Raw genomic sequence first — 203,699 nt, 5'->3', positions numbered from 1 at the left:
TAGGTTATGGTATTTGGTTTTGCTGCTTCATCAAGGAAACACTCTGTGTTTCTTTTCGAAGCAAAGGGGGGACTGTGGAAATTTATTTTGATTTGGGGACCCTACCTTTAGGCTGAGATTAGAAAGCCTTAGGCCCTCAGGGTCTCTTCCCTTCCTCCTCAGCTTCAGCTGAGCCAAAAAGCCCCATGGGCTGTACAAGACCCCAGGTCAGACAGTTGGGGGGAAAAAGCCCCAGCTCTCTCCGACCTGAGCGCAGGGATCTGAGAGATACCGGGCTTGTCCAGGCTGGGCTCTGGTGAGACACGTGATGCTGGAGCATCCCCCCAGCCCCAGCCCTGACTGGCAGATTAGCTTGGTCTGTGGGGGCACAAAAAGCCCCGAGATTTGAGTGGAGATAAGAAAAGAATATATAGACCTGGGAGTTAGACAGCAAGGGGGGTTTGGTTGGACAAGATTAGGGGGGCGGATGAGAGAGGCTGAGAAGGAGTTCGGTTCAGACTAGAGACGAGGCTACAAGGAGGCACAGAAGTGGTCAGCCAGGGTACAGGTTGGAGAAAGTGAAGATTAAGAGGAGTTAGAAGAAAATAGCTGAGCAGGGAAAGTGTAACGTGCCCTGGGGCTGGAGGCGGCTAAGGCCCTTATTGTATTCAAGAAGTTCAAAGCCAGCAGGTGGGAAAGAGATGCAGTGGAAAGAGACCTCAGGAAAGCAGTCAGGTTGTACATTTTATTTCCCTGTATTCTTAATTTTCAATAGTATCTCATAAATAAATTCTGCTTTGATTATTTGGTTAAGAGACTTAATATTTTGCTTATCAATTTTGAGAGTGGAGCAGTGTGGTGGAACTTTATAAACGGCCCATATTAAATTAAACTCAGTCAGATAGCCAGCTAGTCAAAAGTCCCCAGATTAGTCCTCCAGTCAGTATTAGCTCCCGAAATTAGGCTAGTCATCAAAAAATATTTTTACAGTTCCAAATTCTCTTGTTCCTTCCCACCTCACATCCCCTTTTAGAAGGCAGTTTTATATAGGTTATACATGGGCAGTCAGGCAAAACATTTCCATATTAACCATGTTTTGCAAAAGAAAATTCAGACTAAAAAAAAACCCAATTAGAATAATAAAGTTAAAAAAGTAAGGGTCCATCTGCATTCATACTCGATCAGTTCTTTCTCTAGAGATGGATATCATTTTTCATCCTAAGTTCTTTGGAATTGTCTTAGATCACTAGTACTGAGAATAGATAAATCATTCATAGTTCATCATCATACAATATTGCTGTGCTCTGATCTTTACCCATAAAGTGACTTTGTTCCCCTGTAGCACTAGCACTCCTCCTGGCTCTGGGCCTGACTAGATCCTCTGATCTCCTGCAGCAGCAATTGCTGGTGCCCTTCTCTGTCTTAGAATTAAAATCAGAGTTTTTACTCCCTAGTGAGTGGCCACAAGTACTCCTCTGCCCTGGAACTACAACCAGGCCCCCTGAGCCCCTGCTTCCCTGAGATCGCTAGTGCTATTGCTCTTTTTTGGCCCTCCAACTGTGACCTGGAACAGTGTATGGGCAGTGAAACAAAGTCCTGAACTCGGTGTCAGAAAAGGGTCCCCTACAATCTTCTGACCAGCTGTTTGATTCCCTATTCCCAATCCCTTTCTGTGGGCTGCAAGCTCCTGAAACTGCTGCTGCTGCCACCAATGTAGCTTCCTCCAAGGCCTGCAGCTAGTCCTGTGGTGTGCTGCCTGGTCTACACTGCCCGAACACCACCTTGGTGAGACAGATCTTTCCTGCTGACCTCCTAAATTTCTTGGGCTCAAAAATGGTTTCGTCTGACCTTTTGTTGGTTCTGCTATTCCAGAATTTGAGGCATCATTTCAGAATTGTTTGGAGGGGAATTTGGGAGACTTCTGCTAAGTGCTTCTTTCCTCTGCCATCTTGATTTTGTTTCCCTCCATTTATATAGTCTTGATACCTAAGCCAGGGAAAGACAAAGCAGAAAAAAATACATCCCTAATAATTAGTACAAAAATTTCAAGTAAAATATTAGCAAGTAGGCTACAACAACATGTTAGAAAGATTATATACTATGACCTGGTTTGGTTTATGTGAGGAATACAAGGTTGGCTTAGTATAAGGAGGATTATAAATTCAATAAAGCACTCTAATATAAATAACAAGAAACTATAAGGTTATATCAATAGATGCTGAAAAGATATTTGACAAAATCTAGGACCTATTTCCATTAAAAACTAGAGGGCAGGGGCAGCTAGGTGGCGCAGTGGATAGAGCACCGGCCCTGGAGTCAGGAGTACCTGAGTTCAAATCTGGCCTCAGACACTTAACACTTACTAGCTGTGTGACCCTGGGCAAATCACTTAACCCCAATTGCCTCACTAAAAAAACAAAAAAAACAAAAACAAAAAACCCAAAAAACCCCCAAACAAACAAACAAAAAAACTAGAGGGTGCAGGAATGAATGGATCTTACCTTGATACAGGATGTTGGAAAAGTCTTATTGAAAGTAGAAAAAATAAAAACTATCTAAATCTGAGATCAAATATATGTAATGGAGAAAAGTTAAAGGGTTTTCTAATAATATCATGGGTCAAACAAGGATCCCCATCATCATCACTACTATTAAACAGTGCTAGAAAAGATAGCTAAAGCAATACGACAAGAAAGAGAAATCAAGGGAGTAAACAGGCAAAAAGGAAATAATTACTGCTTTTTTGCAGATGATTTTAAAGAATCAACCCAAAAGCTAATTAAACAATAAATTCAGCTAATTTATTGGACATAAAATAGTTGTTAAGTTCTGGGTCACATGACCAACAAGATGGAGGATTAGATATTTTCTTTGATACCCTTGGCCTCTTAAACCTCTCCAAAATATAAATTATGTATCAAAAATAAAGGACACCTGGAATGCAAAAGATGGTTAAAAAATAATTCCAAGAACTGATGCCTACTTTTGAGCTCACTCAGAACCTGTCCTCAACCACTCAACATGCTATTTACAATGAGGATCCAATAGGCAACCCAAGGACCCAACACACGGGTTTGCAACAAAACCCAACCTCCTCCCTCTTTTCAGTGTCATGGAAATCCAGGCTCTAGGCTGCAGAAGCTTACTGGGGTCATGATAGCATTCTGTGCTGCAAAAGATCACTGCAGGGGAACAGAGGAAAAGGTGCTGCATGTGTTTAGGCTTAAAAGAGCTCAACCCCAGACCCCCAAACCCTCTTACTCAGAGCCTCCAAGACCCAAGCTACAGAAATCAACCCTATAACATCAGTGACAACTTTTTTTTTTTTTTTTAGTGAAGCAATTGGGGTTAAGTGACTTGCCCAGGGTCAGACAGCTAGTAAGTGTGTAAAGTGTTTGAGGCCGGATTTGAACTCAGGTACTCCTGATTCCAGGGCCGGTGCTCTATCCACTGTGCCACCTAGCTGCCCCAGTGACAACTTTCTAAAACTGACCATGCTGGGCCTGAGAACTGAGGAACAGACAAAGCAGGAAAAGACACTGGATGAACTTTATATCTTTTTTTTTTTTTTTTGGTGAGGCAATTGGGGTTAAGTGACTTGCCTGGGGTCACACAGCTTGTAAGTGTCAAGTGTCTGAGGCCAGATTTGAACTCAGGTCCTCCTGAATCCAGGGCCAGTGCTTTATCCACTGCGCCACCTAGCTGTCCCCAGACATGTATCCTTTTTGAAAAGTAGTTGCTTGCTGTTACTGGGTTGCAGTTGCTACTAAATAGATGACAAAAGGTCATATAATTGCTCTTTTCCTAGAGATGTCAATTATATGTTGTGATACAAGATAATCTTTCTAACAAAATGGGTGCAGCACAGGAAATTTACATTGCTAAATGGACATGGTACATTCAAAATCAATCTCACCTGGGTCCTTCCAGCATTCAGCCCTTCAACAAATAGGATGAGTACTCTGACAGAGACTGATGCCTCTCATGCAAGGCATAGAACCTAGCCTCCTCTGCTAGTTCAGTGGGCCCCCACCTGTGAAAACCTGGCTCCTAAAGAATAGTATTTTGCTTGGGCTGTCTATGTCTCCATCATGAGACAGGTATATGCAAATGGACTTAAGTATCCACTAATCCAGCAACAGAGGGATACCCTAGAGAATTGGCTCCTTGGAAAGTTCTCCCAGTCAGCTGAGCTAGCTGACATATGAGAGGGCCTTGAGGAATAGGGCAGAGAAGATCTTTACCCAAACAATTCCTGGGTAGTGGCCGTAAGTCTGGTCAAATGTTTTGAGGCCTAGAGAACAGAGAGCTGGACAACCAAAGACTCTTCCCTTTGGAATCAGGATCAATGGGGGAATTTTACCTATGCCTCTCATTGAACACAGATGTTTGTGGGATTCATCAGTACCAACCTGAGAAAACATATTCTAAACAACCAGGTTGTTTAGAATTAAAAGAATTATTAAAATAATTAAAGAATTTAATAAGGATTATTAAAATAATTAAAAGAATAAAAGAATCTTCTTTAAAAGAAGATATGATGATGAATAGAGATTGGGGAGTGGGTCCATTGCCAATATAGATATTGGGATGGTGATGCCATGTTGTGTTAGTAATAGAACAGTACTATTCCCGTAACTAAGAACAAGGCAACTATTCCCGCTGAAGTAGGCTCCATTGTGCCAGTCAGAGCAGCCACCTAATCCAACTGGCAAAGTGGCATTCCCTCATCTCATGGTAAGAGGTATTCCTCTGCTAATCATCATCAGAATGTACCTGAATGCCCATGTCAGGTGTCCAAACTCCTCAAAGTCAAGTCTATGATAAATTGGGGACGCTCTACAAAGGGGAAGGACTTCTTAGACCAGTGATTTCTGGAATCCAGCCTCCAGGAATATTCGCATAATAAAATAGACTATTTTCCCCAGAATCTCTTTAGTCTTTCCTTATTTTATTCACAAAAACTCTCTTCAGAGATCTCTCTATGCCTTGGAGAAAAAGCTCAGGTCTCCCTTAGTTGGTAGGCTTCCTTTCCTCTAAGAGAACTCATTTCCAGAAAGGGTGTGGGAGACCAAGCAGTGATCTTGTGAGGAGCTTTGCTTTCTAATAGCATGGTAAAGGTGAAACTTTTCTATATAACTATGGTAAATATGTATTTAGAATAAATAGGATTCCCTTGCTGATTTGGTCATAATTCTGAATCCCTGAATGGGGGTGAAAGTCCTTATTTAGCCTGTGTAGAAGGAAGGGATAGCCCACCACAGAGGTTTCTAAGGGTCAAAGATTTTGTATAATTTACCTGATGTTGGTCTTTGGGAAAGAGTTTTTTTTTTTTTTTTTTTTGCAGGGCAATGAGGGTTAAGTGACTTGCCCAGGGTCACACAGCTAGTAAGTGTCAAGTGTCTGAGGCCGGATTTGAACTCAGGTACTCCTGAATCCCGGGCCGGTGCTTTACCACTGCGCCATCTAGCTGCCCTGGGAAGGAGGTTTTGATGGATGAGCCAATGATTACTGAAAGGGTAGCACTTTAGGGAGAACTTAGGTATCAACTTAGATCTTAGGACAGGTTGTGGACATGAGCTTAAACTCAGAGCTGCTTTACTTTAGATGATCTTGACATGTGATGAAGCTGTTGACTCTGCTTAAAGTGCCACAACCTGTGCTGTGGTTCTTATGTTACTGGTGTTCTTCCTGCTCATTATTACTGTGTTATATCAAGAGAATCTATGACTGTGTTGGAGGTAGCAGCATCTAAGTTCTGTCCCTGATATAGGCAATTTATCATCATCATCATCTTGCATTAGGAGTCCCATTGTGAAATGCAAAGATTTGATATCACCTACCAGGTAGACCAGATAATTTAAATCTGAGAATTTAGGGGGATGGAAGAAACTAAGATTTTAGACTTTCCTTGTCCTCAAATTGTTTTTCTTTTTTCTTATTTTTCTTTACAATGACTGTTTTGGGAAAAGGGAACATATACATATACATGTGTATATATATATATATATGTATACATGCATACAAACACACACATACATATATACATGCACATGTACCCACACATATATATGTATATGTACATTTGCATATACATATATACATACACATAAACACACATATATAAAAGTCCTAAGAGCTTTTAAGTAATAAAAAGTCTTCTAGTCAATAAAGCTCTGCTTTCCTTCATGCAGCTTTTTGATAGTATTTCTGTAGTTTCTTGATCATTTAGGGACATAAAGCCAATCAAAGGGGTTGAATTCCTGTTCACCTAGGGACATAAAACATTCTATTGACTTGGGATGGCTGCTCTTTATACTTGGTGACTATCAGAAGACCATGCTACTAGTCACTTTTTTGCTACTCTATCTTTTCATGTAGAGATGAGGGGGGCTACAAGTGTATCTTCTTGTTCCATATCCTTGCTATATTAGGGTTAGGTAAACCATTGTAAAAAAAAACTATTCAATGACCTATGAGTGCCTCATTTCCTCTCAATGTTAATAATAATAATAATAGCTAACATTTATATAGTGTTTACTATGTAGTAGGCACTATATTAAAAACTTTGTAATTAACTCATTTGATTCTCACAACTATGGGAACTAAGTGCTTATTATTATCCTCATTTTACAGATGAGGAAACTGAGGCAAAACAGGCTAAATACCTTGTCCAAAATAATATTGCTATTAAGCGTCTGAGGCTAGATTTGAATTCAGGTCTTCCTGACTCCGGGCCTGGCATTCTATCTAGTGTAACACTTAGCTGCCCCTGAACATTGAAGCTAAAATAACAAGGTGCTAGTGTCAGGACTGCTAGTAATATATGAGGAAACTGAGGGGATTATTACAGCAAGTGGTAGTGGGAAATGACAGAATCACATTGACTCTATATTGTGACTCAATTCTGGAGCTAGCTTAGTTCCTTTTCTATTCTATTATGGGTTTGCATCTCTTTTATTTAGCTGTTAATTATCTCTTTAATTTTCTGTTCCAAATCTCTCATTTCTTTTCCAGTACTTTCCTCAAGAGCCTTTGTTTCATTCATAATATCACTGAGCCACTGAGAGTTCTGGTCCTATTTGCCTTTATCTGGTCCTGTTTGTGGTAGATCAAAAAGGTTTAAATTTATATAATGGTGATTATTTTGTGTTTTGGGGTGGTGAGGTGGCACAGAGGATAGAGTGCTGAGCCTCAAGTCAGGAAGGTTCATCTTCCTGAGTTCAAATGTGGTCTCAAACACTTCCTAGTTGTGTGACCCTGAGCAAGTCACTTAACCCTCTTTGCCTTAGTTTCTTCATCTATAAAATGAGCTGGAGAAAGAAATGACAAACCACTTTAGTATCTCTGCCAATAAAACCCCAAATGGGGTCATGAATTTTCAGATGTGACTGAAAATGACTGCAACAGCAAAATTTTTCCTTTTTCTAATTTCTTCTATTCCATGTGTGGTTGCACGTTTTAAAAAAAAAAATCCATAGCTATGAAAGATAAAATTTTCCATATTCTCTCTTTCCCCCTCACTTTGTGTATGTATATGTTTGTACATAGTAATATAAGCACATATATTATACATACCTATACATATATGTATTTATAGGTGTGTATAGATATAGATACACATATTTATGGTGTGGCTTTTTTGTATTTAGATAAATTTTCTATTTAGAATTTATTATGGTATATGGTACATGATATTGATCCAAACTTATTTTCTGATATACTGTTTCCCAGTTCTCTTAGCAGTTCTTATTGAATAAAAAGGGTTTTTTTCCCTCCAAATAGTTTGTATTGTTGGATTTGTTGAAGTTTATTGCTCTGCATGTTTACCTTGCGTATCTAATCTATTACACTGACCAACTTTTCTTTTTTCAACTCTATGACAAGACATAAACTATAACTTCTGTTTTGTAATATGGCTTGAGATCTTATAGTGCCAAGCCCTCTTCCTTCTTCAGTTATTTAATTATGCAATTGATATATTTTACTTTTCATTTTTCCAAATCAATTTTCATATTTTTGGTCAAATGACTAAAGCATGACTTTGATAATTTGATTGGGATAGCATAAAACATATACCATAATTTGGATAGTATAGTTACTTTTACTATTGGTTTGGCCAAACTATGAATATTGGATACTTCAATTATTTACATCCCTTTTTATTTCTGTAAAAATTATTTTGTAATTATAAAAATCTCTAAGTCATATTTCTTTCTTGGTACGTTAATTCTCAGATATTTAACATATTTTATTATTACATTAAGTGGAATTTTGAAACAATTTTCTTTCCATTCATTGTAAAACCCTAAGAGGTACAAGAGGAGGCAGGTTATTCAAGGCATTAAGGACACAGAATGCCAAACTAGAGGGTGGTAGAGGAAATATCATGATTAAGCAGCGGTTAAGTAGCTCCACTGGTGGGATTGTGGAATGGAAAGGAGTAAGGGACTATGTTGTAAAGAGCTTTAAATTCCAGATTAAGTTGATTCTAGAGGTAACTGAAAGTTCTGGAATTACTGGGTTGGGAAGTTAATTTGCTTTCCCCTCCTTGGCTATGAAACTATTCCCTTTTTTTCTCATTCACTTTTTTTTTTTTTTGTGAGGCAATTGGGGTTAAGTGACTTGCTCAGGGTCACACAGCTAGTAAGTGTTAAGTGTCTGAGGTCGGATTTGAACTCAGGTCCTCCTGAATCCAGGGCTGGTGCTCTATCCACTGTGCCACCTAGCTGCCCCCCTCATTCACTTTTTAAAATTTAATTTTTTGTTACATTTTGTTACAAACTGTCTTCTTCCCTTCTTTCCCACCCTGCACTAGAGAAGGCTACCATTTGACATACATTTATAAATACATGAAAACCATACTATGCATACTTCTATTTATCATTTTTTTCTCTGGTGTAGATAACATCTTCCTTCATAGGTCCTTTGTATGATTTGAGTATAATGCTCAGAATAACTTGGTTGTTCACAGTTGTTCTTTGAACAATATTGCTATTACTATAAACAATGGCAGTAGAATAATGACTATATTAAGTTTGCTTGATGGCTGGTTTTGTTTAACTGCTTTTTTTTTTCTTTTTTGTTCCTTGTTTAAGGGATGGCTCCTTGGGTAGTGGAAGGAGAGGGACATATCTGAAAGTAAAAGTGATATGGAAACAAAGATTTCAATTAAAAAATAAAAATTTTATAAAGTAAATAAAGCTTTCAGCCTAATTAAAAGAGTTGATGAAAATAGCCTGTTTAAAAAGTGGATATACATTAAATCTACAAAATCATCAACCTTTCCATATATCACAAAAATGTTACATCTATACTAATGATAAAATGTTTCAAATAGTGGTCTATTAATCTACATGCACAAACAAAACCTATACACAGATAAGAAAACATTTTAAATATTGTAAAAAATAATTATTAACAACTATAACCAACCTGGAAAAATTATATAATTGGATTTATGAAAAATGATGATTGTATGAAAAATTATAAGCTTAGAAAAATTATAATTGGGCTGTAAGTCCTGCTATGGTCACCATTCAAATGTAAAAATATTTTGACTGATTTGCCTAAACTGGGGGGACTAATCTATGGATGACTAATCTGGGGACTTTTGACTGTTTGGCTATCTGACTGCTGTTAATTTAACATGGGCCGTTAATGGGCACCACACTGCTCCATTCCCAAATTGATAAGCAAAATATTAAGAAGCCTCTTTACTAAGTAATCAAAGCAGAGTTTATTTATGAGATACTATTTAAAATTAAGAATACAGGGAAATAAAATGTACAACCTGACTGCTTTCCGGTTCTTCCTTTCACCTGCTGAGCCTGGAACCTTTTTAATACAATAAGGGCCTTAGACACCTCTCACCTCAGGGTATGTTATACTTTCCCTGCTCAGATACTTTCTTCTAACTCCTCTTAATCTTCACTTTCTCCAACCTGTACCCTGTGCTGACCACTTCTGTGCTCTCTGCTGCCTCCTGGTCAGTCTGCCTGTCTGTCTGCTCCATCAGTCTCCCCTCTGCCGCCTTTGCCGCCCCCTAATCTTGTCTGCCTCTTTTAATCTTGTCCGCCGGCCTTTCCTCCTTGCTCCTAGTCCTGCTTACTATTCGTCTCGTCCCCCGTCTCTCCTTTCTAATCTCATCAGCAGCCTCTGCTTCTAACTCCCATGTATATATATATATTTTATTCTCTCCACTCAAATCTCGGGGCTTCCTGAGCCCCCACAGACCAAGCTAATCTGCCAGCCAGGGTTCCGGCTGGGGCTGGGGGGGACATTGGAGCATCACGTGCCTCAGCACAGGCTATGCTAGAACCCAGCCTGGACAAACTCAGGATCTCTCAGATACCTCCTCTCAAGGAGGAGGGAGCTGGGGGGCTTTTTCTCCCCAGCTGTCTGACCTGGCATCTTGTACAGCCCACGGGGCTTTTTGGCTCAGCTGAAGCAGAGGGGGAGGGGCACCAGCACCTCCCACACAGAAGAGACCCTGGGGGCCTGAGGCTTTCTAATCTCAGCCTAAAGGTAGGGTCCCCAAATCAAAATAAATTTCCACAATATAAAGAAATTATTGGAGTATTTGTGATAGACAAAAAGAAAAATTCTAAATATTGTGAAGGAATAGGAATTTAGTAATTCCAGGGGAGTAATAATTACACTAATGCATAATTTGTTGTTTCTACTTTTAATCTTTTTATAATAAAGGTAACTGAAAGTAGACCAGATGGAAGGTTACAAATGTGTGGTAAAAACCAGAGGTACACTAATAAAAATACTGAATATTGCTCATTTGTGAGTTTTCATATTCATAAAATATGATGTCCACTTTAGCCAGATAAGGGAAATTTCTGAAAGAGAAGTTTGCAAGGCAATTGCTGTACATTTTCTTTGACAAAAGCAACTTTTAGCTGCAGAATCATTTCTTGGTTTTGTTGCTCCTTCTTAAGCTGCCCTCATCTGTTTCTGTTACAGAGGAATTCTTCCTTCGGTTGTTCTGATATAAGTTGCTATAAGTTATGGTGGCATACTAGTGGGAAAGAAGGAGAAGATGATGGGTATAGTTTTCAATGTCAAAACTGACAGATGTAATTTGGGATTTACTATGACTTGGCTTCTTTCATCCCTTTCATTCAACCATTCCATGAAATAGAAATGAATTATACTTTATTTCCATTCCAAATACATTTTTTCCATTTTTGAAAACAAAAAATGAACCCTCCCTCCTATATTGCTTTATTGCTGAGATGAAAACTTTCCCAGTATGACATGAAAATAGTTTAGTTTTATAGCTGTTCTCTTTGTTGGCTTCCCAAGAAACTAAATTGTAAAGCAAACACTTAATCACAAAAACTGTCTGTTTCTTATTAAAGTTTTGATTTTTTATTTAAAATTCTTCAAATGTATATCATATGCATGGAATAATATTCTCACTATTTAAATGTCCTATAACTAGGAAAAAGATAGAAAAACACTTTTAACTATTGGTAACAATGTGCTCAAATGAAATTCTTGCTTGTGGAGTATTTGTTGTTACCTAGACTATGTCAGCTTTCCTAGCAGGCAATGGGTAGTCAAAATTATCATGTACAGAACTGTTATGTAAACTATGAGAAATGAATTTCCCTAAATTTGGGCATCACTGTCTAAAGGACTCCGGATTTTCTTAAGTGAAACACAATTATAATTATCTTCACTCTAATTAAGCATTAACATATTAAAGTTATAAGCACTTGAATAATTTCTATAACACAAAACTAAACTATGTCTCTATAAGGCAAGAATGAAAACCCATCAAACTGGAATACATTCATATGTTAATTGTACTGAAATAATTAACTTTTATCTTCTTCTTCTTCTATGGATGAATATGATTTAAATAGGCTTTACCATAGTTACCTTAGAATCTCCAAAAGCATTAATGGCTGTAGATCGATAATTATGAGGGTCATGCATCCTATCATTTTCCAAACTCTCTTTTTCTTTATTAGATGATTTAAGATCAGCATTTGTGGGACTGTTTTTTAAGACACAACCTGATCCAAAGAGTTCTTCCATTAGATTATTTTTCTTATCCCTCAAAGTTGTTTTTATACAGTTTCCATTCTTTTCATCTGATGAATCTTTTACCTTTGTTTTGGAAGATTTACCAAATGATGGTTCATATCTACTAACTGAATTTTCTATCTTCAGGTCAGTTGTATTACCTTGTTGTTTGTTTACAACTTGACTTTTGTGGGTAGTGCCTAAATTAGATGTACCTAAAGTAGGAAGTCCATTATGTAAGTTTTCAGTGGCTTCTGTGAAAGAGTAATGTTTTCTTTGCCTAAGTGGAATTCTGCTATTTTGAATGACATATTTATTATGCAGTTCATCCATGTCATGCATTGATACACTAGTTTTACACCTTTCTTTTCCTACATCATGATGTTGATTGTTTTCCCTCAAATGAGTAATTATATGTTCTATTTTTGCTGATGTCTCTTGTTCTTCTTTCAGCAAATTAGGTTTCTTTTCTAGATCTTCTTTTTTCTCTCTTTGCTTTCCATTACTCTCCAGAGGTGTTTGTACTTCCCTGTGGATGTCTTCCTTTAGAAAATCTACAGTAGAAAAATAGATAACATAATGTCTTTTAAAATTAAAGTTTAAAGAAATAGCTTAATTGAAAGTTCACTTAAACTATAATTTTTCTAAATATAATTATTGCTGGTACTATTACTATTTCTCCTAGTTCTTCTATTGCCATTAAATAATAAACAAAGATTCACAATTACAGCTATTGTTACTACTGACTTGGATTCATATAGAACATCTCTTCAAGAACACAATACTTAAAATATTTTTCTAGAGGGAAAGTCAAATAAGTGTGGACAAATGTGGGTGGCTTATATTATCCATCCTAAAGAAAGATTTTCCTTCATTCTTTTAAAAAAACTTTTTAATGACAATCTTAAGCTTTATTTTTAAAAGTTTTATTGATAGTTTTTTGTCATTTCACAGTATGATTTCTCTTCCCCCACAAAGAACATTTGTTTATTCCAAAGACTGATTTTTATAGCAATCACACCTAACATTCCACACGGGTAGTTCTCTCACCCCTCTATAGAGAGGAGCAGGGTGCATTTCATCATCTATTCTCCTGGACCAAAATTGATCATTGAAATTAATCAAAGTTTGGTTGCCTTTAAGTGTTGTTTTTCATTTATATCATTACAATAATTGTGTATACCATTATTTTGCTTCTGCTTACTTCATTCTATAACAAGTTTTTCCAACTTGTTTTTCAATTTCAACTTCTCTGAATTCCTCATCTGTGTTGTTTTTTATGGGACGCTAGTATTCCATTATATTTATATACTACAATTTATTCAGACATCTCCCAATCAATGGGCACACACTTTGCTTCCACTGATAATAGTTAGCAGTTAGGCAATGCTTGCAAAATCCTTTATAAATATCTCTTCTTATCTTCACAAAAATTCTGGGAAGGAGGTCATTATTATTAAACCTATTTTTTTTTAACAGATACAGATGCTGTGGCAGACAGAGATAGAAACTTGCCTAGGCTCACACAGCTAATAAATGTGTGGTGCTGAATTTGGATGAAGGTCTTCTCACCCCAGGTCCAGTGCTTTATGTATTGTGCCACCTACCTATCACAAAAATGTTTCTATGAATATTTTAGTAGATATCTAACCTTTATTCTTGTTGATATTCTTGGGATTTGCAGAAGCATATTACAAACCTTTTTTTAAAGTTCAGCTGAAAATATTAAGAAACATTTTCTTCAGCCTGAATTCCTTTCCAGGCCTTTTCTTTTAGGAAAATACATTAAAAAGGTCAAAAACTATGGATTGTAGAAGCAAAAGATAATCAATGATCCAAAATTTGCTTGTTCCTTCAAGGTACTCTTAATTTTCAGGCCTTTTAGTAAAAGCATGCAATACATTAGGGAATGGAAGCATAATATAGTGGAGAGTCAACAACTCAATGAACGTTTATTAAGCACTTACTAATGGCAGATAGGAAGCAGCTAGGTGGCTCAGTTGATAGAGTGCTGGGTTTTCAATCATGAAGACCTGAGTTCAGATTTGGCCTCCAAACAATCATTACCTATGTGAGCCATTTAACTTCTGTTTGCCTTAATCCATTGGAGAAGGAAATAGCAAACCACCCTAGTATCTTTGCCAAGGAGGCCTCATGGGCAGTATTGGCCTGCTATGATGCTCAGGGTCATGAAGAGTCAGACATGACTGAACAACAGTGTCAGACACTGTGCTAAACATTAGGGAAACAAAGAAATGAAAAAACATAGCCCCTCCCTTCAAAGATCTCACAATCTAATGGAGGGATTTAACATACAAACAACTAAGAGTCAGTTAGGTGGTACTGTGGGTGGATCCTTGAAACAAGAGTCAAGAGTACCTCAGTTCAAATATGGCCTCAAATATTTATTAGCTGTGTGCCCATGGGCAAGTAACTTAACCTCTATCTGCCTTTGTTTCCTCATCTGTAACTGGAATGATAACAACAACATAATAATAACAGATTATTTCCCAGGGTTGTTCTGAGTATAAAATGAAATGATATTTATAAAGCACTTTGCAAACCTTGAACTAATACATACACATATGTGTATACATACATATATACACAATGCACACATACATATACACACATATATGCTACCTATTATTATTACCGTCGTTATTATGGACAAACCTTATTAAATAAAATATTAGATAAAATGGAGATTATTACAGATGAAAAGCACTAGCATTAAGGAATTAGGAAAGACTTCTTGCAGAAGGTGGTATTTTACCTGAGACTTGAAACCAGAGAAACTAAGGCAGGATGAGAAGGTAAAGAAATCCAGATATGAAGGGCAGCCAGTAAAAGTGCATGGAGTTGGGAGATGGAAGATTGTGTGAGAAGAAGAACAAGGAGGCCAGAGCCACTGGATCATAGACTACATGGCATGTAAGGTGTAAGAAAACTGGAAAAGTAGGAAGGGGGCAGGTTATGAAGGGTTAAAAGCCTAACAGAAGATTTTATATTTAATCCCAGAGACAATAATAGGGAGCTTCTAGGGTTTATTTAGGAGGGGAGTAATAAAGTCACTCGGATAGCTGAGTAGAAGATGGCCTCAGAGGAGAGAAGGAGGCAGTGTATATGAAAGATACTGTGAAGGTAGAAAGGCAGTACTGGATAACTGATTGGACATGGGGGCAGTGAGAAAAAGCGAGGTGTTAAGAACACTTAGGTTGTGAGCCTCGGTGATTGGGAGAATGAGAGTGTCCTCAACAGAAATAGGAAAATTAGGAAGAAGGGAAGGATTAGAGAAAATGATAATGAATTCAGTTTTGGACATATGGAATTGAAGATGTCTTACAAGACATTCAATTGGACATGTCTAGCTGGCAGTTGGAGAGATGAGACCGAAGGTCAGGAGAGAAGTGAGGGCTGGATAAATTAAAAAGTGTGCTGGTTCTAGAGTCAAAAGATCTAGGTTCAAATTCTGCTTTCTGCTAATTACTACTTATGTGACTTTAGAAAAATCATTTAACCTTCCAGGCCCTCATTTTCTTCATCTGTGAAATGAGGGGGTTGAGGTAGATGACTTCACAGCTACCTTCCAGCTATAAATATATGATCCTATGACTAATTTATGATAAATTCAAACCTCCAAAATATTGAAGGGATTCTTTTTAAAATAATAACATCGGGGGCAGCTAGGTGGCGCAGTGGATAAAGCACTGGCCTTGGATTCAGGAGTACCTGAGTTCAAATCCAGCCTCAGACACTTGACACTTAACTAGCTGTGTGACCCTGGGCAAGTCACTTAACCCCCATTGCCCTGCAAAAATTAAAAACAAAACAAACAAACAAAAAAAAAATAAAATAATAACATCATAAAATTGGATGAGAATGTGGTAAAAAAATGTGATTTAGTCTCATCTCATTCCATATACCACAACAGATTTCAACAAATTTCAAATGGATCAATGATCTAAGTATTTTCATTGTAAAAAAGAAGACAATGCCATAATATAATTTTGAAGTCCTTTGGTATTTTAAAACCATTCCTCAGCTATTATCCTGTTCAGTATCTGGAGCCTCCTTGCTCTGGAACATCTAATCATCCTATAGTGGCCTTCTCACCCTGAAACTTTCTCCATCAGGCCAGGCTCTTTTTCCTCCTGAGGCTTCCATTTTGTGAAGATGCTCAGGCCAACCACCCTTTATTCCCCTCTGGGATTTTCTACTGACTTTCTAGACTACAAAACCAAGCTCCTCTGCCAGGTATCTTACTATTTCCTAACCTTTCCAGTTCCCTTTAGTGTGTTTTCTTCCTTCATTAGAATGAAAGCTCCTTCAGGGCAGAGGCTGTCTTTCTTTTTTCTTGTATTTTATTCTCAGCATTTATCATGGTTTGTGGCAGATGGCAGTTAATAATTACTTAAATATTATTAATATGTTATTAAGTATTTAGTTTTCCTTCCTATATCATTGTGAAGAGGTGGGAAATTCTTAGCTATTCAAGATATCGAAGAAATTATAGATGATATTAGATATATCTGATTATATAAAAATAAAGACTTTTTACAACTAAAAGCAATGTACCTTGCAAAAAAAAAAAAAGGAAATCACTTGACTTGACAAAAGTTTTCCATTTCATGCCTAGTAACAGTGGGCATCTCCCATGGCTCTGTCTTGGGCTCTGTTTTCTTTCCTTTTCTCTCTATACTCTCTCATTTGATGATCCTATCAGCTCCCATTGGAGTTATCTTCTCTATGAAGATGATTTCTAGTTCTTTTATTCATTCCTGTTCTCCCTTCTGATCTCTAGTACCACATTAACAACCAGCTGTTAGATATATCAAAATGGATGTCTCATAAGCATCTCAAATTCACCGTGCCCAATACAGAACTCATCAGCTGTCTCTCCAAAACCTACATCTTCTGAAATTCCCTATTACTATAAAAGTCACCACAATCTTTCTAGTTAACCAGTTTTGCAAGGTTTATGTCACCCTCAATTCCTCTCTCTCGTTCACCACACATCCAAATCCATTGCCAAATTTTGTAATTACTTTCTTTTTCCTTCTTCCTTCATGTTTTTCTTTGTTTCTTTCTTTTTCTTCAAAATTTCTTGAATAGATTCCCTTCTGTCTACTCACACAACTACCATCCTAGCTCAGGTCCTCATCATCTCTCTCTTTTTTTTTTTTTGGTGAGGCAGTTGGGGTTAAGTGACTTGCCCAGGGTCACACAGCTAGTAAGTGTCAAGTGTCTGAGGCTGGATTTGAACTCAGGTCCTCCTGAATCCAGGGCCAGTGCTCTATCCACTGCACCACCTTGCTGCCCCTCCTCATCATCTCTTGCTTGGAGTGTGATGATAGCATCCTAATTGATCTCCTTGCCTCAAGTCTCTTCTCATTCTAATCGATTCTCCACCCAAGTGACAAAGTGATTTTCCTAAAGCAGACTTTGTCATTCCTCTACTAAATAAAGTCCATTGGCTCCCAGGATCAAATATAAAGTTTTTTGGCATTTAATTTTAATTTGGCATTCTTCCTACTTTTCCAATCTTCTTACATTCTAGTTTTATTGGTGTGACAGTGAATAAGTAAATTAATTTAGATAGCATTGTTATCTTTAGTATTTTTCCAATTACTTAGGTACATCTATTTAAGTAGAGTGTTGTGTATTTATATTCTTGCTATTCCTAGGTGTGTCTTAGTAGGAAAACTCCTAAATATTTTATACATCTATAATTCAGTTATTTGGAATAGAATTACTCTTTCTGCTAAATTTTGTTGGTGATATATAGATATGCTGATAATTTAGATATATTTTATGTCCTGAAACTTTACTGAATTAATTAGTTGTTTCAGTTAATTTTTTATTTGGTTCTTTTGGGTTCTCTTGATAAATCATCACATTATCTACAGAGAACAAGAGTATTTTTTCCTCTTCACATTTGTTTATTGCTTTTATTTTCTTTTTCCTGTCTTATTGTTAGATATAGCATTTTTAGCATGTTGATAAGCAATAGAATGATAATGGATATCCTTTCTTTAGCCTTAATCTTATTGAAAATTCCTCTAATATTTCCCATTATGAATGGTGTTGGCTCTTGATTTTAGATAGATATTACTTACATATTTGGTAAAAGTTCACTTATTCTTATGCTTTCTGCCCTTTTCAGAATCTATTCATGTAATCAAGTGGTCTTTATATTTTTTATTAAAATAGTCTATTCTGGGGGTGGCTAGGTGGCGAAGTGGATAAAGCACCAGCCCTGGATTCAGGAGTTCCTGAGTTCAAATCCGGCCTCAGACACTTGACACTTACTAGCTGTGTGACCTTGGGCGAGTCACTTAACCCCCACTGCCCCCCCCCCAAATAAATAAAATGGTCTATTTTGTTTATATTTTTTTTTGGGGGGGTGAGGCAATTGGGGTTAAGTGACTTGCCCAGGGTCACACAGCTAGTAAGTGTCAAGTGTCTGAGGCCAGATTTGAACTCAGGAACTCCTGAATCCAGGGCCTGTGCTCTATCCACTGTGCCACCTAGCCGCCCCTATTCTGTTTATAATTATCCTGACACTGAGTGAATCTTGCATTCCTGGTACAAATTTAAGCTGATTAGAATATGTAATCTTTTAAAAATGTTGTTATAGCCTCTTTGCTAATATTTTATTCAATATTTTTGTGTCAGTGTTCATTAGGGATATTGGTCTATAGTTTTCTTTCTCTGATTTGTCTCCCCCTGGATTATGATGAAATGACAGTATTTGTATGATAGTAAGAGTTTTAAAAGAATTAATTGTTCTTTAACTATTTGATAGAATTCACTTGTAAATCCAATTGGTACTATAATTTTTTTGTTGTTTTTTTCCTTTGAGAGTTAATTTATGCCTTGGTCAATTTCTTTTTCTGACACTGGGCTATTTAAGTAATTTATTCTGTTAATCTGGACATATTCATATTTGTACATATTAATCCATTTCATTTAGATTATCAGTTCTGTTGCCATATTACTGGGCAAAATAGTTTCCAGTAGTTTTCTTTATTTCATCTTTAATATTTGTGAATTCTTTTTTTTTTTTACATAAAGAATTGTATTTTCCTTTCTCTTTTTAAAAACAATCAGACCTTTCTATTATATTTGTTTTTTTAAAACCTACTTTTATTTTCGCTGTGTAATTTTTTTGGCTTCTAATTTTATTGATATTTCCTTTGCTTGGTATTTAGTTAGGGTTTTTTGCTTTGTTACTCTTTTACTTGTGTGCCTAATTCACTGATTTGTTCTCTGTTTTGTTGATGAAAAGATTTAGAGATATAATTTTTCTCTTAAAACAGCTTTAGTCACATATCATGAATTTTGATATGTCTCATTGTTTTCATTTTATTTGATGAAATTATATATTTTTTATTGTTCTTTAACTCACCAGTTCTTGAAAATGAAAGTTTGTCTCCAATTAATTTTAAATTTTCAAGGCCCTTTACTGAACATAATTTTTATTGTATTATGGTCAGTAAAAGCAATATATTTTGAATGAATGCTTTTCTGCACTTATGAGGATTTCATGCCTTAGTTTCTTTATCTTTTTTTGTGGGGGTTATGGGCTCCTTTGGCAGTCTAGTGAAACTCATGGACCCCTTTTCAGAATAATAGTTTTACGTAGATAAAATAAAAATAAGCTAAAAATAAAACACATAGGATTGTAGAAGAAATTAATTATATTGAAATGTAATTATCAAAATATTTAAAAAATAAAGTTCATGGATCTCAGTTTAAGAACCCCTGCCCTGTCCTAATACATGGCAAATTTTTGTGAAGCTGGGACAGATGTAACCTCCTTTTTGTTCTAATTCAGGAAATGACAGTGATCTATCATCTCTAATTTTTTTGTTTGTTTTTTTGTGAGGCAATTGGGGTTAAGTGACTTGCCCAGGGTCACACAGCTAGTAAATGTCAAGTGTCTGAGGCCGGATCTGAACTCAGGATCTCCTGACTCCAGGGCCAGTGCTCTATCCACTACGCCATCTAGCTGTCCCGATAACTTTTTATAGTATTATCATTTAATTTTGCTTCTGTAGCTTGTGATCTTAACTTAGAAACCTCCCAGGGGCAGCTAGGTGGTGCAGTGGATAAAGCACTGGCCCTGGATTCAGGAAGACCCGAGTTCAAAGCTGGCCTCAGACACTTGACATTTACTAGCTGTGTGACCCTGGCAAGTCACTTAACCCTCATTGCCCTGCAAAACAAAACAAAACAAAAACAAAACAAAACAAAACCCCTTAGAAACCTCCTTTTTAATTATTTAAACACAATCCAAATAAAAATAAACCAAACAACATGGCCAAAATTACAGTGATAGGGTCTTGGATTTTGATCATATCTTCATCATAACATTGTCCATAAATTCCTAATGAATAATTTAGCATTACCACAAGGTTCTAGTTTTCATTTACTTGTACCTGGCCTCTTGACTAATAATAATGCAGACTACAGTAATTTTAGCTTGGTTAATAATTTTTTTAACAAATTACTTGTGATACCTTGTATATCTGGAACATCCTGAGTGCTGCCACCTGCTTCCATTTCCCAGCTGTATGTTTCATCTTCTGTACAGATAGAAAATAAGTAAATTTTAAAAGAAAACTAAATTAACATAGTATTCCATCAATCAATCAAAAAGCATTGCTCTAGTGCCTCCTTTGTACCAGGCACTGTATTATGGAATAGCAAGACAAAAATGAAACAGTGCTTCCTGTCAGAATGTTATGGAGGGAAACAAGATATATAGACTGAATACATGGTAGTTTTTGAAAAACAATTTAAAGCTCTCCCAAAGTGTAATGGGCTTCCTTTGGAGTTTGCAGGTTCTACCTCGCTAGAAGTCTTTAAGACTTCTAGAATCAAAAGGATATACTCAGTCATTTACAGAGGGAGTATGTTGAAACTTCCATACATGTTCAAGTCATAATAAAAATGATCCTATTTAGTAATTGTTTCCTTATTTTGTGGGTCACTTTATAAAACAACATACAGAATTACAGACGATAATTAATCTCTCTTCTAAATAAGAAATAAAGTCTCACAGTAAAAGCATTCTTTCCAATGCAGGAAATAGTAAAATGCTTGATAGCTTTTTATTAAAGTTACAAAAATAATCATACCCTTTTATCCAATAATCTTTGGTAATATACTATAAGAAATAAAAAAGACAAGTATCTATCTGTTCAAAGATTTATAAAACAACATTTTTTTTTTTGTAATTGAAAAATGTAAACAATCTAACTGTCCCAACAGATGGAGATGAAATCTGCCTCTTTGTAATTTCCAGCCTTTGCGCCTATTTTTATCCTCTGGGTCTAAGCTGAACAAACCTAATACCTCTTACTTATCAGTCCCTTGAAGATATATATCATGAAGAGGGAATATGTGTAGGAAAAGGATAAATATTCCTTCTTTGCCATGTTTTTCTTAGAGATTTTGTTAATAAAGATTCAATTATATTCTCAAATATAAAGTCATGATGTACTATCCCTAAAGACACATTATTTATAAATTGTTAAGCCTTTCTATATCTTTCTTGGAACAGTATTCTTTTTTTTTTTTTTTTTGGCAGGGCATTGAGGGTTAAGTGACTTGCCCAAGGTCACACAGCTAGTAAGTGTCAAGTGTCTGAGGTCGGATTTGAACTCAGGTCCTCCTGAATACAGGGCCAGTGCTTTTTCCACTGGGCCACCTAGCTGCCCCAGAACAGTATTCTATAAATGCAATGCTCCATGGAAATTTTAGTTTTTAGTAGGATGTAATAATGATTCAGATGTTTATTTCGAAGCTGATGATCTTTGTTAAGATATTTTTCCCCATTAACTTGTACCTGTCCATTAAAAATGGACACTTTAAGAACTTATATGAAGTGAATTTATAGGCTGTATAAAACTTCATATAACTTGATATAACTAAGAGATTACACTTGCAGATTTAAACTCACTTATTCCACAATATATTCACTACTAATTAACTACTAAGTCTAAATACAGCAGTTGTAGGCATTAGAAAACTATGAGTACATTTCTGTAGCCCTTCTGTGGGTATTTACTTATTCATTCATTCATGTCCAACTCTTCCTGACCCTTGTGGACCACAGCAAGCAAATACTGTCCATGAAATTTTCTTGGCAAAGAAATTAGAGTGATTTGCCATTTTCTTCTCCAGGTAATTAAGGCAAACAGAGGTTAAGTTACTTGTCAAAGGTCATAACAGCTAGTAAGTGTCTGAGGTAGGATTTGCACTCAGGTCTTCTTGACTCCAGGTCCAACACTCTGTCTACTGTGTCACCTAGCTGTCTAAGACACAGGAAGGCCTGAATTAAAATCCAGCCTTACACATTTACTAGCTTAGTGATCCTGGGAAAGTCACCTAATCTCTGTATACCTCAGGATCTTCATCTATAAAAGGGAGGCAATAATAGCACCTGTTTCCCAGGGGTGTTGTGAGGCTCAAATGAGATAATATTTGTAAAGGACTTAGCACAGTGCCTGGCACATAGTAGGTGATTAATAAATGCTTGTTCCTTCTCTCTTCCTCCCTGTTTTATTTTTGTTTTTGCTTTATATTATTTCAGTAAGGAACTTTCTTTTAGATTTCCTTATATTCCTCATACTTTAAAAAAAATTTTAACTGCATTAATAGGCAAGAGTTTATTTAACCATTTACCTTCTGTTGGACAGTTAGATTGTTTACATTTTTTCAATTATAAAAAAATGTTGTTTGATAAATCTTTGAACAGATAGATACTTTTCTTTTTCTTTCTCTTTTTTTTTTGGATTTCTTATAGTATATTACCAAAGATTATTGGATAAAAGGGTATGATTATTTTTGTAACTTTAATAAAAAGCTATCAGCCATTTTACTATTTCCTGAATTGGAAAGAAGGCTTTCCAAAAAGATCATACAAGTTTGCAATTCCATTAATATTGTTTCTCCAGACCACCAACTATAAGTTTCATTGTGTTTAATTATTCTTGCCAATATAATTGCTTTTTTCCCCTGTAAGGTGGTATTTTGGATTTTAATTTGTATCTTTTAAAATTATTATTGAAGTTAAATATTTTTCAAATGATCATTAATAGTTTGTGCTTATTATTTTATCAACTATCTTAGAAATCTATTTTTAAAAAAGATTTTATTTGTAAACTTCTCTAATGAACATTAAAGAATATGGGCATGGGATCATTTTCTATAAGGAGAAGCATTTATTTCTCTAATTCATACAAAAACAAAGGAAACTTTAAGACATACCTTTACACATTTTTTCAGGATCTTCTTCATTTGGTAATTTATTGATATCATGGATTATTTCACAATTGACATCAATTGATTTTTCTTTTTCAGCATCATTTCCTATGGGTTTTTCTTCCTATAATTCACATTAGATTTAGAATTATTGTAAAAGATGAATTTCTCTCCAGGTAATTAAAACAATTTCACACTAGTGAATAGAATTATTTGTTGTAATTCAAAATTATTTATATAAAAAGATAAACACAACATTAGACTCCATCACAGGGGGAAATGAACAAAACAACTTAGAAAACTTGAGATTTCAAGTTTGTTGTTGTACCTTAGTTGGCAGAGATATACTATCTTCTGTATTTTGCTTCAACTGATGTGGAACTAGATATGGAAATAGATGTTTTTTCTTTTCTGCTTGTTTGGATTTAGTTGGTGGAGAAACTATAACAAAGATTAAAAATGGGGAAATATTTTAATTTATTGGTTTTGAAAACAATAAAATTTCAGCCACAAATTAAAACTAAAATATACTGTAACCAAGTTATCTCAGTTTTCTGCTTTCTCTTTAATTTTGGTTGCATTGGTTTTGTTTGTGCAAAAGCTTTTAAATTTTGTATAATCAAAATTATCTATTTTACACTTTGTAATGCTCTCTATATCTTCTTTGGTCCTAAATTCTTCCCCTGTCCATAAATCCAACAGCTAAACTATTCCATGTTCTCTCAATTTGCTTATGTTATCACCCTTTTTGTGTAAATCATTTACCCATTTGACCTTATTTAGCTCACTTACTTTTGAATATTTTCTAGTATATTTTCATCTGAATGATTTATCTGATTTCTGTTTGCTACCTGCTTGGATAAATAGGTTAATCCATATTCCCTGTTTGTATAACAAGACAAGAAGGTGATAAGAAAGTATGTTGTAAACAGAGCATCCTGCCCCCCTTTAAGGAATAGGTGAACCTTGTGGTTATAAAATACAAGGATACTGGGGGCGGCTAGGTGGTGCAGTGGATAAAGCACTGGCCTTGGATTCAGGAGTACCCGAGTTCAAATCCGGCCTCAGACACTTGACTTACTAGCTGTGTGACCCTGGGCAAGTCACTTAACCCCCATTGCCCAGCCAAAAAAAAAAAAATACAAGGATACAGACTTTTGGCCAAAAGTTAAATAATACCCATTGTCTAAAGACCAAGTTGAGGGAATAAAGCCAGTAATCCAGGAGCTGGAAAAAAGAGGATAATTGAAAAGGAACATTTCCTATATAATACTCCTATCATGCCAGTGAAGAAAGAAAATCTGCTAAGTATGGTCAGTCCATTTAATGCTTTGTATAGGATTTTCTCATTTTCTTTTTGTCTTTACATATTTTGGAGATCTGGACACTCAAAAGTACCTTTTGGGACTCTGTTAGAGAAGAAGATTAAAAAAACTGACTAATCTGGTATGGGGTAAATATAAAACACCTTAAGAAATGGCTATATATTAGCCTGGAGACTTACAGAAAGTAGCTAGTGTTTTTCTGGGTTTTGAGTGAACTAGCCCTATGTCCAATTCAAGAATGTAATTATTTTCTTAATTTCTTTTCTTTCTTTTTTTTTGTGTGTGTGTGCAGGGCAATGGGGGTTAAGTGACTTGCCCAGGGTCACACAGCTAGTAAGTGTTAAGTGTCAGAGTCCAGATTTCAGCTCCTCCTGAATCCAGGGCCGGTGCTTTATCCACTGTGCCACTGAGCTGCCCCCATTTTCTTAATTTCTAATGACTGATTTTTGCACCAGATGAGTTTAAACTCAAGAAGAAGGTGAAAAAAGGAAAAAGAGGATGTTGAATGAAAAATTTTTTTGAAAACCTTAGTAAACTTTTTATTGTTAACTGTTATTGACAGTAATAATAACTGTATCTAGCCCTAACCTGTGATTAGTGAAACTTGTTACTGAAGTAAAATCTCTTGGGACTATATTTTGATATTGTTCTGAGTTTTGAATACAGGTATAATTTTTGAATTGTCATTAAGTCTACCATTCAAGAAGAATGCCATGGACTGCCCAGAGGGAGTCTGGGCTGAAAATTTCTAGATGTGACTGTCTATGGCTGGGAAAATTGAGGGGGTGAAGGCAGGGTCTTCTTTACTCAGTTTCTCCATTGCTATTTCCTTTCTGAACAGGAAATTTTCTCACCTGGTTAATTCAGAGTCTGGCTTTGATATTGTCGAATTTTGCTATGATTGGCTTTTTTTGGGGGGGTGGGGCAATGAGGGTTAAGTGACTTGCCCAGGGTCACATAGCTAGTGTCAAGTGTCTGAGGCTGGATTTGAACTCAGGTCCTCCTGAATCCAAGGCCAGTGCTTTATCCATTGCACCACCTAGCTATCCCTCGATTGGCTTTTAATTATGACTTTTACCTGGAATCAAACTGAGCTAAGGGAGTTTTTTCCCTTGTTACGTAGGTCAGTCTGTGTCCTTGAAGAGACTGTCTTGATATGGTCATTACCATGTCCCTCCTTTTTCCTTTTACAGCAAATTTCTAAAATTAGGACAGGTGAATTGTAGAAGGTTTTCTCATTGCAATACTAAATCTATTAATTAATAGATTAATACTAAAACATCTGAGTTACTCTAATAGGATGTAAGTATGAAAGATCTTACTATTTTTAATCTGAATTTGTGGTCAACTCCAAATTCTAAGCAACTAGGTAAATGTGTTCTCAGGCTTGTCGTCCCCTTGCTAATAGTTATATACTCATGTATAAAATTAGGACCTCAAAACATCTTATTCTTTCAGGATGATATGAAGATAACACATATCCTTAAAAGATTATATTAGGATAAGATAAAGATGTTAAAGTTTTTTTTTAATTTAATGGAGTAGTAAATTTTGAGAAAGTAACAAGATTAGACTGTTTTCTCTAAGAACTAAGATATATATGTATATATACATACATATGTATGTGAATGTATATATTTCCAAATGTTTCTAATGGAATATACAAGCCTTGAATATATTTTAGTAATAAGTTCTTAAAATTAAATTAAAGAAAAAAGTAAATTAAAGATTTTACACATAAAATTGCATTAAAAATTGCAAAGAAAAAATTAAATCATCCCTCCTTCCCATTTTGAAGTTTCTGACTTTGTCTGATAATAGTAAGAGACAGAAGGGCTCATTTTACAAGTCAGGACTTCATGGATCCTTTTTAAGAAATTCTAAAAGAGTCTTTCTTTAGCCTGTTGATGGCATTGTCCCTATTGGGTATGGGGTTTAGGTTAGGCTAGAAAAAGCAAATTTATGTAAAAATGGAAATACTCTGAAATTTCAGGTGAATTATGGGTTTCTAATTTGATGATCTTCTTTTAGCTCTGTCATTAACAGAATTAGCTCCATAGGGTCTGAACTGGTTTTCACTATATGAACCGGAAAGCCAATAAAATTAGATTTTGTTGGGTTTTACTGAATTATACTGTTTTATTATTAGGAGGCTTTATCAAAATTAACTAGAGAATGTCCACAAGGGACCCGGAACCTGGTGATGGTTAAGGAAATACCTCCACAAACCTGAACTGATCCATCCACAGATGCTTAAGAAACACACAGGAAATGCTTGCCAGACACCTGAAGTTCATGTACACTGGCAACGGACTTCTAACTCCTAAAGCTACAGTTACTTTGGATTTTATTATTCACCTTGTTGTTTTGTTTGTTTATATTAGTTCTGTTTGTATTATGGACCTGTTACCTATTCCAAAAGCTGCATATCGTTTTTTCTTGAAGAAAAAGAATATTTCTCCTCTCCAAAGCTCTTATACAAACTTCTCCCCTAATGCAGTCTCTCAGTGTTTTGTTAGCATTCTTTTCACTAATTAGACAAGTCACAAGTAAAATACCCCAGACTTGGCTAGAAAACTCAGTTACAGTATAATAATTTGGCAGTACAACAAGACAAGTACATCTTTGAAAACTATTCCAATTACTTAGAACATTTTCTCTCTTTCCTTTTCCTTTTACAGTTATCTTGCTTTGCATGCTTCTTGGTCACATGGTTGACATGATGTGATTGGTACAAGGCAGATAAAGTAAGAAGAAAAATGGAAACAAAAGCCTTGAGGATACAGTAGAGAAATACAGGAATATAGTAAAGGTATAGAAGGTAATATTGTTCTTGTGCATGGTTGTTAAATCTTTGACTATTAGCAAGATATCACAGTCCTATCTATATCTTCTGTGATGAAGTGTATCTCTAGCAAGTCTAGATTTCAAATTAGTTGTGACATTATCTTCTACTATATTTAAGTAACTTCTTTGTTGACAGCATCATCTTGATTTACTATTGCTTTGACATAACTTGCAGCTCAGCAAAAGCTACAATGAAGGAAAATTTGAGATATCTTTCTCTGAAACTAAAATATTTACCTCATATGCCAAAATATGGGAGAGATAATTGATGTGCCTCCTTTGTGCAGAGAAACATTTAGGCATTAAGCATGGTAGATAAGGTCCCAAATCAGCTTAAAAAGCATATTTAATCCATAATAACTCAGTATACCTATAGTAATCAACATGTATAAGAATGTTCTCAAGGAAAAATGTATTGAGTTTCAACATGGAATACCAGACAACCACAATTTCCCCTAATGCCAGAGATAAGAGATTCTTCCTCATTAACCCTGGCCCACTTCATTCATTGACAATCACTTCTTATATAGCTCTAAGTCTTGATGGAGGTTCCAATTATATGAAGCAAGAGCTCTAGCAGGTGATAAGAGACAAAGAGGTGGGGACAGGAGCCTAGGTAACCAGGGAGTAGCTGTTAGAAGCTTAAGGTACAGAAGTAGAGAGGGCAAAGTTTGTGGTGAAGACAGGGCTCTTGGAATGAGATGAATTGTGAGTATAAGGGGCAGGACTGGAGGCTACAGAGTAAGGCTACACAGTGGGAATTCTAGGGTAAATTAGGGCAAGACAAAGGCCTGAGTGAGGTGAAGTTTAGGGATTCAGTTTCAAAAAGAAGTATTAATGTGTCCCCATGCCAGGGAGTACATTAGATGGTAAGGGTTAACTGTGGGAGAGCCAAGGGTTTTTAACTGTAATTGCTTTTTTTTTCCTTGTTAAGATATTTTATTAAAAATTTAACATTTAACATCAATATAACCTATTCGGTTTGTCTATGAGAATAAGATATGTTATGTTCATTTAACTTGGTTGACCAAATTTTCTTCCATTCTGTAACCCTCCATTCTTACCTAGTTGGGGGAGGATGATGGGATAATAACAGTAGAGCCTATGTTTGTTGTGGTTCTCCCTTCCCCTAGAATTGTTACCATAGAAGTGTTACCAGAAATGCCCAGAATCCCTCAAGTTCCTTTGTTGTTATTTTTACTTTGAAGGAACTGGAAAAGAAATGGCCAGGAAGAAGAGCTTTGAGCATCCATGTTGGCTGGGAATTCTACGTTCTCACTAGAATATGCCAGCAAAGAGGAGCAAAGGGCATTGAAAAAGGGGAGACTAGGACTGGGACTGAGATGCTGCTGTGACTGCAAGCTGAGGTTGTGACTCAATGCGGATACCAGTGAGAACAAAGGAAACCAGTAAGTCAGGCTCAGGGAGGCACTTAAGACTAATATTATATCACTGTCCTTCCCTTTCTTAGTCACTTGGGCAGGGAAGCTGATCTCTGTTCATATGTTTAGCCATTTCACTTCTCATTTCCCTTCTGAACCAGGGAGAGGAGGGAGGTCTTTTAAGATTAGTCAAAGCAATTGGTATTTGGAAGCTTTATTTATTAGTATCTTATTCTTGTCTCTGTGCAGTTTGAAATTATTATTTAAAAGAAAACCCAACAACTAGATGGCCAACTAATAATGATTATGAATGCTCAGAGTGTGCTCGACAGAGGGGAAGCCACAAGCTAACAAGCAGTTTTTTTTTTTTCCTAGTGCAGGCTGGATTGGTGCTGAGCCAACAGGGGATTATATTAATATGTTATTAATAATAACCATAGGGGCAGCTAGGTGGCAAAGTAGATAGAGCACTGACCCTGGAGTCAGGAGGACCTGAGTTCAGATCTGGCCTCAGACACTTAACACTTACTAGCTGTGTGACCCTGGGCAAGTCACCTAACCCCAATTGCCTCACCAAAAAAATAATAATAACCATAAGCTTCCAAAGTATGTACATAAATATTAATGTTTTCATATCATACTTCTGGGCCTTTTGCTTTTGATCCCAGAGAGACAGAGAGACTGATAAGGAAAATGAGACTGAGAGCCTCTTGGTATGGGATTAGGTGTTAAATTTTTGTCAGAGGGCACCTTGACATTTGCTAAAGCTGTTGTCAGCCTTGCTAGGCATTGAGATCCCCTGGAACACAATCATCTCTACAGGACGTCTTTTTTATGGGTACCACCCTACTTAAAGATGTGGCATCTGCTATAGCTAATACATCAATAAGAAACTTGGTTCCTTCTGACTTTTTAAGTACTGAGAGATTGCAAAGATAGGGATTCTTCATTTCAGAACTGGTTCCTAGATACAAATGAGAATTTAAACTTACTATTTAAAAGAAGGCAGTTTCTAAAATATTACCTTTGCAAGGTTCAGTGGTCTTCCCATGGTTTCCTAAAATAACAAATAATTAATCTTAATCAGTAAATGATGTTTCTTTCTTCCTTCTCCAAATTAAGAATTTGAATGAGAATTTAGGCTAATGACTACTGTGTGACTAGAACTGACAACCAAAAGAAGATTTTAACAATATCTGAACTAGAAACTGGGAACAAATTGGAACACTTTTGGATTTTAAGAATGGATTGTATGAGACTTTTTAATTTAATGAAAACTACAATTGATTTTATTTTCAAAATAAAAAAGGAAACTCATTCAGATTTACCTTTCGTTTGCTCATCTTTGTCATATAAATTTTTAAGGAACCGGTTAGTATATATATTTTTTATATCAAGTTCTCGATCTTTTTCCTAAGAAAAAAGCAATATAACACTTTCTTTAATATAGCTAACATTCATATAGTTCTTACTATGTGCTAGGCACTGTTCTAAGTGTTTTATAATTTTTAATCTCCTTTGATCCTCACAACAATCCTGGGAGCTAGGTGCTACTGTTATTCTCATTTTATAGAAGAAGCCAAGATAAACAGTCACACAGCTAGTCAGTATCTGAGGTCAGATTTAAATTCAGGTCTTCCTGACTGCAGGCCCAGGACTCTGTCCATTGTGCCATTAAGGACTTTCTTTTACATACATTATTGAGTGAATATAATGCTCTTGAATGCAAGTGTTATAAATACTGGTTTGAAGCAGATATTCTGGAGGAACAAATGAATCTCACCTGTTTTCTTCTTTAAATTAGTGCCAAAGTAAAATTAGTTTATTAGCACATTATAGTTTATTAGTAGAATTCCAAGCCAAGTACAGTGAGTGGTGCACACATGTAGTCCCTGCTTCTCAAGAAGTTAAGGTTGATGGATCACTTGAGTTTAGGAGTTTTTAATTGTAGTAGAGCTAATACTGATCAAGTGTTCATACCAAGTCTGACACCAATTTAGAGTTTCAGGGAAACAGGAGGTCACTAGGCTTCCTAAGAAGGAGCAAATTGGCCCAGGTGACGATTAATGGTTCCATACCATTCAGTATTGGGACTCGGGCCCATGAGTGGCAGATGTACTTCTTGCCTGGGTGAGATAGTGAGACTCAATCTCAAAAATAAAATGAATTTTTAAAAAAGAAATTCCACTTCAATATCACAAAACCCATATACTAAAGTCAATGCACTTTACTCACCATAGAACCTTTTAGAACACTCAGAGCCCATTTCAGTTGACTTTTCGTTTAATAAATGATAATGCTTACATTAGATCCTCTGCTTGTTGATATCTCCAGTACACAAACTTAAAAAATTTAAGAGGCATATTCAGTTCAATTATCCAGATACATAAATCATTTCAAGTAACTAATATGGTTCTATGAAAAGATCTCAGCACAATATATACATATAATAGGCGATATTTTTAAAGGAATACCTTAAGTTTTTGTTGAAGGCGTTTTACTTCCATCTGAAGGTTCTTTGTAGCAGTTCTAGCTGTTACAGTCTTTCTGTTTTCAGCGGCTAATTGACGACTAAAGGCATTACTGTTCAATCTCAGCTGTTTTTCTAAGGTCTAAAAACAGAATATATTTTTATTTAAAATGTTAATTCATAGTGGGATCATTAAGTCACATTTAAAAGTAATATAGGGGCGGCTAGGTGGCACAGTGGATAGAGCACTGGCCCTGGAGTCAGGAATACCTGAGTTCAAATCCAGCCTCAGACACTTAACACTTACTAGCTGTGTGACCCTGGGCAAGTCACTTAACCCCAATTGCCTCACACACAAAAAAAGTAATATAAAAAACCCAGGAAATATAAATTTGGATATAATACAAATTACTTGCGCAGTTAAAAGAATAAATTTGGTAACAAATGATTCATAACATTAGTAGGCAGTATGGCCTAGAGGAAAAAGCATTAGATTTGGAGTTAGATCTGGGCTCAAATAATGGCTGTGACTTTTGTTACTTAATTTCTCAGGGCTTGTTTCATCATCTGTAAAATTGAGAGGATAGGTTGCTCTGAGGTTAAAATCCTCTAACATCAAAATACTTATATCTATGCTGGGATAAATTTATTTAACTAAACAAAATGTATCGCTGTAATGACTAGTTTTCTAAAAAGTTATTAAAGACATAGAGTTTCATGACAAAGTACCCATAGAACAATTAGGCCATATTTCTATGTGACTATTGAACTAAAAACCAATCATTTTAGTTGTCTTTTGTTATTGATATATTTGAATGTGATAAGAATATTGCATTCAATCATCCATATTCATTAACGTAACTAAAACAAATGTATCAATCATTAAATGTTTAACTTATCACCTATAAACATAACTCAAATGAATTGTTGTGAGGAAAGCACTTTGTAAACCATAAAGAAAAGTTTTCCAAACTAAGGAGAAGACAACCATCTCTCTCCAAAGGGGATAAAGTATGAGAGAGAACCTCCCAGGGTGGTGTGAAGCAATGGCTAAAATGATTGGATTTTTAAAATTTCAATTCCTTCATCCAATTTTTTTAAATAAAAAAAGTTAAAAACAAATCAACAGGGAGCAGCTAGATGGTGCAGTGGATAAAGCACAGGCCCTGGATTCAGGAGGACCTGAGTTCAAACCCAGCCTCAGACACTTGACACTTACTAGCCCTGTGACCCTGGGCAAATCACTTAACCCTCATTGTCTCAAAAAACAAACAAACAAAACAAATCAACAAAAATGAGAGTAACATGATTGATTCATTCTGACAGTAAATGCCAAGTTTTTTTTGTTTTGTTTTTGATGATATACACAAACAAGGTCAAATCTGAATTGGTACATATTGAATCTTTACACAAATCTTAACAAGTATGTGATCTGACTCCCTTCCCTTCAACACACGGTAGACCCCTGACACAGCTGAATGGTGTTATTATGTTACTTACTGCATCTTTCTGGGAAAGTTAAAAGTGTCATAATGTTTGTGATACTTCTCAATAAAATTTATTTTTAAGTACAATATACTAAACTGATTTTTAAAAACTGTAACTTAAGGGGCAGCTAGGTGGTGCAGTGGATAGAGCACCGGCCCTGGAGTCAGGAGTACCTGAGTTCAAATCTGACCTCAGACACTTAACACTTACTAGCTGTGTGACCCTGGGCAAGTCACTTAACCCCAATTGCCTCACTAAAAACAAAACAAAACAAAAACTGTAACTTAAAGAGTTGAAATAACTCAAGAATGCTTGTAAATATTTAGAATTTTATTATTTAAATTTAATATGGCATAGTAGATAAAGAGTGAGTTTCAGAGCTAAGAAGATTTGGAATAAGTCCTCCCTGACACATGGTGGCTGACAAGTCATTTAACCTTTCAGTGCTCTAGGCAACACTCTAAGATTTTAAATAATTTCATTAAAGAGAAGGACAACAATGAAACAACATACTAAAATATATAGGATGCTACCTAAGCAGTACTTTGGGAAATATTTCTATCTCTAAATGCTTACATCAATAAAATGGAGAAAGAGCAGATCAATTAAGTGGACATACAACTAAAAAAACTAGAAAAAGAACAAATTTAAAATCACCAATTAAATATCAAATTGAAAATCCTAAAAAATCAAAGAAGAGATTAGTGAAATTTAAAGTAAGAAAACCATTGAGCTAATAAATTAAAATAGAAGCTGGTTTTATGAACCCCACCCCCCCACAATGAAATAGATAAACTATTGGTTACTTTGATTAAAAAGAAAAAGAGGACATCCAAATTACCAGTATCAGAAATGGAAAGGGTGACATGAATTAAGAAGAAATTAAGGGACATCTAGGTGGCACAGTGGATAAAGCACTGGCCCTGGATTCAGGAGGACCTGAGTTCAAATCCATCCTCAGACACTTGACACTTACTAGCTGTGTGACCCTGGTCAAGTCACTTAACCCTCTTTGCCCCACCAAAAAAAAATATCATAGTTAAAAAAGAAGAAATTAAAACAATTATTAGGAGCTATTTTACCCAATTATATGACAATAAATCTGACAATCTAAGCAAATTGGATGAATATTTACAAAAATATAAATTGCCTAGAGTAACAGAAGAGGAAATAGAATACTTAAATAACCCTATCTTTAAAAAATGAAATTGAACAAGCCATCAATGATCTTCCTAAGAAAAAATCCCCAGGGCCAGATGGATTTACAAGTAAATTCTGCCAAACATTTAAAGAACAATTCTAATATTATATAAACTATTTGGAAAACTAGGTGAAGCGTTCTACCAAATTGCTCTTACAACACAAATATGGTACTATCTAAACCAGGAAGAGCAAAAACAGAGAAAGAAAATGAAATTTCCCTATTGAATATTGATGCAAAATTTAAAAATAAAATACAAGCAAGGAGATTACAGCAATATATCACAAAGATTGTATAATATGACCAGGTGGGATTTATACCAAGAATGTAGGACTGGATCAGTATTAGTAAAACTATCAGCATAATTAAACATATCAACAACAAAACTAACAGAAATCATATGATTATCTCAACAAATGCAGAAAAAATTTGACAAAATACAATACCATTCCTATTAAAAACACAAAAGAGCATAGAAATAAATGGAGCTTTCCTTAAAATAATAAGTAATATCTATCTAAAACCATCAGTAAACATTATCTGTAATGGGAATATGCTAAAAGCCTTCTGAATAGAATAAGGGGTGAAGTAAAGATACCCACTATCACCACTTTATTCAATATTGTACTAGAAATGCTAGCTATAGTAATAAGTGAAGAAAAAGAAATCGAAGAAATTACATTGGTGGTGCAGCAGATAAAGCACCAGCCCTGTATTCAGGAGGACCTGAGTTCAAATCTGGCCTCAGACACTTGACACTAGCTGTGTGACCCTGGGCAAGTCACTTAACCCTCATTGCCCCGCAAAAAGATAAAAGAAAAGAAATTACATTGACAATAAGGAAACAAAGCTATCACTCTGAAGATGATACATGATGGTATACTTGAGAATCTTAAGCAATCAACTAAAAACCCAATTGAAATAATTAGCAACATTAGCAAAGTTGCAGGATATAAAATAAACCCACATAAATCATCATTATTGCTCTTTATTATCACCAAAGTCCAGCAGCAAGAGGGAGAATCAGAAATTCCATTTAAAATAACTGTAGACAATATAAAATATTTGGGAGTCTACCTGCCCAAAGAAACCCAGGAACTATATGAATACAATAGCAAAACACTTTTCACACAAATGAAGTCAGATCTGAACAATTGGGAAAACATTAGTTGCTCATAGTTAGGCCTCTACCTAAATTAATTTATTTATTCAGTACTATAGCAATCAAACTACCGGTTTTTTGGAGAGATAGAAAAAATAACAACAAAATTAATGTGGAAGATCAAATGGTCAAGAAAATCAAGGGATTTAATGAAAACAAGTGTGAAGGAAGGTGGCCTAGCCATACCAGATCTCAAACTGTATTATTATTTATTTATTTATTTATTTATTTTTAGTGAGGCAATTGGGGTTAAGTGACTTGCCCAGGGTCACACAGCTAGTAAGTGTTAAATGTCTGAGGTTGGATTTGAACTGAGGTACTCCTGACTCCAGGGCTGGTGCTCTATCCACTGCGCCACCTAGCTGCCCCTCAAACTGTATTATAAAGTGGTAATCATCAGAATAATCTGTTACTGGCTAAGAAATAGAATGGTTGATCAGTAGACTAGATTAGGCACACAAGACAGTGGTAAATGACATAGTAATCTAGTGTTTGATAAACCTAAAGACTCCAACTTTTGGAATAAGAACTCATTATTTGACAAATACTGTTGGGAAAACTAGAAAATAATATGGTAGAATCTAGGTACAGACCAACATCTTACATCCTTTACCAAGATAAGATAAAAATGGGTACATATTTAAACATAAAGGGTAATACCATAAGCAAATTAGGAGAGCAAGGACTAGTTTACCTATCAGATCTATGGATAAGGGAAGAATTTACATCAAATAAGAAATAGGGAGCAATACTATATATGAGATGGATAATTTTGATTATATTCAAGAATTTTTGCACAAAACCAATGCAGTCAAGTTTTGAAGGTGAATAGAAACCTGGGAAACAATTTTCACAGCAAGTATCTCTGATCATACATATATATATATATGGCTGCACAAGTTGTGGTCTATTATTGTAATGGAATATTACTGTTCTATAAACACATGCTGAGCAGGCTTATTTCAGAAAAACCTGGAAAGACTTACATGAACTGATGCAAAATGAAGTGAGCAGAACCACAAGAATGTTTTACACAGTACCAACAATACTGTACACTGATTAACTGTGAATGACTTAGCTATTCTCAGCAATACAATGATCCAAGACAATACCAAAAGACTTATAATGAAAAAAAATACTATTCACTTGCAGAGAAAGAATAGATGGAGTTTGGAGACTGAAGCATACTTTCTTCGTATATGTGTGTGTGTGTGTGTGTGGTTTCCTTTGGGTAGGTGTCTTCTTTCACAATATGACTACATGACTGCCTGTATATATTGCATGATTGTACCTATATCAAATTGCTTACCATCTTAGGGAAGGGGAAGGTGAGGAAGAAAAATTGGAACTCAAAATTTTTAAAAAACAAATGTTAAAAATTGTCTTTACATGTAATTGGGGGAAAATAAAATATTTTTAAAAAATAAAGTCATCAACAAGAATTATCTGTAATGGGGATAAGCTAAAAGCTTTCCCAATAAGATCTGGGATAAAGCAAGGATGACCATTATTATCACTATTATTCAATATTTTACTAGAAATGCTAGCTATAGCATTTAAGAGAAGAAAAACAATTAAAAATTCAGAACTAGGAATGAAAGAATTAGAATTGGCAATGAGGAAACAAAATTATCACTCTTTAAAGATGCTATGATGGTATACTTAGAGAATCCTAAAAAAATCAAGTTTTGGAGAAAACAACAACAACAACAAGCTCATTGTTTGACAAAAATTGCTGAGAAAACCAGAAAACAGAATGGCAGAAACTAGGTATAGACCAACAACTTACACCATATACCAAGACAAGGTCAAAATGGATACATGATTTAGACAGATATTTAAATAGATCCTGGTATAATAAATTTAATTATTCTGGTCTCAGTTTTAAGTGAAATGTATCTCTCCTAATAAGATGCCAGAATTTATTTTATTTTTGACATTAAGACAAAGTGTTAAAAATGCATAAATCAGGTAATTTGTTAATTGTGTGATTTTAAAACAAGTTACCTCAATTTACCTATCTGTAATGTGGATAAAGATGGTACCTAACATTAATTTTATAATTCATTGTATTAGGACTACTGGTAAAGTAGTAAATGCTTTTAAAATTTGGATTCTTTGGGGTTACTAATTAAACTGTTATGGATTTAATTGTTGTTAAATATAAATTGTTTGAAACTGTTCATTTGGAAATGTAATAGTTAATGATGATTTTTTTTCAAGGTGACAAAGGCTTTATTTTCTTCTCATGAGAAGGAGGCACCCTAGTGTGCAGCTAGTGGGTGCCCCCTAATGATGATTTTTTAAAATTGTCTTTTTATTTTTTAAATTTTTATTGTGGGGCAATGAGGGTTAAGTGACTTGCCCAGGGTCACACAGCTAGTAAGTCTCAAGTGTCTGAGGTCACATTTGAACTCAGGTCCTCCTGTGGGGATTGTGATTTTAAAAGTCACTTGTTATAGACTGAATGATTTTCTATAAAAAAGATAATCTGGAAATATATTTGATTGAATTAATATCATCTGATTAGTATGGAGTTTTGTTTTGTGTTTTAAATTCATAATATTGTGTCCTAAGATCAGGTTTCTTAATTTTCTTGTACATTCTGGGAAATGCTGTTAAGGGAATGATAATATTATGTCATTGGACATTTTATTTCTTTTTGGTTTAGATATGTGGAATTAATTTGTTAGGGGTTACTGTCATGATGTGAAAAAATAATTTAAATTGGTACATTTTAAAAGGGGAAATAATAATTGCTTATTTTTTGGAAAGGAAAGGGGAGTGGGAGAAAGATTTTTTATAAATCTTATTTTGTAAACCTGCCAGCTTCAGCAAGGTAATGAATTATTATCAACCCTGTGAAAGAATTTGTGTGTTGGTTAATTTTGGGAACAGAATCCCCTTTCTCCTTTACAAACAGTCCTTGAATAAGGGCAAAAAATTTAGAAATTTTTTTTGACTGTGTTTACAGTATAGAAATGATTTATGTGATGACTTGTGGTTATGATAATTATGATGTTACATTTGGAATAGCCTGTGGTGAAGTTACATCTTTAGAATAGTCTGGTGAAGTTACAACAGACTCGTCTTAGAAATATGTTTTCTGCTTTTTTAAAGCAAAGTGTTGGTAAAATATCATATATTTGCTATGTGAATTTACATAATAAAATTGCTTTGTTAGAAATCTGATGACTGCCTTTACTTCAGACTGAATTTTAAGCTGTATTTGGGAAAGGAAAATAATAGAAGAAAAGGCTTAAATATAGTCCTTTGTGTGATTTTTAAAAGAAGGCCTGATAACTTGTTATTTGCTAGCTTATTCATTGCAACAATTTGAGAGTGGTAAAAACAACTGTGTTCAGTTTTACTGTGACTTTGCTATTTGAGATTAAACCTTTGGGACCCTGAATTTTCTATTTGAGCTTTGTGTACTTGAGTCAGTGTTTCACCGCTCCAAGACAAATGCCAGCAGCTCAATGGGAGAGGATTTATGATTGACAGCCAGTGGATATCAATCTGTCCCTGGGAAAATGGCTGGGAGGGTAACCTTGGGAAGGGAAGGGTAAGGTAAGAACCTCTTGACCCAGTTTCCTGTACAAGAAATCCTGGTCAATTCTGAGCCTGGTTGTAGTATTCTGTCACATACTTGGTGGTTTGTACTATTATCTGAAATCAAATGGAACACATGTGTTGAGTTATTCTGTCTCCTTGGGCCTGTAAGACCAGTACTAATACTGCTTTAGTGGTCCCAACCCACTATAGCAAATAGCTTTTTTATTTTTATAGCAAATCTTTCTGATCAAACTAGTTAAGCCGTGATTTTTAATTTTTATGATGAATCTTGCTGCTGTGATACTTCAGCACCTTTTATAGTCATCTCCATACCCTAAACAACTATGTCATCTGCCTATTTATAGTTAGAAGATTTGTGAATTAGACAAAGTCCTTAATTTTTTCAGAATGCTCTAGGAATAATTAGACAATTACAAAAGTATTTGTGGGACCAAATCTATTAGTTCAAGTTAAAATCAGAAACACCTTCCTTTTTTTTTTTTTTTTTTAGTGAGGCAATTGGGGTTAAATGACTTGCCTGGGGTCACACAGCTAGTAAGTGTTAAGTGTCTGAGGTAAAATTTGAACTCGGTACTCCTGACTCCAGGGCCGGTGCTCTATCCACTGTGCCACCTAGCTGCCCCCATTTTGTTTTGAAGAAAAGAATTTCAGTAGTTATCTTTGAGGAGAGTAACTTATAGACTATCTTGTGTTACCTCAATGGAAAATCCAATTTTAATTTGATTTATAATTTAATTTGGAATCAATACCTGTATTTGGATCATGTGCCAAGGCGTGTTATTATAAACAACTCATTTGTTATACAATTCTATTCTTTATATACAATTTTGAATTAATTACTGTATATCTACACATCCCATCTCAGATTATTTGCTGCAATTGGAATATAATTAGCAACTTTTAAATAAATTAGTGATTAAATCCTTAACTGTCTCTACTCTTCTTAAGGAGGGAATTTAATAGGAATTAATTAAAAAATCTGGAGTTCTAAATAACTGTAAAGTAAAAAATTAAGTACTAAATCTAAGAAAGCAACAAGATCAGACAATTACATATGTAATTTAAAAGGTTTTAAGAATTCTGCCTTCTATGGTATTTTTTTTTTGCAAGGCAATGACTTGCCCAGGGTCACACAACTAGTAAGTGTCATGGGTCTGAGGTTAGATTTGAACTCAGGTCCTCCTGAATCCAGGGCCTGTGCTTTATCCTCTATACCACCCAGCTGCCCCATGCCTCTGTGAGAAAATTATTAATAATGTTTTTTTAGGGGACCCAGGGACCCCCACCCCACTCGAGGCCTGACTGGTTTCTCAGAGCCAGCCCAGGGTCAGTAGAGTTGGAGATCAGACTGACTCAAACGCTCAGTAGACAATAGAGATTAAAACCACAGCTAGCTGAAAGCTTTTCCCCTCAGAGGGTCTGTCCTCTGGACTCTGACCTCAGCATGTACTGCTCATTTTAATATGGACCACCCTCAAGTCCAGTAAACCAATAGATTTGAATGATGCTAGCCAATTAGCTTTGAGCAGTATGTAAAGGCTGCTTCTCCTCCCCACCACAGGAAGCTTAAGCTCTCTGATAGGTTCTCTTGGCTGGGACACTGGAGGAGGTAGCCACAGGCCCCCGTTTCTTCTCTATCTAGGTATATAGGGATTCTGAATTCTGGAGCCATCTTCTCTCTCTTTACTAACATTTAATAAGCTTTAATAAATGCTTAATACCCAAAACTGGTGCATTAGCCTCTAATTTATAAGTAGCAATATATTAGACATCCCAGCTAAGTTCCCCAATAACTTAGAACAGGGACAGGTACCCCCAATATATTTCAAACGACACAGCACCTGGCTTCCCCCCTTCTATGGTATTTTAAAATATTTAACTTTTGATTTTCTAACGGGTATTTGAATTTCTTAAATATATCAACATAGCAATTTGCTAACTTACATCACAAAAAACTTACGGTAATTGAGTCACTGCTACTTTAGACAAGCACTCTTAACCTTAAGCTTACATGTCTACTTTGATAATTATTAAATCTTTAACCAGAAAGGCTCATTTTACAAGTCAAATTCTCATAGTTTTTTTTTTTTTTTAAAGATTCTTCAGGACAGTTAGGTGGCACAGTGGATAGAACATTAGCCCTGGATTCAGGAGTACCTGAGTTCAAATCTGGCCTCAGACACTTGACACTTACTAGCTGTGTGACTGTAGGCAAGTCACTTAACCCTCATTGCCCCCCCCCCCAAAAAAAGATTCTTCAGTATGTTATTGGCAGTGTTTATATCAGATACAGGGTTTAGAAAAGATAGAAACAGCAAGTGATATTTAAGAATTGAAATTCTCTGAAGTTACAAGTGAACTATGGATTCCTAATTTAATGGTCTTATAGCTCTATTATTGATAATATCAGAATCCACAAGGTTTGATTCTATTTTAACTGTTTATTGGAGAAAAAATTTAAGATGTTGTACTAAATTGTATTGAGATCTGTTTTGTAAAAGATTTTAGCAGGAAACTTAAGACTTTCTACAAGAAATATAGAACCATAGAAGCAAATTTATTAAAGAGGAGACCACTTTAGAGCTACCCTGAGTATGAGACTTATTCCAGAATGTCCAAAAGGAGATGCTAACAGAGGACCTTATGGCTATATGGGACATCTGGTATTCAAGATGAAACATGCTGATTAAACGGACTTTGGGAGTAGGTTACTGAAAGACTTGATATTAGTAAATGTTACTGATCATTTGGATTTTTACTTCTCAAGTATCTATGTTTCTTCACTTTTCTTAGTTGCTCTGAGACATGTAAATCCCCTTCTAGAATTAGTCTGTGGCTTTAGATATTTTTACTGTGGCTTGTACTTTGATGAATCAGTCATCTTCTTATTTTTTAACTTTGCATTAGTTACTGTGTTAAAGCCTGTTTTGAACTTTCACCAGAAAAATGTGTTAGTGCACTTTACTGTTGATAATGATTGTTAAAGATCTTATAGGATTAGTTTATAGATTGATCTTTATATATATATATGTATTAAACATATTATATGTATTTGTTTTATATATATACATATATTATATATATATATGTCTGATCTAAGGGGGAAATTGAGAAGATTAAGGTCAAGTATGTATCATTTTCTTATTGATCTTATTTGCAATTAATTGATTTTGTTTTGTAACTGCTTAAGTCATGGCTCTTTGTCCCTGAACTTGGTTCAGAGATTCAGCTGGCCTATAATGTGTTGGGGTATATGGGTATTAAAGGAAGATGTAGTACTTCTGGTGTTAGAGCTGCCAAGCCCTTTCTCAGGGATGCTTTCCACTTTGGTGTCCACTTGCCTCCTAGCTCTCACCTGTGGCTCCAAGAAACTGTAGCAGGTACAGTGGCCACACCCCAATAAACCATTCTAGCAGAAGGACAAAACCAGGTTGAGGGTAACCAAGGGGCCTCAAACCCATCAGTGAGTTAAGAGGGTGTCTATCCCATGCATGTGAAGACTATCCTCATAGAACAGGCACATATGAGCAATTTGTTCCAATTGGCCATGAAGGCAGTGGATGAAGAAGGTGCTACATAGTGCTTACAGCTTGGTCAGATATCAAGGATGCCAAGGTTATTCCCTGTATCCTGGTCCATCACCTGATGTCTTGACCTTTGTTTTCCCTTTGGATTCTGATGACTCTGGAAGAGAGACTGAGGACAACTTTGCACAACTCTGCCTTGCTTAAATCCAATTTATGTATGAGTCAAAAGACATCCCCCATACCATTTTGCCATTTTTACCTACCTCAAAATTCTGTGTGACAGGAAAATGATGAAGCAGTAGGTGCAAATACAGTGAGAGCTATAGTCACAACCCCGCACACAGGCAACCTGGGCCATAGGGTTGTCTTCTTACTGGACTGAAGCAGCAGTGGTATTTGGCAGCCTTCTGGTTATTTGAGTAGCTTTTTTTTGGGGGGGGGGATGAGGCAATGAGGGTTAAGTGACTTGCCCAGGGTCACATAGCTAGTAAGTGTCAAGTGTCTGAGGCCAGATTTGAACTCAGGTACTCCTGAATCCAGGGCCGGTGCTTTATCTACTGCTCCACCTAGCTTCCCCCTTGAGTAGCTTTTTAAATGGACCACACTGCTCACCTTTTTGCATGATGAAGGGATTAGAAAAGGTACCCTAAAAATTGACTGCTTTACCTAACCTAATCCTGGCCTACCATAGCAGGTGGGGAACCTGACACTACAGTCAAAACACAAAAAATATACAGAACTATTAGAAAAATGATTCTACTCACCATTGGTACATGGAATGTGTGCCTGCTTATGGACAACATGAAATCCAATAGACCTTAAAGATAAACAGCTCTTGTTGCTAGAGAGAACCCAGTAGGTATTGCATCCAAATACCAGCCCTGAGTAAAACAAGCCTGGCAAATGAAGGTCAGCTTACTGAAATTAGAGCTGGATATGTTTTTGGGAGTAGCTGTAATGATGGGGAGCACTGTGAAGCTGGCACAGGTTTCAGAATCAAATCTAATCTGGTCAAAAAGCTTGCATGCCTCCCAAAAGGAGTGAAAGAAAGGCTCATGACATGTGATTGTCACTTGCAGGAAAGTGCTGTGCTATCATCATTAGTGCACATGCTTTCACCATGACAAAGCCTCATAAGGTCAAAGAAAAATGTCATGAAGACCTGGAGAGCCTCCTCATCAATGTGCTGAAAGAGGACAAGCTTGTAATTCTGGGTAACTTTAATGGCAGAGTAGTCACAGACGATCAGACATAGCAGAGTCCTTGGCAGGGACTTAGAAACAGCAACAGGAATGTTCATATACTACTTGTGTGTCTCATGACTGTCTCATCACCAGCACTTGTCTTCCATTTACTTAAATGCAATAAAACTTCATGGATGCACCTTCACAGAAAACATTGGAATTTAATAGACTATGTAAGGCAAAGAGACAGACAGGATTGTGAGAGTGACAAAGGTGATATGTGGTACAGAGTGCTGGACTGACCATAGACTTATCCTTTCCAAACTTAAACCTCATTCAACAAAAGGTGTGGTCCCAAGGCAAGACAACTTTCAGAAGACAATGTCAACCGATTAGAGAACTTCTCCATGCATGAACAATTTGCTCCAGACTTGGAGGGAAAGCTGAGCCAACAATAGTTGGCAACTGTGGAGCAGAAAAGAAGGAACACCTTTCAGAGATTTGGTGTACAGCATTGCATTTACTCATCTAGGCCAGAATAGTCACAAACATCAAGACTTGTTTGATGAAAATGATGGGGAAATTCAGAAACTGCTAAATGAAAAATGAGAACTCCATAGGGTTTACTAGCAGATTAGTTTGTCTATGGCAAGGGGAAGATGTCCTCCAAGAAATCAAGGATGCCTCTATTTTCCATCTCTATAAAGGAAAAGGAGATAGATTGTCCTGTGATAACTGTAGTGGGGGGGGTGCAGGGAGGGTCCTCTTTCTTAGCCATTGCTGGCAAGATTCTTGTCAGAGTCCTTTTTCAAGGGCTAATCCTTTATCTAAAAGATGGCCATCTACCCAAGAGCCAGTGTGGCTTCAGAAAGGGCCAAGGAACAGTCAGTATAGTATTTGCTGCTCAACAAAACCAGGAGAAATGCCAAAAGCAGAAAAGAGGTCTCTACACAATATTCATTGATTTGACCAAGGCCTTTGATACTGTCAGTTATGAGGGGTTTTGGAAGATCATGACAAAATTTGGTTTCCCAGAGAAGTTCATCAGTGTTGTATGTCATTTTCATGACAGCATGCTTGTATGGTTCCTGGATAATGGATGATGATCTTACACTTTCTATTTATCAGTGGAGTGAAGCAGGGCTGTGTGCTTGCTCCCATGTTTTTAAGCATGGTTTTCAGTAATGTTGTCATGTTACAATTGTAGTGATGCCACCTGCTGGAAAGTTACTGTAGGAAAGCTCCGCCATGAGGAGAAGGCATCTGAGGGCAAGCCATGTGGCTTGGAAGGTCAGTTCCTTGACGTCAGGAAGTGACGTTTGCTTGTGGGTACTGTTGAACAAAGCTACCAGCCAATTAGCTTGGAGCTGTGTGTGCGTGTGGATGGGATGTTCCCGGTTTCACAGGAGGCTTGTGGGATAAAGAAGGGGCAAGGCTCGCTTTCTCTCTGTCTCTTTTGCCAGGACCTCATGGGGAGTGGAGCTAAAAATGTTGGCTCCCTGAGATAAATAGATGTAGGCATCTAGGCCTCTTTCTCTCTCTTCACCAAATTCTTATGCTCCTTAATAAATGCTTAGAAGTCTAAACTCTTGCTAAAGCTTCTAATTTATTGGTGACCACTCATTAGATTTTTAGACAGTATAGTTAGAATTTTAGCCACATCACAGCAACCCACCATTCAGTCAGAAGTCTTCAATGAGAATGAAAATAGCATCAAAGGCAGCTACCTCAGTGACAGTAAATTATTTAACTTGAAAAGGCTTCAAGCCATGACTAAAGTAGAGGGAGAGTTGGAGTATGATTTTTTTGTTTGCAGATGATTATGCACTCAGTGCAGTCTCTGAGGCTGAGATTATGCTAATTTTGGCCTGACAACACCAAGAAAACACAGGTTCTCCACCAGTCAGCACTGCACCATCCATATATAGAACCATTGACTACAGCAAATGGAGAAATACCGAATGCTGGAGAAAAGTTCACTTATCTTGGAAGTATACTTTCTAGGAGTGTACATATAGATGATGAAGCTGACACTTGCAATGTCAGATCTAGCTTAGTGTTTGGGAGGCTCCAAAATAATGTGTGAGAGAGAAGAGGTATTAGGTTACCTACCACACTGAAGGTCTACAGAGCTGTTGTGCTGACCTCATTGTTCTATGGCAGGCTACCAGTGCCATGCCAGGAAACTGAATTGCTTCCATTTGAACTGTCTCAGGAAGATTCTGGAGATCACCTGGCAAGCTAAGGTACTGTACACTCAAGTTCTTTCTTGAAAGGCTTTAGGAACTCTCATCTATATAATGAGCAACTTTGATTCCAAAGGAATACTGAAGAAATATGCTAATTATCTGATAGGGAAGTGAAAGACTCAAGAATACAGAAAAAGACACGTATATTTCTGTGTTTTGTGTATTGTACATATGTAGAACTATATGTGGACATCTATTTTGCTTGACTATACATATAACAGGGGTTCTCTTTTTCTTTCCTTCTCAATGTTGGGGGGATAAGGAGTGACAGAAGAAAGATTTCTGCTGATCAACAAAATAAAATTTAATATAAAGTTATTTAATTTCTAGTTGATTATTGATACTTTTCCAGTATCCCTATAATATAATTTGTATTACATTGTAATCAGTAAATAATGTGTATAATAAATAATTCTACTTTTTTGTATTTGTTTCTGAGGTTTATGTCCTATGACACTGTCAGTTTTTATAAAGGTGCCATGCACAGCTGAGAAATATGTATACATGTAATTGCTTCTTTTCCCTATCTGGTTAAGGACATATCTTCTAACCATAGTTGTGAAAGGTATATGGTTTGCTTCTCTTGTATTTTACTGGTTCTATTCTCTGCTAGATGTAGCATTCTGTAGTATTATTTCTGTTGGCCATCTTAGTACTTTGGTTCAGTTCCTTTCCCCTTTGCTCCTCTCCACCCTGAACCCCTCAAAGTCCCCAAGTGACTGGGGGAGTGGGATGGGGAGAGGACACTTGCTGGTCATTGCTTCCCCCTACTAGGTTCTAGGTTCACCTCTTCAGGGCCATCAAACTATCTCAACTCCAATTTGTTAGGCTATTGTGGCTAGGGGGCAGATTGTGTCTATAGTCTTGGGTTTGGAGTCAGGAAGACTCATCTTCCTGAGTTCAAATCTGGCCTCAGACACTAGCTGTTTGACCCAGGGAGTCACTTAACCCTGTTTGCCTCAGTTTCCTCATCCATAAAATGAGCTGGAGAAGGAAATGAAAAACCACTCTGGAGTGGTATCTTTGTCAAGAAAACCTCAAATTTGGTCATGAAGAGTCAGACACAACTGAAAAACAACTGAACAGTTATGGCTAGAATTGTTCTCTGATAAGTTAATAGTAATCACACCAGAAACAAAAGCTGACAGTATGTGTCCAGGCTAAGATTGTCTTTTTTTTTTCTTGGGTGAAGATAGTTATGGATAAATATCTAATTGAAGGATAAGTATTCTCAATATTTTCTCTGACAAAAGAATTTGAACCAGAACAAAGAGTAAGTGACAGAACCAAGATCACCTCAACATTATTCTGGTCTTTACATTTTGGTCAGTGGAAAAATCTTAGTCATTTTTATGAACTTAAGGTATTTTGGGTTCAGTTAATTTGTAGGTAGATGTAGTTATTTAAAACCCAAATGTTAACATTTTCCAATTTTTAGAAGGTATAACTTATTATTATTATTTTTGTGGGGCAATTGGGGTTAAGTGACTTGCCCAGGGTCACACAGCTAGTAAGTGTCAAGTGTCTGAGACTGGATTTGAACTCAGGTCCTCCTGAATCCAGGGCCAGTGCTTTATCCACTGTGCCACCTAGCTGCCCCTTTTTGTGTGTGTGTGGTAATAGGGGTTAAGTGACTTGCCCAGGGTCACACAGCTAGTAAGTGTCAAGTGTCTGAGCATAACATTTTTTTTACAGTTGTTTTAGTTGTGTCTAAACACTTTGTGACTCCATTTCAGGTTTTCTTGGCAAAGATACTGGAGTGGTTTGCCATTTCCTTCTCCAGCTCATTTTACAGATGAGGAAACTGAGACAAAGAGGGGTTAAATGATTTGCTCATGGTCACACAGCTAGTAAGTGCCTGAGGCCAAATTTGAACTCAGGTCTCCCTGACTCCAGGCACAGCATTCTATCTACTGCATAACCTAGTTGCCCGAAATCAGATAATTTAATGAATTATTACATGGAATTATGAAGGAAAGAGAAATTTCGAGCAATTTTTTTGTTGGCAGTGGCAGTGGCAGTGGCAGTAGCAAGGATGTGTATCTTATGATCTGGAGCCATATAGTAGGTATTTTATCTTTGTCTTTTTCCTTCCCCCAAGTCAGCCCCTTTCTCTTTCCATTGTCAGGATCCCCATGTCAAGACCAATCCTCTCTTTTTACTCTTCTCTATTTACTATTAGGAGACACACCGTTTTCCAGAGCTAAGGCCCTGCAAGCAAGCTGTGCCCTGAGCTTGGCTTAACAAGAATCCTTTGCACACATCCTCTGGATGAACTCTGCCATAACAAAATCCCAGAATTAATATGTTTTACATATAGCTAAGAGCATCTAAGGGAGAAAGAGGGGGAAAGATATGATGGTGTCAACCCTGATAACAAATGACTAAAAGCCACAGCAGCTCCACAACTGCTATTAACTCTAAAAAACCCAAAGAGCTCACACAGTTTATCACTACCACAGTTAACTCTAAAAATAAAATCAAATAAAAACAAATAAAACTAAATAGCTAACTGGTTAAAAGCAAAATGCTTTCTTTATTCCACTGGAGGAGGAAAACTAGACACACGTGCTGAGGCTCCCACTAGTAGGAGACCTACTTTGTGTGGGCAAATCTCAATCCATATACTAGTGGCTATGCAGTGAGCTACATGTAAAACATGTTAATGTGATTTCATTATTGGATAGAATTTTATGTGCTCTATTCATTTAAAAATGAATTACATGTAATGAAAATTACATTTTCATCATTAAAAAAAACTTCCAAATTTTTTTTACTTTGTGTATCCATTACCTGATTTTTTTTGGATTGGTCAGTGTTCCTAAACAGAAAAGTTCCCTACTACTGCTTCAGAACAATTATTTCATGCAAGCAAATATTATTGTCCCTTCTTGCCATATTATTTAAACATTAGCATTGATATCCTTTTTTCTCTTTTTAATTCCAATACTGGCTTCAATATAGCTTTTTTTTCACCTTTTGAAATTACTTGGACTTGAAATTTGGATGTTATGGGCTTTACTCATCAGCAAAGCTATAGACCCTATTTCCACTATACCACACTGCTTCATATATTATAAAATGCCAAATACCACTACCATTAATATATAAAGGACATTTTACACAGATTAAAAATTGTTATACAAAATTTTTAAAATCATAATTTAACAACCAAACCTGTATTCTTTTGTCATTGGTCTCCATTTTTGTGGTAAGGGTAGACAATTTTTGCGTAAGTTCTTCTCTTTCTGCAAGATTTTTGTCTTCAGATAGTTTCTGCAATATTAGCAAGGAATCTCTGGTCTTTAACAACTCACTGTCAGTGTCTCTAAGTTTCCTGGATACATTTCTTTCTTTCTCCTGAGATTTTCTAAGAAGTTGCCTTAGATTTTTTACTTCACTCTGATGTTTAGCCATAAGCTGGGGTAAATTATTTTGTGAATTTTCATATTTTCCTATTGCTTTCAAGTGCCTGAACTGAAGTCGTTTCAACAGTTGGTTTTCTAAGACAGTTGCTTCTAGCTTATGGTGAATATCAGCTAATTCATTTTTCAGTTCCTTAATCTTATGAAGCCTTGCTGACATTATGCGATGAGCCATAGCATCCCTTCTTTGGGTAATAAAATTAATTTGAGAAGTTAAAGCTGTGTTCCAATTCTGCACTTTTTCAGGTGAGATCTCCTTGAGTCCTATGTAAACAAATTAGTTCATTACTAACAAAATATATGACAATATAGTATGTATACATATATGCATATAATACACATGGTTATAGGAGGTTTGTATAGAAATTACATATATACATATATGGGAAGTTAAAACTATATATTAACTAGTTGATCATCATAAGTTATAAACAAATATACATTATTTACCAAATGACACACACAGTCAATCCTCAACATCCGTGCATTTAACTTTATCAGCGTCAAGCATTCCCCTATTGTGGTTATGCAGTAGAGAAAAAAAAAAAAAGAGAGGTGGAATGCCTTCAAGTTTGTAGAATGGTTGGTATTCTACCAGGTGTTTCACTGATCTTGTTCACCCTGATATAAAGAGTTCCTGTGCATTCACTGCATATTTTAACTGTTTGCCTTTAAAACTCAAGTTTTGTGTTGCAATTATTCGACCAAAGCATAGTGAAAGTCCTTTGAGTTCTAAGCCCAAGGATGCAAAGTCAGTGATGTGCTTAGGGAGAAAATAAAGGTGTTAGATAAACTTGGTGCCAGAAATATCTGCAAGCATTGTCAGCTGGAAGACCCTTAAGGATCTCAAACTGTTCACAAAGCAGAGAGTAGCTGATAGATTATTTCAAGCTGGTGGGTTGTTTATGATCTCCAATGCCACTCTGGGAGTCTTCCCACAGCAGCAACTAAAGTCACAGCAACCTATCCCTTGGTTTTCAGAGGACAGCCAAGGTAGAGAGGTTTCCATTGTAGTACAATGTCCATATGCTGCTAGCAATCTGACACAGGAGAAGGTAAGATTCAGGTTAAAAAATGTTTTAGTTTTAAGAATTTTATTTGCTATACAGTATTTATAGTACTGTAGATTTCATATGTTATAAAAAGTGAATATTATCTGAAATAATTTTTTTATTGAAATGTTAGCCAAAAAGGTCACAGAATTCTAGGGCACTACTGGTGAGAAAAAAATGTTTTCTATGTTAACAAACTTAGTGTACTGCATTTTATGGGTTATTTCATGGTTACTCTTCAGAAAAGTATGTTATCAGAATTAAAATTTTGTTATAAAAATTGTATGCAGAAAAGTATTTTCAGAGATCTCTGTTTCGTGAAAGATTATGGTTTTTTGGTGGCTGTGAGAATGGAACCCTGTTTCTCAAAAGTTCAACATATCAACATTCACATTTTTTACTTTCAAATGGTTTTCTAGGAATTTTGCTCCTATGAAAATTGAGGATTGATCGGACATATCACTGTAGTTCTATCTTACGTAATTGGACAGGTAAAATGTTTTATCTTTATTCTGAACTTAACAAACACCAAATAAAAAGAGCATTTTCATATGCATAGTTGAACAGAAAAAGAGGATTATAGATGAAATTGCTCTCTCTCCCTTTTTTTTTTTGGGGGGGGGCGCAATGAGGTTTAAGTGACTTGCCCAGGGTCACAAAGCTAGTGTCAAGTGTCTGAGGTTGGATTTGAACTCAGGTCCTCCTGAATCCAGGGCCCATGCTTTATCCACTGCACCATCTAGCTACCCCCCTCAAGTAGACTTGTTAAACAAACTTTCCCATTAGCCACATTAAACAATTTCTTTTGGTCTCATTCTGTACTGAGTTCTTAAAGTATCAGGAGGTGGTTAGCAGGTTTCATCACTGATCCTCTAGAATTGTGGTTGGTCATTATGCTGATTAGAGTTCCTAAGTCTTTGAAAATGGTTTGACTTTACTGTATTGTATTAATTGTTCATCTGGTTCTGTTCACTTAACTCTACATCAGTTTACACAAGTCTTCCCAGGTTTGTCTGAAACCATTCCCTTCATCATTTCTTATAGCACAATAATGCTTTATCACATTTATATAACATAAATTGTTCAGCCATTACCCCCTTCATAGGTATCTCCTTAGATTCTCATTCTTTGCTATCTGAAAAAGAGCTTATATTTTTGTAAATCCTTAATGAAGAATTTGTTTTGCTTAGGACTAATCTTGCCTTTAATCTACTCTCCCTTTAATTCTCTTTCCTCATTTCTCACCTTTCCCTCCTATTTTTCTGTTGAGTGAAATGTATTTCTCTAGCCAGTTGTATGTGTGTATGCTTATGCCTTCAAATGAGAGATTCAAGTGTTAGCTGCTTCCCCCAACCCTTCCTCCTTGTCTATAAACTCATTATATGAGATAATTTCCCCTAATCTTCTTCCTCCCTCCCTCCACCCCTCCACTGCCCCAACTATATTCCTCTTCTCTTTTCATTCTTCTTTTAAAATCATAAAGACATAACAGAACCACTCCCAGACCTCGTCAAATTAAATTTCCTCTTTGGCCCCTGATGATGATAGGGCTCAGAGGGGACATATGGATCTCCTAATATTTTAATGTAAGCAGTGTTTATACTTTAAAAATCCATTATCATTGTTCATTCATATTTACAATTAATGTTAACTCTTGTGTTTGAAATTCAAAGTTTCTACACACTTCTAGTCTTTGCATCAGGAATGCTTTCATTAAATGCCCATTTTTCTTCCTGTGCCATTATACTCCATTTGGCTGGTTGTTATTCTTGGCCTATATCCTTTGCCTTCAGGAATATCATATTCTAAGCTCTCTGCTCCTTTACAGTGGTGGCTGATTAAATAAATCATATGTGATTCTGACTGTGTCTTCTTAGTACTTTAATTCTTTCTAGCTGCTCATTTTTTCAAAACATTTAATTTTTTAAAAATTGCATTTGGCTATGACATTCCTGAGACTTTGCATTATTTGAGGGTTTCTTTCAGAAGGTGACTGCTGGATTCTCTTTCTACTTTGCCTTCTTGTTGTAAAAGATCTAGACAGTTTTCTTTTACGAAAAGGAAACGGTGTTCAAACAGTCCAATCTTCATTAATTTTTTTCTTCCTCAACCTGCTTTTACTGTGATATGCCTTATATTTTCTTCTATTTTTTAGTCCTTCAAATTTGTTTTAATATTTCTTTTTGTCTCATGGGGTCATTAGCCTCTATTTTGTTTATTCTGTTTTTCAGGGAGTTTGTTGCTTAGGCAAGGTTTTGTATCTCTCGTGCTAAAGCTGTTAATTCCCTTTACAAGTCTTTCTTCCATAGCTCTAATTTCTTTTCCAGTTTTTACTGTATGTACTCTCATTTCACTCATAAAAAACATTTTTCTTAAATTCTTGCTTCATTTCTTCTCAGAATTTGAGTTGAATTTGTGCCCAAGTTGGGTTTTATAATGCTTTTTTGAAGATATTTTGGAGTCATTCTCTTCTGAGTTTGTGATTTGACTGTCCCTGACACCATAATAGTTTTTAATGATGGGATTCTTTTTTGTTTGCTCCTTCTTTCCAGTTTGCTTCCTGACTTCAGATTTGATGTTAGGGCTGGTGAATTTCTATAGGTCTGCACAGGTTGTGGTCCTGCTTTCTTGGGGTATAGAGTATTGTTTCATTCCAGAACTTCAGGGGCAGGCTGGGGACCTACTACAAGCATTCAGATCTTCCAAAGTGATTTGTTCCAAGGCAAAGTCTAATTGTTTCTTCCCTAGTTTAAGCTCTGCTAGTCTCTGACCAGTTTTTTTGTTTGGTTGGTTTTTTGGTGAGGCAGTTGGGGTTAAGTGACTTGCCCAGGGTCACACAGCTAGTAAGTGTCAAATGTCTGATGCTGGATTTGAATTCAGGTCCTCCTGAATCCAGGGACAGTGCTCTATCCACTGTGCCACCTAGCTGCCCCCTCTGACCAGTTTTGAGCATCAGTAGACTGCTGCTGGACTTTGCCACTCTCAGCTAGCTGTTATGTTGGTTCAGAATGACAGAACTGCAGGCTCCTCTTTGGTTTAGGATTCCTGCCCTATTTATTCCTCTGAAGTCTTTAGTTTGGGATAGAAGCTGGAACTGAGACCTCACTAGGTTTCTGCAATCTGAGTCACACAGCTACTCCTTGCATCTGAATTTGCTCCTGAGAGAATTCTGAGAATTATATGAACCAAGTTGAATCCATCTTGTGACTTTATTTTGGATCTAGCTCAGTTCCCATTCTATTCAATTGTGGGTCTAGTCTAATTTTTGTCTTGCAAGAAAACTTTATTCAATTATGGGAATTGTGAGAAAACTTTAGTGCATTATTTGAACATAGCCCTGAATGGCTGGGAAGCTAGACTAGCTCTACCTGTTGCTTAGAGACTAAGGACCTAGGTTATGTGGACCAGAAATTCAGTCAGGTTCAAAGATTGATATAAAGATATTTTTCACAATTATATATCTCAAGCAGCCTACATTTCTTGTCTGAAAATTTGTCCCATACTGGCCAACCAGTTATTGTTTCCTTGTTCCTTTGATTGAATACAGACACTTGGAGAGGGGAATGGGATACCTACTTCTTTGATTTCAGGGAATTGTATCTGTTTGCTCTTTCCCTTTGAACTTGGAAAGCCGCTAATCTTTCCTCTAATTAGAAATTAGATTACTTAAATTTGTATCTTGCCTTATTTCCTGTTAATTATTTCCTTTAATCTGTCTCCCCTGGTATTTGGGGTCCAATGCCAAGTTGAGGAGGCCTGGTCCTGATTTGTTATGCAATTGGCATGAATTGTTTAATAAATGGATTTGCTCAGAAGTTCAAACCTTTGTTTCTTCAGTTATTTCAGATTTCACCAGTAACATTCCTCTCTTTATATATAGCCTAGGGTCTGTGGCTGCTTCCTACCTCAGAATGCTACCCCCTGGGTTCACATCTCCTTAGTTCCACCATGTATTTATAACACAGGGCTGGGTAGTTGCCAAAAAAATCTACTAATTGGCACCTGTTTTCCCACCCTGAATGCTATGACCTCTCCTTGCCCTAGTGTACAATCTTTCTCTGAGCACTGCAGTGCTCTGTTGGCAGTGTGATCCTGATCAGAAGTTGTCCTCAGTGTCCACAGACCTCTTTGGAAGAGTACTAACAACTGTGGCTGCATGTCTGTTAGTGGAGAGGAAGGAGTCAGAGAAGGTTTCATGGAAGAGGTTGCACTAGAACTGAACCTTGAAAGATTAGGATTCTGAGACAGATAAGGAAGGAATGCATTCTCTACTGCGGGTGGGATGGAACTGAAAGGAGGCAATATGATTTGTATGGAAGGAATATTACATTTGGTATATAGAATACCTAAAGAAAAATAATCTTAAATAAGGTTAGAAAGGTAAGTTGTAACCAGATTGTGAAGGGCCCTAAATGCCAGGCTGAGGAGCTTGTATTTTGTGCTAAAAACAATAAGGGGTACTGAAAGTTTTGGTATGTGTGTAGAGGCTGTCAATGAGAAGGCTAAGACAGTAGTCCAAGTGAAAGATGATGAATATGGGCTGGCTGTGTGAGTGGAAAGAAAGATGGATGTTTTTGAGGTAGGGTCTGTAGGACTTGGCGACCATTAAGATATGGGAGTGGTGTGGGTTATAATCAAATATTGCATCAAGGTTACAAAAAACTGACTAGGGAGTTGGAAATTTGTAAATAGGGACTAAGAAAATTTGGAAGAGGTAAAAGTATATGGAGGAGATAGTAAGTTCCATTTTGGAAATGTTGAGTTTCATATGCTGATGGTACATCTGGGAAGATAAGACCAGAAGGAAGCTGGTAACTCAGAGATGAGACTAGGGCCAGATATACAGGTCTATGGTTATCGAATAAAAATAATAATTTTATTGTTTAATCCATTTACATTTACATTTGTGAAGACAAGGGAATAAGCACTTGTATATTACTACTGTTTGTGCTAAAATTTTTTTATAAATATTATTTCATTTGATCCTCATAGCAACCATGTAAATGCTTTTATTATCTCCATTTTACAGTTGAGGAAATGGAAGCAGAAATTATGTGACTTGCCCAGGGTCAAATAGTGAATGTCTGTCTGAGGCCAAATTTGAACTCAGGTCAACTACTCCAAGCCCAGTGTTCTATCTACTGTACCACCAATTCTCTCATGAGAATCAGGTTTACATTTAATCCTAGGGTTATGAGAGTTAGGTTTATATTTTCCTCCATTTGTCTCTAGTATTATTTTTTTCAGGTTATGATTCCCCCTCGCCCATTTACTGTTGTAAACACAGCACTGTCTCTTCAGTTACTTTAGTCTCATTCCTTCTCCAGCTCATTTTACAGCTGAGGAAACTGAGGCAAAAAGGTTAAGTGACTTGTCCAGGGTCACACATGTTAATATCTTAGGCCAGATTTGAACTCAGGTCTTTCTGACTCTGGCCTGGCACTCTATCCATTGTACCACTTAGCTGCCCTACGTAAGTGAATACACACACACACACCTATTTATATATATATATATGCATATGGGTATTTATATGTGTATATGATAGCCAATGTCACCAAGTGGCTTGTACTTCCATCAGAAGGGAAACAAATGAATTTGCTAGAAAAATCATTCTCCCAACATTCTAGTGAGCCACTTTACTCCATATCCTTTGACCATTTATGAGTTGGGGAATGACTTGTATTCTCATAAATTTGATTGAGTTCTTTATGCATTTGAGAAACAGGCCTTTATCAGAGAAACTTGCTGTAAAAAATTTTTCACATTTATGATTATGGTGCATTTCTCTCCACTCAATTTCCCCCATTTATTCCTACTTTCTCTCTCCTTTCACCCTGTCTTTCCTCAAAAGTTTTGATTCTTTCTGATTGTCACCTCGTCCAATCTGCCCTCCTTTCTATCAGTCTACCCTGCCCCTATTCCCCTACCCTCTTTCTCTTATCTCCTCTCTCTCCTACTTTCCTGTAGGGTAAGAGATTTCAATACCCAAATGAGTGTACATGTTGTTCACATTTTGAGTCAATTCCAGTGAGAGTAAGGCTCCCCTGCCTCTCCCTCCTCTGTAAAGGCTCTCTCTCCCTCTTTTTTTTGGGGGGGACAATGAGGGCTAAGTGACTTGCCCAGGGTCACACAGCTAGTAAGTGTCAAATGTCTGAGGCCGGCTTTGAACTCAGGTCCTCCTGAATCCAGGGCCGGTGCTTTCTCCACTTCGCCACCTAGCTGCCCCCATAAAGGCTCTTTTATGTGAGCTAATTTGCCCTATTGCATGTCTCCCTTTCTTCTTCTCACACACCATTATTTTTTTTTAAGATATCTCTTCACAGTCAACTTACACTCATGTCCTCTGTCTTCTTCCAACTGCTTTAATCATGACAAAGTTTTTAGAAATTACAAATATCTTCCCATCTAGGAATGTAAACAGTTTGAGTTTAATGAATCCCTTATGATTTCTCTTTCCTATTTACCTTTTAATGCCTGGGTCTTGTATTTGAAAGTCAAATTTTCTATTCTGATCTTTTCATGAGAAATTCTTGAAAGTCCTCCATTTCACTGACTATCCATTTTCCCCCCTGAAGGATTATACTCAGTTTTACTGGGTGATTCTTGGTTGTAATCTGAACTAGCTCCTTTGCCTTCTGAAATGTTATGCAGATTGTTTCTTTCCGGCTGCCTGCAGTATTTTCTCCATGACCTGGGAGCTCTGGAATTTGGCTATAATATTCCTGGGAGTTTTTATTTTAGGATCTCTTTTAGGAGGCGATTAGTGTATTCTTTCAATTTCAACTTAACCATATGGTTCTAGAATATCAGGGCAGTTTTCCTTGATAATTTATTGAAAGATAATTTCTTGGCTCTTTTATATATTATAGCTTTCAGTTAGTCCAATAATTCTTAAGTTACCTCTCCTGGATCTATTTTCCAGGTCAGTTGTTTTTGCTATGAGATATTTCACATTTTCTTCTATTTTTTCATTATCTCATTTTGTTGTATTGATTCTCAATGTCTCATGGAATCATTTACTTCTACTTGCCCAATAACAATTTTTATGGAATTATTTTCTTCAGTGAGCTTTTGTACCTGCTTTTCTTTTATGAAGTTCTTTTTTTCAGTGAACTTTTGAAAAAAATGAACATTTTTATTTAAAGTTATGAGTTCCAAATTTTATCTTCCCTCACTTCCCTCCCTCCTCTCTGACATGGTTGGTTCTACATGTGCAATTATGTAAAACATTTCCATATTAGTCATTTTGTACAAGAAGACTTGGATAAAAAAAAATGAAAGGAAGAAAGTGAGAAATAGCATGCTTCAGTCAGTGTTCAGTCAATATCAGTTCTTTCTTTGGAGGTAAATAGTATGCTTCATCATTAGTCCTTTGGGATTGTCTTGAAACATTGTATTTCTGAGAATAGTTAAGTCATTCACAGTTCTTCATTAAGCAATACGGCTGTTACTGTGCACAATATTCTCCCAGTTCTGCTCATTTCCCTGTACCTCAGTTCACATAAGTCTTTTCATGCCTTTCTGGGCCAAAATCAAACCCTCGGATCCAGCAATAATACCACAGCTAGTTTTAGATGCCAAAGACATCTCCAAAAAGAGAAAAAGACTGATGGGGACACAATTATTTCTAGCAGATCTTTTTGTGGTGATTTAGAATTGAAATCAGAGGCATGCCCATCCATCAGGGAATGGCTAAAGAAACTGTGGTATAGGATTTTCTTTTCTTTTTTTTGGTGAGGCAATTGGGGTTAAGTGACTTGCCCATGGTCACACAGCTAGTAAGTGTTAAATGTCTGAGGCTGGATTTGAACTTAGGTACTCCAGTCTCCAGGGCCGGTGCTCTATCCACTGGGCCACCTAGCTGCCCCTGTGGTATAGGATTTTGAGGGAATAGGATTGTGGCATGAGAAATGACAAACAGGATGACTCCCCAAAGGCCTCGAAAGACTTATATGAAATGATGTCTTGTGAAGTGACCAGTATAAGAAATGACAAGCAGGATGACTCCTTTCAGCCTAGAACCATTTGGTTCTGTGGCCTGAAAGCTCTGAAATCTACTGCTGCCAAATTCAGTTGCCCCCAAGGTCTGCTGCTGACTTGCTGAGGCCTGCTGCTCTATTGCTGGTGTTTTGCCTGCACTGGATTGCATTCCACTCTCACTCTGGTGCTAAAGACTTTTCCTGCTGACCTTCTAGGTTTTCTTGGGCTGCAAAATTGTTTCAGCATATTCTTTTGTGGGTGTTGTCAATGTAGAATTAATTTTGAAGTGTTATCTTAAAGTTGTTTGGAGGGGAATTTGGGAGAGCTCAGTTGAGTCCTTGCCTTGGCTCTGCCCTCTGAGAAAAGCTATTTTTTAAAAAGCAAAGTACCTACCCCAAAACAAATTGGTGTTTCTAATCTATACCAGCCAGAGCCAATTAATTTATTCCCAATTACTGAGATTTAAGGATATATATATATATATTTTTTTTTTAACCAGGCAGCAATGGGCATCTCCACCACCTTAGGATGAAGACACAATCAAATTCCAAAATGGAGGCTCACCTCCTTTTAAAGACATCAAGTTAATCATGTTCCCAATCAACTCATTACACATGAATAGGGTCCCAGAATAGAAAAACAACAGGAAAAAAGCAGAAGGAAAGCTATTAGGAAGAGTAGTCGAACAAATTTGTCTGCCAGTAATATCTCTGGGAAAGTGTTTGAAATTCCAAATAACCTTTTTCTTTTCCTTCCTCCCTCCTCTTTTCTTCCTCCTTTCCTCCCTCCTCTACCTCCCTCCCTGCTTCCTTCCCTCCTTAACTTCCTCCCTCCCTCCCTCCCTTCCCCTTTCCTCTCCATAACCCACATCAACAAGCATTTATGAATAGCCTACCATGTACCAGTCACTGTGCTAAGTGCTGAATATACAAAAGAAGGAAAACAAAACAAAACTAAATAAACAAGACAAAACAATTCCTGTTCTCAAGCTGCTCAGTGTTATGGAGAAGGTGACATTTCTCAACCTTTAAAGAATTTCTAACAGGTTTTGGTTACATGAATTTCAAAAATTCAGTTTTTAGCAATATGTATATCTCACCAGTCTTTAATATGAATAGGGTGAGACAGGTTTGGGTGAGGGTTCAATATTTGACACTGTCTGGGAATGGGCCAGAATGGGAACATGACCTATGACTTCACAGAAACATGTAAACTACCTTGAGTAAATGTAAACAGCAAAAGAGGGTCCAACTATCCCATAGGAAAACTTGCACATGATCCTAGGCCATCCTGGCACCATGCCTTCTTTGTTCTGTTTCTATATAATACCTGACCTAGCCTGGGGTTGGTGCAGGGATCCACAATGTTACTTTGTCCTGCTGTGGTCCAGGATGACTGGCCTCTTGTAAGTAAACTCTCCCAATTAACCTAATTAACCCTGATAAAACCTATTAATAACCAAGCTGGTATGAACCCCTATTTCTTTGGTATCTCAGTATTTTCTCAGAGGGTATGTCACCCTACAATTGGCATAATTAGGGAAGAATAGACTGTCCCCTAACAGGTTCTTCAGTTAAAAGGGCAGGAAAGATGCCAGTAAATTCTGAGTATTATAAAAAGAAAGAAGAAAGGCTATCTGTTAAATGGACTGACTTCACTAATAGATTCAGTAGGATAAAACTATGTGAATAAGGATTTGACTTTTTAATTCCAACACTTTCTGCTATCACATCAGTACTGAACAGAGGTCAATCAGTTAGTTTATTCCCTAGCTCCTAAAAAGTTTGAAGGGGGGGATGTCTCGAGGGCAGTACATAATAAAGCTGTCTTCTAATACTGTTAAAATATGGAAAAATATAAGACAGACTATAAAGCACAAAAATATGAAAGCATTAAATATGATTTTTCTGCTATCAGTGGTTTCACATAGCCAACCACTTTATTCCCCAGCTCCTAAAAAGAGGCAGCTCACATGTGTGTTATGTATGTGTGTGTATGTATGTGTGTGTGTTGTGAGGTGTGGCAATGCTGTCCTATAATACAGTGTTATATATAATACATCCTTGCTACAACATGAAAAAATGAATAAAAGGACAAGCCTGGCACACAGTTGGTGCTATATATGTCATTGTTGCCTTTTTTTTTGGTGGGGCAGTGAGGGTTAAGTGACTTGCCCAGGGTCACACAGCTAGTAAGTATCAAATGTCCAAGGTCAGATTTGAACTCAGGTCCTCCTGAATCCAGGCCCGGTGCTTTATCCATTGTGCCACCTAACCGCCCTGGTGCTATATATGTTAGCTGTTATTGTTGCTGTTATACAAACAAATATAAAAGCATTAATATGCTACCTACAAGGGTCAGAAATTTTGTTTATTTTTATTAGATTTGTCTTAGTCTAATCTTCTTACCTTTAGGTTGGGAGACTTTAGAAACATTTTTCTTTTTCTTCTCTTCCTTCTTTACTTTTGCCTCAAATAGCTCTAAACAACTGCCATTACCAGCTGTTCCAGAATATTCAGAGATAAAATCTTCTGAATAATCACAATGAGAACTAAAATTTCTACTTGAACCTTGGGTTCTGCTATAATCAATGCTTCCAATGCTGTTGTTACTGTTCCTGGAAAAATCACCAGTGCCTAGATTTCCATTGCATTCTGCAGGCTTACTAGTGTCTTCCAATACTTCATGCAGGAAATGGTCATCTACATTTGTTTTTGTTTCGTCAATCAAAGCCATAATAAGCAACCTAGTAGAAGTAAAGATAGTTGGTCATTTTTAGACATAAAAGTAAATCTGTGCTTTGCTATATATATATATATATATATATATATGTATGTATATATATATATATATATACCTCTTAAAAATAATGACTTCTCCCATAATAATTAGATAATTTGGAGGAAAGGGAACAGCAACAAATTTTATCATCCTGTCTTAGAAAAAAAGATTAAAATTTGTTTTTGTTGTTCTGTCATCATTCATAACATGTAAGGTTTTTTAGAAGCCTTCATGTGAACACTGTTCTATTTTCACGGCTAATTATATAAATAGACCAGATCTTTTGTCTGGTTTAGAGAAATAATCAAATGAAAATGTTTATTGAGTTTAACTTCTTGGTAACAATATAAAATTCAGACATATTTCTGGAGTTGTAAAAATACATTCAAATACTGATTCTTATGTCAAGGTAAAATAATTTACTTAGTAAGTTTTATGAACAAAGGTGTAAATGGACACAATGAATGGATTTACTAATTATTTTTTCTTGCTGCAAAAAATAGCCAGTGACTGTTATTTAACCATGACATGAGGCAAAGTGGTAGAGTGGAGCACATTGGATTTGTAATCATTAAACATGAGATTGAATCCTAGATCTTTAACTTACTACCTGTGTGACTTTGGGAAAGTCACTAACCTCTCTGAGTTTCCTCATCTCTAAAATGATGGGGTTGGATAAGATGACCTCTAAGTTCTCTACCATTTCTAAATCCAACTTGAAAATGTTTAATAACTGACTCTCCAAAAAAAATCTACATACAATACACTTTTAATCTATATTGTTAACATTTTCTTAAATATAGACAATTGACACAACAATACTGAGTCTGCCTATAGCTTTTGCAAATTTGCAAGGTGTGATTTCCAAGGTTTCAGGTCACACTGAATTTTTTCCATCCATAAACTAAAACATTATTATAACCAATTTGCAATTAACTGAAATTTGATATGATACAAGTTGATTTAGACTATACAAGGATGTCTAAGAATTATAGGTTGGCTTTAGTGTACATTCAACATTTAATTATCTGTATTAATAAAAGGGAAAGATGATGACAGAAGATACAAAAGTGGATGTAACTCCAAAGCCATTTCTATTTAGTTTTGTCAAAAACTAAACAATATATTTATTTTAAACTATAGTCAAAAGCAGATTTTCACCTGTAGATGATTATATTATCTTGTATTGCAACTGAATGACTTTTGCTTCACCAAGTACATATGTTTAGAAAATTGGTCTCCCTGTTTGTTTAGGCTTACTACAGTGAATGTGAATTCTATACACCAAGTGAATGTAGGAGTAGCAATCTGAAAAAACAACAATGACAAAAACAAGAAAGGCAGTTAGGCAAGAAAATTTGGAAAATGGATATTTTACATCATATACAGTGCCTAGGAGAGATTCACTCTCCTAATCCCACTTGTAGGGCAGTTCATCCTGATAAAGCTACCACAGGTTCAAGGCTACTTTGTGACTTTGCTTATTATACTAAAACCATAGCTCACAAGCCCCCATTAATATGTTTACCTTTGATAGTTAGCCCAAGAACACAATTAGATTGAAGCAAAGGCATTTAATAAAATGACATTATTTTTTTAAAAAGTAGCAATAAAACTCTTCCCATAAACTTAGGGTAAACTCCTCTACAAATACACACCATTGGAGGAAGAAGAGAAAACATGTCATTAGCACATATGAAGAGGCACAAATGTTGGGAACACATGGTAAGGCCTATTTGTAGGGAATATGTGTAGCCAAAGTGTAGGTAGAGGCACCTATATATACAGATAATGTGGTCAGGGTGCATGTGTTGGGTGGCACACACGTAAGGAACATGTACGGCAAGGATATAAAAATGGAGTGAAGAAGCAACTCACTCTGATTCTAAAGGGGCATTGATATTTTCTAGAAATGTTGTCATGTTGCTTTTGCTGGATCTTCTTCCTTGCTAGTCCCCACCAGATGCAGAGACTTTCCTGAATTCTGCTTTGCTATATCTTGCTCAGATGGGTGACAAATGCATAGCTTCTGTAAGCCATTAGATATATAGTCTCCACTAGTCACTGCAAGTCACAGCCTCACTGGGCAAATGACCAAGGAGCTTCTTTTTGCTTTGAGAAGATTAAAATTGATCCTGTATCATTTTCTTGTTTCTATTTACAAGTAATTGATTTTGCCCTTTAACTGTCTATACCAGTCATGGGTATCATTCTCTTTCTTTCTTTCTCATGGTTTAGAGTTAAGCTGACCTGTAATGGGTAAAGTTTAAACATCCAGCTTTCTTGCCTCAAGGAATTTAACTGACCTTGGAGAATGTGTGCAAACAGAAATTGAGTTTGGGCCTAATATATTTATGTCACCAAACTATCCTTCAAGGACGTCTAGTTTGTTATCTAAGTTTGTTATCTAATGCATTATCTTGCATTTGGACTCAAAGTGCACTTCTTAGTCTCATGAGAAAAGAAGGGTTATTCCTAGCCCCCATTACCAAACTTCTAACTAATCAATTATGTTGTTCCCTACACCTCAGCTCTGCAACCAATCATGTTACCCTTCTACCCTGCTCTGTTCAGAACTAGATGTAAGTTTTATTTTTATAAGACACATACATTTGTAAAGAAAGTATTAAGGAGTTTTCCTATACCACCATAACAATGGGTGAAGAAATTCCTTAATCATTTTGAAATGATTATAGGGTCTTGTACATTGGATGAAGAAAAGAGACACCACATCTAATGACTGACTGAAAGAACTGGCATACCCTTTGGTTTATGTAAAAAAAGTAAGGCTGTTTGATCTAGAAAAGTGGAGGAAGGACTAAAAAGCCTTGGAAAAGGCATGAATTCTTCTTTGGCTAGGAGGGGAGTTTCTTCCTCTTCTCCCTCCTCCATAGTAGGTTAACTGCATTTAGCAGAGAGAAGAGACACACATTCCAGAGTGACAGATATAAAGGGAGGAAGCAGCATGATCCCTGTCAGCAGGGAAGAGTAAGCTGCTTACTCAAGAGAACTAGGCTTGACAATTGAAAATCTGGACCTTGAGAGAATTGCATGAGGAAAATGACTTCTGGGCTCTGTAGTTTCAAAGTTCTGAGTTGCCTTGGCACCTGTGTATTTTACACACATGCCTCACTATATATATATATATATATATATATATACTTTAAATGTCTTTTTTTCCACAGATTTATATTCCCACAGATACTTTATTTGTAGGATAATGCACCACAGTTTTTCTTGTTGTTTTTCTTTTTTTTGGAGGGGGAGTTGTAGGGTTGAGGGGGAATGTTTTATAAATACCTTTTCAGGAAGCTGACTGTGAGTACTGGCTGATAGTTAATGAGAAGTACAGAGGCCACTGCCATGACTGTCTTTAATCTAAGACAGAGATGGCCAAATGACCATCCTTTTATTAAAATGCTGGCTTTATTAATAAAATGAATAAATCACCCAGAAATTATGTCTCTTGAACCTTTTTATTTATTTATTTATTTAACGGGGCAATGAGGGGCAATGAGGCTAGTAAGTGTCAAGTGTCTGAGGCTGAATTTGATTGATGGAACTGAAATGGGTAATTATCTCCCTCTTCATTTTAAAATTCTTTGCACTCAGCCCTAATTCCAATTGTTACAGTGAGAGGTCCTAATTTACATGCCCACCCTCCTCCCTTCTCTTTTCTTTGCAGGGCAATGAGGGTTAAGTGACTTGCCCAGGGTCACACAGATAGTAAGTGTCAAGTGTCTGAGGCTGGATTTGAACTCAGGTCCTCCTGAATCCAGGGCCAATGCCTTACCCACAGCGCCACCTAGCTGCCCCCTCTCTTTTCTTTTTAAAAAATTTTTTGGGGGGGCAATGAGGGTTAAGTGATTTGTTCAGGGTCACACAGCTAATATATGTCAAGTGTCCGAGGTCACATTTGAACTCAGGTCCTCCTGAATCCAGGGCTGGTGCTTTATCCACTGTACCACCTAGCTGCCCCCCCTTTTCTTTTCAAAGCTATATTTCCCTAATTATTCCAATTGATCTTCCTACAATGTAATATCAAACCTGTTAATGTCCTTCCTAAAATATGGTGCCCAGAATTTAACAAAATACTACAGAAATGGTCTAATTAGGGAAGGGTATAGCAGAACTATTTCTTCTCTCTTTCTTGATACTATTCATCTCTTAATTTAGATTGACCGAACTAGTTTTTTGTGGTTTTTTTTTTTTTTTGGCTGTCTTGCCTCACTGTTGAATTAAATTGAGCTTACAGTACACTTAAATGCCAAGATATTTTTCATATAAATTCATCTAGACATACTTCCCCCATTCTGGACTGGTTAGAGATTTTACATTTATTCCTGTTAAATTTCATCCAATTAGATTTAACTCATCATTTTAGTTTATGGGGATTTTTCTCTGATTCTGTTATATAATACGTGAGCTGTTCTCTTTAGTTATTCAGTTATTGTCTACATGGTCAAAGTGGTGCACTGAAACACAAATACACACATATAGATGCATATGTTTGTGTATGTGTATCTATCTATCTATCTATCTATCTATCTATCTATCTATCTATCTATCTATCTATCTATCTATCTATCTATCTATCTATCTATCTATCTATCCATGAAGGCCAGGTAATCTACATGACTCAGGAAAAAATATCCCCTTGAATTGGCCTTTGAAACCAATAAAAATTACTTACATATATTAGCAAGTAAAATGATTTATTTATGCTATTCCATATCAGCACAAATCTTACATTGTTTTTTATGAACAGTATCACCATATTAAATCAAAATGGACCACTGAATGAAGGAATGTAAAGCTGAACAGAAGTCAGTTAGTCAACAAGCAGTTATTAACGTATTTATTAGGCAGTGTACTAAGTGGCATTGATATTAATAGCCTCATAAATTACCATTCTAAATAATTCCAAATTAGGCTCATGAGTTATTCAAGAGACATTATCTTTAAAGTTACCTCTCATTGCAGCTGTAGAAACTGCATCTCAGACTTTGGCCAGATTCTCGTGTCATCCATGAAATTATGACATGATCAGGGCTTCCAGATAATTCAGAAAAAAGATGGCTCTTTGTAGGGGTAAGGTGGCAACTGTTCTCAAAAGTCATTTGATGGCTAAAACTGTGCAAGAGAAATGCATTGTAATTGTATTATAATACATACTATACATACATCACATATTACTAATTGTTCTAGGGAAGGGGTAGTATGTTGGATAGAAGGCAGAACTTGGTGTTAGGATGACTTGAGTTTGAATCCTGCCTTATTCACTTAGCATGACCTTGGGTAAGTACTTCTCTGAGACAGTTTCCTGAAAGCTGTGGTAGAGATCAAAGAAGATAATTTATGCAAAATGCTTTGCAAACCTTAAAAAACAACATAAATATGAGCTACCATTGTTATCAGGAACTGATTAAGAGGGAATTGCTAGGCTGAGGGTAGAAGGTAGGCCATCTCAAGGAAGAAGAATTAGACTAATGATTTCTCAGGAGAAATAAAGCATAAGGCAAGAAACAACCAAATAGAAATGAAAAAGGACAATGTTCAGGAATCAGATTTCAAGATGGAAAGAAAAAATTGAAGACAGTGAATAAGCAAGGGATGGGAAAGAAGATTCATTCTGTCATTCATGTAACAACTTTTTTATTAAGCATGTACACATAAAAACATAGAAAGTTTTATAAATATGGTTCTTCCCTACTAGGGTTAACAATCTAGTAAAAGAGGTAAGATGCTTATTTAAACATCTATAATACAAGGCATACAACGTAAAGTACTAAAATTACTATCAGAATGCTGAAGAGGACTCACTGGAATGATCTGGAAGGTAGGACATGGATTTTCATTGTGGGCTGGTAATTTTTTTTTTTGTGGGGTGATGAGGGTTAAGTGACTTGCCTAGGGTCACACAGCTAGTAAGTGTCAAGTGTCTGAGGTAGAATTTGAACTCATTTGCGCTACCTAGCTGCCCCTGGCTACATGATTTTTTTTTTGCAGGGCAGTGAGGGTTAAGTGACTTGCCCAGGGTCACACAGTGTCTGAAGCTGGATTTGAACTCAGGTCCTCCTGAATCCAAGGCCAGTGCTTTATCCACTGCGCCACCTAGCTGCCCCTGGCTACATGATTTTTAAGGCTCCAACTGCAACTCCTATAATTAATTCTATGATTCATTGACGGTGGTAATTTAATTGAGTTAGGGAAAATAAAGGGAGGGGGGAGAAAAAGTATTTATAGTATGAGTTGGTGTGGGGAGAGACCAGTTGAGGGTATTGCAGGAAGGAATGACGGGGGCATAGTTCCAAAATAAGAAATTTTGGTGTATGATTAATAGATAACATTTATATAGTGTTTACTACGTGCCAGGTGCTTTATATTATGTAAGATTCACAACAATCCTGCCAGGTAGGTGCTATTATTATCTCCATTTTACAATGAGTTAACTCAGGCAGAAAGGGAAAGTGATTTGCCCAGGGTCACCTGAGACCGGATTTGAACTGGGGTTTCCTGATTCAGACCACATGCTCTGTGCACTGCAGTTTCTATTCCAGGAGGGTGTCCAGCAGTGCAGATTGGTTACAACAGTGGCAGTAAGCCAGTACAGGCACTGAATGCCAGGCTGAAAAGTATGTCTCTGTTAAGCTTTTTTTGGGGGGTGGGGGTGGAGTGGGGTTTGCAGAGCAATGAGGGTTGTGTGACCTTAGTGTCAAGTGTCTGAGGCTGCATTTGAACTCAATCCAGGGCCGGTGCTTTATCCACTGCGCCACCTAGCTTCCCCGTCTGCTAAGCTTTTAAGCACAGTTCTGCAGCAATGAAATTGGTGCTCAAATGATATTAATTTAAAGGGGATACGGCAGGAGTTTGTTAAAAGTGACGGGACAAAGGAGGACGTGGCCCTGAACTCGGGCAGCGGGAGTGAAGAGAGAAGAGTAAGAGAAGGGGCCGTAATCCCTGAGGGGGCCGCCCCGAATCCAAGAGAGGGCGGGTGGTAGGGCTGGGAGCGTCCTAGGAGGGAGGGACCTAGCCGAGGTCAGGGCGGCACCTTCAGGGGACCCTTGAGAGGCCTTCGTTCCAGCCCCTGGCTCGGGGACCCGAGGCATCTTTTGGGCGTTACCTGCTCTTCCCGCAGCTCCCGCAGCCCCTGTGTTTTCAGTTTGCTGTTGCCATGGAGATTGGGGCGCGTGGGGCCTCCTGGAACCTGAGGAAGGACTTCCGGGACACCAGCTCTCGGTGGTCCCCGCCTCCCCCTCGCTCCAGTCCTGCCTCTCGAGCTTTCAGGCTTCACCGGCCTTAAAGGGCCCGCCCCATACTGGCCCGCCAGGTTTTCCAAGGCCTGGACGGAGCCCTCTGGTCCTCTTGCGTCTTCTCCCTACTTGGGGATGCAGATTGAGCCTCCCTGGTGTCCGGATGGTAATGATTTAAAGCCGGAAGGAGAGTTTAGGCGTCACCTAATCTAGCCCTTTTTGAGACCGAGAAAATTGAGGCCCCGAGGGCAAGTGAATTTCCCGAAGTCACGTAGGTTTCCACCACGCTTAACTCGCTTATCCCCTCACCTGCCTTCTGGGCAAGAGAAAAGGACTTTGGTGCTTGGAGACTCGGGAATGAATCCACGAAGCCCAAAGCACAGTGATCCAGCCTGCCTTCCCAGCATTTGGGAATTTCACATCGTAAAGAATATTAATAACAACAAGTATTATCCTGATTATCCTACCTTGTTCAAGGCACAAAGAAAGAAATTACTTGTAAGGGAAATAACACGCACATAAAAAATATTAGAAGGTAATGTCTGATAAGTTCCCAAAGAAGAGGTTGTGGAAAGAATTGATGGTGGTGCAAAAAAGTCAGGGCTGCGGGGTTTCAGAGGAAGGAGAATCCACCTGGAATCTTAAGAGCTAGGATTCACTTAGCATGTGCCAGGCATATAGCAACGGAGATAGGAAAAAGTTTTGTTTTTTTTTAAAAAGGTCCCATTCCTCAAGGAGTTCACATCGTCAAGGGGGCCACAAACAATTATGTACATATCAGATAAATCGACTTCTTCCTAGAGTCTTTTTCTCCCTTCAGCAATATAAAGTGGGGTTGGCCATTGTCCATCTTTTGTCTCAGAGGTGGAAAACCCAAAGACACTGGATAGGCAGAGGAGAGTAGAGACTGCATCTCTTCTCTCCTATTCTCACCAACTCTGTCTGGTCCCCACTCATTCAATTCAGTAAAGATTTATTTAGCACTCGATGTACCACTGTGCTGAGCCCCCGGGAGACAAAAATCGGTGACAGTCTCTGCCCTCAAGGGATTTATAGTCGAACGGGAAAGATAACATGCAAACAAATATATGCAATGCAAGCTCTATACAGAATAAATAGAAAATATCAGGGGGAGACACTGAAATGAAGAGGAATTGGGGAAGGCTTCTTGTGGGATTTTAGTTGGGACTTAATGGAAGCCAAGGTGGTCAGTAGTGGGAGGGAGGTGAAGAAAGTGTTACCGGTGTGGGGGAGAGTCAGAGAAAATGCCTAGAGTAGAGAAATGGAATGTCTTGTTAGTGGAACAGTGAGGAGGAGTTCAGTGCCTGCATTGACTGTATGGGGCAAGGGACTAAAGGAGACTGTGAGGAGACTGGAAAGATAGAAGGGGACTAGGTTATTATGAAGGGCTTTGAATGCCAAATAGAGCATTTTATATTTGCTCGTAGAGGCAATAGGAAACCACTGGAGTTTATTGAGTTTATTACCAGCATAGAGATGGTGGGATTTAATTTGATCTCGATCAATGAAGGAGAAGAGAGTCCTATATCAATGGGTTTGGAAGCTTGGATTACACATACTTTTTTCCTTTTTAAGAGCTGCTTGTTTTTGTACACAGTATCAACAACATTGTGTGTTCATCAACTGTGATAGACTTGATTCTTCTCAGCAATACAATGGTCCAAGATAGTTCCAAAGGACTCATGATGGAAAATGCTCTCCAAATCCAGGGGGAACCCCCCCAAAAAACAAAGAACTGTTGAATCTGGATGCCTATCGAACCATACTGTTTCTATTGTTTTTGTTGTTGTTTTTCTTTTTTGAGGTTTTTCCTTTTTGCTCTGATTCTTCTCTCATTACATGACTAATGCAGAAATATGTTTAATATGATTGTACATATAAAACCTATATCAGATTACTTGCTGTCTTGGGGAGAGGGGGAAGGAGGGGTGGGATGGAGAAAAATTTGAAACAAGAAATCTTATAAAAATAAATGTTGAAAACTATCTCTACATGTAACTGGAAAATAATAAAATACTTATATGGGAAAAAAGAGCAGAGTAAAGTAGGAATTCAATTAACTCACTTCTAAAAAGGAAAAAATGTGGGAAGAGGAGGAAAAAAATCGTAACTAAAAAGAAAACACAACCATTACCTTCATGTCTCTGCAAAATTCAATCACTTTATACTTAGAGCATACATAGTATGAGAAATACAATAAAATATTAGAGCAGAGTACATGGAAGGTAGTCTTAGAGGAGACCCATTACCTGTGGGGATCATCTTCCCACTTGTCTTCACTTGTAGGCATTTTGACAAACTCATCTGAGTTTGAGTTTTGGTCTTCCCTTTCACCATAGAAGCTGTCAATGGTTGGCTTCTGACTTCATCATTCAAGTGAATTTGTTTTCTCTTTCCTTTAATCTCATAATTGTTAAAATATATATTTTTTTAAGTGAGGCAATTGGGGTTAAGTGACTTGCCCAGGGTCACACAGCTAGTAAGTGTTAAGTGTCTGAGGCTGGATTTGAACTCAGGCACTCCTCACTCCAGGGCCGGTGCTCTATCCACTGTGCCATGTAGCTACCCCCATAATTGTTAAAATCTAATGACCATGCTTGTGGGGACCAGCATAGAGCCTTTGAGGAAGATGATGTTTGAGCTGAGTTTTGAAGTTTTGAAGGATTGGAGGGATTCTAAGAGGTATTGCTGTGGACAACAAGGGTGTCTGATGAAATTATCCAGGATTCCCTCAGGTTTGAATGATGTTGTGATTAGGCTGGTATCAGTGAATCTTTTTTTTTTTTCAAGGTCACACAACAAGTGGCTGTTTATTAGAATCCTTCCAGTCTAGGACTTTTTTTCCTTCATATTATTCTGCCTCTCTGGAAAGGCATGAGAAGGGGGGGGCATAGAGACTGGGGTTCAACCCCCAGAACACCCCAGTCCTTCATGGCTCAACCTCTGCCTCTTTGGTGAGGTCACGGATCAGGAGGGAAGGCTGCTTTCTCCTGGCTGAGAGTCTTTGTGGCACCTGTGTCCAGGGGCCATTGGAAATATCAGGGCCCCCGATTCAAATTCACTGGGGTTTTCTTCCTTCAGGGTAGGCCAGGGGATAGTATTCCCTAGGATTTAGTGAAGCAATTGAGGGCAAATCCAGGAGAGGGCACAAAGGACTAACTTTAGAGGGGATACCTCTGAGAGTAGCTCCAGAGCTGAAGGTCTGAGACCCCGTCACACACATAAAGGGGACACAGCTGTGGGCCAGTGAGGCTAGGGGAAGACCTTGGGCCCTGGGGGACTGGGGGTTAAGGCTATGAATTTCCCTGCTGACCGCCAGGGACCATGGGAAATTTTTGGCTTTGCTAGGATTCCTTGTTGAACCATTGTCATAGAAATATGGATTTAGAAATGGAAGGGACCTTCAAAATCTGGTCTCATTTTATAGTTGAGGGAACTGAGGCCCAGAGATCGTAAGTGACTTTCCCAACTTTCCCGTGTTTACACAACATAAATGGGATAGTCAGGATTTGAACCAAATACCACCTCTTTCCCATACATGATGCTTCCTCTTTTTTTTTTTTTTGCGGGGCAATGGGGGCTAAGTGACTTGCCCAGGGTCACACAGCTAGTAAGTGTCAAGGGTCTGAGGCCAGATTTGAACTCAGGTACTCCTGAATCCAGGGCCAGCGCTTTATCCACTGCACCACCTAGCTGCCCCCAGATGCTTCCTCTTTTAAAAAATTTTTGCTGGAAATAAGTGGGCCACTGTCTTTCTCTCCCTCAACAAATTTCTGTTGAAATCAGAGTTCATGGCCAGGGGCAGGGGTGGGCCGGGGGTGGGGGTGGGGGTGGGGGGCCGGGGCGGAGAGGTCACAGCCTACAGGACGTAGATTTTACCCCCACCACCTGTGACTGGAGCAGGGATGGGTGGAAATGGAATCCTAGAAGCTGAGGTGATGAGTGTGAACTGTGCCCTGGCCTCTCCCACCTTTCTCAGACCTTTGATTGTCAAGCCACAGATCCAAAGGAGAGGTCATCTGATCAGAGCAATCAAGGAGGGGCTGGGTGGGAGAGAGATGCAGTCCAGGGCTTCAGTAACTCTCCCTGCGGGTGGAATGTGGCAGGGGAAGGCTGGGATGTGGACAGTTTAGTCTGGAATTCTATCTTGGGGCAGGGGAGAAGAGAAGTATGTGTCTGTCTTTTTCTGTGTCTATGTCTCCATGTATGGCTATCTCTTCTGTACAGTGCCTGAGTGTCTGTCAGTCTAGGTATGTGTCTCTCTCTCCCTGAAAAAAAGAAAGACTGTCCCTGCCTCTGTGTGTGTGTGTGTGTGTGTGTGTGTGTGTGTGTGTGTGTATCTATAGGTGTGTGCCCTCAGGGGCCAACCTGGCCCGGTGGTCTGAGCCAGGAAGTAAGAGATCTCTGGGTAGGTGGAGGGCTCCTGGTAAAGGTGTCCAGCAGATTCAGACAAGCGCTACTTGTACTTGTGGATATAGTAGCCAGTGACATAGCCGATGATGAAGATGATCCAGAACATAATGATTCTGCCTGCCACCTTCATGGCGATTCCCAGCTTCCCGGTGCATAGTTTGGTGTAGATCCGCTCACAGCTGGAGCTCTCAGAGGCCTGCACGTTCATGCTGAGCTCATGTTGGCTGTTGCTCTACCTGCTGTACTGGAGGTGACCTTAAGTTCCCAAGTGCAGGGCAAGGAGCTGCTCTGGTAGATGAAGTCCCCCAACGGAAGCTTGTTCTTCTCAGTCTTAGGAGAGGGTGTTGGGTGCAGAGGTGCTGCCCTCCCTCTCTCTCACCTGTAGCTCCCTACCTGTCCCCCAGCTCTGGTCGATGATGTGTCTTGGATGAAGACTTTGACAGGAGTTGCTGTGGGGCAAGGCCAGTGATGCAGCTCCCTGGACTGTTCTGCATGGGGTGATATCAACTGATAATCAATGGGATAAGTGTACCACAGGGGCCTGCCTGTTCCATCATTAGAAAAATACCCCAATTCTCTCAGGGTAACTCTTGGAACCCTGAGGGGGAGATGTAGGAGCTGACTTGTGAGGACTAAGTACAAGTTGGGGTTGAGAGAATGGCTCCAGAGCTTGTGTTATAACAGATTAAAAAAAAAAAATTTTTAATGTGGCAATTGGGGTTAAGTGACTTGCCCAGGGTCACACAGCTAGTAAATGTTAAGTGTCTGAGGCTGGATTTGAACTCAGGCACTCCTGACTCCAGGGTCGGTGCTCTATCCACTGCACTACCTAGCCGCCCCTGTGTTATAACACATTAACAGTGCTCAAGAATTCAGGGAATAACCAAAATTTTGAAAATGCCATTGTTCATATGTAATAAAATCAAAGGTTGAGGAAGGGAGCAAAAGGTATTTTTACTAAGAATCCAAAGCTAAGGATGTTAATAGTAAACATAACACAAATGACGATTTGTCACACAACTTTTGCCTAACATCTTTCCTGTATAGTGGTGCTATACTAATTGCCTTTCAATTTTGCTTAGCTGAACGAGTATTATAGTGTTTTCAGACATAATTTAAGACTCATTTAAACATTTTCCTTCACTAAAGTCCTATTTTTATGCTTCATCCAGTATGGGGGTGACTGCATTCTTGATGGCAATACCAGTGGACCATAAGCTCTTGATAGTCCCACGAAGCTGAAAGGGCTTGGAAGTTACCTGATAATGTACTGGGTGTTTATGCTGTCCAAAGAACAGCCTAGATAAAAATGGAGATGCTCTTCGCCCAGATGGCTGAAGAGTGACACATTTTTCAGCTGTGGTACATTCATGTATCATAATTTGTTTAAATATTCTCCAATATCTACTTTGTTTCCAATTCTTAACTGTCTCAAAAAGTGCTGCTGTAAATATTTTGGAACATATGGGGACTTTTTTCTTACCAATGGGTTCCTTGGGATATAAGCCTTGCTCATCAATGTGACCTATTTTATTATTACCTTTCTCACAGGCCTTGACTGATAGCACCCTCCACTCCTTCCTGAAAATCTCCTAGGGCTATGCTACAGGTGATCTGGGGGTGGGGGAACTTCTATATAACATCAGTTAAAAACATCACACCTGGACATTGTGTATAGGATAGCATGAGACAACTGATACCCTGTTTGTTGTCAATACATATTGAAGACTCCCCAGAAGTGTTTCTGAAAGAGTAAAGATTGTGCCCTAATGTTCTTGATTACATTTTCTGGGACTTGACTAAAATTTTTAATAACTGAAAGTTTGGCTTTCTAGAGCAACAGTCACTCAGCCTGCCTTTTAATTAAAGGTAAATTTTATGTAAAAATAAAGCTGGAGTGGAGATTGTATTATGAACTTCTGATAACTTTGAAATGTGTTATAGATAAAATTTTGAATCATGGCCTAAAGTTTGAAGAGTTAGAGATTGAATAAACTTTGAAGTGACCATATAAGTACAGCAGTCTTTCTTGAAACAATCTTTTTTTTAAAAAGTTACTTTTGAAAACAGTGAAATGATAGAACAGTATAAAACGTGTTAGTTTCCATCTGTTAGTAGAAACCTACGCAGAGGTGGAAAATTATTGGACTCTGGAAATGGGCAAAAAATAGGGTCATTCAAGAGAATATTTTCTAGTATGATGGTGAATTTATTATTTTTTTTGCATGCCAGGCATTAAAAAAATTTATTATTTAAAATTGTATTTAAAATAGTAGTTATTTACCCAAAGATAAATGTGACAATACGTAGCTTTTAACTTAAACCTAGTAGTAATACTACCAGTAAGCACAGCCTTCCTCATGACAGTGGAGCTTCCTGGGCTTTTTCAACTCTAAAATAATCCTCCCTGTCAAGTCTTCTTTCCCCGATATTTGCATAGTATTTTCTGATTGGTGTATAACTTTCCCTTGCCTTTTAGGGAGTATTCCTGGTCAACTTAAAGTGATTTGGACGGGGTATAATGCAATGTCTACATATACCAACCAATCATATATTTGCTCAAATGATTCCCCATAGACTCATTAGCCAATGAAGGGAAAAGTCCTAAATGCCTGCTTGTAAGAGACAGTGAGGGGGAGGGAGCAGCTGCTGCTTCTATCGGTTTACTTATTATTTGCCTAGTGAATTTTATTTCACTGAGTATTTTAGAGGGAGATTCTTCTTTCTGACTGTCAAAATGGTTATCAAAGTTTTTGTTGCCACATCTTCTGGGTCCATAGCGGTGAGTGTTTGATGGCATTTATGAGACTTTCTTCTTATGTTTTCTGAATTACTCACAGAAGGGAATTTGAAGTTAAGAGGCAGAAGGTATCAGGAGACAGTTTGGATTTGGACTTTAGGTTCATGCCTCAGAGCTATGTAAGGAAAAGCCGTGAATAGGATTCAGGGGCTCTGCATTTGGGCTGTATTTCAGTTTTATTTTATTAGACTTTGGGGGGAGAAATATGTACAATATGTAATCTCAGGTAACTTTATATGAAAGGAAACTTTGAGAAAAGGTTTGCTGATGAAGAGTTTCCTACATTTGGTGTGATTAGCAGATTGTATTTTCTGTTGTGTTTCTGCAATTGATTCTTCAAGGATTAAACGCGTTCAAAATTGCAAATAAATCACACCTGTTAAAAATATTTGAAGCAGACTATTACAGTGAATTCTGGGTATCATTTCTTCTTCCCAGTTTAAATAAATTGAAAATATGTCACTATTGTGTCATATAATTGTTTACATTTCATAGAAAGGAGAAAAAACCTAAGTTCCAGTTCTCAAATTTTCAAATATTTGAGTAATTCAAGTTAAAACAAATTCCAGTGTAATAATTTTGCTTAATGTACTTGTGGAAAGGCTTGAATTACAGAGCCCTAGTGTAAAATTGTCATTTTCCATTTTAAATAATTTAGAATTTGGTTTTAATCTTGAAACTATGACATTGTCAGACTCCAAAAAAGTTAGAAGTTCTGTGAATATAAAACAGGGTTGCAAGTTCAGAGGGAGTTAAGAGCTGAGAGGAGATTGTTTCTTTTTATATCCAGTGTCTTGGTGATCTCAGATTGCAACTCTGCACAGCAGTCAGTGATGACTCTGGCTAAACAAATCGCTTGCTTTGTTTTTGTGATTCTTCACTGCAAATATTGAAAACCTCTACTTCCACCTCCAGAAAATTCAAGTAATTTCCAGAATGAGAAGAGTGAAACAAAGGAAACTAGCTCTCTATACTATTTAGAACAGTGGTCTCCAAAACGTGACCAGAGCCCCCCAGGGACCATGGCCTTTCCTCAGGAGTTATGGACAAACTCCAAGGGATATGTGATAAACCAATCATAGGTTGGGAAGATCTATATCACGGGGCTTATCTCTGATGCAAGCATACCTACTTTTATTCCCCAGCCCTTCCCACTCCATCTCTCCCTCTACTACATAAACACTCAGCCTCTCCCAACAAGGATTCAACATGTCTATACCATTTGTGGGATTCTCAGGGCAGGTAGTCTACCCCAGAAGCTGGTGTGGTGGGGTTGGAAAAATTCTGTCCTGTTCACCTCCATACCATGGAATGTGCCCAACGTGGACTCTGTGCTTAGGGAAAGTAACCAGCAATTAAAGAGCTCTGCCTCCCTTTTCATGTTGGCTGGGACAGCATGTATTACATTGAATAAGCAGACACAGATGGATTGTAATATGCCTTGCAGTTCTCATTACATTTATTATTTTCCCTTCAAAACGCACTTCTTTCTCAAAATTCCCTATTACCGTTAAAAGTATGACCATCTTTTCATTCACCCAGGTTTTGACAACCTATTTCATCTTTGACTCTTCACTTTCCCTAACCTATATATTCAGTCATTTGCCAAATCTTGTGGTTTCTATCTCCACATGCTTAATACAGTCTCCTTTGCTCCGTTCTTGAAGGTACCTGTGAAGTTCAGGTTCTCATCTGTCCCCTGGACTGTTGCAATAGCCTTCTAATTGGTCTCCCTTCTTCCAATGTCTCCCTTTTCTAATCCTTCCTCCAAACAGCTGTGAAATTATTTTCTTAAAAGGCAAGGCTGACTATGTCATTCCCCCACTTCACTAGGGAAGGGGTGAAATTCTGAAAAAAGAAATAGGTGCCTTCAGGAGATGTCATTGGCATCTGCCCACCTAGCAGGGCAGCTAGCTCTGTCACTCCCACCCCTATTCTTAGAATACCCATTTCCACAAGTGTCCCTGACCTCTTGCTCAGATTTCAGCAGTTACTCGTATATAGATCAGCATGTACTTGTATATTTATTTGTGTGGTAGAGGAGATAACTAAAGTCTGAAGCCATTCTGGTTGAGGCTCCACCCTCCAGGAGGGATCTACTTGTCCCTGAGACAGGCTGGCCATGGGGAGTAGCAGGCTGGGGTCGGGGGAAGGGAAGGGGTAAATTCAATCTGTGGTAACCATTTCCTTTTGGAACTTCATCCCTTCCCTAGCAGATCCCCAGGGGCAGCTGGCTGCCATGCAAATTCATCTTTATGGGATCAAGTGCAAATAACTGCCCATCTCAGACATCTAAAAAGGGATCTGTGTCTGGAGCCTTTAATAGATTTAGCTGACTCTGTGACAATAAATCCTCAGATAGCTCCCCAAGCTTTTGGAAATCTGTTGTGGAGGTATCTCAGCATGGGATCCATTAGACTATGTCCTTGGGAGCCATTGCTCCAGTGATTCATCAAGTTTCTGTTTGGACTTCTCACACAACCTCTCCAGTTCCTTGATGGTGAAGGCCCTCAAACCCCTTGCTCCCTCATGGGAAGAAATCATCTTCCTCCATGGAGAAGTAGTAAGATAAATGTGGGATTTCCTCTGAATGAATCTTGTTATTACTTTTTAAATTCTATGAATGATCCCTTTGATAATTTGGTGTAGGATTAAAATTGTTCATTAACTTTGGTAGTATTGTCATTTTTATTGTATTGGCACAAGCCTAACGATGAGCATTGAATGTTCTCCAAGCTATTTAAATTTTTCATTATTTCCTTTTAAGAAACTTTTTTCTTTTAATTGTTTGTTACATTTATATATATATATATTTAATATTTTATTTTTTCCTAATTATATGCAAAAACAATTAACATTCATTTTTTAAAATTTGGAATTCCAAATTCTCTCCCTTCCTCCCCTCCCCTCCCCCCTCATTGAGAAGGCAAGCAACTTGATATAATATATATGTGCAATCATGCAAAACATATTTACATATTAACCATGTTGCCACCCCCCCCCACAGATTTTTTAAAAAGAACAAGGAAAAAACCCCAAGAAAAAGAAAGTTTAAAAAGTATGCTTTGGGGGCACCTAGGTGGCATGGTGCATAGAGCAATGGCCCTGGATTCAGGAGGACCTGAGTTCAAAGCTGGCCTCAGACACTTGATACTTACTAGCTGTGTGACCCTGGGCAAGTCACTTAACCCTCATTGCCCCACCCCACCCCCCAAAAAAGTATGCTTTGATCTTAATTCAGACTCTATCAGTTCTTTCTCTGAAGGTAGATAGCATTTTTCATTATAAATTTCTCAGAAGTATCTTGGATCATTGTATTGCTGTGAATAGCTAAAATATTCAGTTGATCATCATACAATATTACTGTTGCTATGTCCGATGATCTCCTGGCTCTACTCACTTCAATTTATATCAGTTCATATAAATCTTTCCAAGTTTTTCTGAAACTTTCCTTTTCATAATTTCTTATAGCACAGTAGTATTCCATCACAATCATATGCCACAACTTATTTAGCCATTTCCCAACTGATGGCCATATGTTCAATTTCCAATTCTTTGCCACCACAAAAGGGAATGTTTATATATACATAAAAAACTTACTCTTTTCTTTGATGTCTTTGGGATACAGACCTAATAGTGGTATTGCTGGATCATAGGGTATGCAAAGTTTTGTAGCCCTTTGGGAATAGATCCAAATTGCTCTCCAGAATGATTGGATTAGTTAACAACTCCATTGACAATACATTAGTCTCTCAGTTTTCCCACATCCCCTCCAACATTTGTCATTTTCCTTTCCTGTTATATTAGCCAATCTGATGCATGTAGGGTGGTAGCTTAGAGTTCTTTTTATTTTCAGGGCTTCATAAACTTTTTCCACTTGCAACGCCTTTTTGCCCAAGAAATTTTTATGAAACCCTGGGTATAGATGTCTATAAAGTAGGTATACAAACCAAAAATTTACTGCCAAATTTTTGTGACCTCCCCCCATATTCAGTTACATGACCCCATATGAGGTTGTGACCCACAGTTTAAGAAGCTGGGATTTAGAGCATTTCTTTCATATGACTATAGATGGCTTTGATTTCTTTTGAAAACATGTTCCTTTGACTATCAATTGGAGAATTATTCATATTCGTATTTACCTATATTTATTTATTTGCTTATTTGCTGATTTATTTATTTATTTAATTTGCAGGGCAATGAGGGTTAAGTGACTTGCCCAGGGTCACACAGCTAGTAAGCATCAAGTGTCTGAGGCTGGATTCAGGTAGGGCTGGTGCTTTATCCACTGCGCCACCTCGCTGCCCCCAGAGAATGATTCATATTCTTATAAATTTGACTCAGTTCTCTATATATTTCAAAAATGAGCCCTTTATTAGAGAAACTTTCTGTAAAATTTTCCCCCATTTACTCCCAGGAGCATTTTGGCCAAAATACTGAGATTTCAGATAAAAAAAAATACTACAAGCATCCAGAAAGAATTCAGCCATGGAAGGCAAAGGATGTAGACTTACAGAGAAGAAGAACTTACTCAGCAAAATTAAGTATAATACTACAGAGGAATAGAAGACTCTTTAATGACTTCTAGACATTCCTGATGAAAAGACCAGAATTGTGTAGAAATTTCAAGTTTCAAGTTCAAACATAGTTAGGAGGAACATAAAAAGGTAAACATCAAAGAACAACAATAAAGAACTTAAAAGTATAAACTATTTACATTCAAATACTGAGTTGATATATCTATGCTCTCTGAATCCTATCATTATCAGAGGTCATAGAAGGTATCTAATTAGACAAGACCTGTCAGTGATTCTGTTATGTCTTGATGATCTAAAGAGAAGAATGGAAAGACAGGGGCAGAGCAATCTGCAATGGGAAGGAGGAGAAGGGAATCAAGGTTAGGGAAAATTATCTCATATAATTAAGGTACACAGAGTACACATCTGGACAAACAAGAAGGAGGAGGTGGAAAGAGTTGTTGACACTTGAACCTCACTTTCATCTGAACTGGTCAAAGGAAGGAAGAATATACATACAAAGTTGATACACGCATACATTTCACTAAGCAGGGAAATATCAAAGAAAGGGGAGAAGGAAGAAGAGGGACAAGAGAGAGGGTAGATTAAGGGAGGCATCAGTATTAAGTAAAATAAATTCTAAGGCTATACAAAATATAGCTTTTTTGAGGTAGAAAAGAATGACAATCTGAGGAGGTACTCATAAATTAGGTAATGGCTGAAGAAACTGTGTCAGAGAAATGTGATGGAATACTATTGTTCTATAAGAATTCATGAAGCCGGGGCAGCTAGGTGGCGAAGTGGATAAAGCACTGGCCCTGGATTCAGGAGGACATGAGTTCAAATCCGGTCTCAGACACTTGACACTTACTAGCTGTGTGACCCTGGCCAAGTCACTTAACCCTCATTGTCCCACAAAATAAACACACAAAAACAAAACAAAAAAGAATTAATGAAGGGGATGATTTCAGAGAAATCCAAGAAGATTTTTTTGAACTGATGGGGAGTGATGTCAACAGTCAGGAAGCTAATTTACATTTTATTTTCCCCCATTTAATCTCTTTGCTATCCCCCTTCTAAGCTGAGAGTCTGTTTTGCATATGATTAATCCTTCCCTGAACCTAGTCTTCCTCTTACACTACATTCTCCTCTTTTTTTGTTTCTATTTGTGTCACTGTTGGGGTAAATGTATTCCTATACCAAACTCTGTGTGTGTGCCAGTGTGTGAATTCTGCCCTTTTTTGACAAATTAAGATGAAAATGAAGCTCAAATCATACCTGCTATTCCTATTCTTTCCATGTTTGTATATACTTCCCCCCATCTTTCCTCCCATTTTTCTCTGCAGTATCTTTTATCTCCCCAACCTTTTTCTTTTTTCTTACAGTATCTTCAAAACAATAAAACTATTTATAGATCTTCTGTTTTGATTATCTCTATGACCCCATGTGACATTCTGGTTCTAAAAGAATCATTTTAACAGCCCCCTTCCCCTAATTGGAATGTAAAAAGTTCGTCTTTATAAAGTACTCTTGTTTACCTTTTAATTTTTCTCTTGATTCCTATATTTTTATTTCAGGGTTCCTTTTCAACTCTGTTTTATTTCCTCAGGAATATTTGAAAGACATTTATTTCATTGAAGATCCATTTTCCTCCCTTTAGTATTATACTCAGTTTCACTGGGTAAGTTATGCTTGGCTTTAAGCCTATATCCTTTGCCTTCTGGAATAACATATTCCATGTTCTTTGGTCCTTTATAATGATGGTTTCTAAGTGTTATATGATCCACATTGCGCTTCCTTGATATTAAAATTATTTCTTTATGGCTGCTGGCAGTATTTTTTATTTTATATTGAAGCTCTATATTTTGGCAGTGATTTTCTTGGAAGTTTTTGTTTTGAGAGGTTTCTCTCAGGAGGTGAATAGTGGATTATTTTGTATTTTCACATCTGTGCATTTTTATGTAATGATTTCTTGAAATATGGTATCCAGGCTCTCTTTTTGATTTTTAATTTAAGCTAATTTTGTGATTCTTCTGTTACCTTTCCTTGATTGGTTTTCCAGGTCAGTTTTTTAAAATATGAGGTATCTCTATTTTCTCAATTCTTTGACTGAATTATTTTGTAGATTATTGTTTTCTTCTGGAATCATTAATTTCCATATTGTCCATTATCATTTTAGGTAGTTTGTTATTAAACTTTTATTTGACCTCTTCTTTAGCTATCAATCCATGCCTCTCTCTAATTCTTTTATAATTTCTTTTTTTAAATTCTTGCATCATTTCTTTGAAGAATTCTAATTGTTCTTGAGGGAAAGCTGTTTTTTCTTTGAAGCTTTGATTGTAGAGGATTTTTGAGTTATTGCCCCCTTCTCAGTTTGTATCTTAGTCATCTCTGGCAGCATAAACGTCCATTAAAAACAACAACAACTCATTTTTGTTTTCTTCTTTCCAAGGAAACTGAGCTCAACATTGATATGGGGCCCTTCACAATAACTGTCCTGCCCTTGAGAGAGATGTCAGCATTTTCTGGGATGTCAACAGTCTGATTGCTAGAATGGTCTTCATTCTCATCATGGACAGGCCAAGGAACAAAAAGTTTGTTTTTAAAAGCTATTTTTTTGGGACAAAGGAAGGATCAAAATGGGGGTTAGACTATTTCTTGAGGTGGATGAATCAATGATACCTAGATGATGGATAAAAGGCACCATGGCTCAACTCTCATTTCTGTTTTCTCTACCAAGGAGAACGATCTTTGGATTTTAGAGAAAAGACTAAAATTGGCTTAAAAGGGAGTTGATACAGAATATTAAAAAGGAAATATCTAACATGAACCTATCAATAAGGTAGAAGTATTGATTCATAAATACTGAAAGAACCGGCAGGTATTGAACCACTATAAGTGATCCTTAAAAGATCATGACGGGGAGCAGTTAGGTGGCGCAGTAGATAGAGCACCGGCCCTGGAGTCAGGAGGACCTGAGTTCAAATCTGGCCTCAGACACTTAACACTTACTAGCTGTGTGACCCTGGGCAAGTCACTTAATCCCAATTGCCTCACCAAAAAAACCAAAAAACCAAAAAACCAAACAAAAAAAGATCATGAGAAGGCAAGGGGGGACCCACTGGAGCCCTCTACTACCTCAGGGGAGTCTCCTCTCCCCCCACCTCCTCTGGGCCCTCCTGACAGGGAGTCCATCACCTCTTTCCCCTTCCCCCTGCAGCCAAGCAGGGGGAGCTCCAGGGTGGGGGAGAAGGAGCTCTGGAGACTCCAAGCTCTGCCCGCTTTTCACCCTGCCTCCCCAGTCCCCTCCTCTCCCGTTCTTTCCCTTTGTACATACCCCTTTGTTGACAATAAATTATTATTTTTTATGAAATGGACAACAACAACAACAAAAGATCATGAGAAGGTACTTTGGGTTTAGAAAAGGCCAAATTTTGTCCTACTTTTTTTAAAAAAATTGTAAGAGCAAGGATGGTTGTCTACTTATATTCCTGAGAGATTTCTAGAACATATTAGTAAAGTAGACAAACATGTAGACAAGGAAGTGGTTATTATAGAGATCTAGCATAACTTCATTAAGAATGGATCATGCGGGGCAGCTAGATGGCGCAGTGGTTAAAGCACCAGCCCTGGACTCAGGAGTACCGGAGTTCAAATCCGGCCTCAGACACTTGACATTTACTAGCTGTGTGACCGTGGGCAAGTCACTTAACCCCCGTTGCCTAAAAAAAAAAAAAAAAACAACAAAACAAAACAAAAAAGAATGGATCATGCCAGAATAATCTTTCTCTTTTATTAAGGTTACTAGACTGGTAGATATAGGTGAATACTGTAGATGTAATTTATCTACATATTATTTTTCAAAAATAAGGTTTATTGATGGTTTTAAAATTTTTATATCACAGTCATTTTTGGATATTGCCCCTTCTCCTTTTTCTCCATTCTTCCCACCTCCTCTCCCCAGCATTGAACCCTCCTTTGTAACAAAGAAAAGCAACTGATAATGACAACATATGCAATAACTGCTTCTGTAGGCTTACACCTCTCTTCTGAAGTGGGAGATATGCTCTGTTATCTGTTCTCTGGAACCAAGATTGGTCATTACAATTACCTAGAGTTTGATTTCCTTCTGTTATTCTTTTTGTTTTCAGTCTGTCTACATTCTATTCCTGGTTCTGTTTTCTTTACTCTTTATTAGTTCATAGAAGTTTCTTCATGTTTTTCTGCATTCCTCATAGTCGCCATTACTTAATGTTCATTATTCCTAGTGTTCAGCCATTCTCTAAGCAGTAGGTACCAACTTTGTTTTCAGTTGTTTGATATTACAAAAATGATATTTAAATATACATCAGGTCTTCATATCTGTCTCTGACTCCTTTTAGGATATGTTCCCAATAGTGGGAAAGACGGTTCAAAGAGTATGAATAATTTAGTAACTTTTCTATCATAATTGCAAATTGTTTCTCAGAAGTGTTGGACCAATTACAGTTTGCCAGCAGTGTATTAGTATGTCCTCCCTGTTTGTTTGTTTTTTGTTATCTTTGTCAGTTTGTTAAGTGTGAGATGAAACCTCAAAATTGTTTTAATTTGAATTTTTTCATAATATTAGTGATTTTGCATACTTTTGCTATTGGTTGTCGATAGTTCACCATTCTTGTTTTTAAAACTGTTTCTTCTTATCCTTTGATCACTAATCTATTGGGAAATGGTCCTTGGTCTAATATATTTGTGTTAACTCCATACATATCTTGTTTACCCATATTTTAGCAAAGCATTTGTCAAAAATCTCCAACGCTATTCTTGGGGATAAGATGGAGAAATGTAGATTTGGAACCATTGTAACATAAACAATATCTATTTGAAGTGGGGGTGTGGGAATTGTTGAGTTCTATGGGTTGACTTTGTGTCCCTGCCAGAGTGTGGTGGCTGGTGGGTATAGGGATGCTAAATGAGCACATTAGGGATTATAAATTAGCCTTCTCTATTATTTCATTGGATTGTCACCTTATTAGGATTCTTTGTGTCTTATACCAGGGGGTTGGCAAACTTTAACCCTTGGCCCATATCTACCCAATGCATATTTTTGTATGCCCTTGAGCTAAGAATGATTTTTACTTTTCATCAATCAATCAATCAATATTTATTAATTGCCTACTATGTTCCAGGCACTCTGCTAAACTCTAGGGATACAAAAAGAGGCAAAAGAGTTCCTGCCTTCATCTAAGTGGAGATACATACAAACAAATATATACAAAGCAAACTAAATAGGAAATAATTAATGGAGGGAAGGCACTAGAATTAAGACAGGTTGGGAAAGGATTAATGTAAATTTTAGTTGAGACTTAATGGAAGCCAGGGAAGTAAGTAGACAGAGTTGAGGATGGAGAGCTTCTAGGCATGGGAGACAGCCAGAAAAAAATACCTTTAGCAGAGAAAGTGAGTGTCTTGTTTGTGGAGCAGCCAAGAGGCAAGTATTACTGAATTGAGTACGTGTCAGGGAGTAAGGTGTAAGAATAATGGAAAGGGGAGCAGCTAGGTGGTGCAGTGGGTAGAGCACCAGCCCTGGATTCAGAAGGACCTGAGTTCAAATCCGGACTCAGACATTTGACACTTATTAGCTGTGTGACCCTGGGCAAGTCACTTAGCCCCAATTACCTTACCAAAAAAAGAAAAAAGAAATAAAAATAGAATAATGGAAAGGAAGCAAAGGACTAGGTTATAAAGGTCTTTGAATGCTAAACAGTTCCAATTAGTCACCCTCACTCTCTGAGGGAAACAGATCTTGGTCCACCCTACTTGTTTGAGAAAAAAGAGAGCAGCAAGGGCTTAAGGAAGGGATGTAGCAATTCTGGACCTTTTGAAAGAAAGGATTGAATGTTTTCATTAAGAACTCCACAGAAAAATCAATAGAGTCAGAAACATAAGAAAAAACTAGCAGAAGAGAAAAAGTTAGAAAAAAATTCAGAAAAAGAACCAGATTGGTCCTTTGCAAAAAAAGAAAAGAATTTTAACTCAAAATCCCTTGAGGAAGATGAAGATATCATAAATTTTACCTGTCTCCCTGAAAAGACAATGGAGCCACGCTAGGAACATAGCAAATAGTTCAGGAGAGCCATCAAAAACTTAAGTAAAAACATTAAAAAATTAGGTAAAAAAGTAGAGCTTTAAATTAAAACTGATGAGAGACTTGTCAATTTAGTACAAAAAGACAAATGAAATTCAAATGCAAAGTCACAAAGACAGAACAAAAAATGAGTTAAAGTAAATAACAAGATTGGAAGAACACATAAAAGTTAAAATACTTGAAGACAGAAGATGGAAAAATTATCTCAAGGTTATAGATCTTCCAGAAAAATAAAATGAAACTGGAATAATATAATTTAAATATCATCCATAAAGATCAGGAGCAGATACTACTGTACAGATCTAGGGAATCCACAGAAAATCACTTTGGTGAGTGACTTTAACTCAGCAAGAATTATCTTAAGTCAAATTTCAGAACTACAAGTGGATAAAGCACTGGCCCTGGATTCAGGAGGACCTGAGTTCAAATCTGACCTCAGACACTTGGCACTAGCTGTGTGACCCTGGGCAAGTCACTTAACCCTCATTGCCCTGCAAAAAAAAAAAATTCAGAACTACAACTTCAAAGAGCAAATTTTGTAGTCAGCAAAGGACTGATCATAGAATGATTCCATGTTTACACAAAAACAAAGGAAAAATTACAATACAATTTTCCAAAGAGCAAAGTGGTTTAGTTGGCTGAGCCTAAATACCTAATAAATAAAACAATTGCAAAGCTCAGAAAGGGGGAAGAATTCTATTTATTCCCTCAAAAGAACTCAGAAGTAAGTGGGTTAGTTAATACTCAAACTCATCAAAAATAGGAAATTAAATAGTTTCAGATAGTAATGTGAAATGTTAATTTTCTTGCATACAGGTCTAGTTAAGGACTGAAATGTGAGGTGAGAGGAGATAGACAAGGAATAGTCAGACAATAAGAGGAAACCAGGAGAGATTAGTGTCCTGAAAACCCAGAGAAGAAAGTGACTATAGGAGTATCAAATGCAGCAGATTGGTTGAGATGGATTAGGACTGAGAAAAGATGATGATATTTGACGATTAAGAGGCCAATAGAATTGTGCCTCAAAAATTAGTAAACTGCATAGATCCTATAATTTAGCTATTCCATAACTAGGCCTACACCACAGAAAGAGCAAATAAAGAGGGAAAGGACCTCTTTACAGTAGCTCTTTCAATAGGAGCCTAAACCTAGGTGTCTTCCTATTGAGGAATGGCCAAATAAATGATGCTATATGTATATGATAGAATATTATTATGCCATAAGAAATGCCATAAGTAGCAAGTTTCATGGGAAACTGGGAAGATTTTCATGAACTAATACAGAGAGAAGTGAGCAGAACTAGGAGAACAATTTGTACAATGACAATAATGTTATAAAGAAAAACATCTTTGGGGCAGCTAGGGGGTGCAGTGGATAAAACACTGGCCCTGGATTCAGGAGTATCTGAGTTCAAATCCGGCCTTAGACACTTGACACTTAACTAGCTGTGTGACCCTGGGCAAGTCACTTAACTTCCCTTGCCCCACAAAAAAAAGAAAGAAAAGAAAAAGATCTTTGAAAGACTGTAGAATTGTGATCTATGTAGTGATAGATCATGAATTCAATGGTGATGGATTGAAAAATGCAGAATAAGACATGTTTTTGTACATAGCCAATGTGGAAATTTGTTTTGCTTTATTATATATATTTGTTATGAGTTTTAAAAAATGCTTAATTCAGGGCAATGGAAGCACAGAAAAGATGAAGGAATCTCAGAGGGAGACACATATAGTAAAGTTCTGGGACTACTGTGTTGATTTGTCATATACTTTTTGTTATTTGTTATATACTTTTATTATTTGTTATATACTTCTAAAAACTTATAAGCTCTACATAGTAGAGATTTTTTATTTCATATACAATCCTTTTTATTCTGTTTTTCTTTGTATTTGCAAATAACTATGTTTCTTCATGTTTTTTTAGTTCCTAATAATACATTTTAAAAATAAAATAAATACAATAAACTTTGGAGAGAACAGTTTCAGTTGAGTGATTAAAGAAGGAAGTAGAGACAATGAGAACAGACAACTTTTTCTGAGAGTTTGGTGAGCAAAGGAGTTATATAGATATCTTGAGGAAATGGTAAGGCCTAGTGAAGTTTTTTTTCAGTGGATTATAGATTTGATGAGAAGATAACATGGTATAAAAAAGGATCAGGAAAAGAGGCAAAAGAAAAAGAACAGGATCAAGATCCCTAGGATAGGGGTTATAGAATATTTCCCATTGGACCCCTCTAGCATCATTTTACATCAGTGTTCCTGGGAAGAAATTCTAGGGAATCCTAGAAAGGATAAGGACACACCTCTTGGAAAGAAGAATGACAAATTAATATCATTAAAATAGAAGAATGTATGGGGAGTAGAGAGAAACCCTACTCTTAGCTGAGATGGGAAAGTGAAACACTTGCTAGCCCATAAATGCTGGGATAAGATATTTGCCTGAATTCTACCTATGTTTGTCCAATACTCTTCAAATATAGAAAACTATAGAAAGTTAAAAAGCCAGTTTCTTTAGATCACTCAAAAAAAGTCTTTCTTTCCCTTCAGAGAACTGAAGAGAGCCTAAAACTACATTTCTTCTCTCTGGAAGCTGGAAACCAGAAGACAAAGACTTTTCTTCTCCCAGTCTCTCACCAACTCACTCCTTACACAAGCATTATGCATTGAGTAACTAATCTCCCCCAGTGGAGAGAGTGTTATGCAAATGGGCTTTGAGCCATGGATTAGCAAAGGAAAAAAATATACAATACAGTACAAAGAGCAAAGTAATTCAGTTAGTTGAGCCTAAAAACCTAATAAATAAAACAGTTGGTATACCTTTTTATGCTTCTCTTGAGTCTTAAATTTGAAACTATTCAGCTCTGCTCTTTTCCTTAGGAATACCTGAAAGTCCTCTGTTTCATTGAATGTCGATATTCTCCCCTGAAGGATTATACTCAATTTTGCTGGGTAGATGATTCTTGGTTGTAATCCTAGTGCCTTTGTTCTTCAAAATAGCACATTCCAAACCTTCCAAACCTTTAATGTAGTAAAACGTAAACAGAACACAGAAATCATAAGTGACTTAATAAGGTTAAACTGTTTACATTTGTACATGGGAAGGTGATACTTATAACTCATAAGAACCTTCTCATTATTAGGAGTATATATAGACAGGGGGCACAGGTGTGAGTTGACTATGATATGATGCCATCTAAAAAAATAAAATTAAGGGGTGAGAAAGAGGAATGTACTGGGAGAAAGGGAAAGGGAGAGGTAGAATGGGGTAAATTATTTCACATAAAAAAGGCAAGAAAGAGCTTTTACAGTGGTGGGGAAGATAGAGGAGGTAGCAGGGAACACTTGAATCTTACTCTCATTGGAATTGCCTCAAAGAGGGAATAACATACAAACTCAATTGGGTATAGAAATCTATCTTACCTATAGGAAAATAAGAGGAGAAGGGGATAAGAGAAGGGGAAGGGCTCATAGAAGTGAGGGTGGATTGGGGGATACAATAGTCAGAAGCAAAACAGTTTTGAGGAGGGACTGGGTGAAAGAAGAAAGAGAATAGAATAAATGGGAGGAATAGAATGAAGGGAAATATGTTCATAATCATAACTGAAAAAATTTTAAGTTTGTCTGATAAAGGCCTCATCTCTGAAATATATAGAGAAATGAGTCAAATTTATAAAAATAAGAGTCATTCCCTTATTGACAAATCATCAAAATATATGAAGTTTTCAGATGAAGCCATCTAAAGCCATGTTAAAAATGCTCTAAATTACTATTGATTGGAGAAATGCAAATTGAAACAATTCTAAGGTATTACCTCATACCTATTAGATTGGCTAATAGGATAGAAAAAGAAAGTGACAAATGTTGGAGGGGATATAGGAAAATTGAGAAACTAATTCATTGTTGATGGAGTTGTGAACTGATTCAACCAATTTGCAGAGCATTTTGGAACTGTGAGAAAATAATTATTAATAATGGATTTCTTGGGGGACCTAGAGATCAGCTTCTCAGTCTTTCCCACCTCCCCCTCCAAAAAGTTCAGATCTTGCATGGGACAAAGCCAAGGGAACAAAAGAAAAGGAGATTGATTCTTCTGTCCAGCTCAGTGAAGGATCACACCTAGATAATGGACTTTACCTTGAGCAAACTGAGTGAGGATCTTCTCCCTAATATCATCTGTAGAGTTCATTTTAATTTAGACAACCCTCAAGTCATGTCAACCAATGGAATTGAATGATGCTAATGAATTAGCTTTGGTCAATGTATAATGACCTGCCTCTAACAAAAGAGTATAAAACCCTTGGCCACGCTAGGATCTACCTCTCTCTTGGCTGGTGCTTAACTCTCTTTCTCTCTTGGCATGTCGGCTCTTGGCTTGGCTCTGCCTCTTAGGACAATGTATATATGATGGCCAGAGACCAGGAGAAGTTAGGGAGACATGTGGTTAATCCTTTACTGGTATATAATATTAGTAAATAATAAATGCTTACCATCAAAACTGGTACAATAGCATTTTATTTATAAAACACAGTTGTAGCAAGTTAATGATAAAAAAACAAACACAGAACTATTCCCAAAGGCCTATAAAACCATGCATACCCTTTGACCTAGCGATACCACTACTAGGTCTGTATTTCAAAAGAGATAAAAGCAAAGAGTAAATGCAGCTCTTTTCTGGTGGCAAAGAATTGAAAATCGAGGGGATGCCCATCAGTTGGGGAATGGCTGAACAAATTGTGGTATATGATTGTGATGGAATACTATTGTGCTATAAAAAATGATGAGCTAAATGCTCTCAGGAAAACCTGGAAAGACTTATATGAACTGATGCAAAGTGTAATAAGTAGAACCAGGAGAACATTGTACACAGTAACAGCAATATTATAATATGATCAACTGTGAATGACTTAGGTATGCTCAACAATACAATGATCCATGAGAACTTTGAAGGACTTATGATGAAAAATGCTATCCATCTCCAGAGAAAGAACTGATAGAGTCTGAATACAGATTGAAGCATACTTCTTTAAAACTTAATTTTTCTTGGTTTTTAATTTTGGTCTATGTTTTCTTTTACAACATGACTAATATGGAAATATGTTTTGCATGAGTGCACTTGCATAACATATATCAAATTGCTTACCTTCTCAATGAGGGGGATGGGATGGGAGGGAGAGAATTTGGAATTAAATTTTAAAAATGAATGTTGAAAATTGTTTTTATATATAATTGAGGAAAAATAAAATATTAAATAAAAAAATTTAAAATCTTGTATTATCCTGACTGTGGCTTCATGATGTTTGAATTGTTTATTTCTGAATGCTTGCAATATTTTTTCCTTGACTTGGGAGCTCTGGAATTTGGCTATAATATTCCTGAGAGCTTTCATTTTGGGATTTCTTTCAGGAGGTAGATTTTTTTCAATTTCAATTTTACCCTCTGGTTCTAGAATATCAGGGCTATTTTCCTTGATAATTTCTTGAAAGATGATGTCTAGGCATTTCTTTCTTCTTTTTTTGTTTGCAGCTTTTAGGGAGCCCAGTAATTCTTGAATTATTTATCCTGGATCTATTTTCTAGGTTAGTTGTTTTTCCTATAAGATATTTCACATATTATTGTACTTTTCCATTCTTTGATTTTGTTTTATTGCTTTTTGATGTCTCATGGAATCATTAGATTCCACTTGCACATTTCTAATTTTTACAGAATTATTTTCTCCAATGAGCTTTTGTATCTGCTTTTCCATTTGACCAATTTTACTTTTTAAGGAATAGTTTTCTTCAGTGAAATTTTGTACTTCTTTTTCCAATTGGCCAGTTCTGCTTAGCATTCTTTCTTTCATTCGCTTTTTGCGCCTCTTTTACCAATTTGCTTATTCTATTTTTTACTGTGCTATTTTCTTCAGCTTTTTTGTGCCCCCCCCTTTACCAAGCTGTTGACTCTTTTTTCATGATTTCGCATCACTCATTTTTTCTGAATTTTTTCTCTCCCTGCCTTATTTGATTTTTAAAATAATTTTTTGAGCTCTTCCAGGAATTATATTAAAGTTGGGCTCTGCTTGGGATGGGGTTGGGAAAGGGGACACTGTCCCAAGGTCCACGTTTCTTGTGCAACTAGTTCTGGGGTTCTGTAAACTTTCAGCTTTTTGAGGGTGGTATGATTTAAGGAGAGGTGTGTTTACTACTCTCTTGGCCTGTGCTCTGGTCTGTTAGTAACCACAAGTAGTCTTTTCCAGCCATGAGCATTACACTATGAAAGCAGGCACATTTATGTACAATTATTTATATTTAAGTATTTTTTTCCTGAATGATTTATTTTTTCTATTTTTTGGTTACATTTTAAGTTCTGAACTGTCTCCCTTGGCCTCCCCCCCTTCCCCTACCCCACACACTCCCCTGGAATTGCAAGCTTTGGTGTGCTAGTGCTTCTTCTTACCCAGGGACTGTGACTCAGGACTGTGATCCTGAAACAAATATTGGCTATGCAAAGGGACTCCTATAATCTCCTTCTGACCAGCTGTTTGACACCCCTATCTGTTGGTTGAGAGTTCTGAAGGTAGCCACTACCACCTTTGATTCAGTAGCTCTCAAAATTTGCTATTGGTTTGCTGGGGTGTAGCCTGTACTGTCATGCCTCTACTCCAGTCTCACACCATTACGATAGACTTTTCCTGCTCACCTTCTGTGAGACTGAGTGGTCTTTGGCTGGAAATTTCTTTTACTCTGTCCTTTTTTTGGGTTCTGCCCCTCTAAGAATTTGTTTTGAGGTCTTAAAGTTGTTTAGAGGGGAATTTGGGAGAGTTTAGGTGAGTCCCTGCCTTTTCTCTGCCATTTTGACTCTACCTCCCAGAAAGAAAGACTCTTAAGAAAAAGCTGACATGTGAATGGGTTACCTTGATCATATCCCAAATCCCAGGTTATGACATTTGAGGCTTAGGAAATTCTTCTTTGTGAGAAATGCTAGCTCTCTCTCTTGGTTGAGCTTAGTTATCTTGTTCCCAATGGGAGAGCTCATTCACTCTTTGTATTGTCTGGTATATTTTCATCTTTATTACTTCTCTGATTTCTATTTGCTATTGGTTTGGACAAATGGGCTTATTGGCTATTTATATTGTTTGCAGAACTGGCATTTAGTGGAGAGGTAAGCCTTAAATATATAGTTTTGGGTGCACTTTCGCTCTTAAGGGATCAGAAACTATTTTTGAATCTCAAAATCATTTCCCATAGACTAACAGTATTTAAGCAGGGCAGAAAGATATATAGGTTGGCCAAAAGTCACAAATGTTTAATAACTCCTTCATTTTCTGTTTTTAGCTTAAAATACCATAGCATCATATACAGTTTATATAGGAAATGAATTTACATTGCATGTGAAAAATCACATCTCATAAATGGTAAAAAATAGAGAAAAAATAATTTTCAAAAAGTTATTAAAACATCAGGCCCCTTCATGACTTTTGGCCCACCCTGTATAATTCCAGTCAGGTATACTTTTTTTTTTTTAATGGCAGGGCAATGAGGGTTAAGTGACTTGCCCAGAGTCACACAGCTAGTAAGTGTTAAGTGTCTGAGGCTGGATTTGAACTCAGGTCCTCCTGAATCCAGGGCCGGTGCTCTATCCACTGTGCCACCTAGCTGCCCCTTAAGGTATACTTTTTCTCCTTCAGGAGACTAGAGAGGCCAACCCCATGACCACAACATTTTGCTTCCCTTTCCAGCAGAAATCAGTTTCCCATGGAGAATGATAGCCAGAAGAGACACTAGAGATAACTAGTTATAACTTCCTTTGAGCAACATCTAGAAAGACCCATATAAACATACAAAACCTACAACGGTAGCACATAGCACACATACACCCTATTCATGGTATTAATAAAACACCCAAACAAAAAAAAAACCTGGAAGAAACAATAACAATTATATACAGAAAACATAAAATACATGGGCATTAAACTGTGACAGCAGGCACATTTATGTACAATTATTTATATTTATTGATTTTTTTCTATTTTATTTTTTCTATTTTTTGTTACATTTTAAATTCTGAACTGTCTCCCTGCTCACCCTCTTATTCCCTGTGGGCCCTCCCCCCCCCACTAGAAAAGGCCACCATTTGATTCAGAGTTATAAATATATGTAAAATCATACTATGCATAGTTCTAGTTATCAGTTCTTTCTCTGGAGATGTATAGCATCTTCCTTTATATGTCCTCTATGGTTGATTTGAATCTAATATTCAGAATAACTTGGTCATTGACAGTTCTTTTAACAATATGTTGCTGTCAGGGGGCACCTAGGTGGTACAGTCGATAAAGCACCGGCCCTGGATTCAGGAGGACCTGAGTTCAATTCTGGCCTCAGATACTTGTCACTTATTAGCTGTATGACCCTGGGCAAGTCACTTAACCCTTATTGCCCCACAAAAAACCAAAAACAACCCCCCCCCAATATATTGCTGTTACTATACACATCATTCTCCTGGTTCCCCTTACTTCACTTTTCATTGTTTCAGGCAAGTCTTTACATGTTTTTCTAAAATCAGCTAGCTCATTTCTTATAGCACAGTAGTATTCCATCACAATCATATACCACAACTTGTTCAGCCATTCCCCAGTTGATGGGCATCCCCTTCATTTCCAGTTCTTTGCCACCAGAAATAGCGCTGCTATAAATATTTTAGAACATATAAGTTTTTTCCTTTTTCCCAATCACCTTGGGAAACAGACCTAATATTGGTATTGCTGGGTCAAAGGGTTTACACAGTTTCATAACTCTGTGGCCATAATTCTAGATTTTTACCAAATAGCATTTTTTCTTTTTTGTGAGGCAATTGGGGTTAAGTGACTTGCCCAGGATCACACAGCTAGTAAGTGTCAAGTGTCTGAGGCCAGATTTGAACTCAGGTCCTCCTGAATTCAGGGCCAGTACTCTATCCATTGTGCCACCTAGCTGCCCCCAAATAGCATATTTTTATCCCCAAAGCTTAAATATTTACTTTTTTCAAACACAAGGTTGCAATAGTATATCCTATGCCTATTCTGGTCTACTGATCAACTTTTCTATTTCTTAGGCAGTACCATGACTGCCTTATAACACAGTTTAAGATCTGATACTCCTAGACCTCCTTCCTTTACTTTTTTTCCCAATAATTCCTTTTATATTCTAGACCTTTTGTTCTTCCAAATGAATTTTGTTATTTTTTTAGTTCACTAAAAATATATTTTTTTTGGGAAATTTTATTGGTATGGCATTGAATAAGTAGATTAGGTAGAATTATCATTTTTATAATATTGATTCTGTCCTCCCATGAACAAAGAATATTTTTCCAATTATTTAAATCTGCATTTTTTGTATAAAAACTGTTTTATAATTATTTTCATGTAATTCCTGGGTTTGTCTTGGCAGGTAGACTCCCAGGTATTTTATGTTGTCTATGGTTATTTAAATGGGGTATCTTCTTGCAGATATTTGTTGGTGATATACAGAATGCTGATGATTTAAATGGGTTTATTTTATATCCTGCTATTTTGCTAAATTTATTGATCATTTCAAATAGCTTTTTAGTATAATCTTTAGGATTCTCCAAATATGTTGTCATATTGTCTTGAAAGGGAAATAGTTTTATTACTTCGTTGCCCATTCTGATTTCTTCAATTTATTTTTCTTCTCTTCTTGCTATTACTAGTATTTTTTTTTCTGTTTAGAATTTTATTTTCCAAATTACATGTAAAAACAAATTTTGACATCAATTTTTAAAAAACTTTGTGTTCCAACTTCTCTTCCTCCCTCCCTCCCCACCCCACCTCGAAGAATTCAAGCAATTCAATATAAATTATATATGAGTAGTCATGGAAAACATCTCCACATTAGCTAGGTTGTGAGAGAAAACAGATAAAAACAAAACTTCAGATTAAGGAATTGTCAAAAAAATGCTTTTCAATCTGTTTTCAGATACCATTAGTTCTTTCTCTGTAGATGGATTGTGATTTTCATAAATCCTTCAGGGTTATATTGGAGCATTGCATTGCTGAAAATAACCATGTCCTTCACAGCAGATCATCTTAAACTATTGCTATTATTTTGTATACAGTACATTTCACTCTGCTTCAGTTCATGTAGGTCTTTATAGGTTTTTCTGATAGCATCCTGTTCATCATAACTTTTATATAGTACCTTAAGCCTGACAAAGAATTTTCTTCACAATAGCTCAGCAAAGTAGGTACCATACATTTTCCCATTATAATCAATCATCATAATTGTTTCCCTCTATCCTATTCCCTTCCTATGATATTTACTCTATTTTCTATCTTCTTTTACCCTATCCCGCCTAAAAATTATTTTGCTTCTGACTGCCCCCTTCCCAGCTCTGCCCTCCCTTCTTTCACCCTTTTCTCCTTATCCCCTTCCCTTCCTGCTTTCTTGCAGGGTTAGATAGATTACTCCACCCAATTGGATGTGTATGTTATTCCCTCCTTGAACCAACTCTGATGAGATTAAGGTCTTTGAGCTAATTCTGATGTGTATAAGGCTACTTTACTTTTCCATGCCTCCCCCATCTCCCCCCGCCCCCACTCCATAAGCCGTTTCCTGTTTCTTTCTTTTTTTTTTTTTAGTGAGGCAATTGGGGTTAAGTGACTTGCCCAGGGTCACACAGCTAGTAAGTGTTAAGTGTCTGAAGCCGGATTTGAACTCAGGTACTCCTGACTCCAGGGCCGGTGCTCTATCCACTGCGCCATCTAGCTGCCCCCGTTTCCTGTTTCATGTGAGATTTCACCCTATTCTGCCACTCCCCTATCCCCTCCCCCAGTGTATTCCTCTCCCCACTTAATTTTACCCCAAAGATGTCATCATGGGGCAGCCAAGTGACATAGTGGACAAAGCACCTGCCCTAAACACGGGAAGACCTGAGTCCAAATTTGGCTTCAGATGCAAGGCACTCATTAACCCCAACCGCCCCCCACCCAAAATAGAGAAACAAAAAAATAAATGCTTTATAGGTATCATCCCTTCATAATCATTTCCCACCTGTGACCTCTGTATAGATTTATTCCTATCATCTGCCCTAATACTCAGAAGGCTCTTATGATTTAGACATATAATCTTCCCATGTAGGAATGTAAATACTTTAATCTTTTAAAATTTCTCATGATTTCTTTTTCCTGTTTATCTTTTTATGCTTCTCTAGGGTCTTGCATTTGAAAGTCAAATTTTCTTTTCAGTTCAGGTCTTTTCATCACAAATACCTGAAAGTCCTCTTTTTCATTGAAGTCCCATTTTCCCCCTGAAAGATTATACTCAGTTTTGCTGGATAGATGATTTTTGGTTGTAAACCCAATTCCTTTGCCCTCTGGAATACCATATTCCATGCCCTCCAGTCCTTTAATGTAGAAGCTGCTAGATCTTGTGCTATCCTTACTGTGGCTCCAATGTATTTGAATTTCTTCTTTCTGGCTGCTTGCAATATTTTCTCCTTGACTTGGGAGCTCTGGAATTTGGCTATAATATTCTTGGAATTTTTCATTTTGGGATCTCTTTCTGGAGGTGAGTGGTAGATTCTTTCAATTTCTATTTTACTTTCTGCTTCTAGAATGTCAGGGCAATTTTCCCTGACAATTTCTTGGAAGATGATGTCTAAACTCTTTCCTTGATCATGGTTTTCAGGTAATCCAATAATTTTCAAAATATCTCTCCTGGATCTATTTTCCATGTGAGCAGTTTTTCCCAGAAGATATTTCACATCGCCCTCTATTTTTTTTTATTCATTTGGATTTGCTTTATTGTGTCTTGTTTTCTCATAAAGTCACTAGCTTCCATTTGTTCAATCCTAATTCTTAGGCAATTATTTTTGTCAGAGAGCTTTTCCATTTGGCTTTTCAAGCTGTTGACTGTTTTCTCATGTCTTTCCTGCGTCACCCTCATTTCTCTTTCCATTTTTTCCTCTACCTCTCTGACTTTATTTTCAAAGTCCTTTTTGAGTGTCTCTATGGCCCGAGACCAGTTCATATTTTTCTTGGAAGCTTTAGATGTAGGGGACCCTCATGGTGCTATCCTCTTCCAGGGGTGCACCTCGATCTTCCTTGTCACTAAAGAAGTTTTCTGTGGTTTGCAACTTTCTCTGCCTGCTCATTCTTCTAGTCTTTCACTTGACTTTTAACTCCTTCTTAGTGTGGGGTCCTGTTTCCAGGATATACTGTCCCAAACTTCAGGGGGTCCCAGGTGTTATGATTTAACGAGGGTCAGTTTCTTCACTTGCCTGGCCCTTTCTCTGGTCCGTAGAAAACCCCAGGCCAACTTGCCAACCAACCAAGCAGCAAAACTTTATGTGCTGTGGTTGCTAGCTCCAATGAACCTGCTCCCCTCCCCCACCTGGGCCGCCACTGCTCAAGGTTTCTTCCTGATTTACCACTGGGGTAGGACATCCAAATCCCCCTTAGCTCCTACATACAAACCTGTAGACTCCCCTCCCTGGCCCAGCTGTTCAGCCCTCTCACCAGACCATGAGCTTAGTTCCAGAGGACACTGGCACTGCAGCTGATTTGGAGGCTCACGGGTGAGTTTTTCCAGTGCAGCCTACCTGGAGTTGTATCTTTGTTGGCGTGATAGTGGAGATGGACTGCACTTCCATCCTGGCTCCCCCTTCTCCCGAACTTTCAAGGTATCTTTGGCTGGAAAATAATCTCAGCCATCTTTTTGTGGGTTCCACTGCTCTAGGAGTTGTTTTCTGGCTCTGTTGCTAGTACTTCTAACACAATATTGAATAATATTGGTGATAATGGGAATCCTTGTTTCACTCCTGATCTTACTGGGAAGGCTTTAGCCATCCCCATTACAAATAATGCTTACTTATGGTTTTAGGTAGATGCTTCTTATTATTTTAAGGAAAAATCCATTTATACTTGTGTCTTCAAGTGTTTTTTTTTTTTAGTAAAAATGAGTGTTCTATTTTGTCAATAGCTTTTTCTACATCTATTGATATAATCATATGATTTTTATTAATTTTGTTATTGATATAATCAGTTGTGTTATAAGTTTTCCTTATGTTCAACCATTCCTCCATTCCTGTTATAAAACTCACTTGGTCACAATGTATAATCTTTTTGCTATATTGTAGTCTCCTAGATATTATTTTGTTTAGGATTTTTATATCCATATTCATTGGTGAAATTGCTGTATACTTTTCTTTGTTTTTTCACTTCTTGGTTTAGTTATCAGTGACATTTTTGTTTCATAAAAGGAGTCTGGTGTGACTACTTCTTTGCCTATTATTCCAAATAACTTATTTAATATAATAATTAGTTGATCTTTAAAGCTTGGTAGAATCCATTTGCAAATCAGTCTTGTCCTGATGCCTTTTTCTTAGAAAGCTCATTCATGGCCTTTCCCATTTCTTTTTCTAAAATAGGTTTATTTAGATGTTCTATTTCCTCTTCAGTTAATCTAGGCAGTTTATATTTTTGTAAGTATTATTCCATTTCAGGTAAGATTTTAAATTTATTGTCATATAATTGGACAAAAAACCTCCTAAAATTGCTTTGATTTTATCTTTATTATAGTCACCCTTTTGATTTTTAATACTAGGAAAGTATTTTTTATCTTTTTAAAAATCATTAACCAAATATTTATCCATTTAATTATTTTTTTCATAAACCAACTCCTAGTTTTATTGAGTAATTCAATGGTTTTCTTACATTCAATTTTATTAATGTCACCTCTAATTTTTAGGATTTCTAATTTGTTTTTTAATTGGGTATTGTTTGGAAAAAAAAGAGAAAGTAGTCTTAGCAAAAGTCCTTCTATGACACAAGTATGGTCTTATCGCCTAAACCAGGGAGAGGTAAAACAGAGAAAGAAAACTATAAACCACTATCCCTAAGGAATAATGATGCAAAAAATGAGGGGCAAAACATTAGCAAAGAGAATATCACAATAATATCACAAAGATTATACACTTTGACCAGCCTATGATGTCCCTCTTCAGCATGATGGGGAGAGATAGGAAGGAGAGGATGAAGATGGGATAGTGGCATGCTGGTAGAGTATTCAGTACTGCAGCTGCTGTTGTCCTCACTGCTGCTACCACTCCAGCCATCACTGCCTCAAACTGGGGAGTGGGTGGGGAGAGAGAAGGATTGAGATGTTGGGAAAGGAGTGGGCCAGGGCAGAAAAATTATAACTGTGTTTGTTAGTGGAAAACAGTAATCATGGCATCACCCCTCTCTCCTTTATTAATTGTAATTTTTATTGTATCAAGATTATTTAATATTTCTGGGTTTTTTTTGCATTTGTTTATGAGGTTTTTATTCTCTAGCATATGATCAGTTTTGTGAAAGTTCCATGCTCAACAGGGAAATATGTATTTTCCTTCCTATTTCCATTCAGTAAGTGCCAGTTATCTATCATATCCAAAGTTTAAAAAAATTCTATTCACGTTCTTTGATACTTTCTTATTTATCTTTTTTTTTTCCTGGGCAATGAGGGTTAAGTGACTTGCCCAGGGTCACACAGCTAGTAAGTGTCAAGTGTCTGAAGCTGGATTTGAACTCAGGTTCTCCTGAATCCAGGGCCGGTGCTCTATCCACTGCGCCATCTAGCTGCCCCTGTTCATATTCTTTCAATGATATCATCTCATAATTTTTCCTGTGTTTGGCCCTTATCCTTTTCTTTACAAAAAAGAAGAAAGGAAAGAAAAAACTGAATAAGTAGTAGTAATCTGTAAATAAAATGATTTGCTTCTATGCATGTTCCTCCACATTTTATCTCATCAAAACTCCAGCTGTTGGTTCTTACATTTCTTTTAATTATTCCCTTTGATTATACAGGTCCTGAATTTTCAAAAAGATATCTTTTATTCTTATGTCACTTGAATTTCTTCCTGTGTTTTTTTCCCTCCTCTCTTTTTTGAAGTCCTTGGGGAACATACCTGGTAGTAGAATCTCTGAGTCATAGGATACAGATATTTTAGTAACTTTATTTACATTATTCCAGATAGCTTTCAAAAATGGTCATACTAATTCCCAGCTCTATAACAATATACTGGTGTACCTATCTTTCTACAACCCCTCCAACATTGACTATTCCCATTTTCTGGTCCTATTTGCCAACTTGGTGCCACCATTTACAATTGAAATTTGTTTTCCTTGTGGCTACTCTCTGTACAATTCTATCCTTCACTTGACTCCTGTGTTTCCAATTCAGAATTTCTGACCAATTCTGACATTTCATCAGCTATTTTAAAATGTCTTCTATTCTGTTTAAGGATCATTCTTTTCCCCAAGTAGGATTGTATTCAGTATTACAGGATAAGTTTTTCATGTTTGTAAGCCTTTATATTTTGTCTCCTATTATATATTCCAAGATTTTTCTCTCTATTTTAGTTGCTGTTTTTTTGTTTGTTTGTTTCAGTCCTAGATATGGTTTCCTTGGTACTTGTATTATTTCTTTTCTGGCTGGTTATGGTATTTTTTTTCATTGATTTGGAAGCTCTGGATTTTGGCCACAATATTTTTGTGTATTTTCATTTTGGGATTTCATTTGCATGGCTACAAGTGGATTCTTTCTAACTTTACTTTACCTTCTGGTTATACAGATCTGGGGAGTTTTAGGATTTCTTGAAATATGGCATCTGAATACAGTGATCCAAGACAATCCCAAAGGACTAATGATAAAGCATACTATACACCTCCAAAGAAAGAATTGACATCGATTGGACACAGACTGAAGCATGCTATTTTCCACTTTCTTTCCTTTTTTCTTTTATTCAAGTTTTCTTATTCAAAATGACTAATATGGTAATGTTTTACGTAATTTCACATGTATGGTCCACATCTATTGCTTACTGTCTCAGGGAAGGAGCAGGGGAGGGAGGGAAGGAGTGATAAAATTTAGAACTCAAAACTATAAATAAAAATGCTTCTTATTAAAAAGAGGAAACATGGCATCTGGATTTCTTGTTTGGTTATGTTTTTCATGGATAGTTCCTAAATTATGTCTCCTCATACCTATATCTACTTCATTTTTTTAAACCTAATATCCTCTATTTTTCAACTTTTTGAGACAGTTGAGGTTCTTCATGAAAGAGAGAAGGAGAAAGTAAGAGAGAGGAAGGGGGGGAAGAGGGAGGTGAAACAGAGAGGAGGAAACAATAGTGTTTATTACTGTGTTATTCTTTTGGTGCTTCTTTATACATTTTCCCTTTCCTATAATCTGATCTGTTGTCTTTTCCTTTCCTTTTATATGCATACCTTTAGCCAGTTTTCAGATTTGAGTTCCTATTCCAAGTTCTTTCCAGAAGCATATTTCCATGTTATGTGTGATTGGTATTTGATTGCTTCATTACTTCAACTTTAAAAAACAAATTCTTTTCTCCTCTAATCCTTTTATTTTTCCAGGATTTACTGTTCATATAACCTTTAGTTCCGACTTTCCTTGATAAGGAATGTGCACCCAAACATTAAAAATATAAACTTCTATGAATTTGATGTAAAAAGTACAAAATTAAGGTATTATTATCATGTTAAAGCCCCTGAACAGGAAGAGATATTGTTTCAATATTTTATACATTAAAAATTAGATAATTTTATATGACTGCTATACAAAACTAGCATAATGTTTATCTTTCTCTCCTCACTTCTAATCAGATTAGGAAGAAACAGCAAGAAGTAGTGGGCTTTTTGGAAGCCAATAAAATTGACTTTAAGGAGTTTGATATTGCTGGTGATGAAGACAATAGGCGATGGATGAGAGAGAATGTACCTGGGGAGAAAAAACCACAAAATGGAATTCCTCTTCCTCCACAGATCTTTAATGAGGAGCAGTATTGTGGGGTAAGAAGTCTTTTTTTGCTATTTGATGGATCACAAAGTTCACCAAATTTAAAATTCTTCTGCATGAAAATTAGAAGTCATCAAAAACTAGTGTATTTAGTAATACCAATTTAAAATGTTTTGGCTTTTTTATTGGTGGTTTTAAGAGATGTTTCTGTATAAGACAAAATAAAATATGTAGTAATTTGTTAGTACAATAGAATCTTGTTTATATCTAATTTGACAGATATATGTCTATAAATGCTCATGTATATAGAAATATACATATACCTATCTGTTCGGTGAGGAAGAGAAAATGATTGATAAATAAGAGTTTGACCAGGTATTGTATTGACAGTGATAAATAATTACTAATATGATAAAAGGGTAATTAAAATATATATTTTTGTGTTTTGAGAACTTTCCATTTGAAATAGTTCACTTATATATTTTATATATAAAGATTAGACAAGTTTATATGACTTCTTTATAAAACCAGCATAATGCTTCTCTTTCCTTCTCTTCCTTCCAATCAGACTGGGAAGAAACAGCAACAAGTAGTAGACTTTTTATAACACTTTTTATAGTGAGTTTTTATAGTAACATTGTAGGGAAAAATGAAGGGGTCTGGCTAGGTGACCTTTAAAGTTCCCTTCAGGTCTAACATCCTATGCATCTGAAGAAAGAGTTCATGACCAAACAAGGATAGAGAGGATTACAGGAGATAAATTTTGATTACATAAAATTAAAAGGTTTTTGCACAAACCAAACCAACATAGTTAAAATCGAAGACAAACAGTTAAATGTGTGTATGGGGGAAATCTTTGATATCCAAGAGAGTCAATGAAATAATCCAAATATATAAAAACAAGAGCCATTCTCCAATAGATAAGGGAACAAAGGATATGAACTGATCATTCTCAAAAGAAGAAATCCAGGCCATCAATAGCCACATGAAAAAAAATACTAAATAACTAATAATTAGGGAAATGAAAATTGACAATTTTGAAGTTCCATCTCATATCCATCAGATCAACCAAAGATGACAAAAAATGGAAAATAACAATTGTTGGAGTTGCAGGAAAAAAAATACACCAATATACTATTTTTGTAACTGTGTTTTTCCCAGACATTCTGGAAAGCAGACATATTCCCACAAAGTCATTAAAATGCACATACTTTATAACCTCATAGTATTAATACTATTAGGCTTATTCACTAAAGATAGAGGAAATGGATCTGTGTGTACAAACATTTATAGCAGCTTTTATTTTCTTATTGCAAAGAATTGGAAACAAAGGGGAGATGCTTACCAGTTGGAGAATATATGAAAAAAAGCATAATGAAGAAAATTAATATTGTATTCTATAATCTGATATATATATATATATTTGGTGGGGCAATGAGAGTTAAGTGACTTGCCCAGGGTCACACAGCCAGTTAGTGTCAAGTGTCTGAGGCAAGGTTTGAACTCAGGTCCTCCTGAATCCAGGACCAGTGCTTTATCCACTGCACCACCTAGCTACCCCCTATCACCTGATATTTAATATTAATCTGTAATATACCATTTTCTATCAAAACCCCCATCTTTTTGCCTAGCTCTTTTAGCCTAGTTCTCCTAAACTGACTGATGAATGTCATTACTTACAGCCCTCAAAGCCTCTACCTGGCACAAGTGGTAGATGAATGTAATGGAATATTATTGAACCATAAGAAATGGCAAGAATGGTTTTAGAGAAACCTGGAAGGATTTGTACAAACCAACATAGAAGCAGGAAAATAATTTATAAAATGACTACAGCATCACAAAAAGGACAGTCATGAAAGACTTTAGAACTCTGAAAAAGGAAACGGCAAACCAGAGGGCAGTTTGTAGCACCTACCCATCTCCTGACAGAGGGGCAATGGACTCAAATTAATTATATCTTTTTTTAACTATACACATGCACACTATGGAAATTTGTTTTGCTTGACTATGTATATTCCCCCCCTTTTTTTTGGTGAGGCAGTTGGGGTTAAGTCACTTGCCTAGGGTCACACAACTAGTAAGTGTTAAGTGTCTGAGGCCGGCTTTGAACTCAGGTCCTCCTGACTCCAGGGCCACTGCACCACCTAGCTGCCCCAACTATGTATATTTGTGACAAAATTTTTTTCTTCTTGTTTTTCAGTTGGGGAGGGCAGGAAGGAGATGGGAGTTAGAGATAGGATACCCAAAAGAAAGAGAAAGAGCTCAGTGAATCTTTTAAAAAATGTATAGAAGGGAACAGAAACCAAGATAGAAACACAAATAAGCAGGACAGTTTTGAAATTTATGTGTTAAAGTTATTATATCCTTAAAAGGAAAATTAAGTTGTACTTGAGAGATACACAGTGCTTATATAGTCCTTTTTCATAAGTATATTACCCTCACGTTATCTATCTTAGGGAAAACATATATTTCTCTGCACAATGCAACTGTTTTACAATGGCACAAAGGGGTATCTGTTGGAAATAGCTATTCAGGGTAATTATTTATGTAACCCCGGAAGGATTGCTCATTCACATATAGATTAGAGTTTAATCAACAAAAATAAAAGTAGCACTTTCAGCTTTAAACTCTCAAGTGAGCTGATAAATTCTGAAAACTAAGCTCCCTTTGCTCCCATGCCTTCTGTGTCTATTTTTCCCACAGATCCACCTAAAGGATTTTTTAGGGAAATGCTTTCAGTGTCCAGGTTTCAAGGTCACATTCTTTCACAACCATCTACTGCTCTCATTGTGATTTTCTTGACCTCTCAGATAGCCTCCAAGCAATTTCTCTGTTCATGTATCGGCTTTTTTCTTAATATCCTATCCTGGTGTTACTGCCATCTCTGACTCTTGGAAATGCTTCAAGTCAGACTCCTTTTCAAGGTTAAGGCCTTCTTAATAGGCTAATTCAGATAGAGGCTTTACTCAGGCGTTGATGGTGTCTCCTTGATGAGGTGAATTCGCATTTCTGAACTTAGAGCACCTGGGTTCTAATCCTACTTCTGATATTTACTAGTTGTTGGTGATCATTTAAATTCATTTGGTAGTTGGAGATAATTTAATTTCATAGAACCTCAATCTTCATATATAAAATGGCAATGATAGATGCATATACTTCATAGGATTCTTGTGAGGAAAACACTTTGCGGACCATAAAGTGCTATATAAATGTGAACTTTTTTGGTTTGGCTCTATTAGTTCATTGGTGTGGGAAATCCCAGGGAGAAAATTCCCTTTACCAGTGATGATTGACAACTGTTCTGCAACTTACATTTGAAGAACAGATATTTCTGAGATATTTTCCTGGGACACTGAGAAGTTGTCACAAATCCAAATAATTTGAGAGTTTAAAGGAACCTCAGTAGTCATTTAGTCCAGCTGATGCACAAAAGGAACCTTCTGACAAATGGTCATCCAGCTTCTGTTTGAAGTCCTCCAAGGAGGGGCAGACATACCACTTCTCTAGGCAGGGTATCTATTCCACATTTGGATCTTTCTAATTGACTTTTTTCTAGGCTGAGCCTGACTCAGGCCTGTTCTCTGGTAGAATAGGTTTGATACTGGAACAAAATGAGACATGTAAACCATTCATGCCTCGCTTTCACTTATTGCACACATCTAATCAGATGCCAAATCATGGCATTTATATGTCCACAACATCTTTCACATCTGTCTTCTCTCTATTTAGATAGACTAACCATCTTCTTTTACTATTGCAATAGTTTTCTAATTTATCTCCCTGCCTCCAGTTTCTCCCTTCTCCAATTTATATTCCATGTGACCACCAGTGATTTTTACTGAAGTGAAAGCCTGACCATGCCACTCCTATTCTCTCTCTCTCTCTCTCTCTCTCTCTCTCTCTCTCTCTCTCTCTCTCTCTCTCTCGGCATTTAAATCCATTCATAACTGTCCAATTAATTATGTATTTTACTCCCTTTTTTGTACCCTATGGACTACTCAAACTGCCCTTCTTGTTGTTCCTTACACATAACATTCCACCTACTGTCTCTAAACATTTTAGCTCTCTCCCATCCCTGCAACACATTCATTCTTTAACTCTGCCTCTTACAATCTCTTGTTTCTTTTAGGATTCAGCTCAAGTACCACTTTTCACTGGAAACCTTTCCTGATCCCCACCAGCTTCTACTACATGCTTGAACTTTAAGACTGATTGTTAGAGGTGTGAAAGAATAGTAATCCCTGATCACTCACCCTTCCTCAGCCCCTTTAGGCTACACCTGAATGAAAAACCCTTAGTTTTTTTCTTTATCAGTTTTGATACAATGTCCTGCACCAAAATCTTTAAATTATACTTATTGAAGGCCTAACCAATTTGTAAATAGAAAGACCTGGTTAGTCCAAGAAGGACTCCCTCTTTCTAAGGATATATAAGGTTTTCTTTGCTCAGTGGTTACAGGGTAACTTCATTAGCATGATACAAATGGACCCAAAGCAAACACTATTAATGTAAATCAGTTACACAATACCAATCAGTTTAATAGTTCAATTGCTTCCACATGCGCTGCCTTCAGCACATCCTTGGCATATCTTGGTCAGATAGGATCACCAACACAGAAGTACTCCAACACGAGCAACTTCCGAGCATCTACCTGCTACTGAAACAAAGACGGCTGCGCTGGCTCGGACATGTGCACCGCATGCAAGACAGGCACATTCCTAAAGACCTACTCTATGGCGAGTTACCCTCAGGCCAAAGACCTGCTGGACGCCCCCAGCTTTGCTACAGAGATGTATGCAAGACTTGAGGGCTCTGGGAATAGACACCAGCAGCTGGGAGGAGATGGCCAAGGACTGCACCCGATGGAGTTCAGTACTCAGGAGCAGCTTGCGTGCAGCTGAGATGCGCCTTCAAGCTCGGGAGAAAGAAAAATGAATGAGACGCAGGAACTGACGGGCAACAGAGAGCACAGTTTCCCGATGTCCTTGTTGCGGCAGGAGCTGCGGCTCCCTTATCGGACTGCACAGCCACACTGTGGCCTGTGGCTCTTTGGGGTGCTGATCCATGGTTGTCCGTGGAAGCCTACTTAAAGCATATGCTATGGTTGTATTATGTGGAAACAGACTAGGTTGTTTAGATAGTTGATCAGGAGGACAATAAGATCTATTTACTTTCTTGGGGAAAGAAGAAGATAGTGAATGGGAATTTCAAAGGGCCATTTAAGTTTGTTTATTCTCTTGGGGAAAGTGAATAGGGACTGTCTAGTTTCAGTTTGCAGTCTTTGTCAAAAGGCATTTGGTTTCTATTAATCTGGGGTCTCATAGAATCCACTTGGATAATATGGCAGCTCCATCAAATCCAGGTGATCCATACATTCATATTAACAGGTATAATAAATCTAAGAGAGAAATCTTTGATTAATTTAGCCAATGGAAATGTCTCTGGTTTAACTTTGATTAAGCTAAAAGAATCCTTGGTGAGAATGGTTAAAGAAAAATTTTGTGACCCAACAATACCACTACTAGGTCTGTTTTCCAAAAAGATCAAAGAAAAGGGAAAATGACCTATGTGTGCAAAAATATTTATTGGAACTTTTTTGTGGTGGCAAAGAATTTGAAATCAAATAAATGTTCATGAGTTGAGGAATGGCTAAACAAGTTGTGGCATATGATTGTGATGGAGTCCTATTGTTCTGTGGGAAACCATGTCGTGGGCGGGGGGGGGGGTTGTTGAGAAAAACATGACAAGACTTATATTAACTGATGCAAAGTGAAATGAGATGAACTGGGAGGCCATTATGCAAGTAACAGCAATGTTGTAATGATGATAAGAACACCTAGGTGGTATAGTGGGTAGAGTGCCAGGCCTGAAGTCAGGAAGATTGCTTTTCTTGGGTTCAAGTCTGAACTCAGACAATTGCTAGCTGTGTGACCCTGGGCAAGTCGCTTAACCCTGTTTACCTCAGTTTTATTATCTGTAAAATTATCTGGAGAAAGAAATGGCAAACTACTCCAGTATCTTTGAGAAGAAAACTGCAACTGAACAGCAGCAACAATGATGATCAACAGTGAAAGATTAGGCTGCTCTGATCAATACAATGATCCAAGACAATTCCAGAGGACTCATGATGAAAAAATGCTATCCATCTCCAGAGAGAGAACTGATGAAATCTGAGTATAAATTGAAGTATAATTTTCTCACTTTACTTTTGTTTCTTATTTTTTCAAAAATGGCTAATGATTTGATTCGCATGATTTCAAATGTATAATTGCTATCACATTGCTTGCCTTCTCAGGGAGTGGAGAAGGGGTTGGCAGGGAGAGAGATGATTTGGAACTCAAAATTTAAAAAGAAAACAATGTTAAGAATAAAAAAATAAAAGTTAATGTCTATTTCCCCAATTACATATAAAACTAATTATTAACATTTATTTAAAAAAAATTTAAATCCAAATTCTCTCTTTCCCTCTCTCTTCTCTCATCTCCTTGAGAAGCAAGCAATTCAAAATAGATTATACATGTGTAGTCTTACAAAAAATATTTCTGTATTAACCATGTGAAAGAAAACAGACAAAAAACTACAAGAAAAGTAAAGAAAGTAAAAAAGAAGTTTGTTTCAATCTGCATTCAGATTCCATCAGTTCTTTCTCTGGAGGTGGATAGGGTTTTTCACCATAAATCCTTCAGAATTGTCTTAGATTATTTTATTGCATAGCCAAGTCATTCACAATTGATTGTCGTATGATATTGCTACATATCGTAAAATATTCTCCTGCTTTTGCTCACTTCACCCAGCATCAGTTCATGTAAGTCTTTCTAGGATTTCTGAAATCAGCCTGCTCATCATTTCTTATAGCACAATAGTATTCCATTACATTCATATACCACTTGTTCAGCCATTCTCCAACTGATGGGCATGCCCTCAATTTCCAATTCTTTGCCACCACAAAAAAAGCAGCTATAAATATTTTCGTACAGAGAGATCCTTTTTCTTCTTTTAAAAAATCTCTTTCCAATACAGACTTAGTAGTGGTATTTCTGGATCAAAAGGTATGCATGGATTTTTAGTCCTTTGGGTATTACTCCCCATAATGGTTAAATCAGTTCACAACTCCATCAATTGTGTATTAGTATCCAAATTTTTCCAAATTCCCTCCAAAATTTGTCATCTTTTTCTGTTTTTTTTTTTTAGCCAATCTGATAGGTGTGAGGTAGTATCTCAGATTTGTTATAATTTGCATTTCTCTTATCAATAGTGATTTAGAGGATTTTTTTCTTATGACTATAGATAGCTTTGATTCTTTCTAAAAACTGACCATTCCTATCCTTTGATTATCAATTGGGGAATGACTTAAATTTTCTAGATTTGACTCAGTTCTCTATATATTTGAGAAATGAGGTCTTTATCAGAGAAACTTGTAAAAATTTTCCTCATAGTTTATGCTTTCCTTTTAATCTTGTCTGAGTTGGATTTGCTTGTGCAAAATCCTTTTAATTTAATGTAATAAAAATATGTGTTTTACATTCCATAATGTTCACATCTCTCATTTGGTCATAAATTTTTCCGTTATCCATACATCTGGTAGGTAATGTATTCTATGCTGTCTTAGTTTGCTTATAATATCACCCTTTATGTCTAAATCATGTACACATTTTGACCTTATCTTGGTATACAGTATGAGATGTTGGTCTGTAACTAGTTTCTCCCAAACTACTTTCCAGTTTTCCCAGCAATTTTTGTCAAATAGTGAGTCCCTGTCTCAAAAGCTTGCATCTTTGGGTTTCTCAAACAATACATTACTATGGTCATTTAGTATTGTGTTGTATGTAGCTAATCTATTTCACTGGTCCACCACTCTATTTCTTGGCTAATACCAGATCATTTTGATGATTTTTTTGTGTGTGTAATACGGTTTGAGATCCGATACTTCCAGGCCACCTTCCTTCACATTTTAAAAAATTGATTTCCTTTATATTTTCAACTTTTTATTCTTTCAGATGAATTTTGTTATTTTTTCTAGCTCTATAAAATTATTTTTGGTAGTTTGATTGGTATGTCACTGAATAAGTAGATTCATTTAGGTAGAATTGTCAGTTTTATTATATTAGATTGGCCTACCCATGGCTAATTAATATTTCTCCAGTTGTTTAGATTTGACTTTATTTGTGTGAAATGTTTTGTAATTGTGTTCATATAGTTCTGGGTTTGTCTTGGTGAGTAAACTCCCAAGTATTTTATATTATCTACAGTTATTTTAAATGGAATTTCTCTTTCTTTCTCTTACTTCAGGGCTTTGTTGATTATATATAGAAATTTATTTTATATCCTGCAACCTTGCTGAAGTTATTAATTATTTAAACTAGTTTTTTAGTTGAATCTCTAGAATTCTCTAAGGATACCATCATATCATCTTCAAAGAGTGATGGTTTTGTTTCCTTGTTGCCTATTTTAAGCCCTTTAATTTCTTTTTCTTCTCTTACTGCTATATCTGATATTTCTAGTATAATATTGAATAATAGTGGTGATGATGGGCATCCTTGCTTCCTTGATCTCAATGGGAAGGGTTCTAGCTTATCCCCATTACAGATAATGCTTGCTGATGGTTTTAGATAAACATTACTTATCAATTTAAGGAAAGCTCCATTTATTCCTATCCTTTTCAGTGTCTTTTAATAGGAACAAGTGTATTTTGTCAAAAGCCTTTTCTGTATAATATCTAATGATATTATTTTTATTGCTTTTGTTATTGATATGGTCAATTATGCCGATCATTTTCCTAAAATTTAACAGCCCTACATTCCTGGTATAAATCCTACTTGGTCATAGTGTTTGATCTTTGTGAAATATTGCTCCTTACTAGCATTTAAAAAATGTAGCATCAATATTAATTAGGGAAATTGATTTATAGTTTTCTTTTTCTGTTTTTGCTTTCCTGGTGTAGGTATAAGCACCACATCTTTGTCATAAAAGAAATCTTTTTCACCTATTTTCCCAAATAGTTTATATAGTATTGACCCTTCAAATATAATTTTTATTGCATTATGATCTTAAAAGGATGTCTTCAATATTTCTCCTTTTCTGCATTTGGTTGTGAGGCTTTTATGCCCTAATATATGATCAATTTTTGTGTAGGTGCCATGTACCACCAAAAAAAGAGGCTATATTCCTTTCTGTAATCTTTCATTTTTATCCAGAGTTCTATTATAACTAGATTTTCTAAAATTCTATACATCTCCTTAGTGCCTTTTGTGTTTATTTTTTTGGTTAGACTAGTTCTGAGATGGGGAAGTTGAAGTCCCCTGCTGATATAGTTTTATTGTCCATTTACTTGTGTAACTCATTTAACTTTTCTTTAAAAAATTTGTTACATATGTGTTTAGTGTTGATATTTTATTGTCTATGGTTCCTTTTAGCAAAACATAACTTCCTCACTTATCTCTTTTAATTAGATCTATTATTGCTTTTATCTTGTCCGAGATCATGATTGTTATCTCTGTTTTTTTTAATACCAGCTTAAGTGTAATAGATTCTGCTTTAGCCCCTTATCTTTATTCTGTTTGTGCCTCTCTGCTTCAAATGTGTTTCTTGTAAACAAAATATTGTTGGATTCTGTTTTTTAATCTACTCTCCTATCTGCTTCTGTTTTATTAGTTCTTCCCATTCACATACACAGTTATGATTACTAACTCTGTATTTCCATCTATCTTATCTCTCTCTCCCCCAAGCCCCACCATTTATCCTTCTCTCTCTTTTTACCCTGTGCCTCCTCAAAAGTCCATTTAGAAAGTTCTGCTATAGATACTTTGAAGCATATATTTTACCTCCATAGGATGTGCCTAACAGTGAGATGTCCGAGTCAAAGGGTATAAACATCTTAGTCACTTTCTTAACATAATTTAAAATCTTTTTCCATAATGGTTAGACTAATCCACAGCAACATCAGCAGTGTATGAGTGTCTGTCTTTCCATAATCTTTTCAGAATGAACTAGTCCCATCTTTTGACATCTTTGTTAATTTATTGGGGTTGAAGTAAAATCTCAAAGTTATTTTGATTTGCATTTCTTTTATTCTTAGTGATTTGGAGCAACCTGTCATATAGTTGTTAATAGTTTGTAATTCTTTTGAGAACCATTTGTCCATATCCTTTCAGCACTTTTCTATGGATTTTGGTATTATTATGTGTGTCAATTCTCTACATAGCTTGGATAGCAGACAGAGGTAACATTTTAATAAGTGAGAATAGAACTAATTTTTTGTTTGTTTATTATTTTCATTTAATTTTGTTATTTATTTCTAATTAACAAGCATTTATTTTCTCTATTTTCTACTCCCTCCACCACAATGAACAAAAGCAAAGAAGAAAAGAAAATCCTTATAACAAATATGCATAGTCAAATGAAATAAATTCCTTAATTGGCCATATAAAAATGTTTTTTTTTACATTTTGAGTCCATCACTTCTCTGTCAGGAGATAGGTAGCTTGGTTTAACTTCAGCCTTCTGGTATCAGAGTTTGCTATTTGCAGTGCTCAGATTTCTTAAGTATTTCTTATCCTGATTTTGTTCCCTTTTCTCTGTATTACTTCATTCAGGTCTTCTTCTTTCCTACGAAACTGCCCATTATGTAATCTCTCATGGAATAACAATATTACATTACATTAATATGACATTATTTAGTCATTCTTCAATGGGTGGCCAACACCTAGGTTTCCTTTTTTTTTTTGCCATAAAACGACATATAAATATTTTTTTGTACATATGGATCTTTTTCCTCTTTGATAATCTCTGAAGATATTGTTGGGTTAAATGGTATAATGACTTTTGGGGCATGGTTCTGTGTAAAAAAATTAAGTTAACTTAATCTGTAAATTTATAACTGTGGGCTATGTGAAAAATTAAAACTTTAGAAAAATTATAACTGGGCAATAAGTCCCATCTGGGTCCCCATTCAAATGTAAAAATATTTTAATTAGCTGGGCCTAATCTGTGGACTTTTGACTGGCTGGCTATCTGACTGCATTTAGCTGGTAAAGCTATAGCTGGCTATTATTAGCTGCCTAAGCCAGTCTGCAAGGGCCTGTTCCTTTCCCCACTGCCTCTCAGACTGATAAGAAAAAAAAGGATTAAAATGCTTCTTTTAATTAAAGCAAATGTGGGGTTTATTTAGGTGAATAAATTTAGAGTTAAATGTAGAAACAAGGATAACAAAATTAAAATACGACCTGTCAGCTTTTTAAACTTTCTGCTACCTCTCACCTATGGGTGTGCTGGCCACTGCCGCTGTGGCTTGCGGCCACATCTCGCTTGGACAAGTTCGCCTTCAGTCTTCTCCAACTTCCTCAGTCCTCTCTCTTTCACTCTTTTTCTCTTTCACTCCAGCTCCCCTGCACTTCTTCTCTCACCAACCTCTCAGGGTCTCTAGCGTCTCTGTACCAACTGACCTTCTATAATTCCCCCTTTCCATCCAACTCTCTGCACCGTAGCGACAAACTCCTAAAAAGACCCTAACTCCGTCCTCTTGAGAACTCCCAGCATCTCTTTTTATTCACCTCCTCTCTCAGGTGAAACTCAGGCTGGCCCCCCCAGGGAGGGCCAAGCCCTGTGAGGCCCAGGCTGAGATCTGGGGGCTGGGCGAAGCAAACCCCGATGTCTTTCCAGTTTTTTTGTAAGCGCAGCTTAGCCTGGCTCAGAGGCCCCAAAGCTGAAATGGAGGGGAAGGGCAGCTCTGCTCAGGGACCCTTAAGCTAATTTTAACGCCTACAGTTCCAAATTGTTTTCCAGAATGGCTGTACCAATTTACAGTCCCACAGACTTTATGCTTCTTTTTCTAAAGTTCCTCCAACATATGCAATTTCCCTCTTGTATCGTCTTTGTCAATCTGATGGGTGTGAGGTAGAATCCCAGTGGTTTGGAGCACATTTTTATATGCCTGTTGATATCTTGGATTTCTTCCTTTGAAAATTACCTCTTCATGGGAATGAACTCCTTTTTTTTTTTTTTTTTTTTTTTGGTGAGGCAATTGAGGTTAAGTGACTTGCCCGGGGTCACACAGCTAGTAAGTGTTAAGTGTCTGAGGTCGGATTTGAACTCAGGTACTCCTGACTCCAGGGCTGGTGCTCTATCTACTGCACCACCTAGCTGCCCCAGATGAACTCCTTTTTAAGAGAAAGTTGTACTATGGAAAAAGTATTTTAAAGATTGATTTTGGAAATGTCTATTATTATGTGATTTTATTGCTGAATCCAATGTGTGTTTCTATAAAAATTCAACTTCGCATTAAAAAATATAGAAACAGAATTTTTTAACCTCTTTAAAAATATTCCAAATGAAGACTTTCAGCAGGATTTGAATACATTTGGTAAAATATTAAAATGAAATATCTTTGTTTTGGATTACAAAAACAAATGGCTAACATTAGGGAAAATGGAAATTTATTGGCTAAAATTCAACAAATTTCCTGTTATAATTAGTCTAAATTTTTGTAATTCAAAAATGAGTATCATAATTTAGTAAGGACACCCAGTTATATTATCTTTTTAGAACATCTTTTTCAGCTCTGACTGCCATCCATTAAAGCTATGTATTGATAAAAATTGAGCTTAGAAGCATGTGCTTGTATATAATTGATAAATAAATATATATATGCATATACATACATACGTACACACATTTGGGGAAAGTATGCTCATTTTTTTTTAACTGATTGCGTACTCAGATACTCAAATGAATCTATAATCTTATTGATTTGGTAGTTTTCTCTAACAATACTCATTCTGTGTGTCCATATATTTCCTTTTAAGTGACTTGCCCAGGTTCACATAGCTAGTAAGTGTCAAGTATCTGAGGCCAGATTTGAACTCAGGTCCTCCTGAATCCAGGGCTGGTGCTTTATCCACTGTGCCACCTAGCTACCCCCAATCTCTCTCTCTTTTTATTCATATATTTCCAAAAGGGAAATCCAGTCTTCCTTGATTTCTCAGCACATTATGAGGGTACCAATGGTGTGCTCTGACTGCCTACCTATTATCCTTTCCTCTCACAAATAACTTGATCTCTTTTTTGTCATGTAATTCTTTGATGACATCCTTGATGTTCCTTGTTTGGAGTTCTTTTTCAAGTGTTGCAGCTTGTCTACATATTAACAGGCACCTTTCCATAGTCCTCAATGTGTCACTTATCTTTTGTTCTTTGAAGGCAGCAGCTCCCAGGTCTCACAGCAATATAACAACATTGGTAAGATGTTTGTATTAAGAAGATGAGCCTTTGTTGTTATGGGAAGCTTGAGGTTATCAAAAGTACTTTGAAATTTACCTGAAGTAATCCAGTTTGTTCTCTCCCCTCATTTTTTTTTTTTTAAGTGAGGCAATCGGGATTAAGTGACTTGCCCAGGGTCACACAGCTGGTAAGTGTTAAGTGTCTGAGGCGGGATTTGAACTCAGGTCCTCCTGACTCCAGGGCCGGTGCTCTATGCACTGCGCCACCTAGCTGCCCTTCCTCTCATTTTCAATTCTGGGTTCAGTTTATTAGTCATTTTAATTATTTGTCCCAGGTACAATATATACAATAATATGTATTGTGAGGGCCAAATTTAATATATGTAGAGTTAATTGAGTGGCTCACTGTAATATTGGGGTCCTGAAAATAATGAGGGACCCTCTAGGTCCAAAGCTCCCTCCCAAGTGGACTGGGTCCCACTAGTTCGCTGAAAATTCTTAATATATACATGGTCTCCAGGACTTAAATCATGCAAGGAAAAATCTAAAGGACCAGCTTGTACTGCAACTCCTGCCTCATGGAGTTCATATAGCCTAGTTTGTAATTCCTGTATATAGGAGGCAACAGAAGTATCACCTCCCACCAGTGATGTATAAACTGGGGAAAAAGTTTTAGCCTGGATAGGAGGGTGACCAAAAAGCATTTCATAAGGAGATATATGAAGTTCTCCTCTTGGTCTACTAGATTATTGAAAAGCTCTATAAGGTGTCCATTCAAATGCATGTTGAAATCAGGCAATAGGTGTTTATCCACTTTGACTTTCCTGTAGGGATAGACAGGCCAAATCCCTTTGGATGATTACAGGTCTCTTCTAAGAGGCTCCTGGAAGTGTCTTGAGGCATGATCAGCACATTGTTATCCACCAAAGAAGCATCTATAGCTTCTATAAGAAATTTCTCCTGTACTTTGTCTGGGCTGGATCTTCTCTATCAGTGATAAATATTTTTAGGGAGTTTACATCTTCCTGTTTTATTGCTTTCTTGATGTTTATTATTTTAGCTGTTATATCTTCCAAGGAATTTAGAATGATCTTCACATATAGATGAGAGACAGCTTGTAAAAGAGCCTTTCTTCTACCAAACCTTTTTTTTTTTTTATACCAAGTGCAACAGTTTTTCATAAGTCAACAAACAATAAGCTCAAAGGGACTTTATATTCTCTCCATCTTTCAGGCTGTTGGGAGATAGTAAAAATGTGGTCCTATATTGAATATCACTTCTTGTGTCCTACTAGTGTCCTCATTGAGGATGTTCTCAATTTATTTATAAATGTTCCTCATTGAAATTTTGCAAATCTCAGAGATATAGGTGGGTAGTTATTGATCTTTTCTCAAACACTTAAGCAATCCATAAGCTCCATTTATTTCTCTATGCATTTGTTATCGTCCTCTCTTTTATATATCTTGTAAATTAAGGTCCCTGGAGAATGGGACACTACCACCACCAAAAACAATGCACTCTCAATTATATTGCCTCCAGCACTAATCTTTATATACTCAAAATCTCTTCTGGCTGCTTTCCCACTTTTATTTCTTTTTCATGCCATTTTTAGTTCCTTGATAAGTTCCCTGAGGAATTGTGAATAGAATGCTAAGTATGATGGTTCTATTTTCCTTGATGGAGAAAATAGTCTGTTGTATAATAATTTTGGAAAAATTTCACATTTTTTTCTGATTATAGTCCTCTTTCAGTTTTCATTCTTGAATACTATTGAGATGACTTTCCTTGTTTGAATATCTTGTCAAGCTTTCTTTAGACTCGTTTTGCCTTCCACTTCTCTCTGCTCTTGCGATGATACTGCTCATAATTGTCAAACAGTTTTGAAATTTTAGAAATGAATTTATGTTCTAAACTAATGTTTCCTTTGGAAGATGTTTCAGTTTGGCAAGGAAATCAAATATTTACTGAATAAATCATTTTTGCAACTTCTTGTTGCAATTAATTCTAGTGGTTTAACTTTTGGATGACATAGTTGGAACTGATGTAATTTCTGTTGTTCATTTCCAATTTCTGATTTTCAAGAATTTGCCTAAATAATTCAGGACTAAATCTTGTTTTTTGTTTTTTGTTTTTTTTTGGTGGGGCAATTGGGGTTAAGTGACTTGCCCAGGGTCACACAGCTAGTAAGTGTTAAGTGTCTGAGGCCAGATTTGAACTCAGGTCCTCCTGAATCCAGGGCCGGTGCTCTATCCACTGCGCCACCTAGCTGCCCCAGGACTAAATCTTAATTATGTGGCATATTTTTCTCATACTATACTTTTTTCTATAGTTATAAATTCTGATCTAATATCCAATTAGTATCAGTTTTCTTGTAGAGACAGCTAACTCAGGATTGACTCTTACACCCTTATCGATGTCTTCCTATCTTTTAAAATGAAGTCAGTTTAATTCTTTGAATGTATATGTGAAGAAATAATTTAAAAAAAACCAAACTTTGGGACTATTGCTGTAGGGAATCTTGGTGAGTAAATTCCTTTCACCAATTCAGACCAGCACCAATCTGCTTTCTGCTTTATAGTTTTAGTGAGCTATCTGGGCATACCAAGAGATTAAGTGACTTACTTAAGGTTTTCTAGTCATTTTATGATGTAGATAGTATTTGAAGTCAAATCTTGTTTCTGAGGCTGGCTTTCTTTATACCATTCTAGGCTACCTCTTTGATATAGTGTATTTGTTTATAAATAAGCAAACAAATTTTGACCAGTCTTTTTTCTTTTATTTAAGGATTTTGAATCTTTCTTCTCTGCAAAAGAAGAAAATATTATATATTCATTTCTTGGTTTGGCGCCTCCTCCAGGCTCAAAGGTATGATTTTTATGTCTTATTAGTGCCTGATAAAGTTAAATATGAATGAAAGGAGATATTGGGTACAAATATTAAATAACGAATGAAGATCAAGAGATAAATAAGATTTTTGTAAGACTATTGTTGATACCATCTTTATGAGTAATGATAATTTAATGATTTAATTAGAAGTCTTTTTCTTTTAAAATTAACTTCTGATTTTTTAAAAACTTGACTTAGTATTTCATTTTTTTCTAACAATTTTCCTAAATTTAAATTAGGAAATAATATTCATTAAATCTTTTTAAGGATATCAGTTTTAAAATGTGAAACTTCCAATTAGGATTATGGTTACATAATCCTGTCATAGCTATAGCTGGTGCTGATTGCCAACCATGTTGCCTATATGCAGTTCTGGGTCACAGTCCCAGTGTGAAGAAGAGCACTTGTGGTCAGTCATAAGGGAACATTGGCCCTGGTTACAGTTCAAAGGCAAAGAGGAGTGCTAGTGCTTGCAACTACAGGGGAGCAGGGGCCCTTCCTGGGTAAAGACCAGAGCAAAAATGAGGAGAGCAATGACCAAACCTCTTTGTGGATCACACCACCTTGGAAGCACCAAAAACTTGTAGATCCCCAGAACTAGCTTTGAAAACACCAGCATGAAAAAGCCTGAAGCTTGGGAGAGTGCCTCACCACCCCAGTGTCAGCAGAGCCCAACTTTAACATAAACATCAAAGTCAAGAAATAGTCTGGGAAAATGAGCAAACAACAAAAAACAGAACTTGACCATAAAAAGCTACTTGGTGGCAGGGAAGACCAAGACAAACTCAGAAGATAATTATGGGAAAAGAGCTACAACCAAAGCTTCAAAGAAAAATGCTAATTGGACCTAGGTCATTGATGGTTACTATTAGAGTGACCATGGGCAAGTAATTTTACCTCCCTGGGCCTCAGTTTCCTCATATGCAAAATGTATGGGTAGGACTAAATAAACTCTGAGGGCCCTCCCATCTCTAGATTTATGGTCCTATAATCACTTCTTTTTTTTTTTTTTAAGTTTTTTTTAGTTTTTTTTTTTTTAAGTGAGGCAATTGGGGTTAAGTGACTTGCCCAGGGTAACACAGCTAGTAAGTGTGTGTTAAGTGTCTGAGGCCGGATTTGAACTCAGGTACTCCTGACTCCAGGGCCCGGTGCTCTATCCTAATCACCTACTTCTTGATCTCATCAGCTCTCATGGTTTCAGTAATCATCTCTATGCAGTTCATTCTCAGATCTACTAGACTAACATTAACCTCTCAACATCTAGTCTCATGTCTCTAACTGCCTATTAAATAACTAGGTGGTACAGTGGTCTGGCCCTAAAGTCAGAAAGAACTGAGTTCAAATCCAGCTTAAGATACTTATTTGATATGTGACCCTGGGCAAACTACTTAATATCTATTTTTCTTAGTTTCCTCAACTGTAAAATGAGGCTAATAATCTTATCTCCCAGGTTTGTCATGAGAATCAAATGTAGTATTTGTAAAATGTTTATCACAGAGCCTGGCACATACTAGGTGCTTAATAAATGCTTGTTCAGTCTTATACACACACACACACACACACACACACACACACACACACACACACACACATCCTGCCTCCTGCCTTTTCCCCCACCTACTTCCTCTTGATCTCCAATCTCACATCTACCTCCAACTGTTTTGAACTAGATGTCTTGTAGACATTTTAAGCTCAACATATCCCAAACTGAACTTATTATATTTCCCTCCAAGCCCTTTCCTTTTACTACCTTCCCTATTACTGTTGATGGAAGCATTATCCTCTCAGTTGCTTACAACTTAGGTGTGATGCTCAATTCCTTACTCTCCCCTCCCCCCATATTCAATCAGTTGTAAAATCCTATCATTTCTACCTTAACAATATTTCTTGTATAAGCCCTCCTTTGACATAGCAATTACCCTGGTACAGGTCCTCATTATCTTATGCCTGGATTTTTTCAGTAGGCTGGTCTCTCCCCACTCCAATTCAACTGTCAAATTAATCTTTCTAAAGTGTAGGTCTGATCATATCATCCCCCCTATTCAATAAACTTTATTACCTTCTTTTTACCTTCAGGATCAAAAAATAAAATGTCCTATTTGGCTTTTCAAGTCTTTAGTAATTTGGTCTCTTCCTATCTTTCCAGTATTCTTCATATACCTTACTCTTCCTAACATACTCTGTGATTTAGTGACATTGATCTCCCTGTTTCCTCTCACATTACACTTCCATCTCCCAACTCTGAAAATTTTCTTTGGCTGTCCCTCATGCCAGGAACGTTCTTCTTCCAGCTCCCCAGGCTTTCTCCAAGCCTCAGCTAAAGCACTCCCTTGTGCAAGGGATCTTAGTGCCTTCCTTCTGAGACTACCTTCAATGTATACACACATACATTTATGTTGTTTGTATGTTTCCATGTTATTTAACTACTTAGACTATGAGCTCATTGAAAGCTGGGACTGTTTGTTTTCCCAATGCTTAGCACAGTGGCTGGGATATAGTAGGCTTTTTATAAATGCTTATTGACTTGCCCTTGAGGAATCAGAAAAGGCATCCTAGAAAATATGTATGTATACATATACATATATTTATGTATAATATAATATTATCTAAAGGAGGATATTGGAAAATGTTGGAAATTTTGGCTTAGGATTTAGAAACAGAACAGGGTCAAGGGGCCACAGATTACAAAGAAGTCTTATGAAAAAGTATTAGGAATACTCTTGTCAAGAAGAGTTGGTAAGTATTGAACAGCATCCCAGAAAATGAAATCAATTATATCTTAATGGAATGGAGATAACTAGTTACTGATATGGGAATTTTTTCTAAATCAACTGTGTCTATGCAGTCAGACCATTGATTCATTACAACAAATTAGAAGGACAAAGCAACAAATTAGAAGGACAAAGCTGAGAAGATACTGTGTGTGTGTGTTTACAACAGCCTCTTGGTGATTAAAATAGAAAATGCAACAAGGAAAAGGCTGACATGGGCAATTCCAATTTCGTATAGAAATTAATGAATGTAAAAGTATTACAATAATAAGGCCAACAGAATACAGAAACTGAATCAGCCAGTAAATGTTTCCCAAATTGGAGGGAGAAGGAAGTTTTTGGAAAGCTTGACATGAGACTCAGTTAAACTAGGTCACTGAAAGAATGTTTAACGATGGAACTGGAAGGACAGTAAGCAAATAAAAATGAAATAGGTTTGACAGCATTTATATAATAAACTACTTTCTGAGGTGGTGGAACCAATCCATCATCTCAGTCCCTGATCTGTTAAATGTGGAAGTGGAAATGATTGTATAGAAGATGAAGATGGGAAGAACTGCTAACCATGAACTAGAGGAAATACATTCTGGAGGTGACACAATTTTGAGGCTTTTGAGAAGTCAATTCTTTTTTTTGTTTTGATTTTTCATCTTCTATTTATTTTTATTTTTAAATTATCAAGTAATAATTTTTCTTCTTCCTACCTACTCCCTTATGAAAAAAACAAAACCCTTGCAACAAATATACATAGTCATAAAAATAACCCCCCAAGTTGTCCATGTTAAAATGTTTCATTTTGCATATTTAACCCATCAACTATCAGGAGGTGGATGGCATTCTTCATCTTTGGTCCTATGAAATCATGGTCAATCATTTTATTGATAAGAGTTAAAGTCTTTTAAAATCGTTAATTTTTACAGTGTTGTTACTATATAAATTGTTCTGGTTCCATTCACTTTGCATGGGTTAACAAACACTTGTTAAATATCTCCTAAGTGTCAGGCACTATGTTACATTCATATAAGTCTTTCCAGGTTTCTCTGAGACTGATCTTTTCACTTCTTATAGTACAATAGTGTACCATTACACTCATATACCACAATCCAGCCATTCCTCATTTGATGAACACCTCCTTAGTTTCTAGTTATTTGCCATTACAAAAAGATGCCTTAAATATAATATTTTTATAAATAAATATAAATAAAACAATGAATAAATATATAAATTATACATATAAATAATAAATATAAATATGCTGTACATGTAATTTTTTGGGGATCTCTTTGGGGCTATTAATCTACTAGTGGTATCACTGCTTCAGAGTTTTCATGATTTAGTGACTTTTGTGGCATAGTTCCAAATTTTTTCACTAACAAGGTACTGTTGTTCCCAGTACTACCCAAACCTTTAAACATTTGTCATTTTCCATTTTTGTCAACTTTACCAATATAATGGATGTGAGGTGGAACCTGAGTTGATCTAATTTGCATTTCTCTAAATAGTAATTTGGTACATTTTTTTCATATGGCTGTGGAAATCTTAGATTCCTTCCCTTGAGTGTTTTCACATGCTTTGATAATTTATCAATTGGGGAATATATCTTATTCTTATAAATTTTAATCAATTCCTTATATATCTTGGAAATGATGCCTTTACCAGAGAAATGTCCTGCAAAGATTTTTCCCACTTAAGGGAATCCTAGCTGTATTGAATTTATTTTATTTTATTTTATTTTTTATTATTTTTTTTTTTTTTAGGCAACGGGGGTTAAGTGACTTGCCCACGGTCACACAGCTAGTAAATGTCAAGTATCTGAGGCCGGATTTGAACTCAGGTACTCCTGAGTCCAGGGCCGGTGCTTTAACCACTGCGCCATCTAGCTGCCCCTGTATTGAATTCATTTGTGCAAAAACTTAAAATTTTTCTGTAATCAAAACTTCCCAATTTCTCTTTTGTGATCCTTTCTATCTCTTTGTTTTTGGTTACAACCTCCTTCCCTAGCTATATATCTAAAATGGAATTTCTTCCTTGTTCCTCTAATTTGTTTATGATATAACCTTTCATATCTAGGTCATGTATCCATTTGGAGCTTTTCTTGGTATGTGGAATGAGAGTTGTCTAAACCTGATTTTTTGCTAAAATGCTATCCAGTTTTCCCAGGACTTTTCACATCAAAGAGTGAGTCTGTACCCCAGTATCTAGAATCTTTGGGTTTATCATAAGGAATCAATTTTTAAGATATATGAAAGAAGAAAAGGAACTGAATAACTACATGATTTTTAAAATCATAATTTTTTTATTATTACTATGGAAGAAAGGAAATGGAGAAGACATCAATGATTGCAGACCCTATCTATACCTTACTCTCTCATCTTTGTACAAAGTTTATAGGAATGATTTATACATGAATTAAAGTTCATAAGACATATGAAGAGGGAACAGACAAGTTGTCAAAATATCCTACCATAGAATATAAGGTTTTTAGTCAATTAAAAATTAATTTTTTGATTCAGCAAAGGAAAACAGTCTTACAGCCTTTTCTCTAACAGAGATTTTCTGAAGCATGTGTTAAGTTTGTACAAGATTAATCAATAAATGCAACAACAGAGAAAACTTTATTCAGTAATACTCTATCAACTTAAAAAATTCTATTGAAAAATTTTGTTTTGACACAGTAAACATGATAAGAGTTGGCACAGACCACGAAGGTCATCATAAATATAAGCAAACATTAACTATATCTGACAATTGATCACTCAGTCTTTGGAGTGTTGAAGACTCATAATCTGCTGATAGTTGGCAAAGAGCTGGAGGGGTTGACTAAGGACTGATGTGGATGCTGCTGGGATCAGAGCAAGCAACTTTATTAGGCTTACAGGTTTGAGGATCATGTGACTTCTTGTGCCCTCAGTACCCTTACGTTGGGGCTGACTGGGTGTATAACAGACTTATACCTGAAAGGAAGGCTTTTATTTCAAAGAAAATATATGATAGATAGGAAGAGAAGCTGGATTGTCATGTAATAAAAGTGAAGCATGACAGGTTGTCAGCTATAATGCATCAACAGTACCTTTGTGGTGTCAGTAGAAAGTGAATAAAGCCTATATTATAGCATGTAAGGTGTGAAGCATGAGGTAAGCATGGATGGCTTGTGATCTCTTTTATTGGAGGGAACTTTCAAACTATGAAATCACAGATCCATGTGAATATTTGAGTTTAATGAATTTTTCCCAACCATATCTTTGCTTATTGTTCTAAAATTTTACTTAACAGGGTTTTTAATGGGATTGTCTTGCTTTGTTTCAGATATTACTATTTGTTTAAGAAGTAGATTTGGCTTTGGAAAGAGTTGTCTTTTACTGTTTCTCTCTCTCTCTCTCTCTCTCTGGTGGGGCAATGAGGGTTAAGTGACTTGCCCAGGGTCACACAGCTAGTAAGCATCAAGTGTCTGAAGTCAGATTTGAATTCAGGTCCTCCTGAATCCAGGGCCACTGTTTTATCCACTGCACCACCTAGCTGCCCCCTCTTTCACTGTTTCTCAATAAAATTAAACATAAATACAACACAAGGAACTATGTTAGACTCACAATCAACTGATTGTGCTTCACACATTACTATGTATATTGAATTATTCTAGAGCAATAAAAACCAACTTTTCATTTATGTTATTATCTATTATAAACAATCTAAAATAGCCTCTTCTTTGGCTGAATGTGCACTTTGTACATGACTAACAGAAAAAAATCAAAGAGGAAATGTTTGTTGTATGTGTTTGTCTACCAAAACAACTTTATTATTTTTAGAAACCTTGAACTATTAAGTGGAACTCAGGGTTCCATAGAACACAATTTGAGAAATGATGTTCTAAAACTGAGGATGTTTTTCTTCTCTCTGTTTTAAAAATATATTCACTGTCTTATACTTGAAAATTGTTAAACTAGAGAGAAAAAAATCAATCACAAATTCAATTTATTTTTTTTAAAGCTGTTACCTTGCCAGTGTAATCATCACAATGACAAAATGTATCTTAACTGAGTATCATGTGAAATATTAGATACATCTTTGGACTTAATTGATGAAATTGACTAGTTGTTTCAGAATTAGTTAGAAATTACCTTTCAGTGTTTTCCCCATGTATAAAAAGCATTTTAAAATAAATTATAGGGGGCAGCTAGGTGGTGCAGTGGATAAAGCACCGGCCCTGGATTCAGGAGTACCTGAGTTCAAAACCGGCCTCAGACACTTGACACTTACTAGCTGTGTGACCCTGGGCAAGTCACTTAACCCCCATTGCCCCGCAAAAAAAAAAAAAATAATACTTCACTGCCAGTTTTGTGTTGAGGCTTGTAAGCTAACACAAATATCCTGGGTCGAAGAATACTCAGAAATATGTATTGTGAGTACTAACAATTCTCTTACTCAAATGTTACCAAAGTAGAATAGAGGGAGAGAAGAGAAATGGCTAATTAGGTATATATTTTAATTTATATCCATTATTTCTCAGGTTTGTAGCATATTCACAGGCCTATAAACAGTATGATTTAGTAAAAATAGTTGTAAGTATAGACTGAATTCTAGTCCTGGTTGTCTACTAAGTAGATAGTTGGAGCAAATAATTTTATTCCTGCAACTTTAGTTTCCATATCTACAAAATGTGGATAATAGCTGCCCCCTTATGTATCACCTAGCATTTTTATGATGAAATTAGATATGATGAAAGTTAAAATATTTTGAAAAAATGTCAAATGCTCTATAAATGTAAGGTATTGATATTCCTTTCTAGAGTTTTTCATATTTTCAAGTGTTCTTGGTTTTATCTGTGATACAGGTGGAAGAAACAACTGAGGAAACAGCAACTCTTCTGAATGGTGAACTTGGAGGGGAACAGAATACTACAGAAGTAATGATTTTTTTTTGTATCCTTTTCCCTAAACTTCAACCTGTTTAGAATCTCTTGTCCTGATATTTCTATTTATTCAGTTTAAAAAATTTCTATGGTTGCGATGTTTCTACCAAACATGGTTTCTTGGGTCATATCAGTTTTCCAAAGATTTATCTCCTGCACTATCTTATGATAACCACCTCATTTAAACTCCTGGAATTTCTTTCTTATCCTTGACTCATCTTCTCTAACCTGGTTGATTTGTCATAAGTACAGTAGCTTAATGTAACAGCTAGTTTTCTGTCTATTTGGTAAAGTTTTAGCATCTCCACATATTACCCCAGATAAATATCTGGGCTCTCCTGTTTCCCTACCTCCATCTATACTTCTACCCAAACATTCAGATGGCAACGTGGTCCGGAACTCTGAGGTGCAGGCTTCTATAATCCCCTTTCATGGATTGTGAAACCCTGGGCAAGTTACTTAATCTCTCACTCCCGTAGGCACCTCTGTATAAGTTTCAGAGCAAATGCTGGCCTGCAATGGTAAAGGAATTTTCCTTAAAAAGACTGCCTTGTGCCAATAAAGTTGAAGGTTTGATAATAAAAAATATAGATAATTTCCTGGGACAAAAGAGTACATACTGTACTCTAGACATAAAGATTAATAAGAAAAGACTTAATATTGGCCAGATAGCTTTTTATCCCAGGAAACTTATCAAATTTAATGACCAGTTCCCAGGATTTTCTCTGGCTTAACATGTAAATGAATTCGAGACAAAACAAAAGTAAGTAAAGGAGGAAAGACCCCCTAGCCCACATTTTGGCCTTTGTTCCATATTTCTTTCAGCAGCAAAATTGTATGGCTTTGGTGATATATTTTAGCTGGGAAAAAACTTTGCTGTCACTCTACACATGTAATGAGTAAGAACAGAACATTTCCCACCTTTTTGCTTCCCAAAATGGGTCATGCCCCTATATACAGCATTCTGGTGGTTTAACTAAGTTTAACTGTAATATATATTTCCTCTGTGTTCAGGGAATAGAGAGTGCTGAAGTAAGTGGAGAAAATGAGGGGCAAAAAGAAGACAATGAAGATGCAGACAATGCTCCTGAATCAGAAGTAAAACAGGCAAGTTGGTTTCCCTATCCCCACTTTTAGTTTTCAATTTAAAAATTCATGTTGATATGGGGAAATCAAATAGTTTTTAATCCTCAGGACCTTTTCTTTTTTTTTTGACAAGGACTGTGAATTCTCTCAAATTTGGATGCTGCTAATTCAGAAATTGTGATAAATTCGATCCTCTCAGTTTCTGGGTTAAGTATATAATCCCAGTTCTGACTTGGATCTAAGTATTCTGTTTCATGGTGATATATACCTTATGAGTTTGAAGGCGAACCAGACCTTACTCCTAGAACCTCCCCCTAGGTTTCCCACTTTTTTCGTTGCCCCCACCCCAACGAATACATAAACCTGCAGTTTGGTTTGTATAAAACTTGAGCATAGTCTATAATTATGTTTTTAGTATCATAGGTGAAGAAGCCATGATTAATGATAAGATTTTTGGAAATTATGACGTGAAATTTTGACTAGTTCAGTAGTTATCAACTGCCTATCGAGCTGAGTGGTTGTTGAGATAAGTCTAGAAGTATGTACATGCTTTATTTATTTATTTATTTATTTGCACTGGACATCTAATTTCGTTGTCATGGGGGAATTTCAATGAGATATTATCTTCCTTCTACCAATATAGATTGGTACCTGCTCTGTAATTTTAGTCTTTAGAGTTGTCTGGGGGTACTGAGAAATTAAGTGACTTGTCTAGGGTCACATTATCTCTAAGTATCAGAAGAAAGGTCATTCTGAACTAAGATCAATGAACCACGGTCAAGGTCTGACTCCTAGGACAATTCTCAGTACAATCTGTTATGGCTGCCTCCCTGAACATGTTTTTATATGGTAAAAATGTTGAAACAAACCCTGTTGAAATAAAACCACAGAGTCATATTTTGAGACACAATTATAGCTACTGACAATGTTAGAATTACAAACAGTAGTATGCAGAAGAAAAAAAATGTCTCAGAATGCCATTACTAAGCTAAAAAACATTACAAGGGTCTGAATATTGTGGGAAAAAATGAAATTGATGAGTTTATATATTTCTATCTGATTAGAGAGTATAGAAAGTAGATAGGCACCAATGGTGGGCATCTCATCATTTCCCACACAGCTGCACTTTCTGTATTTCATTTGCTAGGTGGCTCAGTGGATAGAGAACTGGACCTTGAGTCAGGAAGACCCAAGTTCAATCCTAGACTCAAAATACTTACTAGTTGTGTCATCCTGGACAAATCACCAAACTTCTCTTTGCCTCAATTTCCTCACCTCTAAAATGGCAACAATAATAGCACCTACCTTGAAGATCTGTTGTGATGATCAAAAGAGATGATATTTTTGAAAATGTTTAGCATAGTGCCTGGCATGTAAATGCTTATTCTCTTCCCTTCCACCTTCATTTTTCTCCTTCCTTCCTTCTTCTTTCAGGGTCACTTTCCTAGCTTTTTCATTCTCTCCTGCCTTCCTTTTCAGCTTCTTTACATTTCTTTCCAGACTAGACTGTGAGCTCCTTGAGGACAGGGACTATCTTTCCTTTCTTTTCCTTTTCTTTTTTTTGTATCTCTGGAGTATACCACAGGCTGGACACATAATAGGTACTTAATAAATGTTTATTGACTGAGTGGTTTGCAAAGTATCTTGTCATTTAATCATAGGGAGAGTTGCCTAAAGCAATGGGAGGTTAAGCAACTTGCTTAGGGTCTCCCAGTCACTGTGTATTAGAAATGGGACTTGAACTCAAACATTCCTGACTCTAAGACCTACTCCTTAAATAAAAAATAGATGATCTAAATAGGCCAACCTCAAAAGGAAAAACCAGGAATCTTACAAAAAAACCCACTAAAACTAGATGGATCCATAAAATAATTCTACCAAACTTTAAAAGAGCAAATTATTCCTACATAGAAAAGTATACATGGTTTAAAAACATAAGTACAATAGAAAATAAAGTAACACTGTAGTCCGTCACCTCTGTTCAATTCTTCAATATTACAACTCTTTATAGCTGCATTTCTTTCCCCCCTCCCCCTCCCAGTCCCAACATAATTAACATCAACAGGTCTCAATTAACAGGCTGTCCCTTTAATGACCAGATATCAAAATAACTATTAATTAATTCTTCACTGAGAATTACTAGAACTAAGTCTGTCAGTAACTATTTTAACAACAGTACTAGCAGTTAAGGTCCCCAGAAATCCATAGCTGGGATTTCTGAATGATATTATTTATTAGTAAACACATTTAAATTTGATTAAGTATATGATTAAGATTACAACATTTAGTTATGTCCTCAACTATTAAACCTTCTTACATGAGAAAAGCTTCACATAATATGGGGCATGGTTTATTCAAGCTTTTTCTTTTCTAAAACAATAAATATGAAACCAAGGAATGTAAGTCAATGTTCTTATTATGAAAATTTAGAAATGCCTACATAATATTAATAACTTAAATACTAGGATGATTTGATATAAGGAAGGCAATCAATTTTTAGGAGGGTTGATCTTTGACCAGTCCTCTTCTCCCATCCCAGAAGTCCTATTACATTTGTAATTATGAGGCATTAAAAGGCTCTTTATGATATGTGAGAATAACTTTCTCTAATGAAATTAAAGTGATCAATGTTATTGAACAGCAAAAATTACACAAACCTTTTCAGGGTTTTAAATAGCTAAGACCTAGAGGCAGTATTTCAAGGCAGTGCAGATTCAGGAGATTTGTGGAAGAGACCCCTGAAGAGTGGGAGGAGAGGATTTCTTGTGTCAACCAGTGTTAAACAGTTGCATAGTGACCAGTACCTAGCAGTTTAAGAGTTAATTAGTTTGATGCATAATTGAGGTATCAGAGACAAATATAGACATAGAATACCAGTCAATTGAGAGAGGAAGCAGCTTTGAGGCTGATGAGATTACTGAGTTCAATACTTCAAGGATTCATGATTTCCATAAGTTGGGTACTTACTTATACCAATATAAGGAACAGCAACAAAGAATTGGATAATATTGGTTTCCCAGAAAAAATGATGAACAATTCTGGAATGGTAGGTTAGGGGGATTAGAGCTCTAAGATTATGGCTACTGAATCAATAAAGTGATTAAGACTAGAAAGATAATAAGTGAGAAATTGAAAAAAAAATAAGAATAGTGTGTAATTTAAAATTCTAAATGTGGGTTCTAATCTGTACCCCCAGTTTTTGGAGGAAACTGACTAAAATCACTGATAAATGAGTTTAGGTTTTTTAAGGGTTTATTGAAAGATAGAAAAAGAAAGAGAAAGATTGAGAACAGATTTCTTATAGCCTGAAATCCTTGCCTTCCTAAATTCCCCTGTGAAGTTCTCTGCCACCACGTCCATGTCTGGAAGCCAAAGAGGCTGAGCTCTCTTGCCAGCATCCACTTCCTCCTTCCTATTCCCCTCCCAGAAATGGGAGATTCTTCAAGCTGATTGGCTAGTGTCATTCAAATTCATTGGTTCACTGGACCTGAAGGTGGTCAAAGTTCAAAGTTGTTAACTTCTGAGAACAATTACTTTCTTAAGTACCCTTAAGTACCAGCAAGGGAAGTAAGCCAGTAATCCAGTCAGCAGTCAGTCACCTTATCCAATTCAATCAGTTTAAACAAGTTTCCAGGTGGGCCCCTGAGTATCTGCTAAATCTCATCTATCACATTCCATTATCTTGACACAATAGGTTTAGTGGGAGAGGAAAGTGGATAGAATGGTGTAGGTAGAGAGTAGAATTTTGAAATCCTAGCTGACTCTTTGGAAGGGTGAAGGCTATAAGGGTGGCTATGCTGGTTGTTGCTGAAGTGGGGTAAAGAAGTTGGTATTTGGATTTGAGGAGGTTGTGTACTCAGAGTGTTAAAGGTGTCATAAATGTTAATATTAAAGTCTGCAGAGATGATGGCAGAGAAGTTATGTTTGTAAACAATAGTAACAGTACTCTAAAACTTTAAAATATCCAATCTGATAATAATGCAATAATAATTTAATTTTGATGCATATCTGTGAATAATTTTATTATTCTTTGTTTAAATAAGGAGGGTACCATTGAAGAGGAAGAAAAAGAGGAAGCAGAAGAAGAAGAAAAAGAGGAAGCAGAAAAGGAAGAAGAGGCAGAAGATTCTTAATTCTTTTCATGTTTCATTTCTTCAAGTTTTTCAGGTATTTATTTGTGTGCTTGAAAAAAAAAATTCTAGGAATGATTGTGATGAGCCATTGATCTTCAGTTTCCAGTGTCAGAAAACCAGATCTCGACATGAGCCATTTGAATGTGTCTTGGTCTCTTTTCCCAAGACACTGGTTCTAAAATTTGAAAGGTCATATTCCCATACTAATTGAGTTCACTACAGCTTTATATTACCTAATTTCTTTTTTTCACTTTGAAACATTTTATTATAAAAATTTTGACAAATTTTGTATTTATACATGATAACAAGCCTCATCATCTCACATACCCAGTATCTTATACTCTTATCAAAGAGAGATTTTGAAAGAAAATATTCAATAATATGGAAAATGAATAATAGGCATAGTATAAAAATAAAATTTTCAAGGTATTGCACATTTTTGCTCATACAATCTAAGTATTTTCAATCTACAAAGTCACAGAAGCTAATAATTTGAGACTGCTAGACTTTAAGACAATAAAGATAACTAATTGGACCATAAAAGCATTCTACAAAATTAGTCTAAGAGTGCCACTGACTCCACTGTCAATGTTATCTTGTAAAGCTTGCCAAGACTTTGTCACAGTAGGTTAATGAGGCGATAATGAATAGAAAATGTTCTACTGAGTATGAACCAAGTTAAAAATCTTCCAGTGTTCAAAAAGAGACTACCTCATACTTTTCCTTTGTCAGTGTAGTGCCAAACTCCTAAATAAAATCATTGAATTTTTAATTCAATTTCAATGTATAGAGGAATAATTTTTTCATACACCCCTCCCCCTTGAAGGTTATATAAATTACAGCATGAAGGGCTTTTCTACAAATAAAAAAAACAACTTACCATGGTATTTTTGTTATCTAGGCATTCAGGATAATATACTCGAAGTCATAATAATAATGGTAACCATCAGTTATGTACCACTTTAAGATTGGAAAAATATTTTATCTATATTATTTCTTTTTTTCTTTAATGTTATTTTTAAAAATTTGGATAGAATTTTATTTTCCAAAATATATGTAAAAACAAATTTTAACATCAATTTTTTAAAACTTCGTGTTCCAACTTATCTTCCTCTCTCCATTCCCACCCCCACCCACAAGAACTCAAGCAATTCAAAATAATTTATTCATGAGTAGTCTTTTGATCCATGCAGCAATTATGTAACAGAATTGCAATGGGACTTTTTTTTTTAAATACTAGACCTGTGAATTCAAAGGTAAAGCGGTAAGGAAATTCTCTCCAGCCAAAACACATTTGTTCCCCTTCTATAACTTATCATCTTAGAGAGATAATACATTACCTAATTTCAACTGAACTCTCACTGTAACAAGGTAATTCTTTTACTCTTCCCTAACTGAATCCCCATGACATTCCCCATAGCACCTTTCCCCAATTTTATCTTCTCTCCTCAACCTTCCACAATTTCTTCTCTCCCCTTTCACTCAGCAGACCTTGCCTTAAACTATACTGAGAAAAGGATATTTACAGTGAACTTTCTCTTGTCTATCTCAAAATCTCTTATCACCATCTGCCATTTTCTCTTTTGCTCTAATCTTTGAGGTAGAGGCCATCTTTCTCTTTGACAAAGCTTCAACTTGTACCCTTGATCCTATCCATCTTCTGTCTTCTCTGGCAGACTGCTCTTTCTCTTTCTCTCTACCCCCCTTTCCTTCTTCCCTTCTCTTCTCACCTACTCTCCCTTTTCTCCTTTCCTTCTCTTTCTTTGTCTCTGTTTTTCTGTCTCCCTTCCTCCCTCCATCCCTCTCCTTATTTACTTTCACTGCAAACATGCCCAGGCCTTCCTCATCCTTGAAAAAACAAACCTCTACCATTTCTTCCAGCTTTTCTTCTTTCTCTTTCATCCTCTTCTCAGTCAAACTCCTATAGAAATTGTCCACACTCATTGCCTTGACTCCTTTTCATCTTAATTTCTTTTCAACTCTTTGTAGTCTGGTTTTGGATCTCATAACTCAACTGAAATTTACTTTCTCAAAAATTACCAGTGATTTTTTTTTTTGGTGAGGCAATTGGGTTTAAGTGACTTGCCCAGGGTCACACAGCTAGTAATTGTTAAGTATCTGAGTCCGGATTTGAACTCAGGTCCTCCTGAATCCAGGGCTCTATCCACTGAGCCACCTAGCTGCCCCCCAGTGATCTTTTAATTGAGAAATATTATAGCCTTTTTTTCAATGCTCACCTTTCTGGAACTCCCTGAATCCTTTGACACTATTGACCACCTTCTCCATCTGGAGGCTCTCTCCTCTCTGGATTTTTGTGATATTGCTGCCTATTGGTTTTCCTTCCTGAAAAGGAAAGAAATATGACAACTCCTTTTTCATTTTCCTTTGCTGGATCAGCATCAGTATCACATCCTCTAAATTAAGTATATCCAAGGCTCTTTCCAGGACCCTCGGCTCTTTTCTTTCTCTGTCTTTTCTGTGTCTTCTTCAACTCATAGGGATTCAATTCTTTTCTCTATGTAGATGACTCCCAGAGATATCTGTGTCTATATCTATGTCAATGTCAATGTCTATGTCTATGTCTATCTAATCTATATCTATCTATATCTACATATCTACCCCTCATTTCTCTCCCGAGCTACAGCCTCATATTGCCAATTCCTACTGGACATTTCACACTAGATATAATTTCAAACTCAGTACATCCAAAACAGAATACAGTCTTTCCCCTCCAACCCTCGTCTCTCTGGAACTTCCTTATTTCTGTTACAGTCACTACAATGTTTTCAGGATATCATGTTCATTTCTTTATTCTCACTCTCCCCATATAACTAATCAGTTGACAACTATTGTTGATAACCATTCACATCTCTATCATTTGTGCCTTTCTCTCTATTCACAAGATGATCACACTAGTTTAGGCCTTTATCACCTTTCGTCTGGACTATTACAACATCCTCCCAATTACTGTCTTTGCTTGTCTCTACTCATTCCTATCCATCCTCCTCACAGCTACCAAAGTGCTTTTCTCATGGTCTCAACATGTCACTCCCCTACTCAATAAACTCCAGTGGTTATTTATCACCTCTGAGATAAAATATAAACTCTTCTGTTTGTCATTTAGTATTCTTCACCACTTGGCTACATATTACTTTTCCAATTCTTTTACATACAGCTTTAAAACTATGCTAAGACTTTTGGGATACCTCATATGACTCTGATTTATACATATTACAAACTAGCCAAACTGACCTCCTTAATATTCTTCAAGCATGGTATTCTATCTCCCATCACCACGCCTTAGCTCTAGCTGTCTCCCAATCCTAGAATATGCTCCCTCCTCTATTCCACTTCTTAGAATTCCTAGTTTCTTACCTTCCACATCAAGTCTTTCCTGGTTTTCTCACTTGCTAGTAGGGAAGGGAATAAATGTTTCCATAGTGCCTACCATGTACCAGGAACTGTGCTGTTTTTTTTTTTTAAACAAATATTATATTGTTTGATCTTCACAACAATCCTGTGAGTTAGCTGCTGTTACTATCTTCATTTCATAATTGAGGAAACTGAAGCAAATAAAGCTGAAGTGACTTGCCCAGGGTAACACAACTGGTATCTGAGGTTTGATTTAATCTCAGGTCTTCCTAAATCTAGGCCCAGTTCTCCATCTTCTATGCTATCAGATGTTTCTAGTATCTATACTCCAAATTTTCTTATACTTATTTTGTATCCATATTGTTGATACCTAGATAGTAGAAATTTAAAGACCACATTGTAGCTTAGGTGGGAAGTTGGAGGAATATGTGCAATGCTGTAATAGTCTTCAACCAGACCAGACCCTCACCCTTTAGCCTACTACGTAATAAATTACATTATTTATTCTCTTTTAGGACAATCAATGAATATATCTTTATATTTATTCATAAATTAATAAAATAGTAACATCCCAGTAATTAGTAGCTCTGAGACCCACTCCATTTTATTAACTACTGGTTATTCAATAAATTTGAGAAACTTTTTTTTACTATGAACTTTTAGTTATCTCCCTATATATTGAGCCTCACTCTCCTAGGCTTAACTAAACATCCAATACAACAAACAATAAAACAGACATAAGTAATTATTTATAGTTTTAACCTCCTGTGCTAAGGAAAACTATCACCAGGTCCAAAATAACAAGAAGCAGGGGAGATATCCTGTCAGGTGAAGATAAGAGAGACTGAGAGTCATGACTAGCTAAGTTTGAGATGATAGGACCATATTTCTGTGGCCAAACAAAGCCAAAGAGGTCAAGACAAGCCAACAGGCATCTTATTAAGAGCCTGCAGTGTGCTAGACACTGTGCTATGCACCGACAATAAAAAGAAAGGAAAAACATCCCTTGTTTTCAAGGAATTCAACGTCTAATGGGGCAAGGAGGTATAACGCAGAACTGTGTTGCTAAAACCATTTGGATTCCTGAGATTGGAACTGAAGATTGATCATGTGCCTCTTCTTTCTTTCTTTCTTTCTCCCAATGAGGAGTGTCCAGATCTTCCTGAAATGGATCTTAATTTCTTGGGAGGTCATTTACCCTTTATGCTTACCTATGTTTAAAGTCAGCTTTTATGATAAAAATGACTAACCATTTCATTTCTAGCCTAAGAGTGTGATTGCGTGGATACAACAGAAAGAGACAATATTGGACCACCTAAGAACAGAGAGAGTTGTGACATTTTGTTATTCTAGCAAAATACTATCTATCTTTGACTGGGGGCACAGGAGTAAATGAAAGAGAATCATTGATTCATATTTATAACTTTATAGAGCAGAAAGAAAAGAGACTCTTTTGAAAACAAACTTTAAAGATGGGTAAGGAGAAAGGAAAAATAAACTCTCAAGGGAAGATAGATTCATTGCCCTTTGAGAAAAGGAAGTGGGAGAGAGGAATCAATTGCTCCAATCTCAGGAGCAATAAAGCCCTGACTAGTGACTTTTATTTGGTCATAGAGCTCCGATCCTAGAGTCCTGACCTTTTACTCTTCATGTATCCCAGTCTCTCAGTCCTTATCGCTGTTGCTCATGATCCTAGACAATGCACCTCCTTGCCCCACTTCCTTTAACATGGGTGGGACTAATTTATGTGTCAAAGTCCTGCCCAAACTATGCTAAACACATACCTACATTCCATTGAAAATGGATTTTCATAATGATTCTAAGACACTGAAAGATCTTGACATTATTTCTAAGTCATCAACTATGAATTAAATTATATTCTTTAGAGTTTTAGCATTGAAATGATTTTTGACCACTTTATCATATTTTGGAAAACTACATTTGTATATGTATATTTCTATATACACACATGGCTCTGGAAGTAGAGAATCTGTATTTCAGATCCTACTTCTGATGCCTACCACCTCCATAACCTTGGGAAAAACACAGCCTTACTGGACTGTGCTTTCCTCATCTGTAAAATGAGGGGAGCTTTACTAGCTGGACTGTGAGTACCGTGGAGCTTTACTCCTATAATCTATAACCCTGATTCTGGACTTTATTAGAAAGCAAAGAGTTTAGTTATTCATGGTAAGCTCATGCCACTTTGTGGTTTTAAACAGCCCTTTCCCTTAAAATGAAAAATGATCACTCCCATTGTTTACAAAGGAAGATAGTTCCTGTAGTAATATAATGTATCATTGGCACAATGGAGAGAGAAGTCAGGGTACATTGTGTTCAAGTCCTGTCTCAGTTGCTGACCTGGATTGGCAGAAAGGATTCCTTCACCAGAAACTTCCTACATTGATGAAGTCACAGGTCTCAACAGAAAAAAAAAATGAGTTGCCAATTTTTAAAAGTTGTCCTTCATATCAGATGTAATTAATATTGATGACCTGAAGAAATATATAAGCACCACCAGTTATAGTCCATCTTGTATCCTCCTGATGTCAGCGACTCTGCTGCTTGTTACCTAGAACTTTTATCTCTATTACGTTGGTTCTAGTGATCATGTATGGGCCATATAAGACCTCCATTTAAGAGAAATGTAATAGCAGTTATATGTTTTTGACAACAGAAGGAATGCCACTTCTACTTTGTTAGTCCAACAGTTAATAAACAAACATTTTGCATTGTGCTAGGCTCTGGATGTAGTCTAAAGACAAAAAAAATGCAAGTCCTTGCCCTCAAGGAGTCTATATTTCATTGGAAGAAACATGTATACATATTAAATTGAAGCTCATTGCAAATAGATATAATTTTATTCTTTGTACTTATATCCCCAGTGCCTAGTATAGTATCTAATACATAGTAGGTGACTAATAAATACTTGTTTATTTGATTAACATAAGTATACGCAAAATAAATACATGATAATTCAAAATAGGTCAGCAAATGTTTCATGTAGAAGGTCATACTTGAGCTAAATTTTAAAGGAAACTCAGGATAAGAAGAGGTAGAAGTGAGAACAGAACATATTCTAGGCATGGGGGTCAGCCTGTGCAAAGGCAGAGTTGGGACATGGAATGCTATGGATGAGGAATAGAAAGAAGGTCAGTTTGGTTGGAGTATAGATTGTGTGAAGGGCAATAAAGTAAAATGCCAAACAAAGGAATTTATATTTGATCCTAGAACTATTAGGCAGCCATGATAGTTTATTGATCAGGGGAATGATATAGTAAGACCTATACTTTCAGGAATATCACTTTGGCATTTGGGTTGAGAAAGGTGGGATTTAAGGAAATCAATTAGTTTTCTTATCATCAATTAGGTGATGATAAGAAAACAAGGATTAAGGATCATGCAATAGGTCTGCAAAAAATATAGGCTGAATTAAGTGAAGATAAGGAAGAGCAAAGATAAAACCCAAAATACTGGTGATTAAGCTTGAGAAATTATGCTAATAAATACTGTCATTACCAATCTGCTAATTGGAACTTATTTGGAACTGGTAACTAAACTCTTTGAAACCTTTTTGGAAACTCTGTGATGTCTTGTGAATGCCACAACTCCATTTTGAAAAACATTGCCTTAGAGATCTTCTATAATTTGTAGAAATATTGGAAATGTTGGTGCCTATCTTGTAGATTGTTATTAAGATAAGAATATATTTTAAATATTTTTGGAGGGTAGAGGTGAGGCAAAAGCAACATTATATATAACCCAGTACAAGAGTTTCATTTTATAGATAGCTTCCCTGTGTCTCAGTTTACCTAAGTGATTTGCTCAAGGTCTTACAGCTAGTTACTGTCAGAACTGAAAATAGAATCCTTATCTTACATGCTATTTCTTAAACTGAAATTGCTCCCTACATCAAAACCAATTTCTGGGAAAATGGAAGTTGACAATTGACCTGAAAAAATTAACTCAGAAAAAGTTCCATCACTTGAACGATGATAAAACAAAAAGTAACTGTATGTTTTCTTTCCCCTCTTAATAATAATAATATGCAAAAAAATCAATAAGTTCATAAAACATCATTTAAATCTCCTTAACAAGATATTTTCATTTTATAAAATTGACATTTCTTTAAAAATATTTATGTAAAATGAGATTTTTAACACTCATTGTAATAATTCATTAAATATTAAATAATATAGCCTAAACATAAATTTTATTTTTGCTAAATGCTTTTATAGCCTAATCCAGGAGAAGATAAAATCTAGTCTGAGGGTCATATTTGGCTCTCTAAACCAGTTGGCATACCTTTGATCATACCTGTATCAATAAAAAATTTTGAGATCTCACCTCTGACACATACTTATTTATATACTATACTCATATGTAATATACATTATAAAATATAGCTAAATAGGAATTAAGATGAAAAAATGAAATGAAGTTTTTCAAAGCAATTTTTATTTATTATTTAAAATCCCTTTTTGCTATCACTAAATCATTCTTTTCACTAAAACAGTATTTTTAGTGATGGCAATGTTATTGAATGTTTTGTTATTTTTGAGAATCTTGTTTTAATATATATGACACAGTAATTTATCACAATATATTGTAAAGGCTAAAATTCTAGCCAGTCTGTCTAAAATATCTAATGAGTGGTCGCCAATAAATTATAAGCTTTAGCAAGAGTTAGACTTTTAAGCATTTATTAAGGAGAATAAGAATTTGGTAAAGAGAGAAGGAAAGACCTAGATTCATGTATCTATTAAAGGGAGAGTGCATTTCTAGCTCCCTTCTCCCCGGGAGTCCTCAGGAAAAAAGAGCGAGTCAGAGTGCCAGCTCCCCCTTCTTCCTCCCACAAGCAAAAGTCACTTCCTGATGCCAAAGAAAAGACACATGGTCTTGCCCTCAGAGACCTTCACCTCATGGCGGAGCTTTTCTACAGTAAGTCTCCAGCAGGTGGTGTCATTCCAATCGTTACAATATCAAAAGTAAAAGAAGGACTGAGGATAAGACTGTTAATTTCTTTATTTTGTGAAACTTCCATTCTTTCCTCAGGATACATTGAATGACATACATGATGTGTGGCTATCTGATGCAATGAACAGAATGAAAGAATAAGTAAACAATATGTATGTTAAATAGTAACAAAATGTAATTTCTTATTTTTAAAATTTTTATGAACATTTAGTTTTCCAAAATGCATACAGACATCAATCATACCTTGCTCCTGGCATATCTTGTTAGTCAGTAGCTCCTGTTTTTCTGTAGAAAAGCCCTGAGGATGGGAAGCGCAGTGTGTGGGATAGTATTCCACTTAGTTAAGGACACCAGGTTAGAATTCTAGGCTAAAAAAGAATGATTGATTGAAATGAGCCTCTTTGATTGGTTATGTCAATTATCATATGAAATACTGAAGTAAGCATATATCAGTAACCATGGTGGAACACTGGATTTAGGGTTATAAGCTTATAAGCTTTTCCTGGCCTTGTTATATGTTTCTGTCTTTAATTCACTCATAAATAACAAGGCAACCATAATTCCTCAGATTTTTTTTCTTTTGAAAATTATGCTTTCCACTCACAATCTTGAAGTTTTTCCTCTGTACAATTTTTGCATATATCTCATTATTGCTTAGATTCCAAATTATTTTCTTTAGTCTCATAGAATTTTGTAGGAATGTTTTTATTGGATTTGGGGTCCTGAGATGTCCAAGCTAGATCTAGAGCAGGGGTTCTAATCCTTGTATTTCAGCAGAATAGGTTTTCTTTGTAACCCTATGCATTTTTAGTGCATTAAAAACATTATTCTGAGAAGGGATTCAAAGGCTTCATCAGGCTTCTGAAGGGGTTCATGATACAAAAATGTTTAAGAACCTCTGTGTTCAAGTATTATCTTCCTCTTTTATAGGGAGTATCTAAATTTGTCCTAATAGTCCACAACTGGTTGCATTGGGGAGTTAATTTTTCTGACAAGTCTTTGAAAAAACATGTCCTGAGTCTTTCTTTAGCTGTGGCACTGGATGACTGGCTACATTAGAGACTATCCTTGAGGGCATCTTATTTGTATACTCAGACATTAACACTTTTTTTTTTTGGTGGGGCAGTGAGGGTTAAGTGACTTGCCCAGGGTCACACAGCTTGTAAGTGTCAAGTGTCTGAGGCCAGATATGAACTCAGGTTCTCCTGAATCCAGGGCTGGTGCTTTATCTACTGTGCCACCTTGCTGCCCCAATTAACACTTTCCATTTTCGTTTCTTGTATCTGTAGGATCTCTAGACTCACTCAGCAACCATATTTGTTGGCAATTTTTGAAGAACTGGGAGAAAGTCATCTTAGAGGATTGAGATCTGTTTAGGAGATGAACACTCAATATCTCACTTTTTTTTTTTTTACCTCCATAGGGCAAACCTGTTCTCTGGTTACCTGCAGAGCTGTGGATACTAAAATCTGTCTCCTATGACTTTCCAACTTAATTTACTGCTTTTTTTATATCTTGATATCCATCCCAGTTAGAGATAGTCTTTTGGAATAATTTTCCCAGTCATAGTTCTCTTCTTCTCAGGTTCTTCCATTGTTGTATCCTGTTTAGCATTTACACCCTTTGAACCTGGTCCCAATTTACCTTTACAGCCTTATTACACATTCCTTTCTTTCATATACTCTTCAGTCCAACCACGATGACGTTAATACTGTTCTTTATTTACTATCTCACATTTCTGTCTTTGCACTGGCTATCCCCATGCCTTTAATATGTTCCTGTCTAATGTTCCTTTCTCATGTCCACCTCTTAGAAAGTTTAAGTCAGCCCAAATTTCTACATGAAGCTTTTCCTAATCGCTGTGGCTGGTAGTAGTTTCTTCCTCCCCAAATTATCCTCTAGCTATTTTGTTTATACTTGCAAAATAATATGCAAACTCCCAGGGGTTAATGAGGTGGTTCCTTATGGAAAAGAAATTTTAAACTTCGGTTGTTCAAGATTTAGGGACAAGAGAGTATGAGACCTTGTGGGTGGAGAGAGCAAGAAATTGAGTGAGAACAATACTTGCTCTTAGGCATTGAGAACATGTAGATGAGGGGCAGCTTAGTGGCTTTAGTGGATAAAGCACTGGCCTTGGATTCAGGAGGACCTGAGTTCAAATCTGGCCTCAGACACTTACTAGCTGTGTGACCCTGGGCAAGTCACTTAACCCCCATTGCCCGCAAAAAAAAAAACACCCAAAACAAAACCCTTAAAAATAAAAAAGCTACAGAGAACATGTAGATGTAGTACCAGCAAACATAGCTATACTGAGAGATCTCATAATCTCCACAATTAGGATCACCAACTCCCTACTCCCAGGAAACTCTCATTAGTCTGTCAAGGCTTGTAGAAGGTGCTAAATTCCTAGAGGGCATATAGCCTATTTCACTTTTGTTTTTGTATCTTTACACCTAGCACAGTCTCTGTCATAGATTAGGTGACTAATAAATGCCTACTGATGGATTGTCATCTTCCACAAACTCACTGGACTCCTTTCACTTGGCTTCACTGCTCTAGGGTCTATACACATGCTACATTACCTTCTTGTCCATTGTTACCACCTCTGACTTTTATATTGCCACCTCTTACATCTGTCACTATATCACTCGGTCTGGGTCTGTCCTTACTGCTGCTACAACTTCCCAGCCCTTGGAGAGAGGGAGTGATGGAGGAAGGATAGAGGAGACAACTGCTGTCATATTTACTGATGCAGCTATAGCTCACCAGTGAGAGCAGCTTCTATCAGAAAATGGTAGTGGTGGGAGCAAGAAGATTCCTTCTCCATATTTTCTTCCTGTGTCCCCAAAGATCATATTCAGAAACCTGTGGGGTACATACCTCTCCCCGTTCGGAGACTACTGCTCTAGTGTGGTGCTTACTGAAAGCAGATATAATTAGATATAATTCTAGGCCAATTTTTAATATGAAAAATTTAATTCTTCTCCCTTGTACTTGGGTGAATGTTAGTTCACAGCACAGAAGAAAATTGTAATGCATGTGAAATAATCAAGACTAATAAATATTCAAACAGTATTCTAAAAGTATCATTCTCCCTAAATGTTTTCCTTTCCCTTTAGGAAGTGAAGTACAAGCCATGCCACAAGGTTTCATCAATATTGCCCCAGCAAAATGAGATGGCCTGAGGTTTAGAAACATTTCTTAACATATCAGTACTACACTGAGGAGTTGCTGTGCTATTTATGTGGGTAGATGTATATTGTTTATATATGAAAGGAAATATGGGTAAATAAACATAAATTTATGGTTGGTTCAAATAGATATGTTTGCTTGAATGAGTACACTTTAACAGTCCCCTGAAAAATTTATTCCAAGCTATGGAACTAGCTCAAATTCAGCCCAAGAGATGTTCCCTGTACATGTGTCTTATGCTGCTTCTGTCAGAACAATTTTGAATATGTTATAGTGTACAATGTTCTAAATAAAAGCTTTTGATGTAAAATCATGCCTTTGTCCAGAGAAGCCTCATTTCTTTATTTACTTTCTTTTTCTTTTTCTTATTCTTTTTTTTTTGGTGAGGCAGTTGGGGTTAAGTGACTTGCTCAAGTCCCCACAGCTAGTAAGTGTCAAATGTCTGAGACCAGATTTGAACTCATGTCCTCCTGAATCCAGGACTAGTGCTCTATCCACTGCGCCACCTAGCTGCCCCATCATTTCCTTATTTACAATCTCAATTGCTAGTACTTTAGTTTACACATTGTGTAACCATACATGGGCTAATATTTTCCATAGATAGTGTGTTGTTTTTAAGTTTTTATTTGATATTGTTTTGTAGATATTTAATATCTTTATAATAACTATTTTAATCCTTTATAAATGACTGTTAGTGGTGATTTCTACATGTATGTGTGGTAGAAAAGAGATGTTTTCTATATGAAGTATAGTGTCTTCTATATGAAGATCTATTGTTTTACCATGCTAGCTATAGATGGTACGAGTTTTTTTTTCTTTTAAAAATACACATATTGGGGCAGCTAGTTGGCACAGCGGATAGAGCACTGGCCTTGGATTCAGGAGGACCTGAGTTCAAATCCGGCCTCAGACACTTAACACTTACTAGCTGTGTGACCTTGGGCAAGTCACTTAACCCCAATTGCCTCATCAAAAAAAAATACACATATCTTGACATCACAATTTTTTAAGGGAAAAAATAAAAACTTTGGCCCCTTTTCTCATGAACCCACTTTGAACCCATCATATCTAATCTGTGACCAAGACCTATTGATTTGACCTTTATAACATCTCTCAAATATGTCCCATTTTCTCCTCTGACACTACCACCACACTGGTACAGGCTTTCATTGCCTCACACTTGGACTACTTCAAGGGCCTGCTGATGGATCTATCTGATTCAAATCTCTCCCACTCCAACTCATCCTTTAGTCTGCCACTAACGTGATTTTCCTAAAGCACAGTTCTGAAGACATGACATCCCTATTCCTTAAATTCTAGTAGCTCCCTATTACCTACAAGGTTAAATATGAAATTCTCTATTTAACATCCAAAACCCTTTATAACTTAGCCCCTCCTACATTTACAATCTTCTTGTACCTCACTTTATGCCATATATTCTTTTTTTTTGTATTTTATTTATTTTTTCCGTTACATGTAAAGATAGTTCTCAACTTTTGTTTATACAAGCTTTCCAATTTCAGATTTTTCTCCCTCCCTCTCCTCCCTCCCCCCTCCCCTAGACAGCAGGTAATCTGCCATATATTCTTTAGTTCAGTGATACTGGCCTCTGCTGTTCCACAAACAAGACACTATCTCTTGGTTCCAGACATTTTCTCTGCCTGTCTCCTCCTATGCTTGGAATGTTCCCCTTCTTCATGTCTGCTTACTGGTTTCCTTGGCTTCCTTTAATTCCCAACTAAAATCTTATCTACCAAAGGAAACCTTTCCCAATCCTTCTTAATTCTGGTGCTTTCCTGCTTTAAATTATTTCCTATTTTTTTAAAAATATAGCCATTTTTATGTTTGCTCATTGGCAAATCTAATAGCCTTTCCCAATCATTTAGCCTTTGACACTGTCAATCTTCCTCTTCTTCAAACTCTCTTCTTTCTATATTGAATTTGTTTGTTTGTTTTTTTGCAGGGCAATGGGGGTTAAGTGACTTGCCCAGGGTCACACAGCTAGTAAGTGTCAAGTGTCTGAGGCCAGATTTGAACTCAGGTACTCCTGAATCCAGGGCCGGTGCTTTATCCACTGTGCCACCTAGCTGCTCCCTCTATATTGAATTTGAAGATGTTTCTGAGACATTTAGTTTGAGATGTTTAATAGGCATTTGGTGATGTGAAACTGGAGGTCTGGAGGGAGGTTAGAGAAGAATAAGTAAATCTGAAAATCATCAACATGGAGATGATAATTCAATCCATGAGAGTTGATGAGATCACCAAGTGCAGTAATTTAGAGGACGAAAAGAAGAAGATCCAGGACAGAGCACTGGGGGATACCCATGGTTAGTGGGCAAAACATAGAGAAAGATCCAGTAACGAAGACTGAAAAAGAATTGTCAGACAACAAGGAAGAGAGCCAGATTCATGTTTTCACAGAATAGTGGTAGTATTTTTATTTCTCTGTTCAGAGTAGAGCTATGGAATGTGGAATTTATCATCTGAACCTGTTCAGCTTAATGACATCAGATAACTAGCTAATTGTTGGAGCTAATCCTTATTTTGCTGAAAAAAATTGTCAATTAATCTTTGAATCGAAATTTCCTCAAATTATATTTTATTTCTAATAGTTTTTCACTCTTCTTTTTAAAAATGGACCTGTAAAAAATAAACTGCTAAATGTAGTTTGCTGAATTCCACTGTCATGAAAATTAAATAATAAATAATTTGTGTAACTTCTAGAATATTTATAAAATACACAGGTACATGAGGTCAACTCTGGCTTACCCCTTCTCCCGAACTCCCCCAAACTCCCAATTTTAAAAACTGTTTTTATGTAAAGTTTTGAGTTCCAAATTCTATGCCTCCTTCCCTCCCTGAAGTGGTAAGCAATCAAATAAACATTATACATGTGCAATTATGTAAAATATTATGATATTAGACATTTTGTATAAGAAAAGTTGAAATAAAAAATTGAAAGAAAGTGAAAAATAGTGTGTTTCAGTCTGTGTTCCATCAACATCAGTTCTTTCTTTGGAGGTGGATAGTATGCTTTATCATTAGTCCTTTGGGATTGTTTTGGATCATTGTATTGGTGAGAATAGTTAAGTCATTCACAGTTCTTCATCAAATAATATTACTATCATTGTGCACAACATTCTCCTAGTTCTGCTCACTTCACTGCATATCACTTCATGCATAGAGCATGGCCTTCAGGGAACTGCCTACTTGGCCCACACTCTATGGACACATGTTGTTGAGTTGTTTTAGTTGTGTCTAACTCTTTGTGACCCCATGTGGTATTTTCTTGGCAAAGATACTGGAATAGTTTACTATTTACTTCTCCAGCTCATTTTATAGGTGAAGAAACTGAGGAAAACAGGATTAAATGATTTGCCTATGGTTACATAGTTAGTAAGTGTCTGAGGCCACTCATCTTCCTGACTCTAGGCCCGACACTCTATCTGCTGCACCACTTAATTGCCCTGGAGACCTTTTCTTCTTCTTCTTCTTCTCCTTCTTCTTCTCCTTCTTCTCCTTCTTCTTCTCCTCCTCCTCCTCCTCCTCCTCCTCCTTCTTCAACTTGCCCAGGGTCACACAGATAGTTAAGTGTCAAGTGTCTGAGGCTGGATTTGAACTCAGATACTCCTGAATTCAGGGCTGGTACTTTATCCACTACGCCACCTAGTTGCCCCAGGAGACCTGTTCTTAAGCTATAACTGAAATAAAAAAGTAATCAGTCTTAAATTACAAATAAATTAAGTCTGGGAATACTCAATATAAAAGTAAAAATAAATGAAACAGACAATCCTAATATTTTAAAATATGATTCCTGTAACAATCAATGACATTGTATACAGCATTTTTTGAATCTCTAAACCACAGAAGAAATGTTTTAAAGTAATCATTAGAGGTGTCTTTCCCAGCACTTGAAACAATACTAGCTTACAACTAACTACCACTTATAAGGCAGGCAAGTCTGTGTAACTAAAGTAGCACCAGTTATAACATTGCTGCCACCTCTACCATTACCTCCCCTTAGATTCTGATAGAGACAGTTCAGAACCCTGAAACCAGTAAGTGGGATAGAGGTGCTTCCCAGGACACCATCCAACTTGGCCTACACAACTGTCATTAAGGGGATCAGTCCTTGTGGAAAAAGTGGCTCACCTTCTTTGCCACTGATTGCTACTGATGAGTAGATAATCCCAAAACCCTGGTGTCCCCTAGATCACTGATCCTACACTCAGCACAGTCGCCATAGCCATTATTCCAGGAAGCAACCTCTTATGAAAATGTGATGTAGCAACTGCTTCTGCAGATCCTGAAGTTCCCAATTTCTCAGCAACTAGAGATACTGAAGACACAGGAAAAGAAATTCTTAACATCAAAGTCCTTGGCACTGACAAGCGGTTTAAAATTGGAAACAGATTATTTTATAAGTGAAAAATGATACTGAAAGAATATGCATTACAATCTGCTTTGTTATTTTACCTGGACTGCTGAACCTTTCCATCTGACTGGCAACTGAAATCTATATGTAAGCTCCTTGAGGGCGGGGAGTGTCTTTTGCCTCTTTTTGTATCCCCAGTAGCACAATGCCTGGCAGATAGTAGGCACTTAATAAATATTTCTTGATTGACAATCTCCTTCATTAGATTGAGAATTCCTTGAGAGCAGAGTTTTTTGTTTTTTTTTTCCTATTGGCACCTCTAGTGTTTATAATGCTCTGCAGGGGGCAGCTAAGTGGTGCAGTGGATAGAGCACCGGCCCAGGATTCAGGAGGACCTGAGTTCAAATCTGGCCCCAGACACTTAACACTTACTAGCTGTGTGACCCTGGGCAAGTCACTTAACCCCAATTGCCTCACCCCACCCCCAAAATAATAATAATGCTCTGCAGATAGGAAGTGCTTAATGCTTTCATTCATTTATTGAAAAGATATGTTTTTTTTTCTTTTCTTTTTTTTTGGTGAGGCAATTGGGGTTAAGTGACTTGCCCAGGGTCACACAGCTAGTAAGTATTGTGTCTGAGGCCAGATTTGAACTCAGGTACTCCTGAATCCAGGGCCGGTGCTCTATCCACTGCGCCACCTAGCTGCCCCCGAAAAGATATGTTTTAGCCCAGGGAATTTAGCCCTTTCAAATGTTAATTGGTTTGCTTCTCCTATGACTATAGTTTTTGTTGAAATTGGAACCAGCATAAAAGTTACGGATTTGTTTTTAAACCTGGACTGTGTAATATTTTAAGAAGAAGTTGAAGCTTTTATTGTTGTAAAAGTCTCTAGAGGTTAGTAAGCAAAAGATTTATGTGAGAAATATTAATAAGAAAAGTAATACATATAAACAAAACTAATGTAACCAAGATTATAAGGGAAGCAGAAAACTAGGAAAGAATTTTTGAAACGGGTATCTCTGATAAAGGCCTCATTTCTCAAATATATAGAGAACTGAAGGGCAGCTAGGTGGCGCAATGGATAAAGCACTGGCCCTGGATTCAGGAGTACCTGAGTTCAAATTTGGCCTCAGACACTTGACACTTACTAGCTGTGTGACCCTGGGCAAGTCACTTAACCCCCATTGCCCTGCAAAAAAGTATAGAGAGAACTGAATCAAACTTATAAAAATACAAGTCATTCCTCAATTGATAAACGGTCAAAGGAGATGAACAGGCAGTTTTCAGATAAACAAATCAAAGCTATCTATAATCATATGAAAAAATGCTCTGGATCACTATTGATCAGATAAATACAAATTAAAACAACTCTGAGGTATCACCTCACATCTATCAGAGTTGCAAATATAACAAAAGAGGAAAATATTGGATATTGAAGGGGAAGTGGGAAAACTGGGATGCTAATCCACTACTGGTAGAGTTGTGAAAAGATCAATGATTTTGGAGAGCAATTTGGAACTATGCCCAAAGGGCTATAGAACTGTGCATACCCTTTGATCCAGCAATGCCACTGCTAGGTTTATATCCCAAAGACATCCCCTAAAAGAGAAAAAGACCTATTTGTACAAAAATATTTATAGCAGCTCTTTTTGTAGTGGTTAAGAATCGGAAATCAAAGGAATGTCCATCAGTTGGGGAATGACTAAAAAAGCTGTGGTATATGATTATGATGGATTATTATTGTGTTATAAGAAATGACAAGCAGGATGATTTCAGAAAGGCCTGGAAAGACTTCTATGAACTGATGTATAGTGAAGTGAACAGAACCAAGAGAATGTTGTGCAGTGACAGCAATATTGTTTGCTGAAGAACTGTGAATGATTTAACTATTCTCAGCAATACAATGATCCAAGACAACCCCAAAGGACTAATGATGAAGCATACTATCCACCTCCAAAGAAAGAACTGATATTGATTGAGCACAGACTGAACACTTTCACTTTTTTCCTTTTATTCAAGTTCTCTTGTACAAAATGACTAATATGGTAATGTTTTACATAATTGCACATGTATAACCCATATCTGATTGCTTATTGCCAGAGGGATGGGGAGAGGAAGAAGGGAAGGAAGGATAAAATTTGCTACTCAAAACTTTAAATATAGGACTATTTGCTGAGGGGGAAAAATAAAGAACACAGTAAAATGGGGAAAAAAAGAAGAGTAATACAATGGTAGGATAATTAGGCAGATGGAATATCATCAAAGCAACAGATATGGAACAAAATATTGAATTTGACTTATAAATACGAGTGTTCTAAACACATTTAATTTTTCTAAAAAAATAAACTATTCTTGTGTATTTTTCTTTAGTCATTGTTCAAATATGTTCTAAATCCCTACAGAAGAAATGAAATAAATATTTATTTCTCCAATGTTCTTGACTTTCTGAAGTATTTTGAAAATGGTTCTTCAGGTTGAAATGCCCATTTGGTATAAGGATACATGATTTATGACAATAGAATGGATTTTTGAATTACACCTTAAATAAGCTTTCTCAATATACAAATGTATAATGAGACGGGGTGGTGGTGGTGAGTAAGGCCGGCCAATGAGAGCCCAATCCTTATGAGTATTCCCAATAAGTCTTTTTAATGAAGTACTCCATGTGGACTTTGGAGTATGTGCTCATATGGCTCTTCCTACAAGTGTCTTTCCAAAACAAGAATGATTCTAAAAGATATAAATGGGAAGCAGGTGAGAAGGAGATTATGTATAACTTTGATTTCTTTATCTGAAAACTGCCTGTTCCTATCCTTTGATCATTTATCAACTGAGGAATGACTTGTATTTTTATAATTCAGACTACATGGTGAAGAAATGGATTTTTGATTGGCTGGATGTTGAGTCAGATGTGGTATGTTATACTAAAGATTATCATAGAGGCAACTTGATTCTTTTCTGGCATCTATCAAGGAAAGTAAGTTGCTGTGGCCTCTGTGTATGGGAGGGCCCTGAGCTGGCAAGATGCTTCAAGTATATGGCCCTGCTGTTTGCTTAGAGGTAACACCAGTGCCAGCAACCTACTTTCCTTTTCCAAGTCACCATGAAGCCATAAGCACATTGTCCTGTTGTTGATTTTTGTCCTTGTTGTATTTGTTCTTTCCTGCCTTGGGTAAAGCAATATTAGAGATGGAATCAACTAGACTGATCTTATTAACTCTGAAAAGTTGGCAGATCCTTCACAGTTCTATGAACCAGAGTTTGTGAAAGTTAATCTCAGTCCATTAGCATTACCCCAAGGAGTGAGCAGGACCCAGCTCATAGCAGATCGTCTCCACAACCAAGACGACAGATTCTAGAAGTAAAGGAATAGCTCTGTTCATTGGACATGCTGCATTTGGAAGTGAAATGGGTGGGAGTAAATGTTTTTTGTATCATTTAAGATTGAGTCTATTCTAGCTAGAGAAGGAGATGGTAGAGGGGAAAGGGTGTACACACAGGTTTAGAGGGAAATAGTTTATACTTCTGTTTTAGCTAAGACTTCTCAGAAAACATCCCTTTATAAAAACTGATATTAGTAGGGCACTAATCACACAACTGATATTTGGGAAAAAAACTAGAATGGAGGATTCAACTGACAGCATTACTCAGCAAATCACAAGCATTTATTAAGTACTTACATGCTCTAGGTACTTTGCTAAGTAAGCCCTAGGCATAGAAATACAAGGCCTAGAATAAGTTAAGTTGTAATTTCAACAAAGGTTATTTAAACCTATAAATTATCCCTCATGATACAAAAGGGCAAAATAAGCCTAATTTATGAAATGGTTAATTGTTTTTCCAGGATCTTAGGTTTTAGTCCTAATAGCAAGATATTTGAGAAGAAAAGTTGTAATATCCTAGAAGAAAAAACAAGCCAAAACATAACCCCTTTTAAACTTCATGAGCAGATAACACAATAATATAATTAAAGGTTTTTTTCCTGACCCCTAGCCACATTAAAATACTATTACCAAAAAAGTAACTCTCAGATTTTTTGGGGGGCAATTCCAACATTTCTCAGACTAACAAATTTGCTAAACGAAATCATTAAATCTCTGAATTCTTTGTTACTTTATTGGCTATTCTAAGGACCCTGATCTAGCATCCCCTTCATAGATGACTAGGACACTTCCCTTTATACCAAAAATGAAGTGGATGTCTTTAAAATCATTCTTGTTTTAGAAGACTCTTGTAATCAATCTACAAGCTTCACATAGGTTTCAATAATGTCCAGACTCGGCAATAGTTCTCGGGGATACAAAAATAAAACAGTTCATGACCTAAAGGAACTTATGTTCTATCAGAGTGACAATGCATACTTATAGAAGTATGTACAAATTATATTTATGTACAAAGTATATGCAGAATGAATGCAAGATGAGTGTGTAGAAGCCCTTCCATAATTAGAAAGAGGTGCCCTAGGTATTTGAATCAGATTTGTGAAAAAGTATCTTTTTGTTTGTTTTTTGTTTTTTAATTTTTTTTTGCAGGGCAATGGGGGGTTAAGTGACTTGCCCAGGGTCACACAGCTAGTAAGTGTCAAGTGTCTGAGGCCGGATTTGAACTCAGGTACTCCTGAATCCAGGGCCGGTGCTTTACCACTGTGCCATCTAGCTGCCCCTGAAAAAGTATCTTTTAAAAGGGAGATAGTCACAGAGAATCTATTGCTAGGCCTAAGCCTCCAAGGAGCACAAGGACAGAAAGAAAGGTTTTGTGTGTGTGTGTGTGTGTGTGTGAGAGAGAGAGAGAGAGAGAGAAAATGTTCATTGTTTCTTAGCAAAGAACAACTGTAGGTATTTATTGATTAGAGAATATCTAAACAAATCACGGTAAGTATAATGAAATACTACTTCATAGTAAGAATTGATGAAGAATTCAGAGAAATATGGGGAGACTTATTGTGAATGATGCAAAGCAAATAGAACCAGAAAAACAATATGCACAATGACTACAGCAATTTAAAAAGAATGAACAGCAAAATGAAATGGAACCCTGCATAATTATCATGATCAAACTTGGCCCCAGAAAACAGTTGAGAAAACACACCTCCCTTCCGTCATTGGATGGGGAACTGCCAGTGTGAAATACTGCAAATATCAGCTATGGTTGATGATTGGCTTTCATTAAGTATGTTTTCTTTCTTTAAAAATTTTTGTTACAAAGGAAAGCTTATTGGGAAGGAGGTGAGGTTGGAGGAATATATTTTGAAATGAATTTAATATAAAGACAACAATAATTGTATGGAGAATGGTAAAGTAATTGGATTGAGAGCTGAGAGAATCAGTTTCAAGTCCCAGCTCTTCCAGTTACTAGCTCTGTAACCTTAGGAAACTCATTTTACCTTTCTATATCAATGTTTCTTCATCTGTTAAAAGAATTAGCCTGACAAGTGGCTGGTAAGCCAACCAGGTTAGGATTCAGAAATCTATCAGTCAGTTAAGCTTTATTAGCTGCTGCTATGTGCCAGACACTGAAACAGTAGTTAGGGATACTTTAAAAAAAAGGAAAATTGTCCATGTCCTCAAGAAGCTTATATTCTAACTGGGGGACATATATGCATATATACATACATATGTACGCAACATGAGTGGATTGGCCTATTAAAGGATATTAAATGCATAAATAGTCCCTGTTTACTTCTGATCTATCACATAGAAGCTTGAGGGGGCCTACTTACAGCTATGTGGAGGGTCTGGCACTATGTGATGAAGAAGTATTCCTTCATTGGCTGTTGAGCTAGAAGAGCTGATGACTAAAGGGACTTTTTAATAGAGACAGTTCTGAGCTGGAGCATCTTGGCTGGGGCCAGATGTGTTTCTAGTGAATGACAGAGGACATAGTCTTCCATCCTAGTGTAATTGTGATCCTTCCCAATTGGCAGCTAGTGCAGGGGAACTTCATAAGACAAGATTGCACTGGGACTTTCAACTCTTTATTCTTTCCTGATTTTAGGTAAACAAGTATCCAGAGATGGAAGTGTCCAGGGGAGTTTTGAAAAGTTTTACATCTTTGGCTATGGCAGTAGGTTCCACTAGCATAATGATGGCTATGGCATCCAATGACATGGCAGTGGCTGACATTAAGATGAAACTCCTACATCAGATACATTTTCTCTTCTGAGATATAGTCCCAGAAAGATCCAGTTTGACTGTTTGATTGGAAAGTACTTGGTGCTAAGGTGAAATGTGAATATTTTGATGAGACTTACTCCCTACAGATAATTAGCACTTTCCCCAGGATACCAAGTTGGGGATTCATTAGATTGCCAATGAACAAGAGAACAGGAAGCCTAATCCCCCTCAGTAGAGGTCAGGCCTTTCCAAAACTGAACCTAGAACAACCCTAGTGGCTGGGTACAAGACAAGGAGTGGTGCAGGTCATCATCAGACCTTGTGAATTCCAGATGAGTGGTGCCTCTATGTATGGTGGAGTAGTAGGAAGCGGGACAGATGAGCTCTACTCCACAAAATTCTTCTAAACAGATCTAGAAAATGCATCATACTGATTCCAGATGGCAAATTCCAGAAAAAGTCACAGCGAGTCTTTTGTCCAACCCAGTTCAGCATAGGGAGAGAGAGAAAGAGGTCTTAGGGACAGGGTTGGGCCATAAACATCCTGCCTGTGGAGCACCTAGTGCCCTGAAAGACACTGTGCACCAAGGCAAGAGGAGGTCCCAGACCCATATCATGGCACCTCCAGTCAATCCCATATTAGCTCACTGCAACAGGGACAGGTGCAGTTTGGCAGCTTTGTCACGCACTCCCCAGTTCTGAGTCATAGATCCAGGACAGAGTAGGAAGTCTCTGGGTTGTATGTAGAGTCCATTTTTTTTTTTTGCACAGATTCATGCCCAGGTCAAGACCTTGCAAAGCTTACACCAGGGGAGGAGTAATCAGACCACTTTGATACCACTGAAAGCAAGCAGGTCCCTAGGTTGTCCTTGAGATCCTGGAATAACACAACACTCAAACCCCCAAGAATGTAGCAACAGGATCAGCCTAGAACTTCCAGAAGGATGACAGAGTACATTCTTAAAAACAAGTCTGAAGTCAGAAAAGTAGACTGGAAGAATGGGCAAACAAAAAGAAAAGAACCTCACCATAATGAGTTAATAAAGAGACAGGACATTTAAGAAACAAAAGCAGAAGAGATTGACTCCAAAACATCTAAAAGCAATACCTCAGAGAAAAGCAGCTTGGGCAGAAATTCAAATAGAATTCCTGGAAGAGATGAAGCAAGAGTTTAAATTAACTTTTAATAAGTGGAGCAAGAACACTTGTGGGAAAAATTGGAAAAAAGATGAGATCTATGAAAGAAAGAATTCAAAATGGAATTAACAACTTGGCATAAGCATAAACCCTTGACCAATCAACAACTCCTTAAAAATTAGAATGGATCAAATAAAAACTGATGAATTCATAAGAGAACAAGAAATATTAAAATAAAATCAAAAGGCTGAAAAACATCTGACTTGGAAAAAAGATTTAAGAGAAACAATTTAAGACTCAATAGACTATCTGAATGCCAAGACAAACAAAAAAAGCTTATACATTCTATTTCAAGAAATCTTTTTTCTTTTTTCTTTCTTTTTTTTGGGAGGGCAGGGCAATGAAAGTTAAGTGACTTGCTCAGGGTCACAGAGCTAGTAAGTGTCAAGCGTCTGAGACCGGATTTGAACTCAGGTCTTCCTGAATCCAGGGCTGGTGTTTTACTCACTGTGCCACCTAGCTGCCCCTAGCAACTAAATTCTGAAAGGAAAAATTAAATGAGTTACAGGAGCAAAATAGGCAGCAAAACTATAATAGTGGAGGACTTCAATTTATTTCTCTCAGACTTAGGCAAATCTACCATAAAATACACAAAAAAGAGGTTAAGGAGATAAATAGAATTTTAGAAAAATTAGATATCAATGACCTCTGGAAAATACTGAATGGGAATTTAAAGGACTATACCTACTCAATTGTTTATGACATATTCACAAAAATGAAGTGTGTATTAGGGCATAAAATTCTCATGAGCAAATGCAAAAAGGCAGAAATATTAAATGCATCTCTCTTTTTGACCATAATTCAATTTTAAAGAGGGAACAGGGCAAAAAGAGGATAAATGGAATAGAATAGTATAGAAGGAAATACACATTTAAAATGATAACTACAAATGTGAATGGGATCTCACCCATAAAACAAGAAAATATCGGAATGGATTGGAAATTTGAATCCACAGAAAATGCTTGAAACAGAAAGATGCATGTACAATTAAAAAAAGAGGCTGGAAGAGAATCTATTAAACTTCAACTGAAGTAAAATGCAGGGGTGGCAATCATGATCTTAGACAAAGCAAAAGCTAAAATAGAACACTATTGTGCTAAATTCTTAGTGTAATGACCAACCACAATTCTGGAGGACTAATGATGAAACATGCTTCCCATCTCCTGCCAAAGAGGTGAAAAACTCAGAATGCAGAATGTGATTAATATGTTTTGGACATGGCTATTGTGGGAATTTGTTTTGATTGATTATACATGTTTGCACAGTGTTCTCAAGGAAGGACTGGGAAAAGTGAGAAGCAGATTTTGGTTGATTAAAAATACATTTAAAAAAACCATATATCATATGGGGACAGCTAGGTGGTACAGTGGATAAAGCACTGACCCTGGATTCAGGAGGACCTGAGTCCAAATCTGGCCTCAGACACTTGACACTAGCTCTGTGACCTTGGACAAGTCACTTAACCCTCATTGCCCTGCAAAAAACTAACAAAAAACCTATATATAATACAACATAGTTTTAGGAAGAAGGGAATTTAGAGGAGAGAATCAGTAAAGATTTCATGTAGAAGGTAGCTCTTGAATGCCAAAGGATTCCAAGAATTCCTGAGGTAGAAGTGAAGTGGTACTGAATTCCTGGCATCAGGGACAGGCATATAAAAGCATGGAGATGGGAGATGGATCTTCAGCATGAGGCAAAACATGTAGGCCATATAACTGGATCATAAAGCACATGAACGGTAGGAATGTGTGAAAAGACTGGAAAAATAAGAAGCATTGTTAAGAGATTTAAATGGCAAAAAATTATGTTTAATCCTAGAAGTACTGGGGAGTCACTGGAATTTATTAAGTATTAGTTGAATGTTTAGACTTTATTAAATCTTCTTTATTAAAATTTATTAAATTAGTTCTCTGAAGGATGAATCATAAGGGAGAAAGATTGGAGGCAGGAAGACCAATTAGAGGGCTATTGTCATAGACCAAACAAGATGTGCTGAAGACCTGAATTAGGCCTGTGGGTGTGTGAGTAGAAAAAAGGTTATGTATACAAGAAATGTGGAGAAAGTAATTACAAGATTTGACAACTGATTGGATGCATGGTGCTATTGAGAATGAAGAATTAAGAATGATACCAAAGTTGTGATCCTGGATACTTAGAAGGATCATAGTGTTCTTGACAGTAATAGGGAAGTTTTTGTAATGCAGTAGATTTGGGAGTAGAGAGAAACTAACGAGTCCTATCTTGGACATGTGAAGCCCAGACACCTGTAGGACATCTAGTTTGAAACAAATAACAGTTCATGATGTGTGATTAGATCTAAGGAGGGAAACTAGAATTGTTTATTTGTAGAAATCATCTGCATAGAGATGATAATTGAACCCATGAGCACTGATAGGGTAACCAAGTGAAAGAGCATAAAAAGAAAAGAAAATGGTCTTAGGAAAAAACATTGAGTAACTTGATTGCTGTTAATGGACATGCTAAGATTGATAACCCAAGCAAAGGTTACCAAGAAGGAGCAGGGAGACAGGGGAGTGCTGTCATGGAAACACAGAGATGGGAGGATGGGGTACCATGTTTTAGGTGCTTCCTCTCACACAAGTTAGTTGTTTAAACATGAGCAAATCTCTTGATCTTGAAATAGCCTGGGAAATTCTTTAAGACATAAATTTCAATGAGTTTTTATATTTATCAATGGAGGATGTTTCTAACCTAAGAGTTCTCTACACTGATGAAATCAGACGATGTGGAAAAAATTAGGAGGTTGGAATAGACAATCTCTTTAACTCTGATATTCTATGGCTTATTCCAAGATTCATTTAATAGTACTGAAGGGGCTAGTTTACAGATCTGAAATTCCTTAGAAATTTATTTCAAAAAGGTCCAATTATAAACATTACTACAATCAGAGTATGTCTGCTTGCAATATTCTATAAGTAGTATGACTGTCTCAGAGCAAAGTTCCAGGTCACAGTGTTACTATTACTATTAATAATTCTCATTTACCTCTTCTAATCTGGGCATGTCCTTTGAGGCAGTGGTAGTACGTATACTAACTCTGACTCTCAAACATTTTAGTACACTTCATGACACTCAACTATCCATTGTCACTAGGGCTTGTTCTAATCCAATTTTGCTACCTCTGCAAGATATTTTTCTTAATTTTTCCAGGGCATGAACTACTCCAAATTATATATATGTATGTATGTATATGTATATTTAAAATTAAGAAGGTAACTTTTTTGCTTTCTTATTAGGAGAATACAATAATATCAAAAAGTGATACTCTGGTCTCATTGTTTCAGAGCAAGTCCTGCTACATATGCCCTCTTAAGGTTTTAGGGAATTTTGAAGGACTGGAGATAACTTCTTTAATTCTATAGGCTCAAGCCTCTATTCCAATGTGATCCCCCACTATTTTCCATCAGTACTAAGTGCCCCCAGTTCCATTTAATGTCAATTATTATAAAGTGACATTTATTGCAAAGATATAGCAAGCACTGCCCCCCCCCCAAATACCTGAGGGGGCATATTTTCCCCTATATTACCTCAGTCCCTGGGGAGAGTAGGCTCAAACTTAATGCAAACTTTCTTCCACAGCATGTACTCTACCATGCTCACTCCCAAATGCACATCTCTGTCACTGTTGGATTGGGCTCAGTGGGTTTCTCAGAACTTTACTCCTTACTTCCTGGCTTCTGACAAATCCTGCTAGTGACTAGCTCTCAGACTCTGGTGGTTCATTGTCCTGATCTTCAGAAGTTCACAAACTCAAAGCCATCTTCAATCTTTGCCTGAAATAGAAAAGAATAAATGCAAGGTGGCAAAGAGCTGAGGCCCGTATTAGTGGGCCATATGTTGATCTCAGGTGAAGTCCTAAGGATTTTTCCTTTACTGCATTGTCTTTCTTGCCATTCAGGCCGGGCCCAGTTCCAGATAGATAGACAAATCAACAGTCTTTTGAGTCTGTCCTCATTACATTATTAGAAGACTTGAGAATACAGATTTCAACTTTGGGAGCACATTTTTCAACTTTGGGAGCAAGGTACTTCTATTACTTGTCATTTTGTTTTTCTGGAAGCTAGGTCCCCAATCTCTTTCATGTGAAGGATTGCAATCAGCCTCCTCCCCCAGCATAACCAATTAAGCTAGATTTGCAGCTGTGGGGACCAATTTTTAATTGGGGAGTGCTAGCTAAACGGCTTGCCGAAATATTGGGGCAAGGAAGAAAACCGGCAGCCTCTCTTAAAACAGAACAAGATTTATTTTAACAAGAACGAACTTAAAAAAACAACCCACAAACAGGATCAGTAGGATCAAGGGAAAGGAAATAAAAATGGGGAAAGGGAAATTATAATACCTGAAAAATACCACCGCCCAGGAATCCGCTGAAAATATGCAGCAGAACGCCTGTAGCTTTCCAGCTTCCACTTAGAATGCCCAATTCTCCTCCCCCAAACCTAGAAACACCCCACACAGTCCCAGCCAATGGGATGACCACTCTGACAGTCACATGACTGCCCTCACTAGGCTTCCAATCATTATAATTTTGCCAGGCCCATGTAGGCCTCGGTAAGTGGTGATGACGTGAGGTGCCAGAGCCCTGGCAACGGCTACAACCAGTGGGTGGAGCACCGTGTGGTTTGCGGAGCGCCAGGCCAGTGCTCGCTGAGGCATAAAACCCTCAAATAACAATTAATTCTTTACACAGCTATAACTTTCAGTGCTTAAAATACCATAACTTATCAGTAACTTCTAAATTTTCATGAGGTAGCCTATGGAACAGGCATTACATAGGACACAGTGAAAGGGGTGAGTTCATTTGGATTTTGGGGTGGGAGGATTAAGGAAGGTGTGAATAAGAAATCAGGGACTGGAGGATGAGAAATGAGGTTTGGATGATGACTTCACAGTCACTGGGATTTGGATGATATGATCAGGTATGAGTATATTAATCATTAGGTAGAAGACCTCTTTCCTCTTCCTAGAGGAGGCTGGAGTTCAGGTAGAAGACAAGTACAACATGAACTGAAGACTTCCCCCTTCCCCTCCATCTTACCTTTGAAGCCTGGAAATCAAGCACAAGATGGCACAGTCAGAGACTGAGGTTGAATCCTTGTAGTAGGAGATGGAAGTTTGACCACCTAGTGATTTTATTCTTCCTCTTCCCCTTCCCTTTTTTTTTGTGGGGCAATGAGGGTTAAGTGACTTGCCCAGGGTCACACCACTGGTGTCAAGTGTCTGAGGCTGGACTTGAACTCAGGCCCTCTTGAATCCAGGGCTGGTGCTTTATCCATTGCTCTACCTAGCTGCCCCCTATTCTTTCCCTTCCTTAAGGGCAGGTACATCAGAAGATAAAGGTCTACAGTTAGATGGAAGGCCCTTGGTCAGATGGAAGGTTGAACCACTTCACAATAGGCTATAGATGAAGCAGGTGTATCAGAAAGTGGAAGACGCTTAGTGCAGATGTAAGCCAAGGCCTGTTTTATATTTTTCCTTTCCTTTCTTTTCCATATTTCTTATGTCTGACCCCTTCTCTCTAACCTTGATATCACCTTAGTTCATGCCTTTATTACCTGTCATACAGACTATTGCAACAGTTCCTAACTGGGCTCCCTGCTTCAAATTTCTCCTCATTCTAGTCTATCCTCTACACTGCTACCAAAGTGTTTTCCTTAAGCTCAGATCCGATCATATGACTCCTTGAGTCCAAAAACTTCAGTGTCTCCCTGTTACCTCTAAAATAATATAAAATATAAACGACTTAACAACTTTTCCTCATCTTATCTTTCCATACACATATACATAAGCCAGTGAGAATCAAAATAGAAAAAGAAAATTATAGACCTATATATTCCTTCTTTTGTATTCTATGATCTGTTCATATTGACTACTCTTCTTTTCCTTACACATGATACTCTGTCACTTATCTCCACACCTTTGTACTGGCTAACCCTGGAATGCTCTTCCTCCTCACCTTCATGTCATGGTATGTGCTTAATAAAGACTTTATTAATTTACTGAATCCCCTTCCTGTATTTTTTTTTTGGTGGGGCAATGAGGGTTAAGTGACATGCCCAGGGTCACACAGCTAGTGAGTGTCAAGTGTCTGAGACTGGACTTAAACTCAGGTCTTCCTGAATCCAGGGCCAGTGCTTTATCCACTGCACCACCTAGCTGCCCCCTGTATTGTTTACATACAATTTGTTAACCTCCATTATTGCTTTGTTTGCATACATAGAATTGTTGTATATGAGTTATACCTTTGGTTGCTCATGTGCTATATAATTGTGTAGACAGGGTTTTCCAATACTCTTAGTACAGTTTTAAGCTTTAATAACTTCAGAAGCACAAATACTCAAACTTACAAAAACATTTTATAGGAAAATAACTTAAAATTTTACAATATTGATGTTTTTCATTAAAATTCAAAATAACCATCCCGTGCTAAACATATATCTAGTTGATTTTTAAACTTTGTAAAACCTTTCAACTGCTGTTCAATTTATAATACTAACCTTAATATATCCAAAGAATGAGGTTTTGATATAAACATGACAGTTTTGATGTGACTACACAAGAAAAGTCTAATGGAGATCAGGTTACTGAGGTGGCCAAATAAGAAGATCTTTTGTATTGATTCACCTGAGAAAATGTCATCTATGAACATGAAATGCAAAATGTAGGGGACCTTGTCTTGCTAGAATTTATTATTCAAAACTCATAAAACTAAATAAGCCTAGAAGAAATTTAAATAAACTTCCAAATTATTTTTTTGTAAGTTGTAGTTTATAAGTTTCTGAAGGTTTTAAAGCTTAAAATTACACCAAGACTTTTGGGACAATGTATATATTGCCATGAATTTAATTTTGCCTATACATATATTCATAGTCTTGAATAAGAAAATCTTATTTTGTGTTGATTTAATTTAAATCATGTTGATTATGTACATATTTTGATTATGACACTCAGGAGGCACTGGAAAGCCTTTTATTTTTATATAGACATATTGGTTACAAAAAGGAGCTTGAAGAGAAACATAGGCCCTCAGTTAAAGATGCTTTAGGAGAGACAAAGACATCTGAAGACCCAGGGGAAAACTGTCCTTCAGATAAATGTACTGAGAAGACTTGTTTGTTGGAATTAAAGATGACTGCAGGACATTGTGGTCCATAAAATCATTTATATATTACTATTTTCAGAATTTTAATGGTTGTAACTGAGAAAATATAAATAAAATAATTGTTTGGGGAATTTGATGATTATGGGATAATTATAAAAGGATTGTTGGACATTTTGAATTTCATATCATGTTAGAGATGGTTCGCTACTTAACAGGAGGCCCTGATGTGGGCCATTAGAAACAAAAAGTGACAGATGTCAGGCCAATATGGCTACTAGAATGGAGACAGAGAGCTCCTATATACTTACCCCAACAAAAACCTGAAAATTGCACCAGGCTGAATAATGATCAAGAAGTCCAACAAGGAACTATATCAAGTCACTTCTTCAATCCCAGAATTGCACAAAAAGTCAGCCAGAAGCCCTTGGCAGCCTCTCAGCAAGACCAGGTAGGAGCAGAGGCACATATAGTTCACAAGACTCTATATCCAGAGCCAAAAAGAGGGGAGGGCACTAACAAGCATGTCCCAAGCGATCAGAAGCAAAGAAAGGAGAGAATCCTTGGAAGCCAACAGGAGCAACAATAACCAGTTCAAGAATTACATATTCACAAAGATACCCCAGGGCTGGGCACCTCTAGCATTCTGTCCCGAGGAGCCACAGAAAACCCTGAAGATCAAGGATTCTGAACCTCAAAAATTTCTTTTCCAATCTGAGATATTAACTATTCTGTAACGGTCACCTTGATTTTAATTTTAAGGACTATTGGCAGTAGTGTGTCAGCTTATGCCATTAATGTGAATGAAGAAATTTCTTTTTAATCAAATGCTCTCCTTTTGAAATTGGGTAGACAAAAATGTCAAAGTTCCTATTCAGGCTTCAAGAATTCTATTGTGTAAAGTGGAATATTCACAGTAGAAGAATTAAGTAGAGCAAGTATCATGTAATTCTCATTTTTCCCAAACACATCTCTTTGATGGTCCTCTCAGGCAATAAAAGATGACAGTGTTGTAAGGAAACAAAACTCTTCTAAGGAAAATTATAAAGCAAGTAAGTATATGAGCATTTCTAAAGAAAGTATAAAATTTTTTAATACTCTGAAAACTATTTTTTCATTCCATCCAACCTTAAGTTTACAAATAAAATCTTTCCACTCCACTCCTGCCCTGGCACATCAGCCCCCTCCTGCTGACCTTCTAAGCTGTCTTTGTCTGGCAAATGATCTCAGCCTACTCTTTTGTGGGTTCTGTTGATCCAGGAATTGTCGTATGGCATTATTTGGAGGTTTTTTTGGAGTGATTGTGTTGTGAGTTCTGAGAGCTTCACAAATAAAATCTTTCAAAAATGTCTAGTAGTTCCATTTTTAATTTTAGTTAAAATCTTAGTTTTATTTTAGACTCACACTAAACATCCTCAGATGAGCACATCACATCAAACTTTTTTTCTTTTTTCTTTTTTAGTGAGGCAATTGGGGTTAAGTGACTTGCCCAGGGTCACACAGCTAGTAAGTGTTAAGTGTCTGAGGCCGGATTTGAACTCAGGTACTCCTGACTCCAAGGCCAGTGCTCTATCCACCGGGCCATCTAGCTGCCCCCACATCAAACTTTAATGAGGTTTTGTTGTTTTTCACTTTGAGCTTTGTGGTAGTATTGAAATTTGTGCTGACTCAGTCCTAGTGATCCCATTGTTTCCAGTCTTGCTTGCATTTTGGTGTTAATCAGTCTGTTGAAAAAGGCATCAGCCAGTCTGAGGCATGTATGTTATTCCCATCCCATTTACCTCTAATCTCATTGCTTTATGATGCAGTAATGGCAGAAGAACTGAGAATCAATAACCCATTTAATTTTGGAAACTTGTGCCTATCAGGATTGTGAAAATCTACTGAAAAGTTGTCTATAAAAACAGTTCCTGGTGTGAATGCCAGGTTGGCCCTAGTGGCCAGCCCACCAATGTTTTGTCTTGTTTTAATAAACTCCTTTTAAACTTTCTTTTCCTGAGTTTTGCCTCTTTAATCAAGACAACAGTTCAAACATAGAACTTTCCTTTTAACATTAGATTGATTGATTCAATCAATCAATAAGTATTTTTTAAGTGCTTATGGAGCCCTGGGAGAAATGCAATGTTTGCATGAGACATGGACACTGTGGTAATGGAGCTTATAACATAGTAGTGATTCTTAACCTGGGATCTATGAATAGATTTCAAGGGATTTGTGAACTTGGATAGGAAAATATTACATTTTTATTTTTGGGAAAATACCTTTATTTTTAATAACTTGTATGCAACTGGAATTTATAATTTCCTTTAATTAGAATAAAACATTCTGATTTGCCATGGGGATAATGGGGCATGGGGTTTGGGGAGGGCTAGGGGTAGGGGTAGGGGTTGGGGATAGGGGTTTGGGGTCCTTAGGAATTCCTCTTTAAAGAATTACACCCAATGTTAGCTTTAGCAATCAGAGAAGAAAAAGGAATTAAAGGAATTAGAATAGTCAAGGAGGAAACAAAATTATCACTCTTTGCAGATGATATGATGGTATACTTAGAGAATCCTAGAGAATCAACTCAAAAATTACTTGAAACAATTAACAACTTTAGCAAAGTAGCAGGATATAAAATATATCCACATAAATCATCAGCATTTCTATACATGACCAACAAAGTCCAGCAGCAAGAGATAGAAAGAGAAATTCCATTTAAAGTAATGGTAGATAATATAAAATACTTCGGAGTCTACTTGCCAAGACAAACCCAGGAACTCTATGAACACAATTACCAAACACTTTTCACACAAATCAAATCAGATCTAAATAATTGGAAAGATATCAATTGCTCATGGACAGGCAGAGCTAATATAGTAAAAATGACAATTAATTTACTTATTCAGTGCCATACCAATCAGACTACCTAAAAATTATTTTATAGAGCTAGAAAAAATAATAACAAAATTCATCTGGAAAAACAAAAAGTCAAGAATATCAAGGGAAATAATGAAAAAAAAAATGCACAGGAAGGTGGGTTAGCTGTACCAAATCTGGAGCTTTACTATAAAGTGGCAGTCATCAAAACTATCTGGTACTGGCTAAGAAATAGAGTGGAGGATCAATGGAATAGGCTAGGCACAGGAGACACAGTAGTAAATGACTTTAGTAATGTACTGTTTGATAAACTCAAAGACCCCAGCTTCTGGGATAGGAACTCAGTATTTGACAAAAACTGCTGGGAAAATTGGAAGATAGAAACTAGGTATAGACCAACATCTTACACCTTATACCAAAATAAGGTCAAAATGGGTACATGGTTTAGACATGAAAAGGTGATACCATAGGTAAATTAGGAGAGGAAGGAATAATCTACCTTTCAGATCTTTGGAAAGGAGAACAGTTTATGACCAAACAAGAGATAGAGAATATTATGAAATGCAAAATGGATAATTTTGATTACATTAAATTAAAAAGGGTTTGTACAAACAGAAGCAATGCATCCAAAATTAGAAGGGAGGCAGAAAGCTGGGAAACAATTTTTATGGCCAGTACTTCTGATAAAGGCCTCATCTCTAAAATATATAGGGAACTAAATCAAATTTATAAGAATCCAAGTCATTCCCCAATTGAGAAATGGTCAAAGGATATGAACAGGCAGTTTTCTGATGAAGAAATCAAAGCTATCTATTCCCATATTAAAAAAATGCTCTAAATCACTATTGATTAGAGAGATGCAAATTAAAACAACTCTGAGGTACCACCTGACACCTATCAGATTGGCTAATATGACAAAAAAGGACAATAATAAATGTTGGAGAAGCTGTGGAAAAATTGGAACACTAATGCGTTGTTGGTGGAGCTATGAACTGATCCAACCATTCTGGAGAGCAATTTGGAATTATGCCCAAAGGGCTATAAAGCTGTGCATATCCTTTGACCCAGCAATACCACTTTTGTGTCTTTTTCCCAAAGAGATCATAAAAAAGGCAAAAGGACCCATATGGACAAAAATATTTATAGCTGCTCTTTTTGGGGTGGCAAGGAATTGGAAGTTGAGGGAATGCCCATCAATTGGGGAATGGCTGCACAAGTTGTGGTATATGAATACAATGGAATACTATTGTGTTGTAAGAAATGATGATGAGGAGGAGTTCAGAGAAACCTGGAGGGTCTTGCATGGGCTGATGATGAATGAGATGAGCAGAACCAGGAGAACATTGTGCATAGTATCATCAACATTGTGTGTTGATCAACTGTGATAGACTAGATTCTTCTCACCAATCCAATGGTACAAGAAAGTTCCAAGGGACTCATGATGGAAAAGGCTCTTCAAATCCAGAAAAAAAAAGAAACTGTGGGATATGGACGCTGATTGAACCATACTATCTCTTTTGTTTTTCTTTTTTGAGGTTTTTCCTTCTTGCTCTGATTCTTGTATAACATGACTAATGCACAATATGTTTAATGTTATATATCAAATTACCTGCTGTCTAGGGGATGGGGGAGGGATGGGAGGGAGGGAAAAAATTTGAAATTGGAAATCTTATCTAAACAAAGGTTGAAAACTTAAATAAATTTAAAAAAAAAAGAAAAAAGGATTACACCCTCTTGCACACAAAAGCAGTTAGAATAAGATAGCAATTTATTTAGAGGAAGGGAAGGGAGGGGAAGGGAAACCAAGAGAAATCCGTGGACTTGTCATGGGGAGAGAGCATGGCACAAAGCATGTGGCTCTGAGATACCAATCTCCTCGAGCAGGAGACTGGCAGGTACTTTTATAGAGGACTGATGGGGGTGGCCATCTGACTGTGGAAAGTTCCTTCAGTGAGGGAGGACCATCCCCCACTGGTGGTTGCTGGAGGAATTAGTCGAGGGGTGGCTGAAGATGTCCCAAGCCATCTCTTCAGGACACAAAGGAAGCAGCCACACCTAATATTATCATCCCAGGGTTGAGAGAGACTAGAATGAAGGGTGGGGGTCCTGAAACTAGCTCAGTCTGAACTGTTTCCGCTTATCTCTCTAGGCATATCTGTCCTCTGGTTTAGTTTTTCAAGGAGAAGGTTCTTTGATGTGCCCCAGAGAACTTCTGGGGGTACTCTGGGCCCATAACAGATTAAATAAACATCATTAAACAAACATTCTGAGGAGTGTGCAGGATTCACCAGACTTCCAAAGGGAGTTATGAACAGAAAAAGGTTAATAACTTCTCCAACATAGGAATAAATATGCAGCATAATATTAGATAGCATCTAGGTGGTATAGTGTTCTTGGACTTAGGAAGACTCGAGTCTGAATTCTGAAGAGTGTAAATGTTAGTGATGATGATGATGTTTTTCTACATTAGAAAATTGCAACATTTGGAGGCAAGAGAAACCTAGGTTTGAATCCCATCTTTAAGCAAATCAAAATTTCTGAGTCACAATTTCTCATTTGTAAAATAGAGATAATGATAATAATTATTATTATAATAGCTAACATTAATATAGCACTTACTATGTGCCAGGCACTTTGCTAAGCAGTTTACAACTCATTTGATTCTCATAACAACCTTGCAAGGTAGGTACTATTATTTTACATTTTACAGATGAGGAAACTGAGGCAAACAGGTTAAGTGACTTACACAGGGTCACACAGCTAGGAAGTTTCTAAGGCCAGATTTGAACTCAGGTCTTCTTGATTCCTGGCTGTGTAATATGTAATATGTAAGTAATAACTCATAGTACTGATGTGAGATAATATATGTGAGTGTTTTGCAAACCTTAAAGTGCTTTATAAGTATGAACTTCTATTGCAGACTAGTGTAACTATGGTGACACAAATCTGACATCAGTGTGCTATGTTGGTTTTCAATTTAATAATTGAATTTCTGTGACCTTGGTCGGGGCACAATCTAGGGGAGTTTCAGTTTGTAAAAAGAAAGAATTGTATTAAAATATGTTAGTTCCTCTTTAACCTTGATATTGTGATCCTGTGAATATGACAAATAGAAGACTCCCCTCTCCCCAAAATAACACATTGATATATTTATATGAAAAATGGTAGTATTTCATTTGGAGAAATGTTTTGCTTAGTTTTCTGACCTGCACACTCTCATAATTGATGATAAAAATGAATGCTTCTAATTTTCCCCTCATTTACAACTTATTTGCATATTTTATAGCACTACATGGTGCTGGAAAAAAATTTTTTAGAACATTTGTCGGTGAAATTATATAGTACTTGATTGTGGATGGGGATCTTGGTAACTATGGAAACGGAACTGCCATAAGTGAAGTGGTTCTCATCTCAAGATGCATCACATCTGAAAGTATAATTCCTGCAACAAAAGCTTTCTGTATTAAAATGGGCATAGAGAAACTAGTAGATTTTTATATTAGCCTTAAGAAATCTTCAGTCTGGTGATTAATGAGAGAAAATGTGAGTTTTATGCATTCTCTCATCAATTCCTTTATGAAAGCATTAATTTACAAAATGGTTAGTAAACTCAGTAAATAGATGCATGTGATATAAATAACTATGAAACAATGTTGCTCATTGCTTCAATAGACATGTTATTAGGCAAATATATTTAGTTAAGTCAATAAACATTGTGTTTATCATGTCCCAGGCCCTATAATAGGTGTCTTGGGGATAAAAAAAGGCAAAAGACCTTCCTCCCCACCCAGGGTGACTTGAGGGTTAAGTGACTTGCCCAGGGTCACACAGCTAATAAGTGTCAAATGTCTGAGACTGGATTTGAACTCAGGTCCTTCTGAATCCAGGGCCAGTGCTTTATCCACTGTGCCACCTAGCTGCCCCAAAAGAACATTCTTGCCCTCAAGGAGCTTATATTTTATTGAGGGAAGATAATGTGTATATAACTGGGCATATATACAATATATACAGAGCAGATGGGAGGTCCTGCACTAAAAACTTGAAGGAATCAGGAAGCTCTGTTTGTGTAGGGGCTATTTGAATTGCATCTTGAAGGAAGTCAAGGAATCTAAGGAATGGAAGTGAAGGGGCAGCTCTACTCAGATTAATGGCAATGAACAACATTGGTTCTAGTGGAGAGGATTAAATATACCTCTCCTTAGTTGGGAGGTATTAGACTCTGGGTGCCAAAGTCTGCATACAATGTCAGATGTGCTATGTCAGTTGGTTTTGATGTACAATTTTTCTTGGTGACAAGGGATAATTTGGGAGAGCGATAAAGAACTGGAGAGAGAAGTGGGAGAAAAGTCTGTGAAGTAAAATGAAAGGTTTAATAAAAAGATTGAATTTTAATGATCTCATTGTACTATGTAAGAAAACATTTCCCTCTAATAAACTTAGCTATTTAATTTAGCTATTACTGCAATTTAGTTATTTGAATTCCAGTCCCCTTTTTAAGTAAAATCATCTGATGTTAGAGTCAAAGTATGGCAACATTCTTCTCCTTGACTTTAACAAAAATTTATTATAAAACCCTTTACAGAACTTTCCCATTTTTCTTGTTTGTTATATTTCTTTTATTTTCATCCTTTATTTAATAAAGTATGTCATATTTTAAAGTCATCTTTTGGAATTACTTTGATTAGTTGAATCTTATATCCATGAAACTCTAGGTATCCGACGATTGAATTATGTAATAGTTTTCTTTCATAGCAATAATAATGTCAAACTTTGGTCTTAGGGGTAAAAAGCAGACATTTTTCAAGAATTATAATATTAAACTATAGGGTATGTGTGTTGCAATATTTGTATGTACACATGGTTTTTATCTAAATGTGGCTTGAAAGCATATATTATCTCTGGAATCTCACCCTCCCCTTTCTTCTTTTTTTAAAGTTGTATAGGAAAACGTTTTCCTATGCAATAAACATTTTTATTGAAAGTTTTGAGTTCCAAATTTTATCCCTCCTTCTCTTCCTCATCTCCCCCTCCCTCAGGTGGTAAGCAATCAGATATAGGTTATACATGTGCAATTATGTAAAACGTTACCATATTAGTAATTTTCTATAAGAAAACTTGAATAAAAGAAAAATGAAAGTGAAAAAAATAGCATACTTCAGTCTGTGTTCAGTTAATATCAATTCTTTCTTTGGAAGTGGATAGTATGCTTCATCATTAGTCCTTTGAGATTGTCTTGGATCATTGTATTGCTGAAAATAGTTAAGTCACTCACAGTTCATCATCAAACAATATTTCTGTCACTGTGCACAACATTCTCTTGGTTCTGTTCACTTCACTATACATCAGTTCATGCAAGTCTTTCCAGGCCTTTTTGAAATCATCCAGCTTGTCATTTCTTATAGCACAATAATATTCCATCACCATCATCTGCCACAGCTTGTTTAGTCATTCCCCAATGGATAGGCATTATTTTGATTTCCAATTCTTAGCCACCACAAAAAGAGATGCTATAAATAATTTTGTACAGGGCAGCTAGGTGGTGCAGTGGATAGAACACCGGCCCTGGAGTCAGGAGGACCTGAGTTCAAATCCGACCTCAGACACTTGACACTTACCAGCTGTGTGACCCTGGGCAAGTCACTTAACCCCAATTGCCTCATCAAAAAAAATTGTACAAATGGGTCCTTTTCTCTTTTTGGGCATGCCTTTGGGCCATAAACTTTTCCAAGGGAGGCTGCAATTTCTCTTGGAGAGAAAAGACTGGGGCCATGAGGAGATTTGTTGTTGTTTTGTCATTGTCATATCTGACTCTTTTTGACTCCATGGATCATAGCACACCTAAAGTCTGTTCAAGCTCACGTTTGTTGCTTCCATGACACTATGTATCCATATTAGTCTCTGCCATCCCCTTCTCCTTTTACCTTCAATCTTTCCCAACACCAGGGTCTTTCCCAATGAGTACTGTCTTCTCATTATGTGGCCAAAGTGTTGAAGCTTAAGTTTCAGAATTTGTCCTTCCAATGAATAGTCTGAATTAATTTCTTTAAGTATCAACTGATTTGATCTCTTAGCTGTCCAAGGGACTCTCAAAACTCTTCTCTAGCACCACAATCTGAAAGTGTCAATTCTGTGGCACCTGGATTTCTTTATAGCACATTTCTCAAAGTTATACAATACTATTGAAAAAACCATAGCTTTGACGATATGGAATTTTTGTTGGCAAGATGGAATTTCTGCTTTTTTGTATGTTGTCCAGATTTGCCATAGCTTTCCTTCCAAGGAGAAAGTGTCTTTTTATTTCATGGTTGCAGTTGCCATATGTAGTTATTTTTGAGCTTAAGAACATAACGTCTGACACTGATTTCTTCTCCCTCTATTTGCCAGGAAATGATGGGACCAGTTGCCATGATCTTACTTTTAAAAAAATAATGTTAAGCTTCAAGTCAGCTTTTACACTCTCCTCTTTCACCCTCATCAAGAGGCTTCTTAATTCTTCTTCACTTTCTACCATCAGAGTGATATCATCTGCATATCTGAAATTGTTGATATTTTTCCCAGCAACCTTAATTCTGGCTTTTGATTCATTCAGCCTGGCATTTCATATTATGTATTTAATATAAGTTAAATAAATGAGGTAATGATAATCATGTTTGGTTCTAACAATAGCTTCTTTTTTTTTTTTGCGGGGCAATGAGGGTTAAGTGACTTGCCCAGGGTCATACAGCTAGTTAAGTGTCAAGTGTTTGAGGCTGGATTTGAACTCAGGTCCTCCTGAATCCAGGGCTGGTGCTTTATCCACTGTGCCACTTAGCTGTCCCCTAAATTCACTTTTTAAAGAAACAATAGCTTCTTGACCCATATACAGGTTCTTTGAGAGACAAGTAAGGTGATTTGGTACTCCCATTTCTTCGACATTTTGTTGTGATCCACACAGTCTAAAGCTTTAGTGTAGTCAATGAAGTAGAAGTAGATGTTTTTCTAGAACTCCCTTGTTTTCTCCACAATCCAGTGAATGTTGGGAATTTGGTTTCTAGTTCCTCTGACTCTTTGAAAACCACCTGCACTTTTGTTAATTCTCAGTTCACATATCGTTGAAGCCTAGTTTGCAGAATCTTAAACATTCGCTTGCTAGCATGTCAAATGAATGCAATTATTCAATAATTTGAACATTCCTTGGCATTACCCTTCTTTAGGATTGGGATATAAAATGATCTTTTCCAATCCATTGGCTTCTCTTTTGTTTTCCAAATTTGCTTGTATATTGAGTGCAACACTTTAACAGCATCATCTTTTAGTGTTTTAAATAGCTTGACTGGAATTCTCTCACCTCCACTAGCCTTATTGCCATATTGTTAGCAGTGCTTCCTAAGGCCCACTTGACTTCATTTTCCAGGATGTATGGCTCTAGACCAGTAACCACACCATTGTGGTTATCATCGATGGGCTGATCACTGGAGATGAGCAATGATTTCAAGGTTGGGCCAGATTTTATTGGTAACTTCTTCTTCTTTTTTTTTTTTTGGTGGGGCAGTGGGGGTTAAGTGACTTGCCCAGGGTCACACAGCTAGTAAGTGTCAAGTGTCTGAGGCCGGATTTGAACTCAGGTACTCCTGAATCCAAGGATTGGTAACTTCTTAATGATATAAAAACAATTAAGTCAGGTTAATGTCAGCAAAAGGGGTTGGGTCCTTACATCTCTGTTCTTCCCCAAGATAGCAAGTAGTCAGGTTAATGTCAGCAAAAGGGGTTGGGTCCTTACATCTCTGTTCTTCCCCAAGATAGCAAGTACTTGAAAATTTCCAGGTAGGTATACATGACAAAGAACAGGTAATGCAAAAAGCTACAGACACTGTGTAGCCTTACCCAACACAGCCTCCCCTAATGCTGATTGACTAGCAGGGCTGGGAACAATGGGACATTGAGTCAACAAGAATGGCTTCATGGGGGCAGCTAGGTGGCACAGTGGATAAAGCACCGGCCCTGGATTCAGGAGTACCTGGGTTCAAATCCGGCCTCAGACACTTGACACTTACTAGCTGTGTGACCCTGGGCAAGTCACTTAACCTTCATTGCCCTGCCCCCCCCCCCCCCCGCCAAAAAAAAAGAATGGCCTCATGACAATGAAGACAATCATACTTGAAATAAAAAACTCATAATAATAATTAGATTACAGTCCCATAATATTTTATCTCAAATAATAAGTTTCACTAAACACAGTTGAGGGCTGTTATAATTACTTCTCTCATAGAATTACAACAATAAAATTTACCAGGCCTTTAAAAATTTACTCAATATCCTTTTCTTCCTTTTTTTGGTCTTCTCCTAGAGTCTAAACTCGAACTGGTATAAAATCTATTACTAGAAATCAAGAAAAGTTACATTGTGGAATCCCACATAGACAGTGAATATGAAAGTTCTCTCTGTCAAGTCCTGAAATACATCAAAACCATGAGTTGAGAAATAAAGCATATTTCATTGACATAACATGATAGCAAACCTGCCATCCTGGGGAATGTCCAGTGGATTTCCCCACTAAAGAGACTCATGAAGAAGTTTTTATATTTTAGGAGAGGGGGAAGAGTTAAGGGGAGGAGGTAATATGAGGTAGCAAGGCCTGTTCATGAGATCCCAGCTGCCCCTGGCAATCTAAACAAGGAGAACCACTTCATTCCATGAACTCTGATGGAAGGGGGCAAGGACATCAGAAACCTACATCCAGTTTAAGCTGGGCTCTCCACAAGGCAAGATCTCAGGATGGGACTTAAGGTCTGACTCAGCTCAACCTGATTTCATTATCTTAAATTTCATTACTGGAATTTTGACATTGTCAGGATCATTTAGGAAATGGCAAGTAGCATCACATTTGGAATTAATGATTTCTGTCCTTATATTAACAATTTTCTGTCAACTTAAAGACCTAGAAAAAAAATGCTGGCAAATTTCTATAAATCTCCAGACTAACAGATATATCCATCTCTTATGGTATTGTATATTCATCCTTTAAAGCAAAAATATATCTTTAAGACTGAAGTTTGTTAAGACTAAGTTGGTTCAAGAGATAACTTCAATATATACTGTTCCAGGTATAACTTCATAACTTTCACAAGGGATAGACAAATAACCTTGGATGAAAGTCACTTTAGATTATAAGCAGACTTTAAAATTTCACCCCCAGTTGATGCAAAGAGTGTTTTTATCCTATTTACTGAGTAGGAATTCCAAAAGACAACAAGCTCTTGCACAGAGCCAATAAGAATTTGTGACTAGATGGTCCCAGGAAACTTAAGAAGGAGATTTTACAAGGTCTTTTCTTTGTACCTTTTCCCAAACAGTAATCAATGATCAATTTTCCCTTTTAAAATATGCCTATGTAAACTCATGATAGGTTTTAACATCATAATAGGTTTTAACATCGTGATAATAACCCTTAAAAATTTAATTAACAAGCTCATAATTTTCATAAGTGATAGCCAAATAATTTTAGGTGAAACTTCCTCTTAAGTATAGGGCAATGTGGAAGTGTCCAGTTTCTTAAGTTACAGTATTTCAGAGTATTACAACATAAGATTAGCAGAGCTGATAAAATCACGTAATAGTTTTCAAATTTTTTTTTCACCTTTTAACAGTTCAGTTCATAATCAGGTTATAAGAGAAGTTGCTTTTCTAACAGCATATCTGATACAATAATATACCAAATTTCATAATATAAGAAAATTTAGAGATATAACAATAATATAAACAATATTATTATGGATTTAAAACTTGAAGCAAAACCCATTACCAGTCAGGTGACCTCAATTCAGTTGAATTCATTTCCAAATTACCTTACACGGAAAATTATTTATCTTATCACCATTGGCATTATATATTGATCACATCTAAAACCTTTATAAAACCATTAAGTATAAAGCAATTACATCTAATTAAAGAAATGATAATAACAATAGTTAGCAGTTACAAAATGCTGGCCATATGCCAGACACTTTGATAAGCACTTTACAATTCTGTGATGCTCATAACAATCCTGGAAGGTGGGTGCTTTATTTCATTTCCCCCCATTAAACATAGGTGAAGTCACATAGCTAATGAATGTCTCAAATCAGATTTTTTTTTTTTTTTAGTGAGGCAATTGGGGTTAAGTGACTTGCTCAGGGTCACACAGCTAGTAAGTGTTAAGTATCTGAGACCAGATTTGAACTCAGGTCCTCCTGATTCCAGGGCCAGTGCTCTATCCACCGTGCCACCTAGCTACCCCTATCAGATCATATTTTAACTCTGGTTTCCCTGATCCATGAATTTCCCAGCAATTTTATGCTTTAATGCCAAATAACAAACATATTTTTACACTGTTTTGATTTACCACAGTTATCCTAATAGGGAAACACACAGACCACATCCTGAAAATGGAGGATTAAGAGGGAAGGTAAAATAAGGGAGGCATTAGTCAAAAGCAATTTTAGGTGAAACTTCCTCTTAAGTATAGAGCAACTCCTTTAAAAATGATTTTATTATTTTCTTTTTGTCACATTCCCATAGTTTCCCATAGTTCACCTCCCCTCCTCAGAGAACCATCACATATGACAGTACTTTTATTTAGAAAGAAAAAAAATGAGCACAATTGATTGATACCCTGAAAAAAACTGAGAACTTGTTCAAAATACAACATCTGTGGACCTCCCACCTCCATGAAAGGGTAGTTTGGGGAGAGGGGTGGCATATCTTCTTTGAGTTTAAGTTCTGTTTGACCTTTTAAATTTTGTTAACTTCACCTTTTATTTTTTTTTTGGTATTCCATTTTTCTTCATTGTCATAGTTACTGTGTATAGTGTCTACTTGGTTCTGCTTATGTTGCTTCATAGTTTACAACTTTGTAGTTCATATAGATCTTTCTATGCTTCTCTGTATTTATCACACATTATTTCTTATAGTAGAGTAGTATTCAATTATATTCATGTACCACAATTTGTTTATCCATTCTACAATCAATGGACCTCTACTTTGTTTTAAATTTTTAGTTATAACAAAAAATGCTGCTATGGGACAATGAGGGTTAAGTGATGTGCCCAGGGTCACACAGCTTGTAATTGTCAAGTGTCTGAGGCTGCATTTAAACTCAGGTCCTCCTGAATCTAGGGCCGGTGCTAATCCAGGGCCGGTGCTTATATTATTTTGGAATATAGGGAACTTTTTTCATACTGATGGATTCCTTGTTGTAAGCCCAATAATGGAATCTGATTCAAAGAGTATGGATATTTTATTCACTTTATTTTCATAATTCCAAATCACTTTCCAAAATGGTAGTACCATTTCATAGCTCCACCAACTATGTGTGCTTGTCATTCTACCTTCCCCCATTAACATTGTTGATACTACCATATAGTGCTGTAGAGTATAAACAAAGAATTTGGTGTTGAACTTTTATCTATGGACTGACAGGGTACCCTAAAATGTCTATATTTAATACATTAATTTTTCATAGAATTCAGGAATGGCCTGAGTTCATACTCTTATCTTAAATATAGTTTTGATTAACTATGGACCCAGGGTAATATTTTTGTCAATTAATTCTTTTCTTGTGAATAGTCCACAATTGTTCTATAGGTATAGGGAACTCTTTTTGGGGGGTGGGGGTGGGGCAATGAGGGTTAAGTGACTTGCCCAGGTTCACACAGCTAGTAAGTGTCAAGTGTCTGAGGCTAGGTTTGAACTCAGGTCCTCTTGAATCCGAGTTCATACTCTTTCAGATAGATAGATAGACAATAGACAGATAGATAGATAGATAGATAGATAGATAGATAGATAGATAGATAGATAGATAGATGGATAGATAGCCACATATCAAGGGTTTTCAGGAACTATGCTAAGTGTTGGAGATACAAAAACAAGAAAACCAGATGGTCTCTATTCTCAAGGAACTTCCATTCTAATTGGAAAGGGCAAAACATAAAGTAGTTCAAGAAGGGGATGGTATAAAGGTGGCCCAAAGGAAAGTCAGTCAACCAGTTTGGAGGTAGAAAAGACTGGTGAAGGTAGAGTAGGAAGGAGGGTGAGCCAGAGTGGATACTGAGAAGCTGAGCTGAGTCTTCTCAAGGTATGGTAGTTCTAGGTAAGGACTCACCAATCATCCTCAGGGTAGTGTCATTTCTAAGGTGGGGGCAACTAGTGTGAATGTCACATGGAGAGTAAGAGGTATGCACTTGATAAATGGTTACTGAAGTTATCATGCGAGGGTTGCTGTAGTTGGATTATATCAGGGAAAGCAAAACTTTAAATTGTGTAATGCTTTCCATAATATCTGGTTTCTCTAATTATATACCTGGTTCTTGATAAGTAGTATGGTTTTGCTTTCTTGAATTTTATAACTTAGTACTATCCTTACTTTGAAAATGTAAATGAGTCAGTACTGTATGTTAGAAAATATATCCATACACCCAATTATGCTTAGTTAGAGAAATGATAAAGGCCTCTAGTCCTTGATAGGACCTTTGTATATGGGAAGTTTATTATCCCTCCCCTGCAGAATCAGAGTATTCCACAGAGGAAAATATAAATATTTTTATGAAACCTTTGATTACTCACTTGAAAGAGTTAGGCCAAGGCCATTTTCTTGGCACTTACCCGAATATTGACATCTATCCTGTAAGTGTTAATTGTCTTTTTCTTTTTGCTTCCATCCCTGAAAGGCCAAAGAGGCCTTTGCTCAATAATAATTTATAAAATAAAGTATCCATCTGGTCCCAGATATCCTCATTGCATCTGGCATTATAAATAAATCCCTCCATAGCCTTCTCATGAGCAAAGTTTTAGTTAACATCACTTTTGAATTCTTGTATATGTCACCAATTAATGTACTCAAAGTTAGCAAAAAAAGTTCTGGAAGTGGAAATAGCTGAAAACATCTTGTTTCTCACCAATAACCAATATTAAATATAGATGTTTTAGGACGCTCTGAATCAATTCTGAAAACTTTGACAGGATCCTTCTCTCAATAAACCTAATTTTTCTTTTGGCTTGGAGACTTTGTTTTTTTCTTCGTCTAACACTATGACTTAGAAATTTTCACAGCAAAACTCAAAACCAGGGACCCAGTTACTAATGTGAGGGTGCCTAATTATTTATTTTGCTTGTCTCCCCCCACCACTGCAAATTCATTTGCATGTTAAGCCAGAGAGTATCTTTGGATTTTTAAAAAAATCATTGGAATTTTTAAACACAAGTTTGATAGATTTCTGTGACAAAGATTATCTGGGTATTATTATTATTATTTATTATCATTGTCTCTGAGGAAAAGATCATTGTACATTGTCTAAAACAACTGTATTAATTTTTTAAAACTAGACCTCTGTCTATCAATACAGGTCAATATTTTCTCTTTAATTTATAGATTTGCTTAGAATATTGAGAAGTCAAGTGACTAGCTTGGAGTCAAACAGAATCTCAGAGGTAGGATTTAAAGCTAGGTCTTCCTGACTATGCATGTAATTTAGGGTAAAATTTTCATAATTCTTTCTATTTTAGCATGCAAATGAACTCAAGCCAGAGTAAAAGGTGAAGGGAGGAAGCAAGGTTATTTTTTCACCTATATATAATTATGTATCCAAATTAAGTAGGAAACCTCATGACTTTGGCTCTCTAGTTTAGCCAGTGAAAATTCTCAGTGTGTCCCTAGGTATGATTTAAGTTGTTTTTCTGATGTGATTGTTAGATGCTAATAAATTCTCTATAGAGGTGAGCAATGATTCATCGCCTTGAAAAAAGGAAGGTAGGTTGAGCAAATAAGTAAGTTATTGATTGTTTATGGGTGCCAAAGTATTTCATTTCACTGTGCCAATAAGCCAACTGGGGATTCAAGGATACCTGGAAAGAGAAACTGTGTAAGAAGGAAAGTCAATCTAATGCTACCTTTGCTGAAAGCAACATGAAGACAAGCCTCAATAAATGAAAGTCTATGTCTTATGGTCCTAGGCCACATCACTTTCAGAGTTTGAGGCAAGGGTGTTGGTGAGGAAAACCTACATACCAGTTTAGGGCAATTTATTTACTGAATAGCTAAAACTAATTTATATGTTCCAGGCAAACCAACTATGTTAGAGAAGATGAGTAGATGGAAAGAAAGGAGAAATTTTCAGGGACTACATCTTTGAAATTTCCATGAATTTATAGGACATGGTTACCAGAGGATAATTGGGTGGTACAGGAACCCTGAATATTAGAAGGCAAATCTTTGTGGGACTAATGAGTAATAATATTATTTATGTAAGGATGTATTTGGTAATGTAGAACATTAGCATACAGATTCCTTATAATCAGACCAAAGATGAGAGAAATGACTCAGAAAGGTCAGGAAGGCGAAGAAAAAAAAGGAAAAGGAAGTATTGGCTGCCAGGTAATTGTCATATAATTATGAAGACCTGGGCTCAATTCCTGCCTCTGATAGTTATTAACTGTGCGACCCTAGACAAGGGGCTTAATTTCTCAGTCCCCTAGGTAACTATCAACAGCAGAACAAGTATGGATCTGCCTTTGTATAAGGACTCTCTTCCTCACAAATTCCTTACACCAGTGAAATTCAGGTCTAGAACAACAATAATGAAATCTTTCATCTGAAGATCTTAGTTTAGACATGGGCTTATAAATAAACTCACAGTGAAACTCTGAGTAAACTAAACTGTGTCCTTTCAGAATAACAATAACAAAAGATCATCTAGCACAATATAGTGGAAGGAGCATTGGATTTCGAATCAGAAGATCTGGATTTGAATCTGGGCTCAGTTACCTACTACCTATGGGACCATAGGGAAGTCATTTACATTTCTGGGCCTTATTTTACTCATTTCTCCACCCTGTTTCTGTATCTCATCTGCTATAAAGATTAGCCTTCCTGATGATGCATGGATCTGATAATGCTCAAATATCTTCAATGGCTCTATATTACTTTCCCAAATCCACACTTCTTTTATTGACTCTGAATGAGTTCTGTAATTTGGCATGATTCTATTTTTTCTCTTTTTCTTTTAAATTAAATATACTGGATGATCTCAAAGGTACTTTCTGATTCTATGTCACAATACCTTTTGGGTTTGTTACAGCATAATATTAGTTTCCTTCAACAATGAATATCACAACTCATTTGGTTCCTGTCAACTTGTGTATCTCTTATGAAGGTCCAAGGTGGAGGTTCAGGGGAGAAGGGAAGAGGTGTCCAGACATATCCATCCAATGTACTGGGGACCTTTCTCGAGGTTTCTTTCTCACCTATCTCTTTTTCTGGTAATACATTCCTTTGATAATATTGTTTAGACTGCTACTTTTTTATGTATGCAAAGGGGAAAGGATTGGGGAAGTTCTGCATTGATTGTGATGAGTTTACTGGTTGGTGAACCTTTGCTTGGAAACTTTTATTGTCCTTATCACCTCATACAGAAAATAACATTTTTAGACTCTTCTCTTCCCTCCTCCCCTTTCTCCAAGGTAAACTTTCATTCTTTCCAAGAGGAGAAGCAGGAAGTTGGGGCCAGAGGTCACTCTGTTCTCTTCTGAGAGAGGGGGTACTGGGTTAGAATTATGCCAATCTGCTCCCTTAAATATTATTAGTCTAGAGGGTAAATTGGGTTCAATTTAATTTCTGATCACAGAAAATTTTGGAACTAAACATCCTATGAAAACAAATGTTGAAAACTATCCTTAAAAAAAAAAGAACTGTGGAGTATAGATGCTGAATGAACCATACTACTTCTTTTGTTTTTGGTGCTGTTGTTTTTCTATTTTGAGGTTTTTTGTCATTGCTCTGATTTTTCTCTTATAACATGGCTAATGCAGAAATATGATTAATGTTATTATGTGTATGTATATATATATATAACCTATATCAGATTACCTGCTGTCTAGGGGAGGGGGGAGGGAGGGGAGGGAGGGAAAAAATCTGAAATTGGAAAGCTCGTATAAACAAAAGTTGAGAATTATCTTTACATGTAATGGGAAAAAAAGAAAATACTTTATTAATTAAAAAAAGAAAACTATCCCTATATGTAACCAGAAAATAATAAAATACTTAAAAAAATTTTTCTGATCACTTTATATCATTATTATTATGAGGAGGAACCCCAAGCTCTATATCCCAATACCAGTTCCATAATGAGCACACCTAATTAATAGAAAAAAAAATCATTTATCTAAATCATAGCAAAATGGAAGTCGGAGGAAGTATACAAAGTAAATATATACCAGACAATATAAAGTGAAGGCATTCTCCCATTGGGAGTGAGATAACCATGAGAGGGAGCTCTAGCTCTTGCTCATGAGGAAGATCCTTGAAGTCTTTAGAGTAGCAAGCTAGGAATAGGGACATGATGGAGACTGCTCCTCTCCTGTTTTTCCAGAGCCTTCATAAACTTGAAGTGGGATTGGCCTCTTCCATTTTCCCTCTTGCAGCTGGAAGCCAGAAGTACCCAAAGTGACTTGAAGCTTAAAGAACACCTGAAGCTTGAGGATCTCCAAAAAGACTGGAAAATAACAGAAGCTCTCTAGCCTCTCACCAACTCCACCTCAACCCTCATGAAGTTTAGGCATTTATCTTCACTCATGAGGAGAGAGTCTCATACAAATGGATTTTGGGATAGGGGTTACATCTGGAAAGACTTCTAGTCATAGACCATGGGTCTTTGCTCTTTCTGAAAGAGCAAAGCAGAGCTCCAGCTGAGTGATAAGGCTAAGATTGAAGCTTGAGGTATTGGAGTTGAGAACTGCCTGTTGAAGATCAAGCCCAGGGAGTCCAATGGATATCTGCTTAGCAAAAAATGCTTTGCCCCCTGAGGAGAAAGCTCAACTTAGAAGGCTATCCAGAATAGGGACCTTATGTAGTTAGGGATCCTCGTGATCTCTCTGTGAATTGCCTTTGTCACATATGTGAATAACATTTATGTCTTATTACCATTGTACTTTAAATTTGAGCTCTTTCTTCCCATGGATTCCATGTATATTTTTGGTAGAATATATCCCAGGTTTATGGGGTGGTGGTGTAGTCTTTTTTTTTTTTTTTAGTGAGGCAATTGGGGTTAAGTGACTTACCCAAGGTCACACAGCTAGTAAGTGTTAAGTGTCTGAGGCCGGATTTGAACTCAGGTACTCCTGACTTCAGGGCTGGTGCTTTATCTACTGCGCCACCTAGCCGCCCTGGTGTAGTCTTTTGTAACATCAGATTTAACTAGTACTCTTTAGCAAATATCTTTGCAAAAAGCTAATCATGTTTATTGGATAATTGTTTATTGTTATGGGCTCATGAAATAGGAGTGAAAACTCAGAGGGTTACTAGTAGGGTTCTAGCAGCTATTATCTGGGGATTCAACTTTTGCATTTGAGTGCAAATTGAGAGAGCAATTTAGAGGGGATGCTATATTATTAACCAACTTAAATGTTGAAAAGCCTTGAGTGAAATGTAAGATAACACTACCTAAATACGAAAGTGTGGCATTGTTCTATAAAAATATTATTAAGAATACTACAGATGGGGGCAGCTAGGTGATGCAGTGGATAAAGCACCAGCCCTGGATTCAGGAGGACCTGAGTTCAAATCTAGCCTCAGACACTTGACGCTTACTAGCTGTGTGACCCTGGGCAAGTCACTTAACCCTCATTGCCCTGCCAAAAAAAAGAAAAGGGAAAACAACAAACACAAAAAAGAATACTACAGGTGAGCCAAGATGGTGGAGTAAAGGCAAGGACTCACCTGAGCTCTCCCAAATTCTCCTCCAAACAACATTAAAATAATGTGTCAAAACAAATTCTGGAGTGGCAGACCAGCAAAAATATTGGGTTAAAGAATTACTCAGCCTAAGACAAGTTAGAAGGTAGGCATGAAAGATCTGTCTTGCTAAGATGAGAATAGAATGTAGTCCAACGCACACTGTAGTGGCAAACCAGCAGTAGATCTTGGGGGTGACTGAACCAGTGGTAGTGGCAGCTTCTGGAGCTCTCAGTCCACAGATGATAAGTAGCTGGAACAACTGGTCAGAAGGAGATTACAGGAGACCCTTTGCTGGTACTGGATGCAGGTCTCTGTTGCAGAGCACAGAGGATTAAGTGACTTGCTTACCTTTTAAATGAAAGGGATGGGGTGGGAGGTAGAGAATTTGGAACTAAATTTTAAAAATGAATGTTGAAAACTGTTTTATACATATAATGGAAGAAAAATAAAATAGTAAATAAAAAATTAAAAATCTTATATAATCCTGACTGTGGCTTCATGATGTTTGAATTGCTTCTTTCTGGCTGCTTGCAATATTTTTTCCTTGACTTGGGAGCTCTGGAATTTGGCTATAGTATTCCTGGGAGTTTTCATTTTGGGATTTCTTTCAGGAGGTGACTGGTAGATTTTTTTCAACTTCAATTTTACTCTCTGGTTCTAGAATATCAGGGCTATTTTCCTTGATAATTTCTTGAAAAATGATGTCTATACTTTTTTCTTTCTTTCTTTGATTATGGCTTTCAGGTAGTCCAGTAGTTCTTAAATTATCTATCCTGGATCTATTTTCTAGGTCAGTTGTTTTTCCTATGAGATATCTGACATATTATTCTACTTTTCCATTCTTTGATTTTGTTTTATTGTTTCTTAATGTCTCATGGAGTCATTAGTTTCCACTTGCTTAATTCTGATTTTTACAGAATTATTTTTTTCAGTGAGCTTTTGTATATCCTTTTCCATTTGACCTATTTTACTTTTTAAGGAGTTGTTTTCTTCAGTGAATATTTGTACCTCTTTTTCCAATTGACCAATTCTGCTTGGCATTCTTCCCTTCATTGGATTTTTGTGCCTCTTTTACCATTTGGCTTATTCTATTTTTTTTTTTTTTAGTAAGGCAATTGGGGTTAAGTGACTTGCCCAGAGTCACACAGCTAGTAAGTGTTAAGTGTCTGAGGCCGGATTTGAACTCAGGTACTCCTGAATCCAGGGCCGGTGCTCTATCCACTGCGCCATCTAGCTGCCCCGGCTTATTCTATTTTTAAGGTGCCATTTTTCTTCAGTTTTTTTTTTTCCTTTTGTCTGTGTGCCTTCCTTTACCAAGCTGTTGACTGACTCTTTTTTCATGATTTTGTTGCATCACTCATTTATTTTCCTCTTCCTGCCTTACTTGATTAACTTTTATTTATTTTTAATTTTTAAAAATAAAAGTATTTTATTATTTTCCAGTTACATATAAGGATAGTTTTCAACATTTGTTTTCATAGGGTTTTTAGTTCCATAATTTTCTCCCACCCTCCTTTCCCTCCATCCTCCCCAAGACAGAAAGCAATCTGATATAGGTTATATATGTGCAATCACATTAAACATATTTCTGCATTAGTCATCTTGTGAAAGAAGAATCAGAGCACAAGGGAAAAGCCTCAAAAAAGATGGAAAAAACAGCCCAAAAGTAGAAACAGTATGGTTCAATTTATATTTATAATCCACAGTTCTTTTTTTTTCTTTGGATGTTGAGAACATTTTCTATCATGAGTTCTTTGAAATTGTTTTGGATTGTTGCACTGCTGAGAAGAGCCAAGTCTATCACCATTGTTCATCATGCAATGTTGCTATTACTGTGTACAATGTTCTCCTGCTTCTGCTCCTCTCAAGTCATCATCAGTTCATGTAAGTCCTTCCAGGTTTCTCTGAACTCTTTCTGCTCATCGTTTCTTACAGCACAATAGTATTCCATTACATTCATATACCACAACTTGTTTAGTCATTCCCCAATTAATGGGCACTCCCTCAATTTCCAATTCTTTGCCACCATGAAAAGAACTGCTATGAATATTTTTGTACATGTGGGGTCCTTTTCCCTCTTCTATGATCTCTTTGAGATACAGACCTACAAGTGGTACCACTGGGTAAAAGGGTATGAACAGTCCCATGTCTAAATCATGTACCCATTTTGACCTTATTTTGGTATAAGGTGTAAGATGTTGGTCTATGCCTAGTTTCTATCTTCCAATTTTCCCAGCAGTTTTTGTCAAATACTGAGTTCCTATCCCAGAAGCTGGAGTCTTTGGGTTTATCAAACAGTACATTACTAAAGTCATTTACTACTGTGTCTCCTGTGCCTAACCTATTCCATTGGTCCACAACTCTATTTCTTAGCCAGTACCTGTAAGGGGCTAAAATTCTAGCTATACTATCTAAAATCTAATGAGTGGTTGCCAATAAATTATAAGCTTTAGCAAGAGTATTTAAGTGTTTAAGTATTTATTAAAGAGCATTAGGATCAGAGAGAAAGGTAAAAATCTGACTATTTCTAAGAGACCCCATCATCTGATCCACCATGGCGAGGTCAGGAACCAAAAGATGAAAAAGCCCTCTGCCAGTGTCTACTTCCTTCTTTGTGTCCTCCTCCCAGAAATGGGAGGCTCCTCAAGTTGATTGGCTGGTAGCCTTGATAGACAGTATCCATGAGCAAACGTCACTTCCTGACGCCAAGGACCTTGACCACATGGCTTGCCCTCAGACTCCTTCTCCTCATGGCAGAGCTTTCCTACAGTAGCTCTCCAGCAGGTGGCATCATTCCATTCATTACATACCAAATAGTTTTGATGACTGCTGCTTTATAGTAATGCTTCAGATTTGGTACAGCTAGCCTATTTTGGTGCTTCTTTATACCTTTTCCCTTTTCTGAAATCTGATGTGTTGTCTTTTCCTTTCCCTTTATACACATACCTTTAGCCAGTTTTCAGATTTGAGTTTCTATTACAAGTTCTTTCCAGAAGCACATTTCCATGTTATATGTGATTGGTATTTGACTGCTTCATTACATCAACTTTAAAAAACAAATTCTTTTCTCCTCTAATCCTTCTTTTATTTTTTTCAGGGCTTACTGTTAATGTAACTTTTGGTCCCTACTTTGATAAAGAATATGCATCCAAACATTAAAAATATAAGCTTCTATGAAATTTATGTAAAAAGTACAAAGTTAAGGTATTATCATGTTAAAGCCCCTGAGCAGGGAGTATTATTTCAATATTTTATAAATTAAAAATTAGATAATTTTATATGACTGCTATATAAAATCAAAATAATACTTTATCTTTCCCTCCTCACTTCTAACCAGATTAGTAAGAAACAGCAAGAAGTAGTGAGCCTTTTGGAAGCCAATAAAATTAACTTTAAGGAATTTGATATTTCTGGTAATGAAGACAATAGGAAATGGATGAGAGAGAATGTACCTGGAGGGTAATTTATCTCATGTAAAAGAAGCTCAGAATAATTATTTTTTTCCAGTGGAGGGGAAGTAGGAATGTATGGCAGGAAATACTTAAAACTTACTCTCATCAGAATTGGCTCAAAGAGGGAATAATGTTCATACTCAGTCTGTTATAGAACTCTATCTTACCCTAAAGGGAACTAAGAGGGGAATGAGATAAGAGAAGGTATGGGGAGAGGGGCAGGGTTGATGGAAGGGAGGGAGGATTGGAGGAGGTGATGATCAGAATTAAAATACTTTTGAATAGAGACAGGGTGAAAGAAGAAGGGGAGGAAGGAGAGAGAGAGAGAGAGAGAGAGAAGGATAAATGAGAAAAATAGGATAGATAGAAATACATAGCAATTGTAATTGTGAAAAAAACCTTAAGTTTCTCAGATAAAGGCCTCATTTCTCAAACATCTAGAGAACTTAGCAAATTTTATAAGGATACAAGTCATTCCCCAATTGATAAATGTTCAAAGGATATGATCAAGCAGTTTTAAAAAAAAAATCAAAACTATCTATAGTCATATAAAATGTTCTAAATCACTATTGATTAGTGAAATGCAAATTAAAACAACCTCATATCTATCAGATTTACTAATATAACAGAAAAGGAAAATGACAAATGTTGAAGGGGATGTGGAAAATAAAGATACTAATGTACTGTTGGTGGAGTTGTGAACTGATCCACTGATTCTTCTTCTTCAATAATAAACATTTTTCTTTATAGTCTTGGGTTCCACTTTTTATCACTCTTTCCCTTCTTCTTCTTTCCCCTCCCTGAAGTGGTAAACAATCATATATGGGTTATACATGTATGATTATGTAAAACATTACCATATATGTCATTTTGTACAAGAAAATTTGATTAAAAGAAAAAAAGATGAAAGAGTGAAAAATGGCATGCTTCAGTCTGTTCCATCAATATCAGTTCTTTGATCAATAGTCCTTTGGGATTGTCTTGGATCATTGTATTGTTAAGAATAGTCAAGTCATTCACAATTCTTCATCAAACAATATTGCTGTCTCTATGTACAATGTTCTTCTTTTGGTTCTGCTCACTTCACAATACATCATTTCATACATGTCTTTCCAGGCAGAAATAGGTCTTTTTCTCTTTTTGGGGATGTCTTTGGGATATACACCTAGCCATGGTATTGCTGGATCAAAGGGTATGCACATTTCTATAGCCCTTTGGGCATAGTTCCAAATTGCTTTCCAGAATGGTTGGAACTTTTCACAACTCCATCAACAGTGGATTAACATCTCAGCTTTCCCACATACCCTCCAACATCCAATTTTCCCATTTTTGTTATATTTTCCACTCTGACAACTCTATCAACAGTGGATTAATGTCCCAGCTTTCCCACATCCCCTCCAACAACCAATATTTTCCCATTTTTGCTATATTTTCCAAAATATTGCCAAGAATGGGAAAATATTGGATGTTGGAGGGGATGGAGTTGTGAAAAGATCCAGAGTTGATCTAGAGCATTTTTATATGATTATAGTTAGTTTTGATTTCTTTGTCTGAAAACTGCTTATTCATATCCTTTGACCATTTTCAACTGGGAAATATCTTACTTGTATTTTTGTCAATTTGACTCAGTTCTCTACATATTTGAGAAATGAGGCCTTTATCAAAGATATTTGCTTCAAAAATTATTTCCCAGTTTTCTACTTCCCTTGTAATCTTGGTTACATTAGTTCTGTTTGTGCAAAAGCTTTTAAATTTTATTTAATCAAAATGATCTATTTTACATTTAATTTTATTCTCTATATCTTCTTTGGTTATAAATTCTTCCCCTGCCCATAAATCTGACAGATAAATAATTCCATACTCCCTTAATTTGCGTATGGTATCATCCTTTATGTTTAAATCATGTACCCATTTTGACCTTATTTTAGTATATGTTGTGAGATATTGGTCTATACCTACTGTTTTTCAGTTTTCCCAGCAATTTTTGTCAAATAATGAATTTTTGATCCAAAAGCTTGGATCTTTGGGTTTATCATATACTAGATTACTATAATAATTTACTATAGTGTAATGTCTATCTATTTCTATTGCACTGATATACTTCTCTATTTCTTAGCAAGTACCAGATTGTTTTGATAATTACCTCTTTATAATATAGTTTGAGATCTGGTACTGCTAGACCTCTTCTGTCATATTTTTTTCATTGACTCCCATGATATCCTTAAACTTTTGTTTTTCCAGATGAATTTTGTTATTATTTTTTCAAGCTCTATAAAATATTTTTGATAGTTTGATTGGTATAGCACTAAATAAATAAATAAAATTAGGTAGGATTGTCATTTTTATTATATTGGCTCTTCCTACCCATGAGCAATTAATATTTTTTCAATTATTTAGATCTGACTTTATTTCTGTGAAAAGTGTTTTGTAGTTCTGGTCATATAGTCATTATATTTGTCTTGGGAGCTAGGCTGCTAAGTAGTTTATATTGGCCACAGTTATTTTAAATGGAATTTCTCTATCTATCTGTTGTTGCTGGACTTTATTGGTAATATCTAGAAATGCTAATCATTTATGTGGGTTTATTTTGTATCCTGCAACTTTGCTAAAGTTGTTAATAATTTCAAGTAGCTTTTTAGTTGCTTCTCTAGGATTTTCTAATATCATATCATCTGCAAAGCGTGATAGTTTTGTTTCCTCATTACCTATTCTAATACCTTTAATTTCTTTTTCTTCTCTTATTGCTATAGCTAACATTTCTAATACAATATTAAATAATAGAGGTGATAATGAGCATCTTTGCTTTACCCATGATTTTATTGGGAAGGCTTTTAGTTTATCCCCATTACAGATAATTATTGCTGATTATTTTAGATAAATAGTATTTATCATTTTACAGTAAGGTCCTTTTATTCCTATGTTCTCTAGTGTTTTAATAGGAATGGGTGCTGTATTTTTGTCAAAGGCCTTTTCTGTGTCTGTTGAGATAATCATATGATTTCTGTTGCTTTTGTTATTGATATGGTCAATTATGCTGATAGTTGAATATTGAACCAGCCCTGCATTCCTGGTATAAATCCCATCTGGACATAGTGTACAATCCTTGTGATATATTTCTGTAATCTTTTTGCTAGTATTTTATTTAAAATTTTTGCATCGATATTCATTAGAGAGAGATCCACTGATTCTGAAGAACAATTTGGAACTATTACCAAAGGGCTATAAAACCATACATATACTTTGACCCAGTGATACCACTACTAGGTCTATATCCCAAAGAGATTAAAAACAAAAAGGAAAAGGCACCATATGTACAAAAATCCTGATAGTAGCAAAGAATTCTAAATTGTGGGAATACCCATAAGTTGGGGAATGGCTGAACAAGTTGTAGCATATGGGTGTATAGGAATAATATTGTGCAATAAGAAATGATGAATAGGATGCTTTCAGTAAAAACAACAACAACTGGACTTGCATGAACTTATGCAAAATAAAGTGAATGGAACCAGGAGAATGTTGTACATGGTAATAGCAATATTGTATGGTGATCAGTTGTGAATGACTAAGGTGTTCTCAGTAATACAATGATCTAAGACAATTCCAAAGGAATTATGATGAAAATTGCTATCCACCTCCAGAGAAAACTGATGGAGCCTCAAGGCAGATCAAAGGATACTTTATTTTAAACTTTCTTTATGTTTCTTGTTTTTTTGGGGTTCTGTTTTCTTTCACAACATGACTGTCAAAAAAGAATTAATAAAGGCCAGAATAAGATAAGGATGAGGAGGAAAGCTTGTGTGTGTGGTTTTTTTTTTAGATAAACTGTGGAAAATGAGAGACTAAAGAGGGGATAAACCTCTACTTGGGGTCTCTGGGTTAGAGAAAATGTATGAGGAAAAGAAGTCAAAGATTCTCAACTTTTTTGCTTTCCTGCTAAGTAGAATAATCGTTTGACTGAATAGATCAGAAAAATGTATACAAGTAAGTTAAAACATAAGTAGGGGCAGCTAGGTGTCACAGTGGATAAAGCACCGGCCCTGGATTCAGGAGTACCTGAGTTCAAATCCGGCCTTAGACACTTGACACTTACTAGCTGTGTGACCCTGGGCAAGTCACTTAACCCTCTTTGCCACCCCCCCCCAAATGATAAGTAATGCAATGTAAGGGAACACCAAACTGCCCTTGATGAGTCCAGGCTTAGATACACTAAATCCCTGAATTCCGAAGGAACTAGTTATGAACAAGATTGCTGACTCACTGTCATGAAGAAGGGAGAAAGTATCAAATTTTTTTTGGCAGTGCAAAATTTTTTGAACTTTTAGTGAGGGAAGAAAATGGGAACTGCAGATTCTTTGACAATTAAATTGATTTTGATTCCTGGCAAAATTCCAGAATGTAAGGAAGTTGTGATTATAAAGAGCCAGGATGGTTTCAAGACTAGATCATGTTGGACTAATTTTTTCTGACAGATTTTTCTAGTTGGTAGTTCAGGGGAATACTCTAGAGATAGTTTATCTCATTCTTGTTATTCTTCAGTCATTTCTGCTATGTACAACTTTTGGTGACCCCATTTGCTGTTTTCTTGGCAAAGATATTGGAGTGATTTTCCATTTCCTTCTCCAGCTTATTTTACAGATGGGGAAACTGAGGGCAACAGGGTTAAATGGCTTGCCTGGGGTCATGCACCTAGTAAGTGCCTATGGCCAGATTTGAACCCAAGAAGATGAGTTTTCCTGACTATAAGCTCAGAACTCTATCCACTGTACCACCTAGTTGCCCATAGTTTATTTAATTTTTAGCAAAATATTTGACAATCATTCTTACACTATTATTGAGAACAAGATTCAAGTAGACACATTAAATAATAGTTCAGTTTGGGAGATTTGGAACTAGTTAAATTGTAAGACCTAAATAATTGACATTAATTATTTGATGTCAACTTGGAAGATGGTTTTGAGTAGAGTATACTAGGGATCTGTGCTAGGCATTATGCTCCTTAATAACAATAAAAACAATAGCTAACATTTATATAGCACTTACTACATCCCAAGAATGTTATAATTATTATCTCATTTGATTCTCACAAAGACCTTGCAAAGTAGTGCTATTATTATTCCCACTTAATAGTTGAGGAAACTGAGGTTAAGTAACTTGTTCAAAGCCACACAGCTAATAAATATCTGAGGATGGATTTGAATTAGGTCTTCCTGATTAGGTCTTCACAATCCAGAAGTTCTATCCACTCTACAATCAGTAGTGGTATACTAAAGTTTAATTTGTTTGATTGTACTATTGCCGTGCTTCACAGCATGTCAGACTTCTTTATTCTTTTCAGTCTTGAATCCTATTCTAGTTAGCTCTCTATTCTTTTCATACTATAATGCTTCAGTCTCTTTGGGACATCCGCACAACTCTCAGGACCCACTGGGCTTTCATTCTCTCAGAAACCTCTCTGCTTCTATCCTGGAGTTTGGAATGAGTCCATCTAGACACTACAGTCAAGGATTAAGTTGCTGAGAAAAAATCCAATGGAATGGCTGAACAGGGATCTCTCTCTCTCTCTTTCTCTCTCTCTGGCTAAAGCCTTTGGAAACCTGGATTAAGTCCTGTGTATGAATGCACAAAATCCAGCCATGTTTCTGCTTCTCATGTTGTCTCAAATGCTCAAGAAGGAGTTGGTATGCATTTCTCCCCAGTCAAATATTTTTCTGTCTTTGTGAATTCGGTTGAGGTATCCCTGACATCTATAAATATACATGTTAAGGCTCATAATACAAATCACTGCTGAGTACATTAACATAATCCTAACTCCACAGGTATTAATTCTATTGTATTGTCCACAATACATCTATGCTACATCCTACACATAGCTCAATGTAAAATATTTTTGATAGCTTAATCAATTGTTGTATGTCTAAATTACATGCAGGTCATATCATATGCATACATGGTTATGGTATATGACTACATATAGTATATAAGTATGTAATCATAAACAGCAAAAAATGATGTATAGCTAATGGCAAGCTATGCACAGCTAAGAAAAATTATACACACAGGCCTAGCTAGTAACTATATATATATATATATATATATATATATATATATATATATATACATAAAAATTAACATATTAACAAATAAACAGCAAAACAGTGCCTTGCCAACAGACATGTACTTGTATAACATTAATGATACTATCATTATAAGAAGAAAAATGAACGGCAAAAATTTAGAAAATAGTCAGGAACATGAAATAATTGATACATGCATATACATGTGTATGAGTTACAAAATAATAATAGCTAGAAAATCTAGCACTCTGAAGCATGTAACATATTAACTAAAGGATTAAATGTACAAGTTCTGTAATCTATCAACATATATAACCAATTCCATTTCTACAACATTATAAGTTAGTCTGGTCATAGGCTGGATTGTTCTAGTTTTTTAAATAACCTTTCTGCACCTATATCTGAGATGGTTGTTTGCTTTGGCTAACTGATCAGTACTTTCAGACCTTTAGGCCTGAATTCCCAACACTACAGTTATTGATGGCCAAAAGTTCGCTGTTAGCATTTTCAAATAGTATGTATTATCTCTGAACTCTAAGGGGTATTCATAGATGAAATAGGAAAGGAGTTGTTTAGGGAGTTAGCCAGGAATGTCCTGGTAAATATTTTATATCTGGCTCCCTTCCATCCCCAAATGTGCACACAATTTATTATTAAGTATAACTTTGATTTTTAAAAACATTTTTCCCATGAATTTCTTAAGGTCAGACAATCATCAACACAATAAATTAATCTGTGATTTGTAGTATTCACCAATTTCCAGAGTGTGTGTATATATATGTGTACATATATATTTATATATATGTGTGTATACATATATATACATACATGCATACATACATACATATATATATTTATGATGAAAATTTAACAATAGGATACTAAGAACAGCAAAGAGGCCAGTGTCACTGGACTGAAGAATTGTGGGGAGTAAGATAAAGTAAAATATAGGAATACACAGGAAAGGTGAGGAATAAGACAAAGGAATAAGGACTTTTAATACCAAACAGAGGATTTCATATTTAATCCTGCAGGCAATAGTCACTGGAATTTATGAGTAAGGGTGACAAAATCAGACCTGAACTTTAGGAAAATCACTTTGGTGGGTAAATGGAAGATGAATTAGAGTGGGGAGAAATGAGGCTGCCAGACCTACCAGCAGGCTATTGCAATCATCCAGGTGTGAGGTGGTGAAGACCTGTACAAGAGTGGTGGTATTGTCAGGGTAGAAAAGGGGCCATATTTGAAAGATGTTGCAAATGTGAAGTTGATGAGTCTTGGCAACACTTTGGAAATGGAGAGGGAATGGTGAGAGATAAAGAGGAATTGAGGATGACATATAGATTGTAAATCTGAAGATTTGGGAGAATAGTTGCCCCTATGGTAATGGGGAAGATTGTAGAGTGGGAAATTTAGGAGAAAAGGTTGGATGTGCTGAGTTTGAGATGTCTATCAGGAATAGATTTGACAGGTAACTGGAGGGCTTAGAATATGATATACCAGAAGGTAAAGAAATTAGGATTATAACCAAGAATCATCTATTGAGCAAAACTGAATATAATCTTTCAGGAAAAAAGGATATTTAATAAAAGAGAAGACTTTCAAGTATTCCTAATTAAAAGATAAGAGCTGAATAAAAAAATTGATCTCCAAATACAAGACTCAAGGGAAATATAAAGAGATAAAAAAGAAACAAAAAGAAAATGCAAGAGATTCAATAAAGTTAAACTGTTTATATTTCTGTTTGTAACTTTTAAGAAATTTATTACTATAATGGCAACTAGAAGGAGTATACAGAGGATGTGGATATAATGCCCCCCAAAACAAGATAAAGGAGTGAGAAAAAAAGATTGCACTGGGAAGAAGAAAGAGGGGGGATAGAATGAGAAAAATTATCTCACATAAAAGAGCTATTTAATAAAGGGGAACATGGCAGTGTAGGCATAGCTTAAACCTTACTTTCATCAGAATTGGCTCAAAGAGGAAATAACACACATGCTCAATTGAACACAGAAATCTATTTTACCTTATAAGGAATTAAAAAGGGGGAGGGATAAGAGTGGGGGGGGCTGATAAAAGGGAGGGTGGATTGGGGGATGATGTGATCAGAAATAAACACTTATGAGGATGGAAAGCATGAAGGATAAGAGTGCGGGGATGAACAAGTGAAAAGTAGCATGAAGGGAAATAGTTATTAAACTCTAAATGTGAATGGGATAAACTCACCCATTAAATGGAAGCAGCAGAATTGATAAAAAACCAAAATTCTACAACATGTTGTACAAGATACACATTTGAAGTAGAGAGATATGCACAGGGTAAAGGTAGGGGCTGGAACAGAATTTATTATGTTTCACTTGAAGCAAAGAAAGCAGGGGTAGCAATCATGATCTCAGACTAAGCAAGAGCAAAAATAGACCAAACTAAAAGAGATAAGGAAGGAAACTATATCTTGCTGAAAGGTACCATAGATAATGAGCTAATATCAATACTAAACATATATGCACTAAGTGGTATAGCATCTAAATTTTGTTTGTTTATTTATTTATTTGGAATTTTCCCCAAGTTATATGTAGAAACCAAAAGAAAAAGAAAAACAAAACAAAACAAATTTTTTTCATATTGATTTTTTTCTTTTTCTTCTTTTCTTTTTCTTTTTGCAGGGCAATGAGGGTTAAGTTACTTGCCCAAGGTCACATAGATAGTAAGTGTCAAGTGTCTGAGGTCAAATTTGAACTCAGGTCCCCCTGAATCTAGGGCCGGTGCTTTATCTACTGTGCCACCTAGCTGTCCCTACATTGATTTTTTTGTTTTCTTTTTGTTTGGTTGGTTTTTGTGTGTGTGTGTATGTGTGTGTGTGTGGGGGGGGGGGGGCAATGAGGGTTAAGTGACTTGTCCAGAGTCACACAGCTAGTGTCAAGTGTGTGAGGCCGGATTTGAACTCAGGTCCTCCTGAATCCAGGGCCGGTACTTTATCTACTGCGCCACCTAACTGCCCCCCCAATTGATTTTTTTAAAAACTTTGTGTTCTAAATTTTCTTCTTCCTTCCCCCCTCAACCCTCCCTAAGGAATCAAGTAATTCAATATAAGTTATACATGTGTAGTTATGCCAAACATCTTCACATTTGTCAAGTTATGAAAGAAAATAGACAGAATAGCTTTAAAAAGAGGAACTAACAAATAAAATTTACTTCAATCTGTATTCAAATACCATCAGTTTTTCCTCTGTTGATGGTTTGCATTTTTCATACATCCTTCTGATAGCATCCTGCTCATCATTTTTCTTTTTTTCACATTTTAATTTTCTTTATTATTCGAAAAACATCCTTTTTATTTACTTTTTTGATTCTGTGCCTGTGCCTTTAACACCTTCACAACAATTTTTTGCTCTTCAATCAGGAAAGCATGCTTGATTCTGTCACAGACACATTTAGCATACATGGAGCCACCATAAGCCCTGATGACATGCTTTTTGGTCTTTGATAGCCTCATAAGAACTTTAGGTCTCGCTGCACAAAACACTTAGAAATCTTCCTAGGCACACACCACAGGCTGATTGTGGTGCTTTACCAACTTTCTTAGTATAAAGGTAAACAATTCTGTTACCTAGGGTTTGTGACAGCCGAGTTTTGTTGGAAGCTGTACTGTAGGACACCCTATGGCGATATGTCAGATGCTGAACCAATTTTAATTTCTATCAGGTCCATCACTGGAAGAGGGAAGAGTCTGCTCATCATTTCTTTCATAGTTACTATTACTAACTGTATTACCTTCCATCCTATTCTCTCCCTTTGATATTTACTCTATTTTCTATCTTCTTTCGCCTTATCTCTTCTCAAAAGTATTTTGATTTTTACTGCCATCTCCCCCAATCTGCCCTCCCTTCCTTCACCTCTCCCCACTTTTCCCCTTCCCCTCCCACTTTGCCTCTGGGCAAAATATATTACTATACCCACTTGGGTGTTTATGTTATTCCCTCTTTGAGCCAATTCTGATGAAAGTAAGGTTCATTCACTCTCCCACTCCTTCCCCATCTTCCCCTCCACTCCATAAGCTTTTTCTTCTTTCTTTTATGTGAACTACTTTACACCCTTCAACCTCTCCTTTTCTCTTTCTTCCAGTGCATTCCTCTTACCCCTTAACTTTATTTTAAAGATGTCATCAGGGGTCAGTTAGGTGACACAGTGGACAAAGTACCATCCCTGGACCCAAGAGGCCTAGAGCTCAAATCCAGTCCTAGACATAAGCCACCCCACCCTGTCTGACTCACAAAAACAAGGATAAATGTTTAACAGATAACATCCCTTCATATTCAAATCACACCTTCGCCCTCTAAGTATATTCCTTTCAGCTCCCCTAATACTGAGAAAGTTCTTATGAATTAGAAGTATTATCTTTCCATGTAGGAATGTAAACAGTTTAACCATTTAATATCCCTCATAGTTTCCTTTTCCTGTTTACCTTTTTATGCTTCTCTAGGGTCTTGTACTTGAAAGTCAAATTTTCTATGCAGTCCAGGTCTTTTCATCACAAATACCTGAAAGTCCTCTTTTTTATTGAAGTCCCATTTTTTCCCCTGAAAGATTATACTCAGTTTTGCTGGGTATGTGATTTTAGGTTGTAGTCCCAGTTTCTTTGCCCTCCAGAATATCATATTCCATGCCTTCCAGTACTTTAATGTAGAAGCTGCTAGATCTTGTGTTATCCTGGCTGTGGCCCCACAGTATTTGAATTCCTTTTTTCTAGCTGCTTGCAATATTTTCTCCTTGACCCGGGATCTCTGGAATTTGGCTATAATATTCCTGGATGTTTTCCTTTTGGGATCTCTTTCAGGAGGTGATTGGTGGATTCTTTCAATTTCTATTTTACCTTGTGCTTCTAGAATATCAGGGCAATTTTCCCTGACAATCTCTTGGAAGATGCTGTCTAAGCTCTTATTTTGGTCATGGTTTTCAGGTAGTCCAGTTTTCAAATTATCTCTCCTGGATCTATTTTCCAGGTCAACTGTTTTTCCAACAAGATATTTCCAATTGACCTCTATTTTTTGATTCATTTGGATTTTCTTTACTGTGTCTTGGTTTCTCATAAGGTCACTAGCTTCCATTTGTTCAATCCTAATTCTTAGGCAATTATTTTCTTCAGAGAGCTTTTGTATCTGCTTTTCCATTTGGTTTTTCAAACTGTTGACTATTTTCTCATGACTCTACTGCATTGCTCATTTCCCTTTCAATTCTTTCCTCCACCCCTCTAAATCTTCCTTCTCTCCTACTTTCTCTTCACAGTACCTTTTGAGCAATTCCATGGCCTGAGACCAATTCATATTTTTTTGGGAAGCTTTGGATGCAGGAACTTTAACTTTGTTATTATTTTCTTCTGAGGGTGTATTCTGGTCTACCTTGCCCCCAAAGAAGTTTTCAATGGTCTGCTGTTTTCTCTTCTTACTCATCAGGACTGCTTATTTCTTGACTTTTAACTCCTTCTTAAAGTGTAGCACTGCTTCCAGAACACACAGTTCTGAGCTACAGCTTTGCCCAGGGGATGATTGGGAACAATCTCAGCCTGCCTGGCCTGTGACTAACTACAGCCCACTTTCTCTTTGACCCAGAAACAGAAGTCTGTTTGAAATCTGATTCTCTACGTTTGGAAGCTGGGCGTGCCTGTGCCCCTCCCCCACTGGGTGGCTGTCCCTCGAGTTTGCTTGCTGGATCAGAACATGGGCACCCTGCCCCAGTTCCAGCAGAGTTTCCAGCTATGCCCCCTAACTGCTGGACCCCCTCACCGGTCCATGAGCCGAGCTTCAGAAGAAGCAGCAGAACATTCTGAGGCTCTAGAGGTGCTACCTGCTCAAGACTTGTCCTGCTCTACACACTGAGCTCCTCTCTCAGCCCAAACAGCAGGTGATCCCAGTCACCTAATTAAGCTGTCTTTGGCTGGGAAAGAGTCTCACTCTGTTCTTATGTGGGTTATGCTGCTCCAAGAGTTGTCTTATGGCATTATTTTTGGAGGTATGTGGATGGGTTTATTGAAAGTGGGGAGAGTCACAGCCTTTCCTCCACCATCTTGGCTCTGCCCTCGGCATCTAAATTTTTGAAGAGGAAATTGAATTAGTTACAGGAGGAAATGGACAGTAAAACTATACTAGTGGGGGAACCTCAGCTTTCTACTCTCAGAACTAGATAAATCTAACCAAGATGTCTACAGGGCATGCAGTTTAAAACATTTAATAGTATTCCAAGATCTGAGTTTTTTTTTTGTTTGTTTGTTTGTTTTCCTTTTTTGATGAGGCAATTGGGGTTAAGTGACTTGCCCAGGGTCACACAACTAGTAAGTGTCAAAGGTCTGAGGCTGGATTTGAATTCAGGTCCTCCTGAATCCAGGGCCAGTGCTTTATCCATTGCTCTACCTAGCTGCCCAAAGTACACTTCCTTTTTGTGTGTGTGTGATGCAGTTGGGGTTAAGTGACTTGCCTAGGGTCACTCAGCTAGTAAGTGTCAAGTGTCTGAGTCTGGATTTGAACTCAGGTCCTCCTGAATCCAGGGCCAGTGCTTTATCCACTGTGTCACCTAGCTGCCCCTAAGATCTGAGTTTGGACATCAGCAGAGAGGTTAGGGCTAGACAGGCTGGTTTGAGAATTATCAGCAAAGAGATGGTAATGAAATAAATGGGAGCTGATGAGATCATTAAGTGAAGCAGTATAGAGGCAGAAGATAAGAAATCTCAGGATAGAGTTCTTTGGCACACCTAGGATTAAACAGCATGTCCTAGATGAGGATCCACTAAAGGAGACTGAGAAGTGATCTGATAGGTAAGAGGTAAACAAGGAGTGTTCTGAAAACTTAGAGAGAAGAGAGTATCAAGAAGGAAATGATCAACAGTGTCAAAGGCTTCAGAGAAGTCAAAAAGAATAAAGACAGAAAAGACCACTGGATTTGTCAATTAGCAGATAATTAATATCTCTGGAAAGAGTAGTTTCAGTGAATGATGAGGTTCAAAACCAGATTGTAAGGGGCTGAGAAGATAGTGAGAGTAGAGAAAGTGGAGTCATCTATTAAAGGTGGCTTTTTTTGAGTTTGACCACAAAATACAGAAAAGATACAGGATGATAGTGCAGGTTGGAAGGATCAAGTGAGAGTGTTTATTTTTGAGGATAGGGGAAACAATAGTCATATTTATAGACAGTAGATAAGGATCCAGGAGAGAGGGAAAGATTGAAGATAGGTGAGAGACTGGAGATAACAGAAGAAACAAGTTGTTTGAAGAAACTGGATGGAATGAGAACACTTGTGTAGGTGGAATGGTAGGTCTTGGTAAGGAGTAAGGTTACTTCTTCCTGTGAGATAGGGGTGAAGGAGGAGATAGTGGCAGAAGGCACCTGAGTTATATGAAATGAGGAAAAGTGGAAAAGAAGGAATTCTGGGTGAATGTTCTCTTTTTTTTTCTGTAAAATTTGAGGCAAGATGCTCATCTGGGATGACTGGGGAAGGAGTATCTTAGGAGATTAGAAGAAAGTTAGGTTTTGTAAGAATCACTGAAGAGAGTGAATTTATAATGGCAGTGATGGCCAACTTGGTGTCATATTACATAAATTTGTAGTGGATCCATGAAGCAGACTTGCATGGTTTTCTCTACCTTTTTTCAGTAGCATGTGTGTAGGAGTGAAAGTAGAAGATGGTAGGAGTGATCCAAAGCTGGGGCTCCAACTTCTACCACTGTGTTTTGGGAAATGGAACTTGAGCTTTTTAACTTAATTTACTTGCTGGCTGGTTTGTGTTACTTCTCATAGTATTTTATCAGTCATTTGTTCTCATTGACAGTCATAAAGACAATTGAACTAAATGAAGTTCATGTGTGTGCCTAGCACACATGTGTCTACTGAAAGTCTTCAATTGAGTTGCATGTGATTGTGACCCAGGTCTCTGAGTATTATATACAGCTTTATTTCCTTCCCTACATTTCACTACAGCTTCAGTACCATGTGGACTCTGCATCCACATCAGTCTTCCTTGGCTCTTAGTATGGGCTCAATAAATAGTCTAGTGCTGCTAGGACCAATCCATTAACAAGCATTTATTAAGTGCTTACTGTATGTTAGGCATTGTTTTAGTAAAGACAAAAATAAAACAGGTCCTGTTCTCAAGTAATTTCAATGCATACAACTTCCAAAGATTTACTAGTATCTATAAGTTACCTAGGGATGCATATGGCATCCAACTTGGTGCTGGTCAAAATATATCAGTGGATCGTTTTCAGTCCACACTTGAAATTCTGCCCCATTTATATAGTCTGAATTTTTCAGTTACAGCTTGAGAACCGCAGTTAGTGAATGGGATACTTAGTCTCACTGTCATTAAGTACTCACTTGGCAAATATATTCACCTGCTGAAGGTCAAGCATTTGGCTATCTCAGCCTGTAGTCCCCCAGGGCACACAACGATAACAATGACAACAACAGCAATAATGATGATGATAATGATAATGATGAAGGTGACTTGAGATGACAATGAACTGTGTGATCGAAAGCCCAGATCTCCTGTATTTTTGCCCTTATAAGTGATTATTGTTGCTGAGTATATTCATAGGGACTTAATGTGAGTGGAACACTTTCCCCTAGGAGTGTTCTGGATTGTACCACTGGCCCCTTGCTCCCTTATTTTATTTTATTTTTTTTTAGTGAGGCATTTGGGGCTAAGTGACTTGCCCAGGGTCACACAGCTAGTAAGTGTTAAGTGTCTGAGGCTGGATTTGAACTCAGGTACTCCTGACTCCAGGGCCAGTGCTCTATCCACTGCGTCACCTAGCTGCCCCGCCTTGCTCCCTTATTAACCACAATGGCACTGTGATTAATAGTTTGCTAACTTTGTATATACATGGATTGCACAAAGTTTGCTAAGCTGATAGTTTATTAACCTTGCATTTATAACCCTAAATGAAGCTCACCAAGTCAGTTGTTTGGTACATAGGAACTTCTTGGTATATAAGCAGTCAAACATGGAGTCACTTCTGTAGGCTACGACCTAGCAAATAGGCCAATCCTCAGACAAGGATTCCTAACTGTTTTTGTCCTGTGGACTGCTTTGGCAGTCTAGTGAAGACTATGGACCCATTCTCAGAATAATATTTTAAATGCATAAAATAAAATTAAAAATATAGGATTACAAAAATCCCCAATTATGTTAAAGTATACATATCAAAGTATTAGAAAAACATTAGTAGACCTTAGGTTAGGAACCCTTGCCCTATATTGTTTTCAGAAAGGTTAGGATTTAGAGAGATGGGTTGAGTCATTCTTTTTTGTTGTTGTTCATTCCTTAGACATATCCTACATCCTACTCTTATAATGTTAACACCTGTTTTTCTGTTGAACTGCCTTAACTTCCATTTTTAGGTATTAGAGAGTCACCAAGTTCAAACTCATCAGAATACATTTCTGAATTAAAGGAGATAGTCCTTTTTTTTTTTTTTTTTTTTTTTGGTGAGGCAGTTGGGGTTAAGTGACTTGCCCAGGGTCACACAGTTAGTAAGTGTTAAGTGTCGGGGGCCAGATTTGAACTCAGGTACTCCTGAATCCAGGGCCAGTGCCTTATCCACTGTGCCATCTAGCTGCCCCGAGATAGTCCTCTTATGAAGTTCCCTGTTACATCATCATCATCATTTTTGTCATCTGTCACATCATCATGATCAGTGCATTTACCTAGCACTTTAAGATTTACAAAATGCTTTACAAATAGGAGGTCATTGTTATTATTATTCCCACTTTGCAGATCAGGGAACCCTGGCAGATAATCATAAGTGTAAGTGTCTGAGACAGGATTTGAACTGAGGTCTTCCTGATTCTAGATCTCTATCCATTTTGCCACTTACATGCCTTAAATGCACCACCTTTATTCTTTTAAATCCCTTCACGAATGGTCAAGATGTCTAGCTTATCATGTAAGTATATTGAATAGGTTGGAATTAGTTTCAATAAATTCTGACACTCTGGGGATAACTGTTGGATTTAGAATACCAGAGCCACCTTACTGCCCATTTTCCTGTTGATACTGTTTTCCTTAGGAAACTTCAATCTTATTCTGATTTATTACAAATATGGGTAGTCCTTATCACGCATGCCACCAAGACCTAGCTTTTACATAGTCTGTAAAAGCATTTTATAGACCATCAAATATTCATAATAGAACAATTAAAACCTAGTCATTTGACATCCGTTGTCAAATCCAGCAATGAAATAAACATTTTCAATATTAACAGTTTCTTCTACATGGCTTATTGAGAGACAGCCAAGCATAAGGGCCAAATTCCATGCCTGTATTGGAAATCCAAACCTCCTCCAGATTTTCCTCTGATTGTATAATATTTTGAATCCACGGATGTTGGTGACATATGTTGATAAATCTTATTGACCTTTATATATTCCTTTTTGAGGGTACCTGTTGTATTTTAAGTTGTATTTTATTTCTCTCTACATATGACATTGCCCCCAATCAGATTCTAAGGTTCTTTTTATCTCTTCACTCCATCTCTTTCTCCCCTCTTGGATTACTCACCCTAGCTCAGAGAATTCACAATAAATATTTGTTAAATGAATGAATGCACACACAGCACCTATATATTGATAAACTTATACTATGTCTAAAATGAAGACTTTGGAGGACCCCCTAGTATTTGGCTATGCCTAAATTAAAATTAGTCATATCATTGAACTTCCACTATGCTTTGAGGCCAAGTATATGGTATATTTCTTCCCCTTGCAATGAGGAATTTTATACTAACCATGTTGAGGGGCAACCAGAAAACCCTACCTTGTTCCTTTATACCACAAAGTCTTATTTGTTTCCCAGAAGAACGTGGAGTCCCTGATGATATATGAAAGCTTCAGAACCACTTGAAGTTACTCTTTTGAGAAGATAATTCATGTAGCAACAAGAGTTTCATGGTGCAACCAAAATAAAAAATTGTCTTCAGTCATCATATCTTTCTAAAATTCTCCTTCAAGGGCAGTTCCAAACCCTTCAGTTTATGCCCTCTCAGTGGCATAAAGAGCAGAGTCCGGGCCTTTAGTGCTTTTTCCAAAGTGCACATTGGAATGGAAAATCTATTAGACTAGGAATCAAGAAACCTATGTACTAGGACAAGCTCTTCCACTATTTGTGTGACATAGATGAGTTATTCACATTTCTGTAAAATGAGAAATAATATGGTACAGTAGCTGGAGAGCTATACTTGGAGCCAAAAAGACCTCATGTCATAGCTTGCCTCTGCCACGTATCAATTGCATGACCCTGGGCAAATCACTTAATTTACAGGTGCCCTCAGACAACTCTAACACTATAAATTGAAGAGAAGGTGTTAATTTGAAGTAGTAGAGGGAGTTCCTCACTGGGAA

At 36.7% G+C, this 203,699-nt stretch overlaps 2 protein-coding genes across 2 annotated transcripts; one reads left to right on the top strand and one right to left on the bottom strand.

The window, feature by feature from the left end:
- Nucleotides 1-11,207: 11,207 nt before the first annotated feature.
- On the bottom strand, nt 11,208-68,199 carry LCA5L (lebercilin LCA5 like). The gene is made up of 12 exons (XM_043992078.1): nt 68,074-68,199; nt 65,922-66,083; nt 62,112-62,258; nt 60,578-60,915; nt 48,887-49,398; nt 31,327-31,464; nt 30,181-30,265; nt 29,877-29,909; nt 23,627-23,739; nt 23,305-23,422; nt 20,550-20,615; nt 11,208-12,578 (listed from the first exon to the last, which is right to left on the bottom strand). Exons 4-12 carry the CDS (start codon nt 60,903-60,905, stop codon nt 11,854-11,856), a joined length of 2,118 nt encoding a protein of 705 aa, XP_043848013.1. The 5' UTR covers nt 60,906-60,915; nt 62,112-62,258; nt 65,922-66,083; nt 68,074-68,199; the 3' UTR covers nt 11,208-11,853.
- Nucleotides 68,200-75,240: 7,041 nt separating this feature from the next.
- LOC122746467 (SH3 domain-binding glutamic acid-rich protein-like) lies at nt 75,241-143,691 on the top strand. Its single transcript, XM_043992079.1, is given in 8 exon segments — nt 75,241-75,419; nt 102,711-102,896; nt 118,842-118,922; nt 126,543-126,614; nt 127,635-127,727; nt 131,750-131,824; nt 131,826-131,873; nt 143,308-143,691. Coding segments are annotated over 8 exon segments (666 nt in total). The 5' UTR covers nt 75,241-75,374; the 3' UTR covers nt 143,374-143,691.
- Nucleotides 143,692-203,699: the final 60,008 nt, after the last annotated feature.

The sequence above is a fragment of the Dromiciops gliroides genome, chromosome 3, assembly GCF_019393635.1.
Source record: "Dromiciops gliroides isolate mDroGli1 chromosome 3, mDroGli1.pri, whole genome shotgun sequence".
Classification (NCBI taxonomy): Eukaryota; Metazoa; Chordata; class Mammalia; order Microbiotheria; family Microbiotheriidae; genus Dromiciops; species Dromiciops gliroides.
This window is presented reverse-complemented; position numbering and strand designations above follow the sequence as displayed.

Excerpts from the sequence above, each read along its gene's own strand:
- LCA5L (XM_043992078.1), bottom strand. The coding sequence starts at position 60,905 with ATGGCTTTGATTGACGAAACAAAAACAAATGTAGATGACCATTTCCTG. Across the intron at positions 31,465-48,886 it reads CCAATGACAAAAGAATACAG|ACCTTAGAAAAACAGCTGAG; the intron begins GTTTGGTTGTTA and ends TTCTGTTTTTAG. Across the intron at positions 30,266-31,326 it reads GCCTTCAACAAAAACTTAAG|GAAAAAGATCGAGAACTTGA; the intron begins GTATTCCTTTAA and ends CTTTTTTCTTAG.